Raw genomic sequence first — 274,511 nt, 5'->3', positions numbered from 1 at the left:
AAGTTAGGGGAAAGCAACCCAGAGACGAAATGTAGGGAATAATAATGCGAAGAAAATGAGCCCTGGAACGACCTAATCGATTAATAATTAACGGAGAAAATTAGAAAAAACATTAAATAATGACGTTTTTTCAAAAATTTTTGTCGTCGCCATTTGTGAAGTTGGATTTTTTTTGCACGATTGTAGATATTGATAGATACTTCTTCGGTAAACCATTTTTTGCTCAGTAGACAGAAGTGGAAGGTCGTTATTCGTCAATTGCTTAAGTGCCATGAATAATTGTGCTTGTTCGTGTTAAAGATGCATTTTTCCATTGAGCCATCAGGGAAATGGGAATTGAAATTTTACCAAGAACGTCATAGACTGCAAAATACTGAAAAAAAAGTAAAAACATAAATCTTCTAGACAGTTTCAGTTCAATAAAAATGTTCTCATGTCAGTGCTGAGTGATTGTGTTTCGTTTGAGATCGAACGAGACCAAAGCGAGGATTTTAGCCACGCGTCTCGATCCCCTTGCAGTACCAAACACAACAATAACTCAGCCACATGTTATACCGAGTCGCTGTTACAATATTGAGCTCAAGACGAAATAATTAATGCGAAAGCTCGTTTTATTATGTGCAAACGCTCATTAAATTTTCTATGGAAACTGGACAATGGAAGCTTCGTCGTTTTATCATCTTCGTAGGTGAAACTCACTGTTGGGGCCGCATACAGCGTTGCTATTATTGCTCTCCACGCGTGACACACTCCGCATTTGTTTGTGTGAAAACACATTGTGTCAACGCTGCTGATCTCGAATTCTTTTTTCTTTGCATTCCCATCTTTTATCTTCATCGAACCTCGTAACCTCCAGCCATGCATTTGGGGCAGTCGATCATTTCAGCTTCCCCAATCACGCGATTCATCCTCGTTAAACTCTCCTCCGATTTTAAGGGCGGGGTTACTTCTATTCGGTGGAAAAAAGGCCCAATTTTAAGCACTTTTTTACACCCTACAAGTAATGACAAATCAATTTTATTGATTGTGACATCATATTACAACGCATGAACAATATTTTCGTCACTTTTAAAACTCGAACTCGATGGTAGCACATCTTCAGAGGCACTTCAGGAAAAAATTGTCCATCGGTGAACAGTATTAATCGAAATCTACTCGACCGATCCTTTTGACATTTGGCATGCTACTTTCTTACACAATTTACCAGGTATCTGCGGGAGGATATTTTTTTTTCGATTTTTTGCATTTTTTGTGACACTTGAAAGTGAAAACAGTGATTTTTGCTTGAAAAATGAGCTTATTGGTTAATGTAAAATCGATAATTATGAAAAATTGGAAAAAAGCTCTCGTAAATACCTAAATCAATTGTACATGCGAAATTTCGAAAGGATCGGCCGAGTAGATTTCGATTTACACTGTTCAACGATGGACAACGTTTTTATTGATGATATTTGGGGTTTTAAAAATTCAGGAAATTGTGTTCATGCATTGTATTATGATGTCACAATCAATATAATAGATTTGTATTATCTGTAGAGTCTAAAAAAATTCTTAAAATTTTTTTCACCGAATTGACGTTACCACGCCCTTAAGGAATTCAACGTTTTTGTCGAAAATACGAATAAAATGTCGTTGCGACCGAACAGTGACTTTGAAGACGAAATAAGTTGGAAAACTTTCGAGTTTTTTTCCTTAAATTTGTATCGTTTGTCGGCCATCGATTCGAAATAATTGTTATATTTTCAACGTCGTTACTTCGCAAATCGTTATTTAAAGAACATAATTGGAATAATTGTACCGTTTTTCAAATCGGAGTCGAAGTAATTGTACCTTTTTCAATTGACTAGAAAAAATTGTATTTTTTAGCATTACATCGAAAAATTGTATTTTTTTCTTGTTTTAAATTGTTTATCAAAGTTTACCGAATCGAAATTTAATGAGAGAACGCCCAATTGCTGGATGAACTTTCCAAATGTTTCCTCGCCACCATTCGCGAGTAACAAAATTCGAAAAAAAAATTCAAACAGTTTCAGAACTACTTTATTCGCAGTATTTCTGTCCTGACATTTTCTGCTCAGCCATATTCGGCCTGAAAGAAACGTTCATAAAAATACTGCCGCGGGGAACAATTCGCTGGTTCAATAATCCCTCAGCCCTGAAGCAAGAGGCTCCGAGGCAAGTGGACGAGGAAAAAGAATCGAAAGAAGGTGAGAGTCGTCACGCTGAATCGAATAATTTTAAAAAATGATAAAAAAATCTGATTTTCGAGAAAGCTGGGAATCGATTTTACGGCGAATACGAGTTCCGTGTTCAACGAATCTCTGATTCAGCGAGCGGAGAACGATAACGAAAAAGCGAAGCAAACGTGAGTAAAAAAATGCGATTAATTGACTGTCGCTACGGGACGAGAGAGAGAAAGAAAAAAATAAAAACGCCCTCGAGTGATCATCACAGATTTTCTGTATTCTGAATTTTTCTGAAACTCCAGCGAGTCAATTCTGATTAGGTGGGTGAAAAAAGCTGGGAAATGGAATGAGTTCGACGAGTGTTTCGACGGACCCGGATCTCGAAGGATCGTTTCCGACGTTCGAGGAATAATCCGCGGAATTTCGATGGGTTCGCCATATTTTTAGTTTGCCGAATGATTCGTCCGCCGTTTGGGTCTAGACCGAGGAATCTTGCGCGTCGTAGCGTAGGCGAGTACAGAGAATGTAGCTTAATCGGATTATCGTGGACTCGGTAATTCGATTAAATTATAATTGGAGCGAAGCATGCGCGTGCACGTAAGTCGAGTAGAGCGAATCCGTGGCTAACGTGCGATGAAGAATTTGCATAAGTGTATTGCAAATAAAGATGAAAGAATTGACGAATCTTAGAAGCGAATTCAACCGCAGGGGGTTTCGTTCGCGAACGAATTGGAGGAAAGAAGCAAAAACGGTTTCCACGCCCGACGTTCCGCTTGTTTTATCTCCTCGGGAGTAATAAGCGCTATTTTTTCAGTTCCCGTTCGTCCCCCATTCAATCTCAGCTTCGTTTTTTCTCGGGAACGAGAGAAAGAAGCTGCGTGCAGCCTCTCGAGGCCGCGGAGTGATCCAACTCCCTTAATATCTATATCTACATAGAAACGCCGGAGGTGGAGATCCCGAGGGAGAAAAGCGCCGGAGCAGTTGCTATGGATACGAGAAGCTACGTCGCTTGTTGCGCTCCTGGAAACTCGAGTAAAGCTCGAGAGAGTTGGAGCTCGCAATGCTCTCACTCGATCCAGCTCACTTTCCTCCCAGTAACGCTCTCTCGTTTCCCGGTCTCCATACTCTCCAACATTGTTCGTGATCGCACGCAGGCTCTCTCAGAAACCGTCTCCCGAAGCTCGCCGAGTAATCAGAGCGTCGAATTCTTGAGGAAAATCCTTTTCATCCGCTTTATCAGTGGCCCGGAGTTCGTTAGACGGGACCTCGGGAATTTCCCGCTGTTGCGTCTCCATTTTCCCCTCGTTTGTACACATTTTTCGAGCCTCGAGTCGCCGGGAGCTTCGAGAGTCCGGAGCTCGTTGCGGGGGGCAGAGGTTTTTGGGTCGACCTGTAACTCGACTATTATCTGTATCAGTGGGCTTCCTAGAGCAGTGCCTGGTGAACGGACCCCAAATCGATCTTCCTCTGTCTCTCTCCCCCTCAGCCTCTTGACCCATCAACGGGGAGTTTCAGTTTCTCTGGTGAGATCGACACCAAAATAGATGCAACGCGTTTGTGCGGAGCTTGGCAAAGCCTGGTACTCGTTAAGGAGGCTGGCTACATTCGTCAAAATGATAAGAAATTTATCAAATTTGCTGATAATTTTCTTCAACATCAATTGCGAAGAGACCATTTTTTTCAAAATTTTCTTCTGCTTAGTTATCGAGTAATTACGCATTAAAGCAGATTTCTTGTGCCCGGAATGTGTACCTATATATATGGTATGCTATGCTTAAACACGTGAACTTTAGTGATCAATTACTCGATAACTGTACAGAAGAAAAATCTTAAAAAATTTGTATCGACAAATTTCGCACTAAAGAATATGTTCACCAAATTTTATTAAGGAGTTTCGGTACAAAAGTCTAAATAATAAGAAATTTATCAAATTTGGTGATAATGTTCTTCAACATCAAGTGCAAAAACACAATTTTTTTCAAAATTTTCTTCTTATTTTTAGTTATCGAGTAATTACGCATAAAAGCAGATTTCTTATGTCCGGAATGTATACCTACATGTGTGAAAACGCTATGCTTATACACGTGAACTTTAGTGATCAATTACTCGATAACTGTGTAGAAGAAAAATCTTTAAAAATGTGTATTGTCAAATTTGGCACCGAAGAATATGTTGACCAAATTTTATAAAATTCTCAACTTTTTGAAATTTTTTATGTATTTAACATGGTTTAGCATGGAAACATTGTATCGTCGCTAGCCACCCTCCTTAAGGAAGTTGAGGCATTAGAATGAAAATGATGTCACCGCTTTTAAACCGATTGCATCTTATAAAGTGAAGTGTAAAAAAAAATCAGTTAAATTTTCAGACAGTTTAGGAGCGTCGTTGCTGAGAAAAATCAATAACAATTTCGGCCAAATAACACGTAATCTTATGGAAGTTAAGACACATTCGGTGATATCTCCGTTAAAAATGATGCTAAAAATATGAAATTTTTTGGGCAACATGAGCAAGGCTTGCCGAATAATGTCAATTATTTTCAGATTTATTAGGAGATTTGCTGAGATTATATTAATAATAATCTGTTTTCCGCGCAATTTTTTGAGGCTAGGATCGTCACTGTTGGTGTTTTCGACTGAGCTTTCACCAGTTTTTCGTCTATTTTTCCCCAACTTTTCTTTAAAGTGTATGCAACATTGCCAAACTGTAAACTGGCCTAACTTTTGAAAGGTACAGGTCATGACTTTTGGGTAAAAAAAATGACTGTACAGCCTCAACTTCCTTAAGCCATCAGATTCGTCAATCGTATCCGATTGTGGGGAGAGGATTAGGGATTTGGAAATGTCGAGGGAAACTTTAAATTTCTTCTTTATAAAAACAAGGAGTTTTGGAATTGGGCTTCGGGGAATAGTGATCGACGCGAAAGGAGCGTTAAGTAGGTCGACCAAATTGGGATAACGGCGCATGAATAGCTTTTGTACCGAATTCCGGAAGTCCAAAGAGCTCCGGCGATGTGGCACACGGTTCATTGGGTGCGAGCTCTTCGCCTTTGTGTACATTGACAAATATATTTGGATATTGATCCTGTATCGATTGGGGCGAACGCGTATAGTTGCACCCGCGTCAGTTAGTCAAGTGGCCCGGCCCGATGACAGTTTGACGTTTCTTTTGATGATCGATAATGATTAATGGCTCTGTTAAGATTGATACGAAGGGAACAGCGGTGGGGGGGGGCGTTCTTGCCATGTGGCTGAATTTTTTTGCTTTTTTTATGCGTTCCCGATGTCGACGAAGACTGCGAAGGAATTTCAACGGGGAGTACACTTTTGCAGTGGAAATAAATGTGGACACATGCACCAGCAGTCGCAAAGGGGACGAAAGAAACGAGACGGGGGGGGGGGGGGGGGGGGGGGTAACGAGGCGAGGAGCGAGCGGGCTTTTGACGAATTTTTGTATGCCATTAAAATTGTAATGCAGATACGTACGTTTGAATCGTCTCGTAACGATGCAAACGCGGCTGTAGAAGTTCAATTGAATTCCCGAGGAATTCATGCAGGGGGATCGGCTCCATTTCGCGGGAGATCGTCGCGAGCTCTCGCAGTTTTTTTCTCTTGTTTTGAAGCTCGAAGGAAAAGTTGGGGCTCGGGTCGGCGGGATCGCTGCGACTCTTGTTTTTCGGTCGAATTTTCGGCAGAATTAGACCGGCCGAGAAAGACTTGTAAAACGATGTTAAAGCCTCTAGCCGAATTTCGAGCCACCGGCTTCCGCCGTAGCTTCGATCCCTTTCCGCGAAAGCTGTTCGCGCACACGAAGCTTCCCCTAATGGCGCATTCTTCCTCCTTAATTTCCGGACAGCTCGCAAGTCCTCCCCGCCTGCTCCGAATAATTTCCTTTAGCGGAGGGCAAAGGGCGCCAATGAAGGGAAAGCAGGCGGGCCGCGATCGAAGGCGACGTTGAAGAGCAAAAAGCGTGGCTGCTTCGACCGGGAAATCCGACGGCGAAAGAGGGCGCTCTCAAAACCCCCGCAAATCTCGGGCCCCCGGTCCCACAGGAAATCCCGGTCGAAAGTTTTCCCTCCCGGAAACCGGTGCGCAACGAATTTTCGCACGGGAGAAGCAGCGAATAATAGACGCGGAAAATAAGAGAGGAACGCGACTGTTTATCGCGGAATGATTCGTCCGCACGCAGGAGGCCCGAGAACGTGTGTGTACGCGCGGAAGAGGAGGAAAGGGCGCGCGCGACGACGACGACGACGACGACAAAACGAGAGAGGATCTCGCGACGAAGGAATGGAGGGACAAGGGGCCGCGGGGGGAGGCGCGCCAGAAGAGATCTCCGCGTATCTCGATTTGCCCAGCGCCACAAGTGTTCGTGGCGTGGACGCGCGAAGGTGCTCACCAACCTCTTTTTTTTCCACTGCGTATTTCGCTTCTCGTAGATACTTTTATTGAGCCTACGGATCGTCGCGTAGCGATACACACACTAACAGTCGCGTCTATCTTTCGCTCTCGACGTTCATTGAGACACAGATGAGGATACGAATGTATGTGGGAAGCCGAGGAGCGCATAAATGGACGAGCATCGATGTGCATGTCGCTGTATAAATGTACGTACACGTGAGCCTCTCCGCGCCTGTGGGTAGAACACCATTCCGATTCTCTCAGTTTCGAATCCGCTCGGTCGCACACGCACCTCGACGTTATCGCGGTGCGGAACGCTCCGGGTGCTCACATTTTCGCGGCCGCAGTTAAACGCGCTTTGGGATCGGGAAATATCGAGCTTTTTCTTTCGCTTTAAGACGGAAGGGGATTTCGTTGGAAGATAAATCGTGCTCGATCGGGGGATCGGGATTCGGTGAAAAATCTCGGGAGAGCGGTGCGATCTTTCGGGGGAAATCGGCTCGAAGAGTCGACGGGTTTCGGTCCTCGGGTTCGAAGAATCTTCGAGCGAACGGATTTCTGCGGTTGTTCGTCGCTGGTGCGACTCGGCGCGAGGCTCGCCCGTCGTCAGCTCGCTAACGGTCAGTCAATTTGTATTAATATTTGAAGAATCAACTGCCTGGTAAACGGTGCTGAGAGCTTTTACGCGGTTCGAGTGTCCTCCCTTGAGGAGGCTCTTTTTTGAGGGGGCGAGATCGAGCGAGGAAAATGGTGAACCGCACTAACGAAAGCGCGGGGACACTCGTCGTTTGTGCGTGCCGGAGGCTCGACACGAAATCGGGGCGCGAGAGAAAACGCGTGGGCGCTCGGCTTTCCCTCGCACCCTCGCTGCGCCCCTGGCTTCCGTGTACACACATAACTTCCTCACAAGATCCTCGCCTTCCTCGCATTTTCCTTCAGCGATCCGAAGCTCCTACGTGTGCTCTTTCTCTCGTTGCTTTCGCTCCTTTTTGACGTCTCAACTCCCCCTCGGAGAGTCTCACCCTCTCGCCAATTCCCTCGATACGTGCGTGCCTCCGTATGTGTGTGTGTGTGTGTGTGCCGGAACACCACAAAAGTGTCGGGAAGATCGAGGGTGCGAGATTCCCTCCGAGCAGCCACCGACGTATCCGGTGTCCCGAAACTCAAAAGAAACTCTCCAGCGACCACTCAATCCCGATGTTTTCCCATGGAAAACTGCTTCCCCTCGTTCCTCGTCGGGCTTCGTGTGCAGCTTCCGGACGATCCTTGAGCCGGGGGAGCGCGTCGAGCTAAATCCCACTTTTTCTTAACAACGCGTCGCTCGATCGAATTGTCCGAGCTTCTCAGTACTTTTCTCACGGAAACTGAGCAACTTTACTGCGGAATCGCGACATGGACGCGCGGCTGTTGGGACACCTGATATAAAAATCAACGGCGCGGCAATGTGCACTGACACGCGAGCTCACAGGAAGAGTCAAATGAACTGGAATTGAGAGAGATAAGTCAGCGGGAGAGCAAACGATGGAAAGACCGGGAGGGGAGGAGTTGGAGGAACGAATTCGAATGGGAATATGAGAAATATCGAATCCTTCGATCTTCGAGTCCCGAAAATCGAGCTCTTGCTCCCCCGCGATAATGCGATCCTCGCACAATAAAAATTCACGGTTTGATCTCGCCGCATCTCAAAACGTTCATTAAAAACTCATCGGAATCTCAGCGGATCTTTTCCCACTTTTTCAAACATTCCCCAAGGGATCAGACTCGTTTGCGGACTCGTATAAATCGCGATCGATTCCCGCGTCGATCGATACGCCCCGAAGTGTCAGACCGGAAAGGTAACGGGTCACTCGACGCCAATTCGCACGCCCATGTACACACGTTCCTTCGTACGTGATTACCTTTTAATCGGCAGGCATCGACGACCGGAACGAACCGCGTGGAAACCCGTCCCGATCATTTCCCTTTGTTAATCAGCATCTCTCTTTCCCTCCTCGCACTCTCACTCTCACTTTCTCGTTCCCGCGCTAAACCAGGATGTACCTTTGTGTTCTCTTATTCGTAGCCGTGTGCGCATATTGTACGTTCGAATAGGCCCTACAAATTCCTGCGACGATTGCCCTCATTTCTCAGCAATTTGTCATAGAAAATCCAGGTCCGCGTGGGGCTCGATTCGCCAAACCGCGAGACACGAATTTTTCAACGGGATTCTTGGATTTTCGTCTTTTCAGGGCAACTTTGCTTTTTTCATTTTTGTGATGAAACTTCCGGGGCGAGGAAATCTCTTGGCGGAAGAGATTTGAGATTGGGAGGCAGAAAAACACGAAAGTTTCGAGTTTCCTCAAATTAATTGGCCTGGAAATATAGAAAGATTTTGAGAAAGATCGGTTTCTTATTCCTTCGGTTATTTGCGAACCTGAAAAAGGTGTAAATTAATAGATTTTTTCTGTTAACGAATGCAAACTTGTGTTCGTTGATAAACGCGGTGAGCATTCGCGATGAAGCCGGTAAATGTTCGCTTTTCCAACCGCGAGATCATTATCATTTCGATCGACGACGCGCCGCTATTCGCAGCTTGTTTTCAAGGACTTTGCATTGATTTGCGCACATCATTCAATATGCAAAAACGCGTCTCGTGATTCTATTTTTATGCACCTGCCACTTCTCGAACGAGTATTTCTACGCAAAACATTAATCATAAACATGCAATCAATATGAAATTTATGAAATTCTAAGCAGTTGGAAAATTCAATCCATTTGACGACGGAGACGAAAACAAACTTGACAGAATGAAACTTTCTCACTTTTTCCATCAGTTTCTCTTTCAACGTTCGTAGAAAAACGAGTGAATCTTGGTGTCCCACTTGCGCGCGGTGCTGCAAATACTTGTAGCGAATAAAACTAGCATTTTCGGTGGTAAATTCGCCGAAAAAATGTGCGTGAAACCCTCGAAAACGTTCCCGAGTGATAAACTCTCAACAATGGAGTAAAATTTCGCTAGCATCGCTTTTTTTCGATACGCCTTTCGCATATTTTGAAAACGTTAATTCACTCGAAGCTCCAGTAGAATCGCCTACTTTCTTTCTAGAATATTCCACCAGGTAAAGTCGCCCCACAAAAGTGCGCCAAGTTCTCTTCCCCATTCAGATTTTCTCAATCATTTTGTCTCATCTTGTTTGCTTCTCTGTTTGCTGCTTTAGTTTGCCTCTTCGTTTGTACCTAGATTAGATTGCTATACTCGATCATCACAGTTAATGCTGTTACTACTTAGTTTAAATTATGTTTTTACTTTTCCGAGTTATGTCACTCTATTCTATATTGGCTGTTGTGTGCTCAACTTGAATATTGTTATTTTTTATGTTTCTTTTATTTTTTTTTTTATTATTTACTTGTTACACTTAATCTGGCATATTTTATGCTATTTGTATTCGATGTATCCTGTGTCCAAATTGATATATTTATGCTATGGCATAAATATATCAATCAATCAATCTTCTGTAGAGTCTTCGTCACAAAATCATGAATTAATGAAGCTTTATCGTACACCATTCTCTTCGTTACGAAAAAAACGTAAAAAACCGTGTATCAACAAGTGCCATGAACGCAGACGAGAAGGATTTTACGCTCAAGAGAAAATTGGGGCAATTTTTGTAGAGCTCGAGTTGTGTGAACCGTGAGTTTGTCCGTTGAGCAAGATATTTGGTAGAATTTTTGATAATTTTCATGGCAACTTGTTGGTTCAATGTCGTTCAATAATTTCTGAAACTTCGATCGTTCGCCTCCTCGTCGCGACTGCACGATAATTATAACGAGCTTTGGTGTCAAAAACTGTGAAAAATTCCTTCCAAAGAACGTAATTTTCTTCCGGACGAAGGAGTGCGGGATTAAGGTAGCTCCTGTACTGCATGCTAGTCAAATGAGTGCTAAATTTTAAAAACGCTTTTAGACCAAGTTTAACGTACCGATTAAATGTATTGTTAGTGAATTTGTATTACAGCATATCTTATTAAGATGTAAAAATATTAAAAACGCTAGTTTTGCAAAACCATCAATTAATATATGCAAATTTTCACGCTGACACACCTTCACTGGTATTTTTCAAAAAATTATCTGCGTTTTTTCATCGATTTTATTGCAACGAGTCTCATTTTGTTCGTCAACTGGTCCTCTATCAATCCACCATGAAGTTGTTTTTTTAACTTGATCGTTTCACTGTTGCAGCTAATTGTTCATTAAAAGTGAAAAAACTTTTTCATTCATAATTTCTGAAGGAATGCGTTTAGAGGAAAATTTACGTGGTGAATTCGTAGAGGATCAGTTGAGGAAGAAAATGAGACTTGGTGCAATAAAATCCGTTAAAAAATACAGATGATTCTTTGAAAAATACCTGTGAAAATGTGTCGTCATGGAAATTTGCATCCATCAGTTGATAGTTTTGCAAAACTATCATTTTCAATATTTTTTCACGTTAATAAAATAAGAGGATCAGTTGAGGAACAAAATGAGACTTGGTGCAATAAAATCCGTTAAAAAATACAGATGATTCTTTGAAAAATAGCTGTGAAAGTGTGTCATCATGGAAATTTCCATCCATCAGTTGATAGTTTTGCAAAACTATTATTTTCAATATTTTTTCACTTTAATAAAATATGCTTGAATAAATATCTACTAACGATAAGTTTAATCGGTACGTTAAACTTGGTCTAAAAGCGTTTTGAAAATTTAGCACTCATTTGACTTTAAAAAGTGAAGAATTGACTCGAGCGTTTAATCGATTCAGTCCTCAGGTTATTTATTAATCGGGATTTAATTGCCGAACGAAATATGAAACGGCGTGGTTCGAGCGCGAGATCGGAAAGTCATCTCGGTGATACGCGAGCATATATGACGGAGAATAAAAGCGACGGGGAGCGCCGAGAGCAACAAATCGGATCTGTCATCCGGGCCGATCGAAATTTAGGTCATAGGGTACGTCGCACGCGCGCTCCCGTGTCCTCACGGGCTCGACGTTCGACTCTCAACTCGATATTTTGTATATGAACGGACCAGCGTTTCGAGTGACAATGCGGCCGTTTTTTTACTTTTCGTCTGTAATTTAATATCACGCTTTCCATATCCGCGCGCATAACGAACGCGACGAGGATTGAAAGGAGCTGGAAAAAATGGTTCTTCGTCCCTGGGAAACGCGGATCCGCTTAATTCCACTTTTTCATGTGTCAATTCAACGGAAATCTCTTCCATTGAAAGCCTTTTAAATACTTTTTCTTTCTGTTAAATCCATTGAATTTCGTATCGCTGCTAGGACACGGACTCGAATTGACTTTTTCATTAAAAATGCTCCGATCTCGGTGCCGACGCAACTCGAATTCGCGTTTTTCGTCGTGGTGCCGATCAAAAGGAAACTCGAACTGCCGCGCTGCGGAAAGAGTCGCTGCTCCACAAAAACTTTCGTATCCGCATGCGAAAGAACGTCGAAACGAACGTAGCGATTTTAACGCGCGTGTAGAAACCATTTTCTTTCACTCCCCGCGCGTCGCCCCATCCGTAAGAAAAACAAACCTCCGAATTTCGAGTTTTTCTTCCTCGGACAAAAGAGCTCGAGACGCTGCGAGATAAAATTTCGTTCCAAGTGTTGACCGCAGGAGGGAAAAATTATTCTGCATTTTCTCAATTTCGTACGCGAACACCGGGCGCGCTGAATTTGTGTCAATTTTTCATCAAATTCACCGATCGAGTAATTCAAAGAACTTTTCGAGCATCGATGCCTCGCTCTTTTTCTCATCAAAGTACATTCGAAGAAAATTGTTTATAAATCCTGAGATAAAAGTTGAGAAGCTTCCAAAGTTTTGAGAGACGTTGGTCCTCGTGTCCCACTCGATCCTCGATCACTCTCGTGGATACAAAAGTCCTGTGGGCAATAGCGACGCGCGAAAACGCTTCGCCGAGTACACATCCCGGGTATTCATGGAAAAGCAATAAAGCTCGTCGTGAGGTGATAGTAGTTTTGATACGAGTATGTGCGCTCGTAGAACAGTCGATCGGAGCTGCTCTATACGCGCATGTGTATTTACAAGAGGAGCTTTAATGCCTCAATTCGAACGTAACGGACATCCAACGATATTAAACTGTTCCTGGCACAGCTCGACCACCGAAATCTTTCTCGATCTCCTCTCAACCTATCGTTCGAAACAAAAGTTTGAAAAAAGCGTGGAGTCGCGTTGGCCTCGCGGAATCCCGGTGGGAAAAACTCTTGCAGCTTTCACGCAGGCGAATGCGATTCTTTGGAAGCTCTGAGGGGGGTTTCCGTCAAATAAATCGATTGTTTTCGGGAAAGTTTTTGGATAGACGGAAATAGGATAGGATTTCAAGAGTAAAAAGACATTTTTTTCGTGTGAGAAATACTAATTTGTACGCGGTTTATGCGCAGAGTCTGATTGTCGAAGTTTCTTAGCAGCGTACAATGTGGGGATTGTAATTATTTTCATATATATTTTCCCTCCATAGGAACCTATAAAAACCCGAAAAAATTGCGCGAAATTCTGTATTTTTAGAGAGTTTGAAATAAAAAGGCTTCTGAAGGAGAAGAACGTTACTTCGACTGCTGTAAATATAGAATTTCGTAATTTTTTCGGAGTTTTATAGGTTCATATGCGGAGGGAAAATACATGAAAAAGGCAAAGAAATTTGGAATTTTTGTCGCAGATTTTTTGTCTTTCGTAAAGCAAGGACTCCCCTTAAAACGAGACATTTTCGTCCGTCTTTTCGTACCAAATAATAAAAATTTTCGGTCCTCCGATCGATTTCTCTTTCATTTCGATTCGAGATGAAAATCGCCAAAATGAGAGAGATCGAAAAGATCGAAAAGGCTTCGAGAACGAAGCAGAATCGTTCGTTGCTCTTGGGCGGATCACAATTTCTGCGTCTTTTCATAAAAACGTCGGATCATCCGTCGAATCCCATGAATCGAGGGGTGACTTGAGGGAGTAAATCTCGCTGAAACTGCAGCGAAAAAGTGTATTTAATGTTGAGACGCGGGCGAGGAGAGTTTGCGAGGAAAAAGTAGGGCTCGAGGTTTTCGTGGTCCATTCGGTGTTGCGGGAAGGCGCGGTGAGAGAAGCGCGAGTGAACGCAAGAGGAAAGAGTTTTTAGGCCTTTCAGAGTGCGAGCGCGCCTGGTCCAAGAAGGAAAAACGAGAGGGATGCGACCGTATGCGACGGAAAAAAGTAGGGCCATCGCCTGGGAATACCCTTAAAAGCTTTTCCCACTCGACCCGGCAAGGAAAGCTCGCGAAGAGAAAGGGGGAGGGCCGAGTAGGAAGAAAAAGAGTGAAAAATCGTAGTTGGAGAGAAACGCACTGTTCGTGCATATTCGTACGATGTCGATCCTTCAAACGGGACGAAACTTTGCTTTTGTCCCGGCACATTGCTCCACAGCCGAGAGCGTGCCCGGGATATATTGCAGTTTCGTTATCGTACGAGAGACACACTTTTCACGACCGAGCAATACCGAAGAGTGCGTTTTTATAGCCGATAAATCGATCATCGATTTTTCCCTCTTCCTCCCGTCTTTCCTCTTTCTCCTCGCTTGTCCTCCGGACTGAGTGACCTACTCCAAAATGTCCTACATATCGTTCGATCCGCGGTTGAGCATCAATTGTGAGCCCCTTTTTCCGAAAGTATAACGCCAAGATCGTTCGAAAAATGGGACCAATATTCCTCTCATGCGATTCATCATTTCTTAATTGTCCGCAAAGAACAGTACACGTTTCGTGAGGACACTCGATGCCATTATTTCGCAGAGCAGAGGCGTCGAATTTAGGCTTTTTCCGCATGTCGAAGAAGGAGGAAGGAATCGCTTCCGCAAAACTCGGAAAAACAAAAATCTAGCGTAACGAGGAGGCAGAAAAACTTAATAATTTTTGGAAAATGTATCGAAGGTCCTGTCGGTGCAGTCCCCGAACGAAGCGTGCTGAGAGGAGATGAACCGAGTGGGCTCGTGTCGTCCGATTTCGAGAAAATCGAGAGTTTCGGAAGCGAGTGAAAGTGGATCATAATCGGAGGAATAATCCTGGAGCAGCAAAGCGCAGCAAATTCGCAAGAGAAAACCGTCAGCTTGTGCCGCCCGCACAGAGGAGAGTCGGCGAAGAGAGGGTAAGAGGAGCCAAGCGACGCTGCGGATCATCAAAGCTCAGAGAGATCGAGCTCCGTAACGAGCCATTACACGGAAGAGAGGAAGAGAGAAAAAGAGAGACCAAGAGCGAGACAGAGGCGCTTGCAGAAGCTGGATCGACGTGGCGTTCGGGCTCTCTGATAAAACGCAACAAGCAGCCATAATCCGACGAGGGTGTAACGAGAGAGTAACGAGATATCAACACGATGCGCCGTTCCATCGCGATATACAGTAATCTGCATTGAAATAGAGCTCGATCTCTGGCCAATCGTCTCATAAACTTAGCCACGTAGGTATGAACAACAATATACTTAAATAAACGCGAAATAAATCATACGAAAGTATGCACAGAAGTGCAGGCTTTTCTTATAGTCTTTTTGTACTGGCACGCAGCACCATTACTGTATCGAGCTAATCCCTGCTGTGTTTAGTTACGCGTACCGTAAAGTAGACGAGAGCATGATATAGGTCGTGGCTCACCGTTCAACACACTCGCACCTCTAGCTCAGTCTGTGTATATTGTATTATATTATTGAGGCAGGAAGAGATCGTCGTAGGGGAGATCTCCTCCTCGATAAATATAACTATATAAATGGACAGAGTATTTTTTTCGTTCGAGCACAAACTATATGTTTATACAGATTTGTATCTACGTGTGTATGGGAAAGTGCATGTGTGCAACGATAGGATTAATCGTACCACCCAAGGTGGCACAGATTGAGAGACAGCCCCCCCTGGCATCGAGTCCAGAGAGAGAGAGAGAGAGAGAGAGAGAGAGAGAGAGAGAGAGAGAGAGAGAGAGAGAGAGAGAGCACATCCTCCATCTGCTGTCGAAGCACCTCATCATCATCATCATCGTCATTATTGTTATCGTATATCGCGATGACGAAACGCACTCTCGTCGACACTAGACTATCATAATGTTCCACGCACTGTGGATCGGGCGACGAGGCTTATGAAATTAATTAGTTCGTCAGACTGCCCGATGCTTCGGGGTTTTTCGGACTTTTTTGTGATCGACAGTGATTTTTTCGGGGTTTCGGATGAATTTACGGGTTTATGATGTCGCTGGGGGATGACGGTGCTTCGGAAACTTTCGAATGGGCTTCTTGGGAGAGGATCGAAACGCGAGTCAACTTGGGAGCGATTTTTCGGGAGAGGGGTCGAATTTTTAACGAAATTCTTACGAGCCGCTCGGGCGTCGTCCGGCGGGGAGGGTTTTTTTTTTATTTTTAGGCAAAATTCTGTACGAAAAGAGGCCGATTTTGGAACGGTTCATTTCATAATTCGCGATCAGCTTCCGCGCTTAACGCTTTTCGTCGTGCACGACTAACGTTGACGTTACCGAAATAATATTTACGTGTCTCTCGTCAGCTCATCGTCGTTCTGGCGGTCTCGAAAGAGAGGGAAAGAGAGACGCAAAGTACGGAGGGCTCATAACAACGAGAGGCGTTAGGGTTACTCGGAGAGCATCCACAAACCGGCACCGGCACCGTCGACGACACTTCCGGTCGGCCGGAAGCGAGGTCCATGTGAACGGGCTGGCTTACGGCCCCCACCGGACCACTCAACCCCTCGACCCACCCCCCGCGCCACTTTTACGCAACGAAGCAACATGGAAGCTGCTTCGGAATTGTGAGTACCATTTTTTCCCATGCGCACCAAAGTCTGCACGTTTTTATACGCTTCTCCATACTTTTTTCACTCGGGGAAACCTCCCGTTCATTTTCTCTCGAAAAAACGTCCCCTTCTCCTGCACACAGTGCCAAGTTTCAATTTTTTTTGCGCACAGAGGAGCTTAATTATTACACGATTAATGACGCGAGTCGTTCATAGTACCAGCGACTCGATTACGATTTCATCGATTTCGAAATGAATGAACCGCTAAATTATCAATTCACAGATGCATGAAACACGAGATCGCATTGCTCTGCGATTGAATTGAAAGTTTTAATATGCGTGTCGAAGCTTCGCGTCCAAGTCCGCCGAGTCGTCCGAGCCCCGTTCTATTAGCTTCAAGTTTACGGTGACGTACGATAAGCGAAGGAAGTCACAAACAGCTGACGAGTGTGCGTAATCGTGTTACCGCAAGAAAAAAGCGAGAGAGAGAGAGAGAGACACCCACGTGGAAACGTGCTTAATACACGTGAGACATTCAACAGTAACGTTCGTGCTGTCCGAGACACGAGGCTTAAGAACGAACCGCATTTATTAGCAACAGTAGAGTCGTCGTACATGAGCCCGGACCCCCTTTCTGGGACACAAATTGACGTATAAAGTAGCAGAAGTATCGGTTAATTTAGAAACGTCTCGCTCCTCAAGATGTGATAATAATGTGGGTCGCATCATTGAAATTGTTCGGCTTACAGTCGAAGATTAATTAGGTTAAAGTTTCAGCTGTTTTCGAGAGGCTCGCGATGGCGAATGATTATTGAGAAAAATGATTTGTTTCATTGTCCAGAAAGTTGGATTAATTAAGTTTCTTCGATCTCAGAAGATGCTTAGAAGCCTCATAAATAGAAATTTTTCTGCTTTACTTAAATCGGGAAAATCGCGAATGTCTAATCGGTTGGGATTCGAAGTAATAAAACGAGTTTGAATAAAGTAAGGAAAAAAAAGGAATTTAATCGAATTTTGAGGGCGAAATTCTCGAGGGTCGAGTCACAAATCGATTTCTCGTTGCCTTGGAATCGTTACTCGATCGTTGTAGTAACCTGCTTGGCTGCACCAAGCTTTATCTACTGATTAATCGATTGTGATTTAACGAGAGTGAAATATTCAAATGGGAATATGTCAGAGCTGCAGCACAACAGTCATGATTCGATTACGAACACGTTAAGGCTTTATGTACACTTGGAGCGGGCGAAAAAGCGTGATTTTCTTGATTTTCTTTCGACTAGAAAATAAATGTTTAATGAAAAACTGTAAACGACATTTATTAGTACATATTTTCATGTCCTTGTACAATTTTTTTCATCAAAACATTTCTCAAAATGGCGCAACTCCAGTAGCACCTTTTTTGAGCAACTTGTGGCGGACATGATAACTAAAAAACCACAAACCCGATCCATACCAAATTTATACCACTTATTTATTATAATAGTAGCTTAGACCTGGACGAAGGATTTGTAAAAATGTTGATTTAAAAAAAGTGGCGACAGTTTTAATTAAAAATTCGTTTTTGAGGTGCTAAATTTTCGGTTTTTCGTTACAATTTTTTTCTTTTCCAACAAAATACGAAATCCTTCGTCCAGGCCCTAGCTATTGTTATAATAAATGAGTGGTACAAATTTGCTATGGATCGGATCAATAGTTTTTTAGTTACGAATTTAATCCTCCGATCTTTGTAAAATTTGGTGAGAATATTCTTCAGACATTGTACTTAAAGAATATCTCATAAAAAATTTTCGATTTTTCTCCCTTATTTAAAAGTGTATAAAAGGCTTTAAGGATGTAAAAGGGGTTCGTACTAGTCAATGGACAGTCTTTTACCATATTTTTTCAAATAAATTATCATATAGCACAAGAATATATTAAGAATATATTAAGAAATCTTGTAATGATTTTTGAATGGTAAATAATATTCAAGTTCGTTTCATTACGAAAAGAATTTTATGCAGAGTTATTAACGCGAACACGATTCCGTAGTGCAGTGTGAAAAGTTTACGTCTGGCAACATCGGACGTAGTCAGTTGACAGCTGAGGTTAGAGCTTATCATAACGACAAAAAGGTTCCATTGAGCTTTGTAAAAATGTTTACATTTGTAGGCTGTGCGACGTTGCCACAACTTCACGGGGTTATAAAATCCTGAGGTTCCGTCATCATTTGTCGTCTTTCGTCTTTAACTTTACATTTCTAATTCAGATGTCCGTTGACCCCCTTTATTTAACGAACCGTTAAAATCCTCAGAGTTCAATGCATATAATAGAAGCTTTTTATGATTAACGTGTGATATAAAAATACATCAAATTTCGAGTTATACAGATTTCGAAGTCATTGTGTCTATATATGACACGTAAAACTGTGTTTTTTTGACTAAAAATATTTCGATTAAGGAGTTTCGGTACAGGCGATACAATGTTGCCATGCTAAACCATGCTAAAAACATAAAAAATTTCAAAAAGTTTAGAATTTTATAAAATTTGGTGAACATATTCTTTAGTGCCAAATTTGCCAATACAAATTTTTTAAGATTTTTCTTCTACACAGTTATCGAGTAATTGATCACTAAAGTTTACGTGTATAAGCATAGCGTTTCCATATATATAGGTATACATTCCGGGCATAAAAAATCTGCTTTAATGCGTAATTACTCGATAACTAAGTAGAAGAAAATTTTGAAAAAATTTGTGTTTTCGCACTTGATGTTGAAGAACATTATCACCAAATTTGATCAATTTTTTAATATTTTGACTTCTGTACCGAAACTCCTTAAACAATCGTTAAGAAACCTTGAAATTTCACAGAGATTAAGTTTTAAGCTTGGACTATAAAATAGAAAAAAATGAGAGTGCCATCTGAAATGGAGCCTAGTGTTTATACATCTTTAAATTCTGTCGTCATGAATATTCATCACGAAGCAAAGCATAATTCCTCGGCGCAGTAGCCACTTAACGTTGATTCCTGATGCGAGGAGACGGGAATTTTCTATTTTCCTGTTGTTCGGATTGAAACAATTAAAGTCTCGTTAAGTAACGACGAGTAAACTGTTACTTCGACTCCGGCGAGCTAAGATTTTTTGCATAAATGTGGAACATTGCGAGATGCTCGCATATCGCGACTCTTCCCAGTGTCAGATTCCCTGCACGATGCAATTTTATCGTTGCGTAATGCTGTCACCGTACGCAGGCAAATTTTGAGCTGCGCTTCGATTTGCACTTTGCTACTTTTCTGTGCCATCGTCATAGGACGATTCGTGGACGATTTTGTAGATTTTGAAATCCGCCTCGATGAATGTCGAGTGATTTTCGACTATTTTTTTTTTCCATCTTTCCATTTTTCATTCGTAAGACGAAGAAATTTTTTGTATTTTGGAGTGTGCGCGACGAGTCCGAATATTCGAGTACGAGCTCATCGCGCGCGAGATCTCCCGCGACACTTTTCCAATAACGATTCCTCCGCTCCCGCGGCGTCTCTCGTTTCCTCTCAGTTCTCATCGACGCCGATGCGACGCATTGGCAATAAATAAGTCGCAGAAGATTGCTGTTGGCACAAATACACCAGCAGTGGCATTTGCTTCGTTCGTCCTCAAACTCGCTCCACGTTGAGACGTCAACTGCGCTCCGAGATCGCGTGATCATGACACGCGATAGAAACTACGGATGTAACGATCTTACCGTCGCAAACTGGGCGATGATTGATTATACGCGCGCGTAAGAGCTTAACGCGGGAATCCAATCCTCTGGAGCGTATACACACGCTCTTATTGCTCTTTCTGCCTCGGTTCTAATTCATTTGTACGTGTCGTAAGACATTTTTTATCTTTCTTGTCAACAGTCAAGGATAAAATGCGATATTTTTTCATATAAACGTCCTTCTTACGGTCCCATTACAAATCACTGTTTTCAAACAATTATATTTGACCTACGGAAGTTGGCACGGTGACTCGGTTAAATGAAAACACGGAGGAGCAGACCGACGCACCGTTTGGAACCTGATTTTTGTATTTTTCGTGTTTCTCGTATTTTTTTTTTGGTATTTTTCCTGAGCTTTGTCAATTTTCATCAACTTTTTGGAGCTTCTTCCGCTCATTGATCGAAAAACTCTTCCGGAACGCGCAATGTTTACTTTGGGGCAGATGCATCAATTGTATATATTCAAAATTCAGATTCAGAAATGCATTTTCACAGATCCACGGCTGAGAAGAACAACGTCGTATCACAACAACACCCTATTTCAAAATTTTCCTCACAAACATCGTATCTCAGGATGTGATACAAAAATATCGTATTTCAAAATTTCTTTAAAGCACGTCCTTATTCAATATTTGATTGAAAAACATCGTAGCTCGGGTAAGAAATTGATAAGGCACATTAGATTCTCGGCAGCTCGGAAAGAGCGAAGGACCAAAAAATGACGTAATTTTGCGAGGATTTTTTTGGTAAACATATTTTTGCTGAAAAATAAAATTCACAAAACTAAATACAGAATCATAACTTGTCAAAAATAGCTTTATTCAAAAATAACTTAACTCGTACACATCGAAGGTGCTCCAAACCCACTCAATGATTTGTCCCTTGAATCTTTGAACACGAACTTTCGGACGATCATAATAATCCTCGCGATTTTGCGACCGTTGTATACGACAGGTATATATAATTGTGGTTTCATAAAACTTATTCAGTACTCGTAAGTCGTTACTCCTAAACGTAAGCGATACGAGAATTACGATGATCGTCTAAAAGTCATTGTTCAAAGATTCGAGCAATACGATGTTTGTTGGGAAAATAAAATTATAATTGTAAAAGTTATTCTTACGGGAGTTACTATTGCAAAAGATATTGCTACAAAAGTTATTTTTGCATAAAGTTCTTTTTTTTAAGTTATTTTTGACAAGTTATTTAGACATGGAGCCACAACTTTGTTTCGAGGTTCACAACAAGTTTCGTGCTCCCGAGAACCCTCGAAATCGAAAATCCGATTACAATATTGTAAAAAAAAACTAGTGACAAATGAGTGGGAATCGTTGTCTTGAAAAAAAAAAAAAATGCTTAAAATAAAAATTTGCAAATTGCTTCCTCAAGATGGTCAAGATGCACGATGCTCAATGCTTACTTATGAGGTGCTATATTTTTCATTTTGGCTCCCTCATAGAGGAAGCTTTCAGCATTGTTCTAAAAGAAAACAATTTGTTACTTTTTTAGGCTTATATGCTGCTCCTAAAACTGAATGACGAGCTATCAGAAAAAACACTTTGCAACTTTCAATTTTCGTCGTTTTTCGATTTACATTTAAATGAAATAATTCCGACAACTTTGCTGGAAAGTATAGAAGACTTATACACAATATCTTACAACATATTTTCAAAAATTAAAGCGGTTAGACGATTTTTCGAAAAAAACTCATGTTTTCGTAAAATTCAAAAAATCATAAAATTTAAACCGCTCAACCGATATTTCCCAAATTCAATACCAACCTTCCTGTTATGATAATCTATTTATAAAAAAAAAATTAGTAATAAATCTTAAAATTTTCGAAAGTTAGAGCGTCGATATCCTTTTTTTGAAAATTTCAAAACGTCTTAGGATTCGTGTTTTTTTACAAATTCTGACAAAATTATCAGAGAATGGAGAGCTTGTATAGATTAACACCTGTGCAAAACAGAAGCCCTGCATCTCAAATCGTTTTCGAGTTATAAGCGTTTGAATTTTGCAGTGTCATAAACATCCGGACATTTTTTCTAGAGATGATTTTTCGATGTTGTGGGACATTTCGAGCACACTGACATTGAAAACTGGAAAAAAAAAGTTCATCATCACATAGCTTCCTCCATGAGGAAGCATTGCGAGGCTTCGAAAAGTTTGGAAAAGTACTGAGAAGTTGAAATGTTTCGTGACAATGAATACTTTCCGTAGGTCACCGCTCTCGGGTGCAGACTCGCAGGTTCGAGTTTCCGAGAGAACGTCGTACTACCCACAGGAGCCATCGAAGAGGCCCCAGACGAAGGGACAGAAGGTGCAATCGTTCCTGAAACACAATGCTCTCACGATACTGACAGTTTCCGGTGTTGCGGGCGGCGTTGTTTTAGGCCTGATATTGAGACACGTGAGGGAAGAGCCATGGACGAAACGCGAAATAATGTACGTCAATTACGTCGGCGAACTCTTTCTAAGGATGCTGAAGAGCTTGATACTGCCTCTCATCGTCGCCAGCCTCATTTCAGCTATTGGATCCCTCGATCTTTCGTTAAGTAGTAAAATCGGAGCACGAGCCATCACTTACTACATGGTTACAACCGTCAGTGCTGTAATACTCGGTAATTCCTTGTTTTTTAAACTTTTTCGCCAGACTCTTGTTCCATCTCTTTTCTTTCACGGAGCGTTCGATGTTGCTTTTCACTATTTTCGATTTTACGCACTCGCCAAAATGGCTCATTGCTTCGGAGATGTTCGCACAAATATTTTTCATTTTTTTCACCACTTTTATTCGAATTTCCGATCAGCGAGAGGAGGAATTTCAACGTTAATTGGAAAAAATACTGTTTTTTTTTCTGAATTATTGATATTATGAATTTTTTGGTTTTTCACTATTTTTTATTTATAAAATTCTCACATGTTGTGCAACCTGTGAGGACTGTGAATTAGTAAATGGTCCCGCGATGAATTATTCTGGCAACTCGATGCTTCTGATTCAAGGTATCATTCTGGTAGTCGTCATACACCCTGGCAGAGGTGACAGCACTGGTATGAAAGAGCAGGGAAACGCGAGAAATGTATCGACGACCGACACTCTCATGGATCTCGTGAGAAATATGTTTCCTCCGAATTTGGTGCAGGCCTGTATTTCCCAGTACCGCACCGTACTTACCAAACAGAAAAACAACACTTCAGGTCAGTGCCGAGAAGCAAAAACTCACGAAGTCAATCGACTTTTCAGTGTTCCAACATTTTTTTCATTTTTTCCAATTTTTCGGATAATTTTTTGGTATTGAATAACGAAGAGAATCGTGCGTTCTCGGAGCACGTACGAGAAACATTTTATGCTGGAAACAAGTCTGGGGTCGTTGGCGTTTGGAAAATTTCATCCCGAGGTTAAATTTTTTTCATTAGAGGAAAAAAATCAAAGAAGAATTATTTTTCGTAACAATTTCATAGAATAAAGCGTCAAACGGTTTGAAATTTGGACAAATTTTTCGATTCAGCGTAAAACGATGTTCAAAAAAGGGATAAAAATTCGTTCGAATTTTTTTAGACGACATCTTGACGTGGGAGATCAGCGGCGAGGATACCTCGGGATTGAACATTCTCGGTTTAGTTGTATTCGCGACTGTACTCGGTATAACCCTCGGAAAAATGGGACCAAGCGGAAAGCCCTTGTTGAGCTTTTTCGAGGCACTGTCTTCCGCTATGATGATCATTACCAACTGGGTCATTTGGTAAGTGATCTTTTATCAGCTAATTACCAATTCACGGTTCAATTAATTCGTTAATTGAACTTTGGTCCCTCGACACGAATTCGCGACCGAGCGGTGACAATGGTTTTTCCAGCATTTTCGACTCGATTGATCAAAGTGATGATAAATTATTGAAGGAGAATAACGAAACAGCTGAAATTCTGTGAGCAATAAAACGAAAATTTTCGAACAGCCAATTTTTGACGATTCCCTTTCAACGTCGAAGAAAAGGAATTTTAGAAAATATTTATCGGAATTTAGAAATATTTATCAATTCGATACGCGAGACAAAATATTTTCAAGACACGAAAATAAGTTGAAAATTCTGAAACGAGTTATTCTTTCGTAATTTAACAAAAAATTGCTGCCTCGAATAAACGACTTTTTTTGCAATTCAACAAAGCACAGATCGGATCCGAGCTTTCGTGGTCCAATGAAATGAATTTAGTTCGATGGACAAATTTCATTTTCCCATTCAACAGAAAAATAACTGGCTTCACCAGGTTTTCGTTCGGGAGAATGAATTTGGTTCAAGGAATTCATGTTTTTTTCTCATTGCGATCGTTAAATTGAGAAAACGCGCAAAGAATCGGAAATAAAGTCGAATAAATAATTTCAGGTTGTCACCAGTGGGTGTTCTTTTTCTGGTAGCTTCAAAAATAATGGAAATGGAGTCATTCGACGTGATACTGGGTCAACTGGGCATGTACTTCATGACCGTATTGATCGGATTGTTTATTCACGGTTTCATCGTGTTGCCGACGATATTTTTCTTGTTTACGAAGAAGAATCCAATCGTTTACATATCGAATATGGCGCAAGCGATCGCAACGGCGTTCGGCACGTCCTCGAGTTCCGCGACACTTCCGGTCGCGATTGGTTGTCTCGAAGAGCGCAACGGGATCGACTCGAGGGTTTCGCGATTCGTGATGCCCATCGGCGCCACCATAAACATGGACGGGACAGCTCTGTACGAAGCTGTCGCCGCAATTTTCATCGCTCAAGTGCGCAATTTTCCTCTCAGCTTCGGTCAACTCGCCGCGGTCAGGTGAGCCAGTTCACTTTTCATCCGAGTTTTCACACACTTTATGAAAAAGCTTTGCCCCGGACAAACTTTTCGCTCGATTTTCTCATTCCTTCCCGACGATTTCAGCATCACTGCGACAGCAGCGAGCATCGGAGCTGCCGGAATTCCGCAAGCTGGACTCGTCACGATGGTCATGGTTCTTGACACCGTCGGACTCCCAGCCAAGGACGTCACTCTCATCGTCGCCGTTGATTGGCTACTGTAAGTTTCCTCTCGATAATTCTCCAGTCACCTTGTTTGCGCAGCCCAAAACTTTCCATGTCTCCATAAACCTACAAAAAACACAATAAAATGTTGAAATATTGAAAAAAAAAAAAATGAAAAAAAATCAAAAGTTTTTCGCAATGGCAAAATTCAAATGTTGCTTGGGTCCTCAGTGATCGTTTCAGAACGTCGGTTAACGTGGTCGGGGACTCTCTCGGTGCTGGTATCGTGAATCATTTGAGCAGACACGAATTGGCATCGCTGCCGCACAATGCACAGTCGCAGAACGGTGCTGATCATCACACGACTTCGATATGAGTCAAATGAAATGCGACGAAAAAAACGACAATAAATAACACTGTCCGAGCATAGAAAATTTCGGCTCATCGCGCCCGAATAACGGTGCGTATTAACGCATGTAGAATTATTCATTCGATCTTTGATTAAACGACGAAAACAAAAAAAAATGCGAATAATAGAGAGAAAAAAGCTAATATTGAATTGTGCGAAATACGAATATAAGAGAGCGAGTGTAATTCTCGAGATTTTCGAATCAAACACCGAAAATCCTTAAATTCACTAATTATCGATATTTCTTTCGAGAACCAACTGTACAAGCCGAATTTTCGGTTCGAATCACCGATTAAGTGTTCTAGATGCCTCCGTGTTTCATATCCTCTTGCTTTAAAATCTCGTCGCTTCGTTACAATAACTCATTATCTACTGAAAATCAGTAGTTTTATTATATAATATTTATTATTAATTACGTAAACTGAAAAAGAGGTTTTCTCGACCTGGCGCCACGGAATTTCACCTCAAACTTCTCCTCACTTGATCCACCGTTGTCATTTTGATCGCCTGAAAACTTTGTCAATATATTTAATTTTTCCATTATCAAGAACGAGAAGGAATATTTTCGAATATAAAATTGGAAATTGTTTTTCGAAAAAACGGGCATTTTTCTGTCACGTTAGAAAAGAAAATCCTCGAAACTCGAAAAAAAAAAAAAAAAAAATCCTTAGCTGCAGTTGCAACGGGGGATAAAAAGTGTTGAGCCGAATGAAAAAAATGTGTGAAATTGAGTGAATTTTGGCGAAAAAAAACCTCGCGTTTTTGGGGGTCCGAGACCGTCAGTAATTCGAGCTCGTGCCAAAAAATGGGATTCCTGTTTGCATCACCGTGATGAAAAATCCCAGTGAAAATTCCCTTGTTATCGGTCGAGAGGGCTCTCTTCGTCGTCGGAGGAATGAAATTTGATGAATTAAATCATATTGTTAAATCGGCTGGTCCAGAAAGCGAGCGAAAAACCTGAAAGAAGAAAAACGAGTTTTAAGTTTCGTGACGCGAATGAGCGAGTTCTCTTCGAGGTGAAAGAGTGTTTTGGGTCCACGCACGGACCAATGAAACGATAATAAATATCAGAAAATCTAGTAAATTTTGAGATGAAAAAACGATCATAATCATTCGAATTTTCGTAGGCCAGAAATACGACACGAAATATGAAAAAAGAAATATTTGTGAAACGAAACGTTGTGCGCAAGCATAATATGCAACAACGATAAAAAACGAGAAACTGATGCTATCAAAGCATTCCAATGGACATTCTCAAGCATACTCGACACTTAAACGTTCGATATTTTTGTCGTTATTTCATTTAAAATTCCCTTCAGTTCGATCAAACTTGTACGAAGAGTGGAATATAAATTTATTTTAAAAATTGAATAATTTACGTGTTACGTGATTTTCGGTGCCATAGAATAGAGCAGATAGACTAAAATAATACGAAATTTCCGAAGAAAATTGGACTCTAGTGAATTCGATTGCATATATTTATTTCTAGAGTCGTTACCGTTGCGCATAAAATAACGTGAAAATATAATGAAGTATAGTCCAAAAGTGAAAGGTATCGAAGAAGATACGTTGGCGATATATTGAGACAAAAAAGCAACAATAATATATCGATAATAATTTACGAATAATTGATAAATAATGAATTAGCACCGATCTACGAGAGACTTTCATCGTTGAATGATTTCATATAATTTGTCGTTCGGTTATTTAGGAAGACGAGAATCTATAGAGAAAAAAAATAATCGCTGTAATTATTTGGAGTTACGAAATTCTAGGGGCTAGAAAAAACGTTGATTCAATCCGCAGAGCTAAATTCCAATTTCTTCGGCCCCGCCATTGAACGGTCGATTAGCCGAGATAGTTAAGGACTAAATGTAAATTAATGAATGTATTATGTCAGGCACAACGATACACGTGAGAAAGATAAACGCCGAAGAAGCTTCAGCCAAAAACATCTTGTGTACGATCGCTGTATGCGTCTTGCCGTAAGAAAATAAAGATTGTTTGAAACACGATGAGAAATGAGGGAAAGAAAATACGCTGCGTCGCAAGAAAAACGGTGGAAAATGACGCGAAGAATTTTTCGTCGTCACGACTGATCAGCAGGTAAATACATCGATTTTCATTCGAGAATCGTCGACTATATGAATATCGATGCGAGGAGCGTTTCGTCACGCCTCGATCGAAATATCCGTCTAGACGTTTTGCAATCGCATCGAGGGATTTGCGAAGATTCGACGTGACGACAGTCGCTCCGGGGACGTCAAAGCGATAATCTCGCTTTTTATGCTCCTTCGATTAGCTTCCGGCGATGTTGAAATAATATATTGGAGTGAAAGTAGTTTTTTTTGATTTTTCCTTTTCGCCAGATTTTTCTTCCGAGTTTTTCATTCTTCCTGATATTCGGTATCACGATCCTGGGCTTGAGTTTCGTTTCGATTTAAATGGCGAACGAATATTCACTGGTTTAACATCGAGCCGTTCTTCTGGTTTTTTCTTCTCGAACTATGAGAGTTAGACTCGATTCTACAACGTCCAATCCCGATATTACTCTGCCGCGTCCGGTGTCGAGGCAAAAGATTTACAAAAGTCGTTTCGGACAGGCCTCCTCCGGATCGCCGTCCTGTTCTTCCAGCTGCTTTAACTGCCGTATCGACGAGGAAGAGGGCGAAGATAACGAGATGGTTAAGGGCGGCCCTTCCGAAGCTTTGGACGGTAACTGACCAAATAAAAAAGAGCGCAAATTATTTGAATTGTTAAATTGTTCAAAATTATTTGAATTATTTCATTGTTAAAATAAAAAATTTGCGGATGCGAGTCGAATCCAGATTTTTTTTTGCTCGGTAGCATTTTTTCTAAAAAAAATTCAATTTCATAGATCCAAAATCGGTGAAAATCATTTTTCTTTAATAGCAATTGATTTCGTTTGTCCAACTGAATCGTGAGAATTTTTTATGTTTGAAGCAACTAAATTTTACCAGGGCGAAATATATTTCTGTTTGAACTGCTCCCGATAATTCGCTTCCGCATACGTTCAATTACTCTGTTTCGTCCATCTCACAAATTTTTATTAGTTCTGTCCAAAAAGCTGATGATTAATAGAAATAAAATGAATTTGGAGCAACGACTTTTTTTTGCGAGCTGCTCCAATGGCCGGGACCTTGCGCTTGTCAGTTTCGATTTTTTCCACCTCAAAGTTTTTCTCCCATGGACGAAATTCGATTGGCCAATTACCGGAGTCGCTGTAGCCTGTTAATCGTAAAAGCTTTTCTCCCTTATTTATCGTCCTTTCAGCTCACGCAGCAACGTCAAAGTCACAGAGCAACGGGAACAATTGGTTTCCGGACAGAGACGAGTACGACAGTGATAAAGACGAAGACGAGGAAGCTGCGGATGAGGCCGTCGTTAATGAAATCGGGCCGCAGTTGCCGGGGCTTTACGACGCTGGCTATCATCACGACGATAATTTACCGGATTCCGGGATAATCGTCACGGTCATTTCGCCTTCCGGTAATACCAAACGAAATAAACTTTCCCATTTCACTGTAAAAAAAAACACAACACACAAAAAACAAATGATCAATTTCTCAAAATTAGTCGTAGGGAGAGTATTTTTCCTACTTATTTTTAACCCTTACATTAGTGTGCATCTGGGCTCAGGTTGACCCCAAAATTTTTTTCTCACATGAATAGCATTTACAGATGAGCATCTCATAAGTAAAACACCAAATATTAAGGTAACTCCTGTACTGCATGCTAGTCAAATGAGTGCTAAATTTTCAAAACGCTTTTAGACCAAGTTTAACGTACCGATTAAACTTATTGTTAATATATATGTATTCGAGGATATTTTATTAACGTGAAAAGGTATTTAAAATGATAGTTTTGCAAAACTATCAACTGATGGATGCAAATTTCCATGATGACAAATTTTCACAGGTATTTTTCAAAGAATCATTTGTATTTTTCAACCGATTTTATTGCACCAAGTCTCATTTTGTTCCTCAACTGATCCTCTACGAATTCACCACGTAAATTTTACTTTAAACGCATTCCTTCAGAAATTATGAATGAAAAAGTTTTTTCACTTAACGAACAATTAGCTGCAACAGTGAAACGATCAAGTTAAAAGAACAACTACATGGTGGATTGATAGAGGACCAGTTGACGAACAAAATGAGACTTGTTGCAATAAAATCAATGAAAAAACGCAGATAATTCTTTGAAGGTGTGTCAGCGTGGAAATTTGCATTTATCAGTTGATGGTTTTGCAAAACTAGCGTTTTTAATATTTTTACATCTTAATTAGATATGCTGTAATACAAATTCACTAACAATACATTTAATCGGTACGTTAAACTTGGTCTAAAAGCGTTTTTAAAATTTAGCACTCATTTGACTATAGCATGCAGTACAGGAGTTACCTTAAGAGGATGGATCAGTCGGTATATCGCAACCATAAGTGCGAGAGAGATAGTTGCAAATTTCAAAATCGAAATTCTTTAACACAGTTTGACCGATTAAAAAAAGGCTCTGTCAGTCGATTTTTGCCATCGTTCTGCGTAGGCTCTGACAGAGCCTTTTTTTAATCGATCAAACTGTGTCTAAGAATTTTGATTTCGAAAATTCCAAGTGAGGTTAGTCGACTGATCCATACTCTTAAGAAATCGTTATCCCCTCTCTAAAAGTAGGGAGCATAGCCAACTTCATACTAGAAAATAAATACACTTTTTGGAAGGGTTGCAAAGTGGACTATTTTTCCCTTAAAGCATGGACCCTTGTCTGTAAAACTCTGTAAGGATATTTTTCAAAACTCTAAATTTCATTTCTTACGAGAGATTTAACCGAAAAAGTGTTTTTTACGCGCGCTATCAACTTTGAGCACGTTTTTGAACGATGAAAAAAGATTTTTTTGGAAATCCGACTTTGCAGCCTTAAAGTTGGATCAATTAACTGCAAAAAGTGACTAAACCCTTTATTCCGAAAAGCGCATAGTTACCGAGATATTCGATGTCAAAAATGACCTGGGGTCAAAATGACCCCATGTGCACGAAATGTCTCGCTGTGAAGGTGTGCACACTAAGTTAGGTTAATTATGCGTGGAAGCGATTAAATTCACGTTCACTATTTCACTGATTCAAGACGACGATCTCTCGACGGCTCCCAGCGAAGGTGCTGCGGCGAGCAGCGACAACGAGCTTCTGATCGAGCTCCGAGTCCGCGAGTATCAGATTAATTTTGATGGATTTGCTGAGATAAATCGTTTTTCGACGATCGACGAGATGCACGAGTTCATCGTAAACAATACAGAGCCCTCGACAAATAACGAGACAACGAGCACGAAACAGGCAAAATATTTAGAGATTTTACTGAACGAACGCGAGGAAGACCGTTTCAGACGCTTAGTGGAAATTAGCAAGGGGACCGTCCGTCGCGTGCTCGTGAGAAACGAGCATATTTTGGAAAAGTTATTCGCTACTGCGAGCCTCAACAAATTCCCGAGTCCCCTGAAGGTACTGTGACGATTGTTATATTCCGAGAAACGTTCGATTATTCATTTGTTTATACCTTTGTGCAGATAAACACGAACGATGAAGTCGAGGAGGAAGAAGAGGAGGAAAACGTGATCGAAAAGGAGGAAAAAATGATTCACGACATCGAAGAAAACATGAAGAGATGGTACATGATCGAAATGATCGGAGTTTGGTTAAAATTCGTCACCGACGTCAAGAGCTATCGCGAGGCTATAAAGAAAAGTGTATTAAAGGCCAACTGTGGCATAGAAAACGATCGATACGAAGGTATCGTCGTACCCTTGAAATACAAATAAATCCCTCGCTCGATGAGCAACGAAACAAAACACACGCGCACCGCCGGGCTCTCGTCCAAGATTAAAAAATGTCTTCCTCGAAAAACAAAACAATTCGTTTCGTTATACGACTTTCAACTTGTCGTGGCAATGACAGTCCTTGACTCTCGGTCATTCGAGATCGTTCGAGATGTTGTTTTTGTTGTGCCAAAAATAAAAAAAGAAAATACATGACAAGAACATAGATTTTACAGGATTTTTACCTTCTACTCGACAAGAACATTTTTTTGTTCTCATATCACTCGTTTCCAAAGAAGTTGTTCGCCTAAGGGATCCTTCGATTAATAACAAATCTGAAACTATTTTTTTCCATTTATTTTCATATTTTTTCGATTCTCTGTTCCATCAACGTGTGTCTCCGTTCGAACTCGACGTTGAAGTATAAATCAATTGAGCATTTTTCGTTGCTGTGACAACAAGCCCTCGCTGGCTGGAACAACGAAAAACAGTATCTATAGCTTCGACGAAAGAGTGCCACTGCTGCTGCGTCTGACTAATGACGAGAATTCCAACTGTGTCTGCGCATGTTTTTTCTGGCTTGGTGAAGCCCTCGGACTCGTAATTTTTCGATGACAACGCCTCAGAATCACAAAACTAATAATGAAATAATGCACCAACGGGTAAAGTAAAAATCAATATATTTTTAACGACACTGTTTGCGTCTCAGCCGCAAGATGTCGGTACAGATTGTTTCCTCAGTCGCTCGGTAGATCAGTATCGTTGGTCGGTCTCGAAACACACATGCGAACTTACCATTATTACAGTTGCTAAAGCATCGCCCTACAAAGGATAATTACGACAGATGTCATAACTGGAAAGTCAGTGCTAGCAGCGTGGGTAAGGTCAGTATTTTGTTAAATAAACACAGCAGCCAATACGAAATACTTGGAAGGAATGGTTCACAATCTGTAAGCATTTGAAAGTGAAAATAAATAAATTATAATAACCTGAATCTATCCAATTTATTCTTGATGCCGCGAGCTTCGATTCGTCGAACAAATCCATCGAAGTGTAAATAGGAGGAATGATGTGAATGAAAATATAGCGTCTTAAATACACACGCAAGAGAAGAAAGAGCGAGTGTAGAGTGCGGAGTTACATAGCTTGAATAGGGATGAGGTCGAGAGAGCTGTACGAAAGCTTCTTAGTGAAGTTCGAGTTGGACTGGTTGTTGCAGCAGTGAAAGCCCTTTGCGATGTCTGGCGTAATATTGCTGCAATCGTCCCCTTGCCCTCGCTCTTCTCGTCATAAGTCGAGCGGCACGGTGAATACGAGCCCCGTCTCCAGTTTGGAGAAAAGGGGGGTTGAACATGCGCGGGAGAATCGAGGCAGTGCGAAGCTCGAAAAGTCTACGATCGTGAAGCGAGCAGTATCGGCGAACGAAGCGGTGTCGGCGAGTGTAACTAAAGCTCGAAAAAACGGCTTCGAGAAAAGCAGCCTGGGAACGAAATAAAAATTTGACGGAAATGACGGTGCTGGTGTTGCCGTTATTGCTAATGCCCTGACGCTTTCAAGTTGCGGCAACATCGCTCTTTTTTTTCGTCTCTCTTCCTCTTCGCCTGTTTGCAAAGTGAGTGACGTGCGCGCACTCTCTCCGCTTCTCTCTTTCTTTTTCTATTCTCTCTCCGTCTCTCCCACCCTTCTCTTAGCCGCTGCGTCTGTGTATACAGGGATCTGCTACTGCAGAACCACCCCTCGACCAGTGCCGTTCTGGCTGCTGCTTCAACAGTCGGCCGCGCGCGCGCTCCGCACTAACAATTGGCCCGACATCTATCACATTACAATGGTAAGTACTGCAGTAAACACGACCTGTGAAATGACCATTGAAACACCACATTCTTTTCTCTTTCTTTCGAGCATCGCTCGACCACAATAATCCAACAAATTAGGCCGGAAAAATCCGTTTGAGAAAACCTCTTTTCCCACACAATCGAACTCGTTAACCTAACATTTGCCGGTGCCTTTGTTGCCATTCAATATCGAGCACACACACTCGCCACATATCACTGCTCTTTTGTCCCTTTTTTTTATTTCTTTTCACTCTCGCCACTTGCTGCTTACTCAGCATTTTTAACTCGAGAACGTCTACTTTAGACGATCCATCGAACGGTTCGATATTTCGGTTTGTAGGTTTATTGAAACCGCACTATTTGTTACGGTGAAGTGACACGGCACACGTATTGAGCCACCGCGCGAGTGCGATGGGGATTATTATTTCAACGATTCCAAGCACGCGATAGATTCTTCGGTAATAAGAAAACAGCCTACTCGGCTTTGTCACGTGGCGAATATTGAGCCTCGCTGATTTATTTTCTTCAATCTTAATCTTGTTCTACGAATTTAAGTAAAATCGATCAACCGGGCGCAAACGGAACACGCGCAAATAAATAAACGCCTTTTACGCGACGTTTGTTTAGTCGAACCGAATTCAAATCTCGTTTCCACCAATTCTGGACGACTGTGGATAATTTTTTATCAATTATTCACGCTTCATTCGATTTTAAGAAATTCTAATATTTGCAGAAACACGAAACTTGAGGAGTTGAACATTTTTTGTGACAAACCGTCGTGTCGATTCGGTCGATCTTACCCAAGGTCAAGTTTTCCCTTCCGCACTCGATGTATACAACGAACATAAATTGATGATTGGATTAGTTTATGACGATTTCAATCTCTGAACATCAATTTTTTTTTAACTAAACTCAAATTTTTTTCCTCAAAAAATTTATCACGTTCGCTGCTTTAATTATTTTGTTTGGCATAAAAGAAGTTTATGTCGATCAACAAAATTATTTTCTAACTTTACAGAACGACGAATAACCGGTGATAAATTTGATTAGTTTATTTTCGCTCGTAAATTTCGTGCTTTCGGCATGAATCACTAAAATACTGAAATGAAATGAAAAATATTCACAACTGATTACGAACGAGTACACAGTGACAGTTTACAAACGAAGCGTGAATCACAAAACCCGAACTATTCTGCGGCCTGTCAGTCCACACACTATTGAAAAGAATGATTATTTTGGGATGCTCGCAGTTCATGGAAAAGCGAATGATACAAGAGAACGAAATAAAAACATTCGAAGGGTCAAGCGCTTGGCTGGAGCTCGTGTGCGTTGTATTGGAAAAAAAAAAAAAAACATTTGAAGAAAAAACGTTTCCACGTTCTTTCGTAACAGAGATAAAACGCATCAAGTTCTTTCGAACGGTGAATTTTACGATCGCAACGTTTTATACCAGTATTACAACTTTCAATGCTTTCCAAAAGCACATTTCTTCATATTCGCAGAAACCCATCGATTTTTCTTTTAATGCTGCTACAAAACCTACGCACAATCAATTCTCAGAAAATATTTTTATTAAAGGGGAGTTGTTTTGACGCATCTTCGAATCCAGATTCGTTCAACTTCGATCGAATTCTCAAGACCTATAAAATATATGCAGACAAGATAAGTCCACGAATCCTTACGACCAAGATCTTAATTCAATTTCGAAAGACGATACCCACCCCCGTCGATATTCCTTTGTAGTACGTCAGTGGATCGGATCATAAAATCCGGACGAGCAAACATATTCGAGGCTTAGGATCACACTGCGAGTAGACACGTCTTCGAAACTGCTGTGTTTCAGCTTCATTTGTGATGTTGCACTTCGCATCCGTGAAGTGGAAAATTGTTTTTTTTTTTTTTTTTTTTTTTCATTTCAAAATGGAGATTTTCTTACGACCTGGAGAATACTGGAAAAGTTTCGAAGATAAATCTTTATAAAAATCTTCTTTTTTCTACTGAGAAGTTAACTTCGGAATAGAAATTTTGTGAATCTTTTGAAGGAAGCTTGAGGAACGGGAGCTGAGGAAAATACGAGCTTCAAGTCTTGACCTGATTCCAGTTCCATTCAAAGAGATTCGCAAAATGCTTATTTCGCATTTCACTCTTCAGAAGAAAATTGAATTAATTTATCTCGAGCTTTCTCGTCTGAGTGGTTCCCTGCAGATTTTTTACTCGGAGCCTCATTCGCTTCTGTTTTTATTTGGGGACGGTGATAAAGTTCACTTTTTCTGCTGTAACTTTGTAACTTCTTTTTTGACGGACTCTGCTTTTTTAATTGCCATTCATAGAAAAATCTGACGAAATTTTTTTTATCAAATTCGAGTAGCGTAGGAAAAGCGATACGACGAAATTATTTTGGGATAGGGAAACCCCATTATTTCGAAAACTTTATATTAAAACATTTTTCCTCGCAGTTTATGTGTTCTGACGTCACTGTAAGATGCGACGAGTATCATTATCGGATTATTCGGCGAGTTGTATCCAAGTTTTTGAGCACATCCACCGAGAATGTTGAGTTTCGAGCGTGACTGTGGCCCGACCGGTACCTCGAACCACCAGAGTTTCACTCTTTATCCAATTGATCGATATCATCGCGTTGCTTTTCTCCGATGCCAAAATGAAAAATGGCCACTAGTCTTAAGGTACTAGAACTTGATAAATTTGACGTTTGTACGATTTGGGGGGAGTGGAAACTTGTCACCACATTTTTCGAGATCGTTTCAAAGCACGTGCAACGAGTAACAACAAAAAAATGTGCTTTTTTGGAACATAGTCAACTAACGAAGCAGAAATCTGTCATTCGACTTGTCAATCGCGAGGAGAACAACTGTGAAGAATAACAATTGAAAGCCCGAGCCGTCTGCCGTTTGTTGCAACACGGTTCACCATTAGTCACTAAATTGATGAAAATCGAAACTTTATTTTTAGAGCGTATCATCAATTCCTTATAATTCAGCGGTTGGTTTCTCTGACGAAAAGAGTCGAGACTCTTGATCCGTCGTGATCCCGAGATAGAGTTCGTATTATTTCCATGCGTCACGACTAAACTCGGTACAAAAATAAATTGCAGGAATATTGCAGCGCGCGTTGGAGGCAGCAAACTCTCGAGAATAATCGAACGAACAAATGTTGGAATATGTAAAAAATGTTTTTCAAATTTTTTCTTTGCTCTCAAAATAAATAAGTAAATTAATCCCGATGCGCATCGAAATTGGAACACTAATAATAATGCACATTCCGAGAGGCAATTCGATCGAGTTCTTATCAACCAAAATCGGGTTTAAAACGAGTTTCGATGATCGATATTGCTGGTCGATAAATTTGAGGGCGACGGTCGTGTTATTAAGGTCTGACCGAATAGTCGTTTGAACTTCTGATTCATAAAAAAACGTCTCTTTGCACGGCCCCGTTCAGGATTAGCCGCGGTGTTGGCTCATCAATAATAATCTTCGATATCACGTTCTACTATTTGCGAGTGGCAACGCTCCTTCAACTGTTTGTCGAATACACACGGGAGGATTGAAAAATCGTTGGAGTGTGAGAGGGAAGTTGTTGAACGTTTGAATTTACTTGTGGGATCGAAAAATTGAGGCTCTTTGTATTCTGGGTCGAGTAGATGGCGCGGAGAAAGTGATTTTCGTCAAATATAACAGTCAATATTGTTCTCGAATATGAGAAACGAGAGAGAACGTTGAAATAGTTTATTTTTCAGATAAAAGATCGCCGGAGCGAGGTACGAGAAAAATGGGAGAAAAAATGAAGCACAACAGAGGTAAATGCATCGGTGGATCGTTCGAAGGAAAAGTGTCGAACGGAGCCATCAGCTGGACGAGCTAGAAAAGTGCTCAGGCACGAATAGGGAGCTACGAGCTTAAATTGGGTTAATTGGACAACGACGAGATTTACAGTGTCGCAGTCACATCGTAGTGTGCCCCTTTTCAGAGACGAAATTGAAAATATATGGGAGAGCGGATAATAAAAAAACGTAGATAAAGCGAAAGATAGAGGGAGAGGATTGAGGTTGGACAAAAGAAAGTGAGAGAGACTCAAACCCGGCTGGCTCGTTTTTCCTTATTCGTACAAAAGGATTTTATAACTCGTACCTGAGCGTACTAACGAACCTAATGAGAAAACCGGAATGGGAAATAATGTGCACGTCGTTAATCAGCCACCGGTTCCGGAATCTCTCGCGTCCTCGTGCGCACATCACCAAGACAAACTTTCATTCCACAATTGTTGTGTGCGCACGCTTTCAGCGAATTTCGTATCCCTCCGACTCGCCCGCTTCTTCGCAGGCGGAACTTCTTACGCAAATTAATTGCTCGTTATGTCATTCCCATTTAGTTACATTCTGACCGACACTATACCGACGACGGAGTGAACAATTTCGGTAAATAGACACGCACTATTCCCATTTCGTCTAAACGGAGAGACTTTTATACCAAAAATTACTATGTTTTTATAGTAACGGCGAACCATATCGATATTATTATAATAATCGCTACAGAGTGTGCCAAATGATGCAAAAGTTTGGGGAACCATTACCTCAGTTCACAATAAATAACGCGCTGTACTATATTCAAAATGAACAGCGAGCGAATTTTTATTAAAAACATAGTAAATAATGAAATGATTTGATGAAAATTTAGGCGATAAGATAGCAATCGTTTCTCTGTGCTATACGAAAAATTGCATAGTTTCATATTTTCCTTTTTACCGCACTGAATTTAGCAAAATTCATGCGCCCATCAATTATATGAGGCGTTGCGAGTATACACACGAAAATAAACTAGTGGCACGTAGTAAAATTTCAAGCAACCGCTTCGTTCATAAGCGGACTTTGTCAAGTAAATCTTTGTTGAAAAGAAAATATACTTCTTTTCGGACGGTACGACTCAACGATACAAACATTTTCGACATTTCACCAATTTGTCCAGTCCAATTCACCAATTTTTAACTTTTCACCCAAGACACGAGTGACACTCGAATATCGATACATCGTTCGATGTAAGAATGTCACAGACCTAAATTTTGCCTGTCATCCAAAATATTCGTATAAAAGTCTCTCCGTGTACGCTGGGTGTATGGCTTCGAAGATCTTCGGAGTTGATGAACCTCCGGGGAGGCCAGTACTTGGATGGGTGACCGCTCAGTCGTGCCGTGAGTTTGAAGAAGAATGAGGATGGATCAGAGTAGGGGTAACTTTCCTATGCTTATACATTGGGCGCCGTAGCTATTTTTTTTTTGGAGCCCTATAAGCTTCCCACCAGTATTTTTTTTATTTACTATTGGATTATGGAAGCAGGTTTTAAAATAAATGGCACAAAGTTTAAGCAGAGCAATTATATATTTTATTCAATGAACTTTACTCTAAGAGATCTATCGATAAACTGAGCGTTGCAGTGGTCGAAAAAGTGACTCTGACTCTAACGACAAAGGGCCTCGTGTCGACCTCTTTCTTTATCTGTATATTCGTTATATAAACAAACTTCTAGGACTGCGAGCACGCTCTCATGTGTATTGTTTAATATCAAGTTTTATTACTATGCTGATGGATTATTTTTGCTCATATTCCAATATTTACTCGATGCAAATGCCCAAAATTTGCATTATCTGTATCCTTCATCACAGTTAACATGATATCTCATCTTGTCTCATTTTTCAATGGTTTAACCTTCATTTAATTGAAAGTAATAAAATCACGAACAATCGCGGCAACGTTGGGGCCCTTTTGTCGCCCGTGCTCGATAACGCAGGCTCGAGCCTGACTCGTTACCGGCTGATGGCTGATGGCAACACAACCTCAAAAAAATTTTAAACGGTGTCATTTGCTCTGTATATTTTTGGACACAAAAAAATGTTTGAATTGCGGGATCATAAATCGTGAGCAAAGTGAAAACACCACCATCGTGGTGAAAAAAAAGATTAATGTGGAAAAATAAGTGTGTGACGGAAGCGGTGTATAATCGCAGCGGTCGAAGTAAAAACAAAATATTCGGAAACGCATTTCATCAACGTTGATGATTCGCCATCTGCAACCATAGCTCCTCCAAAAAAATCGAAAATGACAAATTTTTTTTGGATTAACGCTATTTCATTTTCGAATTTCGCTTTCGTATTCAATAGCGCTCTTTCAATCTAACGCACTCCCGTTCCTTCTGCCGCGACACTGCAGCGTTGCCACGCCTGTCAGACACTCACTCACTCGTTTTGAGTGAATTTTGACACGTTTTTCAATCTTTATCTCACTACATCTTTGAAGAAATTCTCCAAAGCCCATAAATTTTGGTACTGATTGACGCGGAATATTTCAGCGATTACGCCGTTATTTTTTCAATAAAAGGTCAATGGCATGTACAAATATATCATGAGTTTAGTGAGATTGCGCATGGCTCTGTCCACTAGAAGCTGTATACTAAAGTGCTCAAAAGTATATACGCAACTTCGCAATTTTTTTTCTTCGTAAATAATCTCCGAATCAACTTCAAATTTTGCAGGGATATTGCTTGAATATTCGACTACCCACTGCGTTAATTTCAAGTCATTCTCATAAGACGTTATTTTCTTCTAAACAACCTTTTCGCGTTCGCGATGGCTCCAATCAACAGGAACAGTTGAGTCAGAAAAAAAATGAGATTTGAGAGGTGGGAGGGGCTTTTAGAAGCCCGACGAACGTACGCAGGAACAATAAACAAAAGTCGTCAGGATCGCTGTCTTTTTTCTATACGAATAACTATGAGCCGAGCCACCGTTCATTTTCTCCCCTCCCGTGGATTTCGCAATCAAAAAAACCATCAAATTGACTTTTTTTTTTACATTTTCGTAAATAAAAGTCGGTAATTCTGTGACACCACAAACATGCATTGGGTTATGATCTTTGATTCCGTGAAATGTTCTTTTTATAGCGAAATCATTTAATTATTTTATAGATTTACATCGTATTATGAGCGTTAGTGGATTTCGAAGGTTGATATGAATAACGATTGAATAGAAGGGAGCAGAGGAAATTAATTTCAATACTCTCGGGACTGACATGAGCGTGTATTCGATTAATAATTCTAGTAGAATTTCCTAATTAACGTGATTCAACATCAATTAATCTGTTCAATTGGAAAGGAAGAATGAATTGGATTTAAACGATTCAATTTGCTGAAACCCTCTTCTCGGGCCTTTTTATCCTTTTATTTTTTCACAAAAAGAGCATGTCATATCGTTCCGGTTGGCCCTCCACTTTGACGCGATGCATTGCATGGCTGACCGTAACAAGACCGCGTAATTGCGTGCACCCGAAAACCATCCTCTATTATGTACACACTTAGCGCTATGTGCATATACGTACATGAACTCCAGACTCTGCACACCGACATTTCTCTCTCTCTCTCTCTCTCTCTCTCTCTCTGCATCCTAAATTCTCCCTCTTGCGCACACACATTCTCTCTTGTTCTGCATCCCCGTTTCCCCTTGCCCCTATCTCGGCTCCGAATATCTACTATCGCGTCACCCTGAAACAGTATTTTAATTTCAATAACGAGGTACAGAAGCTTGTTTCATTGAGAGCATAGAAATTTTTTTTTTTGTATTTTTTTTGTTCCTCTAATTAGAATGAAGATAAACGAAGATAAGGTCTATCTCGGAGAGTCTGTGGCCTCGATCTTTCGTAAATAAGGTGTGAATGTGGTACTCTGCTTAGTAGAGAGGATGCTGAATGCGTAAAATGATAAAGCGCGAAAGCAATTTTGCACCAGTACAGTTGCGCCCAAGCTCCAGAATCAACGAAAATTATTGAAATTTCAAAATTTCTCAAAAAAAGCTTCAGTTTTTACCACCGGTCCCGCAGGTGTTGAATTAAGAAATTTTCTTCTTATTCGAATGAATCCATTTCGTATCGAATCGATATCGCGCATTTTATGGACAATGACCGATTCCCATTTCTTTTACTTGAACCTTCGAACTTAGCGAGCTCCGTTTCTCTATAGTCTAAAGCTTTTTCATGCCAACTCGACTGCGCAAATTTTGATTCTCATTCCATGTGCCATGTTTAATCGATGACAGTCTGGCCTCTGGAATATTAATAGAGTGAATCTTCTCATGAATAGAATCATGTGGCTACTTAATCCACATTGGGCAAAAATCTCTGGGTATCGATCCACATCCACTTTGGTAGACGAAAAATGATGGACTCTGTTATAATTTCGATGGAATAATGAACTTAATAATATCGAATCATAACAATTTTTTATCAATGAATCAACCAATTGGTCTTGAAAGATTTCGATCGAACTCAACAATTAATCGATGGAATATTCAAATATTTGCAAATGATTCTGTTCAGACAACCAAATCGATTATTACAACGAAAATCTTCGTACTGGAAACGAAACTGTTGAAATTATTATAATTTACCAAAAACGTGCAATAAAATATGGGAAAATTTCGATGAGATTTTATTTTCGGTTACTAAATGTCACCGTTAGGGTTCGTTGCCTTGCAGTTTTGTTGGTTTCGCCAACTACCAATAACCAGTTGGAGCATCCACGAATTAGTTTGTCATTTCTCAACAACGTTTTTACGTTTGTATCACACTGAAGATTTTCATGAAAACAGTTTTTCGTCAGTATTCGGTACGTGTAAGAAGAACTTCGCAGACACTGCTAGAGATTCCACGGAATCATAATTTTCAAAGTTTTAATTTGGTTCTTGCTAAGCTGAATGACTCTCGTGGAATAAAAAGCAAACAATATCTTGGGCAAGGATTCTCCAAATTCGTCACTGCGAAAAAAATTATTTTTCTAGTTCCATTTGAGCGCAAGTCATTGAAAATAATATAGACGATTAGAGTCAAGAAAATCTTTCGAAAAATTTTGTCGAAGCTGTCACAACCGACGTTAAATTTTATCACCTAATCAGGCCACCGAAAATAACCCACAGTCCCCTCATCACCGAAACATATGCCCCGGTGTACGTTATATACGCAAGTGTTCTGGTTTCCACAAAAACTCTCATCCGAGCATGATTTTCCTAGAATTCGTATATTCATTGATAGTCAACACAGATGTTTTTTCTTATGAGTCCCAAAAAATAGGGCGCAGAATACTTATGCTCAAAGTTACGAAAACAAATCCTACTTATCTGATTGTATTCTAGCTTTATAAGAAGACACAAGATAAATGCATTCTGATCCGTACCTCTAGAGTCGCGTTTATACTGTTCACAACAGTTTGGTTGTCGACGAACTCCGCGTCTTCCATAGAAGCGAGCGAGTGAACTCCAGAAACGAATATATTAAGGTATTTTACTCTGAAACGAGACCTTTAAATATTTTCCAATCATCTCGACTTTCGACTTGGAATATTTTACAATCGATTACGTAACTCAATAACGAGCGCGAATGAAAGAATCCGCAGACACCTCTCCGGTAACATAACACGTATCATAACAAGTTGTATCACTTATTGTAATTTACTAGCTTCTTACGTTATATCGAGAATAAATATATAGAGAATTCTAGATCCCACCGTCACATTCTACTAATTTATTTTACTAACCAACTGTTTTCATTAAGGTATTCCTTTCACGAACCCCGAATATTCTACAAATAATTGATTTTTAATTTCAGTAATGTAAAAGCACATGCGAATAGATTGTCGGAATTTCAGGTCGGGTTATCGAACATTTAATAAAGATTTAAAACTTCAAAAATTGTCAAATTTATACGTACGGGAGCTTACGGAAATTCCATTATCACCACATTTCTATTCAATAATTCAAATATTAAATAATTCTACATTCCTGATGCAAATTGTCTTACAGAATAGAAGAAAATGTAAGGAATCCACAGCGACGATAAAAATGAAGGGTTGCCGAATGTTTGAAAGAGATATTAACGATAGAAGTTGGAAAAATGGCAGACGTACAAGCTTTTCGCGACTTCTCAGAGGCTACGAATCAGTCAAATTTCGGAGTGCCCCATATTTGCGCCACCAAAAAATACGCTCATGCGAAAGGAATATCTTAAAGAGTGTATAAAGAATTCTAGATCTCTTTTTCCGCGACTTTTAATACCTTTCCTCAATCTTAACTAGACCAAAGCCAATAAAAAATTGTAAAATCATGTAACATGCGCAGAAGAGAGTTTGAGATTAAAATTCAATGCTCGACTCCTCAACCGTCGAAAGTCACGACCGAGGGGAGGGGGGTATAAATGTCGGTGCGCGATTGATTCGGTAGGGAGTCCTTCCTCAATTTTCTGACTCGGAACACAATAAGACTGATCTCAAACAATCCACTCTGATCCTAACAAGCAACAAAACCTCGCTCTCCTACATTTCCTTGGGTCCCTGATAAATATTGGTGAGACTCGATAACGTATCAAATTCGTGGCTTGTACACAATCAATTACCTATAACCTCGTGGATGCTCAGGATATTGGAGAGATTCGGTGAGATTTCGATCCCGTAATCTGGGGTCCGCTTCCTTAAGCTAACCTCATTTTTCAAATTCTCTGTCATACTTGCTGGAAACAGGGATGATTTTTCTTGTGAATAAAAAACCATACATTTTTCTTGAGAATATTTTTTAAATTCAAAATTGTAAAAAACTGAGTCCGAGACAAAAATAAAACCGTAATTTTTGTAAAACTTTTAAATTTTGTTGATTCTTTGATAATTCAAAAAGCCGCGGTACGAATTCGGGGTTATATCGTGCCAATTTAATCAAATAATCATTTTCAAAACGCTTTTGAATTATCGAATTTTTTTGAATTTTTATTTTGAAAACGAGCGATTATAAAAAGAGCGGAAGACGCGTTATTACAAGTTGATTTAATTCATAACGGTGAATGCAACATAATCTCCGGCAATCAGCGAGTGCGATCACAATTTAAAAAAAAAAAAAAAAAAAAAAAAAACCGTCGTGTACGAAAATCGCTTAAAATTGAATAAATTCGAATTATTAAATTTTTGAAAACAAAAATTCCGCGTTCTCACGATTCTTTCATGTCTGCTCCTTTTTATTAAGGTAGCTCGAACCGACGCATGGTGGCATTCAGCCGAGCCGGCAAGAGCGTTACGTTACAATAAACGCGCTGCGTATAATACTTGCATTGAAAAATCTATTGGACATAACCGCTCGACGCTCAAACACCTTCACGCCCCTTCGGACATGACAAGGCAAAGGTCAGCCTTCGTGACCTTTCCGGACTCTGAAAAAGTGCGGCGTGCCCTATCTCCGTAACAATTTGACCTGAAAATCTGAAGAAGTTTACTGAAATAGCGTTTCCAAACTCGTTATCTGCTGGCACATTCTCATTGTATCATTGACGAACCGCAATAGTTTTGACAGTAAAAGGGTGAAATCGGTGTTCGGAGTTTCTCATACAAGTAACATGAAGTTCTACACGAATCCGGATCCGCAGGAGAGCGAAGGACGGAGCCGCTTTCAAACGAGGTCGTACTCGGACTTTATAACGTTCTGTTTGCGATCGCACGCGGCGCATATACGAATAAATTTGCACATTATTTATGAAAAAGTGAGAGCGCGTAAACTCGCGGGCGGTACACACCTCCGACGTTTATCTTGATGAGATCGTAATTCACGAGGGTACGACACGACAAGTTAATGCGCCTCGTCACAACAACTCGTCGCATGAGTAAAATGTTTACTTTTTCTAATCTATAATAAGAATGAGTTTAAAGTTTGCTCGGAAGCGGTTTACGATCATCGTGCGCGCTCTTCCGATCTTTTTTCAACTGGCAGATAACAAATTGGAGCGAAATAATAAATGGGAAACGGCACACATGTACTTAACGAGTGTGGGCAAAGCCACTACTGTACCTCGCTTCACTCGGCTTCCGCTTAATCGTGCCACTTTGTTGGATATTCGTAAAAGCTTCTCCGTTTCCTCTCTACCGCGCGCGCGAGGCTCTGCCGCCCCGCACCCACGAGTGAATAAAAGCTCCACTGTACGACACACGTTACAGCTCTCCTTTACCTCTAATTTTCCGGCTACCCGGAGAGCCGGCTCTCGTGGTGCTGCTGTTGCTACTGCTGGTGAACATTTCACCAAGATCTCTAAACAAATCGGCGAGCGAAGGGGTCAGAGAGGAAACGGCACGAAGTGCAAACAAACAGAAACAAAATCCACACTCGAAAACTAGCGAATCGTTCAAAAGTTGAGCGTGCTTTTGGCCAGAGTTTCCAAAACTTTTTCGTACTTTCGAAGGTTTTCGCACTGCAAAAGCCTCGAGGTGTTCCTTCTTCCCCTGTTCAGCTCGCGACCCTCGTTTTTTTTTCGCGTCAAACTCTCGGAGATGAAGTTCAAAAGTGATTGATAACCGGAGCTTTCGTGACTGCGGAAAAAGCTCGCGGTATTGAATCGTCACGGCTCCGGGCGACAAAAGAATGCCCGAGTCACGAAAACTCGCAGAAATTGAAACTAATTTTAGTCCAATAATTGCTTCGTATTGGATAAAATTTGCTGGACAAGTTTCTAACGACCAGAAATCGATTTTGCTTCATCACAGAGCGATTCAACCATGTTTTTCACATCGGATTCCTCCGCGAAGGGACTCACAATATTCCCATTCTTTCGAGTCATTACCGTAAGATCGCGTAACGATATTTCGGATGATTTTGTGTCGTCCTGTACGGATTATCTTGGCGGCTCAGGTTTCCCAGCTCGTTCACCTCTCCACATCCGTGTTTCTGATTCTCTGACGACTAGGCGTGCGGCGCGGGAGCTTTCGCGATTATATTAATAGAAGAAGGTTAAACGAGATGCCAGTCAAGAGAGAGTGTAGTGCCGGGACGGGGCTCACGTGCGAGAGATAGAGAGGTCGGTGAGCTCACGATTTCCCGCTGCCGTTAAATTGCACGTACCGTTCCGTCGTTCCCTCCATTATTCTCACACCAATTTCCATTTTTCATGCTCCTCCGTTGTTCAATCCCATGCTCTATCCGTGTCCGTAAAAACAGCTTAAAAACCTGAAAAGTAAAGTGCCACCGACGAGGAGCTTCGAGCCTGAGAATCTTAATATTTCAATCGATCGCAAAAAAACGCTTCGCGAGAACTTTTGGGCGACCGAATGAAATCGGGCGAGACATTATCGACAGATCAATTGGGCAGGAAGAATCCGAACGATAATTAGGATGCAGGTTTCAAAGAATCTTTAATAAATCATTATTTGGTGAAAACCAGTGCCAATTCATCACCGCACGAATCCATTGGAATTGCCAACTCCAATAGTAATTATTCGAAGCAGTAGAAATCGGAGAATGTCAACGTTCATTTTAATCTTGTGTGTTATATCTCGAGGAAAACACTAACGAGTTGTTTTTATCCCCAGTTCTGAAACGAATCAATTCAGTGTTTTCCTCTGTTCGTTCACCTTTGTTATTTTACGACTCCGAAGTTGTTGCTCTATGAAATGAAGGAATTTAAAAAATTAATAGAAGAAAAAACGAGAGAAAAAGCAACCGTCGATAATCCAGACGCTCGAGGATATTTTTGTTGAAGGATATGAGCTATACAGACTCCGCGTTGCGCAATGAACTTGACGCATTAATTCAATACGGTACATCATGTAATACGTACATAAATATATGCAAGTATGAAGGGGCCTCTCGTTTTGCTTCCCTCAGTTTCTCTCCTCCCTCGTTCTCTCTATCGCTCCCCCGTTTTTCCACGTGTCTCGTGTGGAACCTCTCGAAGGGAGAGTAAGAGAGACAGGAGGGATCTCTCCGGAGAGGGTCTGTGAGAGGTCTTGCATCGATTTTACGAGCTCCCTCAGTCCTCTGTGCTCCTCTCTCGTTCTCTTCACCGAGGGTTGAGAGTTCCTGCGGGCAGAACAGTCTCTTCAACTTCCCTTTCTCTCGGGCTCCCACTCCTCTCACGACATTTTCTTCTTCCGTATGGGCTGTTCTTTATCGACTCGACTATTGTTTCACATATTCTGAAATTCCTTCGATAATCCATCGCAGCCGAAGTCACGCTTCGCGTCTCAACTTCGACAAAATTCAGGCTTCTCGTGTAATTTTTATGAGCGGAAATCCTCGAATAGGCAACGACCGGAGACCCCGCTTGTTTATTATTGGAATTTTTTTCGTCGGAAAAGAGCTTCGTTCGCGATTCCCGTGCCGTGGAAAAGGAATAAATGCATTTTGAGGCAAACCTGTTTTTCGCCGCCTCAGCACTGTTAGGACAAACGTCTGAATGTTCCACGTGGATTTCTTACTCGGCGGAAGCTGTTTTACCTTTTTTCAAATTTTAACCGCCGTCTCTTCATTAGTTTCTCGCATTAGCGATGAATTTTTAACAAACGCTCGGCAAGCTATGCAAGTTAAGAAATAATTTGAAAAATAATATAAGGGCTTCGGACGAAAGTGGCTCAGTTGATAAAGAATGCTCCGTGCATTATAAATGTGTGTGTGTGTGTTTCGCACTTGGCGTATTTTTGTCCCTGCGCCGCATACACGCCCGAAATAGGAAAACGTGACGAGAAAACTCGATCGTTTTTTTTCCGCTCGCGAACCAATCGGTACATGTTACAAGGGCTAAAAGGGAGAGGGAGACGACGAGAAACGAGCGATGAAAGTCTCGCACCGCGGGGAAACAACCTTCTGGATTTCCCTCATCCGCGCTTTATTTTTATCGTTCTCTGTCGCACGGTACACTAATCGAAATCCTTCGATTCGATTTACCGGGCAATTATTTCCGACGAAGTAGGAGTCCCGGCGATGAGCGTCGATCTACTGACGCTTTGACCTTTTCACTACTTCACTACTGATTTGGTGATCCAAACTCAGTTTATACGTTTTTTTTTTTAATAGGGTATTACACATTTTTTTTGAAAACTGTTTTAAAATAATCCTGAGATCGTAATAAACCAGTGGAATTTTTATTTCAATTTTATAAGACCGAAAACTGCGTCTTGAAAACTATTTTTTATTTATGATTTTCAATTTTCGGGCGGAAACGCTAGCCGCCATGTTGTTTCGGTTTGTGACGTCACTCCGTTAGTAAACGATACAATTGCGAAAGACCAAGTAACAAGATTTGTGAAAATAATGAGTTACAATGGTACATCATTGGTGTCTCGAGCCTGAATGCAATAATACAAGTGTAAAAATGCCACAAAAATTGTGGATTCATCGCCACCATCAACATATTTATCATTGGTAGATTTGTACTTTCTGCTTTCACAAAACCGTCTTCCATAATGCGATTTTAATCAAATGAACGATAAACGTCTACAAACGTGCATAATAACTTGTAAAATTTCAAAATAACACAGAGCGCACAATGAGAATGTAGATTGTTTACTATCGGAGTGACGTCACGTTGGAATCCAATATGGCGGATGGCGTTTTAAACATTTGAAAAACAGATGAAAAAAGACGATTTTTAAAATTGAATTATAAAATTTATATTGCATTTTTATTAATAAATATTGACGTTTTTCCTTTACTTTTTATGAAATCTATCACAATCATGCATTTTTATATATTTTTTTACATGGTGTAAAATACCCTATTCTCACAAAATGCTCTTCAACCTAATACGAAAGGTATTAAAAAATACGCAAGGTAAAAAAGCGCAATAAAAATGGACCCTGGAAATGCCTCGAATTGTCACTTCGAAATAGAAAAAATCGTATTTTTGTCCCTCGCGGCAGTGATGGGCGAAGAAGAGGGGGTCAATCGATTGTGTTATGTTACAACAATTGTCTCACGAGCGTTATTATTTCTCGTTAGAAATATCATTAAAAAATAAAAAAAAACACACACACACACTTTTATCTCTGCGGCTCGAGTCAGGAGAATAAAAATTACGAGCAGCCTGGAATTTCTTCGTAAATTGCGCGCATAACGAGTCTCGAAGTCGAGAGTGCAACTAAACAATAAAAAAAAAAATTGGTTAATCGACGAGTGTGCGGGATAAAACGGCGAGCGTTTTCCCTTCTCGCATGCAACCGTTGAAACGTATATTTTTGTCCAACGAATTTTGGCTCGTGAATTTTTGACAATTTTTCCAAAAGTAGGCGCCCGATAGACGATCGAGGCTTCTCCTCACACGCGACTCCACCTCGGCAACCTTTTTACTCACGTTTCCCATTCTCTTTTATTTTATCTTCGCATATGTATATCGCAATGCACACACTTGAGTTACGATGAAAGGCTCGCTTCGCTCTCGGCTACGTATCGACCCGGCGAGAGTCGCGTATCTCACTCGCATGCCTAAAAGTTGAAGGGAAATGTGGATCACTGAACCACCGCCCTCGAAAACTCAACGCGACAGGAATTCCGCGACAAATACGCGTATGCACCGCTCGACCGATGCTCCTCAATACAATGGCATTGCATGAATGTACCGACGTAAATGCCAGTGAAATGTAAACGCGTGAACGAGGATGAACAGCAAGGATTTTATACGTTCAACAAAAAACCCTTTTCACTGTAAGAAAAAATGTTTGTGCATCGAACGAGATTCAATTCGTTGCACGAGTATTCAGTCGATTTTGAAAAAATCGACTTTTTTGCACTTATTTTGGAAACCCACAGAATATGCTGCACCAAAGGAAAACTCAAAATATTCGTGGAGTAATGGCATATAATCGGAAGTTACTACAATTAATAGTTTCCGGATGTTGAAACTTTAAACGCGATTACGTATGTCGAAACTACTTTTTCAAAAACTGCTCGTGTTGGAGCTCAAAGTTATCGACCGTTCTGGATGAAATTTTCGGAGTTTGCTCTTGTTAAAAAGTAGAAGGTAGAAATAAATTACTTTTTTGAGGTCAAATATATAAAAAAAAATGGTCGAAAATTCGAACTTTTAGTAAAAATGCTCCCAAATATTCAATTTTGCAGTTTTGTCATCGTTTTTAGGTACATCTTTCCCCTTAACTTGTCAGTAAACGAATGACACTTGTTAAATCATTTTCAGATCAACAGAAAAAGAGTGGCAACTGGAGAAGTTTTCGACCCTTAATAACGCCGTCAAATAATTTTTTTTCTTTTTAACTTGACCGTTGTAATAAACTCGTGTCCAAATCTCAAAGTGATCAGATTATTCTGTCCCCTTTAAAAAATTTCCCGAAAAACACCTATTTTTTACGCTTCTAAAGGTTCGCCTTAAATAATTATCAAATAAAAGCATTCAACAAAGAATTCTTTGTGAAATGTATTTTTTTTTTTTTTTTTGATTATTCAACGAAATCACAAACATTTTTTGTGGATGAACCAAGCGAATCGAGCAACAAAATTTTACTCGAAAAACCGATCTAGTTGATTTGCTTACAAACGCACTTTTAACTTGTTTTCATTGATATTGTTTCGAACCTCAACGTTCGAATTGGATAAAGAGTAATTATTTGTATAAATAAATGAATAACTTCATTTCGGTGCTATTATTTTGGCTGAACATGAATCTGTTCTCAAAGCTCCGTTGTTACGACCGATAATTTGCCCCGCGCAGCGTTCACTAATTATTTTTTGTTTTGGAGAAGAATTATTTAGGCGCCCGTATCGTGACCTGATTGTTTTGATTGAAAAGAAGGAAAATATATTTTTTTTCGTTCATTGAATTCTGCCCACGTATTTTTGGAAGCTGATGAGAAAACGTGATTTCATTATTCCGTTGTCTTTCATTCTATTCTATTCCATGCTCCTCGTACTTCGAAGAGGTGATAACGAAACTTATTGATTCGTCTCCGATGCGATTGTCCGTCTCTCTGACAGCTTCAAACTTCTTTGCGCTTCACTGCTTCGAAGCTTGAATACTGTTCGAGGACGAATGACGCGAATATTTTTGAAATGAATTGATAATTGCATCCCTCGTGAACAACCGGTGTTTTGAGACCATGTGCTGGATCGTGAGTTATTATCGAGAAAAGATGAAATTATATGACGACGCTGCCATGAAAAGCTCTGGGAATGGATTCCGCCCGGTTTTCCCAACAGAATTAGACTATTTGCACGCATAATTTTCTAGCTTTCCAACAAGTCTCGTTCGTCACCGCATGCTGTCAGGGAAAAAGCCAACTGATCGAAAATCCGAAAATAATGAAATTGCCGCTCGAATTTCTCGCGACCGATCGACGTCGATCAACTCCCTTCGCGCTCGCTGCATCTTCGAGGAACTCGATCGTAGCTTTACAATGGCTCGCGCAGGATGCTTTTTCACGCTACTTAATTAATAAATCAAATTATCGGTTAATCAATTATTTCTTCTGGGTATTTGTCGTTTTTGCTTACTTACCGGTGCCAGCGGACGCTCCGTGATTCCGATACGTTCTGATTTATTCATGGGGGTCCTCGAAGACTCCAATTCCCCGGAGAATCAATCGCGATTCGCGATTGAATTCGTCGCATCGATTTCGCGATCCATCGCTCATTATTTTTGCACCGAATATGCCCGTCAGCCAGAAAATAACCGCACGTTGCTTCGAAGAGGGCTTTTGCGAGCAGAGCAGGTACAGGAAAAAGCTCCCTGGGAGCTCTTCGTCTTGATAGTGTCAGTGGAAACGGTGGTACGTGTGTAACGAGCCAGAATTAGAGAGGATACGAGAGAAAGAGAAGGAAACATCGCGTGTGGGAAATAAGGATGCATGATTCCTCCGGAAACGAGCGAACTAACCGCTGCGGAGGGAGGAACAGAGAAAAGGGCGAAAGAGAGAAAGACAAAGAGACAAAAATAGAGTCGTGGGAGAGAGAGAGAGAGCAAAGAAGATCGATTTTTTCTCATATCTCCCAAACTTCCGAATTACCGCAGCAGTACGTGAGTGTACGGATTAGAAAGAAGATGTGTAGGGTGATTCGAAACACGTTTGCTGCATAATGATCACCTGGCTTTTGGCATGAAAAATGGTGCCCCGAGGCGAATGATTTTTAGAATAGACTTACGCTCGGGCGCATTTTCAAATTTGAAACTTCACAATATTTGCAACGCATTTTTAATGAACTAATTCAACCTGGACATTTTTTCGTACGAATAATCATTTCGACGAGCAAAAATTCACAGGAAAATCCAAAAACTTCCGACTCCGAGGAGACTTCAGTTCGACTTTGGATCGTCCTGTACGCGTCATCATTATTTATTAGGATCCACATCGCCCACCGTGCGCGCAGTGACTCGGTCACGCGATTAAGCCGCGATTACGCTTCGGTGCACCACACTCGCAAAACTTTTTCATGTATTTCGATACACACAGACACGCTAGAACGTACGACTCCATGCTGGAGGCATGAACGCCCTAACTGATAAGACTAGCAAAAGACTCCGAGCTCTGATATATTCAAATTAAACAACATGCTCCATCGATCCTTTGTCTGTCCGACCCCCATTGATTTATAGGATTTGTATCGTGACTATACCCCGTTATTAACCGGGATGACATTTGATAAAACGACCTTTCAAGGTGCAGCTTAATCATAGCCCTTGATTTATTCGCACAAACCACTTTTAGTGATATCTTCGCATGAAAAAGATCGTCGTTTTTACTGCTTGCAATACTCTCGCTTTCAAACCGAATCGTCATTTTCAGTCCCATTTTCCATTGCCCCTTAGCCGCCCTCGCTCGTAATCCTGGCCAGCATTTGCACCATCTTTAGGGTGGGGATAAAATGTTGGAATGATTCAAATTTCGAGTTTATAAAATTCGAATGATAATATGCGGAGGCAGATCATTTCGACTTGAGCTTTGAATGTCGAAAATAAATAAAGTGGAAACTTCGAGGTTCGAAGCACGTTTACGTCAATCGCCCATAGAACGACGACTAAAATATCGATTTTTCGAAAATTCGACTGTCACTCTTTATAAATTTATTTATAAATTACTACGGTCAACAATACTGTGAATATTGACAATTTCGAAAATATTTTAACGAAAGACCGAATATTACTGAGATTGAAATACTTAAACGCCGAAAAGTCGAACTGTCGAAATGGCAAAACGAGTCGACCGATCAAAATAAATAAATCCAGCGGCTCCCAAAACACACGCGTCTCACTCACTCACTTACTCAGTCCGGTGATCTCCCATTTCAAACATCGCTATTTTGACTTTCGTCTTTTCGAGTCGAGAATTTGAAAATATGAACTTTTGACACACGGGTGGTCTGCTGAAACTGCATTCGAAATGAAAACTATCGAAATATATATTTTCGAGTAAATACGAATTCAAAAAGGAATATTCGCTTAACGAAGTACCCTCGGTACGTAGTGAGTCAGAGAGTTTTAGTCTTCAATATGAGTAACGTAGTATATATTTCGGCAACACCGTAGCCCCTGGGTTAGTGTACGTGCTCACGTACAAGCATTGAATCTACGCATAGTCGCGTATAGGAAACCCAGCGTCTGCGTGTTTCGTTTTTAATCAGTGGGTAAAGAAATCCGAAGTGTGTACGGGAAAAGAAACATCCCTAACCTCAAAGAAGACTTCAAAAATGATTAAATTGACGGTGTCTTCTTTTCATATTTTCCATTTCTTATTGTTTCAAAAAAAAATTGATGCATAGAACACACAAAATGTTCGTTACAAATGTCTAATAATTCTTTTGCAATACTGTGTTTCTATCGTTGACTCAGTTTGCGCATGTTCGGACGGTTTCGAAAGTGCTGCTGTAACTTATATTCGGATGAAGCGCCATAACCAACCATAACCTACAATTCTGCGGTGTTGCCACATTTGCGTGTTGCTCAAAAACCTTGTCTTATTTCCAGTCCTCTCTTAGAGCACAAGCAAGCTTTGCATGTTTTCCAAAAAGAAAAATATTCATTGGACATTCGTTTATATCTTCTCCAAATTTTATCAAAATCTGTTTGTTAAATTCAACGTTATAAATTAAAAAGTGCGCCTGAATCACAGATTCACATAAGACTCTATGTTAACTGCTTCAAATTAAATCATTGATATCTCTTTTCAAAGTCAACCACAGGTCACAAAATTTTAACTGAGTCATTTTTCGAAAGATTTTGACATCTTTACAAATTTTTATAATTTTCTGTTTATTAATTGAAGTACTTCCTTAAACGCGTAATCTGCTAAATAGTCGATCGGAAATGAGAAACTTTCGAATTACTTATTTTTCTCCGATCTGATATTACAACTTTTAAGTTCCCAAATATCGACCATTTAAAAATTTATTTTTAAATGGTCGATATATTTTATTTTTTTCTCCGATCTGATATTACAACTTTTAAGTTCCCAAATATCGACCATTTAAAAATTTGATTATTCGACATGTTGACCCCTATTCATACTGTTGATTGAATTTCGTGAGCCAGAAAAAGAATTCGTGAAATGAATCGTTTTGTCTTTCAATTAAAATTTCGCGACTTTGCGGCGAGTTGAATAAAATTTCTGAAGATAACTCGGACTTTGAATCGAAACGTCGTGCAGACAACGAATGACTAGAACATTATTGGACTCTTTCATCAACGAAAGAATAGGCTGAGCAGTAGCCGTAACTTGTAATCAACCCACCGCACGAGCCTCAACATATGCATAAAGAACATTCGAGTCCAGAGTCGGACATTCGGAAACGAGTTCGCTCGATTCTTTATCGGGGGATTTGTTTTTCAACGGTATTCAAAAAATTAATCAAAACCTTTTTCCCTGAAATTTGATCATCCGCATCCCTTTGGAGAATTTTACCGAGTCCGATTTCGAAGCGACGAAAGCGAAAGAATTATTTCCTGTCAAATATCCGTCTGTCTATGCTCGCGTGAAATGAAATCGCGTTTTTTCATACTCTTGCACAATCAGGGCCCCCGTGACCGAAGAAAAACGCATCGAATGCTTTAGGAAAATGCATAAACTCGGCAGAGGCGGATGCGAAATTGGAGAAGCGAGTCTGGATGGTTCGTTCACATTCAACGTTTGATAAACGGACAAATTTTATAACGATAAACGCGAATACGACGAACGCGTAGCGATGGAAAAATGAAATAGATTTGGAATGCGTCGATGCGCGAGCGAGTACGTAAATAATGCAGCAGAAAGAGAAATGCTAATGTGCCGGCGCCTGCTGTTTACACGGCCTCGTTCTATCTAAACAGACGGAAATGGAATTTATCAAGTCGGCGTTTCTATCGAAGCAAACACTTGCCCAAAGAATTTAGTGTTTGATTCCTGCTTTTCCCTCCAATTGTGTTGACACTTGTAATAAGCTGTGGGTGGGCGCGAACGCGCTAAAATTACCGTTGTTTTGGCATCCGGAAGCTCGCAGCAAAACAGATTCGAGAGCGCTCCATTGTCACTTTATGCGGAGTGGGGAAGCTACTGCAGGATCGCATGTCGAGTGGAACACGCAGTTTCTGGCTCTCGCGAGTACACGACTCAGTCGCCTCGAGCGCGCACCTCCAATTCTTCAAATTGAAACCTTTTGACACGGCGTTGTCCGATCGATACGAAAATAATCGAATTCCCCAGAATTCGGTTTTTTCGGAGTGCCTCCGGTTAGACTGGGAAACACGGAGCGTGACGGAGCCCCGCGTAATCCGTTTGAACGTGAATAAAGTATGGAAAAAAATCTCGAAAAGGAGATTCGGATATCTGTAAAAGAGTCTGCCCGCCGAATAAGCGTTTCTATATCCGCGCGCGCAATACTTGAGACCTCAAAAGGGATTTGGAAAAAGACTGGAAAGCAGCTCTCGGCTTATGCGTAATCCCAAGGAGATCAGGGGGCGTGTTTCGAGGTGGCGTCGCAGAAGAGCGAGCTGTACCGCGGCTGGAAAATAAGTGTCAACAACTATCCTGCAGGAAGAATGATGCTCCGGGAGCTCGGGTTTACAGCGACCAGCTTCGGGGAGCTCAATAGTTAATGAGAAATTTGAAGGGGGGTGTTGCTCGAGTGGCTTTTAATCAGGGACCTTACGAAAGAATGAAATCGGATTCGCGAGGCGGCACTTTGACCGAACGAGTCCGCGAGTCTCTGCGATGAGAGGCGCGGTACAGTCGTTGACTGTAAGTTAACGTAGGGGAGACCGGGGCAAAATGGGATACCCGAAAAATGAGAGAAATTTTTTTTTTTTAATTTTTATCCTAGTCCGAAAAGAACATGAAACATATTTTTTCCAAAATATCTTGCTTTTTTTTGGATTTTGATTTTTTTTTTTCAAAAAATTCGTTTTTTTTAAATTCTCTTTTTTTACATCACTTTTAAAATGAAAACGTTTTTGCACAGATATACAAAAAGTATTTTTAATCCTGCGATTACTGCCTACGACAGTAATCTGCGATATGTTTGCGGACCATCATGGGTGGTTACACCTGCACACGAATCATGTGCCCACTCTACACAATTTTTGCACTGAATCCATGATTCAGTGGACAAAGAATACAAATTTTTACAAAATAAACATTGGCAATCTTCGTTATTATTCATATAATTAATTTTTAATTGAATTACAGAGGGTGCGTTCGACGTAGGTTAGAGCGTTGTAAGCGCTGAGAGCGCTCACAGCGTGCGCTCGACTTACGTTTGAGCGCTGTAAGCGCTGAGATCGCTTTCAACGCTTACAGCGGTAAGTCGGAAGCACTCGGTTACGAGTGTAAAATACACCCAAGGTGCATTGAATTAAAATCATAGTAAAAAAAATTTCATGAGTTTTTGAGGGGTACCCCGTTTTGGCTCGGATTTTTTTTTTTTTTTTTTTTTTGAAAATTGAACAAAATTTCAGTACATTTCTTAGTTTTTGGAAGTAAAAAATAGACAGAGCTTCCCTCTGAAAAGTTCAATATTTCCTTAGTTATCCCGTTTTGCCCCGGTCTTTCCTATATAAAAACGAGCATACGTGTATCGATAAGTGAAAGGGTACATTTGCACAAGTTCGTGTCGAGGGAAGCTTCGTCGTCGTAATCGCGTGTGACCTCGTCAGGGTCAGTCACGATCGACTCCGCTGCTGCGAGTTGTTGTCGTGCATCGCAACTTCGAATTGAATTTATTTTGATTGAATGGCTCTTGTGTATTGATGATCGCGACAGAGGAGGCTTGTAAAAAGGGCGTTTTTTCTTCGATTTTCAAGTCGGCTGAACCGGTATTTTCGCTCTGCCAAAGAATCAAATAATCCTTGGACGTGGGTCTGCGTTGTTCGTCGCGATAAAACACGTACGGGCCAGCCATGCGACGAGGCGTCGCGCGCGCGCTCTCTCCGAGCGTATTTTCTCATCGACTTTTCAAATATTCCATTAGTCGAATCGGTCCATAAAAGGAGCTTTCCTAACGGGAACTCGTGGCAAGCCTGAACACACAAGCTCTCGCGCGGTCCAGGCCCATCGGGCCGGCGAATGGATTTTCATTATCTCCGCGGAGACGAGCCTCGCGCATTAGGAAAAATGTTAAATTAATAAAGGCTTTCTCCTTGGAGTGTGTTTCGCTCATCGCGTGAGCGAACTCAATAGGCCGCCAAAAAGCACGTGTGGATTTGATAAAAAGAGAGGAACGGCCGTTCGCATGCTCGCAACGCAAAAGCATTGCGCGCGACGAGCACATCTGCCGCGAACGCTCTTCCCGGCATCGCGCTACTCCGTTTCGTCCACGCTCGTGCACTTCCGTGAGGGTCTCGGTCTCTCATATGGAAGGGGCAAAAAATTCTGCCGGTTGCTCCGAGAGGATTCGCGCCCCCGTGCTCTATTGTGCTACACACATGACACATGAGACCGGGAACGCGAACGCGAAACGCTGCCCGGAGCAGCTCTTCAGTGTCGAATAGGCCTTCGTCCGACGCGCCTTTTTCTTCCTCGCTCTCTCTCTCCATCCTCGCCGATTCGGTATTAACTTCTCATATTCTGGTGCATCTCGCCGCTTTATCTGTGCGCGTTTTCCGGCTGCTACCACTGCGAAAGTTGTTGAATCAACGATCCATTCGTTCCTCTCTCATTGACCTTCCATTTTTCTTAATCCAGAACTTCCGCATCGATTCATCTGTTTCGGAACTTAATTTTACTGTCAATCCGGCCATTTCGTTTAGTTGAAGTTCTACGTTGATGCAGCAGCGCTATTGAAACAAACGATTGTTACATTCGTCTTTTACTTTCATTCGCTTCCAATTGTTTTTTTTTTTTTTTTTTTTTTCAATACAATAAAAACGGGCTCCTCCTTGCCCGACGTCACGCTGCCACGCTTATAGCTCGAATTCCATTAATTTTCATACTTTTTCGAGGAATTTTCGCGGATTGCTCATTATCCGTTGGTGCTCGCGCGCGCGTGTGTCAGCTTTCCGATCACATTTCGATGAAGACGCGCCGAGCTTTTTCGCTTTACGTTCATAAAAATATGGAAAAAAATCGAAAGATGTTCATTTATAAAAGCAATGATTGGGATTCAAATTGACGAGAAACTTGCATCGGAACGTTGGCAGCGTTTCGTCCCGTTTCGAAGTCGCTGACATTGACAACCAACATTGTCGAAACGGTCGTTGTTACGAAAACGTAGTTCCCACGATGATTTTTCAACTGTGGTAGATTCTCGATTTCAAATGGGCCGGAAGGATGGAACGAGTGTTTACGAGCGATGTGACGTGTCGATAAGAGAAAACTAAGGACGAAATAAATGCGTCAATATCGCAAACATAAAAAGTTGCAGCGAAACATTGAAACCAATCGGAAACGAACTAACGCCGATCGAACATAAACTTTTCCGTGATAAAATCATCGACAACTGCGGATATGGCGGATACGAATTCCCGATCAACGCAACATGATAACGATCGGGTTTGCGTTCAGAAAAGTTACCATCATTAACGGGTAATTCGAATATTATTATTATTATTATTACCGTTGTATATTCGTTTATTTGCTTCACTGATTAAATTAATTGGTCGACTGTACGGATTCCAGAAAACCAGGATCCAATTTATGTATCAATTTTCGTCTGTTTTTTTATTTAAATTATTAAATTCCACTTAGCTTCACGCGCTGCTGCGTCGAGTCTGATTTTCATGAAGCTTATCACAAATTCGTATACGCGATGCTCTATTTTTGGGGCTAAAAAACACGCAATTGAGCCGCAGATAACGGCGAGACGATGCAAACTTCGGTACAGAGGATCATTTTTATCTACGGCTCGTTCTTATCTGCGCTCTTTTTGCGTGATTTGTATGGAAAATGACAAAATTGCTTACCGAGCTCATCAGCAGCGAGCTGTACCTTTCGGTTATTCCGAAGATTTCACGTCTTCGAGGACATTCTCAGTCGCGATTTTTTCCTGTCGGATGCTTCCGGGAGGACCGGAAATCGCGGGAACATGATTTTACAGTGTCCGTCGAATGCGACGAACCGCGAGGGCAAAATGCCCAACGAGCGTGGGAATGGCTGGGAAATATACTCATGCAACGCGACGTTCCAACGAGATAGTGCTCACCCTCTCGATAAACACCGCGACAGTTCCGCCCTCTCGAGATTCTTCATTTAATTGACAATCGCCGAAGCACACAATTTCTGAAATCGGAGCCTCAAAAACGAACCTTCCGCGACGTTTTTGAGAGCTGCACACGCGGATTGTTTAATCTAATACACATTCGAACGGTTCCCGCGTCTATCAATCCGTCCCGAGGTCAAAGTTCCCCGAGCTCATTGACCAGAAAAATAATGATAACAAGCGTCGTCTTATCTGCGCGAACGGCTTCATTAGTCGCACCAAAAAACTTATCAGCCCTTAACACGCGCTCTCTCAGCAGACACGCGTTTCTATCTGCACTCTAATAAATATAGAACGCCAACTGATTATTCCGCTTTTTCGACGGATGTATATCCGGTTGTGCCTGCACTCAAATAAAGTCCGATGTCCATGAAATTTCTTCTCATTTACACGAGAACCTCGGAGCACATTTTCTTCGACGATTCTCCGCATTTTCGATCGAGTCGTCTTGTCACATACAAAATTGTTTCTCTTTTCAGGGCGCCGGAACTCCCGAATATCGGAAGAGGCACGGCGGCACGAGAGAAAACAGCCGACGCATGTAGCACTCCGGTAATTTTGACAAAAAATCTATTAAATCCGTCTTTACGTCCCTCATTTTTGTATTTTTCAATGTTTCTCGTCACCAAAAGTTTTCGTTCCGGAGGAAGCGTTGCTAAAATAACACGATCGAACATATGACGGTATATATAAAAAGAAAAGGGAGAAAAATAATAGAAAGTCTTGTTTTAGTAGCAAGAAATAGTATACTATTTTTCTTGATCTCGTAGCCGAAAGTACGTTCAATAATTACTAGCAATCGTGAGGGGGCGGGCATCAAAAACATAAACAAAAAGTAAAAGAACACATAAAAATATCACACAATAATACAACAATATTATTAGTACAAATAAATAATTCGTTGATAAATGGCTGATTTAAAGTCCCATGATAGTTAACAATTTCTATATGAATATTTCCCGCTATACTTGACAATTTATATGAATATGTGCTGCTTTCCTATGAACCTGGAATCTGGAAATACAACATTACTCCGGACGACCATATTCATTTTATTAGTCCGGTTAAATTATTTTCTGTTTTCCCATCTGGACGAACAAATGTATGTTATTCGTCCGGGTTCATGGCAGTATAGCGCCTAACACGAATGATGAAAATTACGCTATACGCGCCCGCTTGAAGCAAATAATGATGCTTGGCAACGAATAAACAAAATCATGGCAACGAATACAGGCTTCACATTTATATATCGAAATGTCTTTTTTTAAGAAAGGATCACCGGCCGTAAAAATATCTTCAGAGCGCACTGAAGTTAGCCGAGTCAGCCGGCCACGAAAAATGCTCTTCCCGGCCTGAAATGCAGCCGGAAAGTGCGTACTTTCGGCTAGGGGAGTAAGAAATACACACCTAGGAAGGGAAAGTAGACTACTTCAAACCGCGGGCAGAATTGTCACCGGAGCCCGCGATAAGCACGCGGTTTGAGGTGGTCTAATTTCACCCCCGTGAAGTCTGTACTATTTTTCACCACACATGCTGCACCGAAAATTCAATCTTCCGATTTCGGAAAGTTGAACTTTCGGCGCATGTGTGGTGAAAAAAAATATAAGTGTTCGGTTCGCATCGAGATATCATTCATTGCACACTCAGCGTTCTTTAGTGGAAACAGAAAGTTAAAAAGTTCATATCAATACTCGTTTGGAATATAATCAATTCTGTAAACATTAATTATAATATTAATATACAAATCGAACAACAATTTCAAAGAAATATTATTCAAACACGGCAGTCGATAAGAATTTACTCCCAATTTATATCAACTATCTATTAATCACTTTATTATTCACACTTATTCTTTTCAATTTGTTCATTCTTGTTGTATTTAATCTGGTTTAAATAAATTGGGTTTTTTAATGCCTTTTAAAGGCTTGTTCCCAAGCATTGACTTTATTATTTCGTTTAATTTAATTTACAAAATTTAACTTTATGAAACAAACACTTTATCTCGACAATGAAAAGATGGAAATATTGAATTTTTTGGAGTTCTCGGTTGACCGCGACTCTTTCGCTGCTATTAATACCTTTTTGTATGCTCAAACGCTCCGCACAATGTTCGCAACAAAAAGTCTTCTAATCTTTTGCATTTTTTATTCGACGCGGCCGAGAGACTGGGTCAGTTTTATTTTCGGCTGACCTTGCTAACTTTTCTCTTTTCGCGCGATACAACTTTGTGCTTCCCGTTCATCGGCGCGGGCCGGTCAAGCTCTTCCGTCACACTTTCGAACGTTCGAATCTATCGATTTTAACGTGGAACTTGAACTCGCACGCAGCTGAGAATATCAAACTTTCACGCATGTTGCTCACAACTTTTCACGGCTGGCGAAACTGCTCGTTTAAATTGAAGGAAAACACCGCCCTGTGGAGACGCTGAACAAGCAAATATCGATTATTTCTGAATGTCGTTCCACTTCGGAACATTTTCGACGTGATCAAATTGCGATCAGCAAGCGCTGGAATCGTTCGTGTGAGGGGGAAGCGAAAAAAGACGAAAATTATGGCGGTTTACAGATAAATGAGGCGAGAAATACGTACGAAGCTAATCCCTCGGAAACAGCGAAAGATTCTGATCAGTACAAGACACTCCGGGGACCAACAAAACTTGTAGTTTGAACGACAAATTGTGGGGAACTACATGGGATTTGTTGTTTCAACGAAACTTCCGTTGGTTCAACGATATTTTGTGGCTGTAAGAAATCATTGTCGGAGTAAAAAAATCGAGCGTTGGAATCAACCAAATTGTCATGAGCTAGCAACGAATTGCATTTTTTTTTCTCCACGAGATTCATCGATCTAACAAAAGTTACGTTGAATCAACAAAAATTTCTTTGTCAAATCATCGAACTCATCGTACTGGAAAATGTTCGTTTGAATAACGAACAAATTGAGTGATTGCATCTGTTGTAGCATTTTCTTTCACCTGATGTGGTAAAACGAACAGAATCAATTGGAATCTTAAGGTTGATCCTCTGCGACAGCCCCAACCAAAAGTTATGTACTGTCTGCATATTAAAAGGCTTGATAATTCGTTCGGATCGTAATCAATAACTTTGTAAAGACCCTATATACGTACTCGGTGCCAGCAGATATAGTACAAATATCATTTGCTTTCGTAAAATTGATTCTAAAAGTATTTTTGATCCGACATCGTGAGTAAATTTTTTAACGGAACTATCCAGGTTACGCTTCAACACACAGAAAAGGTTGTCTATACAGACGACATACGCTTTTTCGCTTGCAAAATATATCGTATGCAGCCTAAACCTTCGTACTTCTCGAGGCTATATCTGTCAAACTAGATGGTCAATCACCTTGATTTTTTTTCACAATATCTGTGATATCCTGCTCTAACTCCTCCTCGTTTTTTATAAACTTCCTAATTTTAGTACTAGCGGTAGAATTAATAATGTGCCGTTTGCTTATGCATGGTCCATATGTTACGTGTTAATTGAGTCAACTTCAATTACATATATCTCGCGTTCGGGATGGTGAAACTTGTTAAAATTTTATAGAGGTGTTGTTCATATGTTAAACAATACGTATGCCAAATTTAAATAATTTTCTAATTTAACTGTCTCGTGGAGGAACCACCTTAATTACCAGTAAAAATAAAAACAATGAAAGATTCATTTGGAATATTGAATTATAAAGTTACACAAGCGAATATAACCTCGGAACAGGCTTGTGTAAAGCAATTTTCTTATTATTTTTTTTTGTCAAAGGTTTAACTGAGTTTTACTTACTTCAAGTAGTCGGCTCATAAATGAAAACAGTCACAATAGAGATTTATGAGCAAAAATTACCCAGGCTACTTGAGTAACGAAAATAATGCACAATTTTCAAATGTAACCAAATTTGGAATGAATCAGTTCATTTACAGGCTTCTGGATGAAGGTATTCCGTTGACTCAGTGAAATTTAAATGACATGTCTGACGAGCGAAACGAACTCTACTCAAGGCTCGACAGACAGTCATAATGTTAGAATATCTTGAGATCGAGAGTTGTACTCATATGTAATGATGGTTACCTGGATTATTTTGGAGGATTGAACCGGTTTCAATAATAGATTTTGATTATACACTTCTGCTCCTAAGTTAAACTCAATTAATTTAAAAAAATGAAAACCTCACTTTGAACCAATAGTGATTTTTATTTTATTCAAAACAATTTTATAATTAGCACAGATCAACCTTTATCTTGGGGAAAAACAGACAGGACTAAAACAAAACAAAAGCATTTTCAACACGAACAGAAAGCATACAGAAAAAAATTTGCAAATTGCTTCCTCAAGATGCTCAAGATGCACGATGCTCAAAGCTTATTCTATGAGGTGCTATATTTTGCATTTTGGCTTCCTCATAGAGAGGAAGCTTTGAGCATCGTGCATCTTGACCATCTTGAAGAAGCAATTTGCAAATTTTTATTTTCAACTTTTTTTTTGTATACAAGGAAATAATGTATTTTCTACCTTTTTTTACGAACATAAATTTATTTCTTTGTTTAAATCCATTAAAAAAAAACTGAATGATGAGCCATCAGAAAAAACAGTTTGCAATTTTCAATTTTCATCGTTTTTCTATTTACATTGAAATTAAATAATTCCGACAACTTTACTGGAAAGTATAGAGGAAGTACAGACTTATACACGATATCTTACAAAATTTCCAAAAATTGAAGCGGTTAGACAATTTTTTGAAAAACTCATATTTTCGTAAAATTCAGAAATCATAAAATTTAAACCGCTCAACCGACATTCCCCAAATTCAATACCAACCTTCCTATTATGATAGTCCATTTATAAAAAAAAAAAAATTATTAATAAATCTTAAAATTTTCGAAAGTTGGAGCGTCGACACCCTTTTTATGGAAATTTCAAAACGTCGCAGGATTCGTAATTTTTTACAAATTCTGACAAAATTATCAGAGAATGAAGAGCTTGAATAGATTAACATCTGTGCAAAACGGTAGCGCAGTATCTCAAACCGTTTTCGAGTTATAAGCGTTTTAATTTTGCAGTGCCATAACACACACACGCACGCACACATCCGGACATTTTTTCTAAATATGACTTTTCGATGTTTTGGGAAATTTTGAGCACATTGACATTGAAAACTGGAAAAAAAAAATTTTCATCGTCACATAGCTTCCTCCCTAAGGAAGCAAAAACGAATTCATTTCTCTTTTCCTTTTTTTTTTTAATAAAAAATTTGCCAGCCACATTTACCTTCTTTAAATGAAGCATCAACTGAATTTTCGTTTGAGTTCGAATTCGATTTCGTTCGCCTCGTCGAACTAACCAACATTTTGGTGGATCAATCAACATAATTTTTCAGAGTCCTCTGTGCATGACAAACGAGTTTGAATGAGAAGAATTTTGCTCGGAATTTTGAGTCTTTCAAGTCACAAGAATTCATCGCTTTTTGGTTCGGATGTTGCAATGCTCATCAAAATCACCGACTTCGTTCATTCCCATGCAATTAACTGGCTCAGTGAATATTTCCGTGCCAAGTTGATGCGCGCAGCCAGCAATTATTTTTGTGTCATTTTTTTTTGCTGAGTGAGAACGCGAGCAGGGACGATCGTAGAGGGAAACGTTAGGGAATGATCGGTTGACTGCACGCATGCGAGTCGAGAAATCATCGGTCGATTTTATGAACGAGGGAAGCGAAGGAATTGCGAAAATCGCGAGCGAATGCGGATGCGATAAAAAGAGCAGTTTTGAGAAAAAAAAAGTGGAACGATGAAGATCTACGGAATTGAGGCGAAAGCACGATCGAATCTGAACGTCGTCGGGCTTGCTGGAACGTCGACATTAAATTAGAGTCTTTGAAGAAATTGGTAGTAAGAAAAAAACGATCGACCGGACCTTAACGCCGAGCTACCTGAGCACGTGAGGGTTGAAACAATCGCGAGAAAAACGTGTTTGATACTCACCCGAAGATCGTCACGTGCCTCAAGTAAATTCGAGTCTCCACTCTTCTCCTCTCACTCGCACATTATTAAAACATTTTTATTCTATTCAAACTCAATTTCAATGATACTATATGACTTGCAATGTTATTCGGATGGAATTTTCGGATGGAATTCGAACCGCCAATATCCGGATATCCAGTCCTACAGTCGAGCTCGATACTCATGGGGATAATCCATTCGAAAAAATGGGGTAGGGATAAAATGTTAGAATGACTAAAATTTCGAACAGCTAAAATCTCGAGATTACAAACTTCGAATGATAGATAATATGGCGACAGATCAATTGGACTAGAGCTTTGAATGTCTAAAATAAATAAAGTAGAAACTTCGAGGTTCGAAGCACGTTTACGTCGAAAATAGAATGTAACAATCGCCCACAGAACGACGACTAAAATATCGTTTTTCCGAAAATTCGACTATCACTCTTTCGATTCATAAATTACTGCAGTCAACAATAGTGCGAATATTCACAATTTAGAAAATATAATAACGAAAGACTAAATATTACTGAGATTGAAATACTTAAACACTCTTAAGGATATTTGGTGCAGGCTTACAATGTTGCCATGCTAAACCATGCTAAAAACATAAAAAATTTCAAAATGATCAGAATCTTATAAAATTTGGTGAACATCTTTAGTGCCAAATTTGACAATACAAATTTTTTAAGATTTTTCTTCTACACAGTTATCGAGTAATTGATCACTAAACATTCCGGGCATAAGAAATCCGCTTTAATGCGTAATAACTCGATATAACTAAGCAGAAGAAAATTTTGAAAAAAGTGGTCTCTTCGCACTTGATGTTGAACAACATTATCACCAAAATTGATCAATTTCTAATTATTTAGACTTTTGTACCAAACATCGTTAAGGAGGTTGAAGCGTATCTTATGTTAAAACTATTTTCCAACTTTGCACATTAAAATTTTTTAAACAGAAAGCTTAAGACAGAAACTTCTGGCGAGATATGTCGATGATTCACCGTCGTGAAATTGAGATATTTATTGTTGAAGTTTGCAATTTTTTGAAAGCTTCCACAAGTGCCCATGTTTAACCTTGTTATTTTCAACAATGAATATCTCGATTACTAGGCGGTGAAACCTCTCCAAATTTTTCACACATAATTAAGCTCTATTCAAGAAGATTCACGTAAATTTTCAATTCATTAATTTGGAATAATAAAATCACTTAGACCGATGATCTCCAATTTCAAATATCGCCATTTTCACTTTGGCCTCTTCGATTCCGCGTATCCAAGCTTTATGGGCTCGTCAAATTTACTTTCGATTTTTTGCTACTCTGTATTCTGGTCTGTCTATAAAACAACTACTCTCTATTTTGAATTAAAAAATATGAACTTTTGCATTCGAAAAATACGAATTCACAGGAGAAATATTTGGTTAAATTTCGAATTACTTATTTTTATCCGATCTGATACAACAACTTAAAAAATTTCGAAATATTGCCCGTCCGATATTGATTCGCTGGAAAAAATGGTTTCCGCATTTTTTATTATTGAAAAAGAAATCAATCGCTTCACATCTGAGGAGAAGTAACTGAAAACGTGGCCGATTCGCATCGTCGAATCGAAACTTTAGTCCAACTGCGCCGTTGATTTGGATCATATCAACGACCGGCTCAAAATCGACTCGTACACCAATAAAATGTGAGCGAGAATTTTTTTTCGCGTTTTCGTTCCGATAGAGGATGCAAGATAGCAGAGTAATTAGTTAGTAATATAATAGGTGAGATCAAAGGATCGCGTTACGCTGGCATTACGAGAAGAGGATGAGGAATTCCGGAGCAATCCCGCGACCTTCGCTCCCATAGACGCAGCTAGAATTCTTCGAGGAATTCTCCATATTGAAGAAACCGTAGGAGCAGTAAACAATGATTTATTCCTTCCAAGCTTTTCATCTGAAACAAAGGAGATCGCTGGTATAAACGAGCTGGTCGCTTGTCGCACGTTTCTCACGCGTTCATACTTTCGCCTCATTTGCTCATTTGATCAGACATTAAAAATAGAATGATAAAAAATGCAATTTTCTCCTGTATTCATCGTGGTACTGAATATTTTTTTAAAAACTATTCAACCGAATGAAAATGCGACTGGAATTTAGTAATTTGATTTGAGTACACTCTTGCTTTTTTTTTCAACTGTAATAAAAAGAATCATTCGAGTCAAGAAATTTTATCTTCCCGGAGCTAAAAGGAGCTCGCTCCAGGGAAGGCAAATCAGATTTTCTTCTTTATGAATAAAAAATAAACACTCTGCCTTATCAATGACTTCGGAGCCAAGTAAAAACGGATTGGCATCAAAGATGCATTCGTTCTGATATAAAATTACTCGATACTTGGCGAACGATTGGTCCGCTCGTATCTAATAAATTTATCACGACAGTATACACGCTATGAATGCTCCAAATTTCCGTTTTGCATCAAGAGTTTTCGTCTTCCACTGCTACAATCAAATATTTCGTTGAAATATTCGAGTATTTTATTGAACGTATTCAACGCCAGAAATGGAACAACATTTTTTCGTTATTCGGTTAAATTAATTTTTAATATTAACTTAAAATTTATGAAGTTCGAAAACGATCTATTTGAATGAATAATTTCTACGAACTCTTTCAACAAAATTTGTTGATTTCTCAACCATTTTTTTCAATTAATTTTTCATATTATTTATTATAATCATTTGGCGATCCGTCAGAGAAAATAAACGCGTCGCCTCGCTGCTTAGAGTGAATCACTCAATTGGCAGCCCTGAACCTCATGGTCGGTCTCGCATGAGTGAGCAAAGTTTCTTTGAGCACTCTTCTCACTCGTACAAATAATGGGCAGGGAGCAACTAATGCTTGAGGGACGACAGCACTTCGAGTGGTTTAGCCTACAACGATATCAACATTATTCGTTAATTTTGGTAATTCCCATTTGAGCAGATCATTCATCGATCTTTCCATTCTTGTTCATAAAAGTCTAAACTCATCCATAATAGGGTATTACACCTTTTTTTGAAAACTGTTTTTAAGGAGGGTGGCTACCGACGATACAATGTTGCCATGCTAAACCATGTTAAATACATTAAAAATTTCAAAATGATAAGAATTTAATAAAATTTGGTGAACATATTCTTTAGGGCCAAATTTGACAATACAAATTTTTTAAGATTTTTCTTCTGTACAGTTATCGAGTAATGGATCACTAAAGTTCAAGTGTATAAGCATAGCGTTTCCATACATATAGGTATACATTCCGGGCATAAGAAATCTGCTTTAATGCGTAATTACTCGATAACTAAGCAGAAGAAAATTTTGAAAAAAATTGTGTCTTCGGACTTGATGTTGAAGAACATTATAACCAAATTTGATCAATTTCTTATCATTTTGACGAGTGTAGCCACCCTCCTTAAATAATCCTGAGATCGTAATAAATCAGTAAAATTTTTATTTCAATTTTATAAGACCGAAAACTGCGTCTTGAAAACTATTTTTTATTTATGATTTTCAATTTTCGCGCGGAAACGCTAGCCGCCATGTTGTTTCGGTTTGTGACGTCACTCCGTTAGTAAACGATACAATTGCGAAAGACCAAGTAACAAGATTTGTGAAAATAATGAGTTATAATGGTACATCATTGGTGTCTCGTGCCTGAATGCAATAATACAAGTGTAAAAATGCCACAAAAATTGTGGATTCATCGCCACCATCATCATATTTATCATTGGTAGATTTGTACTATCTGCTTTCACAAAACCGTTTTCCATAATGCGATTTTAATCAAATTAATGATAAAAGTCCACAAACGTGCATAATAACTTGTAAAATTTCAAAATAACACAGAACGCACGATAAGAATCTAGATTGTTTACTATCGGAGTGACGTCACGTTGGAATCCAATATGGAGGATGGCGTTTTAGACATTTGAAAAGCAGATGAAAAAAGACGATTTTTAAAATTGAATTATAAACATTTACATTGCATTTTTATTAATAAATATTGAAGTTTCTCGTTTACTCTTTACGAAATCTATCATAATCGTGCATTTTTATATATTTTTTTACATGGTGTAAAATACCCAAAAGTTCTCGTGTGTTCTGAATAATTTTTTGTTTCACCGTCCGAGGATTGGGAGTAAATTTTCGTCAGCTGTCATCAGCCATTTATAAACCAATCTCGACGTCTTTTCGGTCTTTGAAAGGACTTTTCGTGCCTCCATCCACGAAAATCTTGGGTTCGCTCTTTCGTGTGAAATTCTCTCGGTGCGCGATGCTTCATTCTCGGCTTGTCAGATCGTGACACTCGATAGTGAAAAAGTGTTTTAGGTTCAGAGAACAAGCAGCTTTGTCCGAGGCCACAAAATGTTGAGGTACACAAAAAAGTGCTTTGTACAGCTCCATCGTTAGGAGGGAGTCGAGCGAGTTTAATGAATTACGAATCGTGAGCGATCAACACATCGCGGAGCACCTTCGTGCACGCGTGTGTGCTCGAGCTTCATAAATCGACCTGGTCGCTGGGGGTGTGGACAGTCTTGATGAGACCGTGAAGCGAAGAGCACCTGGAAAAAATAATCGAGAACGAAAACGTCGAGTGGTGGCTGCGACCGAACCGTTTTCCGTCAAAGATTCCGAGATTTCAAAATCGCCGATTTTTTTTTACTTTAACTCTGCAACGGTACACTGTCCCCCAGACTCAAACGCGACTAAAATGCTGCTTGCGGACAGCTCGAGCTTCTTCCACTCGCTTCGAACACCCTCCGGACTGGCGGAGAGAGAGACTCTCGTCAAAACACTTTCATCGATTCTCCACCGCACTTTTATATCCTTCCGAATGAAATCATTCGAAAGCTTCATTCCCCGTGGCACGGTGGAGCCGTTGATACTTCCGTATCCCCAAAAAAACTTTTTCCATTCGTGCGGTGCCGGTGACATCGGATTTGTTGAAAAAGAAACACCGTCATCGATGATTTTCACATAATTTACAACACTCAATGAACGCACTTTCCTCGCAGCTTGGAAAAATGGAAGCTTTTCGTATCGTCCGAAAACGCTCGTTCACCGGGAAACCTCGTGCTGAAACGAAGCAATAGAAAAGTTCGTGCGGAATGATAAAAAAACCGATTTTTGCGCCAGCGCCAAAATAGAGCAATCGGAGGATGAAGGAGTTCTGAACAAAAGGAAAGTATTGAAAATTTGAAAGTATGGATGAGTCCGGGCCTTGGTACTGTGAGCTGGAAAGCGATGGCTGCGAGTATACCGAAAGTAAAATCCTTCGACGCCGTTTGACCGATTACAAGATGCCTGTGCGAGCCCATTTTGCCATCGCTCTCACGCTCTGACAGAGCTCTTTGTAATCGGTCAAACCGTCCCGAAGAGTTTGAACTTGGAAAATCCGACGGATCCATTATCTTAGGAAGCTATAAATTCGGAGGAATAAATCAGTTTTACGGCGCTCCGAAACGCGGCCCATGATCGTTTGAAACTTCCGGTCTTTTCGGGGGACAGTGGAGTGAAAAAACGAGTGAAAAACGATCCGATTAAATATTTAGAGTTCGATAGTTCAGCTGGTCCGGTTTTACTTTAAATTGCTTTCGCCGCGTGAGCGAGTGTCTGATGGCGATCGCGATTGAGAGCCCCTGAAAAATGTCATCACTCCGCTGTCAAACTTTAAATTTTTACGTTGAAGAAAAGGATCCGGGATCTTGGGTCCCTCGTCGCCAGAAGCCTCTCGAGAAATCTTCTAAACGAATGCTCAATCGTCTCTTTGCTATTTTCGAATATTCAAGCGAATTTCAATCGCGTTCCCACGTACTCTCGTTCCTTTTTTAATTTCCTTGGAAATACCTCAAGCGCTATTTTTCCTTCGGGGAAGTTAAGTACATGTCTTGAATAAGAGGCATACCTGAGATGGTATAGCAATGGGGTGGTATGCCGGAGAGCAAAGGGTAGAAGCCAACACTGCAAAAGGGCCATAAGAATCTCTTAGTTCTACGTACCGAGAGATGCAATGAGGCAAGAGTGCTCCTCGGAGCACGCACGCAGGAGCTCTTTAAATTCCTTCCTCTGCCATTTTTCAACTCCCCGAATCTCTCGCATATTTTTTCTTTTATTTTATTTTTTATTTCTTTCATTTAGCATGCAATTGAAAGTGGTACCTGAAATTCCGGAGTTAAAAAGCGCGCCGGGAGTTCGAAAAGTTCGCGGCTCTTGGCGAGTTGCGAGAGTTCAACGAGAATTAATGTAATAATTTGAACGTTTCGAGGAAGCAGAGAGAACGCTGGACGAAGGAACATTTTCGGAAACGCTGGCTTCGTTTGTTCATTGCGTAATAAAAATTCGTCATAAGAATACTCGCCGCGCTTGAAATTCGCTGATAAGTCAAAGCGCTACAAGTGCTTTGTGATGCTCTCAACACTCCTCGAGCTCCTACAGGAACTCGTCCGCGCACGGGTCTCAAGCGAATTCGAAACCTGATAAATATATCTCTCGAGAACTCGAGCATTGCATCCACGTATTCGATAAATCTCTAACGATTCTTCAATAAGATCGCAAACAAATAGTCGAAATGGAGTCGATACCTGGTAAGGCTTTTTTATCCTTAAAAAACCTTCGAAATTGGAAAAATAAACTTTCTCAACTCGATTTCACGTGAACTTGTAGAAAGTATTGTTCCTTTTATCTGGCGAAAAACTTTGAAATTGAAAGTAAAATCTTGTTTAAATTCATTCTATAACAGCCTTCGAAACTGTGTGCACTCGACAGGTGTCAAGTGAATTTTTAATCCTATAAAAAACGCGTTCGTGGAACACGGCTCGTCAGATTTTTCAGCTTACCGCGATCGTGTGATGGTCCTCAATCATTTTTAAATCCAATTCGACGCACTGATTGAACAAAGTGAAAATAAATTTATGAGCCAATTCAGAAAAATATTAATATTAATTTAAACTGAAATTTAATGAGAGTATCAATTATGAAAATAGTAATTAAAAAATTAATAAAAAAAGATGTGTCAAAAGAACCGGAAAACCGTCGACTCGCGTCGATGTGCGTTTCCATAATAAAGTATTTCGTCATCCAGATTTTTTAGGGAAAGGCCTGGTTTTACTGACCGTTTCTGCATCGTGTCTTTATAGTGAAATAAACAATTAAAAGTGCTGTCAAAACGATCAAGCTTTAAATAAATTCGTGTGGTGAATTGGTAGAGAATACTTTGAGAAATAAAATGATACGTGAAGCCATGACGCTGAAGTTTCCAACGTTGGAGTCCAACGAAATGATCGAAAAAAACTCTCTAATAATTCCAGCAATTCTCCTATTTTGTTCCCTGCCAAATTTGCGATTCGTAGTTTTTCAAGCTGCACCAACGATTCGTGAAATAAAAAATTGGTGAATTACAAACGTTTTTTTCGTTCATTTCGTTGGACTCCAACGTTGGAAACTTCAGCGTCGTGTGAAGCCTGAAAATCGGTCAAAAACGATTTTACTTTTGAATCTCGGAAAATTACGTTCCAAATAGTTTTTTAGCTGGCATATTTTTTATTTTTTTATTTTTTTTTTTTCAAGTAACGTCACTCACTCCACAAAAGCACTGTCCAACCGTATAACCCAATGTTAAAATTGTATGATCGATCGATATAACTCCGTTAATAGTGCGGGTCGATCACACACGAACTCGCTTTCAATTTTTAATTGCAACGTCGTCGCAGCGATTTTTTCATAAATCGGCCTTGGACGTGAGAATGTGCAATGACGTCGAATAAAAAAAGAAAAAAAAACAGTTAATAAACCGTGAGCAAGTTTACAGCATTTTGGCGCGACTAATTACTTGTGCAGTCGCTCTGAAACATCGTTTTCGTAATAACTCATTTCCTCTTTCAACAGCAATTTTTATTCTCATTACTCGCGCTTCAATCTTACGAGATCTTTTAGCGTAGAGAAAAAATCCACTCGTAACGGAGTAATGGAGGTGAAGAACGTCATTCGAAATTCAATAAGACGTAGAAATAATCGGTGCAAACGACAATTTTCATTCCGAGTTACAGTTAAAATGAAAAGTCACTAAAAATTACTGGAGAAGCTTGTACAGTTTTCGAGGACTGTATCTGGGCTAAAATCAATCGTAACGTTGGTTTCGAAAAACCATTTTGCAGCTCGAAGCTTCCATTTTCCAGAATTATTCGTGAGGAATATCGATTTTTTGGAAAAGCAGGTTTTTTCGATGCCGAAGAACGAATTATACGAAAATATTTCCACGTTCGTAGAAAATTTGTCCAATTTCACATTGATTTTTCTAAAACTCTTGCCACTCCATTATTATTAACTCCCGATTGCCCACAGAGTAAAAAGACGGAAGTTATTGTCTTTGAAGCAACTTTTCTTTGCAACGGTTAGACCTGTCTTGGCCAATGTTTGGTTGTGTTTTCTACATGTGACGAACTGTGTTCTTAGTTAGACATAGTTTGTTAAAATTTATGGTTAACTCGCTTGGAAAACTAATATTTATGTTCAAACTTATTTTTCCCATATCGAAGCAACCGCAGTGCTCGATTATCGACAATTCCACACAGATGTACGCTGCTACTTTCACTTCGAGATCGTACAACAGCGGAGAATATCTATATAATAATGTAAAGTTTACACACTTGGCCACTTGGCCACTGTCGAGTTGGACCTTATCGTTTTCAAATATAAAAAAAAATAATCTGTTCTTACGCCCATCACTAAATAAAAAAAATTAAAAAATTCGTGAATATTTAAAAATTTGAAAAGCTACGAATAAATATGGAGAAAATTTTAAAAACGATTCAGAAAACTTACAATTATTTAAAACATCATCCCTCGTTGTAATTAACCCCAAAACGTCAAACAACTGAGATGATTTCAATGAAATAAACAAAAATGGAGCTACATCGGAAATAAAAAAAAAAAAAATACTGGAAACAAAGTAAATGCATTGTTTAATTCATTTTTCATTTGATCATTTATTTATTAGAAAAAAATAATGTTAGAAAAAAACAACATTGTAAAAAAGATATGTGTTTGCAGGAAATGATTTATCTTTACTTTAAACCCCTTAGCTTAAGGAGTTTCGGTACAGGCAATACAATGTTGCCATACTAAACCATGCTAAAAACATAAAAAATTTCAAAAAGTTTAGAATTTTATAAAATTTGGTGAACATATTCTTTAGTGCCAAATTTGGCAATACAAATTTTTTAAGATTTTTCTTCTACACAGTTATCGAGCAATTGATCACTAAAGTTCACGTGTATAAGCATAGCGTTTTCATATATATAGGTATACATTCCGGGCATAAGAAATCTGCTTTAATGCGTAATTACTCGATAACTAAGTAGAAGAAAATTTTGAAAAAAATTGTGTTTTTGCACTTGATGTTGAACAACATTATCACCAAGTTTGATCAGTTTCTTAATATTTGGACTTTTGTACCGAAACTCCTTAAGAAAATAGCAGTGCTGAACTTAAAAAAAAAGATTGAAATAAAATAAATGAAATGTATGTAAGAAACCATTTAATTGTTAAGTGCAACTCCCTCGAGATTCGATCTCTATGGTTTAACAATTAAATGGTTTCTTAAAATACATTTAATTAATTTTATTTCAGTCTCTTCTTAAAAGTTTACTGCTATTTTCTTAAGCAAAGGAGTTTGAAGATAAATAATTTTCTGGAAACACATCTTTTTTACAATGTTGTTTTTTTCTAACATTCATTTTTTCTCGATTTCATTTTATTTTCAATGATTTTTTCGAGCACAATATTCGTCGTAAATGCGAAAAATGTTCTCTCCGGTTGTCTCAGTAACAAACCGTTCGTACAGAGAGCTGAAACGTACGCAGGATATTCAAGAATTCAAATGATCGATTTCGGCTGCTCGAAAGTAACGAAAAGTAACGCTACGTCGTCGCATGAATTTTTGAATATTTGGCACGTTAAGATACGAGGTGCGATCTGTTTTATAATTGGAGATATTTTAATGGGTTTTCAGGCGCCAGTACGATGAGGCCATCCATGAAAATGGGGTTAATTGGGCTGATAGGAATAATTCTCTTCTTTTATCAATATCATCTTTCGAGCGGCGTGAGACTCGATCAAGTGGCGGACCTTAATACCGCCGAAAGTCAGGCCGCCTATGGACCGGGCACTTTACAATCAAACGATCGCCTCGAATATTACGTCGCTCCAAAAATCACTGAAGATACTGTGAGTAAAACCAGGAAGGAAGAGGAAAATGATGAGAAAAGTAAACACAAAAAACGCTCAAAAAAAAGACAAGTGAAAGTTTCATTTTCATCAAAACCGATTAAAATGAATTATAATTGTAAAATGTTTGGGCTACTTTTTCTGTGGGATGAAAAATTATGAATTTTCATTATTTCAAGTGTCATCAAATGAGGGATTTTGATTTTAAAAATTCGTTGTCTTTTCAAGTTCGTTATTTTGATGTCCATTCTTATTATTTTTGTCAGATAAAATTAGCCGTAAACACCGTCCAGAAAACGAATGGCCTGAGCCCAGAAGTGGGTAATCATCTGATCCGGGAGCTCGTTTACCAATTCAACAAAATTTTCAACGCAGTCTCGAAAAATGGACTCGTCAACGAGGAATCGAAAAACCAACGTACGTCGACGCACCATTTGAATTCGATTTCGCCGGATAATAAGCTCAAGAACAGCAAGAAAAAAGCTCTCGAACCATTGTACATAATAACACCGACGTTTCGAAGACCCGAACAAATACCTGAACTAACAAGAATGGCTCACACCCTCATGCTTGTTGAAAATGTTCATTGGCTCGTGATCGAAGATGCGAAAATTTTGACGCCCCAAGTGACTCAGCTCTTGAATCGTACCGGTCTCGTTTTCGAGCATCTCGTTGGTAAGAGTATTCGCAATTATGACTTTTTTCTTGGCAAAATATTGCTGAGTTTAAAAAAAGTTAATTCTAAAATTAGATTTTAACCATTTTTTAAATATTTTTTACTTCTACCCTCTTCTCTTCTCATCCTTATTGCCGAATAGGTGAGAATCTAAAGCCGATCGGTCCATTAAATGAAACGAATGACTATGCTAGCGACGTAGTGTGTCCGAAAAAGCTGATTTTTAGAAAAAAAAATGTTTAATGACAATTAAAGTTTGTGAAACGCTCAACGGTTTCGAAAAGACGATTGGTGTTGATTTTTTTTTCAATGTAGTAGACATTAATTGACGACTTTTTGGGGCTTTTGTTTCAGCGCCCATGCCCGAAAAGTATAAGCAAAAAAAAGGAGCCAAGCCACGTGGAGTTTCCAACAGAAATCGTGGCCTCGAATGGATCCGGGCAAATGCGACGAGCGGCGTTCTTTACTTCGCCGATGACGACAACACCTATGACATCGACCTGTTTAAGGAGGTTCGAATGAAAAAGTTCATCCTCGTTCCGTTCGATCAAAAATGCGAATAAAAGCGTGGACAAATTAGAACATTGCACAAAAATTTGGAGTCAACATTTTCATTTTTTTTTCTGTCTTAATATTAATCAATGACACAAAAAAACAGAAAGATGAAAAGAAGTTGAATAAAACGAAATAAAAAAAAAATATATCTTTTTTTCAGATAAGGCGAACTAAAAAAGTATCGATGTTCCCGGTGGGTCTGTGCACAAAATTTGGAGTGAGTTCACCGATCGTGAAGAATGGAAAATTTGCGGGTTTTTACGACGGGTGGATAGCTGGTAGGAAGTTCCCAGTGGACATGGCGGGCTTCGCAGTGAACGTTGAATTCCTGTTGAAAAGACGAAACGCGACGATGCCTTATCGAGCTGGCTTTGAAGAGGATGGTTTTCTCAAGAGTCTCGCGCCCCTTGAGCCTAGCGAGATCGAGTTATTGGCTGACAATTGCACGAGAATACTAGCTTGGCATACGCAAACGAAGAGAAACGAGCCAAGTGCGCCTCTCGACATGAAATTGCATCATTCAACTAATTTAGTTCTTCTCAAGCAACAAATGGTATAATAATGAATGAAAATTATCGAAAACTTGGAGCGTGAAATGAAGAAATGAAGAAAATGAGGAGAGCAAATGAGGTGAAGAACGAATTTATTAAGGTCGAAGCGAGCACGATTTTATAAACACGGTTTGCGACGTTCAGTTTCGTTGAAGATAAGACAATTTTTATTCTGCAACGAACGATGTGATTCAGTGCCTATTACGGAAACAATCTCTATCTCTTTTCATATTTTTCCCTTTACTCTCCCTCTCTCTCTCTCTCTCTCTCTCTCTATCTCTTTCTTTCCTGATTCGTTAATCTGAAGAATTAATTTTCACAATTTTATGAAACAAAAGCAAAAGAAAACTAAGGAGCTTTAGACTCGTTTGGAAAGATGAGTGAATTTTTCAGAGTTTTTTCAAGTATAGATAAATAATGAAAATAGAGCCTACAGCAAGAGACTAGGAAATTTACACTAATTGCATTTCATCTCGCAATATTGTCCGGCCTCGATTTAATCTTCGAACGACCGTGACCATGTATAATCCCCGCATTTCCATAAAGACAACGTTTCTATTTTTTTTTCTTTCCTGTGCGAATATGCGATAAGTGACGAATTTTAGACTCACAGCTTTTTGGTTGTTTTACATTCTCATTGAGCTCAAAAGCCGGTTCTTCTTTGAACGAAGAAAATTGAATGATTTAGAGTTCAATTTCTCTCGTTTCGTTGTTCATTCTTTGCTTTGTTTTCATTCGTTGAAATTTTTCCTCATAAAGGAGACGATGCAACTATATTTTTATAGCGATTGATTCGTCTACAAAACTTGACACTTAGTCGTGATAAAATCAAGTACAGGAATTTTCTGTTTCTTTTTTTCTCAGCTTTTCCGATATCGTCGACAATCTTTTTTTCTTTCATTATTATGACGCGTTTTTAAAGGTTTCACTATTATCTTCATGAATCGTTTGAAATATAATTTTTCTAGAAATCGTCAGTGATTCTAAAACTATACAGTAATTTGAAAGTTATTCCCCAAAGTTCCAAACTCATTTCTTCCGAGGGAATGCTCCTAAAACGATTACAAAAATACGTTTTTAAGCAAAGAAAATAGCATGTTATACGAGTTGAAAAAAAAAAATACACGGCACGATCAAGTACTTTTGCGGTTCCAATTCCAAATGTTTGAAAAATATGCTCTGCGCTACGAATACTGAATCCTATTGGTTGTTGCGTCTCGATGGCACGCGAACAAAAACAAAAAATATTCAACGTTGTACGATACAAGTGTAAAGCAATATTACGATTAATCCTATTGTGATTGAGTAGAAGAAAGGAGATTCGAAAGAACGGGAGAATCGTCGAAAATTTAGTTAAGATTTTTAGCTGATTGCATTAATTCAATCACGATTCTATGCGAAAAAATGCGACATTGTATTTCTCTTCGCCCTTTACGTCATGATGATTGCGTGTAAAATAGGCATTTTGAAGGTGATTAGGGGGCCTTGGATTACCCTTAGAAAATTGCCCGGGTTCGCCAAAAAGTTTATTTCTAATTGACTGAACGGATTTACTTGCAACAAGGACCAGTTGAAAAAGAAAAATCGAACATCTGTCAGAACGGTTTAAAAAAATGTTATGACGTCATAAATCGGCATATTTGCGTACATGAGAGTGCGGCAGGGCTCACGCTGGCTTTTCCTTTACACGCTCGTTTTCCCTGAATGCTTGAGATCAAGCCGCTGTCGTATCTCTTGAAAAAATATCGATCTTGGTTGCCCTGAAACCTCGATTTTCATTTATACTCGACGGGTTCAGAGGAAGCAATGGCGACTTTGGGACAAATATGAGAAAAAAAATTTCACGGTTCTTTGGGACTCTTGTAAAATTTGTGCTGATAATTAAACAAATTCGATGGCGTTTCATATTTGTCAGTGAAAAGCTCGCTACTTTCACAAATAGATAGTAACGCCCAATGCATTCGAGAATGTATGAAATTCGAACGGATTTAGTGAAGATCGTGACTCGGCGATTACGCAATTTAAAAAATTTTTTCAACCGAGAAGGCTTGAGATGAATTTTTTTCCCTTGTAAATATTGTGGTTTTCACGGTGAAAGATAAGGTATCGATGCGCTTATTAAAAAATGATGAAAATTTGAACGGAGCTCTAAGGAGATAGCCGAAGAAGGAAAAAATCAGGAATTTAGTAAATTTTCCTGGATTTTTGTGACCACGAATCGCTTATTAGGGTTACGAGAAAACGTACTGAAGCTACGTATAACTAATGTTGGAGAGATACCAAAAATAACTAGATTTAAGGCGCGAAGACAAGCCCTTGGTGAGAGAACAATTCAAAGAATCATGTATTATATTTGTATAATACGTATAAATGAAACGAGTGATGAAAACACGCTACTTATTCTTATAAAGTTACTCGATAACAATAATAATAATATTAATAATAATAATAATAATAATAGAAACTGAAGAGAGTGATTGTGAAACCGAAGACTTTTCTCCCTTTTTAAAATGTGAAATTAAGGAAAAAACATGATATTAGCAACGTAAGATCTCGCTTAGTGATATTAAATAAAATACACGTTATAGAGTCACAAAAAACAATGCAATTGATGTCCAGTCTCTTTTCATTCATATCCCTGTCTAAATATATCATTTCATCAACATTTAACCTTTCAAAATTTATTTTCTATAGAATAAGATTCGATCGTCACACACCTTAAATTTTCCAATTTCGAACTTTTCAACGCGTTTCAATTGATCATACAAAAGCTTTGTCAGTCCACGGACGTAGATGGCAGAAATTTATCGCTAAAACTTGGTTGTCATCGGCCGAACAGTGACGAAGAATGTTGTATACTTTCGATGTAGCAATCTCGCACGTACTCACGACGGATATCCGACTTGCCGACGTACCCCGAAGTAGTTTCATTTTGTCATTTCCTTATTTGAAATTATGCATGAAAGGGATTCGAACTGTCGGACATGCCAGCTCGTCCAGTGTCTCAAAATAGGAAGCGTTTCATAACATTGTAAAAGATTATCCACGTCTGACTCAATTTTTTTTTTTTTTCCAGAAAAACTTTTTTCCAGAAATTTTTTTTGACTTTACAAGAGACCCTGTAAATGGAGGTACGTATCATTCGTACAAAAGCCTCAAATGTCGGAGGTGATAAAAACTCGTAACATTTGTTTTGCTCTCTACGCTATCACAGTCTTTTATACTCTGTTATGTTTTGAATTCCAAGCAGTCGACCTTGAGGCATGAGTTTTTCTCACCTGCGAGGACTTCTTTGAATACTTCAAAAGCACTTCAGCTGACATAATTCATCAGTTGTCACTTAGTTTTCGTTTTCTCAACAAGTTTGCTGTCATCCATTAACATGGGAGGATTTTCGAGGGACAATCAAAAGTTCGACTCTTGAAAGCGAGTCGAAAAAAGAAGATCGAAAAGGCTCGACTTTTCTCTAAAATATAAGGAAATATTCTGAACGATTCATCAGCTGTCACATTCAAAAGTGAGCTCAATTTTTTTGTTACTTTTTAAAAACTTGAAAGCTACGAACATAAAACAGTTTTCTTGCGAACAGTCAACCAGATGAATAATAACAATTGGTTGAACGAAATCATGTGACTCAGTGATTTGGTTGTAATATTAATTTTTACACCGATGAACAAATTTCTTTTCTATCGTCTACGGCGTAATCGACAATTTTATCCTGCGGAAATCGAAGAGAAATCGACATAAAAATGAACGCGATTGTAGGCGCCCCGATTTCTATCGTAGTTTTTGTCTTTCCAGTAAAAAAGTTTTTCCACATTTTCGTTATGATTGAATGATCTTATTATAGTTCGCGAGTACGTGACGATAATAAAAATCTGAGACTCGTGTGAATAGGCACGCGTCCTCAATTATCCATTACTTTATTCTCGAATATTCGACGGCGCCATGTCTGATAATTGGAACGACTTACGAATGGTAGTCTGAGAAAATCAAACTGCCGAGGAAGCGCCTGTTTCGTAAATAAAGTCTTCTATTCATTAATTTAATTATTTATGATGGCGAAAACTATTCGAAAGATATTCTGAAACGTCGTTCGAAATATTTCCACTTCACAAATGTAACTTTACGTGATAATAAAAACTGATAAAAAGCAATAAAGTTTTACAAGCGTTTGAAATTATTCGAATAAACGTTTCAGGCAATTATTATATATTTTGTTTAACGTTATTTTCGAATCGCGCGTGCACCGTACGTTCGAATAAAAGATTCGGATTCGCGATGGTTATGAATCACGAACCTAAAAATCCAAATTTCATCTTTTCGCATTCCGTCACGTTTCATTCTGTTTTTAATATAACAAATGAATTTGTTTTTTCTCCCCTCTCGCCTTATATTTCCATCGTCTTATTATCTTCTCATCTGTTTTTGAGTTACCGATTGATCGTACTGGTAGTAAGACTTTCCGGAAAGTGTTTTTCAAATATGTTATTTATAAATATTGCAACAAAATAAAGCGCACGGTAGATTTTCTCGCAATCGCTCAAAAAGATCTCTGGATATTAAGACAGTGTGTTGAACGATCGCATAAAATACTCATCAGTTGTGATTTAGCTTCCGTTTTCTGAAAATCGAGGTAATCCTACACGGAGAGACTTTTATACGAATATTTCGGACGAATTTGCTAGAAAAATTTGGTGTGTTTTATAGGAGCGCTGTTGGATGTCACCATTTTATTACATTTCACGAAAGTGCATAGTAATTTTGATGCCGAAAGCAGGCGTCTCGAATTTTACTATGTACGACAGGCAAAATTTATGTCTGCGACATTCTTACATCGAACGATGTATCGATATCGGAATGTCACTCGTGTCTTTGGCGAAATGTTAAAAATTGGTGAATTAGACTGGAAAAATTGCTTGAAATTTTACTATGTGCGACTGGTTAATTTTAATGTTTATACTCGCAACGCCTCTATAATTGGTGGGCGCATGAATGTTGCTATGTTATTGAGCCAAATTCAATGCTGTAAAAGGGAAAATACGAAACTATGCAATTTTTGGTACAGCACAGAGAATCTTATCTCCTAAATTTTCATCAAATCATTTCATTATTTACTATGTTTTTGATCAAAATTCGCTCGGTTTTCATTTTTGATATAGTACAGCGCGTTATTTATTATGGACTGTGGTAATGGTTCCCCAAACTTTTGCAATATTTGACACACTCTGTAGCGATTATTATAATAATATCGATGTGGTCTGACGTTACTATAAAAACATAGTAATTTTTGCTATAAAAGTCTCTCCGTGTATGAATTATTTGACCGATGCGTTGAGAAGTGAGCCGACTTGCGTGTGACGTTGAAAAAGTGTGAAACTGACAACAATCAAAGAGTTTCGTCATAGGCAGCTCAAAGGTTTCGTTCCAATTTGTACGAATGTACCAAAACCGTGAATATTTTCTGAGTATACGAGTAACGATGATTGTCATTAACAACTAGAATGAATGAACATTCTACCAAGCTGCCGTCACGAATTGTTGCCTAGGAGGAGATTCAGTTGATTTCGGACGATTTGTAAATAAGAAAAACACGTCAGTGTAATCGAAAAAGATGTCATTCAAATTGTATTTCTCGTAGACAAATTTTTCTAATGGTCACTTGAAATTCGAATCAATCTTCCATAAGACGTAAACCAGACACCTTCGAATGACCTTCGAATGTGTGTCTTCGGATTTAGAGAAAGAACGTAACGCGAATAAAGAGCGAGGAAAGGAGACGAAGCGGTACAGACGTAATTCGACAACCTGATGGGTTCAGATCTCCGATATTTTTTAGATATTGATCTGAATCAAAAAATTCAGAGCTTCCTGAATACATGTAAACGTTGTGAGCGGTAGTCCAAAATAAAACGAATCATAACCCGAATTTATATTAAAATTTAATCGTATCACGATTAATTTGATATTTAATATAATTGTAATAAGTTTAAATAGTATTTTTTTTTTATAACTTTTCCAGTTTTAACTATAAGCTGCTATTAATATAGCATTAAGCATTTTTTTTGATAGTAAATTAAACATAAATTCATGGTTTCTAAAGGATTATTTAATTTCCAAAATCGTTTGTGCGTTATTCAATAGTCATAATGTCATTGTCGTTAGGAATTGTGACATTTTTACTACGGAATGTTCGTTTCAATTTTTTAATGAATAAAGGCATTTTCAGGTACAATGAAGTTCTCCGTTAAATTAGGGATAATGGGGCTAATGGGAACATTGCTCATTTTTTCTTATGACTATCTCATCAGAAACGTAACATCCTATGCTGAGGTTGCATCCTATGGAACCGGAGACGCTATCGAAAAGCCACAATCAATAATCACTGAAGATGTCGTGAGTAAAAAACGCAGCTTTCCCTTTCTCCGGAGAAAAAAAATACCAACGTCGAAAAAAATAAACTTGATACAGCAATGATAAGTTATTGGAGATCAAGTTTGATAGCGTCGAAGCTTCACTTTCACCCAATGAAATAGATTGCAGGATTTTTTACAACCAATCAATAACTTTGTATAATCAATAAATTTTTGCCTAACTTTTTCATGCAGCAAAAGTTGCTGTTTTATTATTTTTTTGGCTCGAAGTAATCACAGATTTCGATGCATTTATCCTTTCTCTTTGCAATATTCGTATTTTTATATATATATTTTCATTATTTATTCCATGAGATAAAATTGGCCGTGGAGATTGTACAGAAAACAGAAGGCCTGAGTCCGGATGTGGGTAATCGTCTGATCCGAGAGCTCGTTTACCAATTCAACAAAATTTTAAAACCTGCCCCAGAAAACAAAATCGAGAGCAAAGAAACGAATAAGCAACGTACATCGTCGCAGATTTCGAGATCGACTTCAGTCGATAATAAACACGACACCAAAAAAAAGGATCTTGAGCCATTGTACATAATAACACCGACGTTTCGAAGACCCGAACAAATGGCCGAACTAACGAGATTGTCACAAACCCTCATGCTCGTCGAGAATCTTCATTGGCTCGTGATCGAAGATGCAAAAATGTTGTCTCCTCAGATCGCACGGTTCTTGAGTCGTACGGGCCTTGTTTTTGAACACCTTGTTGGTAAGGATAACGCAAATTTTTCACTCCCTTCGCTCCCAGGCGACATTCTAACAACTTTTTCACCGTTCAATATCCACACTCTGCGAACTACGAAGTTTGTAGTTAAAAAAATGGATCGGACTCATCTGCGTGAATTTCAATCGTGATACGAGTACGTATTCGAGATATTTGTACAGAAGTCGATCTCACTGGCACGATTAAATATTTTTATCTCAATTTAGTGACAATAAAAATGATGACTTGCAATTTGGACTGTTTCGAAGAGCGACAAGTTTGCGAAGAAGGAAAATTTCGGTAGACGCATGACTAAAATTATCCTTTCAGCGCCCATGCTTAAAGAATTCGAGAACTTGAACGAATCGAATGGCAGACCACGCGGATCCGTCTGCAGAAATCGTGGTCTCGAGTGGATCAGAGCGAATGCGACGAATGGCGTTTTCTATTTCGCCGACGACGACAACACCTACCACATCGATCTGTTTAAAGAGGTTCCTATATACACGCATATAAAACTTTCGTATTTTTAGTTTTAACTTCAGTCTACTCATTCGGCTTGATAATTTTATAAAGACTTGAGTAACAGAGAGTTAAAATGACGAATTTTCCAGATAAGAAGAACAAAAAAAGTTTCGATGTTCCCGGTGGGCCTGTGCACACTTTTTGGAGTAAGTTCGCCAATCGTAAAAAACGGTAAATTCGCGGGTTTTTACGACTCCTTCACAGCTGGTAGGCAGTTCATGGTGGACATGGCGGGTTTCGCAGTGAGCGTTGATTTCTTTCTCAAGAGACCCAATTCGAAAATGCCCCATTCACGTGGTACACAGGAAAACGGTTTTCTCAAGAGTCTCGCTCCATTCGAGCCTCGGGAAGCCGAATTATTGGCTGACAATTGCACAAGGATACTCGTATGGCATACCCAAACGAAGGAAAATCGACCAAGCGCACCCCTCGACATGACATTGTATAATTCAACAAATTTAGTTCTTCTTAAGCAACAAATGGTTTAAGGAGGGTGGCTACATTCGTCAAGATGATAAGAAATTTATCAAATTTGGTGATAACGTTCTTCGACATCGAGTGCGAAGAGACAATTTTTTTCAAAATTTTCTTCTGCTTAGTTATCGAGTAATTACGCATTAAGGTAATTCTATCGCTTCAGTCTAGTCATACCACTGCTAATAGTTGAGACTTATAGTAATTAATATTATTGACATATGGAAAAAAATTATTTCTTATAAGTAAAATTTTCCATATGTAATCCTTTAAATGAATGTTCGTACTGAATTATAAAAATTAAAAAAATAGTTAGTCCAACGATTCGCGTAGTATCCCCAGGTTTACGTTTGGCAACACCGGTTCTCTCAGTCTTGTTCTATTCGACCACTCGTGAGTTTTCTGCTGATCTGTCAAATTGAGGTTAGGACTACACTCAGCTGATGTCTTACTGTCATGTCTCTTTATCATAGCGAGTCGTAGGAAATCCAATGCCGGAAGTTCAAATTAAACTTAATATTCCGTAAAAAATAGGCTGATAAGGGCAACTTTTTTTGGGAGTATTAGATTACTACAAGTATTAAGTATACGAATTGCAGTTTTTTTCCAAAATTTTATGGATTTCTAGGCAAATATACCTTTTTGTAGCAACCGGAAGTTAGGTTTTTGTATGCTGTTTTGAAATTCCTTCACGAAAACCACCAATTTTAATAATTAATTTCTCTGAAATTAGGTCGATAACCGACCCTGAAATTTTACACAGCCCTTTATTAAAGGTTTAAGTACAGCATAATTTTTTTTTTTTTTAATCTTATGAACTAAGCCTGGCGATAGAATTACCTAAGCGGATTTCTTATGCCCGGAATGTATACCTATAGGGTAATATGGGGCAAAATGGACACTTAAGGATTTAAGCCAGTTTCATTGATGAGCATATGGTCTTTCAACTATTTTTGAGTCCCAAAATTGATGCCCTGTGCTTGTTTCTCGAATTAAAAAAAAAAAAATTTCGGGACAAAACGGACACAGCCCCTCAGAAGCATAAAAATCGAAAAACCGACATTTTTCGAAATACAGCCGTTCCAAGCAACTCTTATCGAACAGAATGTCAGCTCGGTAATATGGGAAAAGAAATGGGACCGCTCAGGCTCCATTCCTTGGATGTAAATGAAAAAAAATGAGTCAAATCTTATATCCCATTTCTGTCATGTTTTTGAGGTATGCAAAAAATCAACTTTGGGTCCGTCGTGTTGGGGTATATTTGGTGTTCGCACTATATCGGAGTCCCACCATTGATTCATGTTCCTAGTTTGCGGAATTTCTTCAAAAAAAAAATTTCCGGGTCAAAACGGACACAGCCTCTACAAGGCATAAAAATCGAAAAATCGACATTTTTCGAAATGCAGCCGTTCCAAGCGACTGTTTCCGAATAGGATGTTAAGTCGGTAATATGAGAAAAGAAATGGGACCACTCAGGCTCCATTCCTTGGATGTGAATGAAAGGAAATGAGTCAAATCTTATATCCCATTTCTGTCAAGTTTTTGGGGAATGCAAAAAATCAACTTTGGGTCCATCGTGCTATTTCGTGTTCGCACTATATCGGAGTCCCACCATTGATTCATAGTCCTAGTTTCCGGAATTTCTTCAAAAAAATTTTTCGGGGCACAACGGACACAACCTTCAAGAGACATAAAAATCGAAATACCGAAATTTTTCGAAATGTAGCAGTTTAGCAGACAGAAAAAAAAGCTCACCAAGACAGCTAAGTCCTCGTCTTTTGAAGACGTTTCTTGCATGTTTTGCGAAGGGTTATATATTCGTCGTCCTCCGAAGATTGGATTGACTGTGTAACATGCAAAAAATGGGCACAAACCTTGTGTACAATCGTTAAAGACGAAGATGTCAGCTATGAGTAATAAAAAACCTTTTTTCCTTATTCGTACTTTGATTACTATTGTGGTTTTTAAAAATAAGTCAAAAAAGCGAATAGATAGTGAGAAAGTAGTTTGGGATCTATTTTGCTCTGAATATTGAATTTTTTGGGGATGTTACCGTGAAATTCAACAATTTACCATGATTTATGGTCAGAACATGATTTGGAACCGAAAAAAAAATGTTATGCATTTTATGAAATTTCAGTTATGGGAATGTCCGTTTTGCCCCGGAATTCAATTTTATGGGGCAAAAGGACACTGTGTCCGTTTTGCCCCATGTGTCCATTTTACCCCATATTACCCTATATATGAAAACGTTATACTTATACACGTGAACTTTAGTAATCAATTACTCGATAACTGTACAGAAGAAAGATCTTGAAAAATTTGTATTGTCAAATTTGGCACTAAAGAATATGTTCACCAAATTTTATAAAATTCTGATCATTTTGAAATTTTTTATGTTTTTAGCATGGCAACATTGTAAGCTTGTACCAAATATCCTTAAATCACTCAGCACGGAGGCGAGGCCCGTTTACTAAATATTAAGGAAGTTGAGTACAGTCATTTTTTTTACCCAAAAGTACCTTTCAAAATTTAGGCCAGTTTACAGTTTGACAATATTGCATACACTTTAAAGAAAAGTTGGGAAAAAAAGACGAAAAACTGGTGAAAGCTCGGTCGAAAACACGGACGGTGACTATCCTAGCCTCAAAAAACTGCACGGGAAACAGATTATAATTAATATAATCTTAGCAAATCTTCTAATAAATCTGAAAAAAATTGACATTATTCAGCAAGCCTTGCTCATGTTGCCCAAAAAATTTCATATTTTTAGCATTATTTTTTACGAAAATATCACTGAATGTGTCTTGACTTCCACAAAATTACATGTTATTGGGTCCAAATTGTTATTGATTTTTCTCAGCACCGACGCTCCTAAACTGTCTGAAAATTTAACTGATTTTTTTTACACTTCACTTTGTAAGATGCAATCGGTTTAAAAGCGATGACATCATTTTCTTCCTAATGCCTCAACTTCCTCAAGTAGCAGGAGTCCTGTTATTCTCCTGCATTCCCGTGGCCGCGTAAATTTGAGGCATAGAGTTTTAGTCTCGTTATGAGAAAAGAAAAAGCATGTATTACATTTGTACATCTAATAGAAATGAAACGAGTTATGAAAACACGCATCTAACTTAGTCTTATAAAATTACTCGATAATATTAAGATAGCTCATCAATTGCAAGTGTGGAGGGTCGGTATCTTCAATGTAAATTCGATTCACGGTTTTCTCGAAATATCAAGTGTGTCGAAGGTAAAAGCGTGTATCTACTTTCCAGTTACCAACCTCCCACTCCAGCATCTGATACAATAAGGTTAAGGATTGAATCGGAAACCAGAGATCTTTCTTTCTACTTCTAATATGAAAACACCACAATGGAGAAAAACAATATTAACAACTTAATATGTTACTTAGTGGTATTAAATGAGATATATGCCGTAGCTATACAAATAATAGAGAATCATTGTTTTCAAGTCTTTTCTCATTCATCCCTCCCAAAATATGTAATATAAATATACAAGTTTTTCTCTTCATATACATTTTTGCGTTACACTTTTTAAAGATTTATGAACAAAGTTCGCATCGCAAGCTCACAACAAATTATTCTTGGGGTTTACAACATCCATTAATTGACTGTAAGAATGTTGGTGTTAATGATCGTGAGGATCGTGAGCAATGAAATTTTGAGGTTTTTAATAACCTACAAACAAAATTTACTTGATCAAATATGAAAAATTAAGAATCAAATTATTAGTTGTTGATGTATCCCAACAATGCGAACTTTTATTTTCAGTGTACATTACTCGAGATTGATGGCGCACGGTGGCGGTCGTTCTATCGACTATTTGACACTTTTTTCCACATCTCAAATATTTTTCTTGGGAATCTTACGAAAGAATTTGATCGTTTTTTATCGACGCTTCTTGCAAACATCGTACAAAGTTGTTCGAAATGAATTCGATACGCGGCAAGTCGGTTGTTCTTTCAAAACCGTTGCATATCAAAGAAAAGTTTACAAAATCTATCTTAACAAATATATACTTTTCGCATCGCTATAGTTTTAAGACTCCTCAAACTTTAAGTTCATCGTCGGTAATTGCTTTGTAGCAAAATCATCTTTACAATAGCATCGTCCTCCTTTTTTCCACAATAATAATATGCGTATAAAATTTTGTCCTCCTAAACTGTTCGCCCAAAACTTCACCATGATATTCTCTGAAGATATTCGCCATCGGTCCAATAGAAAGTTTTGTTGACGAATATGAAAAATTGTACGAAGTTGATGATCGCCGTTGTGATTAACTCACAAATTATTTGCCATTTAGTGGGAGGCGACATTTTTAAGCGTAGAAAAATGTATGGAACAATGAAGTAACGTGGTTCAAGCAACAGCTGCGGTATTAATACGACGCAAACGGCTGCGATATAAATCATTTGAGAGAGAAATCGTACGTTTTTCAAACACGCGTAATGCGCGTAAAACGCAAACCCGTAAATCGGTATTAAGAGATATCGCATCACGTAATACCGTCCCATAAATCTGTTCCATATGTAAAAAACGTAATGCCTATTATCCGCTAATACGTAAGGATGGACCAACGTGTTCGAGTGAACAATTATTGTCGCGACTGCTAATAAAACACTTGTAACTATCCATTTCCTGCGAACCCAGTGGAGGAATTCTCGCGCATGTGGTAACATGTACGGCCAAGCGAACAGCATAGAGAACACCGAATAATAAAATATCTGCGGTAGGTGAATCGTTGCAACGTGAGCTTTTCGATCCCCGACAACAATTCCACCGTTGATGATGAGGAACAACACGAAAGCTGCACCCACCAGTGCATAAGCTCGAACCTCTTTCAACATTTCAACGATAAATCTTCCAAAAGCTCTCGGTCCTCGAGCCACGTGATAATAAAGGTTTTTCCAAACGAGCTGAAATATAACAATTTTTTTAACAACTTCTTTCATGTCTGATCTCGTCAAATAGTTCTTAGGGTTTTGGAATTCAAACTATACAAAAAGTTGAGTACTTGAAAAGTTCTCAGTTATTTATTCGTTCTCATACTGTATTCCTTCATCTTGACGGATACATTATGAATGTTCATCTTTCAAGCATTCCCTCTACTTTGCTAATAGTTACTTATTTGTTTACTCACTTTAGCATGCATCGGTGTGTTGTGAATATTCCTGGAGACAAGAGTACTTATACTTTTTGGTGTTTGAGCCTCTAGCAAATCTACGATTCTTTCGGCAGCAAAGGCACCTACCCAAATTACATTTGTTTGCCTCATGAAAATCGCCATGGAACCTAAATACAGATAGACATTAACAAGTTAGAAAGTTTGTAAGACCATTGTTTTAAGCAAACAGTAATCACTGATATTATGATTGATATTCTCAAATATGAACATCATTTTATGAATAATTACTTAATATTCGTACGTTAAAATGTTAGATTTTTCCAAATATTCATTAAATACATCTCTATCTACATGACATCTGTGAACATATTTACTAAATACGTTGATTTTATTACCAGTGAGTGCAGCTGTTTGGTAGCGTCCTCGTAGATGCATTAGCCAAGTCAAAAGAACAAAGTTCAAGGACAAAACATCCGTGTAATAAAGGAAAAACCAAAAGTACAGAGGTGGGAAATAGGCTAAACTGATAACGGAACCAAACATATTCCATGAGATTGAAATACTGTTTTTATTTTTCTGTCCTTGTTCTTGAATAATCCTGTAAAGGAGATAAAAATTTGCAATGGTTCCAAGCAAATTTATGCATCGCATCCAAAATATTTTGCAAAGTCCAACAGGCGCCAGGAACAGTGAAGCGATCACATATAATCCTGGCAGAGTCGTGATTTTCGAATCCCACTGTAAATAAAATTTGATTTTTCAAATGTTTGTTTTTCATAAGGAAGTTTGTGTGGTCCAAACTCGACGAATAATTTATTTATTTTTAAATATTTCAATTTTTTAAATCTTTTAGTTTTCCCTTTGAATTTAGTTTTTCATAGTTGAAAAACTATTGTGCGATTCCCATAACCCTGCACTACACAACAGTTATTCATTCTAGTAAAGCGCCCGATCCAACAAACGAGAATAACTCACCTCAAAAAACTTGCCACGACAATATCGCAAAGTTTGTCCGATATGGAATTCTTCGTCGATGTAAAAATTGGTTTGAACATTGTTGAGATAAACGAATAAGGTCGTTGTCGTGAAAATGGAAGTAATGACGATTGCAGGTCTGTAGACCCAACTTTTGGATAAATTTTCGGATTTTCCAGAAGTTTTCGACATTGTTTCACGATTTTTAGCACTACACTTGTCAAGATTCAAAGAAAGACAACATTTGCATCAACATAACCTCAAAAAACTGATCAACCTCGAACTGCGGTCGGACAAAAGACAGAGTTATATCTATTTTAAGCCATAACGTGTTTGAAGTCTTCTTATTCCGAATGTTCGGATTTGAGAATTTACAAAATTTATATCAAACGCGCAATTGTTTCATTGTCAGACTTCGATGAAACAAAAAAAGTAAGCCGGTAAACAACGCCGCCGCAATGGTGGCGCTGTTTTTTTTTTTTTATTGATACAGTCTGCGACAATTGGAGGTCGATTTTCAACGTTCAACAACAATGCTAGCTGCTTCACACTGTACCGCAGCCGCCATATTTTTCTTCGCCTTTTTTCTATACGATACGATTATTCGATTTGATGCTCGGAGAAACGCCGTTATCTATAGTAGCAAAATATTCGAACTTCGCGTGCGTCGTATTCCACACACTTGTCTACATAATCATTTGATTTTTTATCATGCATATCAATTGATCTCCGGAGACCCGAATCGCCCATCGAAGAATTCAAAAAAAGGCGAGAAACCCAGGACCCAGAATTGGTAACTGGTAACTACCGCAACCGTAAAATTAGGAGATTCGGGGATTGGTGAATATAGTTATGAAGACAAAAGTATGTGCAGCCAATGATATCGATGACATACGAGATTCGCAGATGTTTCCGTTATATTTAAAACTGAAATGTACTTTCTAGCGATGCTAGCAGCGTATAAAATTGAAGCAGATCGAGTGTAACCCCCTCCATCAATTTTAAGCCAATGAAAATGTTTCCTTTGTGGTGTTTGCGGTGGTAATGACCGAGAGCCCTCCACATTTTTGCTTACTACGAGAACTGGACGCATTTATTTTTTTATTTATTTTACAATATAGCGATGCTTGCATAGAATTGAATAAATGTTCATTCATTTTTTTCTTTATGATGTGTAAAGGGAGAAAGGCGCGTATTATATTGCAATTAGGGATAGCACGCGGGAGAGCATCAATTTTTAAATCATCAATTAAGACATAGCAGAAGTGACGCGTGCGAGAAAAACCTCGTGGATTGATTTCTCTCGTAGGCAAGCACAGGTTTAACAAAGGCGAAGAAGTTGAGCATTGTTAAACGTCGTCTCAAAGTGGTTTAGTGGTGGTTGTCTCGTCACGGAGAAGGGACCAGAGAATAGCGAGTTTTCGGTGCGGAAGGGAGCGAATGAGAGAGGGGGAGAGAAAGAGAGAGTGGAGAATTGGAGAGAGATCCAGATCTCAGACTGTGAAACGTGCGCGTGTGTAAATTCGCGCCGGGGGTGGTTAGTCGGTGGTCAGAAACTCCGAAATTGGAATCACGCTATTCCGAATAAACACCACGATTTCTACGTGTTGTAACATATCGGAAAATATCTCAAGAGTTTTGCACATTTTACGGTCGGAAACGAGTTGAGAAACAATATTTTTTTCATTCGTGGCGGTTTGTTTGCCGGTGTGGGGGAAGGAAGAAAAACAATCGTCACGAGGGTCATAATCGTGTGTCTGGGGGTCGAATCTCTCGCGTCTTTCTCGTCCCGGGACACCAAGCGGCAAACGCAAGAAAGAGTCCCAGCAAACGAAACACAATAAATCAAACACAAAAAGAATAAAAAACAACGGACCTCGCGTCCAGTTTTTTAAGTGGTGTGTGTGCGCGTATATGTGTGTGTTTCTTTATTTGTTGTTTATCGCGTAAGAGACAGGAGCGCACAATAACGCACGCGGCGTGTTTAATATAAAAATGGCGAAGGCGTTTCGCGCGGTGACAGTGTCGACTTTGTCAAACAATGGACAGTCAACGCCAAAGTACAACAAGCCGGTCAATCTCAATGTTAATTATGATCCTCAGGGTCTCAGCATCGAACTCTTGTCGGGTATAATAAACATTCCAATTTTTCCAATTAATTCAATCCATTACCAATCGATAATATGTACGCCCGTGACCGGACTATTTTCGGGGGAGGGGAAGAAACCGCCACATTCAGACGCGAGCCCTAACCACAATTCCATGGACGCCCGACCATATAAAGCCTTTTACCTTTAGTCATTTTCACTCTGACAGCATAATGACCGCTTCTTTTCTTTTCCTCGACCGTATCTTTTATTGCATCAAACCCCGATTCTTCAGTTTTTAAAATTCGTTTCTTTTTTTGTTTCCAATGATTTCCATCAGCAACGACGTTTTTCGCGCAATTCACAGTTTTTTCAACGTGGACGCCTCTGTCGAAACAATGAGAAACGAAGAAACCAATGCCCAATATTCGATGAACATGATCATTATTCTAAAATGTTTCTCAAACTATGCAAATTGAAAGGAAAAATTAAATTCGGAAATAAACGTTTTCGTAGGGAAAATTCCTCATGAAAAATGTTTCCAAAAAATTTTTTCCGCTGTCATTGATTTTTCTTTTTTTTATATTCATCGTTTTCTTTCAAATTTGTGCATTCTACCACTCCCAATGCAATAGCCATTTGACTTTGGAACTCAATGTACTCGATCTAACAATTGTTTTTTCACCATCAGATGAATCTGTGGAAAAAGAGCAGACTCCGCTGCTGGAATTCCCTGTAACGCATACAACAGAATGTTCTCGAGTAGCGTCACGGAGTTACGTCTTTACTTTAGACGGTGACAGTATACTTATTACCTTTGCCAACGAATCAGGTAAAATCCTAATTATGTATCAATTATAGATTCTGTACCCTTATAGATTTTTTAGTAATCCTGTTGAATCAAAATCGTATATTTTTTTGTCTTTCCCTAAATTGTTTTTAATCATCAATTTAGAATGTAATCAACTAGCGACAATGTAATTTCCAATAATTTAATCAAAAATATTGCAGATATATGTCAATGTACTTATCTCGAGATTCTATTGAGTTTTGATAGACCATTGATAAACCAGGCATGATTAGTTTCCTCAGAAAAAACAAATCTCTGAAAATTTGAATAATGGTATTTTGTATGATCATACAGATTTTCGAAACTTCCATTCGTATATACTGAAGCTCAAAAATGGCAAAGGATTGTCGGCGTTTAACGAGCGGACAGAAGAGCTGTCTGCGATGCAGTATTTTCAATTCTACGGCTATTTATCACAGCAACAAAACATGATGCAGGATTACATTAGAACAAGCACTTATCAACGAGCGATCCTTGGAAACTTATCAGATTTCAAGGACAAAGTTGTTCTGGACGTTGGCGCTGGTTCTGGCATTTTGTCTTTTTTCGTTGTTCAAGCCGGAGCAAAAAAAGTTTATGCGGTGGAAGCTAGCAACATGGCGAATCACGCAGAGAATTTAGTCGCCGCTAATAATTTGTCCGACAAGATCGTCGTCATTGCCGGCAAAATTGAAGAAATTGAATTGCCAGAACGTGTTGATTGTATCGTCAGTGAACCCATGGGTTACATGCTTTACAATGAAAGAATGCTGGAAACTTATCTTCACGCGAAAAAGTGGCTTGTGCCAGGTGAAATTCAAAATCATTCTTCTACTGATTTACTTAGCGAATTATACTGTGATTCAGTTGAATATTTAAATTACGAAAAAATTCAATAGTTTCTTCGGCTTCGTAATACTTTTCAACTGCGTCAATTATTTGAAAATGAATCTTTTGTTGTACGTGTTTAAGGTGGTAGAATGTTTCCTTCTCGAGGTGATCTTCACATAGCTCCATTCTCCGACGAAAATCTCTACATGGAGCAGTTTAACAAAGCGAATTTTTGGTACCAAACGTGCTTTCACGGTGTCGATTTATCCGCATTGCGAAGTAACGCGATAAAGGAATATTTCAGACAACCAATAGTAGACACTTTCGACATACGTATATGCATGGCTAAATCTGTGCGGCACGTTGTCGACTTCCAAACCGCTGAGGAGACTGATTTACACAAAATAGGTGAAGATTTAAATTCGTGTATTTGCGAACAGATGCTGGAATGCAATTCTGTTAATCTCTATTCTATTTTTACAAAAAATGTACATATAGAAAAAATCATTCAGTCATTTTTCTCATGCAAATTTCAATGACGATTAACATTTTAAACGTGATTTTTCTTTCCTCAATAGATATAGACGTCGATTTCCACATTCTCGAGAGCGGCACGTGTCACGGTCTTGCATTTTGGTTTGACGTTGCATTTATTGGCTCGACCCAACAAGTTTGGTTGAGTACAGCGCCCACGGAGCCTCTGACTCATTGGTATCAGGTTCGATGCCTTCTCGAGACTCCCCTATTCTGCAAGAGTGGACAATTGTTATCGGGAAAAGTCATACTCGTTGCCAATAAAAGGTACGCACGTTCTACCAATACCAAATCGATTTTTTACGTCTGAAAATTCCAATAATAAACGAGTTTCTTATCCACTTTAAGAACAACAAAGCATAGAACATTTTCTTTTTTTTTCTCAAAACTTGGGAAAAATCTGCACGAAAAATATTTCAGAAAATCAAAAATAGTTGAACCAAACCTTTTTTTTCGTACCTGAAGTATTAATACAATTCTGCGAATAGTCGGTATGTTTTTGTAAAAGATTAAGAACTACATTTTTCTATGTCATCGAACAGCACGATATATTATTGATTATAAATTTTTTTTAATATATTCGGCATTGCCATACAGAATTTGAACAACGATTAATGAACTTGATCACTTTCACGCAATAGCAATTGACGCAAATAATTGTGTATGAATTGATTTCAGACAATCGTACGACGTCACAATAGACCTGAAGTTAGAGGGAACGAATTTGGTTAGCAGCAGCAATACCCTGGACCTGAAAAATCCTTACTTCAGGTACACAGGCGCGGTGGCACCTCCGCCACCGGGTTTGAACAGTACGTCGCCGAGCGAGTCGTACTGGACGACATTGGATGCTCAAGGTGCGCGACAAGCCGTTAACATGGTAAACGGAATGTCGGTTAACGGCCTCGGTGAGGTTTCCATGGATACGGCTGGTTCGGTCAATCCCAGTAATTTACTATCAATAGGTAAGGTTTGCTTCGATCCCTCGCTATACCAGTACTCCGTATAAAGGGAAAAAAAGAAAAAAAAACAATTAAAATTCCCCGTGCTAAAGAAATGAGGGATAAACCGCTTGTACAGGGAAGCACAAAAAGGAAACGACAGAAATACGAAAATTGTAGAGTTTTTCCGAAGGAGCTACAGTATTAGAAATTGGTACAAAATTCGGTTAAACTGATAAATCTGCATTTTTAATACAGTTGATTTTCTTGAATTCACTTTTTAGTCTAGTATCGAAGGACAAATTGACAATTTACATCTGTGAGACTATACTAATCCGACATTTTTTCTCCTGTACAACAAACTACCAAAAGTTTACAAGCAATCTTCCTTTTTTTTCGATCAACGAAGCGCTTTTACTTGATAACGAAATAAAAGGTGTCTCGAATCTGTTAAACAAATATTTCATTCGTCGACAACCTCCAAAGTTTTATCTCCGGCAAAGAGCGCTGTGGCTAAGAAAATCTTGGACGAAATCTGTCTATTTTTATTTCTTTTATGTACAGCAAGTGTGTCCATAATTCGGAAAGTATTCTCTTCAACTTTCTGCTTTTTACTTTTTCCGTAGTCGACATTGTCAGCTTGAATATTAATTGTGGCTCGGCTTCACGTTGAAAATGTAATCTTTATATATTAGAAAGTAAACGAGCGAAATGAACGTCTCGAAATAACGCAGTCGAATCGACGAGGACCTAAGAGAAATTGAACTTTGTTTATAGAAACCTTACGTTCTTTGTGTCCCTGAATACATTGTGTATCCGACGAAGTTGACGCGAATTTTTGTATTCCTTCGGGCAAAGAAATCGAGAGTGATGCGATGTTATTGTATATTTTCATTCCTATAAAACAGCATTACCCTTTAATGACTGTTAAACGAATAACTCCTCAGGAGATATCGTCACTGTCAGTTTCTCCCGGTCTTACTTAACTCCTTTATTTTTTCGATATCAAACGACACGAGCAATAACGTTCTCTTTCGTTTCTCCAGCCTCAACGCCGCATAATACTTTTTATCCCGCCTAAATAAATTTGCGCTACAGTGTGTACTGTCCAAGAGAATCTGTATTCATTTGCAAATCCCCTGCGTTAACAGTGTGTTTTTTTGTAAATTTGTAAGACCGCATCCCTGTCAATAAACGGCATATTGAAGATGAAAAAAAGAAAAGAAAATAAATACTAAAACTGCGAAACTGTTGATTACTTAATCCTCGCCTTCCATTTTTCGTTTGAAGACTCAAAACCTCTTTTTCTCCTCTCGTTCCGATGTTTATATTTCTTGGAATTTTTCTCATTGTAGATTCGCAGGAATCTTTTGGTGTCGAGTAAAAATTCAAAAAACATCAAGAAGACTCGATCATTTCTCTCTCTCTCTCTTTCTCACTCTAATTTGATCTCCTCTCTTTCTCTTTATAAATCGTTAGAATATCGCATAGAAAGCTTATGAGTTTGGTTTGCTTGTGTGGCAGGGGGTCAGCCGAACATACACCCGGGTTCAATATCGAGTACCGGTCGTGGAAGAGTCGGAGGAACAGCAACGAGTACACAAGCCGCGCAATTGATCGGTGGTGGTATAACACCTAACATGTTCACGTCACCCGCCACTGTAAGTATAAATGTTATTCATCAGAATGCATGGTGAGCTTCTTGCCGTTGCGGATTACTTCTGGATAAAGAGAAAACGAATTCGAGTGGCATAAAGAGACACACCAATTTTCGAATAAGAGAGAGAGAGAGAGAGGGAGAGCTAATAAAAAGGAGGTGAAAGGGGGAGAAAGAGTTCGCGAAGGAAAACGCGAAAATCCTTGAGAGAGAGAGACAGTCGTCACTAGAGAAGAAATCCTCATGGCCGAAGCTCGCCAATAAAATATAATAAAGGAAGTAAAAATAAAAACATAAAAATGAAAAAATAGAAAGCGCTTCGTGACATGTTGGGGCTCGGTGAAAAGAAAAACGGATACTAAAACTTTTTTTCGACCGCCTGCGTGTTTTTCGCGGCTACAGCTTGGTGTTACTTTCCAGCAATCGCTGGTTCTCGGCAACACTTCCCATTATCCGGTCAATCCGAGCTTGATGATCGGTGATTACGTCACACCAGGAAACGGCATGTCCCCGCAGCCTTATCGACAATGATCCACGGTGAAATCATATAGAAACGATTATTACCGGAAGACAAAGCAATTACAGAGCAGCGATAATCGTAACATTCATCATCAACGTCAAACGAGCTTTTGTAACGGTATTGCGACGAATGTTAACGGGAGTAATCGACAAGTCAACGGCCGGAGATTAGTGTTCAGCTCGCCTCAGTGTAAATTACGCTTATCCTCAGCAGTGAGAATTCTTCACGCTGCCAATTTCACAGAGCACAATACAACGGCCACGAAGATTCTCGAGGATTCGAACGTCGTTCGTATGTTCGGGCATGCCACGGATAATTGGGTACAAGGACGTTTCAACGCTACCTGGGAAGCCCGCTGGAGGCGACTTCGAGCTGTACTCTCGTCGTAGCCGTTTGTCGAACGATCGCCTCGAATTCGTTCTCACAAGCTTCGTGACGACGACCCATTCTACTGGACATTGATGTAGCCTGCGAGATTCCGCGGATTACAGTACTGAGGAACAGAAATATTTTTTTTAAAACGACAATACTGTTCTAGTTCCTTGCGATCGCGTTTTTACTCCCTTTTTTGTTTAACATCGCGAGTCGAAAGAAAATTACGAGCGGAATCCACGTGTCCGAATCCTTCGTAGACGTCAAACGAATCCAGTTTTTCATTTTTTTTTTTTCTTTTTACTTCAAACGCGTTATTCGTACGAGCATTGCTGGACGAATGTTTACCTGGTACTAAGATGAATTTCGTGATTTCCCCTCTTTTCTCCCGTAGTGTATCGGCGTTCTGAATATTTTTACAACCTTTTACCATTGACGATATTTCGAGACGGGTTGAGTCCGGACGGACGAAAAAACAGCATTTCTTAGGCGCTTTAGATGGGAGGTTTTGTAAGGCGAAAAAATAACATTTTTTTCGATAATCGTTGCAGTAGAGATAGATCGTATTTTGCCAATGATAAGCAACTCTCACAGACCAATTTCTGTGAAACATTTTTTATAGCTCCTTCGATAGAAGTTAACTTTGTTCGGCGAACTTTCATTACCGATAAGCAAATATGATATTTTTGGACAAGCCGCGCATTTCGAACTCAGCCTACCCAGTCAAAGTCGTTCGTTCTCAACTCGTTTCAGTTGCATTTTCATGATCAACGCAATAAATAAAAAACGCAAAACGTAATGAAATTCCACGTATAGAAAAAAGATCGAAGCCCGATGTAACACGGTGATACAATTTCTAAACGTCCCGCGAACGAGGAAGAGAGAAAAAAGCAACAATGGAGCTGAAGAAATAACGTTTTGTACATAATAAAAAGGCACAATGTCGATTAAGGATCTCAATCTCATACACAAACGTATCGCCAAATAAGCGCGGTACAATTTCGTAGTTCCTAAGATTATTATGCTCTTTTCCTTTCTCCGGTCATTTTTTATTTTTTTTTCCTGTTTTTTTTTTTCGACTTCACAAATACTTTTTCCGCACAAACTTGCCATCCGTTTAAGCAAATACCCTTGGACCTCTATGTATTTTTTCTTTACAAATGAGAAACATTATTTTCAGCTACGAAATAACCCAATTGTAATGTTTTTTCTATTTTTGACTAAATGGTTTTTAACCCTTAGTGTGTGCACACCTTGACAGCGAGACATTTCGTGCACATGGGGTCACTTTGACCCCAGGTCATTTTTGACATCGAATATCTCGGTAACTATGCGCTTTTCGCAATAAAAGGTTTGGTCACTTTTTGCAGCAGTGAATTTATCCAACTTTAAGGCTGCAAAGTCGGATTTCCAAAAAAATCTTTTTTCATCGTTCAAAAACTTGCTCAAAGTTGATAGTGCGCGTAAAAAACACTTTTTCGGTTAAATCGATTCGTAAGAAATGAAATTTTGAGTTTTGAAAAATATCCTTACAGAGTTTTACAGACAAGGGTCCATGCTTTAAGGGAAAAATAGTCCACTTTGCAACCCTTCCAAAAAGTGTATTTATTTTGGAGTATGAAAGTGGCTGTGCTCCCTACTTTTAGAGAGGGGATAACGATTTCTTAATATCGGGGGTTTTACTTGTGAGATGCTCATCTGTAAATGCTATTCATGTGAGAAAAAAATTTTGGGGTCAACCTGACCCCAGGTGCACACTAAGGGTTAACTTAATAGTACTTTATGTGAAGCTTCCTCGAGCGTTTCTCACATTGTTTTTGTCGTTTTCGATAAATAATCAATAACCGAAAAAGAATAATGGCGAATTCGATAATGAAAAATTCATAGCAACGTAAAATAAAAAAAAAACAAGCGAAACTTTGGAAAAATGGAGACAAATTTGACAGACAAGATCCTTGAAGCGTGTGTCGTTTCACTCACTCAAAATGAATGCGCATTAATGATTATGAATAGCGCCCCAATGATCATGTACATACACGAGTCAATTCTACCGAAACATTTTTTTTTTTCCGAAGTTTTAAACTCATCTCTGGTTTATTTTAACGAATAATTAACGAATGTATCGGGTTTGCATGAACTTACGAGCACACGAGTGTTTTAACAATGACTTTTTAGCTTTTTCCCCGACGACTGAAAATATTTATACTGAAATACCTCACGCGACAGTAACTCTTAACGCGAGGGGACTCGGATTCTTTCCACTTATTTTCATCCTCTTTTGCAGTTTCTTAGCATTTGACCATTTTATCGGTCAATTCAATGAAATCCGGTGTCAATTCCCTCGCTTCGAGTTCAACAGTCCTTGCATAAGTATTACGTCGATTTTTTACGACGCCTACGAAGAATCTTTGTGTCGCATAAAGAAAAGGAGGGAGAATCACTAATTTTATAGAATCCCAGAAAACTGAGGACTTCGGAAGGAAAGTGATTCGATAGATATATTTTATTGATTAATTATAATTGATAAAATAACTGATCCCGAAGTTCAGTGATTTGAAAAATGCTAAAAAAAAATTGATTCGCGTTCAAAAAGGATCCTCAACGATAATTTAAGAAAGAATTATGATCGATGGCATGAAGGATCCTGAAAATAAATAATTCTTCCGATAAAGAATGACTCATGACGTAACAAGTGCTATTCCAGTATTGGTCTGTCCCATTTTTTATTTTCTAATTATTATAGAAAAATCTCATTGTGCCGTTTATCGAAATGTACTTTTGATCCAGGATGAGAAGAGTTGAAACTTCGATAGTCCTCGAAGAAAACGGTTCTTAATTTGACATTATCACATTCGCCCTGTTCCTTTCGATCCTCCCATTTCCACACTTTTTCACAACGTTTGATTCTAGACAGCGAAAGATCCTTAAAAATTAAATATTCCATGTTCGAATAACTAGTTGACGAAGAAATCATTGATTTTGAATTAGTTTAACGGACCTTCGTAAAGTCGACTGTAACGTGCGTATACTTAAAAAACTAACTCGATTATATAGAAATTAGTTTGCTAGGAAAAATAATGCCCTCCAATTAATCGATCGAAATGACACGTTCCACACGATAAACCGGCTCAACATGTTATTTATTTACTCTTTATAATAATACACATTTAAGTGGATGGAATCTTGGAAAGAAAATAGCATCGATGAGACGAATTCTAGTCGATCAGAAATACATCACAGTCTTCGAAGTTATCCACGAATATGATTTCTTCGATTCAATCTTGATTATTCTCATTACGAAGAAAACATTTTGTCTAAAAATTGAACACACTCGGTTGACCCATACGATGAAATTTATCGCAATAATTATTTCATAGGCTTAAGTAAATACATTAAGTAAAAAACGGAAAATCACATTTTTGAACAACGATGAAATCGGCTCAGTGGACAGCAAAAAAATCAAATTCTTTTTCCATTCAATATCATGCTCCATGAATAATATAGAAAAGTATAGAAAACGAATAGAACAATAAAAAAACAAGATTGTAACCGAGCCTCAAGTCGATAGCCTTTTATATTGAATTTTTTGTAAAGTTCGGCTGAACGATTTGAAATGTTTTTTTTTCTCTTCTTTTTTTTTGTTTTGTTTTATTGTACTAGCTCAAGCGTATAAGGTTAGTTTAGTTGTGGCTTATGAAAGGATAAGTTCGAATCGTCGACCTCGCACGAGATACGATTATTTATTAATTGTCTTGCTCAAACCATGGCACCGTAGGCCTGAAGGAATTGACGGGTGTATGACAAAGCAGTTTTTTCAATTTTTTGCTGGAGCGATGCAAAAAAACGGAAAGTCTGCAAATTTTAATAATTATACGTATACATATAGTTGTAACGACGTCTGTATAATGTCTCGAAATAATTTTTACGCTGTTCTCATAATGAAAAAAGAAAAAAGAAAACAAACAAACGAACATGAGAGTGAAAGAGCGAGAGAAAGAGAACGACGAGGAGCGAGAGAGATGATGAAACTGTCAAACAAGCAAATGTAGCGAATTTAGTTTTAAGGGCCCGATTGTGCGACAAGTTTTGCAGCGTAACGATTCGCGCATCCCGCCGATAGATTCAATGTATAGGGGACGCCAATTTTGATTTTTTTTTTTTTCCAATATTTTTTTATATCAAGTAAAAAACATTTTGAGCAGCGTACGAGTCCTATAAATACTCGTTGAGTCGTTTGAAAATGATTCGAGTCAGCGAATGCGTGAGTGTATGCGTATGCGCGTGGATGTGCGGTGTGAGCGAAATAGAGAAAAGTAGAGATAGTGAAAAATCGTCGAAGTATCGAGAAACTTTTAATTTATGCTTTGCGACGCGCACATTTAGATACGCATTATTAAGTATATAAATATGAAAAAATTTCAAATACAAAGACGTACGAAGACACATCTGCGAAGGCGATTATCTCCATGGAGATATAACGAATAATCTTGAATGCGATAAAAAATCATCACTTCGCATCAAAAAACACTCTCCTCGTTTTCCATCAGCTTCCAATTTAGATCTTAGTCACTGTAGATCATTTAAAAAACGGAATTTGAAATGAAAAAAAAAAAAAAAAAATAAAAAAAAATAAAACTAAACAAAACAAAAAACAAAAAAAAACAATTAAAAATTAAAATGATTACGTGTAGGCTAGCTAGGTAATTTTAATGCGTGTATTTTAGGTATGTATATGCGTACTATATACGTTGCACTATCGTCTGACTACAGTGCCCAATTTCGGCCCAATAAAAAATCATCATTCTCATTTAAACCATCCAATGCGTTTTATCTCTCTTGTTTTATTATTATTATTATTATTTTCTCTTACTTTTATTACGTGTATTGTTCAAAGGCTACTTTTCCCTGGATTTCAATGAATCAAATATGTTTCTTGTGATATTTTATAGGATGTTGCATCGCAGCTCGATTGTACGAACGACTCATAATAAATACAAAAATATTGATTTTTTAAACAAAATACTGCGAGATTTTTAGTGGTCTTATACGTTCCACTGCGACGGACATGCGTAAATTTTGTCTGGCAGTGAAAATCGAAGGGATATTCGAATTTCCAATTACCTTCTGCTTGAGCCTGATATTTTTTTGAAATTTTCACGCAATCAATTTTTTAATGATTGACTTTTTCGCCAACAATCGTAAATTTTTTCAGAGATCATTTTTTTTGATATTTATGATACTTTAATAACATTTCCAGCTCGCATGGAAGGTAGTTGAGGAGAGATTAAGAAATCCTTTGGTTTTTTTTGTTTCAGACAATAATTACGCGGACTACATTCTAGGGCGACGAACGACTCCAAAACGTCATCCCAGATTGAGATGAATATTTTTGTTTTAGCGAACAATTGTTTCTAGAGTCATCAAGCGATACGTAATAAAAGTTGAAAAAGTTCGGAAAGATTTATCTCACTGAGTCCATGGTAAAAAATGGTCGTATTATCTAAGACAGTTTGGTGTAGAACTAAAATGTTTTTTTTCTGATTCGAAAATAATCGCTCCTTGATTCCGAAATTTTTTCGCATGAGCTTTCACCGACTCAATCTCTGTCCAATCCTGAGACTAAGGCCTGCTGCCTGCTTTTTATTTTATTTTGTGATCCAGTTTCATTGTATCCCCGCCTACGAACGATAGCCACGCGGCGCTGTCGGCGGACGGAGGCAACACGGAGGTTCGACAGTACGACAGTTCAGTCGGCGGGAATTGCGCACGCACTCAACGGTTGTAGTGAGATTTTGTGTACGAAAATCATTATGAACTCGGAAATAACTGTATTAGTAACCGGCTTCGGACCCTTTAAAAATCATGAGGTCAACGCAAGCTGGGAAGCTGTAAAAGAACTTTACAAAATGAAAGAAGATTTACACGAACGTCACAACGTCCGATTGGTCATTGAAAACATTCCCGTTGTTTATCACCACGTGCTGCATCGTGTGCCCCAACTGTGGAAAGAACACGATCCACAGGCAAGCAAATTCGTTACCTATATTTGTAAGCGAGCCTCATGATAAATGTGGGCGATATGGGCTGTTCAACGCGGCACAAACTTCTTAAATTTTTATCGATTGTTTCAAAGCGAATTCATGTGTAACGGAATTCTACGATTTCAAATGTTACAAACACGGAGCTTCAATTATGAAAATTCAAAAAACTTTACTCACCAGATCATTCCTCGTTATTCGTGCTTATAATTTTATGCAATTAAAATTTTTTTATTCCGTAGTATGAAAAAAAAAACTAGAAAATAATTGTTACGACATTCGTAAGATAAAATTATTAAAAATTTGAATAAAAACTACTGTTCGAACGGTAATCAGCTGATTGCCTGTTTGCTATCGATTCAAAAATACACAATGATTTAATCAAATCTGTTAATTCAATTCTTTTTTTTCGCTTTCGAATTCTTTTTTAAATTTCTTTATTAGTTATGTCCGGTCCAAAAGTTCGGTGCTTCGTAAATTTCTTGTATTCAATGACTGTTTCACAAATTCAAACATTAACGTAAATCTGCAACTTTTTAATTTTTTAAAACTATTCAAAAAATAAAATATTAAAAAATAGAATATCCATGCATTATCAAGAATCCCTGAACTTCCTGTATTACTGTTCGGGAAAATGAATGTTTGTACATTGCAGACTTGACTGAATTTTAAAAAAATTAAGAAATTTTAGATGAAAATCTGATTTATTTGAAAACTGTAAAATTCGAGATAGAACGCTATATAACGCAGATGATGCCGATAGAAGCTGACAGAAGGTTTTCATTTTTGATAGTTACTATCTCAACTTCAGAATGATTTACAGTTTTTGTAGAAATTTCATCAGTGATAAGAAGTTTGTCACGGTTCACATGCTAACTTTCGAAACGCCTTACAAACGAAAAAATAAACACTTCGCAATACTAATGATAAACTATCATTTCAATCGGTTTCAGATTGTAGTGCACGTGGGCGTATCACACAAAGCTCAATGTCTGACGTTCGAGCAAAAAGCTCACGGGTTTGGTTATTTTCGTCCGGACGTCAATGGCGAATGTATGACGAATGAATGCAGGGAAGGTTCACCAGCATTTTTGGAGACTGGGATAGACGTTAAAGAATTGTGTCGTAAAATAAACGAAAAAAATACTGGTAAAGAATCTTGCAAGGCTTGCATCTCGGTTGATGCTGGTCGTTATCTCTGCGAGTACATCTATTATCAGTCACTTTGCAAAAATTCCGAACGTGCATTATTCGTACACGTGCCTGATAGTCACGTATACACGAGTGAAGTGACGGCGAAGGGTCTCTGCGAAATAATAGAATTGCTCGTAGACAGTATTAAAAATTGTAAATAATTTATTTTCAACCGCAAACATTTTTGATTCTGCAGCTATTGTAAAATATTTTTAAAAAATATTCATCACTGGTGGCACTGAGAGTTGACAAACTCATTAACGAAAATTGTACAAAAATTCAAATGTATAGTCAAAAACATTAAGCTCGTCTACGGAAATGTTACGATAAGGACAACAAACTGTGTAAAAGGAATGCATAGCCGTCTCAAATACTGATATTGTCATTTGGCGTTCACAACTGTGATTCTCAGGCCGAAGCTTAAGAAAATTTCTCGTCATCTTCACTAGTTGCCTGCAAATAATCCATTACCGAAGAATAACCTTCTTCTTGAGCTACCGGTGCTAAAATTCCTGTTGGCCGTTGACCGTTCCTTGTTCTACAAATACTGCAGTTGCACAAGCCACGACAAGGTGGACAAGCCCAATTCTAGAGGACAGAAAATTTTTTAAGTTAACAATATGACAATTTATGAAAATAAATTTTCATCAATTAAAATGTTTAACTAATTAAACTCAGGCAAATAGAACTTTTAAACACTCATTGAATATTGTTTATTCATATCTGAATAAAAAAAATTGCCTTGTATATATTAGAATTCATTGAAGTACTTTGAGAAAATAAAAATCAAACATGCTAAGAGTCCTCTCTTAAATTAATGGTAAGTTGAAGGAATATATTGCTTAGCCTAATATTTCTATTTGGTTGGGAGATTACTTACCGGGTCTTTGAGAACTTTAACAGCATCTTCGCCATACCTGCCACGTAAGCAGGGCCCACAAAACTGGCCCCTAACACCGATGCATTCACCAGATCGGCAGACAGTTTTGGTGTCAAGAGTTTTTTGTCTGCACTGATGACAGCTTGTTCCATTGTACTTACAGTAAGTCTTTCCTGAACTTTTTTCTGCGACATTCGCTAACATGTCTTCGGTTATTTCATCGATTGATGGAATGGAATTGGGATCATAAGTTGATGTGGAAACTTGGAATGTTCGAGTTTTTGATCTTTTACTTTTGTGATCAGAATCGTCGTCCTCATCGTCATACTCAGCCAATTCTTTGTCAACATCCCATATGTCCATTCTTGAGATTTCCATCTCTCTTTCAAAGGTTTTTGCCCATGGAAATATGACCTTCAGTGGACGGCCTTTGGGCACAAGCGTTCTTTCGAGTTCCCTGTTGTTGTCCTCAAAAGTTTCATCGTTTGTGGTATTTGCAGAAAAACTATTTCCACTCATCCTTCTTGCTCTGCTCCGCGTGTTGTGCGTTTTTGGCTCGTACTGCAAATGACTCCACTTTTTACGACGCTTTCTCGCCGGCGGGCGATTTTCCGCATTTTCATCGTTTGAATGACTCAAATTTTTTCTCTTTTCTGTCAGGTTTTTTTTCAAATCCTCCGTTTCGGCTTTTAGTTCTTTAAAAAATTCTGCAAACTATGGAAATGTAAAAAATTAGGATTCTCAAATGAGCACGCATAGTTCTTTGTTTCGCATAAAAAGTATGGTTAGGTGATGGTTTCTTATTCCACATTAATTACCTCCGCTTGTCGTTTTGCGATGTTTTTCCTTCGTATTTCTTCATAATCGATTTCAGCCATGTTGGGAGCTGCGATTGTTTGTAATATTGAAAATTACGTATAGTTTTCTGGAGGACGCAATCACATTCCTTGCCGGGTGTTCGCAATGTTCGCATTTGAACTCGGAACTCGGAACTCTGAGACTCTCGGATGTCTCGGAGCTGCTTTCTTTCAAATTGTTAGAATTTCAAACGGTCGATGCTGCGCGCGCACCGCTACTCTAGTATTATTTGCGCGGGAACGCTTTTCGTTCGCGCGACTGTCTCTTATTCAAAATATTTGTTTTAGTAGTATCAGGTAGTATTTACGAACTGGAGGTCACTTCAGAAAAAAACAAAGGAGAGTCATTACAAGCACGAACGTGTCCAGTGGCATACGCTAAGGCCATATTTTCTGTTGCTGTGCGCTAAGCATTAGAGTTAAAAAAAAAAGGAAAAATCTTGTTCAATCTTGTGAACTAACATTTAAAACCTATTAAGCATCGAGTTCGAGAAACTAGTAAACAATAAATTACAAAGTGGAACTAATTATCCTCGAAAAATGTGGCAAAACAAACGGAGAAAGATTCAGGATTTCGACTCATCCAGCGATTCATCGGAAGATGATTTTTTCGACGATTCTTCATCCAGCTACCCATCTGGTTCGGATGACGAACCCGGGTAACATCATTTAGAATAAACATCTTATTTATTTATTACAATATTTATTTGACATCCAAAAGTTTAGTTCTGGTCGCGGTAACTGTTAACCAATAAATGTCTAGGAATAAATATTTGACATCTTTCAGTTTTCTTTGTGGCAATTTTTTTCTATAAAATTTTATTCAATTTTTTTTTCTATAAAATGACAAATTGAATAAAATTGTACAGGATTCTTGAATGGGGCTTTTGTGACGCACCCGGACCTGATGAACTTAATGATAATGAATTCACAAGAAGTTATCGGTAAGTGCATAGATTGATAAATTATATTAATTAATTTATCACATGCTTCTATATCCCCATAGTGATGAACAGAATATAGATTTTCTTTAATTAAGGTAAAAAAAATGTGGCATTAAAATATTTTTTTCTTTTTGAAACATTTTATATTTTTGCAACCGTAAGTGTAATTGAACACATTCTACGTCTATCTTCTTCAACAATAATTTAGTTAAGAATCTGTATCATTTTCATGTGTACAAATTTGTTGGTGATAAAGTTTCTGATTAATTTGGTTATCCCAAAACTTTAAATCCAAACCAGCGTACCTTTCTGCTCTGAGTATTTTCAAAAACGCTGCTAAACTAATTCAACAATATTTGTTCTAGTCTCAAAAAATCTACATTCAACTTCATATTGGAACTCATACAAACTGATATAGAAGAGTGGACTGATAGTGATATCATCAAAACACCTGAGAACGATCCGAAGATGATATTGATGTTTGCAATTGGAAAGCTAATAACTAAGGACCCAGACAAGTAAGTTGAATTATCAAATGATTTTATTCTTGAAATGTATAATTTATACCCAAACAAAAAAAGTTAACCACCAATAATCTTAAAAGAACATAATTGAGATTTGAATTAATAAATGAACGTTAGTATGTGCATCTTTTTTTTGTAAATTTCTTTCTTGAATTTGCGGTAGTAAATTCCTGAAAATCAAAAACTGATGTCAGGAGATTATTGTAGGACATTTTCTGGCTACCCTGTAAGATCTATTCTATAATCTGCGATCCTGTTACCAACCATTCCGACTCTGCGCTTGGCTGAGAAACAAAGACTTTCAGTACTTAGGATTGGGTGTACGAGGCAAATTTACCAGTTCAAAATAAACATATTTCTAAATTGAATTCTAGTGTCATACTTTTAAATATAATTCAACACACAACCTGTATCGAATAACAAATTGATGAGCATCGAGTGTTTTTTCTCTCGACCATTTTTGTTCCCCTTAGAACGTTTTAGTATAAACTTTCTACTTTTCAGTGGCTTCTTTGGTAAACGAGAGGACGGAATTGGAAAAGCAACTGGGTGGAGGATGATTCGGTGTGTTGTAAATGCTCTTTACTCGCACCGTCACGCATTCATCAAATGGCCGGATGCAGCGAGGGCTGAAGAAATTTCGGAGAAATTAAAAGAAAAATACAAGTCAAAGAAACCTATTGGCTTAATAAGCCGTTCAGAAGTCAAGACATTTTACCAGATCTCACGCATGAAACCGAAACCATTCGGTAAAGTGATAAATCGTACCATGCCATTTCAAGTATGTTTACAAACATTGGATACAAATATAATTCACAATTTGAAAATATATGCTAATGAGCTTCGTTCCTTCAGATTATAAGCGACCACGAGGGTCAAATAATGCACGTAGCAACAGGCGAAGCCGTTGCGTCGGACAAAGTGAAAGTTTTGCGATCATCGCGTTTTGAAAACGTGCCAATCAAAAGAAACTTTGTAAAAGATGATCATTTAATTGGCGTATTGAAAGACAGAATCAAAAGTCTGAAGGGTGAATTGCCAAAGAGACGAGTTGATGTGGAAAAATTGATTTGTGCCTGTTGTGTTTTACACAATATTTATGGAATGCTCAATGACCAAATGCCTGCTGAGAAGAAGTGATGAAGGTTCATTCCGACGATTGATGCATCAAAGTACAAACGAAAAAACGATTTTAAATCGAATAGCTTTTGACATAAGATCTATTTAGTTTTTACTTAAAACTTAACTGTACTCAGTACTTAACAGCTTTGTAACATTTTTTTTCTTCAAGATTTGTTCTATACGTATGTTTTGTTGTTGTATACGTATACTTGTACCACCTAGTCTGTAATACGGGGAACGAATAAATAATAAACATTCTCGGTGGAGAATGGAAACAAAAAATGTCTAAAATTTATTATTTTCGAATTTCTTCAAAAAAATCGCGGAAAAACTCAGTTTTTCACGATAGCGCTTTTTTTTTGTTAATATTCAAAACAAAAGTAGTAAGGAATTCTGAATGAATATTCGGTAAAATCAAAACGGCCCTCGCTTTTTATTGGCATATCACGCACCTACCAGTATTGTACCAGCAGTAACTAATTTATCGGCAGTATACGATCGGTCGATAAAAAAGGGTTCTAATTTATTGGATGAGACTGTCACACTTAATATATTTTGAAACCGTTGAAAAATTTGAAAACGTGATGGTTTGTTTACGTTCCAAGTTGCTGCCTGAACAAAATATAATTTTTTGAATTGCTTTTGTAAAACAGATATTCTTTGCGAAAAATCACCGTAGTATTGTATCAATCTTAAGAATTACTAGTTCGTTTGCTATTTGCTTTGGAATCTCAAGTTTATCGTTGATAAACAAAATTCTAACCTGAAAAAATAATCAGTTTTCAAATTTGATAGCAAAAAATGGATAAACTAAAAGCAATAATGGTAAAATACCCCGTGTCGTGTGAAGAATTCAATCATAGTTTTACCTCAAGTTTTCAACACATAGAAGAGTCTCTTAAGAAACAAGAAGATCATTTGTTTGGTAAGTAATATTCATTCAGATTAACATAATTTCTGAAACAAATTTCAATTTCTGTATTTTCTCAATTGCGCATCTAATTCTTAGAATCACAAATGAAGTTACAACAGCTTAAATCTGAAGTCGATGAAATAGAAAATTCCATCTCCAGCGAGAAAGAACTTCTTGATTCAAAATTGCAAGAATTGAGTACGGCTGAAGAGCGTGTGGTAATGTAACAATTTAATTGTATTTATTTTAGCACAATATGTATATTTTATTGTTTTCAATTTTTCTAGTGAGTAAAAATTTACAAAAATGTAAAAGATCTTTCTTTGAATAAAAAATGCAATTGATTTTCAAAACATTTTGTATATTCTATGTACAGAATCTAATACAGAATCTATGTTTTACAGCATGAGCTCAAGCTTGATAAAGATACTTTGTCAAAAGATGTTCGGGATTTGGAAATAGAGAGGAATTCAATACGTAATGCAAAACCGAATCACAAAGATCAACAAACAATTGACTATGGATTGTACGTAACTCAATTCCTTTAATGAAATATTATTATCACATTACGATTTTTTTTTCCACTCATGTCAGAAGTATTTCCACAACACCAAAGGCAATCTATAATGTACAAATACTAAATGAATGTTTTATCCGATAGGAAAAAATTAAAATACTATAGAAAGCTAACTGGCATAGTGTGGGACTACAGTGCTCCGATAGAAGTTGCAAAAGGATGTAAGTTGAAGCTTTTATAAAATGGATATTGATATAATGTAAACAGTTTAATTTTGTATTTTGATTTCACAACTCCGTTACAGATACGACAAATGAAGTGGATTACGTACATAGTTTCAACTACCATAAGAAGGAGCATGGTCGGAATTTGGTAGAATTGCTGTGGGAAGAGATCAGAAAGGCAGCGGAAGGTAGGCAGAGGCAACAAGGAATTGAAGAATCAGAAATACTCGATGATTGATTACAGGTTATTTCAACTGTAAATTTATTCACATAAATGTAACTGAGATATATACTATTTATATAAGTGTGTAGAAGGATCATTGGAGTTGGCTGAAGTTGAAGAGGTCAAGGCACCCAATTGTTAATCACTCAATCGTATTAAAAAACAAATCATTCAAATCAATAATAAATACATATATTAATATTTTTATAATTGTTCCTCTCATAATATGCATAACCTCGAGATGGTTGAGAAATACTTGTTGTACATTTTTTTTAACCTGTTGTTGCTTTCATACTCCTGATAACTGACAATATGTAATACGCTATGTAGTACGTAAGTACTAAACTTAATCCCATTATCGTTATGACACTAATTACACAAAATAGCATACAGCCAAGAACAGTTGCTCCTATCGTTAATACGCTGACTGAAAAAAAAATAAAAACGAGTTTTCAAGTTAATGAGTTTAAATAGATGGGTTGAAAAATGCTTGGATTATCGGGCTACTCAAGGATCACTTTGAATGAATATTGTGTTCACTATAAAATTACTTAAAACTGAGGTGCTGACAAACAATTGACTGAATAAGAGACAAGAGAATAATTTACCTTCTATGACAATGAAACTTGTGAATGCAAATGCCACATTGACAATGGCAAAAAGAAGAAACAGCAAGAGTGGAATCGCAACTGCTGATATAATGGCTATACAAGCTGCCAGAAGAACTGGATTTGACAGCAGGTACTGCGAGACTATTTCCACTGCTTCACACATCCTTGTATCAATTAAAAACTGACTCAGACTGTTCCATGCCTTCCCACCTGTAAAGATGTATCTTATTTGTTGCAATTGTTAAGACTCTTTGTGAAATGACGAGTGTGATCAAACAATATTTTTCTATTTTCATGTTCTATCGTTTAGACTCACATTGCCTCTTCAATGTAATAAATGGTCTTTCTTTTTCATAGTAATTCTCCTTATCCACAGTCTCAACTGGTTGCCGCTAAAAAAAAGAAAAAATGTGAGACATTTAATAATCGATAATATTATCAGTAAATCGAGCCATCAAGATTAATGATAATATTCCCAATCTATTGCTGCCGCACAAAGAAAAATTTACTTGGAAATTGGACCTTGTGATATTGTAAAAAAAGTACAAGTTATGTGATTGAAAATCCACGTAAATGGTTGTTGTTATAAAAAACAAATAAACTTCCTGAAAGGATAAGGAATTGAGGAATATGTTTAAAAATGAACGAATATATTAAAAATTAACGTGTCTATAAATCAAGATAATGATCAATTTAGAATATATACCTGTTTCTTCATGCTCGAGCAAATGTTTTAGTTACTAATCGGCGATTGTCATTTACACGTGTTATTAATGAATAAATAATTTGTGTTATGACACTAGAACCACGATGCAATTACATGCAAGTACTGTAATTTGCGACTGCCCGACACTTCAATCAGCTGGTCTGTCGAAACAACCCGCGGGCCCGCGGGATAAAACAAAAATTTGATAATAACATGCATGCATGTATATACCATGAGTACGAGGAATTACCGCCAACAGCGCTGCGGATGGTTTCAGTATGGCAGCGTTAATTTTTTATTCTCAAACGTGATTCAAGATCAAACGTGCATTATTTGGATTTTATACCACGTGTGCATAAATGTAGACGATTTATTTTACGAGTTACGACAGTCATTAATAAATAATGAGTGCAAATAATCTTAAAGAAGCGTAAGTCTCTTCACTTATTAGTGTTTCGTATTTAGATGCTTAAACTGGTGTCTTTATTTGTTTGAGGTTATATTGTGAGGTTATCTGTATGAAAGTTAGGTAAACTAAAAAATTTCTATTGTGAAAAAATAGATTTGCAGTCGAGGCGAAACACAGTGCATTTTACACCGGCGGTAAAATATGTGTAAGTATGACTAATTTTGAAACTATTCAAAAAATTAAACTGAGTTCGAAGTTCGAACCGTTGTGCTAGACCAAATAGCCTCAAGTCTTTACAAAGAACTGTAAACTTTAAGGGTTTCACTATTTTCACACCTGCAAACAAAAATTTTCAACATTTCAATGTTATTGGCAGCTTATTCTGTTTTTTACCTCAATATTCAATCTAATATTCAATGTCAAATAATAAATTGAATTCAGTCACCTAGACAAATGAAATACAGAGTCAATGCTACTCTTTTTCAAAGTTTGTTCCAATATAAAATAGGTAAACTGAAAAATGTATATTATTGATTGATTCATTGAAAATGATGAATTAGTAATTGATAATTTTCAAGTAATTTAGGTACAAGATCTTTCACATATTTTATACATTATAGTGGAGTCCAGATGGAGATCACTTGCTGTGTCAAAATGGTGGATCCATATCAGTTTTGTTAATAAGCAAAGGTTTGGTAATTTGTCGTTTGGGAGAAACTCAGGAGGACCAAGAGGAAGATACAGTCAACAGTTTTACAATCAGTCCAGACAATATTCATGCTGTCAGTCATCACAAGAGTAGTTTATTCAAATTATGGACGTGGCAAGGTAAATTCAGAACTGTTCTTCGACGATACAAAAACTGTTGGCATTTTTGTTTACAATCAATTCGCTAAATAATTGGAGCTGTTTGAAATCTAATACTCCATGAAACAAACAAATATTGTATCTACCATTTTCATCTGAACTTGTTTTTAAAATTTGTACTGTTTTTCTATTCAGATGGCAAACTTGTTAAAGTATGGAAGTCAATACACATAGGACCTGTAGCACAAATAGTTTTGCAAGGCGATGGAGAAATAATGGTATCAGGGGGTAGCGACGGTGGTGTGAGACTCTGGAATCTAAGTCATCAAGCATGTACGCACAGTTTCAAAGGGATCACCGGAGTTGTGAGCGTCCTGGCTTTTCATCCAGACCCACAAAAGGAACTTATTTTTGCTGCTGGTGACAATGCCCACATACTCGCTTGGAACATTAAAAACGGACAAATAAAATTGAAACTGACAGGTCATTTCAGCAAAATAACTTCTCTAGCATTTCACGACGATGGTGTTCATTTGGTCAGGTAATTTCAGTTGAACTCTGATCATAAGGTTTTTGTTTGAAAAACGCAAAAATCTTTTTCACCACAGTGTTTGCCACTCTGACATTGTGGGAACTTTTACAAATTGTGTTAATACCACGACTGAGTGTTTTCACCATCTAAAGATTAAAAAAAAATTCTGACAATTGGAAAGTTTTTTGAATGAATATTTTTGCACAGTGCGGGTCGTGACAAAGTACTAATCCTTTGGGACCTTGAAAAAGGCACGTCGATTCGTGTCTTACCGGTGTATGAAAGTCTTGAAGGAGTGTTTTTGGTACCAAGAGATGGCACATTACCCGTTGAACTTTCAACCAAGAAATCCGATGACATTTATGCTGCGGCTGCAGGGGAAAAGGGTACGTTGACCTTTTAAAACATTTTGCTGTGTACTTATTTTAACATCTATATCGTTCTTCGATTATCTGTTAAAATATCTTCCTGCAATGGTAAAATGAATGCAATTGACACCGTTTTGATATGATTTCAGGTATTGTAAAGATCTGGGAGATGAGAAGCGGACGTGAAATTTTTAGTCAGAAAAGTTCCATTGTACCGGCTGCAAAAGAGGAAGGCGGTCTTTCTGTGACGCAATTAATTTTCAATTCCGCTCTTCGAAACTTTGCTGTCATTACTGTCGATCACAATATCATACTGCATTCCCTTGATACTTTTGCGTGCACTAATCAGGTTTGTCTTCAACCTTAGGCCTCTACAATTTAAATAGAGTTGATATTTTTATTTCATTACGAATCAATTTTCCTTCTTTAATATTCTCGAGAATAATATTATTTTATTTGTTATCAGTTAGTCGGTTACTCCGACGAAATTCTTGACGTCGCTTATCTCGGTGCATCTGACAGTCATCTCGCTGTTGCCACCAACAGTGCAGACATTAAACTGTATGAATTGACGAAAATGAGTTGTCAACTGCTGACAGGTCATACGGATCTCGTTTTGGCGCTCGCGACTTCTCCAGCTAATCGTAATTTGCTTGTGTCTTCAGCGAAGGTAATTAAACGAATTTTGTTGCTTATGTTTTTTCTAAAAGTGAAATTGTAAAATGTATTATTGGTTAATATTATTATAGGACAATAGTGTTAGAATTTGGCTGATGAATCCAGAAACAATGGAAGTTTCTTGCATCGGCTGTGGCGTTCGACACACAGCGTCGGTCGGCTCTGTAGCAATTTCTCAAGTCACAGGACGTTTCTTTGCTTCCGTGAGTCAAGATTCATGTTTGAAAGTTTGGAGTTTACCTGAGAAAATATTACCAACAGGTTTGTACTCTTTGAGACGAAATTTCATTCGTTATAATTTTGACATTGTTTATAATTGAATAAATATTTGCAGACAGAGATATTGCTCTGAACGCTGAGCATACGGTCGTGGCTCATCAAAAAGATATCAACAGCGTTGCGGTTTCACCAAACGATCGACTTATAGCGAGTGGCTCCCAAGACAAAACAGCAAAATTATGGAACAGCGAGAATTTGCAATTGTTAGGAGTATTTCGTGGCCATCGACGTGGTGTATGGTGCGTGAGATTTTCACCAATCGATCAAGTTCTCTTGACCACCTCAGCTGATTGTACCATCAAACTTTGGTCACTTACAGAGCTTAATTGCTTGAAGGTATCGAATCATTTATAATTTTTATCTTTTCATGAATCTAAATCAGTCCCATCGCAAATGGTCGAATTATGGATTCATTTTATAAATGATCAAGCAATGATTCTATGTTCTGTAATTAAAAGTTTTCGGGTACTTTCCTGTGAGCTATTTTTGAACAAAAATCAATTGTCACAGACGTTGGAGGGTCACGAATCGTCGGTGCTTCGAGCAGAATTTTTATCTCGCGGTATGCAAATAATAACGACCGGTGGAGATGGGTTGCTCAAACTTTGGAGCGTCAAGACATCAGAATGCATTACGACCCTCGAGGAACATGAGAGTCGGGCTTGGGCATTAGCAGGTGAAATGTTATTAATTTGACTACGAACAATAATTTTCAAGCCTAAACCTCGAGCGTAAATTCGTTTCATGAAATCAAGCCCTTGCAATCTTTCAATACGATAATCATTTTTATTTCAACTAAATTATGTTCGTTTCATTATTGCAGTCAATAAAAACGAGTCTCACGTAATCAGCGGCGGGAGTGATTCGTTGCTTGTAGTGTGGCGTGACGTTACGGAAGAGAACCGACTAAAAGCGACAGCTGAGCGCGAAAAACTAATTCTTGAAGAACAAAAATTATCGAATTTATTGAAAGCCAATGAACTCACAGATGCGCTAAGGCTTGCCTTGAAACTCGAGCGGCCTTATCAAGTTATAAAAATAGTCGATGCGATAATAAAACAAGGGAAGAACCAATTGGTCGATGCAATTCGGGAGCTCAAGCCGAATCGCAAAGAAGCGCTTCTGAGATGTGCCGTTACGTGGAACACGAACAGTCGTAATTCTCATGCGGCGCAGGTAAATTAATCTTGTGAAAATTTTAAACCGTAAATCAACGAAATATTCTGCATTTTTTGGTACATACAAATACCAATAGCACTTGGACAGAAATTAAATGTCAGTCAAAAAAAAATATGCATTTGTAGCACTTTACCATTCACTAGTCTTGTCGTCATTGAAAAACGAAGTAAATGGTGTAAAATTGAATCTCATTATCGTACGCAATACGCATTTCGCGCTGAAAATAAATTTGTGCCCTTTTTCTACTTCGTTGTAGGTTCTACGTCCCGTAAAATAGAGAATAGGGCCCGAGGGTTGAATATTCTCGAGCACCGCACTGTTGAATAGAAAAAAGTAATATAATTGATTAATATATTACAGCTCGTTATAAATGCGCTGCTGAACGAGATTGGAAGCGACAACTTGCAGAATTCAGGATTGGCTTCTTCGATCGAGGCTATGATACCATACACAGAAAGACATTTCAAGCGTCTCACGCGGCTCATGCAAGACCTTCATCTACTCAATTATACCGTTAGCCGTATAAAGCCGCACAACGAACGTCCGCTAATCGATAATTCTACGAATATATAAATTTGTAAGTCGACCGACAGTAGCTTCAATAAATATTTTACTTTTTGAATTTCCCATTCGTGATTTTTTCGTAATTGAAGTCGTCGTTTTTAACCAAACGATCTTTCAGTGTTCAACTCCCGTTACGTTTTTCTTTTATGCTGTAGTCTATAAAAAATCAGAGATATAGTATATTGCACACCTAGGGGGGGAAAGTAGACTACTTCAAACCGCGGGCAGAATTGATAAGCACGCGGTTTGAGGTGGTCTAATTTCACTCCCGTGGAGTGTATACTATTTTTCACCACACATGCACCGAAAATTCAACCTTCCGATTTCGGAAAGTTGAACTTTCGGCGCATGTGTGGTGAAAAATATTTTTTCAATGGCCCCTGAAAAATTTCGTAGAGCAAAATCATCAACCTTTGAAAGGAAGTTGATAAAAATAATTATTTGATAAAACAGAGACCTTGTTAACCGGTTGACTGGTATTGTATATATGTACAAAAAAAAGTCGGGCCAATTCTGGTAATGTATTAAAATAATTGGAAACGCTATCGTTCCGGTAAAGAGTCTCTGGCAGCAGAGAACACTGGCAGCAACTCGTCATAACATAAATGTACTTGTCTCTGAGTCGCTGCCGTGACTCTAGATATGTGTACATATTGAAATCTCGTTTTTAATTTTCAGACGATTTAGACAAAAATTTGTATCAAGGGTTTTTTGGGTCGCTGTATCGATTTCCGGACTTAATTTTGTTAAATTTGTTAGAAATTGTTAGATTTCTCAATGGAAAGTTTTTATGTGATATTACATTAAAATTGCAAGTTCTAAACCGGACTCTTTTATCGAAATAAAATAAAATTCGCTACATGCGAAAGGGTGAAAAATAAGGATTGGAGGTGAAATTTTCAGATTTTTCAGTGGGAAGTTTTATGCTATATTACATGAAAATTCCAAGTTTTTTAGGACACTAAATTCTTTTATCGAAATGAAACAAAATTCACTGTCCCCAAAGGGGTGAAAAATAAGGGTTGGAAGCTTGGAATTTTCATGGAATATAGGATAATAACTTTCCATTGAAAAATCTGAAAATTTCACCACCAACCCTCATTTTTCACCGCTTTGGGGGTAGCGAGTTTTGTTTGTTTTTGATAAGTCTAGTTTCCTAAAAAACTTGAAATTCTTATGTAATATAACATAAAAACGTGCCACTGGAAAATCTGAAATATTCACTTTCAACCCTCATTTTCACCCCTTTCGAGGGTAGCTAAGTGAAAATTAAGTTTTGGGATGAAATCAGCAACCTCGAAAACCCTGAGAAATGAATTTTCGTGTATTTCGGTAGTTTATTGGGTCGTACCAGTTTTGGCACGAAAGCTCTGAAAAAAAGCTTACTAGTCAACCGGTTAATTAAAAAGGAAAAATAATAAAGTTGACGTGTTTCTGATACCCCAACTTTGGTGTTATTTCGATTTAATTATAACAAAGATGCTCATGATGACTTTGGAAAATATTCATATCAGCTGTCGTTTGTTTCAACCTCCACGAACTTAGCTCTATCGCTGCATTCCGGCAGTTCTTCTTCATTCAAATTGTCAAGTATTAGGAAAGTTTTTAAAAATAAAAAAGGCTAGTTCGAAGAAAAAAAAGATGCACAATGTCAGAAAAAGAAATTCGCATTCTCATTTTTCTCTTGACATCGTGGGTCATCCACGAAGCCGTCAAAATTATGAAACGTTTGAAATAAAATGAATCTTCACCAAATTACTTTTCCGGAGGTTAGACGTTCCCTTTGATCTGTCCTTGCTACATAAAATGAAATGGAAAAGAGTGTGAAAAACTGGTAACTCAACGGACGCTGGAATTTGCATAAAAGTAATAATTTAATTATTAGAACGACCGACGCGAACTGACGACTTTGAGATTTTACAAAATACATTAACAAAGTCGAATGTAGATCGATGAGACAAAGAAGAAAAGCAGCATCTAAACGTCAGTGTTCGAAAATAGGTAACGATAACTATTAAATAATAAAACAACAACTCTCCCGTACGTAAAACGTCCTAAAAAGTTTCCTTTCGGAAATTAAAACCAAATTGATCGCACTTGTAACGTAGAATTCTTCCAAGCTGAGGAGGGCCGCAGTAGAAAATCGTGACTTTTCCCTTCTTCTTATCCAGTAGCTGCTTGAAGACTTTGTCCCAGTTGGGCCTTCCCGCATTCGTTCGAGTCTTCAATCCCGTTATCAAATCTCGTTTTTCCTAGAATTTAATAATTTCGATTCTTTTTGGGTTTTCAGTTACATGTAGTTTCTAATTCTCGTCCTATTTCAATATCAGTGACACGTTGAAGGGTGATCCTTCGAGCTTTTTTGAAGTCAACGCGGGGACACAAAGTTTTTAACTCCAATTTTCTCCAAAATTAGTGTAAAAACGTATCTAAATTCGATATTATTGAATACTTTTTTTTTGGCATGCTTTCTTATGATTGAAATTCATTAACTGAAACTATTTTTTCAACATTTAAAGATGATTCAAAAGTTTTTTAAATGTTCCAGCATTGCGATGAATATAATCGTCCGGAAGTAGGCGATCGAATTTACAAGCAGTTTTATATCGTATTTTTTTTGGAATAAAGAATGGGATCGTCGTTTCGTGAAGTCGATGTCACCTCGGCGTCACTTTCGCAGTGGAAATGGTAAAAAAATAATTTAGCAAAATTAAGTAAAAAAATGGTTTGTTTTTCATGGAATTAACCACTTTACCTTTTCGTGTAACAGGTCCATAGCAAGTTGAAGACCAACGGCTTTCATATCGTTTTTTTGGAGCGCACTCGTAATGTACATGTGCATTTCCAAAAAACGTTCCATCGTCACACCGAGTTCAGCTTGTTCCATTTCTAACTGAGAAAGGAGATTGACGAACCATTCGAACGAGTGTTGGTCGCGATTGATCCAGAAGAAATCAACCTATCGAAACGTAATTCGTTAATGAAAAGCAAAACTTTTGCTGCACAATATTAATTTTTATATTTTGAGTTATAATTGGAATGTACCTTTCTCAAATTCATGACAGTAGGGGGAATCTCACTCGCCCAAGAAAATTGACACTTTGGACACGTGTGTCTCGCCTTCCAGTACCTGTGCATAATCGATCGTAAAATCGAGGCGAAAGGTGTCACGCCGATTCCCGTAGCTATGAGAACAGCGTGTTGGGCTTGGAAAATATGACTCGATGGAGCGCCGTAAGGACCAGCCAAGAGTATCTGTCAAAAATTGGAACACGGTTTTGTCGAATCGTTACAAAAATATCAAAATTGTCGAAGGTTTTTATGAAAAATCGATTAAATGAGACAGTTTTTAAACTCGAGAATTCTCCTAATTACTCATTTGAAATTTGCAGGGAAAAAAGTTTCAGTCAAAAAATTGGATGAGAAGTTGGATTACGATTTTTGAATGGAAACGAAACTCTTGAGAATGATATTCAGCAGTGATAATTACCTCTAAGGGTTTTCCAACCGGATAATTTATCACCGGTTGAAAATTAAATTGATTTTTTCCATATGCACGAATACTTGTTTTTCGTTCACGGGATTGGGCATTCGGGCTCAAGAGCCCTTCTTCAGCGGCCACAGCGAGAGCTTCGGATGGCGGATTCTGTGCTGCGGTTTCGTTGGAAGGCTCGGTGGACTTGACTGCAAAAGAATCGAAAGAAAAATTGGTCAAGGAGTCGTAAAAAACCGATGTCGATGACGCAGAACAAAAGATCGCGATTTACCTCCGTTCGACGTCAGCTCGTACTCGCAGTTCTCCATGCTCGGAGTCTTGAAGGCAATAATGGTGGGCTTCGTTCTCATGTACCGAAAACTCTGAGCGAGTGATTTGTTCTGTGGACTCAGATATGCGACTCCAAGTGCTTTGAGTCTCGCACGCCTCATTTGACACTGATCGAAACTTCTCTCCGATTCTGATCTCATGTGATCACGAAGCCTAGAAGTGCACGGTTACCAAATTTTTCAAACGGCGTTAATTATAGTGGACTAATAATTATTTATATTTAATACACGTGGTTACTGCTTTTTGTGAAATCTTAGCAAGATTTTCACATCGAGGGGTCGAATACCACCTCGTCTTTCTTGAGAAGACATTTCTTTTGATCATTCACACAGCCATTTTTCGTTTCATAAACTTTTCGTCGTAAAATATTCACTGCGACTGGATCGAACTCTTGGTTGTGGAAAAATGTAAGGAATGGAATTTAAGAAAAAATTCAGTAAAGGAAGAAAGAGTTTTCGATTTTGTTGTAGCCTCAGTATTTGAACAAATAAATCGTGAGCGTTGGAGTCGAAGATCGAGGACGAAGGAGAAAGAAAACATTTTTCGAAATTCGTATGGAGAAATGGCTAAAATTCATTGATCGATATCGGTTTTTAGTTTAACTCGCTTTTCACTATTGATCAATTCGTCCTGGAGCACGCAAAATTCACGTTTTATTGTACTCCGTAAATAAGATTTTAAGAAACGACAAAGCGATACTAAATTTTGGCTGGTAAGCGAACAAAATGACAAATTTAGACCTTCAGAACAAATTTCTACTGGACCAGGCCTCTTTTCACTCACGCTATCAATCTCTGCCTCTTCTTGTATTTCGTCTGCATATCAGGCATTGAGAACGATTTCTCCAGAGGCATTTTCTGGCCGTCAACTAATTGGTGAATCTTACGATCGCGCTGCAGTCTCGGTAGCGCGGCAACGCCTGTTACATCGAATGAGAAACATGACGGATTCGTTAAATTGTGTAAAATGAGCAACATTCGTTGAATATTGTTGCGAAGTAAAAACATTTTCTACGAATTCGTGTCTTTATAGAAAAGTTGATGAAATACTTTTAGATTTGATTGTCATTGAAAAATAACCAACGAACGTACGAGGTGGGGCTGCCAAATAAGAATTTTTCGTGTTATTCGTGGGCTCGGTAGTGCAGTTCGTTTCGTTGTCAGAAACGAAACGAGGATTGTCGTACCCTTCAGTTTTCTTTGCGCACTCTGTTGAACTTTTAGTTTCTATGGTCATCGGAGTTGGAACCGGCTTCTTGACGCTGGATTAAAGAAAAGTAACGACTCGTATGAAAATCGTGAAAGTAACAGGGAGAAGTGAATTTAAAAAATGCTTACGAAGGTTTTTGCACTACTCCGGACTGGCAGGCTTCAACGGGAAGTACATCACCGCGATGAAGTTTCTGCTGCTCTTTTTCGAAGTAGGAGTAAAGACTGTTGGTCCATTCGCCTACGGCTCGGATGTGGAGCCACATGGAATCTGAAATCGTTTATTGGTCGATAGAGCAATCGTTGAATTTCCAGCAAGATTTTCACTCTTGAATTTGAATTTTCCGTTGAATTTGGATTAATTGAAAGAAAAGCTTGGATGAAGTCGAACGAAATTTTTATCATAAACGAGCACGCGCCGATTTTGACCTCGGCGAATCTCCCAACCCCATTATTTTTCAAATTTAACAACAAAAAGTGTTTTCTCCTCGTAATCGGAGTTTTTAAAAGTACCTTCCTGCTCCGGTGCGCTGCTGATCGTCAACGGATGCCATTCGTACTTGGCGATCACTGGAATATTTACGAACACGTAGTCGCCAGGTCGGAAGTCGAAATTTTGAGGTCTCTTTATGCAGAGATGAGTGACTTTCGAGGGCAACAAAACCCCCGAGCTTATGTACGTTTTTCCACGTTCCGAACGGAGCCAAACGAAGCGACGAACGCGCTCGATCAGGTAAATCGTGCCCGGTACGACGAACCATTTCCAGAAATTTGGCCCGTGAAATATCATCAGTATCCAAAATGGAATGTACAATAAATGGGACCAGTAAAATACCTGGACATTTCCAAAAAAAAACATTTGATGCACCGTTACACTCTAATCGATTTCAACGAAACGAAGTTAATTCCGTACTTCGTGATGCAATAAAAATCTGAAAAAATTCAACAACATTTGGAAAGCTATGAACAACAATTATCAATAATAATATTGCCCAAAAGTTAATAACAAATTGTTTAAACAATTAATTGTTCAATAATTTTGCGGTGACCTATTGTTTTTTTTTACGAATCAAATGTGTGTATTTTTCCAAATGCTCATGAATTTTTTCAGAATTTTCGTGGATTTTTGAAATTTCGTGAAAATATTTTGAAAAAAATTTTTTAAAATTTGAATTTTGGATATGTTTTAGAAGACATATTTACCATCAGTTTTGAAAAGTCTCAAGGTTGCTGGATCAAAAGTGTACAAATAGAGCCGCTTAAAAAATTTAAAAAAGGAAATTTCAAAAATCCACGAAAATCCTGAAAAAAATCATGAGCGTTCAGAAAAATGCGCACATTCGACTCGTAAAAAAAAAACAAGGGTTTACTGTAAAATTGTTAAAAAAATATTCATTTGAACAATTTATTAATAACTTTTGGGCAATATTATTGTTGATAATTGTAGTTCATAACTTTCCAAATGTTGCTGAATTTTTTCGAATTTTAATTGCATCACGAAGTACGGAAATTCCGATCAGGTACAATTTATCGGCTGGGCTATCCATCCAGTAATACCTTAAATTCGAAAAACTATGAAATTCGAATCCGTTTTAACGAATGAGATTGTCAAAGAATCGACGAAACTTTCGATTTTTTTTTTTCCATCAATTCTTTTGTATCTCACTCGATCGTATCTCGTTTCAGAAATTACCTCGAAGCAGCCACCGCGTCTGACGAACGGCATCGAGCATAAGGACATGACGATCAAAATAACGAGGAGGGCAACGCCAGTGGGATTCGCGCTGCCCCCAACCAGCCCAAACAGTCCCGGCTTGCTCGTTAACAGCCACTCGGACATGGTGTAATTAGCCTCGTTGATCACCTGGTCCTTAACGACGATCATGCCTGATTGGAAAAGAGATGGTCGGAAGAACTTCAAGAAGGAGAAATTACTCGAGAAAATGTTGCTTCGATTGAGCATGAAAAAACGAAGCTAATCAGAGGGGATTCGACCAGAAAGCGAATTTCGTTTTCGGTTAAAACTCCAAGTTTTTATGAAATTTACCGAAATTCAGAAGATGCATTATCGTGTGAACGAGACTGAAAACGCCGATGAAAGCGCCGACCATTTTGTGGAGATAAATGTGATGATCCAGCGGCAAAATCGAACTGAATCCGTGCGTCCTCAGAAAAGTTATGGAGTGACGTAACACGAGAACGAGAGTAAATGTGCAGTCGAAGTTGAGACACTGACCTGGGAACGTTAGAGAAATTTTAAGAAAATCCGAGAAAAAAATGCAACGATAACAGGCTTTCGCCGACATGTATTTTTCGAAATGACGCACCACAAGCGCGAGCAAGCATCACGAAAATTCCAGCATCTCGGTACTTGTAAAGCCTCGAGACGAAGAGCGCTACGTTCGTGAGAATGAAGAGCGAAAGAAAGGCAATGTAAACGTAATTATTTTTCATGTAGGGCTTCGTCAGTTGGTAAGGCGTCAGAGATCGCAGCACAGCTGTCAACGAACGCTTCGTTTTTTCAGGCTTTGGTGGCACCATCCATCGATCTATGCTGTAATTAACGAAGATTGTGATACAGATTTGATCTTCTTCTGGGATTTCGACGTCGAAGAAATCTGGCAAACACTCTCGGAGGAGGATCTCTATAATTTTTATGTCAACTTAACACAAACTGGTAACTTTCGCAACGAAGTTACGAGAGTGACCCCTCTCGTGTTCGCTGGGTCTCGATTAATCGTCACTTTTGTCAGCAATCGTTCAGCAAGATCCGTTGTACCTGATTGAGAGATTCTCCAAAAGCCCTTCGTGCTTTTCCAACTGTTTTTTCAGGGCCTCGAATGTGATCGCGCCCCGATTCCCTTGATCAGCGTCCTCGAAGAGGGCCAACGTCAAATCCTCGATTTGTTCGTCGCTGAATTTCATACCGTTTTCCTCCATGCAGACTCGCATCACGTGCTCGAGCTCCCGATGTTGTATCAATCCGTCACCTTTTGTTTGCAAAATCGTTGATCAATTAAAGTTTGACGTCAATTTCGATGTGTGTTAAGGAGTTTCGGTACAGAAGTCAAAATATTAAGAAATTGATGAAATTTGGTGATAATGTTCTTCAACATCAAGTGCGAAAACTCAAATTTTTTCAAAATTTTCTTCTACTTAGTTATCGAGTAATTACGCATTAAAGCAGATTTCTCATGCACGGAATGTATGCCTATATATATGGAAACGCTATGCTTATACACGTAAACTTTAGTGATCGATTACTCGATAACTGTGTAGAAGAAAAATCTTAAAAAATTTGTGTCGTCAAATTTGGCACTAAAGAATATGTTCACCAAATTTTATAAAATTCTGAACTTTTTGAATTTTTTAATTTTTTTAGCATGGATTAGCATGGCAACATTGTATCGCCTGTACCGAAACTCCTTAATCAAATTCCTGGTGAAATATTTGACTGACGAGGAAAGTGGATCCGAATTATCTCCAAAACCAAACAAAATATTTTAAGAAGCCCACCTCATAGTTTGGTGCAAACAAATTGTCAGTAGTAATCTATACAATTTTTTCGGCTTAAAAAAATTAACTTTCCTTAACGACGTATGGTACAAAAGTCTAAATAATTAGAAATTTATCATATTTAGTGATAATGTTGTTTAACATCAAGTGCAAAACACAATTTTTTTCAAAATTTTCTTCTCCTTAGTTATCGAGTAATTACGCATTAAAGCATTGTACAGAAGAAAAATCTTTAAAAATTTGTATTGTCAAATTTGAGACTAAAGAATATGCTCACCAAATTTTATAAAATTCTGATTATTTTGAAATTTTTTATGATTTTAGCATGGTTTAGCATGGCAACATTGTAAGCCTGTACCAAAAATGAGCACTTGAGCCGGAAAAAAAATCAATGTAGATTGATATGATTGAATTTTGAATGGGAATAATTAGGTTTAACGAAGTTGAGGCATTAGAATGAAAATGATGTCATCGCTTTTAAACCGATTGCATCTTACAAAGTGAAGCGTAAAAAAAAAATCAGTTAAATTTTCAGACAGTTTAGGAGCGTCGGTGCTGAGAAAAATCAATAACAATTTGGACCAAATAACATGTAATCTTATGGAAGTCAAGACACATTCGGTGATATCTCCGTTAAAAATGATGCCAAAAATATGAAATTTTTTTGGGCAACATGAACGAGGCTTGCTGAATAATGTCAATTTTTTCAGATTTATTAGGAGATTTGCTGAGATTATATTAATAATAATTCGTTTCCCGTGCAGTTTTTTGGGGCTAGGATCGTCACCGTCCGTGTTTTCGACTGAGCTTTCACCAGTTTTTCGTCTTTTTTTTTCCAATTCTTCTTTAAAGTGTATGCAACATTGCCAAACTGTAAACCGGCCTAACTTTTGAAGGGTACAGGTCATAACTTTTGAGTAAAAAAAATGACTGTACGGCCTCAACTTCCTTAATATGGAAAAGTAGAGAGAAACGTACGAAAAAATACGTTTTTTTATAAAAATATTTTAGGAATTCATTTCATCTCTTAAATATGCGATTGGGCAGCTCATTTTTTATGAGGGTTTATACTTTGATGTGAACTACAAAATGTAATTTTTAGATTGTGGGGGTGCAGTAAGGTGACCTTGTGAGCAGAAGGAAAAAGTTTTTCGAAGAAATTCGAAAAAATGGGATCCAAGTTTTTCAATTTCCAAGACAATAATCTGTCGATTTTATTCTATGGGAAAAATTTCCCATCATTGATTCTCTCGGATGCTGATAAGCTTGAGCGATTACGAAGTGTGCTCACCATCAATATCATAAACTTTGAAGAGAAATCGTATTTTATCGTCCGGAGTTTTGCCTGCGAATTGGTGCATCGCGTCAAGGAATTCCTGAAGCGATATTGTCCCCGAATCATCTTTGTCGAATATCTGAAAAACCCTTTCCGTGAAGAAGGGCTGTAGAAGGTACGAAATTATTGAGAAATTGTCTTTTTTACTGGGCCATCGATCCGGGCAGAAAAAGTGGGAGAAATGAGCCTGTAACTTACGTTTTTCGAAGTAACAATTTTCTTGAAATCCTCGCGTCTTATCTCTTTCTCATTGCCAACGGTTTGTCTGAATATTTTTTCCAGCCATTCGAGATTCCCTGCGTCGAAACCTGCTCGAGGTCTTCGTACGATCACAAACATTGATTAACAACAACAAAAAAACGTAATTTTTTTTCAAAAGTAGAGAATTGTGAAAATTATCCCCCAATAAAATTGGTTGGAATCGATAAAAAACCGAAGAGAGAAACTCAAAAGGACTAGACTCCGATAAAAAGCTTCACTCGACAAACTTTATTCTCAATCACGCTTCATAAAAAAAAAAAAAAAAAATAATAAGGAAACGAGAGTTGAATCAGGGGATGAGACAAAACGAATCGATTTTTGCTTCCTTACAGAGGAAGCTATGTGACGATGAAAATTTCTTTTTTTCCAGTTTTCAATGTCAATGTGCTCAAAATGTCCAAAAACATCAAAAAATCATATCTAGAAAAAATATCCAGATGAACGAAAATGAACTCGAAAATGATTGAGCGGTTTAAATTTTATGATCTTATGAATTATTCATTTTAATTTTATGAGTTTTTCGAAAAATCCGTTTTAATTTTTGAAAATTAATTTAGAAAAGTTAAAAATCGATAAATAAGTTAAAATTTTATTTAAACAAAAAATTTAAAGTAACATATTGTTTTCTCAAGGTTTTAGAACAATACTTAAAGCTTCCTCTATGAGGAAGCCAAAATGAAAAATATAGCACCTCATAGAGTAAGCTTTGAGCACCGTGCATCTTGACCATCTTGAGGAAGCGATTTGCAAATTTTTTCACCTGGTGTCGCTGACGTCGGCGATAAATTCGATGATTTGCGCAGGAAGCACGTAGCCGGTATTTTCCTGTTCGATAAGCCGAAACAACTTGTCGACTACCTGAAAGCCAGGACATTTATTACTGCTTCTGGTAAAACCCCCAACAATTTCGTCAATTCGTTTATTCCGACTACTTTTGCAAGCGTCCGGATTTCATTTGATGAAAAAAAAAAAAAAATTTTTGAGTATTCGACTCCATATTTTTCACAGTTCGACTCACCCCTCTGGCGGAAAAGATCTGACGAAAACTGTCGAAATTCACAGCTTCGTCCCCGCGTAATTCGTACGCCACGCTCTCAATCTGATCCATGAAGTCCTTGTGCTTTTCATTTCTGTGAAAAATAGTTCCTCTGAGAAAATCGTTTTGCTGGACAATCAGCAACGCCAGGTTGTCAGAGATGGAAAAATTCTACTTTCCAGGTTTTCCTCGTCGTATTAATAACGATTCGATAAACTTTAGAAATTCACTGTTTCATAAATTTGACAATTGGCAGAATACAGAATGAGTTAATCATAAGGAAAATGAAAATTGGCAACTCGCACATGCTTGAGAGCTGTTTGGCTTTTTGTGAAACTTTCTGAATCGATTTACAGCAATTTTTTTAGTTCCTCAAAAATAAACTTTTGACCGGTCTAAATTATAAATACGGATATAAAAAGTGTCAGGTTTAAAAAAACACTCTAAAAATACACAAAAATGTTTTTTTTTATATTCATTTCACTCAGTTTCCGTACTGAAAAATGGGAGAGAAGACAATTCCAAAAAAATATGGGGATGTGCTGTTGATAAAATCTCTGGAATGGATGATCGGAGAAAAAAATAAAAGTGGTTTTAGATTCAGTAGGCAGATGACTATAGCGCATGTCATACGATTATTTATTTTTTCAAAAATGACAAAACGGCGACCATTTTTCCAAAAAACTACGAAAAAGCACGTTTTTTGCTTCCTCATAGAGGAAGCTATGTGATGATTAAAATTTTTTTTTTCTAGATTTCAATGTTAATTTGCTCAAAATGTCCCAAAACATCGAAAAATCGTATCTAGAAAAAATTTTCGGATGTGTGTGTGTGTGTGTGTGTGTGTATTTTTTATTTGTCATTCTCTCACTAGAAAATCACCCCAAACAAACCGAAACAATTATTAAAAAAAAAAATGATTGATGACCTTTATACAGTAATATTTATCAAAAAAGACGAAAATTGATTTGTATTGTTGTAAGTGGTAATAACTTTTAAAAAATTTTTTTTTATGAGATGTGTGTTGGTTTACTTTTAAAATAAAATATGAAAATTCCCAACAGATTCATCATAATCATCACAAGCCTGTATTTACAGTCAGTTTTCAAATACAAGTCCGTTTTTAAGACCCGATTTTTATAAGCTAACACTCCATGCGTTGACGAAAACGAGACTTAAAAACCGACTTGTATTTAAAAGCTGACTGCGAATCCGAGCCATAAATAGATTGTGAGTAACTATACATACTTTTTTGTTATTTTTAAAATATAAAAAAAGTTTGCGGTTCCCATAAAATGACGTGAAATTCGTAACGTATTATTAATATTATGTTTAAAAAAAATGCAGAGATTCGAGAAGTTGTAAAGATTTACATCTCTTGAAAAAAGAAGCTTGGAAATAAAGCTTGGAAATAAAGCTTGGAATAAATATGTGTTTCAATTTTACAGTATACGAATATACGCAGACACACAAAGGAAAACATGTTTTATGAATATTATTTTTGAAAATTGTAAGACGTTTTAAGCACGCTTACATTGAACCAGAAAATATTAAACAATATAAAAATTGAAATTATAGTAAGTATGGTATTTTTTTCAACTTTGCTTTACAGCTTTCAAAGATCCTATCTCCTTACACATATCGTCATAAATGCTTATTGGGAATGTTCATAGTTATTATGAACATATTTGACTAAAAATCAACTAAAATGTAAAAAATAATACAACGATATTTTTATATATAATTTTGCGTAAATCAAAATTGAATTATAAATACAAATTTAGAAAAAAAGTCATAGAGCTGATATATGTTTTTGAAATTTGGAAAAGTTAAAAGTCGATAAATGAGTTAAAATTTTATTTAAACAAAATTAAAAGTAACAAATTGCTTTCTTGAGCTTTTAGAACAATCCTGAAAGCTTCCTCTATGAGGAAGCCAAAATGAAAAATATAGCACCTAATAGAGTAAGCTTTAAGCATCGTGCATCTTGACGACCATCTTGAGGAAGCAATTTGCAAATTTCAATTTTCAGCATTTTTTTCATCGTTATTTGCAAAAAAAACTACTTCCGGTCAAAATTTCAAAATTCGTACGATATCCGCCACGGCTATGGTCATAAAGAACACGTGGAAAAATATTTGGTACGGATTCGTCGAATAGTTTCAGAGATTTTATCAACGAGCCTTCGAAAAACGTAATTTTGAGAAAAAGGCGATTAAACAAAGACTGGTACGCGGTACCGCACTGGGCGGTGTGTATTAAGGAGTTTCGGTACAAGCGATACAATGTTGCCATAATGCTAAACCATGCTAAAAACATAAAAAATTTCAAAAAGTTGAGAATTTTATAAAATTTGGTCAACATATTCTTTAGTGCCAAATTTGACAATACAAATTTTTTAAGATTTTTCTTCTACACAGTTATCGAGTAATTGATCACTAAACATTCCGGGCATAAGAAATTTGCTTTAATGCGTAATTACTCGATAACTAAGTAGAAGAAAATTTTGAAAAAATTTGTGTTTTCGCACTTGATGTTGAACAACATTATCACCAAATTTCATAAATTTCTTAATATTTAGACTTCTGTACCGAAACTCCTTAACGCGCTGAGACAATGCAATAAAAAAAAATGGATTTTTTGAAAATTCTAATTAAGGTAGACCCCACAAGCCAGTTGAAAGGAAAAAAATGTTGCCGAATAGGAGCGATGAAACCGTCAATTACAGCCGAGCTATGGGATATTCGTGAGACTTACACGAGCCTTCTCTTCAAGAATTCGATCCAATCGTCTTGTTTCAAGAGTTCGTCTCGGTCCTGATCGAAAAGTATGAAGAGCTGTCGTAGCAGAGCCTGCAAAAAAGTGATTTTGTAATTCGTCGGTGAGTCTTGTTGCATAGAAGGTAGAAATATCTCGCCGACCGAGAAGTTGAGCGGGTATGCAAGCGCGGCGAGATGCGAGATATATGTCACAAAAATTATGATTCATCCGCGTTCTAGATCCGCTGTTACAGTAATCGCGCTTAATCGCCTTCGAGATGCTCGCGAGTGTGTGCGATCACACTCCGAGATATTCTTCATTAAAATTCTCCGCAACTTTTCCATATAACGACATAATTTTCGTAGCCGCGGGGCGCGTGCACTCGCTAAAATCGAGGCTCGCTCCTTTTCGGCGTATCTTCAAAGTGTCTTTAAGTTTTTCGGCCCTCGTGATCTCACGCGTGTCCGCGCTACGTAATTTCCGTAAAAGGAAAATTATAGAATTCGCGGTTAATTTTTCGGGACTAACTCATCGGAGTGCGAAAATTAAGAAAAAATTGAGCCTCGCAATCCTTTCGGTGCTTTCCAGCGATCCTGCGCATTAAGGCACCAAGAGTCCAAAGTGTTCCATGAACATTCACAGAATTATGAATCCAAAGATTCAAAACTGCTTCGATCCAACTGCCAGTTAAGGTAGTTCATGCACGAAACGATTTTCTTAAGAAAGTCTTGAAATTTACGCAGAATTTAAATCACCAGTCTACTGACACGCTCATCAAATTTTAAAGGGTTCGTCTTATTGGTTATTGAGATAAACGTGCTTAAATATGAAGAAAAATACACAGGATTTTAAGGACTATATGCGTAAAAAATCGTTTACCTTTCCATATAAGGAATGAACGCTTCTTACGAAGTTTATGAAAAACGTTCACAATAACAGTGAAGTCTAACAAAGGTTTGGGAAAAAATTCGAGACGATTGTATTACTAGTAAGAAAGGTACCTTAAAGATTGAACGAAATTGGTGATGAGCACTCGAAAAACCTCACATTTGCTTACTTCGGCATTTTATTTTTTCTTGGCTCGGGCCATTCTTCTGTCTTTTTATTAATACTTTTTTCGAAGAAATGATTAATACTTTTTTCGACGAATGAAATTTGGGGTTCGATCAGCGATGAATCCCCCGATTAAATAATAACTTGTCATTTAATTCGCCTAAAAATAAGTTGGAAAAATGTATTTACCATTTCGAATTAATAACTCTGACATTAGTTTAATACCTTTAATTAGGAAGTAAAAATCGATCCAATTTAGATCCTTCGTGCATGATCGACCTTAAAAAACTTCAACCCCAATATCACGAATAGAAAGCGCAAGCTGCCGTTTCACGACGTAAATTGTTTCAAAATACGCTTATCCGTAACGACGAATCGATGAAAAGTGCGTCGGAGGCTTGTGCGCTTTTTAACGACGGGGATGTTGGTATTGCTCCGAATATTTTATCTCTCACTAAGAAAACGCTACGGAGATAATTGGACGTTCTCGTTCGTAAGCCTTCGAATTGTTTAGCTCCGGCACATACGTGCCCAACCGTAAGAAGAATATACGACACACGAGCGCTCGAGGCTTTCGCTTCTGCGGGCATACTTTCTGTCATAAAAATCATTAAAAAAAGACTTCGGATCACATCTGCGAGGCGAAGTACATGGGCACACGGATGTCGTGCGGAATGTTTAAGGTGTAAATCTTGTTACTGCGCGACGCTGTGTTCGCCCAGCGAAAAGACTGTTTGGCAAGAGGAGTACGTACACAGGCAGCTAATAATTGTACGGTCGACAATGGGCGTTCGATCACTTTGAAAAAGCCTTCGAAAAGTTGTTGCGAAGTATCGGGCCGCGTAACCCGCAGGTCTCGGCAGGCTTCATCTCTTTTTTTATTCCCTCTCCCTCCCCCCTCCTTCTTTCATTATATCTTTTCTCTCGTGACGCGAATCCACCTTATTGCTGTATATTTAGAGCGAGTAATAACGCGTGTCGCATTTCACGAGATCATTGGGAAGCGGGTCAATGCTGCGGCGACGCGGTCTGCTCCACGCGCAACCAAATATTCATTGTTTCGCATTCGTGGCCCTTTTCATGGAGACTTTCGGGCGGTAATCGCTCTGCGATTTGATCGATTCGTTCGGAAATTTGAGAATCGGCGATCCCCGAATCTCGATGCGAGGAAAATAAAATCATCGTGGAATTTTACGTATTTGGAAAAGCCAGTTTACGGCTTCCGTAATGTGAACTATTTAGTGACACTAAATGCTAATTTATGAGTTCACCCACTGTCGATCGATCTGCGCTCGCTGATGTACCACCGTCGGCGAAAGTATCCAGGCACCCTCCCAACTTTACTCATTCGCGGAGCGAAGCTTCCCCAATCCTTCCTCTCATCGGTTACTCGAAACTTTCGTTAGATACGAAACTGAGACTCATTAATTTTTTTTCCAGTTTAAATTTGATAGTTTAGTTTCATTTAATTATTTTTTAGTTAATTATTTTTATCGATCTTTCGTTAATTAAGGAGTTTCGGTACAAAAGTCAAAATATTAAGAAATTGATCAAATTTGGTGATAATGTTCTTCAACATCAAGTGCGAAAACACAAATTTTTTCAAAATTTTCTTCTACTTAGTTATCGAGTAATTACGCATTAAAGCAGATTTCTTATGCCCGGAATGTATGCCTATATATATGGGAACGCTATGCTTATACACGTAAACTTTAGTGATCAATTACTCGATAACTGTGTAGGAGAAAAATCTTAAAAAATTTGTATTGTCAAATTTGGCACTAAAGAATATGTTCACCAAATTTTATAAAATTCTAAACTTTTTGAAATTTTTTATGTTTTTAGCATGGTTTAGCATGGCAACATTGTATCGCCTGTACCGAAACTCCTTAATTTAGTTAATAAAAAAAAGCTTAGTTTAATAAGAGTTTAAAGTACGTTGGATTTGAAGTTTTTATAGTTTTTCACAGACTCGAGCTTCCAAGTTTTCCATCGGTTCGACTTCGAAGGCGTCGAATTCCACGAACGTAGTTCAATTGGTTCAAAAAACCAGAGACTCTCGAACCGGCAAGTTTTTTCACGTTCTCAAAACCGATTCCCCGCCTAAAAAGACAAGCCCAATTATAGTTTGAGAACCCGGAAAGTAAGTTTCAGGATCTACAAGAGTTTTGTCCTCGCACGCAGATAGAAAATCAAAGAATTGTTAGTCTCCAACCAACTTTTGGCCACGAAACACGATTAATTCGTCGTTGTTTCGATGCTTTGACAAAAAAAAAAAAAAAAACAAAACAAAAGAATAAATCGATGAAGAACGAAATGTGTTCGTTTACGAAAAGAAAAATATAAACAATGAATTCATGAACTCGATGACGGTCTGACCATATACCGCCGCATCTACTCGGCTCGATCCCATTCTTCGGCGAGTGTTTCTCGCTGCAGCGCCTCGTCTCAATTACACTCTTATTTCTGACATCTCGCATAGTGTCAATTATCATCCGATTATCCTGATTTCTATGGTGTAAAGGAATAAATGCCCCGAGAGCGTTTATTTATGAGTCCAAGAATAATGATAACTCGGAGGGGGGGAGGGGGGGGGGGGGGATCGTGAAAGTGCCAATTTATTGGTCACTGTTTCGAGTACTGTTATTACGAAACGAAGCCAATCGAATGGCTCGCGGGTACTCGGAGCGTTCGGTTAATCGCAAAGTTCTGCTTACAAATTGCTTTCGGTCTTCGCACATGCTCCGAAAAACATGGGTTTATTATTTCAAACTGAATTCTTTAGCGCAGTCATTTTTCGTGCTTTTTGACAAGCAACATGACTCGTAAGCTGCGCACGAAAAAAAAAAACTGACGCGTACTCGAGTCTCGGGGTAAAACGCCTTGCTTCATGTTCGCAGATGTTTTAGAAGGCCAGCATGCATAATATTTATTCCTGAAAACATCAACCCTGCTTCACGAATTTCGTAACGGATTGCTCGAAAAGCGCGCAAACGAATTCGCTGGCTCGAGGGAGCTGCTAATTTTTTTTTCTATTCGAAGAATCTCCTCATTTTCGAAAGCGTAAAAATTACGATAACGACGGTTTCGAAGAGCGGACGAGAGAAGGCGGCGCGAGGCGTAGCCAACGTGAGGTTGTTTATTACGTCACTAATGAAAATCAACGAATCGCGAAGACGTAATCGGGATTCCTCGTCTGGCATGGTGGGTCGATTCCTCCCCACTTGTGACTCGCATTTGCATATTCATAAATGTGTACGATTTGCAATGTTTTAACCAACGGCACGATAAGCCTGAAGAAATTTCATTGGAACGAGTGAAAATGGGGAATGAAAAAAAGGATTTTTTCTCAACACAATGCCCATGGGAGTACGGATACAAACTAGTTTTCAAGTGTTTAGCAAAGTGGAGGGGCACGAAGCTGTAATATCCGTTGCTTTCGGGCAAAATGTATCGTGCCATCGAACACGGAGACGCTCGAGGCATATCAAGGTCCCGATGCCCCGGGCGATCGGCTACCTTCGTTCAGGATGGGGCCCTGAATAGATCGCCTCCGTGCGATTCACCGCCGGCTACGAATTACACACGTACTCCGCGTGACACTGAATATATCTGCGTAGAGGGAGAATACAAGTTTTCTTATTGACTCGATAAACGAAGAATTATTTATCGAGGCTTCGCTAATTGTCGATTGGAGCGAGAACAAATGAATTCGACGCGAGCTCTAACGGCATTCTTTTCCTTTCACTTTCTCCGCGCCCCACAATGTTCTTTGAGTGAATTATCTTTTTCCTTGATCTTGCACGAATCACCGACAAATACTTCCCCGTTGAGGAAAACGCACGTTAGAGCCTTCATTTTTCGCTTATGAATAACGCTTAATTATTCCATCAAAGCGATTCGTTGTTATCCACGATTCGTGACCGTCGAAACATTTTATCCCCACTCAAACTAAAAGACTATTAATCCGATCCATACGAAATTTCTACCACTTATGTATTATTGTAGTAGCTTGGGCCTGGACGAAGGATTCGTCAAAATGTGGATTTAAAAAAAATGGCGACACTTTTAACAAAAAAATTGTTTTTTGAGGTGCTACATTTACAGTTTTTTTGTTACAATTTTGTTTTTTTCAACAAAATACGAAATCCTTAGTCCACGCCTTAGTTATTATTGTAATAAATAAGTGGTATAAATTTCGCACCGATCGGATTAAGGAGTTTCGATACAGAAGTCTAAATATTAAGAATTTGATGAAATTTGGTGATAATGTTACTCAACATCAAGTGCGAAAACACAAATTTTTTCAAAATTTTCTTCTACTTAGTTATCGAGTAATTACGCATTAAGGTATAACTGGATGGATAGCTCGATCAAAAATTATATCGGATTGAAATTTCCGTACTTCGTGATGCAATAAAAATCTGAAGAAATTCAACATTTGGAAAGCTATGAACAACAATTATCAATAATAATATTGCCCAAAAGTTAATAACAAATTGTTTAAACAATTAATTATTCAATAATTTTGCGGTGACCTATTGTTTTTTTATTACGAATCAAATGTGTGTATTTTTCCGAATGCTCATGAGATTTTTCAGAATTTTCGTGGATTTTTGAAATTTCTTGAAAAAATTTTGAAAAAAATTTTAAAAAATTTGAATTTTGGATATGTTTTAGAAGACATATTTACCATCAGTTTTGAAAAGTCTCAAGGTTACTGGATCAAAAATGTACAAATAGAGCCACTTAAAAAATTTAAAAAAAGGAATTTCAAAAATCCACGAAAATTCTGAAAAAAATCATGAGCGTTCAGAAAAATGCGCACATACGATTCGTAAAAAATAAACATGAGTTTACTATAAAATTGTTAAAAAATTATTCATTTAAATAATTTATTAATAACCTGTGGGCAATATTATTATTGATAATTGTAGTTCATAACTTTCCAAATGTTGCTGAATTTTTTCAGATTTTTATTGCATCACGAAGTACGGAAATTCCGATCAGGTACAATTTATCGGCTGGGCTATCCATCCAGTAATACCTTAAAGCAGATTTCTTATGCCCGGAATGTATACCTATATATATAGAAACGCTAAAGCTTATACATGTGAACTTTAGTGATCAATTACTCGATAACTGTGTAGAAGAAATATCTTAAAAAATTTGTATTGTCAAATTTGGCACTAAAGAATATGTTCACCAAATTTTATAAAATTCTCAACTTTTTGAAATTTTTTATGTTTTTAGCATGGTTTAGCATGGCAACATTGTATCGCCTGTATCGAAACTCCTTAATAGTTTTTTAGTAATCGTCTTCACCGCAAATGTATATTTTTCAAAAAATACGATTCTGAGATAATCGCATTCAAAGATTCAAGTATTGGACGATCCGCCGGGCGGTAGGTTGAAATATCCACAGCCACGAATCTCATGCTCCGATCTTTATGAAATTTCGTGAGAATATTCTTCAGACATTGTTCTTGAAGAATATCTAATAAAAACATATTTTCCATTTTTCCGTTCATCACAAGTGCACATAAGCCCTTAAAATCGTAGTCAAAGCCTCGTCCCGACTCATTCCTCAGTTCGCTACTCTTCATCGTTATTCATCGTTAAACTTTTAGCAAGAAGCTGAGAATTTAACTTTTTTTTTTCCCAAACTGTTTACTACGTTAAATCGACGCTTTATTGGAGGTCGATGATGAAGAAAAGTCGCCGTTCCTCGCTACTTTCACTCATCATCATTCAACATATTATGCACGATCTTCCTACAGGTGATTCTGTCGACTCTTTGAAATCTTCCGACGAGCGTTCAATTGAATCGAACGATGTTCACCGGTGCTCTGTGGCGATCAAAGTTTCTCACGTTTTACAATGTTTTTACAGCTTTCAAGTTTTTTATCCATCTCCATATTTATCTTTGGTAATTGATCGAAAAAAAGTAGCTCGAAAGACTCCGGGAGCTTGGCTCTCCTCAGAAACTTTTGAAATTCAATTTTTGCCAAGAAAACACTCGATTGCGGGAGTTTTTTTTTTTATACGAACGAGCGAAAAAGGCACACCGCGAGGCAACGCTCTTTGCACCCTCTTTTCGGCGGCAATAAAATCTTGGCGGATCCGATGCATCAGAACTTTGTTTTTATACGAAAATCTTAGATAAAATGGTTTACCTCGTCCTGGAAGAATTTTTTGAAGTTTTCACGATAGTACTTTGGAGTAGAGTCGATTCTCAGGAGCTCCACGCACTCCTTGATCGCTGCGGTTCTTCTCCTCTCAATGAGGCACTCTTCCTCCATGGAGCTCATGCATCGTTCCGACGTTTCGTAGCTCGTTGCCATTTTCAAAGTCTTTCCAATCGGTTCGACGTCAGCACGAACGTTTGGCGCACAAAGAGAAACGGACGGTGGCGTCAAGCCGCGCGCAGGCGGATGGAAATCGGGGGAGAGTTTGCCCGGCGATTGTTTAGAGGGAGCCCGAAAACGTGCGAAAATCGGTATTTCAATGGAGGGAAAAAAAAAGTTTTATGATAGAGCACGCGCGACGCAAGCAGCGGAATGGCGCGGCCATCGCGCGTCCGCGCGTTAGCCACGATTAGCGTCGACGTCGATTACCGATCGATTTGCAGACGAAGCGATCGATGAGTCTCGCTTTTTTCTAAGAAACTCGTCGATTACCGTGACCGATATTCGAGACGGAGAGAAGATAGAAAGAGCGTCAAATCGACATGACCGCGGACTACGCGGACCCTCGTGGTCCTCGATGTCCGGATCGTCGATCGATCTTCCGTCGATTTTCCACCACTTCCTTTCGCGGTTCCGCCCGGGAAGATCAAAATTCCGACACCGATCTTCCGGGGGCGCGATCTCAGCCGACGATAAACAAGGAGAAAAATGTGCCGATCGAACGTTTCGACTCGTGTCGCTCGAGCGATCTGCCTGTCGTCGCTCTTCTTGTAAACTCGTATAGTTCGTTTCTCGCCAAAGATGTGGACCTGTTGGAAGAGAGAGAGAGAGAGAGAGAGAGAACCGATCATTCGTTCCTCGCCGAGTCGCGTTTCACGAATCATGGGAGAATCCAGATTGCGTGGGGATTTTTCACACGCATTCGTACCTCCTCCGTGTGTGAGTGTGTGAACTTGGTTTTTTTTTCTTAATTGTACAGTATGTGTATAGAGAGACAACCTTTCACTTTTTGACAGCGAACAGCCTCCTCCGTCGCTTTTTTCATCCCGTACAAATTGTATATTCGTGTTCTCGAGCGCGTATCCGTTTTATTAAGAGCCATTCGATCCATCCATCTCCCGGCTGCTCTTTTATTGCTCACGTTTTTTCCCTCTGCCCCCCACATTATCGATTTTTCATGCACGACTTTAAAGACGGTATACAAATTGACCGACATTATCACTCGAATTAAACGCACGCTGGGACACCGCTCGACTTTTCGAGTCGAACGAACTGCCGGCAACTTGTGGAAAATTTCATCATATATAGTTAACTGTGATTGTATTTTATGAGGAGCCTCCGAAATTCCGAGACTTTACAAATTTCACTTAAGGCCTTTATACGCGTCATTTTCTTGATGTTTTTTTCCGACAAGAAAATAAATGCTTATTGCAAAAGTGTAAACGACATACATTGGTACATACGTTCATGCATTTGTACAATTTTTTCGTCAAAAAATTTCTCAAAATGGCGCAACTCCGGGTGTATTCCAGTAGGACCTTTTTTGAGCATCGGTTGTGGCGGACATGATAACTAAAAAACTATTAATCCGATCCACACGAAATTTCTACCACTTATTTATTGTAATAATAGCTTGGGTCTGGACGAAGGATTTGTCAGAATTTTGATTTAAAAAAATGGTGATAGTTTTGTCAAAAAATTCGTTTTTTGAGGTGCTAAATTTTCAGTATTTTTGTTACCATTTTGTTTTTTCCAACAAAATACGAAATCCTTGGTCCAGGTCCTAGCCATTATTATAATAAATAAGTGGTATAAATTTCGCACGGATCGGATTAATAGTTTTTTAGTAATCGTGTCAGGCACAAAGGTATTTTTCAAAAAATACGATTCTGAGATAACCGCGGTAAAATATTCAAGTATTAGACCGTTTTCAATTTTGGCATGAAACATTCGAATGGAAAAATCCCCGCGAGCCTGTCATATCAGTGTTGCCAAATCCAATGATTCAAACCGTTATTATAAAGTTTTTAAAAAATTTCGTGTGAGCAATTTGCAATCGAAGGCGAAAACCGTGTCGAAATTCGGTTTTAGGACACCCGGTACGCAATTGCTGTAATTACAAAAGTAAAGATCGAATGCGCGAGGGTCCCCGATGCCCGTGAGCCGTTTAGCCGGATATCGCCTCGGGGGAGCTTACCGATCATCGATCCGTCCGCCGGTCTCGTAAGAGATTCGCGATCATTGCGGATTAGCACCGCAAGTGTTCCGAGCCTCTTGAACGAAGGACAGCAGCGAGAAGGCTTCCACTGATTTATTTATGAATATCCGTGTGTTCGTTTATTCATTAAGGGGTGTACCTTAATTAGAATTTTTTAAAAATCCATTTTTTTCTTTTTTCATTTCATTGTTCGAAAGTAATATACTTAAAAGTATATCATACTGAAACTTTATAAAGATCTGAACAGTCCAGATGTACTTTTGAACGACCTTTGCTTGTTTGCTTCGCTGTCTCAGCGCGCTAATACGCACCGCTCAGTGTGGTACCGGATGTCACCGCTTTTAAACCGATTGCATCTTATAAAGTGAAGTGTAAAAAAAAATCAGTTAATTTTTCAGACAGTTTAGGAGCGTCGTTGCTGAGAAAAATCAATAACAATTTCGGCCAAATAACATGTAATCTTATGGAAGTCAAGACACATTCGGTGATATCTCCGTTAAAAATGATGCTAAAAATATGAAATTTTTTGGGCAACATCAGCAAGGCTTGCCGAATAATGTCAATTTTTTCAGATTTATTAGGAGATTTGCTGAGATTATATTAATAATAATCCGTTTTCCGTGCAGTTTTTTGAGGCTAGGATCGTCACTGTTCGTGTTTTCAACTGAGCTTTCACCAGTTTTTCGTCTTTTTTCCCCAACTTTTCTTTAAAGTGTATGCAACAATGCCAAACTGTAAACTGGCCTAACTTTTGAAAGGTACAGGTCATCACTTTTGGGTAAAAAAAATGACTGTACAGCCTCAACTTCCTTAAGGAAGTTAACGCGAATCTAATGGAAATCGAAAATTCCAACTTTACGACTTGACGTTTTGAAATATGCTAGAAATATACACCATGCGTCTAATCCCGGAATTATTCGAGGATCTAACGTCTAGCTATCGAGAAATCAATGAACAAAAATCACATTTTTTGAAGGGGTATACATAGGCTCTTATGACAGGTACACTCCCTGTATGATGATTTGAATTTAATGTAATAGGATCCTCCCAACTTTGAAGAGTCAAAAACGAAAATAAGAAAGTAGAATGGTTTTAGAGACCAATGATGTCTTAAAAAACCCTTGTTAACGTTGAAAATAACTTGGGAATGGAAAAAGAAAAAAGACTTTTTGAGGTTAACGAGTAATAACGGCATAAACAGCGGAAGTTTCGACGATCCCATGAGCCAGCTGGTTTAAAATATAGATATGCATACGCATGTGAAAAGAAGATGACTGTCGTCACACTTTGCTTGACGATTTTACTACGAAAGTATTTTAACCGCTATCATAATATTCAAAATTTATCAATCTTAACAAATAAGTTACACAGAATTTTAATAATTGCGAGAATAAATTTTCATCGTTTTTTTGATCACCAAGAGAGCAAAAAAGTTCAGTTGCTTTTTCGAATCACAAGTAACGCAAGATCTTCCTTAAACGTCTTTTTCTCAAAATTACGTATTTCGAGGGCTCGTTGATAAAATCTCCGAATCTCACATCTTACGAATTTTGAAATTTTCAGCGCAAGTATTTTTTTTTGCAAAAAACGATGAAGAAAAAACGTGCTTTTCCGTAGTTTTTTGGAAAAATGGTCGTCATTTTGTTATTTTTGAAAAAATTAAAAATCGTGTGACACGCGCTGTAGTCATATTTGCCTATTGAACCTAAAACCATTAAAATTTTTTTTCTCCGATTCCAGAGATTTTATCAACGGCGCACTGCCATATTTTTTTGGAATTGTCTTCTCTCCCATTTTTCTGTACGAAAACTGAGTGAAATGAAAATAAAAAAAAAAAAAAAAAAAAAACATTTTTGTGTATTTTTAGAGTGTTTTTTTAAACCTGACACTTTTTATATCCGTATTTGTAATTCACTATTATTGAAGTTTCGGTTGAAGACTAAATTGATTTTTTCTGTCTTTTTATTCCTTCCCTGAGTCTTTGAGACCCCTGACAACTTAATCGTGGTTCGCAGTCATTCATGATGGTCGTGCAACAATGCTTTTATGAATGAAAATACGTTGATGCTCCGTGATTAATAGAATGTAACAGTTTTTTATGAGCGCTGATTCGGGTATGTTCGAATAAAAAATGATTTCACTTTCGCGAGGATTGAGAAGACGTTTCGATACAATGTATCTTGAGAAATGGTTTTTTTTCTCCTTTAGACGTCGATCTTTCGATCGGATCCGTCAATCCGTTGATTGATTGTGGAACCGTTCGCAGCGTAACGTGCGCGTATAACGATCGTGCTATGCTAATCATAGTTGTAGGCATCGTAAATTAAAAGGCACTCGCGACCGCGCTTGTTTTCTTCAATGTTCAACCGCGCGTGTTCGAACGCCTCCCAATAATTTTTTCCTACCGCAGAGCGCTCGTTTTATTGTACGACGATTATCCGGATCATATTATTTTCCTTATTAAACGATTAATCAATCAATTAAAGATTTTATTTTTTGTCGTTTCTCTTGTAATTCAAAAAACTCCCGATGCTAATCGCATTGGTAAGTTTCGTCAAATCGTTCCATCGATCGAAAGATTGCGATTCCAACTTCCGCTCGTTTCATTTCGTTAGCTCTCGACGAGGTCCTTCCACCGCGGTCGTCGAATGGTTCAACATTTTTTTTGGCCTCGGATCTCATCCGGTTCGCCTGCTCGATTTCCCGAAAGCCCAATGACGAAATTGCGATTTTTCGAACTGTGCTGATGATATCCTAAGTGAGATCCGTTCTAAATAAAGATGGAAAATAACATTTTGGATTAAAATGAGCAGCGAATCGACGCATTTTCGGGTGGAGATAAAATGGTAGAATGATTAAAATTTCGAAGAGCTAAAATCTCGAGTTTAGAAACTTTGAATGATAATATGGAGACAGATCAATTCTACTAGAGCTTTGAATGTCGAAAATAAATAAAGTAGAAACTTTAAGGTTCGAAGCACGTTTACGTGGAAAATAAAATGTAACAATCACCCACAGAACGACGACTGAAATATCGATTTTTCGAAAATTCGACTACACCACTCTTTCGATTAATAAATTACTACGATCAGCAATACTGTGAATATTCACAATTTTGAAAATAACGAAAGACAAAATATTACTGAGGTTGTTGAAATACTGAAAGACCAAAGAGTCGAACGGTCAAAATGGCGAAACGTTAGAAAGTCGACCGATCAAAATAAAGAAACGTAGCGGAGCTCAAAATACACGCGTCTCACTCACTCACTTACACAGCCTGGCGATCTCCAATTTCAAACATCGCCATTTTGACTTTCGCCTTTTCGAGCCATCGCTATTCCGCGTAACCAAGTTTTATAGGCTCGAAAAATTCACTTTCGACTTTTTACAAAAAAATATGACTTTTGACAATCGTATGGTCTGTTAAAATCGGATTCGAAATGCAAACTATCAAAATATATATTTTCGAGTAAATACGAACCCTATGTGACGCTCATGTACTTAAAAAAAAAAAATGCACGATGATTTATAAGAAGTTACTTACTTCAAATGAGCAATTAATTACTAAAGGTTATAAAAAAACTATTTTAAACGTAATGAATAAAAAAATGAATCTGCTAAATCTTGGTAATGTATGAAAAATGTTTGATTCAAAGGAACAAAACGTTGTCAAATAAATGCAAAAGTGACGAGTACATCGGATGATGAATGAAAAAAATTCACAACATAATGATATGTAAAAAAAAATGACGAAACCAACTGTAAATAATTTCGGTGAATATGCAGAAGCGGGGCTCCACCTTAAAACGGCTCAAAATTTTTTTTTATGAATTCAGGGCTATACTATGGCATGGAAATATGTATTTCATGGTAGCGGAAAATTGCGAAAACCATGAAAAAATTATATGAATTCAAAATTTATGGAATTACGAAAATTTCGATAAATTTGTACTTATATTCGAAACATTGATTTGAACGAATGTAAAAATTCCTGTGACGATCTGTGCGATGTTTTTGGGTCAATAAGCTCATGCGCTACCATAATATTGCTTCTTATCACGTTGCCCATTCATAAAGAACTTGAAGAAAACAAAAAATTGACCGCATTCTAAGTGGAGCCCCACTTCTCCATAATTACCATAATTTCAACAAAACAATTAAGAAAAGCTTTCACAAATCATGAAAAAAACATTATATTAAAAAAAAATACAAATCTGTAATTATATTGTAAAGGAAAAAAAATTCAAATAGAACGTGAGAAATGCATTCCTACGGGAAGCATCCGGAACTTGAGAAAGTTCTGTTTTCGAGTAAATACGAATTCAAAGATGGAATATTCGACGCGTAGTCTGCTAAATAGTCGATCGAAAATAATAATTTCGAATTCCTCATTTTTCTCTCATCTCATATTTTAACAACTTTGAAAATTTCGAAATATCGATCATTCTAAAATCTGGTTATTTGACATATCGAATCCTGCCCGCATTTTCTGGGATCATTGACTTTGATCTCGGTAATTTCTACCGCATATTTATCGATATCAATTCCTCAATTACGTATTAGGAGGTTAACTTCGAACCCCGAAAGGTCTTAGGAGGACGTCCAACCCTCTCCTTCGTCCCCACGTCCTCGATCCATAATGCGAGTACGGGGTTGAATTGCGCCTGCGTTTTCCAGCCGCACCTGCGCCGAGTTGGATCAACCCTCTGGGAAAAAGCACCCCTTTCCGCTCGGCTCGACGGTCAGTCACACCGTCCGTCCGCACAGTACGCGTACCTCGTGCTCGCGGCTTTCCAGTGTCGGACTTTTCCGCGGTTTTGCATTCATCAAAGCGTTCCACGAGTCTGGAACGAAATGAAATCCCGCCGAAAAATCTCCCCCTTTGCTCACTGACTCGGGTTTTTTCACCCTCCTTCCGAATGAGCCGGCTCATGTTCGACGAGAGGACGCAAGAGTTTGCCGGATTTCAGGACAAAACTTGAGCACGTTTCATCCTTTTATAAATCTTATAAAAAATACTCCAAGGTAAACGACTTCAATAAATTATCCGTCCGCATCGACGAAACTTCCTGAAATAGATTCCTCCACTCGTTGCCCTCTTTTTTCGGTCGAACGCGTGTGCCAAACTAATCGAGTGCCCTGGCTCGCATCCGCTTCTCGATTCATCGTCAACTCATCCAAATCCCTGCCACAAGGCCATCGCGTAAACACCTTCTCCGTTCAAGCATTTTCGTCTCGTTTCAGATGACGCTGAAGAACTTTTTTTACTACGCTCTCGTATTGATCAATTGTCGATTAGCGGTGCCGCAGACCCACAATACGCCATGTGACTTCAACACTATGTGTCTCTGCTGGGTCCAGGACGACAAGGACTTTACTAAAATGGACATCAGCTGCTTGGGTGTACCTTTCGCCAGATTTCCTGGTCAGTCTCACACTTTGATTAATGATTCTCGCATCGACAACGACGACGAGGTTGGATATGATGTCGCGCAGTTAAAAGAGCTCGGCGATCATGATCATTCTAAAGTCGTAGTTGCTCAGACTATTATCCATTTTCTGAGTGAACAAATTTTCGGCGATTTCGGCGCGTGATGGTTCGCACGTGTAAAAATCTTTCTCCGATACCTTGCGAGCCAGGGGAGGCTTGACAGTGCACTGTGATTTTCAGACGTCGCGGTGAATTACGTCGCGCAGCTGGACATTGCCAGTTCCGGGATGCAGGTTTTGGAGAACGACGCTCTTGCCAGTTCCTCGGGGGTCGAAGGTTTGGGTCTGATGAGCAATCGACTGGCAAATATTGGGGACAAATCGCTCGCGTGAGTACGCACGCGAGTCAAAGCATTATTACTGACTAAAATCTGATGAACGAGCTCGGAATTTGTTGCTATTTTATCGCAAGAATGATTCATTTTTAGTGGAATATCGGACAGTCTTCGATCTCTCGATCTCAGCTACAACGCACTCGAGGAGGTACCCTTCGAGGCGTTTCGAGGTTTGAGAAAGTTGAACTGGCTCAATATGCACAGGTAAGGAAAATCTTCTCTCTCTCTCTTTCACACTGCGAATGTCTCTTTTGCCCTCGTATATGGAACTCCATAAGAACAAGGCTGCTCACTATAAAAGTGTCTATCTACGAGCGCCCGTAGTAGGATTCTTTGCTGGTATATCAATATGTATGTATAGTTCGCAATTTGCTATTAAGGCCTTATGTACACTTGAGATGTGCGGAAAGTTGGAATATTTTTTTGTCAGATATTCTTCAAGTAGAATGCTCGAAAAACATTCTCACGAAATTTCATAAAGATCGGAGCATAAGATTCGTAGCTGCGGGCATTTCAACCTACCGTCCGGGGGGCACGGTCGTCTAATACTCGAATCTTTGAATGCGATTATATCTCAGAGTCGTATTTTTTGGAGACGATTACTAAAAAACTATTAATCCGATCCATACGAAATTTATACCAGTTATTTGTTACAACAATAGCTGGGGCCTGGACGAAAGATTTCGTATTTTGTTGAAAACAAAAACTGAAAATTTAGCAACTCGAAAAACGAATTTTTCGTTCAAACTCTCGTCATTGTTTTTTAAATCAAAATTCTGACAAATCCTTCGTCCAGGCTCAAGCTATTATTACAATAAATAAGTGGTAGAAATTTCGTATGGATCGGATTAATAGCTTTTTAGTTATCGCATGTCCGCCACAACGGATGCTCAAAAGAAGGTGCTGCTGGAATGCACCTGGAGTTGCGCCATTTTGAGAAATTTTTTGACGAAAAAATTGTTACTAATGAATGTCGTTTACAGTTTTGCAATAAAACATCAGGAAAATCACGTTTTTTCACCAGCTCCAAGTGTAAATAAAGCCTTAAATGAGCCTCCATTCGTGCCAATCGAGAGTTCCGATTCAATATGATACTCCTCCAAGCTGTTTGAGAAAATCATTTTGTTTTTTAACTTTACACTGTGGCCAGCATCAGTAGCATAAATTTCCTTTCGATCCCTTTTACCAATCAGAATCAATGAACACATTTTTAAACTGAATCAATATTTTTCCGTCTTTTGAGTAACGTCATCGGTCGATTTTATGTGAATGCATCTCATTGATAATCCTACAGAGATTCTGGCTTCCCAAATACTTGAGAGTTATTTGAAGAAACGAAAAAAAAATAATTTCAAACGATATCGCAACTATCCTGGACTTTCGAGGATTATTTTCATGAGTTAATGCAGCTCATTTCCGAATCTTCGTAATTTAAGTTAATAATTATTTCTTCGTTTCCACGACGCGAGTGTTGGTTCAAGAATTTTCCGAAATTTCTGCAACTTTTTCAATTTTTATTAATCTTTTCGTGAAAGTTTCATTCGTTTCGGAAAATTCTAAATAAACTTTGAGAAAATAACCGTTTTCGAACTCGTTTGTTTTTTAATGTAAAATGGCTGAGTAAGGTGTGAATGCAGTAAAAATGATTGGATTTGACGAATAGCAATCATTTGACGTCTTTGGACGGCGACTGGGGCCACGTGCGAGACACCTTGGCAAGCGCGTTTTTCGGTGACAATTCGATAACGGAAATACCGCGCGTGTTCACCGATTTCGAGTCTCTCGTCTGGTTGAACCTGGACGGTAACGTGATCGAAGAAATGGCCGAGGACTCGTTGCCACCGAAGATTCACACGTTGAGTTTGAACAGCAATCTCCTGAAGAAGTTTCCTCGCAGTGTTGAAAAATTGGAATCATTGACGTGGCTGAATTTGCGAGGGAACGAAATCGAGGTGCTGGAATTGCCGGACTTCCGGAGTACGAATTTGGAGCTCGTCGATGTCAGCGAGAACTCGATCAGGGAGATCGCCTGGTCGAACCACGAGAATCGTACTCTGAGGATAAGAGACTTGAATCTCGGGAACAACAAACTCGGGCTCATCGGTCCGGATAACTTCGCACACCTGGAAGTGAGACGAATGCACTTGTCGTCGAACGGCATTCGAAGCATGGACGAAAACGGGTTTCGCGGACTGGAAGACAGTTTGGAATATTTAAATTTGGAGAACAACGAATTGTCGATGGTGCCGGAGGCGCTGAGCCGCTTGCGCAACATCGCTTATCTCTATCTCGCGAACAACAACATCCAAGAAGTATCGAACGACAGTTTCCGCGGCTTCGCCGACAATCTCCGAGCTCTCTCGTTGGCGACGAACAATTTGATGTCGCTGCCCGTCCCGGCGCTGTCCAGGTGTCAGCGACTGCTGCATCTCAATTTGGGCTACAACAAAATATCTCATCTCGAGCCCGGGGACTTCGAGTGGGCCGAGAGCCTCGAAATCTTACTGTTGCGCAACAACGTTCTGACGAAATTGCGATCCGACACGTTCCAAGGTGCAAAAGGTCTTAAGGAGTTGAGCTTGTCGTTCAACCACCTCACGGAGCTGGACGACGATGCTTTCCACGGGATTCAGAGCAGCCTGGAAATCCTCGAACTCAGCTTCGCCTTCGCCACCGACATTTTTCCCCAGGAGGCCCTCCGACCTCTGACCAACCTTCTGTGGCTCGTTCTCGACAACAACAACTTCCACACGATCAATCCCGAGGCCCTCTACAGCTTCGGACAGCTGCGCTACGTCAACCTTGAATCCAACAGACTTCACTACCTTCCGGAGAGACTTTTCCAGGCTGCGGTTCATCGGGAGCTCCGCGACGTCAAAGTCGGCTACAATTTTCTCGAAGCTATTCCCGAAAGCACTTTTCACAATTTGACGGAGCTACGGTCCCTCGATTTCACTGGAAATCGCATACGCTCTTTGCAACCGGCAACGATCCTCGACTGCCCGAAACTCGTTACCCTCTCTTTGGCCTACAACAGGATTTCGAAACTGGAGAAAAACGCGATCGTCGGGTTGGCCAGCCTCAAATTCCTGCATCTCGAGTTCAATCGTCTGATCGCTCTTGATCTCGACGCCGTCATCGACAGCGGAGGCTCCGAATTCGCCCTCAACGTCAGCTTCAACGCCATCGCGACTATCAATCTTCATACCTCCATCAACAATCTCACGACCCTTGATCTCGGATACAACAATCTCACACAACTTCCGGCAAGCGCTTTCGCGGGCATGCCCAATCTCAGGACTCTCGATCTTCGAAACAATGAGCTCACTTCCGTCGAACCAGGTAATCGATTCGAAGAGCACCTTGGAACAAAACATTTCGATAAATACCTTAAAAAGTCCATTTCGAAACATCGTTTTGGAATGATTTTCAACGCGGGCACTGCCGGAATTATTAGACGGTTTGAAATTTCATTTTTTCATACTCCTCAAATCCACTCCCTTTGGACATTCAACTTTAGGAGCGAAAGCTGCCCGATGAATTTCCAAAAGTTTTTGAAACTCTAGATTCTCGTGAACAAGCCACTTAATCGCCAAAAATTCTTTGCATCCAATCACAAAGCCAAGAAAACCTGAAGACTGGTTTTTACTACTGCGTACTGCGTCCTAGTCAAACGAGTGCTAAATTTTCAAAACGCCTGTAGACCAAATTTAACGTACCGATTAAACGTATTTTTAGTAGATATGCATTAAAGCATATTTTATTAAGGGGTTACATCTGGTGAGCGGCCGAAAAAAGGCGTGTTTTTGTGATTTTTTTTTAGAAAAATGTTCTTATACTTAACGAACAATTAGCTGCAACAGTGAAACAATTAAGTTAAATAAAAAAACTGCATGGTGGATTCGTAGAGGATCGGTTGAGAAACAAAATGAGACTCGGTGCAATAAAATCTGTCGAGAAATGGAGATAATTCTTTGAAAAATACCGGTGGAAACGTGTCATCGTGAAGATTTGCATTTATTAGTCGATGCTTTTGCAAAACTATCGTTTTTAATATTTTTACATCTCCATCAGATGTGCTGTAATACAAATCCATTAACAACACGTTCAATCGGTACGTCAAACTTGGTCTGAAAGCGTTTTGAAAATTTACCACTCATTCGACTAGCATGCGCTTATAGTTGCCTCAAGTTATTCGACCTGCGACTGAAATTAGAGAAAAAAAATTCTACCAAATTGATATTCGATTTGTGGATTTCGAACACGGAGAGACTTTTATAAGAATATTTCGGATGAATAAATTGAAAAATTTGCTATGTTTTGTAGCAGCGCTGTTGGATGTCACCATTCTATTACATTTCACCAAAGTCCATAGTAATTTTGATGCCGAATGCAATTCTCTCAAATTTGACTATGCCCGACAGGCAAAATTTAGATCTGTGACATTCTTACATCGAACTACGTATCGATATCCGAATGTCACTCGTGTCTTTGGTGAAATGTTAGAAATTGGTGAATCGGACTGGACAAATTGGTGAAATGTCGAAAATGTTTGTATCGTTGAGTCGCACCGTCCGAAAATAAGTTAATTTTCTTTTCGACAAAGATTTGCTTGACAAAGTCCGCTTATGAAGGAAGCGATTGCTTGAAATTTTACTATGTGTCACTAGTTTATTTTCATGTTTATTGGTGGGCGCATGAATTTCGTTATGTTATTGAGGAAAATTCAGTACGGTAAAAAGGAAAATACGAAACTATGCAATTTTTCGTATAGCACAGCGAGAAACGATTGCTAAATTTTCATCAAATCATTTCATTATTTACTATAGTTTTAATTAAAATGCGCGCTCGGTGTTGATTTTTGATACGGTACAGCGCGTCATTTATTATGGACTGAGGTAATGGTTCCCCAAACTTTTGCATTATTTGATACGCTCTGTAGCAATTATTATTATAATATCGACGTGGTCCGAGGTTACTATAAAAACATAGTAATTTTTGCTATAAAAGTATCTCCGTGAAGGATCGAAAAATGACAAAAAACGGGAAAACGCTTACAAAAATGGCACGAAATCCTGAACCCACACGAAGCTAGATTTCCATTGTTTACTTTTCCTTTATAAAATTATAAAAATATTATAACTCTGTAAAAAGTGAAAGAGATCGTCGAGAGAGGACAGAGTGCGCAGAAGAAAGAAATTTCACTTTATTTCAATAACGATGTTTCCAAACTTTCTCACGACACCGTACATTTATGAGGTGCATAAAAACATTCGATTCCTCGGAATGTCGTTTATGACTGGTCGTATAAAGTGGGCCTTAAAAAAGTCTAATTATCGCAATAACAATAACACACGTGACTGTCGACAGGTACATTCGCTCTGGCTCATCTGGAGACCTTGAATCTCCGAGACAATCGTCTGGAGGCACTGAGAAAGCAGTCGTTCAACGGAGCCCAATCGTTGCAGCAGCTCGATCTGAGTAAAAACGAGATCGGCCAATTGTCGAACCAGCAATTTCGCAATTTGAAAATACTTCGCATACTGAATCTCTCGAAAAATCGTATAAGAACACTGCCGCGTAATGTTTTCGAGGGTACGAGGATTGAGATATTGGATCTCAGCGGTAACAAAATATCGATCGTGCCTTCCTCGTCGTTTCTCGAGCTGGGTTATACGCTGAGGGATTTAAATATGGGAGAAAATTCGATCGACCGCGTTGATTCGACCGCCTTTCCGACCTCCCAGCTAACGGCCTTAAATCTCGCGAGAAATCGCTTGACGATTCTCCCGGACAACTCGTTCGTCTCGCTGGGCAAATTGCTCAGTCTTAACATATCGCACAATTATCTCCAGGCCAACTTCAAAGAGTTGTTTCATTACCTGCCCGACTTGAGACAGTTGTACATGGCGAATTGTGGCTTGACCAAAATCCCCCCTTTTCCACTGACTCGACTCAACGTACTGGATTTGTCGCTCAATCATATCGCCGGCGTCACTGACACGAGCGTCCAATACTTGAAGTCCTTGAAGATCCTTCTCCTCGTCAATAACTCCCTGGCTTCGATGCCAGCCATCAGGTTGCCTCTTCTCCGAGAACTCGACGTTTCCGGAAACCCCATCGAGGTACGTAACCGCGACGTTGATTCGGCGGGTGAACGGAGATCGATATTAATTGCAGTTTGGAGAGAAGATCGAAAATCTTGAAACTTTCATTCGAGCTTATTTGCATTACGAGGATCCCAAGCTCAAACCATTTCCAGTGGACGAATATTCATTAATCATAATTAGTGATTGTACCAATTGATTGATAAATGATGGATTAAAAATTAGACTTTCAGAAACTGTTCGAGTGTCTTCCATCTTTTTTGACCTGCTAACAAAATGTTTGCTCAACATTTTTTAAAAGTTAATTCAATTGACAAATGATCGTTCGAGTCTTTATTACCGGATTTATTTATTATTATTTATTATTAATATTTATAACCGGATACAATGACCAAATGAACAAGTTAATTTCAATGATTTTTTGTTTTAAATTGTTTTATTGAGTGTCGCAGAAGGATTTTGTTGCTTGAACATTTCGAACTGAAAGCAGAAACGAAATTTGTTTTGGCGAATGTTCTTTTTTATCAGTGCGCTTAATTAATGTTATGAAATTTAATTCGTACAGGTTCTAACGAAAGAGAGTTTCTCCGGATATCCAAGGGTGGAAACCTTGAACCTCCGAAACCTGAACCGAACGCGATCCGTGGACAACGATTCCCTCCGACGTTTGCGTTATTTGAAACACCTAAGAATTCAAACTTGGCCGAACGCCGATCGTCTCGAGTTACGGAATTTGTTAAGCGGCTTGCCTCTCCGTACGGTCGAGATCGAGGTCACCGAGCGTACCCTCAAACACCAGATACAAAACGCGTTCACCAAACAGTTGCGAGAATTGACCATCACCGGGGACCAACTCGAAGTCATTTCCTCCGAGGCCTTTTCCACGATCGAGGGTGGCGAATTGATTCTTAGAATCAAAAACACCCACGTACGGAGATTACAGTCCGATATTTTTCTCACCTTGACCAAAAGAATGTCCCAATTGACTCTCGATCTTCGAAACAATCACATCAACGAGCTTAGCCCATCGGTCATTTATGGCAATCTGTCATGGGAAACCGTTGGAACCAACATGGTCGCTGGTGAGTGTTTCGTTCCATTTTTCTTCCCTCATTTTTCCCCTCGTTTTATCCTCTTCAAGTTTCGTGATCATTGAACCATTTTCACCATGAAAAATATCAGATTTTTCGTTCTATAAATGCCCGAAAAAATATGATCGTTCGCCAATTTTTAGTCGAGAAAAAGAAACCGGGAAAATCTTACTTTTCATAAGCAAATGCATTCTCTACGAATTTTTTTTTTAAAAGTCGAATGAATAATTTTTGGAAAACCTCATTTAAGGAGTGTCGGTACAAAAGTCTAAATGTTAAGAAATTGATCAAATTTGGTGATAATGTTCTTCAACATCAAGTGCGAAAACACAAGTTTTTTCAAAATTTTCTTCTACTTAGTTATCGAGTAATTACGCATTAAAGCAGATTTCTTATGCTCGGAATGTATACCTATATATATATGGAAACGCTATGCTTATACACGTGAACTTTAGTGATCAATTACTCGATAACTGTGTAGAAGAAAAATCTTAAAAAATTTGTGTCGTCAAATTTGGCACTAAAGAATATGTTCACCAAATTTTATAAAATTCTGAACTTTTTGAATTTTTTAATTTTTTTAGCATGGATTAGCATGGCAACATTGTATCGCCTGTACCGAAACTCCTTAACTTGGTTGTTGTAAAAAAAAAAAAAACGTTTCTCTGTCATCAGAAGCAATTAACCGAGACCGAATGAGCTCACGTTTCTGTGACGTCTGTCAAAATTTCTACTGTACATTCGTTTATTTTATGATAACCAGCAATTTACATAGTCCATAACAATAATCCTTAAGAAATAATAGTATAAAAAAGAGAGAGATAGATACAGAGAGAGGGGGGGGGGGGGAGAAGGGGCGGAGGGTCGGGGGTAAAATTTGAAAAGAATTTTACTCGAAATCAGGAAGCTGATTTTTCCCCTCCCGATTAATAGCGTCCGACGAAGTGGGGAACGTTTCGAAAAGTGCATTTCCTTTTTTCAACTTTACAAAAATCTCGTTTGATCTTGAACGAATGTAAGAGAGGAAAAGTGTAACCGAGTTGAACGAGAGTCTATTTCCGAATATCGAATCGTGGACGGAGCCGATCGAATAAAGCTTGCTTTCCAATTCAAAGATTTGGCTAAATGAAAGATTTGTCTTCCAAGGTGGACTCCAAGTTTCCGGCAACCCTCTGGAGTGCGATTGCGAAATAGCGTGGCTGAGTATGTGGCTGCGTCGATGGCTCAGGGAGTCTCGTCAGATTCACACGGCCTCGCAGTCGGACGCTCGTCAGCTGCGGACGTTGGCAGGCCGAGCGGTTTGTACGGAAACTACGCCGTCTTACAGTTCGGACAAAGTGCTCTTGACACTGGGAACACCGCACACGGCGTGCCAGGCCTCGGCTCTGAGCTCGGGCAACTACGAGAGACTGCCAAAGGTGTGGCTCTCCTTCATCGTTTTTTTCATACTGTCGATCGAGTGCGCGACCGATTGACTCGAATTCACTCGATGATATTTTTTTGTCCACCCCGGCGATTTATCAATAAAAAGAAGAAAAAAAAAAACACACAAGGAAAAAGAGGAGAACAGAAGTTGGAATTTGGACTCGTCCTTTGGCACGCGATTCAATTCCTCGGCGGTGCATAATTTTTTTTTTTTTCCTTTTTCTTTCTTTTCTTCGACAATAATTACGTTTTTATTTTCCGTTTTTCTTTTTTTTTTTGGCGGGAGGGATACTTTTTGGGATTTATACCGGTGGCGCCTGGGTGTGGTGCAGACAACCCTCAACGTTCTCCGGCCAATCGCAAACATTCTCGTTCGGGTTGAACACCAGGTTCACCGGACATGGCATGTGGTGCTTTCTCTCACCCTCGCACATGTAATACATCGTGCAATCGCTCTTGTCCTTGTGGTACGATATGTGGTTGTCTTCCTCGTCACAGGTCACCTCGTTCGCTGCAAAATTATCACGGATTCGGTCTATCAAATTGTCGATGGTCGGGTGGGGTTCAATATGTCGAATAACTGAATTGTAGAACGGTCGATATTTCGAAATTTTAAAAGTTGTTATATCAGCTTGGAGAAAAATAAGTAATTCGAAATTCTTATTCCCGATCGACTATTCACCAGATTGCGTGTTTAATCAAAAATTCCTTCTTTGAATTCGTATTTACCCGAAAATATATATTTCAATAGTTTTCATTTCGAATGCAATTTTAACAGACCATCCGAATGTCAAAAGTTCATATTTTCGAATTCAAAATGGAGAGTAATTGTTTTACAGACAGACCAGAATATGGAGAAGTAAAAAATCGAAAGTGAATTTTTCGAGCCTATAAAACTTAGATATGCAAAATAGCGATGGCTCGAAAAGGCGAAAGTCAAAATGGCGATGTTTAAAATTGGAGATCACCGGTTGAGTGAGTGAGACGCGTGTATTTGGAGCGCTCCACTGCATTTCTTTATTTTGATCGATCGACTTTCTAACGTTTCGCTATTTCGACTGTTCGACTTTTTGGTGTTTCATTATTTCAACCCCAGTAATATTTGGTCTTTCGTTATTATATTTACAAAATTGTGAATTTTCACAGTATCGCTGACTGCAGTAATTTATGAATCGAAAAAGTGATGGTCGAATTTTCAAAAAATCGATATTTTAGTCATCGTCCTATGGGCGATCGTTACATTCTATTTTCGATGTAAACGTGCTTCGAACCTTGCAGTTTCTGTTTTATTTATTTTCGGCATTCAAAGCTCTAGTCGAATCTATTTGTCTTCATATTATCATTCGAAGTTTATAAACTCGAGATTTTAGCTGTTCGAAATTTTAGTCATTCCAACATTTGATCCCCACCCAACTCGGAATATAAAAAAGTGATTGAATTTTTTTGTAATTTAAATATTTGAGGATTAAATGAAACTTACGATTTTTCGTTGTGTACTTTCCACCTCGAACTCCGGTCTCGTAAGGTCCGTCGTATTCGAGCTTCACCGAGTAGTCGAGAAGCTCCTTCTTCATTGCTTTGATCAACGGATATTTTCCGGCACCGCAGGATCCACGGAAATCGTCCATGTCCACGGACCAGACCATTATTCCTCCGAAGCCTTCTTCCTTCAGCCACGCCATCTGCATCGATTTTTTAGTTTATCAAGTTTCTTTAATCGATTCATGAATTTTGAGTATTCTTTTACATTGGAAAATGAAAACTGATGGAAATTCAAATTTGCGAACATCACGAAAACTGAACTCCGGATTTTAAATCGTTTTATTCTACCAAGTGCGGAAAAAAAGTTGTAATTTCCATACTCGGTTATCGCAAACTCGAATTTTTGACAGAGTGGACAAAAAATGACAAAACTTTGAATCGTACCTTATTGATCAAGCTTCTTTCGTCGTCGAATCCGACCCATTGATCGTCCCTGTACGCGAAAGGCACTTGCTGCTCGCTGTCCCAAACAAGGGTCGTGTTGTCCTCGTTCAAAAACGTACAAACCTAATTTTTTTAAATATTGATATTTAGGAATATTTTCTCCATCAAATGTCAGGCAATAATGAGAAAAAAAATAATCGAGATCGGTCTTCACCTCGTAATAGGAAAGGAATCCAGACTCGTTGGTGAAAGTGCCGGGCGTACCGCCACCGGAAGCTGGTGCTCCAATGTCAAATTTGTCTTTATCGACGAGAGTAAACGATCTGCCATAAGTTGGCATACCGATCATCAATTTCTCTTTGGGAGCTCCTTGTTTCACCCACTCTCGAGCACTGAAATCCTACGTTAGAAAAGTACGAATTAAATCGGCAAGATTACAACAATTTTTAATATTCTAAATTTTTGTACTTTTTTTTTCAAAATTATATTTTTTAATTTCAGTTTTTTTTTCACTTTTTTTTTTTTTTTTTTTTTCAATCGACGTTGAGAAAGAGTCAAACGGATGCTTACGACAGTGAGTTTTTTCTGGTAACTCGTTGCACTTTCCAGTGGATAAAGCGGGCTGTTGTGGCCAACTTGTCTCTCCCACTGTCCGTGGAAATCATACGTCATGACGTTTATGAAGTCGAGATACTTCGATATTTCAGGCACGTCGTAGCTGGAGGAAATAATTCGATGATTGAGTTTGGTCGTTCACAGGAATTTGGAATTTTTCTTAATACCGATGAATGAAAATTGATTTTTACCCTGCAGCGATCGCCTCGAAACTGGCTGGCACCGCTGCCGAAAGTATGAGTTTTGGTTGCCCGGAACTTTTCGCCTCACCCTCGAAAGCCATCCTCAGTTCTTTCAACAAGTTCACGTAAGCAGTACGATCGTCGGCTCCTCTGTAAAAAAAAACAAAAAAAAAAAAAAAAAAACGATTTTTCAATATTTCCGCACTTGCCAACGTGGCGCAACATTATTTGAGGAGAAATTAAATTTTTTAATTCAAGAGCCTGAAAAAATCGTTCTCTTCTCACCTCGGATATTCCCAATCGACGTCGAGACCGTTGAACTTGTATTCCCTGAGGAATTCTATGGCTTCATAAACGAATTGATTCATACGGAAAGTGTTTGAAGTGAGCTCCTTGAAGGGGGTTGAACCAAAAGCCCAGCCACCGATGGCCAGTAGAATCTAAAATTCCAAATAACTTTGTGTCAGTCATTCTTCAATAATATTAGATTTAAAATGAAATGTTACAGACGAGAGACACTCAGAGAATCATAAAAATATTTGAGAAATGAAGTTTTCAAAAAGTTACAAAAAACTTAGCTTCCGATTCCGAATTCTTCAAAAATTTTTATTCATATTCCCTCGTGATGAAAAAAATCAAATTGAAAATATTTTTTCCAAGCTCACCTTGATGTCGGGATTCTTTTCGCGCAATCCGATCAAACGTTCGTACATTTCAGCGTCTTTCTCGCTGCCCTCACTCAGCAGATGATCTTTGAGGGTAGCAAAAGCATATACGACGTGAGTGCACAGGGTTGGATCGATGTCCTCTGGCATGAAGCGTCCTCCGGATGGCCGTTTGTGAGACCAATTCGTCAGGTAACAGATGGTTTGAGGTTCCCTTTCTGTGATGGGCGAGTAAAAAAAAAAAAAACTGTAACGATGCTGCCGAAAGTTCGTTTCTTTTTATGAAATGAAGCATTGGTATTTTTTTTATTTTTATGCAGTTTCTTAACGCAGTCATAAAAATTGAATCAAAAACTCTCTTTGCGGTTCTGTGAAAAGTGAAAAGTCAAGTATTCAGCCATGAAAAATCATTTTGTTCCAGTGGTTTTTGATGCGAATTTAAAAAAATCGATCGTAAAAAATGATCGATGATTGCAAACTTGCCCACCGAGTGGGAAATTTTGATTTTTTTTCTTTTCTGCATATTTCGAAGGTAATTAAAAATAACATACTAGAATTTTTCAAATTTGCTACAGTTGCAACTCGAAGACACCTGATCGCTTCGGTTTCTTTTTTGTGCATGTTTCTCTCTGTACAAAGATCCTCCAATTTTTTGATTTTATGAAGTCAATTTGGCGGGCCAAAAATCATCCAATTCTATTTTCTATCACAACCGTGGCTCGTTGTACGGGCCACCTAGTTTTATAATCTTTTCGTCTTTTTTAATTCCAGCCGAGAGATAGCGGATAACTCGCTCAAAAATAGATTTTTTCACTTTAAAAATTTACTGTAAATTCGTCATTATTATAAATATATTATCCAAATTGAAAAACATTCGACGCAGTACACGGAGAAAACGAGGCTGAAAATTCTGCAGGAAACATAGCAGGAATTCAGTATCTCGGGGACAGTATATACGTACTGGATTGCAGCAATAATTCCAAGAGCAATAATAATTCTTCTGTCCACCATAACAAAAAGACCAATACCTTTTATTCGAAAGACTCAAGTCTCTCTCTATAAGCATAGTCAAAAATGTTTTCAGTCATTTCAAATGTTTATATTCTTAAGGAGGCTGGATCACGAAATAATCAGAATGTGATAAAATTTGGTGATAACATTCTTTGGCATAAAGTATACTAATACAATTTTTTTCCAAATTTTTTACCACATGGTTATCGAATAATTGAGCTTTAAATCGAAGTTCTTATGCACTTTAGTGTTCAATTACTCGAGAGCTATGTAGTAGAAAAATCTAAAAAAATTTATATTGTCTTATATATTTTTAAAGAATACATTTACCAAATTTTATTAAATTCTTATAATTTTGAAATTTTTAACGTTTTAACATGGTTTAGCATGGCAACATTGTATCGTCGGGATCCAACCTCCTTAAGGTAACTCGTGTACTGCATGCTAGTCAAATGAGTGCTAAATTTTAAAAACGCTTTTAGACCAAGTTTAACGTACCGATTAAATGTATTCTTAGTGGATTTGCATTACAGCATATCTTATTAAGATGTAAAAATATTAAAAACGCTAGTTTTGCAAAACCATCGACTGATAAATGCAAATTTCCACGCTGACACATTTTCACTGGTATTTTTCAAAGAATTATCTGCGTTTTTTCATCGATTTTATTGCAACAAGTCTCATTTTGTTCGTCAACTGGTCCTCCATGAATCCATCATGTAGTTGTTTTTTTAACTCGATCGTTTCACCGTTGCAGCTAATTGTTCATTAAGTGAAAAAACTTTTTCATTCATAATTTCTCTCAGGAATGAGTTCAAAGAAAAATCTACGCGGTGAATTCGTAGAGGATCAGTTGCGGAACAAAATGAGACTTGGTGCAATAAAATCGGTTAAAAAATACAGATGATTCTTTGAAAAATAGCTGTGAAAATGTGTCATCATGGAAATTTCCATCCATCGGTTGATAGTTTTGCAAAACTATCATTTTAAATATTTTTTCACGTTGGTAAGATATGCTTGAATACATATCTACTAACAATAAATTTAATCGGTACGTTGAATTTGGCCTAAAAGCGTTTTTAAAATTTAGCACTCATTGGACTAGCACGCAGTACAGGAGTTACCTTAAGTATGCTCGAGCAACCCTGCGAAAAAAAACTATACGTATGGTAAAATGTCACACGTATTCGGTGTATTTCTGTCCGACACGTTGAACAATACTCGAAAAAAAAACGAAATATCGTTCTCACGTGCATAACTTTTTGGTATCCGCGTAAAGCTGCTTAGAATTAAAGGGAGGAAAAATGGTCAAAATCAAGAAATTCTATGCTGTTTGTAATCGGTGGCTAAATACTTTGAAAATTCTTGAAAAATAATATATTCCTTACTATACAAAACGAATCCGTTTTCTCCGTGTAGTATTGTAAAAATTTCCGAAATAAACTGGCTTCTTTTAGGCCGTTACACTCCGCGGGTCCCTTAATATCGAATTTCATTCACCGAATGCGAAGGAAATTGAGAGTGAACGTTTGCAGCGACGAAGAAAGAAAAAAAGAAATTTGGAAAAAATGAGATTTACCACGAGCGGGAGTGCTGATGACCAACGTATTGGATTTCGTGACCTTTTTGGCCTTGCTGAGTACCTCGGAAACAGATATTTTGTATGGTTCCGGTTTCTCGACGATGGTTTCGGTGATGGTACCAGCGACGGAGCTCCAATCGACGTCCTTGGCGCCGCTGCCGCGCGAAACTCCACGCAACTCTTCTCTCATGGCACCGATGAGAGGATACCTCACGTTCCCGGGACACGCGGTACCGTTGAAATCGTCCATGTCGACGGTCCACACCATGGCTCCACCGTAGCCGTTGCTCTTCAGCCAACCCATTTTGTTTCTTATCGATTTCTCGTCGTCGAAGCCTACCCATTGATCGCCTTGCACGAGGTAGGGTACCTTCATCTCATCGTCCCAGACATAAGCAGCTCCGTTCGTCAGCATGTCGCAAATCTGAAACAACAGCAAACGCGAATTAAACGAATGTAGCTGACAGCGATTACGGGAATTGGGAAACGAGACGGAATGAAAAAAAAAAGGAATTTTCGGGATATTCGAGTGCAAGGAAAATGGAAATTTAATATCGAAATCCATTCGTTTATTAACGAATAAACCAAACGAATTTATGGGATTAAAAATCCAAAATTCTCCACCCATCGACGATTCGCGGAGGTTTCTTCGGGGTGAGAAAATTCCAGTTAAAACTACTATACGGTGCCATAGGAGTAGGGTTTTATATCGTAATATTTATTAATAATTCTTACGGATGTGGAAACATAGGGAGAGATGGAAAGAAAGGGGAAGAGGAGTGGAAGTGTAGAATGTGCAAGCACGAAAAAGAAACACTAGAACATCTAATCATTTGTGAAATAGGTAGACAGTTAATAACAAAGGAAACGAATGAATATATAGAAGGGTGGACAAAAGAAGCTAAAGAAGGGAAGGCCATCAGGGAAGAGTTGATAAGGATGTTAAGAGGAGAGATTAAGGTTCAAATGTGCCAGTTTTTTAGAGAAGTAGAAAAAATATGTTAAAAAAAAGTGAAATGTAAAGAAGGAGAAAAGGGATATGCTTGTATTATTAAGTATTATTAATTATAAGAACACAGGTGTATAAAAAATATAATCTTTGTAAAAGGCCACAAAGGTCATGCAAATAAAACTCATTACTACTACTTATTAATTCTTACGAACATGCACAGTGATTTTTAGTGAAGCGAAAACTCGATGAAAATTTATGTGTCATACCAAAACAAATATCCTACAAGTGCGAATGAAATTCTGCTATGTACCGTAGTGAATTTTTAAACATTGTATCATCGATGCTTGTGTTCGAGCTTCTCAAATTTTACTAGATGTAACTATAGCAAAACAGCATTGATAATTCTAGTTTATCACCGAGTCAAAGTAAATTTTACAATGTTTCCTCGATGAACGACGTAGGAAAAAATAGCACAGTTCAAACCTTTAAGGAAATAGTTGAGGCATTAGAAAGAAAATGATGTCATCGCTTTTAAATCGACTGCATCTTATCAAGTGAAGTGTAAAAAAATTAGTTAAATTTTCAGTTTAGGAGCGTCGGTGCTGAGAAAAATCAATTTGGGCCAAATAACATGTAATCTTATGGAAGTCAAGACACATTCGGTGATATCTCCGTTAAAAATGATGCTAAAGATACGAAATTTTTTGGACAACATGAGCAAGGCTTGCCGAATAATGTCAATTTTTTCAGATTTATTAGGAGATTTGCTGAGATTATATTAATAATAATTCGTTTCCCGTGCAGTTTTTTGAGGCTAGGATCGTCACCGTCCGTGTTTTCGACTAAGCTTTCACCAGTTTTTCGTCTTTTTTCCCGACTCTTCTTTAAAGTGTATGCAAAACATTGCCAAACTGTAAACTGGCCTAACTTTTGAAAGGTACAGGTCATAAATTTGGGTAAAAAAAATGATTGTACGCGGAGAGACTTTTATAACAAAAATTACTGTGTTTTTATAGTAGCGTCGGACCGCGTCGATATTATAATAATAATCGCTACAGAGTGTGTCAAATAATGCAAAAGTTTGGGGAACCATTACCACAGTTCATAGTAAATAACGCGCTGTACTATATGAAAAATCAACACCGAGCGAATTTTTATTAAAAACATAGGAAAATGTAGAAATGATTTGATGAAAATTTAGGAGATAAGATAGCAGTCGTTTCTCTGTGCTTTACAAAAAATACCATAGTTTCGTATTTTCCCTTTTATACCGCGCTGAATTTTGCTCAATAACATGGCAAAATTCATGCGCCCACCAACTATATGAGGCGTTGCGAGTATAAACATGAAAATTAAGGTGGTTCCTCCACGAGACAGTTAAATTAGGAAATTATTTAAATTTGGCATACGTATTGTTTAACATATGAACAACACCTCTATAAAATTTCAACAAGTTTCACCATCCCGAACCCGAGATATATGTAATTGAAGTTGACTCAATTAACACGTAACATATGGACCATGCATAGGCAAACAGCACATTATTAATTCTACCGCTAGTACTAAAATTAGGAAGTTTATAAAAAACGAGGAGGAGCTAGAGCAGGATATCACAGATATTGTGAAAAAAAATCAAGGTGATTGACCATCTAGTTTGACAGATACAGTCTCGAGAAGTACGAAGGTTTAGGCTGCATACGATATATTTTGCAAGCGAACAAGCGAATGTCGTCTGTATAGACAACCTTTTCTGTGTGTTGAAGCGTAGCCCGGATAGTTCCGTCAAAAAATTTACTCGCGATGTCAGATCAAAAATACTTTCAGAATAAATTTTACGAAAGCAAACGATATTTGTACTATATCTGCTGGCACCGAGTACGTATATCGGGTCTTTACAAAGTTATCGATTACGATCCGAACAAATTATCAACCCTTTTAATATGCAGACGGTACATAACTTTTAGTTGGGGCTGTCGTAGGGGATCGACCTTAACCAGCGACACATAGTAAAATTTCAAGCAATTTGTCCAGTCCAATTCACCAATTTTTAACATTTCGCGAAAGACACGAGTGACATTCGGATATCGATACATCGTTCGAGATGTAAATTTTGCCTTTCGTACATAGTAAAATTTGAGAGAACTTCTTTCGGCATCAAAATTACAAATATGCACTTTGGTGAAATGTAATATATAATGGCGATATAGAACAGCGCTGCTATGAAACATAGCAAATTTTTCTAGCAAATTCATCCGAAATATTCGTATAAAAGTCTCTCCGTGTACGGCCTCAACTTCCTTAAGAGCGAAATACGCAGTTTAAAACTTTTTATTTGGAATTGACTTTGAAATTAGAAAATGCTTTTTGTAAAAACCTCGAAAATGGCGGCGTAGTAATTTTGACTATTTTGTTTCTCTCCGTGTTCAGAGAGTTGGGATCCCGCGAAGAAAATACTTGCCTCATAGTACGCGAGGAAGCCCGATTCTTTGGTATATTCGCCAGCTTTTCCACCCCCGCTGGCAGCGGCGTGGACCCGGAAATTGGAGGGATTCGAAAGAACGAAGGATCTCCCATACGTGGGCATTCCTATGATTAATTTTTCCTTCGGCGCTCCGAGCTTGACCCAGAGTGAGGCAGCGTGATCGACGCTCAGTTGTTTCTGGTACTCGGAATCCAACGAGGAGCTGAATAGTGGCGCGTTGTGGCCAGTCTCGCGCTCCCATTTACCGTGGAAATCGTAAGCCATCAAATTTATGAAATCCAAGTAGCTGCAATGCCAATTACGTCACGGTTTTAACGGCACAAAGTTACGCTTTCCATCCATCTTGTAAATTCATTTTTCCATGAATTTTCATTCACAAAAATCTTCATCGATCCCTGAGGCAAATTGATGAACAAACTTTTCGGCCGGACGCCCCTTCCAATCTTTTTTCTCTTGAATTAATAACGAGCTAGTCAAACCGTTGAATTTGGCTCGAAATTCCGACTTTGAAGTATTGAAATTCAGAAAATTTGGATTTTCAAATGAATTCATTGTACGCGAGCGTTTCTGATTTCGACCTTGAGAATGAAATTTCTACATTTTGGTAAATACCTCGCAACGGCGGGCACGTCGTATCCGCTTTTGATGTTATCTGGGCCAACGGGAACTGCAGCGGTGAGCAGCAGTCGTGGTTTCTTCCTCTCTTGGGCCTCGGCTTCGAAGGCTTCGCGAAGCTCTAGAAATTCCGAGCGTTTTAGTCCGAATGAAGAATTTGCGGAGTCGTTTTGATACAGGAGAAGTGAAATAGAATTGGGAGCGCCGAAAAAAAGTAGGAGCGCCTTAATTCGGTGGGATTTTGATTGACCAACGGCTCGAGGCCGATTTTAGTACCTTTCAAAAGTAAAACGTAATTTTTCTTGTCGTCGCCGCCCTTGGGGTATTCCCAGTCGATGTCGAGCCCGTCGAAATCTCGGTCGCGGAGATACGGTATCGCGCTGTAAATGAAAGTCTGCCTGGCGTACCGGGAGGACGACATTTCCTTGAACTTTTGAGTGCCAAAGGACCATCCACCTGTTTGAATTGAGAAGCGAAAAATCGAGTTTATTTTCTGCTCACTTTTCCAAAGCTTTCGTTCATTCGACTTGGTTAAACTACTCCGTGAAGTACGAAATCGATAAATGAATTCCGAAGCTACGAAACTCGGTTCATAATCCAATCAAATAGAGCCCGGAGCTTAAATCTCGTTTAAGCATCTCGAAGCATCGAAGCTACGAACCGATCGCAAGAAGAATCTTCAAGGACGGATTGGCCTTTTTGAGGTTCGTGATCCTCTCGTAAAGTCCAACTTTTCCATCTTTAGTCTCGTCGTTCGACTCGAAACTCGTCAGTTTATTTTTCTTCAGCCAACCGAACGCAAATATGACGTGAGTGCAGAGGTCGGGCTGGATGTCCTCGGGCGTAAATTTACCGATTTTCGTTCGATACTGCGACCAGTTTGTGTAGTAACACACGATCTGTTGAGATGGAGAGAGAAAGAGGGCCATGAGCATTGTGTAATTCGACCAGCAGCGAAGAAAAACGTTCGATACGAGCTCCGCCGAAAAACCCGTTTTTCCGAAAAAACTTGCCCAAAATTCAGACGAGAAAATGCAAAAGCTGCTGAAAAACTGCAGCTCGAAACGAGCGAGATGATTGCGGGCTTAAGGCGTTAAATCGCACGGCAAAAAGAAAATTTCTGAGAGCCAAGCGTCGATGCGTGACTGCTCTGCGAGAGGCTCGTGTCTCTAAGTACACGGCGTCTGGCCAAATTGCAAAGATCTTATGACCGAGCTGTGGCACGCGGAGTATAACGATCTCCAAGAATTGCATTCGCCAGGCGAGCGATAATCGTTGCTGGTACGATTTTCGCTATTATTCTCATTGCCGCGTTTTCTCGATCGAGAATTTTTCGAACCGGTGTCTGTCTGCGATTATTATCAATTTCATAATGATTTTTATCTTACTTACATTATTATTATAATTATCGAACAAAAGTATACGTAAACGATTGTACGCGAGCGTATGCGCCTGGCATAAACGCCAGAGCATTCTTCGACAGCCACCCTCGCGCTAGGAATAACTTTCGTTTTTCACGAGGTATTTATGATCATTGCTCGGGAACGAACACCTCGCGCGATCCGCGCGGATAACCGGAGAGTCACGTTTTTCCTTCGTAATCAATTTTTCAACATGGTTATGCTTCTACGTGTGTTTTAGAATGTGAATTATTGGACTTTATTTCGAATGCATTACGCAGTCTCGTCAACGTTTCACTCGCGTTTTGCGACTCTGACTTTCGTTATTTCGCTCATCGTTAGTCTTCCCTCCTTCGAATTACCTTGTAATCTGACGATTTTCCAGACTGCAGCTCATTCTTGTGACTCTTGTTGGACAGCCTGTTACGCGTAACTTTGAATCTGTTCACACTCGCCGATGCTTCTTGATCGCTGCTCAGAGACGACTGGGTCGTTGGCCTCCGGAACCTTTTCCTTGCGCCTGTAAAATGCGTTTCGATGTGAAAACATCGGAAGGGTTTTTTTTATATAGATTAATGTTTGAAATGATTTTCGTGGAATTTGAGGGCTCCGCGGGAAGCCAAAAGTGGAATTTTGGAGGGAAACGCTATTTCATTTGCTCACCTTCGACATTTTGTAGGATTCCAACGAGTATAAAAGCCAAGCAAATCAGTGCCGTTGTTCTCGTCACCGTGGCGAGTGACACCTGAAAAAAATCGAAAAATTCTGCTCAATCGGTTTTCTTCGCTGGAATAAAAAAGGGGCTTGAACGCGTTGCACGGATGCATAAAATCTTGAATTCTGACGAGTCCCTTCGCTCCGATACTTCGTTTGTACAGTTTTTAAAATAATTCTCCGCGATCGTGTCCGCGTCGAACGGAAAGCGCGTGGAATTTAATCGTGAAATATCCGCGACACCGGCCGCAACTACCAATAGAGACGTTGGGGAAAGCGATGTCTGCGGTATAAACTCGAGCCTCGTTCTCGTGCATTGAGATTTGTCGAGTCGCGAGCCAGGAATTTTTCGCTCAAAGATCACAGGCCAAATGCGCGGGAATCGAGGAGTAAAAATCGCTGAATTAATCATATTAATCATAATCGGAGTGAAATAACTTTGTGTAATGACAGAGCGTGCGCATACCAATCGACGAATCGCTCCCCAGGAAATCTATTTTCTCTTCAAGAACACGCGTTTATCTTCGATCATAATATTCATTCGATGTCGGCATTAACTTATCCTCGATTCTCAGCTCGAGCATTTTCTCTATGATAATTGATCCATAAATAGTATTGAAATACGCTCGTCTTTGATACTGTTTTACAAAGAATTATGAAAAATCGAGAGAAATCTCTTCGTTTCAATCCCCCGCAAATGCCAACGGATTCGCGTCCACGGAGAGAACCAACGGGCTGAAAAATATTCAATATTTTCCGAAATTTCCAGTTTTATAATAGTAAATATTGCAGATCGTTAAATTTACGGCAAGCGTGCTCAAATTTACGAAACGTTTAGTCAATTTTAACGTGCATTACCGTGTAAAGTCTCTTTTTGCTCCGATGCACTCTAAATCCAAGTGTGTTATTGCTAACACACGTTAAGTGTGTTCTGTACTTAGCGCCATAAGGAAACTATAGATTTTTAACACACCATAAAACGTGTAAAAAGTGACCACAAGAAATCTACAATTTGCTTACGGCATTAAGTACAGAACACACTTTACGTGTGTTGGCAATAACACACTTGGATTTACAGTGTGTGGGTATCGATCACTCGCTTCCGAAATCCGTAGCGCACTAAATCGGTGATTTACACACTTCAACAAAAGGGCTGAGCATATAAAAACAATGGAGAAATAGGCCGATTAGCGACAACATACCCTTATTGCCGTGTCCCTACACTCTAAATCCAAGTGTGTTATTGCTAACACACATTAAGTGTGTTCTGTACTTAGCGCCATAAGGAAACTATAGATTTTTAACACACCAAAAAACGTGTAAAAAGTGACCACAAGAAATCTACAATTTGCTTACGGCATTAAGTACAGAACACACTTTACGTGTGTTGGCAATAACAAACTTGGATTTACAGTGTATTATCGTACGGAAGTTTTGACGGTGCAGGGCAGTAAAATTCACCGTCGCGCTCGTGTAATATTTCGAAATAAATATTGAAATAATCTTCAAAAGTAGGGCACCTTTAACCGGTTGACTGGTGAACTTTTTTCCAGTTTTTGTGCCAAAACTGGTACGAGCCAGTATGTTACCGAAAATCACAATAATTTATTTTTGAGGGTTTTCGAGGTTGCCGATTCCATTTTCATGTGATAAAGCGTGAAATTTTCGCAGTGAAAAATTAACAAATTTCACCCTGAACCCTTATTTTTCACATTTTCGGGGATAGAGAATTTTGTTTGATTTCTATGAAAGAGTCCAGTGTGATAAAAAACTAAAATTTTCATGTCATGTATAGCATGAAAATCCATTGAAAAAACGAAAAATTTCACCCTCAACCTTCGATTTTCCCCATTTCCAAGGGTAGTGAGGTGAAAATTAAGTTCAAAAATCGACTCAGCGACCCAAAAAACCATGGCGTACCAATTTTTGTCCAAATCGGTTGAAAATTGAAAAAGTTATTTCAATATGCACACATATGATACAAAACCAGAATGGGCCCGATTTTTTTTTGTACATATATGACCCAATAGCAGTCAACCGGTTAAGGAGTTCCGGTGCATGTTAATAAATCTTAATAAATCGACAAAATTTGGTAATAACGTTCTTCAAGATGAAGTGCAAAAGCACAATTTTTTTCAAAATTTTCGTCTAAGTAGTTATCGAGTAATTAAGCATTGAAGCAGAGTTCTTATGACCGGAATGTTTACTTTAAACGCTGTGCTTGTACACATGACCTTTCGTGTTTAGTTACTCGATAACTGTGTAAAAGAAAAATCTAAAAAAAATATGTATCGTCGAGTTTGGTATTAAGGAGGGTGGATGACGAAATTCTCAAATAATCAGAATTTGATAAAATTTGGTCTTCACATTCTTTGGTATCGAGTATAGAAATAAATTTTTTTTCAAATTTTTTTACCACATGGTTATCGAATAAGTGAGCGTTAAGTCGGAATTCTTATGCACGAGATGTATAACTGTATGTATGTGAACTCTATGCTTATACAGGTGAACTTTAGTGTTCAATTACTCGAAAGCTATGTGGTAGAAAAATCTAAAAAAAATTCTATTGTCTTATATATTTTTAAAGAATACATTTGCGAAATTTTATTAAATTCTTATGATTTTGAAATTGTTAATATTTTTTGTATCGTCGATATTCACCCTCCTTAAAGAATATAATCACCAAATTTTATAAAATTCTGAGCTTTTTGAAATTTTTTGTTCTCAAGGTATAACTGGATGGATAGCTCGAGCAAAAATTATATCTGATTAGAGTTTCCGTACTTCGTGATGCGATAAAAATCTGAAAAAATTCAACAACATTTGGAAAGCTATGAACAACAATTATCAATAATAATATTGCCCAAAAGTTAATAACGAATTGTTTAAACAATTAATTATTCAATAATTTTGCGGTGACCATTGTTTTTTTTTACGAATCAAATGTGTGTATTTTTCCGAATGTTCATGAATTTTTTCAGAATTTTCGTCGATTTTTGAAATTTCTTGAAAAAATGTTGAAAAAACTTTTAAAAAATTTGAATTTTGGATATCTCTTAGAAGACATATTTACCATCAGTTTTGAAAAGTCTCAAGGTTGCTGGATCAAAAATGTACAAATATAGCCACTTAAAAAATTTAAAAAAGGGAATTTCAAAAATCCACGAAAATCCTGAAAAAAATCATGAGCATTCAGAAAAATGCGCACATTCGATTGGTAAAAAAAAAACAAGGGTTTACTGTAAAATTGTTAAAAAATTATTTATTTAAACAATTTATTAATAACTTTTGGGCAATATTATTATTGATAATTGTAGTTCATAACGTTCCAAATGTTGCAGAATTTTTTCAGTTTTTTATTGCCTCACGAAGTACGGAAATTCCGATCAGGTACAATTTATCGGCTGGGCTATCCATCCGCAGTGGCATGACAACATTGTATCGATGATTCGATGATAAATTAATCAAATTGAATAATCGCGAAAGGCTTGAATTCTCGACCAAGCAGTCATTTCGTCCGAGTCCTTTTTATTCTCGACGAGATAAAATTGCGTTAATTAAGTGAAGTTAATTTTTTTCCCCAAGGAGGATAATGAGCCGGAGATAATTGAATGGTACGAGGCTAATTTATGCGGTGATGCTTGACGCGCCTCAGCAGGCTGCTAGAGAAGAAGGGAATCGAGATCACGAATGTGAGTGAGAGGCTAAAAGTAATGATTCACGGTTCACTCGTCTCAGCGTTGATTTTTCCAGCGATCGTAAGTCGGAGGTTTCTCTGAGTGTGTCCAAGTGTATGGTGAAACTTGGCGTGGGTACCAGTCTCCAAGAGGACGAAGAATGCATCCCGCTGACCTTGCAACTTCTCTCTAATCAGAGCACGCTCATTACAGACGAAACAATCGTTCCTCTTTCCCATGAGTTTTCTCGCTTGGCCCCAATTACATTTCGCCTTAATCAACCTCGAGAATTTTCAAGCGTTTCGCGAGCCATTTTGCAACGAGAGTCCCCGCACATGGCAACAATAAGACAATAAACTCGTGCTCGAAACACCTCGAGAGACTAATAAACTCGACGTTGAAAACTCAGTCCCATTTTTCATATATTTATTATGAATTTTCTCACCATTAAAAATACACGAACAAACTTCATTGACGGAGGCATCGATATACCGCTGAGTTATAATCGGGTTTAACATCGGTACGATTCCCAGCATTCGATTCCGAAGATGAGCAAAAAAAATTCTCTTCGTTACTTTTCAATTAACGTTTTTTTTTTTTTCTTATTTTTAATGTTTTATTCATTTTTATCCATTTTATTTTATTTTTCGAATTAATCAATGAGAGTATAATTAAAATTAAAAATAATATTTTTAACCAATTCCCTGGTCACGTCCGTTGTAAGCAAGCTTCGAATGTACGATCACTTTGAAATTCATTAGAAACACTGCTTGGAAAATCATTTCGATTTATTAACAGCCGTTGCAAAGATGCGGAACTGAATTAAAACAGGCTTGAAAACATATTAGTTTTATCCAATTAAAAAGTTTCAAGTTATTTCAATAGCAGCGTTCGTAGTAACTTGTGCAGGCTGTCCCACATAGAATTTGGAGTTATCGATCGACTCTGAAGTCGAAGTGTCCAGTACCGTTGTTCGACCGGGCCAAGCAATCGTCGAAAAACTGACGGTAAAAGTAAAAGGATCGTTTTTGTAGGGCAGACAAAGCTCCTCCAGCTAGAGAAACTCTGGCCTTGGAACGATGTGGAAAAGCCTAAAAAATCCTCGACTTAAATCTCAAAGACGAGTTTCTCGAGGTCGAGGGTCTGAAATCTTCAACCAGGAAGTTCTGCTCCAGCGATTCTTCGATTGTCGAGGAGCAAAAATTTCACTCGAAATCCGTTTAATGTGTAATCGGAGTAAAAGCGAAGTTGGATGAATGAGAATAACTCGTCGAGAGGCCTCTCGAATAGAAAACGTGACGTTGGCTTGAGCATTCGAGCCGAGGGTGTCCGATGCCTGAAAGAGGCGAATGATCAAACGGCTCGAGGCAGGCTTGCGTTTCGTCACGGGACGTTACTCCCGGAGCAGCACGAGAATGTTTTCGATGCCGTCGCGAGTCGTACGAACGGAGGGACGATTCGTGCGGCGGCGACGAGTCGCGGGGAGAAAGGATGAATCCTTTCGAGGGATTTATTAACGAGGAAGAGGAATAATTGAAAAATGAGATTTTTTGTTCGCTCGCTCGTTAGAAATTCATGGTGAACCACAACTCGAGATTATATTTTCCACAAGATTTGCCATTTAAGGTGTGTATACAGGCATAGAAATGCCTGTTGGAAGCTCTGCAATTAACTAGTTGAAGTTTTTTCCTCAGTCATTTCTGAGCCAACCAGGAAGCTGGGGACGAGAGAGTCTCGATGACGCTGGCATTATAATATATCGCTTCGAAGGTGTGTGCTGAAAGACGTTGTGTGACGCAGAGCGCGCGCATAGATGAGCGCCGGAGCGCTCGGTCTCTTCCGAATAACGAGCGAAGGAGGAAGCTGCTCGAAAAATTATGATTGCACAGCGGTTAAGGGGCTGTACGAGTGGGAACAAAGGATACAAAAAATACTCCCGCAGAAAAGTGAGAGTCTGAAAACTCAACGCGAATCAACGCTTTTTTATAAACGATTATTCTCCCTGAAAAAGACACACACAAAACAGAAAGCATTCGCGTCAATAAAGAAAATAAATAATTGACGAAGTTGCGTGCGATGAAGCCAGCGCGCACAGTCAATTCGAGTGTCAAATTCTTCGTGAAAGTCGCGCAGTAATCGATGTTTTACTCTACGATGAATGTTTGCTGTTCCTTGTGCTATTGTGTGTCCTTGCTAAGCTCGTACACGACACACGATCCGCGAGTCTCGTTTCCTTTATAAATTCTCGCGTGTGTTGTTCCGACCGCGCCTAAGACGAGACGGAGAGGGAGAGACGCTTTATGTGTGTTCTTGGTTCGAAAGTACCGTAAACGCGAGATCTCCTGATCTCGAGTTTGCTCTTCGAGGCTCGTTTACTCGTTATTGCACTCGCGAGCGCGCGCGCGCGCGCGTGCGACAATTCCCCAACGTTTTCCCTCGATTAAACCTTCCGTTTAGCCTCTTCCTCGAAGCTTCGGCTCAACGAGGAGTCTTTAAATAAATATTGTTTTGTTGCTCGAGTGAGAGGCCGATTTAACGGGGAGGATCTCCAAAAAAAAAACGTCGAGGATTTTTTCTCACGTCCAACCACACGCGGACCTTTACTACTGCCATTTTTCACTCGGCTTCTCAACTCTCGATTCCCATCTCGCGTTCAGCGCTGCTCTTGTCATTTCCACGGCGTTCGACCCTCGCGGCGTTACGAGCTTGTCACGCATGTAAACTCCATTTAAGGGGCTACCCAACTTGGTTCATTCGAACACATGTTTTCAATCGAAAAGCCCGAATTGTTGAGTTCCTTGCTCCGAATAAGTCTAGGGCTCGCGAGCACACTTTCAATGGCCGTAAAATTCTCCACGAAAGCCAAAGACACTAAAAAAAGTTTCTTTCCTTGCTTCGTCAATTCATTTTCATCAATCATCACTCCGAAGAGTGACAACTCGACATTTATATTCGAATGGATGGAAAAAAAAAAAAAAAAAAAAAAAAATCGAACAAATGGATAAAAAGTAGCAAAATTTGACGTGCAGCATCCCACGCACGTGTGGCTCGCTCACTCGGGGTAAAATCGTAGGTGGGATAATATCAAGTTCCCCCAGCAGAATTTGCCCGAACAGCAGGGTGTTCGCAGGCTTCACCTTGATGGTATAGCCGACAAGAAGAAAAAGGAGGCGGGAAATAAGAAGTCGAAGAGAATAAGGAACCGAACGAGTCTACAAGGTTGACTTTTGGCCGGAGGTCACACGGAGACGGGTTAATATCTCGCCTTTCGTTTTGCGCCAGTGTACGTACGAGAAACATTGTGCGGAAGGTCCCTGAACACATCGGGATCACTGTTCATTCACGATGATACGCACCACGTTTTTTCGTTGTTTATTTAACAAAAAAATCGCCCTGAAATAATGATGCGAAGGTGAATTCTCGGTTTTAAACTCTATATGCGGAGTTGGTTGTAGCAGAACTCCTTGGCCAATGATTTATTGCGAAAGGGAACATTAAGGTAGTTGATACACGAAACCATTTTTATCGTAAGAAAGTCTCGAAAATTTAGACAGAGCTTAAATCGGCAGTCGACTGAAACGCGTATCAAATTTTTAAGTCTCGTTCTGGTTATTGAGACAAACTTGCTTAAATGTGAAGAAAAATACACAGGGTTTTAAGGACTATGCGTTAAAAATCGTTCATCTTTCCAAATAACGAATGAACGCTTCTTACGCTGAAGTACAATGAAGGTTTGCGAAAAAAATTTGAGACGATTGTCTAACTAGCAGAGGTGTGCTTCGATGATTAGGGATTCGAACTCACGAATTATTCGAAACGAATCGAATCGAATTATCCGATTCGAATGGTTCGAAAAATTCGAAAAATTTGAATTTCTTCTCAAATCGAGTGCTCAACTATCAAACTGAAATATATTCATTCCTTATGAATTTTGAAAAATATTCAAAAATTATTAAAAAAAACAAAAAGATTTTCCTTTTCAAGTAATTCTGCATGGGATTTCTTAGTCTTATTTCTATTCGTATGTTTGTTGGAATATTCATAATACATAGTTGAAAAAAACTCTCACAGTATTACTGTTTAATACTAATTGAATTAGTTAAATTATTTAATTAAAAATTAATTAATTGTTGTTTATTTGGCAATAAACAACAATCATTCTAATATTCGGTTTGAATTTCGAATCGATTCGAACGCTATTCGCACACCCCTACCAACTATGGTAATAAAGATATATTACCTTAAGATGATGGATCAGTCGGTAATCACAACCGTGAGTGCGAGAGAGATAGCTGCATATTTTGAACAGGAAATTTTTCCATATCGTTCGTCTGATCGAAAAAATAAAAATGTCATCGGATTTTTGCGATTGTGCTGCGTACAATGACATTTTTATTATTTTAATCGGACGAACGATGTCAAAGAGTTTCAATTTCAAAAATTCGAGGTGTGATTACCGACTGATCCAACATCTTAAGATGATCTTAAGATCATCTTCGTAATCATCTTAAGATGATGGATCAGTCGGTAATCACACCTCGAATTTTTGAAATTGAAACTCTTTGACATCGTTCGTCCGATTAAAATAATAAAAATGTCATTGTACGCAGCACAATCGCAAAAATCCGATGACATTTTTATTTTTTCGATCAGACGAACGATATGGAAAAATTTCCTGTTCAAAATATGCAGCTATCTCTCTCGCACTCACGGTTGTGATTACCGACTGATCCATCATCTTAAAGATTGAACGAAATTGGTAATGAGCACTCGTATAACCTCACATTTGCTCATTTCGCTGTTTTGTTTCTTCTTGGCTCCAAAGCGATTTTTCACATAAAAACTGTAGTATTTTAGCCAGGGACGAATGAAATTTGGGGTTCAGTCAGTGATGAATCCCCGATTAAACGAATGGCTTGTAATTTAATTCGCCTAAAAATAAGTTGGAAAAATGTATTTACAATTTCGAATTAATAACTCTGACATTAATTTAAAGTGATTATATCTTTAATTAGGAAGTGAAAAAAATCGATCCAATTTAGACACCCATAAAATACGACCCTTCGGGCATGATCTACCTTAAAAGTGACTTTAATGTACGAGAAGTTCATTGAAATGATTCCATAAAAAAGGCAACTAGGATAAACTTCATTGATTTTGTTACTTTCGGACACTGAGAAAGGAAATTTTTTCGTTCAACCAAATCCGTTTGATTTGACGAAAATGTAGCGGATCCGAGTGTCATTTTTTCGAAATCGTTTCGTGTTTGACATTGTGAAAAAATGGAGGCTCGAATCCACTGTATTTTCGTCCAACCGCATGGAGCTTGTTCGATGAGAAGAAAATTAGTTTTTTCTCTCAACGTTGAATATATCAAAGCTACACACCTCGCTACTGTGAAACGTAATTTCTTACTGAAATAAATAAAAAGGTATTTGCATGCGAGAATAAAATATTCGACATTCACACGAGGAATCTAAGTAGTTTAATATCCCTGGTGGAATAAATAAACGCGAATGACGCAATGCCCTTAACGTTTTATAAGTGTATTTTCCTACGTATTCCTCGGGAGTAATATTCGTTCGAATATTCCAGCATAAACGTTAGCACGACGACTTGAGTTTCGCGACGAATTCCTAATTAGCCCGTGTGGGGGGGGGGGGATTCGATTCCAGGAACATGAATATCGCCGGAGGCTGATGTCCTCGTATTATCGATAATCGCAAATTTGATACTGGTTACGTTTTTACTGAGGTCGTTAAAGCACATGGGACCACCTCAGTTTCTCTATTCGCCACTCTCGAGGTGCGAAAGTTTCGAAAAAATGATGACCGAATATACGGCGCGCGCTCGTTGAAATCGGAATGTCATTTGTGTCGATCGACGCGGCGATTGAATGTTCGACGATTCGATTTCCAGGGACTTTTCAACATTTTTCTTCCTTTAAAAATTTTCGTTGCTTCCTCACCGAGTTCAACTTACTTTTCTGACAAAATACGAAACCCCGAAAATTCGATTTTCGTAGAAAAAAATGTTGGCGTTAAACAGCATTAAAATTCAATTTCTGTTCGCCATGAAGTTTCCATGGGATGAGCGCACACTGAATGATTGACAAACTCATTGGACATGCCGGAAGAAACGATCGACCACGAGTGCTCGCCAAATGTTTATTTATATTCAAATACGATTTGAATGATTGTGCGAATGTGATTCACGCACCATTTGCATTTTTATTCGTCCTTTCGAAACGCACTGATTTTCTCGTTTCCATTTATCTACGAAACATCTCGCGAGGAGAAACAGAAGGGAGTGCGCGCGCAAAAAAATAATATGTAATATCTACAAAGGCCGATGGGAATTTATCAGAAACGAACGAAGCAAATCGAGACGCTTTCTAATATCCATTAAAGATCTGGACGCGTGCGTAACTCCCGTTCTCTGCGACATTGAAAGAGATCGGAATATATGAGAGCGTGCGTATACACAGAACATTCTCGTTTGTCAGTTTACACACAACTTATTAATCAGCGACGCTGCTTTCCATTCTGGAGCGCGATTTTTCCGTTATCTTCATACGCGAGGGCCGTACGATTGAGTTGATTTTACTCGGGAGCATTGGAAATTGGGAGGATTTTGATGGGGAGGAAAAAAAAATGTGGAAAATTGAAAAATTGCATTTCAGGCATTGAGGGTTTGTAAAAATGTTGAGAAACGTTCGAGAGGAATTCCCCGGCGAGAAAGATCGTTCCCAGTTTTCTAAACGAATACATGTGCGCAGAAGAAAAAGAATGTTGTCAAATTCGAAAGGATAAATGGCGTGGAAGTGAACACGGAGAAGGGTGAAAAAAGATTTCTAGAAATTGCTAATTTACGGAGATAAATTGAGCGGTCGTGATCGTTGGCGTTGCGGAGAATTCGTGCTTTTTTTTGTTCGCCACCTGGTCGGTGAGTGATACAAAAAGGTGAGAGAGGCAAACTTGTATCTCGATCTTATATACGTCGCGGCTGAACGATTCTCCAGACACACAAATGTGTGTTCGCCAAGTAGTTTTGTCGTAAGTCACGATATTTTCTACTTATATAAGACCCCTTGGTCGGTAGGTCGGTTCGCTCGCGGGTTTCTTGACGACAGGTGACTTGAGTATTATTTTAACGTCGAAGAATTGAAAATAAAATATTATTTTGCCCAGCGACTGAGCAAAAAAGAACGAACTCGTTATTTTTCGAGGTTTTTACGAAACTGTGATCGACCTCACACTCGAGCCGGACCAGTTTTGCTCGAGGAAAACTAGTTCCGCCTGGCATCGCAGGACTGATCGGTAACGCAAGTTTATTTTGACGGCATCGTCGAGAATTTTGAATCCAGTGTGAGGTGGCCGATTGCTGCTAGTAGTCCAGCAATTTCAGAACTAAAAATGGGTTCGTTGAACAGAAAATCAAGTTTGTGTGACTTGAGACGGCGAGCGTTGGACGCCATTTTGAGAAACGTTTTTTTGAAAATATCTCGGAAACGGTGAGTTTTGCAATAAAAATGGTGAGAACCTTTTTTGTGGGAAATCAATTTTGCTATCTTTTTTATTTCAAATTTTTTTCTCGATTGTTAATATTTTCCGAGATATACTCGATTGAAAAAGCCGAATTTTTGTTTTCGGAAAATATCTCGACAACTTTCAGAAATACGAAGAAAAAAGTATTGTGATGAAAATTTTGTATAGCTTTTGAACTTCGAGCTCGTTTCTTCCATTTTTCTATAGTAAGCAGTCTTCAGGTAGCACGGAATAAGAGCATCAAATTCAAAGTTGCTCTTTAAAACTGTCCTTCCGAATCCTGAATGAATCGATGAATCAGCATTGTTTTTTATTCCTCGATCGTTCAAAAGTACGGTTCGCTATTTTTTCGGTCGAATTTATCCTCATTTCTCGTGGCAATGATCGATGCTAATCCTCATAAGTTAAAATCTCGCTGTCGAAAGAGAATTGAACCATAAGAGGTGGTAAAAAGTGTTGAAACTTTTATGACAATTCGGACATCCTTAAGTGCTCGTCCGTAATCGAAGTCGGCGACAAATTATTCCGAATTGAAACCCGCAAGTAGAAAAAATGAAGAAACTGGAAAAGAGTTTTCGTCCGACGATGACGAGGCTTTTCAGTCCACTGGCGCGCGATCCAACCGGCGTCGCAGGATTTGACGAATCAAGTTTGAGATTTTAAGGTAGATCGTGCCCGAAAAATCGTATTTTATGGATGTCTGAATTGGATCGATTTTTACTCCCTAATTAAAGATATTATCACTTTAAACTACTGTCAGAATTATTAATTAGAAATTGTAAATAAATTTTTTCAACTTATCTCGCGGCGAATGAAATTACAAGCCACCAATTAATCGAGGAACCCCAAATTTCATTCGTCCCTGGCGAAAATACAACAGTTTTTTATGTAAAAAATCGCATTAGAGAGCGCAACGGGAAATGGATCGAGAAAAAAGTATTAATAAAAAGACAGAAGGCTGTGACAGGAATGGAACCAAGCCAAGAAGAAACAAAATGCCGAATTAAGCAAATGTGAGATTATACGAGTGCTCATTACAAATTTCGTTCAATCTTCGAGTCAATATATCTTTATTACTATAGTAAAACAATCGTCTCGAATTTTTTTCGCAAACCTTCGTTATACTTCATTGTTATTGTGAACGTTTTTCATAAACTTCGTAAAAGGCGTTCATTCGTTATATGGAAAAATAAACGATTTTTTACGCATAGTGTATTTTTCTTCATATTTAAACACGTTTATTTTAAGGAGGGTGGCTGCATTCGTCAAAATGATAAGAAATTGACCAAATTTGGTGATAATGTTCTTCAACCTCAAGTGCGAAAAGACAATTTTTTTCAAAATTTTCTTCTCCTTAGTTATCGAGTAATTACGCATTGAAGCAGATTTCTTATGCGCGGAATGTATACCTATATATATGAAAACTTATATACGTAAACTTTAGTGATAAATTACTCGATAACTGTGCAGAAGAAAAATCTTAAAAAATTAGTATTTTCAAATTTGGCACTAAAGAATATGTTCACCAAATTTTATAAAATTCTTATCATTTTGATATTTTTAATGTATTTAACATGGTTTAGCATGGCAAGATTGTATCGTCGCTAGCCATCCTCCTTAATAACCGATAAGACAGAGCCTTTAAAATTTGATAAGCGTGTCAGTCGACTGGCGATTAAAACTCTGATGTGTAAATTTCGAGACTCGCTTCGAAAATGGTTTCGCGCATTAAGATGATGGATCAGGAAAAGGAAATTTTTCCATATCGTTCGCCTGATCGAAAAAATAAAAATGTCATCGGATTTTTGCGATCGTGCTGCATACGATGACATTTTTATTATTTTAATCGGACGAGCGATGTCAAAGCGAGTTGCAATTTCAAAAATTCGAGGTGCGATTACCATCATCTTAAGGAGTTTGGGTACAGAAGTCAAAATATTAAAAAATTGATCAAATTTGGTGATAATGTTCTTCAACATCAAGTGCGAAAACTCAATTTTTTTCAAAATTTTCTTCAACTTAGTTATCGAGTAATTACACATTAAAGCAGATTTCTCATGCCCGGAATGTATACCTATATATATGGAAACGCTATGCTTATACACGTAAACTTTAGTGATCAATTACTCGATAACTGTGTAGAAGAAAAATCTTAAAAAATTTGTGTCGTCAAATTTGGCACTAAAGAATATGTTCACCAAATTTTATAAAATTCTGAACTTTTTGAATTTTTGAATTTTTTTAGCATGGATTAGCATGGCAACATTGTATCGCCTGTACCGAAACTCCTTAAAGGGCACAATCGTTTGTGCGAAACAAACGAATAGCGGTCAGCGTCCTCTGAACGTTCGAGGGATCCGTATCGATCGAGGATTTACAGCGCGCGGATAGTATAACAAACGAAAAACGAAAATGTAGTACACGTTGTAACGTTAGTCGATGCGGAACCAACTTTTTCCTGTCACCTAATCGAGGCACCTAAACCCGACTGAATCCAGTTTCCACTGGGGCAGTTTCCGCGTAAATGCGGCTATTACAAAATCGTGAAACTTGAGCGCGCGCGCGCAGAGAGAAAAAAAACAGTATGAAAACGATTGTCAAGTCTGACAAGGATCTTAGAAGAGTTAAGAAAAAGTATAAATACAGCGAGAGAAGATAGAAGGATCGTTCCAAAAGAGATCGCATTTCCGGTTTGCGGTTGACCGCTCCCATTTTCTCGAATTTCATTCTATCGCCTCAGTGGCTGATTTTCCGCCTGCGAACAAATTAACAACGAAGCTCTCATTCTCATTCCTCGACGCACACCCCGCGCGGATTCGCGATCATCAAGAATAATTACGATCGAGTTAAATGCTCCATCTTTCCATTCCCATTTTATTCGCATTCGTCAAGCGCGGCCCCGCGAGCTCTCAAAACCCGGAGAAACAAGCCCGACGCTTTGGAAGCAAGTACTTCGCGAGAGAGAAAAGTCGACCCGATTTAACGGATTTCTCCAACTTCAATAATCTCGTAACACACGCGCCTCTACTTCCGAGGATTCTCCACCACTTTTTTTCCAACATCCTCCCCGACGTCTTTCTCCGCATCGTACGCACCTGCAGCCGCGTATGCGTACTCTCGCGCACACACGCACGCAGATCCCTTTCCGTGTGTTGGGATAGGATCGATCGTCGAACTCTCGCCACCCAGGTAAGCCGGAGTGCAATAAAGAGTTAATATCTCCCGATGAGAATTCACAAGCGAGGCACGTTTGCGCGCCTCTCGTTTTCTCCACTTCCGGTCGATGTGTAAGCGGCGACGACGACTCGCCACCGGTGCTATACCGCAATTTATGGATCGTATGCCTTCGTCACGAGCACAGACGCCGGAGAATTCTTCCATTCGCATATTTTTCGTTTGTTATTATTCATTAAATTTTCATTTGTTTTTTGGACGATAATATTTTGTTTAAATATGGTGCGAATGGATGAATCCTGGGGGAAGGGCAACGCGCGCGAAAGGCCGTCGGAGACGGGGATGCGGGTGATTTGGAAATAATCGTGAATGCTGGGGAACGAAACGGACGGGGGAGCGCGCGGAGCCATCGGGCATACTTTCTTCGCCAACTCAAGCGTTTATTTCCGATAAAAGTGTGTTATTTCTCACAATTATTATAAAAGCGAGTTATGCAGGGATTGCGGAAAATAGTGTTTTTCCTATTTTCGTCTCTTTCCATCGTCCCGGGCTTTTGTTCTTCGGCGCTTCCGTTCCGTAAGGTTTCGATACACTTTGACGGATTGTTAAAGCGAACTGCATAATTATGGACTTTGGCTGCAATTTATTTTATCGAGAGTCCACGCTCCGCGCGATCGTGGCCACGTGAACATTGGCAAAGCGACTCTGGTGGGAGCGTCGATGGGAAATTCAGCCTCGAGGCCTCCCGAGCTCATTTTTCAGGGAAGAAGCTCAGTCTCAGTCGTTTTTCTTTACGCACTTTCAAGTCTTTCCCCGGGCATTTGGAGCGCGAATGATCCTCGCTCGGTTCCATCATTTTTTAACGGATCAATTTATTTTCCGGTTTACTCCTTTCGAGGCGAATCAACTTGCGATTTGCCAGAATTTTTCTCACTCGCGCTCGTCCTCCATTTCCATTGTTTCACTTCGGCCTATCGCTGCGCCGCAAAATCTAGTGAAAAATCTTGAAGGTTTCGCTCGAATGAGCCTGCGACGACGGGGGTCGGGCGCTTCAAGGCCCGCGAGCACCGAGTCCGAACAAATCACAATTTCTTCACCGCGCTTCTTCTTTCTCGAGCGCTTCATATCGGGCCCAAAAGTGGACGTAGAAATGCTATACGCGATGCCAACAGAGCGAGTTTTCTCGTTGGCTAATTCTCATTTATCTTCAGTCTTACAAAAAACGACACCCGACGCCGTATAAATTCTCGAAATTTCGGCGTTTCGTAATTTAACGCGAACAAACGGCTCGCCTCGATCATCCGAAGCCCGCTAATTCCAATTATGGCGCTCCCGTGCGTGAATTACTAAAGAAAGAGAAAAATCGAAATAAAATCGTCACCAATTTTAAGATTTTTTAATGAAACAGTTCGTCCGTGAGAGCCGTTTGGAAACACTCTGTGACGTCATAAAACCGGCGTATTCGCGTATATAAGAGTAGCGGCAGCAGGGCTCGCGCTGGCTTTTCTTTTGCGCTGCAGTTTTTTCCTTTTGATATACTTGGCGTCGAGCCGCTAGCGCGTCTCTTGATGTAGGATTTCGTGACACTTTTGGAGCACGTTTTGACACGAAACTATAAAACTTGTTATATCATCGGGATCCGAGACTGAAATAACCAATGACGAACTTTTCCTCTTCAATGTCCAACTTAACTTTTAAAATCACGCTTTCGGTGTGGATTTGCACACGAATCGCGTCTATCTTTATCCTTTTCTCCTGCTCCAGTGCTGTTGAAAGCATAAAAAAAACAAATCGCACCCAATTATTTTGGCGTCTGCGCAGTAAAAACGGTTCGTGGATAAAACGGGCTTGAAAATAACGCCGCAATAAAGGAAAAATGAGCGTTTGAAACTCGATGGATCGGAATGCAAATACGAGCAGGGGCGATTGGACTGCTGCGAGAGTTTTATTGCCTGCTCGCTTATCTCCTGTCGCTTTATTTTTCCGTGTCTCCGGTCCGGCTGTTCTAGAAACTAATAATCGAGAGCACGCTGACCAAAAGTGGTCTCCTTTCCCTTTCATTTTTAAAATCTCGAGAGCAGAAGGCGAGTCGAGCGAGCGAGCGTGACTCGAGAATTCGAGCACCAGCTGATCGAGCGGCTCGTAAACGGCTTTGGAATTTCACGTGTTTTGTATGGAGCTCCCGCGGGTGCTGGGGATCGCCCGAAATAAGGAGAGCGAAAGCGCGAAGGAATTAAGGGGGGCCGGAGTGACCGGAGGAAACGTAATTTCTAAAATTTCATGCGCGCCGTTTAACGAGAGACTCGAAGAGAAGCGAGAGTCCGCTTCGGTCAGTCTTACTGGGTCACTGGAACACCTTTTTGTGTCGCTATTCCGCGTACGTTCCTCTTTCCCCTCGAACTTCCACCGCTAACCAGGCTACTTTAGCGGTTGTTGATTCCGTGGAGTTTGGAGCAGGCCTCAAAAAGTCCGGGGATTCGCTTTCGCAGGGGAGACTCTCGTTGTCGACGAATCATTCTCACCGTGAACCGAACTCTCGCGTGGGATGAAATTCGAATGGAAATTTTGGTGGAAAATAAAGGAAATTCGAGAGCACCTGACAGGACAGCGGCCCGCCGAAAAACTCATTGGGAGATGAAAGTCGTTCGATTACGTGAAAGGAAAGAGGCTTTGATGGACGGAATCTCATTTCGGGACGAATTCGATCGAGAATGGCCGATACACCGGGCCGATCTGTTGGCGCAATCCGTGACGTAACAACGCGACCACGTACGCGCGTTATTTCGCGATTAACGCCGCGCGCACGAATAAGTTTCGGAAAAATTTCACCTGCTGCGCGAAAAAGGGGTGATTACGTGGGTACAAAAAAGGAAGAAAAAAGCGTTCGCACGTTCGCGCCCGTCTCTGCGTTGCCCAACGAAACGGAGATCACGGACTCGAGTTTTTTTTTTTTTCCTATTCCGTAACATCGTCGGATCATTAACATAAAACGCGTTTGCAATCATTGTGCGAGAGATCTCGATTAGCGAGATCGCTGCTCCGCGGCCTCCGTTTTCTTCTCTCGTCCTCGCGCGCGGTCTGCTTTCGTCGATGTTTCCTTTCGGCGACTCGATCGTTTTTGACGTTTGAGGATTTCCTATATCGGGCATTCACCCACCCACGGAGCGCGTGGGTCGGGAGAAGAAATGCCTCGATCGATAAATCTCCGCGGGGGGGGGGGGGGGGGGGGGGTTTCGTAACGATACTCCAAAATTCGGAGTTTTTTTTTCAGTACTCGTCGACGCGAGATCGACCGTTGTTTCGCAAACGGGACAAACCCCCTCGCTCCGCGAATTCGGGCGATTCGGGCTCGCAGGAGGAGAAGACGAGAAAGCTTGATAAAAAAATCGTGTCTCACCATCGTGGCTATCTCCTCGGGAGCACTGTGTCGGCGAAGCTGTCAAAAGTTCCGAATTCGTTTCCCGTTGCGCGTGGCACTCGATAAAAACAGTTCTAAAAGCACAAAAACCAAATATCCGCGAAGGAGAAAACAACGAACGAGTAACGTTTTCAATCGAATTACTTTTTAAACGAGATTGAAGAGCGGTAAACGATCCGAAAAAACAAGGAGACGAATCATCCCTCCATGATGACACGTAAAAGCCACAAAATTAATGAAACAAACAAATCGATTGAAAATTTGGCGCGCGCGCGCGTGCTTCCGACTCTTGGTTGTCTATCGCTGACACTCGTTCAGGAAATACTGAAACTATAATTCTCAATTTTTCGTATAACCGCGGCTCCGTTGATGAGAAAGAAAGGGAGAGAGGGCAGAGGGCAGGGGGTGGGGGAACGAATCGAGGTGGTGCGTTCCGCGGTCTCTTTTGCCGCGGCTCGTATTCAGCCTCGGAGAAGCGAGGAGGCTCAGGACAGCGCCAAGTAGCGATGAAAAAGCCAGGCAGCAATATTATAGACAACAATTAAAGCGCCTTTCATTTTAACTATAGTAGCGACACCGTTATGTCTCCGCTCTCCCCGCCCCGTTTCGATACGTACATGCGCGCACACACACACACACACAGACAAAAGTCCATTCCCAATGCGGAGGTAAATGGGAACGCGAGAGTGAAACGCCAATCCTGCGGAGCGCGAATGCTCGCTGCATCGACGAGAAAGAGAAAGAGCGGCGAGTTACGAACTCGCTCGCGCGCGCGCGCGCGCGCGACGCGTCGAGATATATCGTGAGCCCGAGAGAGCGCGGCTAGAATTCACCGCGAGCAGCGTCTCGAGCAGGGCCCTCCGCGGAGACTTATCCCCACTTTCTTTCTCCCTGGGCTGAGACGCGCGCGAGCAACCAGGGGACTGAACGGGCCTGCGGGCTACCGCGACAGACTCCCCGGGATTGCACACCCGCTGCTTTTCTCGAGCGCGCCGATCTTCCGCGAGATTTTTTTTCCAGAGGGCCTTTTCACCAACGATTTTCCCGGACCGATTTCCTGCGGATTGCAGCGATCAAAAGGGACACTCGGTGAGCAGCAGCCTCGCGTCCTTCGTACCCGCGAAGACTCCAAAAAGACTCGCTTCGAAAACGTCGATTTCACGCCGCTTCTGGACACACTGACCTTCCGCCGACCCAAAATCACCCAAAAAGTACTCGAAAATTGCAAAATACTCAAACGGATTTGAAACGGCGAAACGAAATTGGTCCGATCGGCGATCACCGGACAGCTCATCTCTCGCCGATCAATCTTCCCAACGTTGAAACTGTCAAAGCGTAACGCGTGCACGCAAGCGCGTCAACCCTCCATCGGGGCGAATCCCGACGCATTTCCTCGAGCGTTATACGTGCTCGTATTTTTCGTTGACCGTACTTTTCGCACAGAACTTTCCACAAATTTCTAGAACATCATCATTTTTTTTATCATTTTGTCACTTATTGCTGCGAGCAAATATTATTCGTCACATATCATCGTAACAGATCTCTCCATAGTCTTTTGAAATGAGAATTCTTCAAGACTTATTAGCTTCTTGTAACAATCTGAAAGCAAAATATTCTTGGTTATATATTTATTAGGATGTGTAAAAAAAAAATGTTTTTTTTTTTCCAATGAATAGTCTTCAAGTAGATTGAAGGCTGTTCACTTTTCGCAGGCTTCGCACTACTTCAATTTACAGATTGATTCTAGTAGATTTTTCATTTTTGTCACTGTCCTTTGCCACCGCACGGAGAGACTTTTGTAGCAAAAATTACTATGTTTTTATAGTAACGTTGGACCACATCGATGTTATTATAATAATCGTTTACCTCATGATTATAATAAATAACGCGCTGTACTATATGAAAAATAAACACCGAGCGAATTTTAATTAAAAACGTAGTAAATTATGAAATGTTTTGATGAAAATTTAGGAGATAAGATAGCACTCGTTTCTCTGTGCTATACGAAAAATAGCATAGTTTCCTATTTTCCCTTTTACCACACTGAATTTTGCTCGATGACATAGCAAAATTCATGCGCCCACCAATTGTATAAAGCGTTGCGAGAGTATAAACATGAAAATTAACCAGTGCGGCACATAGAAAAATTTCAAACAATCGCTTCGTTAATAAGCGGACTTTGTCAAGTAAATTTTTGTCGAAAATAAAAAAATATGATTCTTTTCGGACGGTGCGACTCAACGATACAAACATTTTTGACACATTTCACAAAAGTGACATTCGGATATCGATACATCGTTCGATGTAAGAATGTCGCAGATCTAAATTTTGGCTGTCGTGCATAGTCAAATTTGAGAGAACTGCATTCGGCATCAAAATTACTATGGACTTTGGTGAAATGTAATAGAATGGTGACATCCAACAGCGCTGCTATACAAAACAGAACATTTTTCTATGTACGTGTATTCATCCGAAATGTCTCTCCGTGCATGGTTTGATTGGACTCGTTGAAACTTTTCTCAGTTTCAGTTTGCTCAGGCTTGTTTGGGTTTGTTTAGGCTTCTTTGGTTTAGGCTTGTTTGTAGCATTATTCAGTGACAGTCATAAAAGAACTGGAAAGATTGACGCGCTTTATAGCTTTCGTTAAGTACGAGTAATTTTATGAGAGAAGTACAGTCAACGAAAGATACGAGCACAGGAAATTTCGAGTTGCGACAATCGAGGGACTCACCTGCTCCTATGGAGGCTCGACGCGTTTGGACGTTCGGTACGATTTGGAGAGTTTCAACGACGGAAAAAATGCACTGGAGAGTTGTCCGACGCAGAGTTGACACCCCGCCTCGCCGGAAACCTTCAAATTCTCAAATATCGATCAAAACAATTGAATCTCAGAGCCCACGAGTCTCGCAGCACAGAAGCGAGCCCCAGAAGTCTCCATTCGCAGCAAGTTCGAGTCCGCCAATTTTCGCGACATCGTGCAGCGTCCTCGTTGATTTTCCGCTATCCCCGACAAAATCGCTCGCTGCACTTTCATTGATTCCGTTTACCATTCCGCGACACACGAATCGTCCTCGTCGTCCTTCAATAAAGTGAGGCGTATAAAAAAAAAAAAGGAGGCTAAATGAGTGCGCAGGTAAAACGAGGCTTGTCACATGTGTATATATATTTTTTTTTCATCGTTTTTTTTTTTTCTTTTTTTTCTTTTTTCTTCTTCTTGTTTTGTTCGTAAGAAATCGTTCGAGTATAATATCGTCGCGTACACGCCCACGCGTTTTACACATAAATACAACGTTTATACGCTCGCATATATACACAGATATATGTACGTAAACATAGAGAGTATAATCGGAGAGGAAGTATGTCAATTTTTGGTTTAAGGGAGATCTCGCTCAGTTAAGCTCGCACGAGGAATAATAATTGAATGGAAACGCGTGCAACGAGTTGTGGACAGGGGAAGGGGAAGAGGGGGCGGGGGGGTGATGATCGAGTTTTCAGTAACATCGACGAGGAAGAGATCTTCGATGGTCGAGGAGAGAGAAAGCTTGACATTTCGAATCCTTCTACCGGAGGACGCGTCGAGATCGGAGACGAATTTCTTGATTTATATCATTTTTTTGTTCTTCGTTTCAACGATGATATTCGGGCCTTGAAATGAATGATTTTTTTAACGTTTGACAATAAATGGATGGTTCGAGGTCTCGTGGGGAAAATGACTCGCGTTTGTCTGTCAAGACGCAACTTAATGTCGGGGAATGGTGTGAAAATGTTTTTTTTCGATTCTCAGTCCGATGGATTGGGAATTTTGTTGGTCAGTTGTCGGGATAAAGGGAAAAAGGAAGGGAATTTTGCGAGGACATCGTTGAGGAGGGCCAATAAATTGTGTTGGATTTTTGTCATTATACGGGGTTGTTATAGTGACTCAATGAAAATGCGATGGATCGATAAATAACAATAATATTATTAATTAGACTCGGTGATAATGAAAATTAGAGTGGTTGAAATGGGCGAGGTATAATAATAAAGTTTAGTCGAAAGATTCGATTAAATTGCATCCTTGTTTGATGTCGATTGTTGATTGAGTAGAAAATATCAATTGAGGCGCGAAGTGAGACGAGAAGAGCGTCGAATTGCGAAAATTTCTTTTGTCTTTGCCTCGTCGTTTTCCCTTTCGCTCCGTAATTGCCAGAGCTCGAAATACTTCAGAGCTCTTGGTCTCGAGGGTGAAATGGAATTTGGCACTTGGACGCCGATCGGATATTTCGTACTTCTTCATTGGGAGTCCTCGGACGAATCGCGTCTCCGTGATTTAGCCGCGCCGAAATTGTAGAGCTCGAAATTTCGTTCACTCGCTCTCTTTTCGCTCAACCTCTCTCCGGATCTCGCCCCTGTTGCTGCTGCTTTATACTATTTAAAAAAAAAAATTTTCATTCGTTTCTTTTCGTCGTTAAAGCCTAACGCTCCCTCGCTCTTTCACGCTCCTTCTCTCCCTTGCTCTCTCTCCCTCCGAGCGAAGAGTCGCTCGTTTGATCGTACGACAAGCCACGCTACATGATAATACACTTCCCCTTCTCGGCCCACGGGTTGTTCTTCTTGTCGGGCGCGTGAATCAGCGGGTCGTTCTTCTCGTTCTCCTCCACGTACTCTCGCATCCTGAAACAAAGGCCACTTTTTTTTTTCTTTCTCTTTCACACTCTCTCTCTTCCCCCCGCCAACGCACTCGCTCATCCTCGTGCCTATTCTCATCGCTCTTTTAACCGGACTTTTTCGGGTTTTTTTTACAATACTCATTTGCTCAAAGTCTTTGATTTGTAACCAAATCAAAGACTCTGACTCAAATCAAAGACAATTTGTAACCAAATCAAAGACTCTGACGCTGGGCCAGCCTTCGATTAACCGACGCTTCGATCTCGACGGTCTCCTCTGCGTCGCTCAATCGCACGCTTCGCAATGGAAATCTTATAAAAACTGGATCGATCTATAAGAACTCGACGTAAATCGAAGCTGATGGAATGAGACCGGGACGCCCAAGGAAAGGGAGTAGTTTCCAGATACTTTAGAAGCTTCGTCCGTTTCACATTCTCAAACACCAAGTTCCGGAATTCTTGGGCACTGTTTAGGAAAACAAATATCGTGGGGCACAATGGGACGCCCCTTAAAAATTGGTGAACTTTTGTTTTTACTGGTATTTCAATTAAACGGACCTCGCGCAAAAAAATGAAAATTCCTCCAAATTTTTTCTTTTTTTTTCTCCAATTTTCATTATTTTTTAAAATATTTTTTCTTTTCCTCCCTTATCGATGTTTATTTTGAAAAAAATTCCTTTCTTCTGCTATTCTCGAAGAATTAAGCGAATTGGGAGAATGAAAAAAAAAAGAATTTCCGCAATTTTTGAAGCACCCGGTCTCCCCCATTGAACTGCTGCACATTTTGAGCTTTCCTTCAGCCTGGAATAAAGCTTTTGGCAAATCGTCGAGTGAAATCTGCGTCCAATTTGCTCGGAACTTTTCTGAGAGATCGTTATTGAATCAATTATAAGCAAAGTCAATAGAATCCTCATGAAAAATCTCTACAAAACAATGGAGCTGCCGGCGAACGGGTCATTAAAAAGCTCACAAACCGTTAAAACGAGAGGAAAAAAAAAAACAATGAAAAATTTCAAATGATCGCGTCGTTCGTAGAACGAGCATAATGAAGAGCTGTTATTATCAGTGCTCTGCTAGTTTAAATAACAAGCGATACACGGCGTAGCCTCATTTTCTGTGGTGTAAATAAAAAGTGTGTAAAAAAGTATAATAATCGTGAAAAGATGATTGAAAGATCGATCGTATCTGCGTTAGAAGGTACTACTTGAAAAATAAAGATCGTTAGCCGTCATAATGAATATTAATTGGGCGCGCATTGAAAGCAAAATCTGTGCTCAAATCCCTTCGCGAGGGAGTGAACCTTTCTAAAAATGCGTTTGAACTTTCCTCGGTTTACTTTCCTCGTTAATCAGCACGACGGAAAAAACGTCATGAAAATTCTATTCAAATGTTTCCAGCAGCTGCTCCCACCATACCACGAAAACGAGTTTCAATGAAACGGGCAGTTCGGTTCGATCGATTTTCTTTCGGTGCAACCGAAACGGGGGGGGGGGGACTGAACGACTCGCTCGCGCGGTGGCGATTTCCTCGATGCAAATCGAACTTCAACAACTTTCTATCGAAAAGGTGATCTCGTTTCATCATCCTCGTTACGTACGTCTACAAATACGAATTTTTCTCAGGTCACAACCCTCCTGAAATTCACCCCGCGACGAATGGCCCAACGAATTTTCACGCGATGCCATCCGCAAATCGACAACCACTAAAAAAAAAACGATTTTTGCCCAAAACTCTTGACTTGGTCGCGAAGAAACAAGCGAAAAAAGTCGCCACTGTCGATACGCGCGGAGCCATTCTTCGTGGCAGTGATCGAGCCTTCGACGACGTGAGGATTTTCGGGGACCGATGGTCGACTCGTGGAGCTTCACAAATAACCGAATTGAAGAACGGTCGCGATATTTTGAAATGTTTAAAGTTGTAATATCAGGTTGAAGAAAAACAAGTAATTCGGAATTCTCTTTTCATTTCGAGCGCAACTTTAACGGACCATGCGAACGTCAAAAGTATATCATATTTTCAAATTCAAACTGGAGAACACTTGTTTTATAGACAGACCAGAAACAGAGTAGCGAAAAATCGAAAGTGAATTTTTCAGTGAGCGACTTACTAAAGTTTCGTCATTCTGACCGTTCGACTTTTTCGTGCTTATATTTTCGAAATAGTGAATATATTAAGAGTATTGCTGATCGCAGTAATTTACGAGAATCGAAAAAGCGATAGTCGAATTTTCCCAAAAATTTTCGAAATTTTACTAATTCTAACATTTAACCCCCACCCCGGTGACGAGGCTCGCGTTCCTCAAAAGCCTTCGACGATCCAGATCGAACGATAAATCACAAACGTTTACTCGCCAGGAGAATATTTGAGGAACATTCGATCAGTGTGTGTGTGTGTTTGCGTATGCACTGTCAAAATGCAAGACAAGCGCGGGACTATTCCGAGTGCAGTGGATCGCTCACTCGTCGCGGCGGCGGCGGCGTTAGCCGTATCTGAATACACGTAAATTCATATAATAAACGTATAAATATAGAGACACGTGAAAGAGAAGTTGCACACGAAGTACGAGAGAGGCGAGTCGCGGAGCAACGCGTTACGGTGAAAGGAAACTTGGTTGCGCGGCTCTGGTAGAGCGGATACTCGTTCAAGGAGAGAATACGTACACGTCTCAACACTCATCCAACAAGGTTGCACACGTACGCACACCCACACGGGCCCGAGTTCAAAGCGAGGGGAAACTTCGTAGGCCTATTCATACTCGCGGTGCAATTTATTCGAGCTGTTGAAGTGTAAAAGTAGCTGAGCCTGCCTCTGTGAGTCTAATGACGCACACTCGTTGGCCCTTTTTCACAGCGATTGGCTGTAACTGCATAATTCGAAATCTGGAAGGAAAAGAGCTGCGAGACTCCCTTTCGTTTGGAACGAATTATCGATTTTTCTTCGTCCGCGCAGACTTCGAGAACTTTGCTTCCAATTTTAATCCTTTTTCCAGCATTTTTTTCGGAGTTTCTTATCTCGGTTCGTAGGTTTTTCGGCTTTGGCTACGAGGATGGAAATTTAAGGGGGGGTTTTCAATTTCGAAGCCCTCTCTCCGCACTCCGTTTCTTTTGCTGGAAATACTTTTTTACTGGTCAAAGAGTTTTCGGGACTTTTGCGCAACCGGATCACTCTCCCCTGGCCGCACACGGAGAGACTTTTATACCAAAAATTACTATGTTTTTATAGTAACCTCGGACCACATCGATATTATTATAATAATCGCTACAGAATCTGTCAAATAATGCAAAAGTTTTGGGAACCATTACCACAGTTCATAGTAAATAACGCGCTGTACTCAAAAATCAACACCGAGCGGATTTTTATCAAAAACGTACTAAATAATAAAATGATTTGATGAAAATTTTATTTTCATCAAGGAGTTCCGGTACAGGCGATACATTGTTGCCATGCTAAACCATGCTAAAAAGATGAAAAATTTCAAAAAGTTGAGAATTTTATAATATTTGGTCAACACATATTCCTTAGTGCCAAATTTAATAATACAAATTTTTTAAGATTTTTCTTCTACACGCAGTTATCGAGTAATTCATCACCGTAAAGTTCACGTGTATGAGCATTGCGTTTCCATATATATTGGTATAAATTCCGGGCATAAGAAATCTGTTTTAATGCGAAATTACTCGATAACTAAGTAGAAGAAAATTTTGAAAAAATTTGTGTTTTCGCACTTGATGTTGAACAACATTATCACCAAATTTGATAAATTTCTTAATATTTAGACTCCTGTACCGAAACTCCTTAACCAGTCGCACATAGTAAAATTTCAAGCAATTGCTTCGTTAATAAGCGGGACTTTGTCAAGTAAATCTTGGTCGAAAAGAGAAAAATATACTTCTTTTCGGACGGTGCGACTCAACGATACAAACATTTTCGACGTTTCACCAATTTGTCGCGTCCGATTCACCAATTTTTAACATTTCGTCAAAAACACGAGTGACATTCGGATATCGATGCGTCGTTCGATGTAAGAATGTCGCAGACCCAAATTTTGGCTGTCGTGCACAATAAAATTTGAGAGAACTGCTTTCGACATAAAAATTACTATGGACTTTGGTGAAATGTAATAGAATGCGGCGATGTAGAAAATTTTTCTATGTATTCATCCGAAATATTCGTAAAAGTCTCTCCGTGCACGTAAATAATTCTTTCGCATTATTTTGACGTTGTAACGAGACGGCCAATGAGTGAGCGCGGCCAACGGCTGCAATTGTTTCACACTCGAACGAGAACGCGAGTAAAAACGGATAGGCGATAAACTATCGCTGTCGTTCTCATCTCGCCGTCGTCGTCGTCGTCTTCTTGTACCCGGAGTGTACATCGAGATTTTTCGTTCTCATTAACCGCGAACGTGTGTCTACTCGAGTCCCACTTACGTTGTAAGCTCTACAGGTATTTTCTACTCGGATTTATCGAATTTTCGGCCAATCCTGGACGCGCTTCTTGGCCAACTGGACGGAAAAAAATATGTGCTTCGATCGAGGGAAATCGAAAGAATTTTTCGGGAGAATTCAAACCGTCGCGAATGCGATTTTCGTTCGAATGACGAAGGCAAAGTTCCATACGAGCAAACTCGACGAAATCGAACAATATTTGAAAATCTCGAAGATCCTTAAACCCGGTCAGAGCGGAAGAATTATTTGGGACAAATTTGGGAAAAGTTTCCTTTCGAAAAATCGTTTCGAACAATCAGAAAATCCGGAAAAATTCGTTGCCAAAAATTCAAACGAACCCATCGAATGTGAAGTATTTTTTTTGACTCTTTTCTCCAACAGAAGGATTTTCTTGTTTCGCAAAAGGGCAAAACCTTCGAGACGACCGCGACAACGGTGAATCCACCACGAGAAGAATAATTTTAAGGTCCGAGAGGCCTTTTGCTCGAGCAGGAAATTCAGGTGGCGATGACGTTGGTCGATCGATCATGGAATAGCCCGTGTAGCGCAGGAATCTAAGCAGGGAAAGTAGGTGCGCGGATTTCGAAGGAAAGGAAAAAAGAATAAGAAAATGTGGGTGAAATAAAATGAAATAAAGTTTTATGAAAATACATATGAGAACGAGGAAGAACAAATCGATCGGAGTGATTCCCGATGGGGATAAAGCGTCGAATTTATCGGCCTTATCCGAGGGATCGTGGACTAGAATGAGAATAAAAAAATCTGGCGATTTGCAGATTGAAAGAAAACTGAAAATGCAAGCGGAAACTCAAGGCCGGAAAGGAGGGACGTTGAGAGAGAAAGAAAGAGAGATTTAAAAACGCTCTTTTTGCCGGCAATCGAGAGGCGGTTGTAGTTCGAATATCTCGAGCCGCCGCACCGCCTTTCACTCCGGCGGAGCTCTCGGGAGTCGACCGCAAATTTTTTAAGGAGTTTCGGTACAAAAGTCTAAATATTAAGAAATTGATCAAACTTGGTGATAATGTTGTTCAACATCAAGTGCAAAAACACAATTTTTTTCAAAATTTTCTTCTACTTAGTTATCGAGTAATTACGCATTAAAGCAGATTTCTTATGCCCGGAATGTATATCTATATATATGAAAACGCTATGCTTATACGCGTGAACTTTAGTGATCAATTACCCGATAACTGTGTAGAAGAAAAATCTTAAAAAATTTGTATTGCCAAATTTGGCACTAAAGAATATGTTCACCAAATTTTATAAAATTCTAAACTTTTTGAAATTTTTTATGTTTTTAGCATGGTTTAGCATGGCAACATTGTATTGCCTGTACCGAAACTCCTTAAGCCAAAATCGAGTATTTTTCACGGAGCTCCAGCGCGCCGCGTCGAGGACTCGGCGACTCAAAAAACCGGAACTTTCGAACGCATTTTCCGCCAAATTTCAGATCGAGGACGCAACACGGAATTCCAGACGCTAATCATAATCGAGATTTCTCGAAGCAGATACCCAGCAAAACCGTTCAATTATGGACGACCGTAATGTCTCGCTTCGACGACCGATATGCGTACACTTCAATTCGGACGATGGAAAGTCCGCTCGAACTTCCACAATGGGAGCACATTTTCCTGCCGATGTTTTCTATACGCTCATTACGAAATATTGCCCCAATGCGAAAGAAAAACTTACTTAATCCGGCGTGAGTATACCGGGACTTAAAAGAAGGAACAGTCGAAATCTCGAACTCAAAATTCCTTCTTGCCAGTTCCGGCAGTTTACCTAAAAACGCCAGTGAGCGCAAGTCGCTGCCGTTCCCTGAAAGCGTCAGTATTTTCGAAGGTAAGTGGACGCTGTTGTATTTTTCGTTTTCGTAGTTTGTCAGTTTTTTTTATACCGAAATGAATATGTTGCATGTATTTGATGCTGTTGCGGCTTTTTTTACGAACTTTAACCTCGATAAAAAAACTTTTTTTGTATTTTTGGCGTATCAATCGCGCGGTTGTTTTTCCATTCTTTCTGGCAGTTTTTCAAAATGGTTTCACGCGAGCGTCGTTCCCAAGTATTTTACGATGAGGAAAGTGCGGGAATGAACCCGACGGAGAAGAGATTCACGCCGACATACCCAGTGAACAAGATGGCAACGAGGGCCACGATTTCGATTATCTTCAATACATCATTCCTTTGTATTTTGAATAATAAAAAATTATTTTTGTATCGTAAAATTAATTTTTCGTTTATTTTATGACACGCATGAATCCATAAAATATTCCCCATTTTCAGGTGCTCGAATAATTCAACTTTTTGGAACGAACACAAAAAACACTATATTCTTTTGAAAGCTCATAGTCTAAGCTACAAAACCCTAGAACCGTTTTTTTAAATATTTGTTCATTTTGGAGTTACGAATTTGTTAACAAAATTCCGTTTTTCCCACTTTTTGGAGGATTTTTTCATCTTTATTAACAACGGTTTTGAACTTTTGAGTTAGATAGCTGCTGGCTCATGTAGTAGACACTCCAATAAGTAACCCAGAATTTTTTCAGATTTTTTGGAAGCCTCAAAACCTTGTAAACTCGACTGTTCCATAAAGTACCCAGTATACACACCGTGCACCGAAAAATATAGTGTACACACGCCGGATTAAGGAGGCTGCGACACGAAATCAAAATAATCAGAATTTTATCAAATTTCGCGATGACATTCTTTGCCATCAAGTACAGAAATACAATTTTTTTTATCACGTGGGTTATTCCATAATTGAGCCTTAAGGAGGGTGGCTACACTCGTCAAAATGATAAGAAATTGATCAAATTTGGTGACAATGTTCTCCAACGTCAAGTGCGAAGACACCATTTTTTTCAAAATTTTCTTCTGCTTAGTTATCGAGTAATTACGCATTAAAGCAGATTTCTTATGCCCGAAATGTATACCTATATATATGGAAACGCTGTGCTTATACACTTGAACTTTAGTGATCAATTACTCGATAACTGTACAGAAGAAAAATCTTAAAAAATTTGTATTGCCAAATTTGGCTCTAAAGAATATGTTCACCAAATTTTATTAAATTCTTATCATTTTGAAATTTTTAATGTATTTAACATGGTTTAGCATGGCAACATTGTATCGTCGGTAGCCACCTTCCTTAAGGAGTTTCGGTACAAAAGTCTAAATGTTAAGAAATTGATCAAATTCGGTGATAATGTTCTTCAACATCAAGTGCGAAAACACAAATTTTTTCAAAATTTTCTTCTACTTAGTTATCAAGTAATTACGCATTAAAGCAGATTTCTTATGCCCGGAATGTATACCTATATATATGGAAACGCTATGCTTATACACGTGAACTTTAGTGATCAATTACTCGATAACTGTGTAGAAGAAAAATCTTAAAAAATTTGTATAGTCAAATTTGGCACTAAAGAATATGTTCACTAAATTTTATAAAATTCTGAACTTTTTGAATTTTTTAATTTTTTAGCATGTATTAGCATGGCAACATTGTATCGCCTGTACCGAAACTCCTTAAATCAAAGTTCTTATGCATGAGATGTGTAAAACTGTATATACGTAAACTCTATGCTTATACAGGTGAACTTTAGTGTTCAATTACTCGAGAGCTGTGCGGTAGAAAAATCTAAAAAAATTTCTATCGTCTTATATATTTTTAAATAATACATTTACCAAATTTTATGAAATTCTCAATATTTTTAAGGAGGCTGGATCGCGAAATCAAAATAATCAGAATTCGATCAAATTTCGTGATAACATTCTTTAGCATCAAGTACACAAATGCAATTTTTTTCAATTTTTTTTTACCACGTGGTTATCGCATAATTGAGCGTTAAGGATATTTGGTACAGGCGATACAATGTTGCCATGCTAAACCATGCTAAAAACATAAAAAATTTCAAAATTATGAGAATTTTATAAAATTTGGTCAACATATTCCTTAGTGCCAAATTTTACAATACAATTTTTTTTTAATTTTTCTTCTCTACACAGTTATCGAGTAATTGATCACTAAAGTTCACGTGTTTCCATATATAAAGGTATACATTAGACTGGGCAAAAAAAAATCGTTATTTTTTTTTCCAAAAAATATATCGAGAATATTATTCAGAATGACGAAAAAAAAATTTGGTGAAAGTTAGAGCCCTTAACATTAATTTTGAGAGGTCTATCATTGCGGTTTTTTATTTTTATGCATGATTCGATGTTTTACGTCAAAACTGCTATGAGATTGGAGTGAAAAGAATTTATTTCCACTCATTTTTATATAAAATTGAATTCCCTACAAAAAAGGTCTAATTGAAAGTTTTCTTCGGACGAGCCGTTTCCGAGTTATTAAGCTTTTTAAATCGATATATTTTTTCGATTTGACTGTTTTACTTTGGAATTTTGTAACTAACGAATCAATGAATATAAAAATGAAACCATGAGAGATTCTTGAAGCAAATTTCATGCTCTCCAAAAGAGGTCTCTTGGTATTTTTTCCTAAATTTACTTCTTCAGGAGTTATTCACGATTGAAATAGAACAAAAAAAATTTTAATTTCAAGTTTTTTGTCCTTTACTCAATTTTTTTCCACTTCACGGACCAAATTGACTTTTTCGAACAACATTTATCGCATTTTTCATCAAAAATCTTTCAATATTTATCCTTATTCTAACAATATTATCACAAAAGTATCTAAATTTGACAATAAATGTAAATTTATTCTTGCTACGGGCGGGGGGGGAATAAAAATTGAATGGGAAGTGAAAAGACGTTGACAGTTGCCGAGCAAAGTTATGCCGAGCGAAATTACGAAAATCTGTTGATTTTCGTAGAGAAAAATGAAAGTTTCGAGAGCAAGTGAAAACGGGGAACGATAAAAATGTTGACGGGACTGGAGGCGCGATAAAAAATAGAAATACATTGAGCGAGTGCGTAAATGACGATGCACGTAAACCGGAAGCACCGGATAACGAGACCCGAGGCTCGCGAGCGTTGAACTTGAGGAGCTGGCGACGCTCGGCTCAAATATCCGAGGCGACGAATATTTATTGGAATTCACCGTACGCGTTTCGCCCTTAGAGCGCAGCGACGTTCATTATCGACGCTTCGATTTCACGAGGTCGCTGGGAGTTGCTACAAATTCCCGGCGCAATCTTTAAAAATGGATGCAAAGATGGCGGTTGTGAATCCGTCTCGAGATCCGAGATGGTTTTGCCCCGAAACCTGGTAAAAATCTCCAGCCGGCCATCCGCCGCTGCGGAGTTGAAAAAATCAAATTTTTACGATCGAAAATATGGGAAAAAGTTTTCTGTCACGCTCAGTGGAAGCGCTGCCGAAAACGCGCGTCGAAAAACATCGGAAAACTTCACCCTCGATGTCCCTGCTCGGTGCGCAACCGTTCCGAGAGCGATCGACGCAAAACACACGAAAAAAATCACCGAAAAACCGACCTCCGATGACGGAATGAAAAACCCAAAAAACTGATTTGAAAATTGAAAAAAAAAAAAATAAATAAAAAAAACGTAAATAACAATGAAAATTTAGGAAATCGCGATCCCACTCAGCACTTGTTTCGCAAAATTTTTAATCAAATTCAAAAATAAAAGTCCGTCGAAAAATCCTTTCCCCGCTTTAAGGGGCTGACGATAGAAAATTCAGGAGAAAAAATCCAAAGGAAAATGTCGGAGAAGCCCCGACAGTCGTTGACCGCAAATCGTTCTTTGATTTGGCTTCGAGTCGCGAGAGTAAAGACGTGAATAAATAAATTTAGATTGGACTTACGCGGCGATACTTTTGGAAAGTGGCCACCGTTCCATGGTGGCTTGATATTTCATATTCTCGATCTGCTTCTTCAGTGCGTCCTTGTCCATGGCGGCGAGTACACTGGGATCCATGGTTACAACCGCACCCCCCTGACGCAAGTAAAAACGACGTAGCGCTTGCGCCTACATGAGGGAAAATCAATATCACCGGGTTGCGATCACCAGAGCAACGTATCGCTGTATGCAACCTATGCTTAAGGATATATTGCACAGGCGATACAATGTTGCTATGCTAAACCATGCTAAAAACATTAAAAAGTTCAAAATGATCAGAATTTTATAAAATTTGGTGAACATATTCTTTAGTGCCAAATTTGACAATACAAATTTTTTAAGATTTTTCTTCTGTACAGTTATCGAGTAATTGATTACTAAAGTTCACGTGTATAAGCATAGCGTTTCCATATATATAGGTATACATTCCGGGCATAAGAAATCTGCTTTAATGCGTAATTACTTGATAACTAAACAGAAGAAAATTTTGAAAAAATTTGTGTTTTCGCACTTGATGTTGAAGAACATTATCACCAAATTTGATCAATTTCTAATTATTTCGACTTTTGTATCATTCACCCTTAACATAGATGGGTACATCGAAACACGGGAAAACAACGAATGTGATCATTTTATGCATATTTACGCTCGTGTAGGTGTGTTTTCAATTTAGATACGCGCGAGTTCGAGTTTCGCTCGGATTTTTTCATGCGAGACTCGAGCGCGAGGCGAGGCAGCGCGTTGGACGATCGATCGGGGAAAAAAAATACGGGAATTTTCACTATTCGCGCTTTCATTTTGCTATTGAGCGATGAAAATTATTTTCCACTGGACCGACAACGCTGCCTCGACTCGTCGAGGTCACGATCAACGAAAATTTCATTTCTGGGTGGCTGGAAGCGCGACAAAATTTCATGCATTTTGTGCAGCCTTCGATACTGCGTCGTCGTTTCATTAGAATTAGAAAACTATTTTTTTTCCACCTGAAATGTACGCGACGCGATAATTATTAACGATTTAATGAATTATGATAAAATCGTCGAACATTCCTCGACGAAAAAATCAGCGATGATGAAAAGCACAGACGGAGATTTTGATTGGCCGATATCTCGCGATAAATTTCATTTCGACGGTGATGCGATCGATGAAATCACTGATCAAAGTGACCTCGATTTATTGGAGAAATAAAGAGGAACGTTTTCGTACAATCTGTTGCGAAAAAATTGTTAAATTTTGCTAATAAAATGATAACGAACATTGGTCTTGATATGAAAAAAATTGCGTGCTACTCGATCGCCCGACTTTGTGCGGCCTCATCCCTTTGTCAACGAGCGGCGTACATGACAAATCCAGCCGTTTGAGGCGCAAGTGATATTTTAAACTTGGAAAGAAATATCAATTTTCGTGTAATTTGACACTTTTTTCGGCCCTGTGATGGCAGTTTTACAAGATTTGCCAATAATTAGTTCTCGACCCGGGTTGAAACCCGGCTCATCAAAAGCTGATGAAATTTCTTTCGAGTTGAAATTCAGTTGTTTTCGAATCGAGCAAATTTTGTTTTGTTTATACTCACTGGAACGAATAGCCTATCAATAAACGGGGCACTGTGCTATGACGGTTTCCCTTGTTTTCCTTCTCCCTCCTCGAACAATGGTGAACGATTCGAAGATAAACGAAATGAGCCACCCGAGCGAAGGTCAAACGGGAGTTTGTTTATTTTCCTTTTTCGCCGCGCGAGTACCGAAAAGTCGGCGAGCCCAGGAACCGATATCACGGGGCTGTATATTCGAAACTCACCTTACTGCACGTCCGAGGAATTCTGAGGAGCCGCAACTCTTGGTGGTCTTCGCGATTCGTTTATAGAAGCCCGGTGAAGCTAGCTAATCTAATTAAACGTCAGCTCCGTTCTATGCTCATCTATATGTGAAATCCTTAGCTATCCGCGCCGTTACACAGACATGAATTTTCAATCGCGCAGAACACGAAATAATGCACGAGTCAGAGGGAGGGGAATGGTCGCTTAACAGCTGTCACACGAGTTCGTCGAAAATTTATAACAAAAACGGTCGTTTCCAGTGTAGTACTCAGAAAAATACAGTCGAAAGACTCAGCTCCCTAACATCGAAGCGTTTCTGCATACGAAACTGTCAGAAACTTGAAAATACTTCAGTTCGATTTCGAATCTTTCGACGAAAACGCTGTTTTTCGTTGCGTACTTGATATGCTGTCATTGCTGTCATGTCAAAAAAAGCATTTCTCCGATTTATTTCATGTAAGGTTTCAAAAATCAATCCGTACTGGATGAAAAGAACAAAAAACGTTCGAAACTTTTAAATATCATAAATTTTTATTCAAAATGTGTACGATTATTATACAATAAATCTATTATGTAATCATGATATGCTCGACATAAACGCATGAGTCGACTATAGAAGTGGTTGCATTCAATCATTAAATAAGCATTTTTCAATTTGTGTACAATCATTTTATGGTATTTTTATCGCCGCCGTTTGAGAATTACACCTTTATATTGCTATTCCAACAAAAACCGGTGAAACTTCTTTTATTAAACGGACGTCGATACGGTATTTTTTACTAATTTATTGTATGCTTGATATTTCCTGAATCGAAGCTACTTCATAATCTAGAAAGAACGTTTGAAGAATTTTTAATCATAAATTTTATTTCCGAGTACTTCATAAACATGGAATAAGTATAAAAATGTACTATACATTATGAGATTTACTGTTTCTCTACGTAATTCTAAAATTTCTAGATAACCCACATTCCCGTGATTTACGATTACGCTCTAATAACTCCACGAGTTAATCTCCGATGAGTTTTACACCCTAACCTACATACATATCGCAAATCTTCGTGATACACTTCCGCGTTACCGGAAAGTTTATCACTTCCGTTTTTTCCAGAGTGAGCATTCGAGTATTCCCTGTCTAGCAGAATTTCGTGAATGTGTAATACCGTATTGACCAGTATTGACACACGTCGGGACGTGTTTTTCCAGGCATGATAGAGATAAGAAAGAGCAGGCAGAGAGGAAATCAGAGTATCGGCAACGAACTTCGGTGTATAGAGCGAGAACTGGTTAGCGGTTGGGTTTGGTTCAGTCGTTGATGAGATGGCGTGGATGCAAACAACAGACAACAAGCTTGGGCGAAAAGTATCCGAGCAGCTGTTAGTTGCGCGTGTGATACGTGCATGCGTCAATCGTTTCGTCGTTGATCGCACTACGCGGCGCGTCGATTCGTTGAGTATTTAAACGCGATAAAACAAAAAAAGAAAGGAATCGATTGGCCGTCATCGCATTATTTATTTTATTATTTTTCATCGCGTTTCGAAAATCATAAATCGATGACCTCGAGCATTCGCGCGGACGTGGTATAGTTTGACCATTCGGACACGAGAGAAGCGTCTTTTGACGTTTCGAAAGCTTCCGAGAACGCCTGTAAAAACGAAGGAAAACATTGTGCAGCTGAAACTACGCGACCTACCATCATCGTCCAGCAGCGATACTGGTGATGTAAACTCCATAAAAATGGCGGACAACGGTAACGCGGAGGATAATAACAAGAGAAATCTTGTCGATGGTGAATCCGGTGCAATGAGATCAGGCAATATTCTACGGGCTAATTCATGGAGCGAGGGGCCTGACGATCACGAGGATTACGACGGTGGCCTACTCGCCCCTGACAACGGTGAAATAAGGTTAGTTTACGACATTTATCTTCTAATCCTGCTTATCTACGATATTTAATACGAACAGATGGCATGTATATATGTATTCAAAACACTGTTGTGTACCAAACACGAGACGCGCGCATGTACGACGGATAAACGTGCACGAACGTCAAACGCGCAACAAAAGAACAAAAGAATCTAAAGCGCCCAGTACCGTGTTCAATGGGCACTCCGGGGGGGCCCTTGTCATAATTTTATTCCTTCCTAAAGATTTTAAAGACTAAAATGGATGACGATATCATACTTTTCTCCAAAAATATTCCAGCCTCATCATTTGTTCGATCTCAACTTTAAAAAATATTTACACATAAACTTTTTCAAATTCAAACAAACCTAATATTGTATCGCCAAATCTTCTCACTCGTTACTTCAAGTGGTTTCATCTATGTTTCTCTTTCAGTGACTCAAACATAGGGACTTCGAGGACAAGAAACACATTCGCAACCAATTCTTACATGGAGAATAAAATGAGAAGGAGGCTGCGATTCTTTTTTATGAATCCCATAGAGAAATGGCAGGCCAAACGTCGCTTTCCATACAAATTTGCGATTCAAGTCATTAAAATCATACTCGTCACCATACAACTGTGCCTTTTTGCACACAATAATTATATTCATGTTAACTACACGTGGGATAACAGAGTCGCCTTTTCGCATCTCTTTCTCAAAGGATGGGACGCTATGCAAGAGGTACATTGACGTTTATACACGAGTACTTTGATCTTTGTTTCCTTGCTAACTTCTGTATCCAAATTAATAATTTTACTGATAGCATTAATATCTTTGTTCGAATTACCTCCGTGGACAGAGTTAAATACTATTGAAAATTTTTTTGCTGGAACACAGTAAAGGAGATTTTCTGTATTCAACGATTTTTAAATCTCAGCTCGACAAAAGAATTTAACACGATCAAAATTTTTTTGTCAAGTTTTTATCGCTTCGCAACAATAAAATTCTATTTTTCACTATTTTCCAATAGCAGAGTGAATTGAATCATTAAAAAAGAAACAACATTCTTTGAAATGCTGGTAAAAGAGAAAAACTAAAAATCATGAGAAAATAATAACAAAGTCGAAAAGCCTGCAAATTAAAATTCTCTCAAATAGTCAAATTCATTTCCTCCTAGTGACTCAAGCTCCGCTGACTCAATGTCAGTAAACCAATCAAACAATAAGCATCAAGACTTCCTCATTATTTGTGCCGAACGATTGCAACTGCACTTCAATATTTGTGTAATAATGTCACCGATCGAAATAGTCACAGTTTGATAGGAAAATATCTATTAACGTATGTTCACAGATACGTTATCAAATTTATGATAAAATACACTCTCATGTCTCCCAGCAAGATACATTTCCATTAACGCTCATACACACGGATTGCTGGCACACCAACACGGATACACGGCCCACATTTTTGGAATATGGATAGACAGCACACTCATTTCAATTCACACACATTAGAGTTATCTTGCAATCACTTTCAGCAAAATCAACCAAGACTGTCTTAAATACCCTCCATTTTAGGGTATTTCTTTGAATCTTTAGACTTATTAAATATTGCTTTAAACACGATACACGATAAAATATAGTAAACTTTATTTAGCTCAAAAAAACAAAGAATCGAGAAATTATTACATCTCGATGAGTTAACGATTGTAATGTGACAAATTTTCGTTAAATTTTACTAATGTTAAGAATTTTATTTAAATTTGCAATTTTTTGGTCACCGGATAATTGAGTTGACGGTGATTTAAATGGTTTGTTCTGGGTCTAAAGAATTTTTCTATGAATTCAGGTACCGGCGTATCCACCAGCAACGGGGCCATTGGCATTATATAAAAAAGACGAATTCTTCGACACGATTGATTACGCCCTGCAAGGTTATTACAATCTGAGTAACGCGATTGGTTCGTACACTTATACGAACGAGGATAATTCGATCGGTCCGGTGACGCTGTGTCGTTATCAATACAAGAACGTCCAAATTTACGGGTTCAACGAGAGCTATGTGTTCAACAATGCAGTAGAAAAGATATGTTTCAACATAACGAAAAGTGCCAACGGGAACGAGAACTTCAAATCTCGAGATTATTTCAATAGGATGAACGCGGAGGGAGAGGACGATTTGAATTTTTCATCGTTGATCAAGGCCTTCTTGAAATTCTCTGTAAAAACGGTAAATATCAAAGCAGCAGGACCAATAACACCGGCGGATTGTTACAAATTTGATATCAGAATAATATTCGACAATGGCGATTTCGACGGGCAAATGTTACTGTCATTGGACGCGGTTGCTAAAAGATTGGAGTGTCAAGGAGACACGGAATACACAACGGACAATCGTTTGGATTCGGCGCTCCGAACCCTTTTGAATCTTCTCGTAATATTTATTTGCGGTCTCTCATTGGCGCTCTGCTCCCGAGCGATTTATCGCGCACAATTATTGAAATTTGAGACGATCAAGTTTTTCGAGAAAACTTACGGCAAGAGTCTCAGTTTCGAGGGTAAACTCGAGTTTCTTAATATGTGGTACATCATGATAATAATCAACGATCTCTTGATAATCGTCGGTTCAGCGATGAAGGAGCAAATCGAGAGGAAATATTTCGGCAGCGATCACTGGAACGTCTGCAGCATTTTCCTCGGCACTGGAAATCTCCTCGTATGGTTCGGAGTCCTGAGATATCTCGGATTTTTCAAAACCTACAACGTCGTCATATTGACCCTGAAAAAAGCAGCTCCGAAAGTCGCGCGTTTTCTCATTTGCGCCATCCTCATTTACGCCGGTTTCACTTTTTGTGGATGGCTCGTCCTCGGCCCTTATCACATGAAATTCCGGTCCCTCGCGACCACCTCCGAATGCTTGTTCGCCCTCATCAACGGCGACGAACTGTACGCCACTTTTTCCATCACTTCCTTCAAATCTCCGATGCTCTGGTGGTTCTCTAGAATTTATTTGTACAGTTTCATGTCCCTCTACATTTATGTGATTCTCAGTCTTTTCATATCCGTTATAATGGACGCCTACGATACCATAAAGCTGTACTATCGCGATGGCTTCCCGAAAAACGATTTGCAGGCTTTCATCGCTGCCTGCACCGACGAAGCCTCCAGCGGTGTTTACCGACAAGAATGCGACGACAGTGATTTCACAGAGCTTTTCAACAGGCTCTGTTGCTGTCGAAAAAGGGCCTACGACAGCTTCACCGAATCCACCGGTACAACAATCGTATCGAAAAGCGACGAAACTTGTCCAAACGCAATTTGCATATAGTCCACTCGTATATCATAGTTTTACGTACAAGAATTACGGATCTCTGCATCAAACACCGCAATGAGGATTTGAGGAGAAAAAAAGGTCCTTTGCGACCATTTTTATCAGTTACCAAAAACACGCATACCCGATAACAAACTTTTTGAAGAATTTTTCTCGCTATTCTTCCTGGCCCTTGGCCTTTTCTTCGTGCGAAGATTTTCGTGTTCGAATCGCCGATACGAGAAAGTATTTCATCGAGAAAAAACAACGTCATGACAATAATACGCGAGCGAACAAACATAATAATTCACGTCGATTCTTTCGTCTAAATTTATCTAATTAAATTGGAAAGAAGACGATTTTCTAGATGCTTCAATTGTTTTCGGGTTTCGAGAATTTTATCAAGTTTTACGCACAAAATGATTTCTCGCGTCGTTGAAAATAGACGACTAAATAAATGTGGAGAAACAAAATTTTGTGGTCGTTGAGAAATTCACAGCGAAACTGTGATGAAATACGTCGAGTATAATTGCAATCTGTAATCAGTTGATAAATCTCGATCTGTGAATTAGCCTCTAACAAGCAGAAAAAAAATATAATAATATTAATATTATTTAAGATTAAGTTAAAAAAAAAAAACAATCGCGAGCCTCGATTATTGTGAATAATCCAGAATCTGGGGGGTGCTAATGAAAAATCGAGTCTGTGATAAAATCGAGGACCGATCGAAGATTGACAAATATGTACGAGTAAAAAAAGCATTTAATATATTCAGTGTAACGAGGTGAATCGCTCCACGAAGTCACTCGCAACTACGGAACGAACTAACTGCCGAGATTTTATTGATGTAATCGACATTCTCGATCGAATTTTAATAACCGCGAATAACAATTGTTTGATACGATTTACAAAACACCAAAAACCAGGATTTTTCAGTCAATATATCTTGACGTATCCGAAATGACGGCCGGTGAATAATCGCATTCGAAATTAGTGGAACGAGATGTTTTTTTTTCAAACTGCTCCCAGTATTTGAACAATTGTAGACTCTTTGCTTACGAAAAATCTCTTTTAAACATTTAAAAAGTAGTTGGACACTTTTTTAGTTTTTTTTGTTCAATTTGCGAAGCAGCAAATTTTGGAAGGAGTCAAAAAAACCATTTTGTTTCACCTCTTTCGGACCTGATGATGAATTAAGAATATCATTAACGTTACAATGTAATCGTCGCGTATGTAAATATATCAACTTTTGTATATATTCGTGTAATATTGTATGTAATATAAATGACACGTATACTCATTAAAATGTATATATTGCATGACCTATCGTCAGAAAGTCATAAAATACCGAATTAAGCGCCTTCGGCTGGAGAAAATTGATGTGAAAATTAGAATTTTTCGAAGTTTACATTTTCTGTTTTATGAAGAACGTTAATTTTTTATTATTAGGAAACTAAATCGAGTTCGGTGCTTTGTTAATGATTTGGGATAACAGAAAATAATGACGTGCAGAATGTTGAGGAAACGAATGAATTCATAGAGAATATGAAAACTTGGAAATTATGGAATTTTATATTTGACGAGAAAATTAAACGAAATTCATAAATTTAGATCAATTTGTTATTTTTATTTAGTCTCTATTTTTTATCAAACAAACGAGCGTGCTATTAGTTATAAAAATGGCTGATTTTAATCTTTGGAAACCAGAAATCTAGTGTTGAAGAACAACTTCGATTCAATAACCATTTTTAAAAACTTTCTGATGATAGGGAATGTATAAATGTTGTTGAAAAACCGGAATTCCGTCGGGCTCAAAATACACGAAATTGTAATAAAAACGTCCAATTCATTTTTTTGGCATGAAAGAGAAAAATGTTTCTCACGTGAATGCCGATATCCAAAAAAGTATTATGTGCCAAAGATGCAACTGCGTACGCATAATTATAATTGACATTAACGATCCACATCAAAAGTAAAGACGAATACACGAATAAATGTCACGGCTTTTCAATTGAACCTTAGTCCATCATTTTTCAATCCCAAAACGTATTTTCCTCCATATCTTCAGCGCCTCTCATATTCGAATCTTTCGAGTGCAATAAAAAATGGTGCCGAGACACAATAACTCCCTCCAAGATGAGTTGTTCGATTTTTTCAAATTTAATAAGAGTTTAAAAAAAATGTTCTCCTAAAGTTCAAAAGAAAACTGAATATGAAATTACCGGCTATTTGCGCGCATGCGTGATTGTAAAGTTTTATTTGCTGAAACCCGCTGGAGATGTCGGTGCGGAGCATCACAATTACACGCGCATCTAGTCTCGAGTGACAGGTGCATTGTTGTGTATACAGAACAATCCGAAGCTGTCAAATCGTGAAAAGTTTTTACGGTTCTTACTTCGATCGATGAAAATAAATACTGCGACAGACAATAATGGACAACGGTTGTTTATCGAAAGAGATATTCATGAGTGAGCACAGTATTTCAAGTATCGGCTCCAATATCTCCACGGCAACAACGACCACGACTACGCAAGATGAAAATTTTAGCGTGCCAAAACATGCGGAAAATAGTCTACGCGTTATGGACGAATGTCTCCAAAGACAACAATTAACCGACGTAACCATTATTGCTGGTTGGTGGCATTATTCCTTTATTTTCTATCAATTTTACCTTTTGACAATATTTTCGGTCATTGAACTCTGACATTTCTTTGTGCGATGATGGCGCCACTTTTTTAAAATTTCTAGTATATCTTATGATTTTATTTGCCAATGCATATGCTGCTCTTTTTTGTCGTATTCGATCCCTCGATAAATCCAGAATTTCGAAGGCACGTCGCCAAATTTATTCTGCTCTCTACTATTCGAAATATACAAAATATATTTCCACATCAATTTAATTTTATCGATATAATTTCTGTTTTCATCATAATCATTCAACATTATGTATTATATTCTAGTTTTGTCCTGAGCCTCGAAATAAGAAATAATTGTTTCTCTTTCACCAGGTGGTCGTCGATTTCCTGCTCATAGATTGGTACTGAGCGCAGGATCAGAATATTTTGCAGCCATGTTCACCGGCTCGCTCAGAGAATCCACTCAAAAAGAGGTGGAATTGAAAGGCGTAGACCCCGATGCTCTCTGGCTACTTATTCGTTATTGCTACACTGGTAAAGTTTATTAATTACGACGAACACTTGGATGTGACGAGAATAGTTGTCCTAGCAGAAATACACTTTTGGGGGAAATGGCTCTAGCACTTGGTTTTTTTCTACCAATTCCAAACAAATTATGAATATGTGAATATTTACAGGCTGCATAGAATTGCGAGAGGAAAGTGTGGAAACACTTTTAGCAACGGCGTGTCTTCTCCATTTGAATCCAGTAATAAAAGCCTGTTGCCAATTTCTCATAAAGCAACTGCATCCCAGCAACTGCCTTGGAATAAGGATGTTTGCCGACACCCAGGATTGTTCACATCTCTTTAGCATTGCTCATGCTTATACGACCAAACATTTCATGGAAGTGATTAAAAATCAAGAATTTCTTTTACTGTCAGCCGACGAGGTTGCAAAATTAATGGACTGCGACGATCTTAATGTTCCTTCCGAAGAAACCATTTTTCACGTGCGTCTCTGGAAGATTCAAAAACATCATTTTTTACCACTAAATTATTACTTAACAATTCGTTGACAGAATGATAGAAAGTTCAAAAACAAAAAAAAAAAAAAGCAATTTAACCATCTCAATGATAATGGAATTTTGGACATGTTATTACATTCAGCGTTCTTGTTGTTCCAGGCTTTAATGTGTTGGCTACAGTACGATACGGAAACCCGATCCAAAGACGCTGGAAGATTACTCGGACTTGTAAAATTGCCACTGTTGTCCCCAGCTTTCATAGCCGATTATATTGAATGCAACGAGATTTTCAAGGATCAAAGTTCAGCCCAAAAGCTCATAATTGAAGCTCTGAAATACCACCTTTTGCCTGAGCGACGATCTTTGCTTCAATCCGATCGTACGAGACCTAGAAAATCGACGGTTGGGCAATTGTTACTCGTAGGTGGAATGGATGCCAATAAATGTGAGACGAATCGCAATTTTTTTTTCGCTTGAATTGCATACAACAATGTTGGATCATAAATCATTATTTTTAATGGATAAGTTAATGTCGTTAATGGAAAAGGTGCCGCGTGGATCGATGCCTATTCATTGCGCGAAGATTCATGGACGTGTCTAGGCCGGTCGAGCAGCAAACGAGTCCAATTCGGAGCTGCCTTGATCGACAAAAAATTGATCGTCGCTGGTGGCAGGGACGGTCTTAAAACTTTAAACACCATGGAATTCCTCGACCTTTCATCAGGAATCGCCGCTACTTGGAGCGTTTTACCTTCTATGAGTATAAACCGTAACGGACTCGGTAAATTCAAACGCCACTCAACAATAATTTATGTAGATATAAACGAAGAATCTGATATTCATTAATATTCAATCAGATTAATAGAAAATAGAATTGGTCAACGATATAATCCTATCATTTGTGATTAGCAAATGATTCGATAAATAGATTAATAAATTCAATCATTTTATAATTCGTTCTATGGGTTATTCCAGATTTTTTGTAATCGTAAATTTACACATGATATAGGAATCGCGGAATTGGGAGGTGCTCTTTACGCTGTGGGTGGTCACGATGGTTGGAGTTTTCTAAATTCTGTTGAACGATGGGATCCGAGCACTCGACAATGGAGTTACGTTTCACCGATGACAATACCGAGATCGACCGTTGGTGTCGCAGTTTTGAACAACAAGTCTGTAAAATTTTGCTACTTTATAGAAATGACAATTAAATCGAAATTTTTTAGAGCCCATAAAAAGCTCCAAAAAGAGCCAAAACGAGAAGACTGAAAAAATTTGAAGTGTTGCTTATTGAATTAGGTTGCATAAAAAAATTCTGCATTTTTTTGTCCACATTTTTAATGTTTCAATAATAATAGAAATTATATTTTAACTACACTCAATTACAGATTATACGCCGTGGGAGGCCGTGATATAAGTTCATGCCTGGCCACAGTCGAATGCTACGATCCTCACACAAATAAATGGACAGCATGTGCGCCGATGTTGAAAAGACGTGGTGGAGTCGGTGTGGGTGTGCTCAATGGATATCTTTATGCACTCGGTGGTCATGACGCACCCAAAAGTAATCCCGATGCTAGTAGATTGGACTGCGTCGAAAGGTATTTATTCCGACTGCCAATTAGACGAGAATAATGACGCTTTTCCTTCTCTGTTAACCGTCGATTTTCGATTTTTTTTTTCCATTCATTTTATATTATTTATTTAAACTTCGTTTTTTTTTCTGTAGATATGATCCTAAAACCGATACGTGGACGATGGTAGCGCCGATGAGCATTGCCCGAGAAACCGTGGGTGTTTGTACTTTGGGCGATCGTTTAATGGCCGTCGGTGGATATGACGGTCACCAATATCTCACGCTTGTTGAAGCGTACGATCCTTATCTCAACGAGTGGCAGAGAGTGAGTGGCACCGGAACTTTTTCATTCAATTATTCCCCTCCATTAGTTCCGTCTAATATTCCATCATTGTATTTTTGTCATTCTGTCTCTGGAGCAGGTAGCACCACTGAATTCTGGCAAGGCAGGACCCTGCGTCGTTGTTAAATGTCCAATCGGCTGAAATCAACTGAATTGGGAACGGAAACCGAATTCGAAAGGTTCACGCAGTTGAGAAACACGATAAAGTAATTTTTTCAATCTCCGACGAGGCTATTTCGTATGTTTTTTAAACGTTTTATTTTGTACGAGAGTAATCACCTTTCCGTCAAAATTGTAATTTATTACGAGATTTACGAAAGTAAAGATTTTTCAGTATTTTTACGAATACGAAAGTATTCGAACGAAGCAACTCGAACCGAATTATTGAAAATGTGGAGTTTCGAATGATTTAAAGTATTATTCATGTTATTTTTCCAGTTAGATTAATCACTCGATTTTTTGTACTCTTTTTTTTCTACCCGCCGTATTCTCGTACTCTGATTAATTATTACTCGCAATTTATACAATTCTCTTGCGAGAAAAATATTCAAGAGGAATATAAAATGGGCTTGGCTCAATTGTTCAACGTAGCGAGGGATCCGAGTATTTTTTTAAGCATCCAATTAAGCATTTAATGAATATAAGAGAAAAATCACATTGAATAAATATAATTTTCAGGAATACATTATTCGTTATGCACTTCAATCACACCTTTATTTACACAATCGTCCTGACACCCAATGCGTTCACGTTGGATTCGTAACATTGTATACCTCCGAGTTCGAATTGGTCGGAAAGAGATCGATTGTTGCGCGAATGTACTTTCTTCATCGAATCCTCAACTTCTAACAGGCCGGAAATGTTCTGCAATGTTTTCGTCAAAATATAATGAATGCGTGAAAATAAAAAAGCGATGTCAGTGAAGATGTTTGATAAATACGTTGCAACTCAAAAAATTCAAAATCTCATCATCGAAAGTTCGACGACTGATTCAATCCGAATTGGAAATTTATTGATTTACAAACAGAACAGTTAAAAGGAGTCAGAATGTTCTGCACAAAATTTGTATTTACCGAGGAAATTCAGAGGCTGGTTCCGCGAACTTGTGTCTGACCATGAAAGTTGCAATGGCTTCCGCTACTTTATCCGGTACGTCTTCGTGCACCGCATGGCCACAGGCTGGAAGAACTTGCATCTGGAATTTGCCTGGATCACGCCAAACATTTAAATGTAGTATATTTTTTTTTGTGTTTGTAATTGACTGTACAAAGGAATAAATTAGTGTATAAAATCGGGATCGTATTTTAAAATTAACATACTTTGAACGAAAAACTGCCAAATAATTCAGAAAAATGATTGCACCAAAGTTTTCTTGATTGATTTGAAAGAAAAATAAGTTCGAATCTATAGAATATTTTTATAATTTCAATCTCAAAAAGTGCATGAAAAATTACTTTCAGTTCACCTTGCATTTGTCCTACAGTCAGTTCCCGATCTAGTCTATCGACGCCAGCAAGTAGAAGCATTTTTGGAGCAGCCACGTTAAGAAACGCTGCGGAAAGACCCTTGAACCAACCTGACCAATATTGTTCGGTTTTTGCGAGGTCTATTCTCCAAGTATAGTTTTTGTTACCAGAGTGGTTCGAAACAACGGGCGGCGGCATACTCGCGGTCTCTTCTTCCTGAATGACGTCGTCACGCTGTAGTACAGGTTCTTCAACGTGATCAACTTCGTGGTTAGAGTTGTTCAACAAATCTTCGATCTCATGAGTCGCCAACTTGTCGGTGTGAATACTAAAAATTATAAGGCTTATTAATGAAAAGTGTAACTGATTGAGAAGAATTAAAAATGACCGAATTCATAGAAATTATAATTACAAAATTAATCGTAGACCTCTAAAGTATATTTTTCCGCACGTAAACCTTGCAGCAGGGTCACAAACGACTCCAATCTCTTATTTAAAATAAAATTTTTCTTGTAAATGATAAAACGTATAATTAGAAAACATTTTCTTTGTTTCTAATGACAAAAAAATGACTCTTGACATTGAGGTAAAATAATATACAAACTTTTTTATTTGGCCTGGAACTGAGACTTTAGCCGACGTCACATTCCTTATCTGTCCACTACGAACACTGCAATTTAGAAGGAATATTCTTGAGAAAACAATTCCAAATTTATGAAGCATATTCCATTTAGAATAGAATGGTCCAAAAGAAAGTTTCAATAAGAATGGTAAACATTTTAGTCATTTTGTTCCCAAAAGAACCATTGATGGAGTACTATTTATTTGGATCAAAGGCGGCTTTTGCATTAAGCGATTTATTAATATCCTGTAGACTTGTTTATCCAATTATATTTTGGAAAATTATTTTTAAAAATAATAAGCTTCTGTACCACCACTCGATAGCCTGCGGTATTGTGCTAAATGTAGATGGTCGAGATCTAAGAAAGCTTTGCATCGATGCCAGAGCGTCCATGGCTGTTCCTTCAACCACATCTATTACCGTCAACCCTGCAAGATTTTGAAGAAGAGGTGCGGTTCGAACTGCCACTGCTCCACCCATACTGTGACCTACCAAAATGATCGAGTCATGCGGAGCCGCACTTTCAATTACTGCAGCAACATCCCTGGCGATGAAATCATTGAAAAAAATGATAAATTCACGTTTCGAAGCTCCATTTTCTTGAATCTAGGAATGGTCTTACTTTGCTAAAGTATCAACTTGCAAATCCTCATCACTGGTTGTGCGAGAGTCACCATGACCTCTCAGATCAATGGCCATTACTTTGCAAACTACCATTGTCATTATAGATTTCTGAAAAAAAATTCAATAAATTACGAATTTAAACGTCTCGAGTCAATGCTCAAGACAAAATTATTTATTATTCACATGTTAATACTATCAAGAATGTGATTCATCTTCATAAACGTACTTCTTGATATGCTCTTTACGATATTGTGTATTTTTCATACAGGTAGAGAAAGTATAGAAAATTATTTTTTGATTTTTTACAATCAAAGAATTTTGTCAAACGTTTTAACAAAAAATTTCTAATGACCCTGTGCAGTTTTAAGTGATCAGTGCAATCGTTGAAGATCAAAAGTATTCAAAAACAAATTTTTTTTGCATAAATGATGGATTCATTTTTGCCATACCGTAAATTCTGCCCATGTCAAAGCTCCGTAGCCTCCACCGTGTAGTAAAACGAGCATAGGACCTTCAGATCCTGTTGTATAGATGTGAAAAGTATTATCTCCGAGTTTAACGTCCTTGGATTCCTCAAAGTACGGATTCCAAGTAATTGGATCGTAATCTCGCTTGCGTTGTTGCATAGCTCGAGTTTTTTCAGCTCTGTTCGAAAAAAGTAGGATTTTCACTAAACGATAGATAGCAGGCGATAATTTTGCAGATTAAAATAAAAGCATTTCTCCTCATGAATAAACTATAAATTTTGAATTAAATATTAAATAAGTGACAAAATCTTAGAAGTCGAAAACCGTCGAACACTAACCTAGACGATGATACGGGTAAATTGAAACCAGACGGTGGTAATCTCGATTTCAAGATCGTCTTTTGAAGAGAGGACATTTTCGATTGTTTCACAAAAATTTTTTTTACACGTTATTACCGGTCTTTTATTCTTCGTTTTTCACAACAATAAATACGGAAGAGCGCGAATTTGTGCGAAGTGTTTTGAGATTTTTGCTTCTTTTTCGCACGTTCGCGTCATAAACAAAACCTATGGAATGTTTTCAAACAGATCTTCTAAACACAAGCTTACATTGCACGTATATACGTACACAAAAAACAAATGTCAAAATAGATATGCATGCAGCTGAGGAACAGATGTAGTTAGTATAGTATGCGACGACAGGGGGGAAAATAACACCGACGCACCTCAAATTTGCCCGTTTTAGTAGGTACGTGGCGTCACCTATCAAAAAACCGTGGAATCGTAAAACTATCGGACTATCTCGTTTGCCGGTGAATTATCTGGTAGTAGAATTTACTCCACTATCTAATGTTTTTAATAATTTTGACTCATGTTTGTCGTTGTTTCAAGTTTTGAAGCGGAGCTTTCCATTCATCGCCTTACCATATTCAATCACTTTTCAAGAAAAATGCTTAGTTTTGCAAGCCTGAATATGCTACATTTTATCTACACTATTATCTTGACAATTTTGTATCGCAAGAAGAGCGGAGTATAGTGCACTGATTATTTTATGCAATAATAATGTTATTGTAACTTCGATGAACTTTTATTTTTATTTAATTTATTCTCCATGCACTTTGTATATGTATTATTAAAGCGCATATGAGAGAAGATTTCAAAAGAAAAACCAAATGGTATATGCATTTTATTATGTAACCAAATTTAAATTTAGTCAAATTTGAATTTGGTCGTTCACGAAAAATCGAGAATCCCAAAAAAAAATGTAGGAATTTCCAGAATTCAATCAATTCATATATTTTTCAACGGAATATCTATGCGTCTGACTGGGAACCTCAACTTTTTGTATTTTCACTTTGGACATGTTCGAAACTATAGTCAAGCAGAAAAACAGAGGAATTATCTGAATTTGGAAAAACAACTCGAGAACAATAAAAACATCATGTTTTTCTAACATTGAAAAGACAGGTTGTCAAAAGTTTTTGGCTGCGTCAGCTCGTATAAGATAGAAAAGAACCAATGAGGGAGAATTTATCTGGTAATCTATGAGAGTTAGCGTCAATGAGGACGCGTCTTTCTCGGCATTTGAAACGTTCATAGGGTGCCCGCCGATGCGCCTATATCGTGATTCGTATCTACTACGCAACTTCCGCTGGCTCCGCTGTCCTGATCAAAATGGACGCCTTTGTGTCTGTTTTCCTCGTATTCACACTATAAATATCGAGATCTGTCCCTGTGAACGAGATTAGCAAATGGCGCACTCTGTGTTTACACGTATAGTGAAAAAAAAATATGAGATACGTTGAGTAAGAGAGGTTGCGAGGCGTCGTTGCGTTTTCGTCGAATGATAAAAGCGTAGTGGGTGATTATTAAACGCTTTCAAAACCAAGTAGGCCACAGCAGCCACGGATTGACAATTGAGTTGGATATCGGTGACCCGAGAGAGAGAAAGAGAGGGAGGGAGCAAGAGCGATTGAGTGAGTGAGAGAGAGCGACACGGAAAAACTTTTTTCGTGCTCTTTTTACTTCTTTTCCCCCCTTGACGAAAACAAAAAGCCTCTCTCGTATTTCGAACGTCGGAGAAGGGATTCGTCTACGATATTGAGGACTTGACAATTTCATTGTACGCGAATTCTACACTATTTACTCCCGCCAAAATTGCACCCGCACCCCTGCATTCCACGGAATAAAAACACGAAAAACCTCAAAAAGAGGCCAAAAAGAAGGATAAAACACCGATCTACCGTTCACGAGCTAAGGTAAATGACATTATGTAGCGCCAACATATTTCCATCTCGGGATTTTTTTTCATGTTTTTCATCTATGATATCATACGATCCACTTTGACGTCCGATTCACCGATTTCATCGATTTTTATGCATTTTCATTGCATTTCGCTATATGCGATCGTATGATCGTCAATTTCCAATGTTTGTTTCTCCTACTTACTTCATTTATTCATAATATATGTAAAGTTTAGCTTCAAGATTCCATATTCTTCTCCATACATTTTCAATTGATAAGAACTTCCTTTTGACCATTGTGTGTCGCAGCTATGATTTTCATTTTCAACTGTTATCATCGTATGCCGATGCATTTTCATTTGTGTTTCCTCGATACAGTTAATTTGGCAGTTTTATCTGCTATCGACTAGGAGAATCACCCCGGTGCTGTGATTTATGAAATTATTCTTTAATTTGTAAACAACGCAAAACTCATTGAATTTAGAATCTTATGAAACCTCTACTTTTTTTCAGACTCTGCTAGAAAATTTGAATTGGAAATCCAAAAAAAAAAACCAGAATCGCAACTTTTGTAGAAAAATTCCATTTCATTTTGGACCATGCACAAATAGGTGACAATTGGGTAAGATCAAACAGAATCCTAGCAAATGAAACTGATTAAAATGATTTTAAATTCGTTCAATGACATTGTTCGTAAATCTAAAGACACGGATTTATTAGTATTGCTATTAAAACTTGATTAAAAAATTTCTAAACTTTTACTACTCCCCGGTGTTGGATCCAATTTGTCTAACAAAAATATTTTTTTAATAATATTTGTGTTATATCTGCTAACGAATGATAATAAAATACAATCAATTCATTTATAGAGTCTTCAACAAGTTACATGCGATAGTTTGAAGTTCTAATGGCTCTATGTTTTTATCGAAATATCAATTTTTGAAGCAACTTCCAATATGCGCTGCAGAGAGCAATTGGTTTGTTTAACCTTAATTTTCTTCTGATCAATTCCCAATGGAATACTTGAGCTCATAAAAATACATATCTTGGAATTTGGCAGGTGAAAGAGACTCGTTGAGACAAAATCATGGATCGACTATTACAGGATCCGAGAGCATCGTCAAAATTTGGCTGAGAGAACTACAAGCAACATGGGAACCTGAAAAAGACTTTGTCGATTAGACAGAAAGAGCTCGGATCGTTAGTGTTAAGATCATAGTGTGTTTTGAAAGGACAGAATCGGTGTGCGGTCGAAAAGAGCGAGGGGTCAGTGTTCGATTGACTATTGGCAAACGAGTTTTTCAGGAAGAGGGAATCGGTAGATGAAGGAAGGGTCGAGAGTGTGCGTAGTCGGTTGATCTGTGAGGAAGAGACGAGAGAAGGGAGAAAATGCTTAATTTTCATAGCGCGGAGGGAACATTGGTGATCGTAAAGTGTTATGCTTTGGCAAAGGATCACCGAGTGTTCTGAGAAATAAATAAATTTCTCTCGTCGTTTGATCGCCAAGAGGGAAAGAAGGTTCGAGAGTCTGTGCGAATAAATTAGAGAATCAAAGATCTCGCAACGGAAAAAAAACTTGATGTCCGGGCTGTAATGCCAGAACAAATAAAGTTCAAAATGAACGGCGTAATACCGAGTGTACCGATAACAACCCTGGCGGGTATAGCTAGTCTGACGGATTTGTTGCCGGAGATGCCGTTACCGACGCCCCTGCCACAGACGTTGACGAACAAATCGTTGCTCTTTCATCCTCGTGTAGCGGAAGAGGCGCAGATATTATTGAGCGTCAGGGACGAGAATTTGGTGCCTCAACTGATAACTTCGTTATCGCAAACGTCCTCGGATCATATAGAGCTGAAGGATCATTACGCGAACGTCGATCAGCCGCTGGAGAGTGAGCAGAATACGCCGGAGTTGTTGAAGGCGATATTGCAAATAAATCCGGATGTGTTTAAAGGTCCGCAGTACAGTTCGCCGAGAAATTGGTCGTCGCAGCAGGGTGGTACGCCATTGATACACGCGAATCAATCGCCCGCGAATTACGGCCGTTTTTCACCCTCGTATTCGAGTTCGTCCGGTTCGAGGCAAACGCCGCAGGGATCCCCGGCGCATCCGGCTGCGGCAAGGACCGTTTTACCGCCGCCTTCCTCCCAGCAAAGTGGAATATCGCACCCGCAACATCTGAGGATGCCGGTTACGCCGCAAAATCACGCCGATTTGTCGCAGATGTCGCCCTTCGCTGTGCCTTCGCCGTCCCCCCGAGCGACAGTTATTACCGAACAGACGAGAACCTCGACGACCCCCCAGCACATGCAAGACGATGTTAATTGCATAAGCCAAACGTTGACGGGCATGAATACACAAACGAACATGTATTCACCGGCCCACATGGGATCGCCGAGCACGCCGGTCATGCCGATCGGAAACGTGACGCCCCAACATCACGGTATCGCGGCTACGATAACACCACAGCAGACGATGCTCGTTACATCGCCCATGCACAGTGGAATGTCGATTCAACAATCTCCGATGCAACAAAATCCGCCTATTCAACAGCATCATCAACAACCACAGCAAATCCAGCATCACCATCATCAGCAGCAACAGCAACAGCAACAACCCCAGCAGCAGCAGCAGCAGCAGCAGCAACAACACCTTCTTCAACAACATCAGAGCCAACCGAGCATCAATCAAATTCAGCCGAATATTTACGAGCCTATGATGAATCAGCAGCTCCATCATCCTCTGGTTAACAACGACCAATCCATGGAAATCGATAACGTCGTAGCTCACAATCAACAATTTCTTCTCGATCCTAGCGGCGGTCTATCGGAAATTGATTTGCCAATCGTCGACATGGCCGCGAAGCAAATGCCGATGCCGATGGTTCCGGGTAACCTGATGAACCCGGTAATTCAGCAACAGCCGCCCTTGTCCGCTTACGGGAATTTAAGTGCCGAAGATATGCTCGGCAACATGGGAGCTGGAGCGATGCCGATCGACGCGATGAACCAGCACTATCAGCACCAGCAGCAACAACAGCAACAACAGCAACAGCAGAACAACAATGCAGCGAGAGAGATTAAATTGTCCTCGATAGGACCGCAAAACGAATCGAAATTAAAGGAACCGGTTGTGATGCTGAAAAGGCTTTCGTTGGCCGATCAGGCTTTAATGCAAAAGTCGCTGAGCGCATTCGCCGAGAAGTCACCGACCCGGGCGGCGAAAATGGGCCTCATGAATACCTCGAAGAGTGATTCGGAGAGCGACGAAGAAGTCGGAGAAAACAACAAATATTTCAAGGCACGAGCGAAGGAACGACAAGTGCAACGGGAAAAAGATCGAGCCGAGAGGAAAAACAAAAACGAGGAGAAAACGAGACGGAGACGGAGGATGATCGATGACGAGGACGACGAGGATGACCAGACGAACGACGAAGGCAAAAAAGAAAGCTCCCTCTCGCCCGTTAAACCGAAGATACGAAAAATTGAGAAAAAACTGGTGCCCGTACTGGCCAAATTGAGCGTCGACGAACTCATGGAGACCAATACCTATCAGCGTTTCAACACGACGATCGAAACGATATTCGACAACACCGAGGACGCTGGCAACTTCGGAGAGATCGACGAAGACGGTGACGTACCAGCTGAAATGTTGATACCGAAGTATCAACTCCAAGATTTGTGCACCGAAGCCGCGAAATTGAAGGCGCTCGGTGCCATGGAGTCCATACCCTCCGATCGCTTGGTCAGGCTGCTGAATATACTCGAAAAAAATATACGAGACGGCGCTCGGGTCTCACCGCTGGCCGATCCCGACGACGACGTCGACGAGAGTCGTTTGTGGATGCAGTTGGCGATGGAACGCGTCCAGAGGGCGGTCGACGCTTCTCTAATCGCTCTCAACATAATGACCTCGCAAAACATGCCGAAAACCGTTTACCTCGAGGACGTTATCGATCGCGTTGTCCTCTTCATGAAGTTTCAATTACAAAACACAATTTATCCATCCTTCGATCCCGTTTATCGAATAGACTCGAAGAATAAGACTGAAAATTATAATTCTAGCGGTCGTAAGAAAAGGGGACACATGAAGGAGGTCAGGGAAAAGAGCATACTCCAAGTTTACAACAAAATGCGAGAGCTCGTGGCTCTTCTCGCGGAATTGTTGAACATTCAGGTACTGACGGACACGATTGTGCTTCACGCCTCGACCCTCGGAGTCGCGCCTTTCTTCGTCGAAGGCGTAAGCGACTTGCAGCTGAGCGCCCTCAAACTGGTCACCGTTATTTTCACCAAGTACGAGAAACACCGACGGTTATTGCTCGATGATATTCTCACCTCGATAGCTCGATTGCCCAGCAGTAAGCGGAGCTTGCGAACTTACAGGCTCAGCTCGGAAGACCACATACAAATGTTGACCGCGCTCGTGCTACAATTGATACAGTGCGTCGTAACTCTGCCCGAAAATATCGGAAGGAACGACAAAACCTCGCGGAGCGCGACCGGCGACGAGGATAAAAAACCAGAGGACAAAAAATCCATGGCGATGGACGGCGACGTTTTTATAATCAACAAATACGAAACAGCGACGAGAATAGCCGCTAATTTTTTGAACGTTTTTCTCAGCAAATGCGGGAGCAAAGGCGAAGACATCGATTATCGACCGCTCTTCGAGAACTTTGTTCAAGATTTACTCGCCACGGTGAACAAACCCGAGTGGCCGGCGGCCGAGTTGCTCCTCAGTCTTCTCGGGACGTTGCTCGTCGGACACTTTTCGAACAAGAGCTCGGACATGTCCCTCCGAGTGGCCTCGATAGATTACCTCGGAGTCGTAGCGGCCAGGCTGCGCAAAGACGCTGTCAATTCCCAATGCAAGCTCTCGACGATCGATCAAATAATTCGTGACATAAAAGCCGAGCAGCAGAAGGATACGGACTACGAGCATCTCAAAGATCCGGAGATCTCGGGATTGAGCGAGGACGAGGAAAGGACGATGTTTCTCCAACGCGTCTTGCTCGATTACCTCGCCGTTAACGGGACGAAAGACACGGCTCTCGGCTACGCGAGACACTTTTATCTGGCTCAATGGTACAGAGATTGCGCCGTAGAAAAAACGAGAGTCGGACAAGCGAAAATAGCGACAACGCCTTCGAAAAAGCAGCACAAAAAACGGCCGGTGAAAAAGAAAAATAGTCGGCACATGGAGAGCGATCAGGAGAGCGAGAGCGACGTCGAAGAAATCGATCCGGATGAAAACGACAATAACGAGCAAAAGAATTCCGAGGCCTATCGGATCATCGAGGAAAAGAAGAAATTCATTTTGAAGCGCATACGTCCATCGAGTTCAGCGACGAAACCCGACGTTTTGCAAACTTACATAGACTATAATTCGGCCGAATTGATTTCACAATATTTAGCCTCGACCCGGCCGTTCTCTCAGAGCTTCGACAAATATCTCAAACAGATATTACACGTGTTGACGGAATCGTCGATAGCGATACGAACGAAAGCGATGAAGTGTCTGACGATGATAGTCGAGGCGGATTCCAGCGTTTTGGCTCGTTTCGATATGCAGATGGGAGTGAAACACTCGTTTCTCGATCATTCGACCTCGGTCCGCGAAGCGGCGGTCGATCTCGTCGGTAAATTCGTCCTCAGTCGGCCCGAGCTAATTGACAAGTATTACGACATGCTCTCAGCGAGAATATTGGACACGGGTGTGAGCGTGAGGAAACGAGTTATTAAAATACTCAAAGACATTTGCATGGAGTGTCCGGACTTTCCGAAGATTCCTGAGATATGCGTGAAGATGATAAGACGCGTTAACGACGAGGAGGGTATAAGGAAACTGGTGATGGAAGTTTTTCAAAACATGTGGTTCACCCCGGTGAGAGAACGTCCGAGCATCGACTCGAGCGCGTTGTTACGAAAAGTAATGAACATCACGGACGTCGTCGCGGCTAGTAAAGACATGGGACTCGAGTGGTTCGAACAGCTGCTGGTTAGTCTGTTCAAGCCGAAAGAGGACAAGGACGACAGCACAAAGATGCTCACCGAGCCACCGAAAGCGCTCTTAACCGCTTGCAAGCAAATAGTCGATTGTTTGATCGAGAACGTTTTGCGTCTGGACGAGACGAATTTGGAGGACGAGGGAAAGTCAGAGAAAAAGGGATCCTCCCAGAGGCTCGTTGCCTGTCTAACGACCCTTCACTTATTCGCCAAAATAAGGCCGCAGCTATTGGTAAATCACGCAATAACGTTGCAGCCTTATCTCAGCTTGAAGTGTCAAACTCAGGGGGATTATCAGATAATAAGCAGCGTCGCCCACACCCTCGAGCTCGTCGTACCGCTGATGGAACATCCGAGCGAGACTTTCCTCGCCCAGCTAGAAGAGGACTCGATAAAACTGATCCTCCAGCACGATCGTTCGGTCGTCGCCTCTTGTCTCTCCTGTCTCGGCTCGATCGTCAACAACGTAACGAGGAATTTCAAACTCATACGCGATTGTTTCAACAAATACAACGGGCATTTGGACAAGTACAAATCCCTCTACGAGAACGATCCGACGAATCCAAACTTGACGAAATATCGACCCTTCTTCAGAAGAGCCCTTTTCACCGTTGGCCTTTTATTGCGACACTTCAACTTCACCGATCCCGAAGTTATCGAGGGATTGGATCCGAACATCAAGGACAAAGTGTTCGAGACTCTGAGCTACTTCTTGAATCAGGACAACGATGACATTCGACAGTACACGCTCTCGGCCATCGGCTCGTTGTGCATCAGGCATTACGAGTTCATGATGCAGCCCGAGCTCAAGGAACTTTATCATTATCTTCTTACCTCGGACCACGCTTTGGTGCACATGAGAATACAAGTGCTCAATAATATTGAAATATATTTGCAGGAAGAGGAGAAAAGGATGATAAAGCAGGATCTCGAGTGGGCGAAACTCTCGAAGCAGGAGAATCTCAAGGAGATGGGTGACGTTTCATCCGGAATGGCGAGCACGGTTATTCAATTGTATCTCAAGGAGATTCTCGAATCTTTCATCCACAGTACGGTCGCGGTACGCCACGCCGCCCTCAAAGTAATCCAGCTCATTCTGGCGCAGGGTCTCGTCCACCCGGTTCAAATCGTACCCTATCTCGTGTGCATGAGCACCGACTGTGAGAAAATAGTGAGTCACAGCGCGGACAAACAGCTCCAGGACATCGAGAAGAAATATCCTGGTTTCATACACATGAAATCCCAGTTCGGCATCAAACTTTCTTACCGTTTGCAAAAGATATTGCAGCACGAGGTCGCGGTAAGGGGTATGAGGATCAAAGAGGGCGAATTTCCTGGCGCTCTCAATGGTTTTCTCTACACGATATTGCGCAACACGAAACAACAGAGGCGAGCTATTGTTCTCTCGTTTTTGAAGCAGTTCGACGAATCGGCCAAAACGAGCCTGTCCCAGATGCTCTATCTCGCCGACAACCTCGCCTACTTCACATATCAGGTTCAGGACGAGCCTCTCTTTATAATTCATCACATTGATATTATAATATCGGTTTCGGGGACGAATCTTTTGCAGTCTTTCAAGGAAGCTCTCTTACCGAAGGAGGGTTCAGGGCCGGTAACAAACGCCGATAATCAGCATACGAGCAACATGATTATCGATCAACCGCCTGTCGAGAACCAAACGAATAATCCGATCGCGGTGCCCCAGCTCTACGCTCCCGACGGCCAGTCCCGTCCCATTCCACTTTCGAGCCTCGACGACGAGGAGGACGACGAGGAAGACGACGAGACGATACTGGCGAGGTTACCTTCGAGCACGACCCTACTCAGACAATATTTGACAGCGAGCCAGGGCTTCATGCTTTTACTAACGTTGCGACAACACCTGAAGGATCTGTACGGTTTTTCGGACGCTAAGATAAGCCAATATTCTCCCTCGGAAGCAGCCAAAGTTTACGAGAAAGCGGTAAACCGTAAGAACAATCTTCTCTTCAAGCCAAAAGCAACTTTGCAAAAACTCCACGAGGACATCGACATCGGGCTCGAGCTCGACGACGTCGGCAGGAGAAAACTCGTCAAAGATTATCTCGACTTCAAACAACTCATGCTCAAATTCGATCCCGAAGAACCGGACGAAGACGCCGTCGCAGCAGCCGCGGCCGCTACCGCCGCCGCGACTGCTGCACCGTCCGACCCCGATCTCAACAAACAAACGACGAGCGATCTCAACCCGAGGATACCGAATCCCGAGATCGTTAAATTACCCGATAACAACATGGTCAGCCCTCAACAGTATCCTCAATCACACAACGTCAATTCCTCGATCGAACATCCCAATCATTCTGTCAATATGCTCTCAACCAACATTACCAGTCCCTCGAATCCTGTAATGCAAATGACGAGTACGATGCCCGGCACTCCGAGAGTACCGAAATTAACGATACACACCAATCCGGATAGCCATCGGAAACACCGCTCGACTCACAAAACGGAAAAAACGAAGAAACACAAGAAGAAGAAGAGAAGAAGAATATCCGACAGTAGTGATAGCGGCGACGACTGCAGTGACCCTGATTTCATGGTGTAAGTGCTTCTGCCGCTCATCAAACACACACACACACGCCCCCGTGTAAATATAAGCATACGAGTGAGGTTAGGAGTGATTTTTTTTTCTAAAAAATAGAGAGTAGATGGGAAAAGCGAGTGCAAGTGAAAGTGAAGAAAAAAAACAGCGATTCGTTTGTCAGTGTCGATCCCAGTGCGGGGCGCTTTGGACCCGAAATATAGAGACGCGACGAGTGTACAGATTACTACGAAAAATTGGTGTGACACGAAGCATCGATAATCGCGCCCGAGAGTCGAACGAAAGAACTTTGCGAATACCGATTTATCGCGTTACCATTTTTTTTTTTCTATTTTCTTCTTTCCAGCGCAGAGGCAATAGCTGCCAGATAAGTGTGCTCGGATAGAGAGGGTTTGGGAGAGCTTACAAACGAATAAAAAAACAGTAGAACGAAGAAGAAACGAATACTATTTGTAAGTTCGTATATTCGAAGGGAGACGTGGTTCGATTAATCTTATTCTATAAAACAAATATGAATAAAGAATTCATCGGTTTATAGAAATTCCACTCGGCTGGAGAAGGAACTTGGTTTACCCATGACTTTTTTATCTAATTTTTTTTTTTTTTTTTCAATATATACACACATTTTTTAATATCTTGATAGTACTTTATTTATAAAAGAAGTTTAAAAAAATTTTCCTTAAATTATCGATTCAGCGGCTCTAACGTTCACTTTTGCTTCGATCAATCGATTATTCGGACTCTGTTTTCTTGTTTATTGTAGAAAGGTACTTTGTCGCATTGAAAAACCAAGTTCCCGCGACACTCGAGAGGCCAAGTACAACTGCGCGCAGCATCATACGTGCTCGTGCTCAAAAAATATTTTCAACTGTGAGAAAAGTACGAGAAAATATAAATAAACGAAGAAATGCGAAACAAAATTTTAAAAATTGAGAGAAACAACACGCCAAGTGTGAAAATGACAACAAAATATGACATAAATCATCTGTAAATAATATTACTCGATAGTAACATTTCTACAATGTTTATGTTCAAGTTTTTTGTCCTTTTTTTGGTTCTTCTCCAAAGATCATCATCTCGCCGTGAAATACGATAAGGAGATAATATAAAAAATCATACACACACACACACACACACGGACACACAAAGCTTTTTGTAGCTTGTAGAAAGAAAGGAAAATAATAATCCAGCAAAAAATAAGGAAACGTTTGCAGTTTTTGTTTCGACTGTGTTCAAAGATTCGTGACAACAACCGGGGGCTCCGGAAGGAGACGACGAGACGCGAGAGGAACTAACGAGAAATGAATTTTAGTCTATGTCGAAGTTCCCTTTTCGACATTCTTGTATAAATGAAATGTAACGAAAAAAAACAAACAAAGTACTCGTGGGTAGGACGAGACAAAAAAGAAACAAAGAAAAGTAGTTTGTAACATGTGTACATATGAAAAGGAATTAGAAACAAAAAAATGAAAGGAGATTAACAAAATTTCAAGTACGTTATTTTCTTACAAACTATAGAGCGGTGACACTATGAAAAAAAAAAAGAAAATATTACAATTTTTATTTTCGTCGGATCATGTATTTATCCAAATTCTCTAATGTCCCAATATAGTTTGACTCTTTGTTTTTTTTTTCTCTTAAACAATTCTTTTTCCTTCACTTCCAAATCATGATCTTTTTCGTGTGTTCAATACACGAAAAAAATTATTATTTGCCTGAAAAAAAATGTGTGTGTGCCCTGTACGTGAATGCGCAAAAGACTTTTCGTTTGTTTTCCTATTTTTGGTAGAATCATTATCGCTGAAGTAAACGTTTTTGCCCAGACTATTTCAACTCCGTGTAACTCTCAGTCCGAACCAGTCCGAGCAACTTACCAAACCAACGAGCCGCGAGTATGAGTTGTCGCTTTTGGAATAAAGAAAAAAAAATAAAAAAATTAATGTCTCTGGAAATGTGAGAAAATTATTTCTGGCTTTATTCGCAATTCAATTATTCGTAATCCTGGCTTTAAAAATTTGTGTACGCGCCTTCATGCATATGCATAAATTTTTTTGCTCCACGACGTATCGTTGCGTCTCTTAATTGGAGCAATTGCGCTCGAGCGAATACGATTAATTAACTGCATATTAATTATACGAGCTCAACGCGTGCCGACGCATAATTCACCCCTTAAAAATCTCGCGAGAACAACTTCGAAGAAAAAATCTCTTCCTCTCTTGATTTCAACACAAACGCATAGCAAACAAGTTATTTCAAGAGCTCAGCGAATACTTTGCACCGATACTCAAAAACTCTGTAACTCTAAAAATCTCTGATGCAACGGAGACTATATACAAATTCCCTGCTGCGTCAGAGATTCCAAAAAAGCTTAACGAGCCATTTCTAGTTAATGAGAATCTCCCGAAGCGATGTTCACTTTGCGAATTCCCAGATTTTCAACTCTGCTCTCTCCCCCTCTCTGTCTCTCTCTCTCTCTCTCTCTTTCTCTCTCCTCTCGGTGAACATTTTTCCTCCAACAGTTTAAAATTGCCAGAGAAAAATGAAAATATTTATATTATATTAATCAGACATTTGATTGCATGTTTGTTTTTCTTCGTTGGTAATATATAATTATTCAAATTCGTTTGTTTTCGTCGTAGACAACAAATTTCGTTCCTTCGATTGGGACAACAATGTTAAAAAAAACAAGCAAAGTTCAATTAATTGAAGGAAAGGAGGGCTAATAACAGCAACAACAAAAAACAAAAATCTCAACATCCTGCTCTGTGCTCACGAAGGGATAAAAAATGAGAAATCTTTTGTATAAATTGTAACGTGTAAATATTTCAAAGCTGAGAGAATAAGAGCTGAAACAAGCTATTGAAAAAATTGAGCAAAAAAAAAGAAAAACAAAAATAGGAAAAAGTAATTTCTTGACGCCGTATATCCGGAGTACGACGGTTCGAGAACCGAATCGAAGGGGCGTGCGCGCATCCCTCTTCATTATTTTTTCCTTTTTTTTTTCTCTCTTTACTTTACACATTTTAAGGTTTATTTGCAATCGACTTATAGGAGATATATATATTATACATGTATATATACAAATATATATACACATAATATTGGATATATATATGTATATTTACATATATACAGTAAATTCTAAATAAATATATTTCTACGTATTAATTGATAATAAAAAGTAAGAAGTTTATTCGTATAAATAATTTGGATAAGAGGTGCTCTTGTATCGTGGCTTCGTAGAAAACCACGAACGTTCTTTTTAACGGTGATTCCTACGTGGCACGATAAGAAATAAAAAAAAATAAAAATAAAAATAACAAAAAAAAACAAACAAACAAAAGTCGCACGCTTGTATGATAAATAAACGAAGTAACGAGAAATAAAACGAAAAAAAATAAATAAAAATAAACACTACTGTAATAGCGTATGTTTTTTGTATTTGATATAACGAGGGGGAAGAAAAAAAATGAAAGAAATATCGGTTTGAGAGTTATGAAATAATAAAAGATAAACAACAACAACAACAACAACAACAAAGATGGTCAGGTGGATTAATAGAAAGTATATTATATATTTGAGTAAAGCTGTCAAGTGTTAATGTTATCCATAACGCGATTCAATTTGTGTGTAGCCGTGTAACTAAAGCGAGAAAAGAAAAAAAAGCAAAGAAATAAGAATGTTTGTAAAGCTAGACAAGGATGAAAGGGCCTTTTCTGGATAAGACTTGACGCTCGTTTACTCATAACTTATTATGTACATCGTGGAAAGATTTAAACAAAAAATAATAATGAAATAAGAAAGAAACACGGTACGTTCGTAAAGAAAAATAAATATAAGTATATATCAATTGTAAGTTCCTGTTTTTCATGCTTATTAACCACGAACACCTCATCCTTTCCGTTGAAACCTTTCGAGGGAAGGAACGATGATTGACGATTTTACCATCTTTAGTTCGAATAAAATTGTTAGAGAAAAAACAGGGAATTCCAATACTTGGATCGAAATATGACTCGCGTGATCGGGTTGAAAAAAGCTAAAGGAACTTTTTAATTGTTTTATCTGGTTTTTAAAGAGTAAATTAATCGAACGAATTAGTTGACCTTTAATTAAGTTTTATTATGTACAGAATCAAGGAAATTCGTAAATGAAAAACTGCTGGAAAAATGGATACGAAGAATAGAATTTTTTGTAAAAGCCACGAAAAGTTGACAATTGGTTGAAATTTTCTTTGACTACTGTAAAATAAATGGAGATCGTACGACGTTTATACGACTCATGAAATATTGGCGTACTTCGATTATTGTTGAGAAACTTTATGGAAATAAGCTTCACATTTTCAACGCCTGTGAATATTCTTGAAAATTTGTTGAGTTCAAAGAATTACAAACTATTGTCGATAGAAAAATGAAACGGGGCCTCTCGTAGCTCATAGACTTTTTCCGGATAGCTGATTAATTGCTGACATCTCCTTGTACGACATGGGTTTCAGCATGAGCCCAGGAACCGGTGGATTGTGCTCCAAATCGCGTAGTTCGTTGACCTTCACTTTGAGATCACTTCGTATTTTGTTGACCGCAATGTCACATTCTTTTTGATCTGTTTCGTGTGAAACTCAGTTAATGTCATAAAATTTACTAAAATCAATTCTGATTCATCAATTAATTTACCATTTTCAATGAAAAATATTGTGCACGAAAAATATCAAATTACTAGACGAATTGTACCTTTGACGAGCAATTCCTCAGCTTTCTTAGTATCCATTTTAAGCAATATCGGTCCCACGGTAATCCAAGTTTTATCGTGGTGTTCTTTCTGCAAAGCTCGCATCCCAACCCGATCGTCGTTTCGTCGTTTGTCAAGGTCAATCACCTCTTGTTTATCGGTCAGAATTTCAGCGGCTTTGGATTCTACCTGTCTCAAATGATTCAACATTCGCAGTTGGTCGTTCATCGTCTGAAATAGCAAGAGAAAAAACGAATGGTAAATGAGCAGCCGAAAAAAGAATAATTGTCAAAGAACGCAATCGGTCCATTTCTCACTGATTTAAGGAGCTATGAAAAACTCAAAACAGAAAAAAAGAGACGGTATCGAATTTGACAATGTTTAAACTTACTAAAATAATTCTAACTTATCAAATTCGAGTACAGTTTGATCTTCCGATGAAATTCCTCAATGCCCAGGAGGATTTGTGATTTTGTTTTTTGATTATTACGATTTTTTATTGATTTATTTTAATGTAAAAAGAAACGAGAAAGAAAAACGATACGAGGGAGAAGATGTTAGGACAAAGCTCTCCTAAAAGCTCTCTCCCGTCTTGCTTCTTTGCTGAGCAATCTCTCTCTGTCTCTTTTTTTAAGGGTTCTTTCTCTCGGTTGTCTCGTTGCAGAAGCAACTGCTCTGGTATCACTGCTTCCAAAATGTGTCACCCTAGCCTCGGTCCTAGCACCTTCGTCGAAGCCTCTTCGATCTCTTTTGAGCACTGTTTTCACTGGATATTTAGAGCCCCTAGCATCAGGCCCAAGACCTCCTTCGTTCCAGCCTTTTTTCAGCAACATTTGGTAACCTTTGTTATGCTTTGGAATTGAATAATATCCGTTCTCCGGCAATTTTGGCTTTGTATTGAAAATATGTAAAGTTGAAGTTTGGTGCTTTTTTAAGGTTGTTTCTTTAAAACTTTCTCTGCAAATGGTGCAATAGAATTCCTTTCTTTTCCTCCTTCTATCCGAATCTTTTCGAGGACTGGATACTGTAGACGACGAAGCTTCCGGGTTGCTTGACGATTGTTTCTCTTTTAGTAATGCTACGATACCAGAATAATTTTTTTTTGAGGCAAGTCCACCTGCTGTAAAGCCAGACTTGTCGCGGCAACGTGTGTTTGCTCCCAATTTTAGTAGAAAATCAACGATTTTGTAATTGCCACAAAAGGCAGCTGACATTAACGGCGTCCACCCATAATCATCCGAAATATTTACGTTCACTGACGTTATGTTACGCTCCAAAAAGTTCAAATCCCCACTTTCAACCGCCTTTAAAACACAGTTTGCTGTTATTCTTGTAGTGTGTTTACGCGGTTCTCTCGGTTTATCGCGATCACGCGTTTCTAGTTTCTCTCTCTCAGAATGCGAGCTCCTTCTTCGCTTATCACGATTGTTTTTCTTTTTCTCATCACCTACGCGATCATTTATAATTTCCTCGTAAGCTATCCGCGCTTCGTTACCTCTAAAATTTAATTCTCTCTTCTCCGACGATTCATCTCCCTCAGGATTGCTGTCCGATTCCCTCACGAATTTCTTGAAATTTATACTCGTTGATAGCAACGAATGATGATATGCGTCCAGGGACATTTCTTTCCTGCTCTTTATCGCACATGCATGTTTATTGCTATATTTCGTTTTATTTGTGTTTCTGCGTTTAAGGGGGAAATATTAACTCACGAACGTACGTTTTGATTTTGAGTGTTAAAACGCCGTGGAATCGAAAAATCCCACTTGAGCGTAAACCACACGGCTAACCACCCTTTTTCGGAAAAATGACAATTTTGTTCTATTCTATTGTGCGGTTGTGCGTGCGAAGAAACTGTTCTGCCTTGGGTTCTGCAAATTCGCGATATGTTATTATCTGAAGTTAGCTGTAGACGTTTCGAGATTTTAATTGATAAATTCGAATGTTTGTTGCGTAATAAACATAAACAATGGACAGCTTTATTAAATTTCTACTTGACGTTCCGTGATATGTAAATCATATTCCAGTTAATTTTTTAATGTTTTCGATAAAACGTGTTTCCTGTTTTCGGGTTGATCAAATTTTATTTTTCACACGAATTGCCATGTTATGCATAAAAAATATCGCAGCAGATAGCGCTCCCATCGAGATCGAGCGCTCTCGTTGCAAATTTCTCGAGCAAATTTTCAAGTTATTGGATTGAAACTTCATATATGGGCAACGGATTTTAGAACTCAATCTTTACGTATGCAAGGTAAGGGAAGATTTTTAATGACGAAAACATTTCATTTAGCAACGTGTATGTTTAATTTTATTTTAGTTTGATTTTTATAATCAGCTTAAAAAGAACAGATCGTTATGATCCTTTCTGTGATGCAACGATTGTGTCTTTATTTCTTCCCGATAACCTGCAAATTCGCAGCAATCGTTTTCGATCGAATTTTTTTGTATATATACACAACGTATAACATCTTTCTCGTCTGACATCCGTAGGGTTTTTCATTTGTCGAGAAAATCCTGTCGAGGATGGGATGCTTTTGAGATAGTACAAAATTTCTCAGACTTGGATATATTCCCGCTTCCTCTCTTTTTCTCTTTCTCGACAAATCATGGCCCGTCGGGGAAAGAGAAACCTGAAACTCCAAGTTTCCGACGACGTTCCTATACCCATGTAAGTATACAATTAATCAATTGTTTCATTTTTTGAACCTGTCATTCAAGAGTTTGTTAAAATCTGTAGCACCAATACAATTTTTTCTAACATTCTGTTTTCCACAAAGATTTCTCTTAACTAGAATTTTATGTTGTACCTTGTTCCATACAAACCTCTAGGCATATCAGTTTTCAGAAGAGCAACGAACAAAAATTTTCTCTGCAGTTGTTATAATTGTAAAATAAACATAGAAATCCTGGTATAAGAGTACTCTAGTAACTGGAAAACCCAAAAAAATCTTTGTTAATAGAAACGATTATTCAAAAAAAAAGTAAACTGTAACAAGGTTCTATTCCATACATATTTAGAAATGCAGCATCTTTTGACTCAACATGTCACAATATTGTCAGCATTAGATCAATTGAGGCTACCGTTTCAAGACCGAATCTTGCAAAATGTTGATAGGCCATGTATATGTACTGCGTTATACAATATTATTTAATTTAAACTTTCTTCCTCCTTTAAGAACTCCACCTAGAAATTTGGACAAACGTACAACCATAACTATTGGTGAAAAAACGTTTGATGTGGAAGCGGATGATCTGGAAACTCTTTGTATTCTTGGGAGAGGAGCTTATGGAGTTGTGGATAAAATGCGCCACAAACAAAGTGGCACGATAATGGCAGTGAAAGTGAGAAAAGCAAAATATAAACTTGAAATTCGGGAGGATATCGAGAGAAAAATTATATTGAAATATTGCTGTTTTTTTCAGCGAATCACTGCGACTGTAAATACGCAAGAGGAAAAACGCTTGTTAATGGATCTTGATATATCGATGAGAAGCTCGGCGTGTCCTTACACGGTGCAATTTTATGGTGCCTTGTTCCGAGAGGGTGATGTCTGGATTTGCATGGAAGTTATGGACATGAGTCTAGATAAATTTTATGCTAATACTTATAAACATGGCCATTCGATACCCGAGGATATATTGGGAAAAATAGCCTTTGCGGTAAGCATTCAATTTATTTCATCATGTCAATTGTTTTTTTTTTTTATTTCATTGCTTTGTCTATTTTCAGGTAGTGAGCGCATTGGACTACTTGTACTCCCAGTTGAGAGTAATACATAGAGATGTCAAGCCTAGCAATATATTGATAAATCGTGAAGGTCAAGTGAAAATTTGCGATTTTGGAATATCCGGTTATCTTGTTAATTCAGTAGCGAAAACCATCGATGCAGGGTGTAAACCATACATGGCTGTACGTATGAAAAAACGGACCCTAATCAGTATACTTAATTTCACGATAGCATTGAATATTTTTCGTAATTTTTTTCCTTGTGTTTCTTCCAGCCAGAAAGGATAGATCCTTCGGGCGACCCGTCTCACTATGACATTAGATCCGATATTTGGTCTCTGGGAATATCTCTTGTAGAACTTGCAACAGGAAAGTTTCCCTATGAATCTTGGGGCACACCTTTCGAACAATTGAAACAAGTCGTTGAAGACGACCCACCGAAATTACCGGCTGGCAAATTTTCTCCGGATTTTGATGAAGTTATAACCAAGTGGTGAGAATTCCAAGTTTCTATCGATTAAATACGATTGAGTGTTCAAAAATCTATCTTTTCAAATTGAATGTAGTTCCATTACAATTCCGAATTTTTATTTAAAGAATCGTTGAAAAAAAAAAAAAAAAAAAAAAAAAATTACACGTTTGACAAAACTGCTAGAATCGCTACAGATTTTTGGTTGTATTTTCAAAATGTTTGAATTTAGCATATGGAATTCTTTCAATTCCATGGGAAATAATCAAGGAGAATAACATTAAGTGTGGCAAATTCGATCAATCAGTAAATTTAGTAGTCGCGACACCCTTAAACGCGAATGACCGTTCCTACTTTTTTTTTGTTAAATTTTTTGCTGTAGCAAATCGATTAGAATTCTATTTGATTTCGATGAAAAATTATACTATCGTCTAAAATATGAATTATAATATTTTTTCATTCGTTTTCTAGTCTGATGAAAGACTACACGAGTCGACCAAATTACAGTCAACTTCTGGAGCTGAAATTCATCCGAGAGCATGCAACAAAAGATACCAACGTCTCGGAATTCGTCGGGGAAATTCTTGACTTATCAGAGAATCAGCAGGCCTCATAGTACATAGAAATATTGGATAATAGTTCACCCAAAGCCGGCATTAAAGTAAACCCAAATTTGCGAGTCAGCTCAACGGCGATTGTTCGCGTTGCCTCGTCGGAATGTTATTGTCGGATTCTTTAAACGTCCACAGAGTCGCATCGTAATTGCGCTTTAATAATTAACTCCCAGAATCGACGATCGTCCAAATTCGTCCAACGTTCTTAGACTCGTCCATTAGCGAATTGAACCAGAAAACAAATCCTCAGTGTTCAAATTTCGTAAATATGCGATTTCATGGAGAGTGTGAAAAGAGGATATGGAAAGATAATCAGAGAGAATGAGAGAGCGAATGAGAGAGAGAGAAAGTAAAATAGTGAATGCAAAACGTATGTGAATTTAATAATACTTAATTGTGTAAATCTTCGTTTGAGAGGATTTTAATGAGCGATGATCTATAAAATTATAACTTAGGCATACTCGTTAATCATGAAAGCGTCTAAAAAAAAACTTTTTTTTTTTCAATAAATTAATAGCACGATCGTTGCCATCGTTTTTTAAACATATTCTTCGAATAAAAATACGTGAGACAGCATGATTGATGAATGTCAATAAATTCGCGGTTACGAGTTGTAGAAAAATTGTCACATTTATGAAATTATTGATTGACCGATTGTAAATATGTTTGTACTGATAAGAAAAAAAATGTTAGAATGTCAATTGAAAAAAGATGATGAATTCAATCGCAGTTTATTGTTGAATAATCGATCACGTAGGAAAAAAATACAAAAAATAGCAAATATTTATCGTTGTACGAAATCTATTTGGTCTCCTTTTATTCTCATAATTTAATTATTCATAGGAGCAGTTGTTAACAATTTTGTAAATAGAAAACTGAGTTAAATACTAAAATCCAGCTTGCTTTTTCAAATACTTCCGGAAAGAAAACTTTTTGATCCCAGCTATAAAAATATAAACGCTGTTTAATGGGTAACAACATTATTTTCGTTCAAAATAAAATGGAAATATTTGCAAGTTGACGTATAGGGTGGCAAATTTATGACTTTTTTTACTTTTGGGATACTGTAGAAAATGGCATTATCATAAAACGGTCAGTTCATCAATTATATATATATATATATATATATATTTGAGTTTTATACCGATCGAGAGATTTCCATTCCATCGGCCCCCGCCGCGACTGTTGACCCGAAACGGCAAGAGCCGAGCAACTTATTATATATATATATTGGTTGAACAATCTATTTAATCTGTTATTTTTGTCAGACGCTCAAACCGCTGGAAAGTCTTGTGACAATAATATACTGTATCGAGTTTTTTTGTAGGAGTGAAAAATTGATAAAAAACATAATAGAATGCCACATACCAGAGGCAACGAAATATACGAATTATTTGAAGCCATGGCCTACAATGAAGTTTCGACAATTGATATAAATCAGGTGAGTACTTTTGTTCCAATAAATCACTGTAAATTCACGATTTGATATTTGAAGAATATTCAGTCAAAACCCGTGAGGCAAGATGAAAGCTTATCTCTCGAGAATCGATATGATAGTACGAATGACCTCTGTTTGTATGTATTCGAAAAACCATTCACAATTAACTCACGCTATAAATCTTTTTTTTTCTTTCAACTCAACAGGCTATTACTGATTTAGTAAAAAGACATGATATTTGTCACGATCAAAGTGTCTCTTTAAACGATATGGATGAGCTGGCAAAAAGGTATAAATATGTAATTAATTAAAATGATAAAATAGAACCAAAGTTTTTAACATTATGCACTCGGTAAGGAAGTAGAGTTTGAAGAAGAAAAAGACAGTTTTTGGAATAATCCCCAAAATTCTGACACTGGAAATACACTTTTGATTCTGAAAATCCAAAAAAGTATTTTTCCAGATTTGATTTGAAGGACCGTTACATTGCTGTTTTATTTGTTTTATAGGCTCTTTGAGATTGCTGATATGGTTGAAAAGGACAGAGTCGAATTGAATGCCATTTTCTCAAAAAGAGTACCAATTGCCATTGAAACTCCGGCCAAGGATATTGATCTTTTGATAAATTTTGCAAGATATTACGCTACTCTCATATTGCAAAACAGGCTTTGGCAAAATGTACATATTGGCAAGTACATTATCATCAACCTTAAATTGAAAGTTTCGTTCAAATTCGAATGATCCAGAAATTTTCTATTTTTAAATTTTGCTACGCTCATCCCTTAGTTTTGGATAAAACCAAAATTTGAATTATGCGGATTTCTTATTTCAATAACCGGTGCAAAATTTATGTTAAAATTGCAGAAGGTGGAGTGTGGCCGGAAAATGCTGTATCTTCAGTCTATTATACACTTTCTACGATCATTCAAAGTAGCCATATACAATTATATTTGAAACACATAAGGTAATAATCAGAGCGCAAAGATTTTAAATTGAGCAAATCGAATGATAATTTGGAACTTCTTGCTTTTTTTGAACCATATCAAATTCCTGACAGTGCAGTTTTCAATGTCTGAAACGTTTGTCAATAAAACTGTCGTAAAATCATGTTGACGAAAGTTACAAAGTTCATAATCTTTTAAAATGTTGATATTCTAATTCAATGACGCCATGTGATGGAACAAAAAATGGTGGCCACAAAGTGTCTTTAGCCACTTTTAGATGAATCTCAATGAATCTCAATGTTTTCTCAGTTTTGTGTATTACTAGAATCCTTGTTCGATCGAACAGTGTAATATGGCTGATTTGAATTTCACAGTTTTGGTCCCCGCATTGTCCTGGGAGGTCAGAGCAGCATCGGTACGTTGAAATCCTCCACAACCCGTTGACGATTTTTTCATATTCATGATGTGAACAATTGATCGCAGACACGGCAATGATCGTGATGGCCGATGCCGATCTTTATTCGGTGATCGGAACACTGACGTCGGAGCGTGTGGGTAAAAGGGATTACCTCGATCGTCCCTTGTGGTATTTGAAGAAAATATGGATTCAAGAACCCATAAAAGATAAATTCGTCGATTTGATCGACGAGCTGCAAATCAAAGACGATACCTCTTCGATAAAATCGATGCTCCACGCTTTTCGAAACAGAGACGAGGTACTCCAAAACCTTGGCAAGGAAATTCACGTCAAAGCTTTCTCGATATGGTCGAGTAATGTTGTTACAGCTAAAAATATGGCAAGCTCTGCTGAACGAGTTTTTCTCGTGTGGATTAATTCTTACGGGGAAATTGGTCCGAGCGTTTCGTTGCCGTGGGCAGACGTCGTGCATCACAACAATATCAAACCGATTGAGCACGAAATAAATCTGATAAGCCGTATCGATGGAAAAAAAACGGTCGATCTCTTCTATGACGGTGCTTGGCAAGAGCCCATAAATGAATTATATTGGGAAGACGAGAGGAAGGTTTTATGGGCGAGTGCAACATGGTAATGATCAATTCATTATTTTATCTGAACTTAATCATTCGAATGTATAGAGTTTGCAAATTTTCAAGTTCTTGGCATTCGTCCTTGACCCTTCAGCAATTTTTATTTTTTCAAATTATCACAGTTCTCGATTTCAGGACCGACGTTGAAAAGTGTGTGGCTTCAGCTGAGAATGGTTTCAAAAAATGGAGATATTTTCCAAGCAGTAAGAGACAAAAATGTTTTTATCGCTTGGCCAGTAGGATTCAGTCGAATGGGTAAGGCGAATAGGATTTTGTTCCGATATTTCCCAAGGAAAAAATGTGAAATGCTATAAATCATGTGGTTCCACATGTTTTCCAGAGATTCAGCGCTATCAAGATCGATTCGAGTTTGGGCCGAATCCCCGGTGCTGTACGGATCTTCATCGTCGCGAATTCAGGACGAGAGCGTCGAGATCGTAACGACAAGAGAGCCAAGAGGTGTGATAGCGATCGCTTGCGACAATCGGGAGGAATTATTTCGTCGAATAGTTTACGCTTGTGTGGCTGGGAATTCTATAATAGTGGTGAACAACCGCGTGGGCCACGCGACGGCCATTTCCGGAATCGAGGAATACTGTGACACCCTCGCAACCTGCGGTTTTCCTCCGGGTGTTCTGAACTCATTGTCATTTTACGATTTGCCAAACGCTATCGAGCATTTGTCGAAAATTCGGTGCATCGCCGTTGCATGCACCGATTTCTTCACTCCCACCATTACGGGTTTGCCGAGTTACTGGGCCGACACCAGGCGCTCCACGGACGAAATATTATACGCAAAGTACACGCGCCCGAAGTCCGTTTGGTTGCCACTCCAATAAAATGTACTTCAATCCCGAGTCATCCTAAATCGCGGATAACTCAGATTTACACGTTGAAGGTGAGGTCAGCACTTCAACATGATTTGTCAGTTCTCAAATTATCAATTTGATACGCTGAAACAATATCATGAATAATCAACAGGCACATCGAGAGAGTAGCGGAGACTGTAAAATCAATAAAAATCGTTTTTTGCACCACGTTTAATAAAATCATTCGACGGAATGACAAAACAGTAACATCGAATTACACCATGAAAGATTTCTGTGTCCTCCACATTACGGAAAATCGAATTGTTCCATCGGTTTTAAACTCATTTTTTAAAAGACCTTGTCGAAAAATTTGATTTTGCACATTTCTTTGTGGACCAACCTTTCGACGAGTGGATTTGTACGTTTCCTTCTTCAATTGTGCATACAACAACGTTACGATAATTGGCAATTCCCGAAAATACAATTATTAAGAGAATAATAAAGAATCACCTATCGGATAAGTTCTGTCGATTTGTTCGGCGGCAAAAAATACTTATAAACGTAACTATACAAAATAAGTTTTGTTTTATTTCTTTTTTTTGTACTCATCACTTCTTATCATTTTGTTGGAAAAATCATAATATATAAATATATGTGTGTATATTTTTAGTATATTCACTTCTTTCCTCCTATCATCAATTCGGTACTTGTACTTTTATCAACGCGATTCGTATGCAGCTGAATATCTGTTTTTTTCTCTTGTTGAATACAATTCAATAACACGCTATAAAGACACGAATATGCCAGCATATTATATTTTCATAAACTCTGTATACGAACATGCGACATTCTTGGCAAACTCTACCACCAATTAAAAAAAAAAAAAAAAAAAACGAGAGAGAACAAAGTTGAGCCATAAATAAAGTGGTCGAGTCGAAGTCGAATGCATCGTATTCACTTAACAACGATACATAAAAAATATTCTCAGAGGAATGCATGAGACTGGAATCTCCTCAGGTTACTCGAAGCTTCGGACAAAATTATTTCAAATTGGGTAACACTTGTCAATTGTAATCGTCGGAATTCAATTAAAAATGTCTCACTAACACGTTCAAAGCTCAACATTCTGTTGAATTTCAAATTTTTCACAGAAATACTTGCGAAAAAATATCCACGAATTCAACCATTCATGATATTACACAAATACAGATTTTTTACACATAGTTAAGATAGCAGCAAGTTTTTTATCATTATGACAGACTGAAATTTGTTGGGTGTATTTGACTCGTTTTTGTTGAGATTCAACACGTTGGTCGTGCAACTTTTGTGTCGTTGAACGAAATCTTTTATAAATCACATATTTATAAATTATTTTAGATGGGAAACATTTAATCAAATTGGAAAATGTTAATAAGCATTTAGAAAATTTAAATTCATTAGTAGATGATAAAAAGTTTGACGTTATAGATTGACGTAATTTTTTTATGAAAAAATTTGCTGCCAACTTTTTGCCATAATTATTGTTGATAATGAATGATTCCCAATTTTGCAAGGACAGTTGGCGAATCTTGCTCTCTTGACAAATCGAGAAGTTATCGAACGAAATTGTTGGCTGGAAATGTGATAGTGAACATTTTCAATACATCATTTGGTTTGTTGGACATTTTGCGCGATACTTTTTGTATCTATCGAAGACATTTTGTGGAATGCACGATCTCAAGTTACTGAACTATTTACATGATATACGAAAGATCGTCGATGAATTTTTCGTGTTATTTGAACTTGAAGCGATTGGACCAGTTTCAGGCGGACTTCAATGTCCCGTCTAATCAGGTTTCAATTAGTATTTACAAATCCTTATTTTCCTTCACTTTTACCCAAATTCCTGTAGGGTTTTCTTTTTTTTTACGCAGCATTAAAGCCAAAATTCACACGCAGTTGTTCAAGGAATACAAACGTGAGAATTGTGTGGGGAGCCAGACGAACAAAGGCTGGAACATAGCCCTGGAAATTCAGAGGAAAGTAGTATACAATTATACATGCGTCACAAGGAGGGAAAATTCATCGAATGTATCGTTTAAAATTTTGTTAACGCAATCTTACTTTGAAAAATCCAAGCGGTCCCAATTTTGCTGTGTACAAAATGAGCTTCCACATACTCTGTAATAAAACAAAATTACATGATCAAGGATCATTCATCACCACCATTTTGAGTTATGAGTATAAAAATCCATCTTTACATTTTTTCCTGCCAAACAACAATACCAAATTTTGCATTTTCATTCATTATTTAAAAATATTTTCATTACTAATTTCTTCTTCATAATATCATTGCTGATGGTCTACTTTTACTTCATAACTCAATAGTAATGAACGGAAAAACAAATTTTCAATTATGAGAATAATATTTAACATTTCCGGTGATGTATCTTATCTTCCTTATTTTTTCTATTTATAAAACTTTGAGGATATAAATTTAAAAAAACTATCGTGTTTTTGGCGATTTACCTTGAATTCGCCAGGCTTTGCGTTCATCGCTCTCGTCTTCAGAACGTCTAATGGTTGTGTAAGTGTAGTGGCAATGGCTCCCTGGAAAAGTATCAATATCACATATTGGATGTAAAAGAATCTCGTATATTGTTGAACGATTCAATAACGAATGTTCCTTACCGCGGATAAGCTCGCGGCAAAATGAGTGCCAAGATTATCTTTGAATTTTCCTGATTGCAACATGGACTGCTTGATCTGATCGTAAAATGACAATTGTCCGATAGTCATGAGAGCTGCTCTTCCAGTTGCGGTTGAACAGCCATTGAAAAGTTTCATAAGACCTTCTTCTTTGGTTACTCGAATCAAACCGTCCAAAGCATGTTTGTAGCTGGGTACAAAAAATGAATGCAATTTCAATTGTGATAATAAAAATAAAACGATGGAGGTTAGCTGGAAAAGCAATAGAACTTTACTTTCTACGTTGATTCGGTGGCAATTTTATGTCGTTCTGCATTCGCACGTTTATGAGATCCCCGGGTGTACCGAAAACACCACCGGCAGCACCAGCGCCACCGGCGAGTAACAGTTTTTGGTAGAACGGTACAGGGCTCCCGGAGCTTTCGAGTGCTTGTTTACCAACCTATGGATTAGCCGAATTTTACACAAGGGGCAAAGTTATTCGACGAATAAAATAAAACATTTGTAAAAGCCAGGCATCATCGTACAATTGCTGTGAAATTTGAAAAGACAATTTCGCATATTATTTGTTCGACTGAAATGAAAAAAAAATGGGCTCGAACTTTGTTCTATTACAATCTATTAAAGTTGACGGAAATAAATCGAGCGATATTTGCCTAAAATAGACAATGAGATCGCTTGTGGAAAACGAGAAAGTCAAATCACTGATGAGCAAGGCATCAAATTTTGTATCGTAAAGAGGTACAGAGTATAGAGCAATAATTTCTTATCGCTGATTGACGCTGGCAAAAAACTATTTCACTGTTTTGTTTTTCGAAACATCAAAAATTTTAAACCTTCCAAACCTCGTATAATTCAAAGAAAAATGATTACCTCATAAGCGCCGAACCTGATAGTGGAATACGTAGCTTGACGAAGTAAGGAAGCGCTGAGGCCATTGTATAAGGCGAGTATACCCTGTTTTTTAATAATATTCAACGTGTGCTTTCCAATTGACACTTTGCCCTCCTGTTGTGTTTGCAGTTGGACCTATGCGTTCATGTAAATATGTATTTGTCTCTTTATCGATCTTTGAACTGGTGACGTGTGTTTTTCGTAAGTTCGTACGATAATGATAATAATATAAATGCTATGATTATTGTCAAGCGGCTCTAAAAAAACTACTCGTGCATTTCGATGGAAACCGGGTGACAATCGTTATACATGTGCGAAACTTAATATACGTGATTATAGAGAATTCTAAATTTCGTGCATAAAAGCAATAAGCTATATCTGCTGTTTTTTTATGATAAAAAAATGGTTTTTTCGAATATATTAAAGCACACGTTCAATAATTATAATGACAAAGTGATTTTTTGTCTTTAATAATTTAATTATATTTTGAAATTGAATGGCAATCGAGCATTGAATTTTTTTCCAATCGCCTATAGTCACGTGCTGCTTCTTTTCAAACGAACCAATCTTCGTACTGTTTTCTGTCCAAGGCCGTTCAAAACAAGCGAGGTAATAGATAATTAGATAACTCCCAACCAATAATATCCTTTACACGAGGTGCCCAATTCCCACCCGTTGAAAAGTCATAATTCTGTTCAATTTATCCATGCTACAGAGAAATTATTTTTCGACTGTTGTTAGCCATCTAATTAAATAACATTGGCTCTTGAAACACATTGAAATAAAACAAAAATTTTATATTTGAATACGTATGGCTGACATTATATTTCGTTCCACACGTCACAAGGGAGTTAACGTTGAATTTGCTCCACAAAATTGCTCTGTGGGTGATTGATATTGATTATCATAACGGAGCTTCGTGAGTAGAAGGACGGAATAAAATTGTCATTATACGTTCTGCATCGAACTCCGTGGATTTTGGTCAATAAAATTTCAGTTTGGGGATCCCGAATTTTTTGACTAATTTTGAACGACCACAGACGGAATCTCCTGTATATTTAAAGGTCAAAATAACAAGTTTTTTTTCAGGAATCTCGATATTTATAAATGCTTCATGCTTCATAAAAGCTTTACCAAAATTAAGCGTGATGCCGTAGGCATTGATTAATCACAATTGCTGCACTTCATAATTGACATAAATTTATTTGAACTAATAATTTTTCTTGATATGAATAAAATGATTAAATAACGTTATAAACGGAAGCTGCATAAATATTGAAATATTATTTAGAATTGAGTTAAATGAGCGTGAGGAATTGAAATAGTGCCAAAATTGAGTTTTTTTTTGTGCATTCAATCATGAGAACAGAAAATCCTTACTGGCTTTCTCGAGTTATTTTAAGCGTCCTATGTATTCGCTCATAATCAATCTATTTTTGGATACATTTTCTATTTATAAAACAGTCATCGAAGGTCTCCGTCTCTCGGCAACAAAAAATTCACATCCGTGGTTCCTTCAATCTACTCTTTTTTTTGTCTCTCGCACAACCCAGTCCTGAGTGTTGAAAAAATGACACATATGCGTAACACACGCATTCCAACTACGGACACGTATTATTCATTTTTTTGTCTCTTCCATATGGAATAGGCAAAAACTACAGAAAATTCATAAATCAAGCTTCATAATACCTTGAGTAGATCTAACGGATGAGTCACACAGGCAGCCCCGGAAGACGCTATGCCGCCAAAGTACCATCTTGCCAGCCTCTTTTTTTCTGTCGTCATTTCTACGCTTTCTCTTCAACACTTTTGCTATATAAATTACTTTTTCATGGACGTTTTTTCACAACCAATGGCTGCCTGTGTCGAAAAACAAATAAAAAAACTAAGATAGAAAAATAATCTAAAATGAAAGGGGTCGTTGGAAAAGTGTTTTCTTACATACCCTGTATTATTAGTGAAATCCCAAACTCGTTTCACAATGTTTTGTAATATCCTAACATGTCTGCTGTGTCCTAATTATACAATGTCGAAAAAACAAACATTTTTAATTGAAAAAAAATATTTTTATATTGTTCCAATAATTAGGTACGGACACGTTTTCAAATTATTGCTTCGGAAAAGCGGTTTTTTTTTTAAAGAGAAAGTTTTCATTTTTTTGGATAAAATGTGTGATTTGATCTTTCAATTGTTTGTTATGAATATTGAGTCATTCGACTGATAATGTGAAGGGTTACAGTTGAAAAGTTCCGATATTGAGATTGTCGTATTGATTGTAATATAGAGGGTAGAGTGTTCGATCGGCGGTGACTATTTGATCAAGATGTTTCGATGGAACATGATTTGATGGATTTGCCACAACAATTTATATTTGAAAAACTTGTAAAAACACGGCTATTAATGATGCGGAACCGCGAGTTAAATTTTATTGAATAATTTCATTGAAGTTTTCGAAAAAAATCACCGTACGGGATGTAGGAGCAGAGTAGCGCGTTTTCCGATGACTCCAGGGAAAGCGCTGGCCTCGTACTGGATATCGGCACTCGGCACTTTTTTTTTCATACCGCGGCTATCGGTTGACCAAAGCAGCAGCCGACAAGGCCGCCGCCGCGAAACGAGAAAATTTCGACAAATCGCGCGCATGTCAGCTGACAGCCACGTGTTAACACAGGAAAAACGCTCGCTTGTCACAGCTTCAATTTCGCTTAGCAAATCTCTTGGACGTACAAGTCACCGGTTTTTCATATTAACTTCAAAAGGGTGCGTTAAAAATCAAGACTCAATCAAGTTTTTTGTCGTATTAAACTAGAAAATTTTCCCACTCAATGACAACCGTGGAATGAATGACATTGAAAACTGCCGCATTGTTCAATGTCGGACGCCGTAACATATTTCTTATTATTAACCAGACGGCGCCACACTTCAGTCAAGAAAAATCACGCACGTGAAATCTTTGATTTTTTTGACGTAGTTCATCAAAATTAGGACTTTTTTCAAAATTCTAATAAACTCAATTCCCGACAACTCGTGTTATGAGAAAAACATCAACCAATTGTTTTATTTCGTGTAGAATTGCAGTGAACTTGTTGCCGGTCAAGGGTTCGCGGGTTAATGATTGGACACCTGCATCGAGATCGTCGAGATTGTCCAGTGTTTTGCGAAAGGTGTGAACGCTCGTTCAACCTATACAAAATAATCGCCACTCGTCGGAGGACAACGAATGAGTATCAATATCGATTAATTCTTTGAATACGTAAGTATAAATATGATGACCAAAGATATCACAAATAAAAATTTGGGCTATTATACTTTCAAAATTTCTAACACGAAAAAATAAGCGTCCTAAGATTAAAACTTCTACGATCTTGAGGTTAGTTCGAACCAATATTTTTAGGTTAAACCTGCAAACATTCGTAAGGGTGCCGCAAAAAATAAGTTGCATGAGTAAAATTCTTAAAAATTCGATCAATATCAATTGACATTTAAATTAAGTTTGACAAAATTATCAAAATATTCAAATGAAACAGCATTCCCTATTTATTTTTAACGTAATTCACTACTTTAACACTGTGACCTAAAATAAAAATTTGCTACTACACTGGTAATTCAAAACGGTAATAACAAGGGTTTATAAATGAATTATAAAATCAACTGTCCACATATACATTTCTAGATTTGTAAAAATATTTCCTTTCCTTGCCACATAGCAATTTAGTTTCACTGAGCTTATACATACTGTAAAATATTATTTTCAAACCTAAAAATAAAATCTCTAATAAGAACTAGTTTAAAAGTTGCGGAATCACAGAATAAATGAAATATTTTTTTCTGTTTCAAAGTTGCAAACTTTGATAGTATTAGAGAAATTCCATATTATCCTGGTATCTTTTAATTTGCAATTGATATTAATGACATGCTATTGATTTAAAATTTATTTGATGGTCTAATATTGAATACTAAGTATAAAATAAACAATTCAGAATGAGTACAAGGTTTTGCATCAAGTTTGTTGACAACGATTGAGCATCAGCCATGAATGTGATTTATATATTTGGGACCCAATGTTTCAGTAAGCTTCTGCCAAAAGTTCATGAGATGACGGACTCGGTGTGCGGAGCTTTGGGCATAGACAGGATAGACATGTGTGGCAAAATGATCCTGATAGAAGAGCAACATGGAAGTGATGCAAATTTTGTGGTAAATTCGGTGTTATCGGGTGTGTTGGAAAAAGGCCATGGAATCTGCCTTGTTTTATTTCACAACACGTTCGGTCATTATCACAATGTGGGTATGAAGTTGGGTTACAACTTGAACGTAATGAGAGAACGGGGCCAGGTGGTGGTGACCGAGCCAATGAAGATAATGGCAGACAACGTAGAAGACCTGGGACACGATTCGGTGGATGCAGCATGCGTTGACCTGGATAAACCAAGGGAAACTCGTTGCAGAACTGAAGAAGACGATTTACCAGATCTAATGAAACTGGATGAGAATCTCGTTCGTCAATTATTTGTGTGTCTAAGAAACAAGTGCCACGAGGTGATGAAATCTCACGAATCGGTGGTGATAATAGTGGATGATTTAAGTCATCTGTTCGACTTGAGATTGAGCTTGAAGGACGTTTGGTTTTATGTCAGGTATTTGCGATCGTGGATGCAAGTGGAGCCCACTCTCTCTGTGTGTATTATGACTCATACTTATAAAGCAGATCCCGAGAGTTGTCAACCAGATATGATAGTCGTGGGGCTCAAAAATATGGCCCATCTTATGGTGACAGTGGAGCCTCTCAGTACGGGACATGCCAATGATATTTCTGGTCGAATGAATGTTTCGTGGCGAGTAGATTCCATAAGGAGGAAATATCATTTGGCAGAAAAAACAAGTTATTTGTACAAACTTCATGATAGACACGTTAATATTTTTGCTCCTGGGAGCGCTGCTGCTCTATCTTAAAAGGAGAACAAGAGATTTTATTGAAATTTATCCATAAGCTTTTTATCAAAGCTGCGGACATTTGTTGAACAAATCAATGAAAACTATTCCCTCCTCGCTATCTTTTTGGGCGACTTGTCACCAACAAAATCTCTAGTTGTCTCTCATTCTCTTTATATATTTGATGAACTTCTTCATAAATGTATCTATGTACATTGTAAATGTGTGAATTTTTATGCTCGTCGAGCGCTTGGATTTTTTATTTTATGGCGAGGTACGAGAAAACGATCGTATTCGTTTGTACAATTGTTGAAACAAAAAATTGGAGCCTTGTGTATGCTAAAGGAGTGTGATGTCCGATAACTAGGAACGTCTTTTCAAAGAAAAGTTCAGTCTCCCCCCCCCCCCCCCCCCCCCCTCCTCTCTGCCCAGTAGCAAGAGGATTCAATAGAAACTACTGCGAAATCGTGATGTTAAAATGGAAAAGAAACGTGAATCAATACGATTCTCAACGATCGAATTAAATCATATGAAAAATTTATTATTGATTAAGCTCATTAGTGATATCTACGATATTTTTGTTCACTAAACTCGTCAAAATAAATTCGAAATTTTCCTCTTCGTATTTTCGTTCGTTCTGAAATGTTTCCTCGACCATTTTTGCGTTCTAGATGTTCATGTTCGAAAAATTTTGAATCAGCCGGAATCCAGCGGATGATAATTCTATGGCTGACTTCATTCGAACAAGTTTTCGATTCTGTCAAAAATTCTTTTGTGGTTACACGAAATAAGAGAAGTCACGTGACCACTTTGTGCGTCAAACGAGAGCCATAGCCTCCGGTCTCATAATTATAATACAACTCATTAGAGCTAATTGTTAATTAACGGAACTCACTAGTGAGGAAACAGTGAATATCTGGAACATGGGAACTGCCTCCAGCCGAGCTGGCAATTATATGACATTAAACCCGGAACAACAAGCTCTCATAAAGCAAGTTTGGATCGATATTGAGAATAATCCTCAAGCCCATGGGAGTGTTTTTTTCATGGGGTAAGTCAATAATCGAGGGAAAAAACGATTCAGCATTTATTCTCTTTATTTGATAGTTTAATTTTTTTTAAATATTCTCTTTATAAAATAGTTTAAATAAACTGCAATGTGAATGGCAATTTATCGAGAATTTGGTATGTCAATCACTGGATTTTTCTTCCCTCACATCTTTACTATCATTTTGACAAGAAGAATTTCATAATTTCGTACGGTTGTCAGAAAAAAAGGGAAATTCAACTGTGTTACTGAATACAAAATTCGAGTTGTAAACGGCTTTGAAAATTCTGTTGAATATCGATCTTTGCAGCGTCATGTTAGCAGAGCTTATCTCGTCTATTTTTGTACTTTAGCTTCTCTTACTATATTCCTAGCTCCGTACTGCAATGTCGATGAAAGTGCGTCAGAAATGCTTTTAATCGCGATGCATTGACGAGGTCGGGCACCGGATACGTTAATCCCATGATCAAACATACTCGCTACCTCGATTCGACCTCGGTACCAATTTAATCACGTTCGTCGTGCTTTTCCCACTGCAAAGAAATTTTGGAATAGAAACAATGTGGATCACGAAGGAAGGGATCGTTTAAAAAATTGAAAATAATTCACAGATTCGATTAATTTTTTGCACTCTAAAGTTGAATTGAACGAAAAACGAGTATTTTGATTAAATTAGTTTTGGGCTAACACTTATTTTGTCTCGTTTTCAAATCCCAATTTGAGATTTTTTAAATTTCTTTTCTTCAACTGTTTTTTCTTTTTTTTTTGAACGAGTTTCAGCTTCACGATTTATCGACACACTGTGAAGTGCTTTGCCAATTTCGAATTGAGTAATAAATTTTTAATCGTTAAATCTGTTTTTTTTTTTTTTATTTTACTTCTTCAGAAATATTTCTTCTCTCCTCATTTAAAAATTTTCAGTTTTTATTTCTTACATATTATTAAATAAATAAAAATTTCCAAGTTTATAATAACTTTTATTTCTCGCGAACGAGCCGACAGATTTTGCGAGACTCATCCTCAATACACGAAATATTTTACGAGCGATTCCCAAGTTCCCTTGACGTTTGATGCTCGTACAAATGCCAAGTTCACAGTAATTATGGAAACGATGGGCTATTTGTTGCTCGACTTTCACAAAAAGCCTAAACAGTTGGATCGGATAATCGGTTACATAGCAATGATACACAAAGACATGAGTCTCGCGAGGTCAGATATGTTGGTAGGTGTTTTCCATTCCTTCGATCAAATAGACAATTAGAACGAGCCTTTGTAATGTAAAATTAAAATATTTCTTCTTGTTATGTCAATAATTTGTTGCAGAATTTCTGCGAGCATTTATTGAATTATTTAACAGTGACTTTTCCTCTGGCGATGACCCCCGAATGTCTGGAGGTCACGACACGATATATGAACCATTTGATGGCTGAGCTATCTCAGAAAATTGAAGATTTTCAGAATGAAGAATCAACGAGATACTTCGAAAATGCTGCCAAATACAGAAATGTGAGAAAATGAAGAAAAATGTTTATTGATTCTTCTATGAAGTTGCGGTCCATGTTGGAACTAATTGCTCAATTAGTGACTCTAATTATAAAAGCAAATATTTGTTACATAAAAATTAATTACAAAATTGAAATAAAATCATGAATTTCTATATATTTCAGCCTTGTGGCTCGTGGCTGTTATGCACTGACAATTTGATCTACGGTCAAACATTGGATTATTGGAAGCAAAGAAAAGTTCGTTGGGAGGAACTCCTCGAAGATTGGAGAATCAAAGAAACGTCAGCTGTTCAAGTACCAAAAAATTCCTCGACCGAAGACGAGGAAACTTCGATGATAAAATCCAAAACTGAGGACGAGATTTCTGAGTTCGCAGAATCGACTGCTCGCCTTTTAGAGTCTCACGGAATACCACGAACGACGAGAATCGACACGAAGTCGCGAGTTGGTTTATTTAACGTTTTTCCAAACTCCTTGATTTTTTCAATTTTTACCAATTGAATTTACGTTGGATTTATGTACCGTAACGTTGGAGAGGATCCGACGGAAGAGAAAAAAACATGGCGATGAATTTCGATAATTTTTACTCCCTCATTTACAAGAAAATGATTTTTAAATAGCCTGTACATCGTACGTTCACAGTCACTGATGAAAGAGATTCAAGAGCCGAGGCAAAAATTCGGGGCTGTGAGGTTGACCGACCAGGAAGCAAAGAGCAAGATCAAACCGAACAGTGACACGCTCCCCGAAAATTCAGTGTCGACTTACAAAACTCCTCGTGAGAGAAGAAGAAGTAATTTTTCTGCAAGAATGGTGAGAATGGCGAGTTTGGTCGACGAAAAGACGAAAAGTTCGTTGCGAATGAGCGCCGAATTTCCGGATTCCATGGAGCTCAAGGTTCCCACTAAAGGCCAAAAAATGAATTTGTTGGCACGTGAGCGACGAAGAACGACGCTGGCGCATCCCACTCATTTCCCGGCCTCTGACGAAAGTTAGCCTTCATAAAAAGCTCCATCCTCGATTATCGTTTGTGCGAATTATTTTTTCGGATCCCCCTGGTTCGAGAGAACCTTTTGAAGCTGTAATCAACCAACGTTCATTCAATATAATCGTTAGAATATTTCAAGTCAATATTTATTTGCACGATTATTTATTTGTTGCTTCAAACTCGATAAATATTTGACAGCTGAAAATTACCTCAGCTAGGAATCCTTCGATTAGGACCTCGGATGTTAGTGAATCGGTTTAAGGACGAATTTCGAGGATGCCTCAATGTCGCGTCCATGCTATTGTCACTCGCTATTCGTCGCAGCTTATCTCTGAGAATTGACAAATAATTATTCATTAGTTGAGGTCCGAAAAAATGCATTCAAGTAGTAATTGAAATTACTATTAAAATTTGAAATTATAGTCGATAAGGTAGATGGTCAGGGGTTAAGTTTCTGTGTCATCACTTTCATTGCCAAGGAAGCGAACGTATTTTATAAAATAAATATAATTTTTGAGATTTTTTTGTCATAAAAAAAATGAGATACTGACTGGTTTTTTCTGGCCGTTGACGATATCGGCGGGAAGAGAACATTTGGAGGCATTAAGGGATGAACAATGGGACCCATGACCCTCTCGACTTCGGGTGGTTCGAGAATCGGTGGCAAGGGCGATTCCCAATCAGAATCGGTCGAGCTGTGTCACCAAAAACCAAAGAAAGAGTACAGAGTTTTGACATAGTAACTGAAAACGCAAACGAAGAGAAATCGAAGTCGAGTTTCAAACTCTGGTCTCAAAATCTGATGAAAGAATGACATGAAATCGAATTAATTTATGAAGTCTGTGAAATATTGAAAAGAGGGCGGGAAACAAAGTTTGGTCAATGTTACTACAAATTACGATATCCTCGTGCCGAATTCAAAAGGAAAATATTTTTATAGACGCGTTATAGACTCCTAGAAGCGAATGACCTTGTGTGCACCTTGACAAAAGAGCTTCGTAACTTAGTAACTAGTTAATTTCATATAAATCGAAACCGGAACGAGGCTGAGAGGAATAAGCACAACCGCGCACCTCGACGAAGGGTGCTTTCGAAGCGGTAGACTCGATCGATCGTTTTTAAACACCGAGAGTGAAAGAGAGAGGGAGAAAGCGTGAGCTTGGATTAGATTAGATTTTTTATGGCTTAAGGGACCCTGACAACAAAATCAAATTCCCAACAACAAATAAAAACATAATTAATAATAAGAAAAACATAAAAATCTCATGCTAATAAATAAATAATGTCTAGAGCCAAATAACAAAAAAAAATGAGTACAGAGAAACAATACGTTTATAGCACAGAACAATACTAATGATTGACTGCTAGAGAAAGATAGTGAGAAGGGCAAAGAGGCCTCGAAAGATTGTGACGAGTTGATAAACTTTGTCTGTCCCAAGTGAATAATCGTTTCTAATCATTCTGAGTTATTATACCCTCGTAGGGAAGTATCGATTTTTCTTTTGTAACAGCATGACGAAGACTAAGTACATTTCTACTGAATTATTTTTCTCGTCGTTTCGTGTGAAGGCTATTTTGATGGGAGTGCACACTGGCAAAAGAAATTTGTTAGAACCTCAAAAATATTTTTCCGAGTCAAATAGTCATGCCAAACAAAATGAAATTCACGGGTGACATTCACGTTTTCAGTGTTCACTCGATTTTTAAATTTCCTTGAGTAAATGGATATTCGGTTTCTCATGGAGTGACGTTTCGAATAGATTCTTTTTACTTTTATTATTTTCGTTGTCAATTACCTGCTGGGTAATCTGGAATCGTCGTTGACAACTTCAAAGTTCATTCCTCGTGAGATAGGCGGAAGTCGATTACCAAAAATCATTGAAGAAACACTGAGATCGCCCAAATTACTGTCGTTGTACGCTGCGGCGTGAATTTCTTGTTGATACATCGAGTACAAGTCTTGAAGATCAGGTGGAAGTACCATGCGTCCATCTGAATAATTAAATGAATCATTTATTTATTGACATTCAACTATCGCAATCAATCAACCCAATAAATCTTCTGAAATCAAACATTTCTGATCTCAAAACAAACCTTCCATTATTCTTCTTTGTCTAGTTATAATTTCGTCGGAAATTTGTCTTTGCCGATCGTAACGTAACAGAAGCAACTCTCGACGTCTCAGCTCGTGTTGCTTGACCAATCTTTCGCTCTGCAACATCATTTTGTCGGCCTCGAGTTCGTGAACTCGAAGCATCAGAGTCAACAGTTCACGTTCCTCGTCCGAGTTTATACGAGCTGGTAACTCCTGTTGATCACACATCCTTCAAATAATCACACGAGAAAGACTTTGCAGTTGGGGAAAAATTCAACTTGAATTTAGTTAGAGTTACAATGATTCTCAGTATTCATTTGACTTGATAATAAAAGAATTTCGTTCTGTTCAAATATTCTATCAAACGCCAACATCTTCGTTAGTTCAGAATAGAAATTACGTCTTCCAGGGAAGCACTTCTCTGTCTGCAGCCTTCTAATTCTCGTTCAGTGATGGCTCTAAGCTCTGCGTATCTTTCCTGCTCTTTATTTATCTCAGCTAATTCGGTCCATGCTTGTTGTACCGCCACTTCTTCCTCCTCAGGATCGTCGAGTAAATCTGAAATGTCGAAGAAGCTTACGGCGTGGAATAAATCGAGTAGAATTAAATTTTTCAAAAATCGTAATTACAATACTTTCCAATCCAGCCTCGATTACATGCGAGTCATACCGGATTAATGCTGATCAAAATTCGTGTTTTTTCGACTTACTCCGTCGTTCCCTTCTGATAATCACGATCGAAACAAAAATCTAAAACTTTCCATAGTTGCTGGTCGGCAAAGTGTGTAATTTTGCACTGCTCTCCATTAAATTTACGCAAAATTTAACAACGCAAATAATTTTCAGAAAAAACGATGGATTTTTTATTAGTGTATAATAGGGTGATTCGTTTTGAGCGAAGATTTTTTTTTTTTACTCCCGCAGCCAAATATCATTCTTTACTCTGAAAAAAAGACCCTGTCCAAAGGGGATCTCTGAATTTTAATTCTAAGTACTTTTTTTCAATGTTGAAGATTTCCTATTTAAAATACACGTAAATTTTTATTTTTTTTTCTTTAATTTTTATAACTTTGCGGCATTTGATGGTATTATCACACTCACAAATAGGTTTTCTTCAGAATTGAACACTCTACAAAAGTCCCCATTGCAGCGAAACCGTAACTTACACTGGTGAGTAATTGCGCGTCGCTAAACCTGATTTTTTCATGATATTATCATGAGTTTAGCCATTATCTCGTTAACAACGAGAGCTACAGAAAAAATGTAAATAATGAACTTTTAGGAAATTGAATTTCCTACAAAAAAGGTTTTATGATTGTAAACAATACAACTGATAGTTTGAGAGATATTCAACATTTAGAAAAATAATTTGCTGAGAATCGATAAAATTGCTAGTTTTATGTCTTTTAAATCATCAAAACACTCAAAAAAATTATTTATTTTCTCATAAATAATATTTTTATAATTATTGGAAAACATAATATGACATTAATAAGAATTTTTTCATTTAATAATTGTTTATTTATTACCAAGCTTTTTATATGAAGAATCATTTAATCATTTCAATACACCTTCGTTTTCAATTTTAAATTCAGTCGAGTTACAGAGTAAATAACCTAGCATTGCTATCCAAAATAATTTTATTTTCTGAAACCCAATTTTAATTACTATAAAAAACGAAAATTTTGTCAATTTCTGTCGTTATCAGTTCACTAAGTGTTAAGGTGATTTATCACTTGCGTAAGTGCGAGAGAAATGGCTGCAAAATGGTTACACGGTTCACTCGGACACCCTTGATTTTTCGAGAAAAATAAAAGTTATACCTCTGATAAAATGAGAATAGCATGAACTCATATTTTCTTTGAAATATCAAGCTACTTGCAATAAACCGTGCAACAGGATTTTTACCGATTGAACAAGTAATAGATCACCAATTAGTCATTGTCTAGTTGAATTTCAAATTAATATAAAAAGGTTAAAATTGATCATTGTGATCATTGAAAATTGTATAATTTCTGATGACTAATTGGTCATCAACCTAGCAATTTTATCGATTTTCAGCAAATTATTTTTCTAAATGTTGAATATCTCTCAAACTATCAATTGTATCGCTTACATTTATAAGACCTTTTTTGTAGGAAATTAAATTTCCTAAAAGTTCATTATTCACATTTTTTCTGTAGCTCTCGTTCTTAACGAGATAATGGCTAATCTCATGATAATATCATGAAAAAATCAGGTTTAGCGAAGCGCAATTACTCATCAGTGTGAGTTACGGTTTCGCTGCAATGGGGACTTTTTTAGAGCGTTCAATTCTGAAGAAAACCTATTTGTGGGTGTGATGATACCATCAAATGCCGCAGAATTATGAAAATTAAAGAAAAAAAAATAAAAATTTACGTGTATGTTAAATAGGAAATCTTCAAAATTGAAAAAAAAAGTACTTAGAATTAAAATTCAGAGCTCCCCTTTGGACAAGGTCTTTTTTTCAGCATAAAGAATGATATTTGGCTGCGGGAGTAAAGAAAAAAAAATGTTCGCTCAAAACGAATCACCATAGTGTATAACCACCAAAAACGATTCAATCATAGTGCATTATTCTGACCATTGAAAAATAAAGATAATAACTAGTGACTCAACGTTACTATCGCATGAGCGGAATATTTTACGTTAAGCAAAAGATGAGGTTAGTTTTCAACTCTGTCTGAAGTTTTACATTCGAAAAAAATATTACACGGTTGAAAAGTTGATTCGAAACAATAACCAAAATGTCTGTAATACATTTTTTATTTTCTCACCATCATCAGCCTCCTCAAACTGTGTATCGGTTCCAGGACGCCGAGTAATGGACGATTCTCTCGAAGCTTTGTACAATTTGTTGTTCCGGGATTCCCAGTGAGAAATTATCGAGTGCTGCTGCTCTGCAGCTATGCTCAGTCCCAAAAGGTGGCTGTCGAGCTCCATGAGCTTTCGCCTGTACAGAATTTTTAATTTGTGCGATAAACTACATTTCTACTGATAAGAAGTTGCGATTCGAGCAATGAATCAATGAACGCTAATTATTTAAATGCACAAGGGAAGCTCCTGCTTTTTTATCTTCCTTCCCACCCATTGTGATGAGAAAATTGTTCGCGTTATAACGGCACGTGTATAACCTAATTCAGTATATTTTTAAATAAAAGCTAAATAAAGATCGAGCGTGTCGAATTTTTCGATCGTGATTGACAAACGAACATTATTTCGCATTAGCACTAGCATGAAGTCGTCAGGAATAAAAGAAATGAAAAAAAATCGCGTTTCAAATACAATTGCGCTTCGAATTCGTGTGATTTACAATTGAATTAGGCATTAATCAATTGCGGTTAATTAATGTTCCATTAGTCAATGACTAATTTTATAACAACCGCTCTGAATTTCAATGATCATTCCAACGATTTCGTGGCAACGTTTGTTTCCTAACTCCCGCAAAACGGTTTGGAATAATTCAGTGCGCTGAGCAAATATTTCTGTGGACACCAACAAAAAAAAATGATGGAAATTGAAATTTGCAAATTGCTTCCTCAGTATGGTCAAGATGCACGGTGCTCAAAGCTTACTCTACGAGATGCCATATTTTTCATTTTGGCTTCCTCGTAGAGGAAGCTTTAAGCATTGTTCTAAAAGCTTGAGAAAGCAATTTGTTACTTTTAATTTTTTTTTAAATAAAATTTTAACTTATTTATCGACTTTTAACTTTTTCAAATTAATTTCCAAAAATTAAAGCGGATTTTTCGAAAAACTCATATTTTCGTGAAATTCCAAAAATCATGAAATTTAACCCTAGAACGCATGACTGGGGTGTGAGCACACCCCACGCGAACTTCAAACTACGCTCCCGTCCTAACAAGCGACATTATCGACTGATTATCGACGGATTTTTTTATATATAAATTCAATTGAAATTAGTTTTATCGTACATCATTCTTTTTGTTATAAAAAAACGAAGAAAATGGTGTAGGATAAAGTCAGTTTAGCATCGTAGGACCGGATTTATAAGCAGAAAAAGAGTGGGGTGCGTTCAAACCCCGGTCATGAGGTTGAGGGTATGAAAAAAGGCACATGAGGTGTAGGGTTAAATCAAATCGCTCAACCGATATTTACAAAATTCAATACCAACCTTCCTATTATAATAATCTATTTATAAAATAAAAAATTAGTAATAAATGTTAAAATTTCCGGAAGTTAGAGCGTCGACACCCTTTTTTAAAAATTTCAAAACGTCGTAGGATTCGTATTTTTTTTTTTAATTCTGACAAAATTATCAGAGAACGAAGAGCTTGTTTAGATTAGCATCTATGCAAAACGGTAGCCCTGTATCTCAAATCGTTTTCGAGTTATAAGCGTTTGAATTTTGCAGTGCCATAACATACACACACGCATCCGGACATTTTTTCTAAATATGATTTTTTGATGTTTTTGGACATTTTGAGCGCATTGACATTGAAAACTGGAAAAAAAAAATTTTCATCGTCACATAGCTTCCTCTATGAAGAAGCAAAAATTTTTTTTTCCAATTCTTTCGAATTTTGGAACAGGAGAAATATAGACTTTCGAGGTGAAAGTATACCGAGAACAAATACGCGTCGTGTGATTACCTGAGCCTCATTTGTTCCTTGAAAGCCGAAACGATTTTTTCCCTCAAGGATCGAAGATCGGAGCTCTTGTTGTTTTTTGGGGTGTTCCCGATTTTCTTGATTTCTGGTTCGTTCATGTCCTGGGATTTGTCAGGCTCTCGCATTTTGTTGCGTAGCCTCGATATCTCATTCTTGAGATCGCTTATTATGTCGCGATATTGGGACACGTGATACGTCACATCGACGATATTACGCTCAACTTTGTTCGTTATTCTGTTCGCACGATCGGCATAAATGAGGGTATTTTTACTCTCGTCCCGATGATTCGCCGCGGGCGATACGTGGGCTATCATCACCGTTCGACAGTTACCGCTCAACGCGTCTTTCAGCAACCTCGTCAACTTCGAATCCCGGTAATTCACGTAACGTGCACCACCCGAGAGGGCATTTATGCAATTCCCGAGGGCCAGCAACGACCGGTTTATGTGAGCACCTTCTTGAAGACGTTTTCCTTGATTCTGTAATGATTTTTTATTCATTATTAATAACGAGCAGCAATTTATTATCGCACGATCATTAAAAACGAATTTTTCAAATGGAACAATCGAAACATTTTCAGCGTTCGTACAGTTCCAAAAAAAAAAAAAAATAAGCTCTTACGGATCGCAAGATTTCATAAGAAATAGAAAAAATACTCGTTTTTGTTCCGCACAATAATATTTCAATCACATTTGAGGCTTGCGGTGTACGACAGTTTTTTTCTGAAGCCTCAGATTTCTTATTTTGACACGAGACACCCGTCAAATTGACAGGCTTTCGTGTGAATCCAGAGGAAAAAACGGGGTCAAAAATACCCTCTAATAAAGAAAGACAGCACATTGAAAAGTTTGCTGTTCTTTGTTTTCTGACTATATTTGGCATCGTGTATTCACGCTGCAACATTCGATTCGCTATTAACGAAACGTGACACATAATAAACGTTAAGTAAAAAGTTTTCAAACTTACTTTAGTCTGTTTAGCACGCTCCGAGCCTGCCAGATCGATCATGAAAAGTTTTCCATACTTTATTTTCGCGCGATGTCTGAGGTCGCTCGAAGAAGGACGTATGGTTTGCCTGACTATAACGCTAAGGAGGGCGTGGCTTCGCGACGAGGTTTCATTCGCTGCAGTCGGCTCAACGGTTCGAGCGGTGTTGCCTCTGTGGAGGAGTTTCATAACCTGCAAATTTACACTTAGCGTCTCTTGCGCTCTCTCTCTCTCTCTCCCTTTTTTACTGTCTCTCCATCGAATGGAAGATAATTCAAATCATTAAAAGAAAGGCCTCGCGTGGGTGACTGACCTCTTCGGTGGAACTTGTGGAAACTTCGGTCAAACCGCTGACTTGAACGTTGCGACCTCGTGAATCGTCACGCAACTCCAAATAACCGGAACTCGGATTCAACAGGTCTCGAATATTCTCGTTATATATTTCCATGTACGACATTGTTACCTGCAATTTGATCGAGTCAAAAATCCACGAACAAGGAACAACAATCAGTCCAAGATTGCCAATTAACCCAAAAAAATGGTCGGTCAAAATGTTTTCTTTGTTTATTCAACTCATTTCAAAATGTCGATCGAACCCGTGAGCTTCTCGCCAAAAATAACCGTCACTGTTACCGCAACGCTTTCATACGAAAACCAACGAAATAATTTCAACTGATCAAGAGTCTTGAACCATAGAAATTGAACGTGTTTTATGAAGAGAGGTTAATTAAGGATGGAAAATAAACCGCGAATCTTCATCCCAGATCAGCTGCCTTCAATCCATTGAATTCAATGTTCGCAGATCGAAATTCGAAAATTTTCAACAAGCACCCAAAATTTTAAGTTTTTCTAAAGACAGCACGCTGTATGAAAAGTAAACTTTGAAGCATATCAGACCATTTTAAATTGTGAAATTTGAACTACTGGATAAAATTCCTCACAAAATGACAGTCCGTGAAAAAATCTCGAACCAATGACCCAACATTCCTCCTGAAACTCGTTAAGTTCTTTGACGGTATTTTTTTGAATTATGATTAATTATTTTTCACTACGAATAAGTTGGTATTTCGGAATCGATTTCACTTGAATTTAATTGAAATCGATGAATTACGTAATAAGTCAAACGTCCGTGTTTTTCGTGCACTTTCGATTCCCCTTTTATCTCACGGAGTTCGATAGTTCGAATGACTAGTTAGCCTATACATTTTCGAGGAGCATGATTTATTCATCGTGACGTAAGTAGTGCAGGAAGACTTCCGATGAGATTCACGTATTATTTAGATGCACGAGTGACCGCGATCCGAGCTATCAGCAGGAAATTTCGCCGGCCTGACTTATCTTGATTTCACTACTGCGCCCCAGGGATGTAGATCAGTTGGACACATGATAAATCCGTACATTTCGCGCTTTTAAGGGGCTTATCTCATCGAGACAATTATGGAAGTGGGTCAATATAGTGAAAAATAAAACTGCGTTGTTAACGCGGCTTGCTCCAAGGTCAGACTCGTTCTAACAATTTTCCTTAAGGAGGGTTGATCGCGACGATACAATGTTGGCATGCTAAACCATGTTAAAAATATGAAGAATTTCAAAATGATGAGAATTTAATAAAACTTGGTAAATGTATTCTTTAAAAATACATAAGAAAATATAAATTTTTAAAGATTTTTCTACCACATAGCTCTCGAGTAATTGAACACTAAAGTTGACGTGTATAAGCATAGAGTTTACATAATACAGTTATACATCTGGTGCATAAGAACTCCGATTTAACGCTCAATTATTCGATAACCATGTGGTAAAAAAATTTGAAAAAAATTGTATTTGTATACTTGATGCCAAAGAATGTTATCACCAAATTTTATAAAATTCTGATTATTTTGATTTCGTGATCCACCGTGAAAAAAATTAAAGCGGATTTTTCGAAAAACTCATATTTTCGTGAAATTCCAAAAATCATCAAATTTAAATCAAATCGCTCAACCGATATTTCCCAAATTCAATACCAACCTTCCTATTATGATAATCTATAAAAAAAAAAGTTAGTAATAAATCTTAAAATTTCCGGAAGTTAGAGCGTCTACACCCTTTTTTTAAAAATTTCAAAACGTCGTAGGATTTGTATTTTTTTTCAAATTCTGACAAAATTATCAGAGAATGAAGAGCTTGTTCAGATTAACATCTATGCAAAACGATATCAAATCGTTTTCGAGTTATAAGCGTTTAAATTTTGCAGTGCCATGACACACACACACACACACACACACGCGCGCGCGCGCGCGCACATCCGGACATTTTTTCTAGATATGATTTTTTGATGTTTTTGGACATTTTAAGCACATTGACATTGAAAACTGGAAAAAAAAAAATTTCCCACCCTCCTTAAAAGTGTGTTTATCGATAAAACTTTCACACATACAAGAAAAAAATATTCTCGTACTTTTAGCTACTACTAGCTAAAGCTCAAAAAAGCGCTTCGTTTCAGATCGCTCGCTCGATCGATTTTGACAGGTCGATGTCGTTAACACAGTTTTGGCGAGTATCGACGCTTCATAAAAATTCTTTTGTTTCATATTGAAAACCTAAAATATTCGTCCACCGCTGAGTGATTCTCTCTACGTTCGTCAAAAAAATTTGTCAGGCGTCAAAAATCCTGTGAAAACTCCTTAGCTCCCTTTCGAATGTTCGTACAAATTTGTCCCGTTATTTGTTGCCGGAACTCACTTCGAATTGGACGTCGCGGGGCGAACGCCGTGATTGGAGGAAAATGTCGTTGAGGGCTCGGACCATAATACCCGGAGAGTTAGGCGCACCGACCATCGTGTAAGTCTTTCCAGCTCCAGTGGCACCATATGCAAATACCGTAGCATTATACCCGTCCAAAACGTCCTGCACCAGAGGCCTCGTCGTGTTCTCGTAGACTCCTTCCTGGTGTACTCGATAATGTTAATCGAATGGGGTTCACATGTGCCGAGGAACAAAAAAAAACAGGAATTTGCTACTCGAAAAAAAAAAATCGCTAAATCATTGAAATTGTTAGGATTTGGGAGAATTTTTTTGAAGTTGGTGCAAATTTACTTCTCACGTCAGACGAAAATCGATCGTCATGACGCAACAAAATGATTCCGAGTGATTTCAATGATATTCGAGGGGAAAAACAATGAAAAAAATCAAATTTTCAAGATTTGATTATCTTTTAATTGATTTTTCTATTTCCGCAAAAAAAAATGTTTCACTTTCGATAAAATCCGGTCGAAATGCAATGAGGGAAGAAAAAAAATTCAACGCTAAATTAGCGAATCGAAAGTTTTTTTCGTTGCTACCTGATTCGAGTCTTCGCCAAAAACCACATCGTAAAGGTACTGCCTCGGGATACCTCGTTTCTGTTTATCGTTTTCCGAATCTTCGAGCATAACCATCTACGCGATAACGAATAAAAAGAAAGAATGAAAAATATGAGTTTTAGGGCAGAATACTGAAGAGGATAAAAGATGAAAACGTACTTTGTTGTTAATCGCGTGAAGGGCCCTCGGCCCGATGTCGCCCTCCCCCAAAGGGCGAATGCGAACCGCGACCTGAAAAAAGTGCAATTTCGTTTTCTTTTTCTTCTCATTTTTTATGTATTTTAACGTACACGAAAAAAACTCGAAGCTCTCATTTTTGTTGATATCGATCAGCCACATGTGCTCTAACGTTGACTGTATACATTGCTGTATCGATTGTTCGAACGACCTCGAACCCGGCCAAACAGTTCTGTGAAGGATTGCATAGACGAATAACACGTTGCGGCGTTTACGCTTAGAAAAAACATGCACACGCAATCGCGTCTCAAGATACAAATCCACACAGGCCTTTTTCATGTAAAGACGACCTTCGGGATAACGCTCCGTGTGAAAGAAAAACTTTCGCGATCGTCGTTTCTCTCGGTCTGTTCGATTTTTCATGGTTTTTTGCAAACGAGGCCAAACGTGCTGCACAGGCGGGGAAATACACGGAGTTTTAAAAATTCACTTTTTTATCGTCAAATGCATCTATTTTTCATAAATAACCCGCACATCCGGTTCACAAAACTGGTCCGACACTTGGTGGGATCGTGAACTATACGATAACGTACAAAGTCAACGATATTTGAATAAAAATTTTCCAACCAAACGCTTCGAATAGAATTTTTTTTGTCAAGTTACTTTCGGTGACTTCAATGTTTTTTTTCGGCCCCGAATCGTCGATCAAATGAAAAAAGTATTCCATGTTTTCTTACCATTCGTAAAAACCTTCGAAATGCAAATACTTTAGGAATTTTTGACGAATTGATTGTGGTTAAAAAATAGTAATGCTAACATTATAACAAGGTTGGTAAATGGCTCGATCTGTGTTAAAATTTCTCCTACGTATAGCCTCGAGAACTTTTTTATTTCACCGCTGTCAAGAAGATAATTGGCTCGCAGAGCGCAACGACCCGCAGTATCGATTAAAAACTTTTCCCTTTAGGATTTCTGTAATCAAACGATCTTCTGTACGTGCGCGATCTGCGCGATGCACAAATTTATTATTTTTCAATCGTTTTTTGATATAATTGTCGAGAAATACAGAAGAGAATGGAGAAAAAAGTTTGTCGATTCGTTGGAAGTTTATCGGCGAAGTTGCATTTTCTAAAAAATCACTTACCATCAATTTTTCATCAACCGGGCGTCCCCCCGTCCGATCTTTAAATTCTTGACGACTCACACTACCGCTGGAGCTACTTCCGCTGACACTTCCGCCACTGCTGTATTGCGTCATTTTCGTGTTATTTGCTTCGATCAAATCGAACACAAACGACAATTCTGCGAACTCAACTGACTCGAAGCACTTCACGGAAAACGAGAAACAAAAAACAGCACTTCAAAGTGTAAATTCCAGAAACAAAACTACGAGAAAGATTTTACTGAAGGAAGCGAATCAGAGCGAACAACACTGTGGCGCTTTTGTGCGGTCCGAAGATCACTTTTGATCTTTGTTTCTCATATTGTCATTGTCGTCGTTCCTAACCTCGAGAATAATCGAAACAGGAAGACGTTGATCCATTTTTTCGTGTGGTTTTTTGTTTGTGATTATTTTAATTATTTCGTACAATTTCGTAACTGGCGCCTCGGTGCCTGAAGCCACTTTTATCGCATGCATTCGAAGCACGCGTTAATTAGTTTGCGGCGGGTGTGCGCGTGAAACAGCGGGAAGCAGGTGTAGCGAGAACATCACGCTTGTGGCGACTAATGCGCAATGTAGAAACATTCGCCTGAACCCTCGAACCACCGAAGGCATTTTCCGAACGACTCGCAATCCCCTCCTCGCCTTCCTCTTGTCACGTGAATTTCGATCTCACCCTTCTCACGTACGTAGCCGTATACACTCGTGCGATCGTGTGTTGTTAACTCGGACCGCTTTTCGCAGAAAAATCATTTTCGTTTCTCAAAATGTTTTCTGTATTGAATACCGTAAAGTTTTAATTAAATAACAGTTTTAGTGACGATTTGGCTCGCAATTATTTCAATATTAAGAAAATGGCGGCGTGCCGCGTCTAACAAAGGAGCTTCGTAGTTCTTTTACCGAGAGTCGTAAGGATCGCAAGGCGAGCTTCATTTCGAACAAAATCTTCTTAGTTTAATCCTCTCATTTTTAATTCGATCACCAACGTAATTCCTAGACTTAATTTATATGAAAATGACATTTTTTGACGAATAGATTTCACATAGAAATTTGGTAAGTTTTTTATTTCGATGTTTAGCGAAAAGAGGTTAATCGATTAAATTTTCACACAGTCGATTCTATCGATTCGATTTATTCTTCCATTCGCTTTTCGCATTTGATGCATAAGCAGGATGAAAATGTTCTGCGGTGACCATGGTTCTGGTATTGGATACAAGTCGAAACTTGTATAGCTCATGCGTGAACGCACGGAACTTCCTCATTCATCGATATCACATTTTTTGAATACATATTTTATTTCACTATTCATAGAAGATACGTTTAATTATTTATGAGTTGCTTTTGCGATATGATCAAACCGTCGATGCGAAGATAGCTGCCGATTCTCATTGGTGGCAGTCGTCGTGCTGTGTTGCACGATACACCGTACCTTTCTTATTGTTAGTGTTGAAACGAAGTGCGTGTCGAGGAAAAAGACAGCGATAAAAAAAGAATAAACGAGGTGGCTCTTCCAGCGAACACTTTCAGATTTGTCTTCATTGTCATTTTTTTACTTCATTTTATCGTCACGCATACGAAGTTGAATAGGGTGCAAGTGATTTTTATGATTATCATCTACCCACATTATGTGTATTTGGTTCGTCCTTATATTTTGTCATTTATTTTGACTCCTAAAGCGAGTCAAGTTTCGCCACTGTTACGATCCGAAATCAACCATTAATAACCTCAAAATTGCGTTTGTTACATCGGACAGGATTTTTGAAAAGGGATAAACTTTTCTTCATGTTTTATATAAAATTCAAAGTTTTCGAAATCACGTTTCCCTAACGACGCTGAAGTTCGCAACGTTGGAGTCCAACGGAATTAATGAAAACAGCATTTTTAAGGTAAGAGTCGCGCGACTCTATGGTCAAATGACTATTTATTAATCGTCGAAATAAAATAGGTTATAAGAAAGGTTTTCTGTATTGAATAAACCTTGGGGCAATTTTAACTGTATTCGTATAAATTTATACAAGATCATGTTTAATAATTTATGATTAGAAATATCTTATGATTGCTTATTTGACCCGGTTTTTCAATATATACATATATATATCGGTTCTCTTCTCACCTGACAGTCAAAAGATATAGCCTCCAAGCTCGCCGGCTATCACGAAAAGTATATATAAATATAAAAATATATATATAAAAAATATATAAAAATATATATATATATGCCAAGTATATCGAGCCACTTCATGGCAGTCGATCTCCTGCCATTTTCAGAGTTTTCATCGAGATTATTTTAAGGAGGGTGGTTACGTTCGTCAAATTGATAAGAAATTGATCAAATTTGGCGATAATGTTCTTCAACATCAAGTGCGAAGACACAATTTTTTTCAAAATTTTCTTCTGCTTAGTTATCGAGTAATTACGGATTAAAGCAGATTTCTTATGCCCGGAATGTATACCTATATATATGGAAACGCTATGCTTATACACATGAACTTTAGTGATCAATTACTCGATAACTGTACAGAAGAAAAATCTTGTATTGTCAAATTTAACTCTAAAGAATATGTTCACCAAATTTTATTAAATTCTTATCATTTTGAAATTTTTAATGTATTTTACATGGTTTAGCATGGCAACATTGTATCGTCCCTAGCCACCCTCCTTAAAAATTCTCTTCGAATTAGTCGATGGCCCTATATTTTTATGGTCACATTAGAATCTTTATAATATAATCTATGAGGAGCAATTTTAACATAAACTATATCTAATCGATAAGGAAATGAATTCTGCAATCATAGTGTTGGCGGGATGGGTTTCTCATACGATGCCGTGTTATATTTCTATTTTTGATCGTAAATTTCTTGATATAATCTTCGGTAACCTATTAAATCCTTTAGCCATATGAAAGTTTATCACGTAAAAATGATATAATTTAAAAATCACGAGTTCGTCTAATATCGATTGTCGCGCGACTCCTACCTTAATTCACCAGTTTTTTATTTCACGAATCATTGGTGTAGACTGAAAAACTACGAATTGTAAATTAGGCATGTAACAGAATTGGAGAATTACTGGAATCGTTAGATAGTTTTGTCAGACCATTTCGTTCGACTCCAACGTTGCAAACTTCAGTGTCATGTTTCCCTACACAATGCGGATTACAGTCCCGAGTGGCTGTATAACCGAAACTGAACGGCCAACATTTTTGTTATTCCATGAAAAACTTCGTCACACACACACATTGCCACAGATGACAGTTGGAAGCAAACTTTCAAAAGGGTTCATTCATTGCGCGAAATGTGAAATTTTTCATCCTCACTTTTGATTTCCCCTGATACGTCACCAACGTCAGGCTGCACAACGATCTTGGCATAGACACGATAAAAAAAACAGCACAAAAACAATGCACAAGCTACAAAACGCGACTCGTCAACCATCCTAACCCTCTTAAATCAAACCTCCTCGATGGAAGATCTATCTCGAAAAGACTAAAAAAACACAAACCACTGGATCTACGAGAAAGATTCCGGACTAAACGCAACCAAAGCAACCTAGGGTAGCGTGCATTGCCGGATGCAACCCTTAACAACAAACCCCGGACCAGCTCAACATTACAACTATTTATTGCAAAACATGTAGCAGCTTATAGTTCCCAGCTCAAAAGTAAAAAAAAAAAACTTTGATTTCTAATATCTCGAACACACGGCGGTTGATCTTTTTCAAATTCCACAAGTTTTCGAAACTGGAAAGAATTCTGGAGAAAAACATTTTGGCGAGTTACTACTTGAAATGGAATCGGAGAAATTCATCAAAGTGACAGTTTCTTCCACCTCAACCTGTAATTTTTACATATAACCCAGTCGGATTAGTTAAATAAAAGGTTGAACCCGGAAAAATTGACGTCTGCAATTTTATTGCTCTAACCTTTGGGGGGGGGGGGGGGTCACTGGTAGTCTAAATTCAAAATGGCGATCAATTTTCGCTGTTGCGTTAGCCGCCATTTCGAATTTGAGGGCAAATTGTTTCTGCTCGATATCTCGATCATTTTCAACTTTACGACAAAAGTGGTAAAGACTTAATCGTTGTAAATTTGATCCTCCACGAATTACTGTTTACAACTTTTATCGTGCGATTCATATTTTTCGAATTAAGGTGGAAAAATGTGCTAATGCATAATTAACAAGTTATCTCGTTTATTATTGCATGATACATGAATGTACAGGAAAAAAGTGTATAGTTTTTAAATTTTCTACAAGTTCGATCTCTATGACAAACTTTTTTCTTTTAATCGGAACTACTTGATTCTTTTTTTTAAACGTTGATTAGGTTTATCGGGGATACCACGTAAAAAAAAAACGCATCTGGAACCCCATACCTTTGATAGGGATCAAAATTGTAAGAAATTCAGTTCTATACAACGTTGTTCCCTTATACTTATATATCCTAAAATTAATCATAAACGAGATCAGTCGATATAATTACACTTTATCACGTTTTTCACCTCAATTGGAAAAATGTGGATAGCACGGTAAAAATAGTAAAAAGTAATTCGTAGAGAATCAAATTTACAACGATTAAATCTTTACCATTACTGTCGAATAGTTGAAAATGACCGAGATATCAAGGAAAAATAATTTACCCTAAAATTCAAAATGGCGGCTAACGCAACAGTGGAAATTGGTCGCCATTTTGAATTTAGACTACCAGTGACCCTTCTTAAGAGGATGGATCAGTCGGTATATCGCAACTGTGAGTGCGAGAGAGATAGCTCTGCAAATTTCGAAATCGAAATATTCTTTGACACAGTTAAATCGATTCAAAAAAGGCTCCGTCAGTCGATTTTTGCCATCATTCCGCGTATTCTGACAGAGCCTTTTTTTAATCGGTCAAACTGTGTCAAAGAATTTCGATTTTGAAAACTCCAAAAACTACAGTTGGCATTGGTACTGGGCCATAGCTGCTCTAAAGACTGGAGTGGTAGACCCGGTCCAATATTTCCACCGACTATTCAGCCAGTACTGGTCGGAACTCTGGCTTTATACTGGCAGAGTATTGGCCGAGTAGTGGGGACCTAGTCAATGCCGATAATGGGTGAATATATTAAATCGGGTCTTCCTCATTATTGGCTGAATATACTTAAAAAAAAGGTGGAAAAAATATTATATTATAGATTGCAAAATTATTATTCACTGCCCGTGATTGTCATGATCCATACTCTTAAGAGCATGGATCAGTCGACTAACCCTCATTTGGAATTTTCGAAATCGAAATTCTTTGACACAGTTTGACTGATTAAAAAAAGGCTCTGTCAGCCTACGCAGAACGATGGCAAAAATCGACTGACAGAGCTTTTTTTAATCGGTCAAACTGTGCCAAAGAATTTCGATTTCGAAAATTCCAAGTGAGGTTAGTCGACTGATTCATACTCTTAAAGATTAGAGCAATAAAATAGCAGACGTCAATTTTTTCCGGGTTATATGCTAACCCGACTGGGCTAATACACGGGATTACATCAACGCATTTACATGTACGTGCGTACGTGTAATCAAGACCGGAAGTGTTCATTTCGATCGATATTACAAACGTGAAACGGAGCATGATAATTCAATTGGACTCGGACAATACCCTGGAAAAAGCAACACGTTTATGTACGCTTATGTTCGTATCAAACCATCATGACATTCCATGGTTTTGTCCAACACAGCAACAAGCTTCGTGCATATACGTAGATAATACACAGGAAGAGTTGAAGTAAGATATTCCGTGCGTCGATAAATCGATTTCCACGAGCTCAGGACACGTTTTTTCAGGGAGATGGAACTATCACGTTCATCGTTCTTCCGACCGCGTTTTTCTTCGTTTTTTTGTTTAATTTCTCCACAAGTCGAAGTTTTATGCACAGAAATGAATAATGAGTGACATTTTTTCGTGGTTTTATTTTTCCATCGTAAAACGAGGGGACTCCAAATTTCCTCGTAGTTTTAAGATCGTTTACGCTCGATTTGATATCATAAAAATCCGGAAAATATTTTTTTTCCTGTTTTCACGTAAAACTGACGCCATATGTCATGAAGATCGTGAATCAGAGGGTCGAAACCGTAGGGAGCTTCGTAGATTTCCTCAGTCGTTGCTTTCCGCCTTTTTTAACGAGCTTAGTGGCATTCATTGAGAGTAAAAGCCACACCAAAAATAACGAATGCGATATGTTTTTGAGGAAAAAACATGGAATAATCCCGCGTGATAAAAGCTTATCTCACTGTATTTGCTTGAACAACTTCGCGAAATATGAGTGGAAAGAAAAAAAAACGAAAATAAAAAATATCGACTCATTCGCACGCGCGCACGTACACACATACGAAAGAAAGTTGATTGCTAAGAATTTAACTGAGAGGTAGCGTGAGACACGAAACACCGCCACGCGCGAAGTAAATTCAATCGTAAACAGAAAAATCGTCTTTATTTCTCCCCTTTGGGCTAACGAAGCCTTGAAGTTCGGCCGACCTTGGCCACGTACGTGACGAATTATATTTTTATTTACAGCTCCTTATTTCGCTCACTCGCGGCAACACTCCTTTCCAAGTTTTCGATTATCCGAAGGACAAAAAATCGCATTTCCTTCCAAAACCTTTAAACGCCAAAGCGTTTGTTAAGAAGTTGATCAAGCCTTGTTCAACAGATGACAATCTCCCGTCCGAACCGCCCGAACATTCCACACGCGAGAGCGCGCAGCCTAGCGTTTGTTGAAGGGCTCAAAACACGAGAGCCTCCGCAGGGGGAAATGAGCGAGCGCGTCGCGGCCAAACTAACAATTCTCAGAACAAAGCAACGGACTCTCGACTCTCCGAAAACAAAACGATTGTATTTTTCCGTTAAACTGACACTTAAAGTAAGAGTCGCGCGACTCTATGGTCAAATGACTATTTATTAATCGTCGAAATAAAATAGGTTATAAGAAAGGTTTTCTGTATTGCATAAATCTTAGGACAATTTAAACTGTATTCGTATAAATTTATACAAGATCATATTTAATAATTTATTATTAGCCCTACACCTCATGTGCCTTTTTTCATACCCTCAACCTCATGACCGGGGTTTGAACGCACCCCACTCTTTTTCTGTTTATAAATCCGGTCCTACGATGCTAAACTGACTTTATCCTACACCATTTTCTTCGTTTTTTTATAACGAAAAGAATGATGTACGATAAAACTAATTTCAATTGAATTTATATATTAAAAAATCCGTCGATAATCAGTCGATAATGTCGCTTGTTAGGACGGGAGCGTAGTTTGAAGTTCGCGTGGGGTGTGCTCACACCCCAGTCATGCGTTCTAGGGTTAGAAATGTCTTATGATTGCTTATTTGACTCGGTTTTTCAATATATATGAGTAAATCCATTGAATTTCGCCCAATTTCTCGGGAGGGGTCTTTCGATTGTGCTCAAACTTGGGTACTTCGAAGTACCTTAAAAACTATTCTCAAATACCAAATTTCAACTCTCTAAGTGCTCAAGGTCACGAGAACGAGCCTTATAAAGGTGAAAAAGTGTCCATTTTTTGCCTCGTTTTAAGAGCATGGATCAGTCGACTAACCTCACCTCGAATTTTCGAAATGAAAATTCTCCGCTGTCGTTTGACTAATCAAAAAAAGGCTCTGTCAGCGGACGCGGAAAGATGGCAAAAATACGCTGACAGGGACTTTTTTTTATTGAT

At 38.6% G+C, this 274,511-nt stretch overlaps 27 protein-coding genes across 46 annotated transcripts; 17 read left to right on the top strand and 10 right to left on the bottom strand.

Annotated features, from left to right (window-relative positions):
- Positions 1-6,597: 6,597 nt before the first annotated feature.
- Positions 6,598-27,522, top strand: LOC122415304 (excitatory amino acid transporter 1-like). Of its 6 annotated transcripts, none has more exons than XM_043427312.1 (9): positions 6,598-6,792; positions 14,520-15,045; positions 16,127-16,387; positions 22,328-22,728; positions 23,108-23,302; positions 23,664-23,847; positions 24,485-24,913; positions 25,019-25,153; positions 25,330-27,522. In XM_043427312.1, the coding sequence occupies exons 3-9, from the start codon at positions 16,368-16,370 to the stop codon at positions 25,472-25,474; spliced, it is 1,509 nt and encodes a 502-aa protein (XP_043283247.1). In that variant the 5' UTR covers positions 6,598-6,792; positions 14,520-15,045; positions 16,127-16,367; the 3' UTR covers positions 25,475-27,522. The 6 variants fall into 6 exon arrangements, with proteins under 6 accessions (XP_043283247.1, XP_043283251.1, XP_043283249.1 ...); XM_043427314.1 differs by lacking the exon at positions 6,598-6,792 and adding an exon at positions 6,853-7,206 and having other exon boundaries at positions 14,520-15,041; XM_043427310.1 differs by lacking the exon at positions 6,598-6,792 and adding an exon at positions 6,853-7,206.
- Positions 27,523-27,642: 120 nt separating this feature from the next.
- Positions 27,643-31,556, top strand: LOC122415307 (uncharacterized). Its single transcript, XM_043427320.1, has 4 exons — positions 27,643-28,222; positions 28,802-29,017; positions 30,650-31,020; positions 31,086-31,556. Exons 1-4 carry the CDS (start codon positions 28,015-28,017, stop codon positions 31,335-31,337), a joined length of 1,047 nt encoding a protein of 348 aa, XP_043283255.1. The 5' UTR covers positions 27,643-28,014; the 3' UTR covers positions 31,338-31,556.
- Positions 31,557-57,880: 26,324 nt separating this feature from the next.
- GlcAT-P (Glucuronyltransferase P) lies at positions 57,881-80,261 on the top strand. 2 transcript variants are annotated; one of them, XM_043427318.1, is made up of 7 exons: positions 57,881-57,978; positions 58,672-58,953; positions 60,106-60,178; positions 75,662-75,876; positions 76,143-76,551; positions 76,907-77,064; positions 77,268-80,261. In XM_043427318.1, exons 4-7 carry the CDS (start codon positions 75,673-75,675, stop codon positions 77,664-77,666), a joined length of 1,170 nt encoding a protein of 389 aa, XP_043283253.1. In that variant the 5' UTR covers positions 57,881-57,978; positions 58,672-58,953; positions 60,106-60,178; positions 75,662-75,672; the 3' UTR covers positions 77,667-80,261. The 2 variants fall into 2 exon arrangements, with proteins under 2 accessions (XP_043283253.1, XP_043283252.1); XM_043427317.1 differs by lacking the exon at positions 57,881-57,978 and having other exon boundaries at positions 58,398-58,953.
- A 482-nt stretch (positions 80,262-80,743) lies between these two features.
- LOC122415306 (galactosylgalactosylxylosylprotein 3-beta-glucuronosyltransferase P-like) lies at positions 80,744-85,799 on the top strand. The gene is made up of 5 exons (XM_043427319.1): positions 80,744-81,175; positions 83,888-84,054; positions 84,387-84,792; positions 85,117-85,280; positions 85,401-85,799. Exons 2-5 carry the CDS (start codon positions 83,893-83,895, stop codon positions 85,797-85,799), a joined length of 1,131 nt encoding a protein of 376 aa, XP_043283254.1. The 5' UTR covers positions 80,744-81,175; positions 83,888-83,892.
- A 3,039-nt stretch (positions 85,800-88,838) lies between these two features.
- Positions 88,839-92,745, bottom strand: Alg10 (alpha-1,2-glucosyltransferase Alg10). Its single transcript, XM_043425609.1, has 4 exons — positions 91,906-92,745; positions 91,326-91,668; positions 90,946-91,097; positions 88,839-90,721 (listed from the first exon to the last, which is right to left on the bottom strand). Exons 1-4 carry the CDS (start codon positions 92,095-92,097, stop codon positions 89,984-89,986), a joined length of 1,425 nt encoding a protein of 474 aa, XP_043281544.1. The 5' UTR covers positions 92,098-92,745; the 3' UTR covers positions 88,839-89,983.
- Positions 92,746-93,213: 468 nt separating this feature from the next.
- Art4 (arginine methyltransferase 4) lies at positions 93,214-105,128 on the top strand. Of its 3 annotated transcripts, none has more exons than XM_043425605.1 (8): positions 93,214-94,033; positions 94,684-94,824; positions 95,137-95,631; positions 95,794-96,060; positions 96,231-96,453; positions 96,865-97,151; positions 98,652-98,788; positions 99,187-104,489. In XM_043425605.1, exons 1-8 carry the CDS (start codon positions 93,901-93,903, stop codon positions 99,313-99,315), a joined length of 1,812 nt encoding a protein of 603 aa, XP_043281540.1. In that variant the 5' UTR covers positions 93,214-93,900; the 3' UTR covers positions 99,316-104,489. The 3 variants fall into 3 exon arrangements, with proteins under 3 accessions (XP_043281540.1, XP_043281541.1, XP_043281543.1); XM_043425606.1 differs by having other exon boundaries at positions 93,215-94,033; positions 99,205-104,489; XM_043425608.1 differs by lacking the exon at positions 99,187-104,489 and adding an exon at positions 104,992-105,128 and having other exon boundaries at positions 93,217-94,033.
- On the top strand, positions 105,025-107,073 carry LOC122414386 (pyroglutamyl-peptidase 1). The gene is made up of 3 exons (XM_043425613.1): positions 105,025-105,156; positions 105,338-105,699; positions 106,668-107,073. Exons 2-3 carry the CDS (start codon positions 105,487-105,489, stop codon positions 107,067-107,069), a joined length of 615 nt encoding a protein of 204 aa, XP_043281548.1. The 5' UTR covers positions 105,025-105,156; positions 105,338-105,486; the 3' UTR covers positions 107,070-107,073.
- LOC122414384 (cell division cycle-associated protein 7-like) lies at positions 107,053-108,818 on the bottom strand. The gene is made up of 3 exons (XM_043425610.1): positions 108,607-108,818; positions 107,789-108,502; positions 107,053-107,496 (listed from the first exon to the last, which is right to left on the bottom strand). The coding sequence occupies exons 1-3, from the start codon at positions 108,664-108,666 to the stop codon at positions 107,329-107,331; spliced, it is 942 nt and encodes a 313-aa protein (XP_043281545.1). The 5' UTR covers positions 108,667-108,818; the 3' UTR covers positions 107,053-107,328.
- A 133-nt stretch (positions 108,819-108,951) lies between these two features.
- Positions 108,952-111,517, top strand: LOC122414385 (protein ANTAGONIST OF LIKE HETEROCHROMATIN PROTEIN 1-like). Its single transcript, XM_043425611.1, has 5 exons — positions 108,952-109,304; positions 109,515-109,589; positions 109,955-110,107; positions 110,618-110,894; positions 110,969-111,517. The coding sequence occupies exons 1-5, from the start codon at positions 109,186-109,188 to the stop codon at positions 111,251-111,253; spliced, it is 909 nt and encodes a 302-aa protein (XP_043281546.1). The 5' UTR covers positions 108,952-109,185; the 3' UTR covers positions 111,254-111,517.
- Positions 111,518-111,791: 274 nt separating this feature from the next.
- On the top strand, positions 111,792-113,317 carry LOC122414696 (uncharacterized). Its single transcript, XM_043426227.1, has 5 exons — positions 111,792-112,160; positions 112,245-112,366; positions 112,553-112,674; positions 112,810-112,886; positions 112,970-113,317. The coding sequence occupies exons 1-5, from the start codon at positions 112,037-112,039 to the stop codon at positions 113,125-113,127; spliced, it is 603 nt and encodes a 200-aa protein (XP_043282162.1). The 5' UTR covers positions 111,792-112,036; the 3' UTR covers positions 113,128-113,317.
- Positions 113,283-114,590, bottom strand: LOC122414697 (uncharacterized). The gene is made up of 4 exons (XM_043426228.1): positions 114,430-114,590; positions 114,040-114,115; positions 113,721-113,933; positions 113,283-113,539 (listed from the first exon to the last, which is right to left on the bottom strand). The coding sequence occupies exons 1-4, from the start codon at positions 114,439-114,441 to the stop codon at positions 113,385-113,387; spliced, it is 456 nt and encodes a 151-aa protein (XP_043282163.1). The 5' UTR covers positions 114,442-114,590; the 3' UTR covers positions 113,283-113,384.
- A 64-nt stretch (positions 114,591-114,654) lies between these two features.
- Positions 114,655-122,798, top strand: LOC122414695 (transducin beta-like protein 3). 2 transcript variants are annotated; one of them, XR_006261802.1, is made up of 16 exons: positions 114,655-114,859; positions 114,992-115,043; positions 115,459-115,666; positions 115,841-116,186; positions 116,385-116,563; positions 116,695-116,894; positions 117,012-117,215; positions 117,295-117,484; positions 117,558-117,838; positions 118,013-118,178; positions 118,326-118,678; positions 119,042-119,258; positions 121,794-121,933; positions 122,016-122,214; positions 122,311-122,560; positions 122,638-122,798. XR_006261802.1 is itself a non-coding variant. In XM_043426225.1 (12 exons), exons 1-12 carry the CDS (start codon positions 114,834-114,836, stop codon positions 119,252-119,254), a joined length of 2,418 nt encoding a protein of 805 aa, XP_043282160.1. In that variant the 5' UTR covers positions 114,655-114,833; the 3' UTR covers positions 119,255-119,303. The 2 variants fall into 2 exon arrangements, 1 of the variants encoding a protein (XP_043282160.1); XM_043426225.1 differs by lacking the exons at positions 121,794-121,933; positions 122,016-122,214; positions 122,311-122,560; positions 122,638-122,798 and having other exon boundaries at positions 119,042-119,303.
- On the bottom strand, positions 121,016-140,991 carry Nox (NADPH oxidase). Its single transcript, XM_043426224.1, has 19 exons — positions 140,418-140,991; positions 133,186-133,280; positions 130,411-130,522; positions 130,153-130,250; positions 129,330-129,450; positions 129,087-129,237; positions 127,059-127,269; positions 126,607-126,833; positions 126,327-126,515; positions 125,973-126,166; positions 124,793-125,114; positions 124,409-124,550; positions 124,163-124,332; positions 123,855-123,990; positions 123,013-123,224; positions 122,736-122,929; positions 122,291-122,500; positions 122,001-122,204; positions 121,016-121,497 (listed from the first exon to the last, which is right to left on the bottom strand). Exons 1-19 carry the CDS (start codon positions 140,583-140,585, stop codon positions 121,300-121,302), a joined length of 3,354 nt encoding a protein of 1,117 aa, XP_043282159.1. The 5' UTR covers positions 140,586-140,991; the 3' UTR covers positions 121,016-121,299.
- Positions 140,992-147,394: 6,403 nt separating this feature from the next.
- LOC122414525 (chaoptin) lies at positions 147,395-157,203 on the top strand. Its single transcript, XM_043425878.1, has 8 exons — positions 147,395-147,672; positions 147,892-148,072; positions 148,319-148,466; positions 148,566-148,676; positions 150,136-151,814; positions 153,843-154,597; positions 155,145-155,661; positions 156,817-157,203. Exons 2-8 carry the CDS (start codon positions 147,892-147,894, stop codon positions 157,143-157,145), a joined length of 3,720 nt encoding a protein of 1,239 aa, XP_043281813.1. The 5' UTR covers positions 147,395-147,672; the 3' UTR covers positions 157,146-157,203.
- A 40-nt stretch (positions 157,204-157,243) lies between these two features.
- Cht7 (chitinase 7) lies at positions 157,244-187,362 on the bottom strand. Its single transcript, XM_043425879.1, has 16 exons — positions 187,035-187,362; positions 169,189-169,270; positions 168,888-169,045; positions 167,787-168,024; positions 167,402-167,581; positions 167,123-167,246; positions 166,487-166,796; positions 163,074-163,500; positions 160,484-160,701; positions 160,104-160,258; positions 159,828-159,968; positions 159,592-159,739; positions 159,236-159,421; positions 159,022-159,144; positions 158,576-158,777; positions 157,244-157,606 (listed from the first exon to the last, which is right to left on the bottom strand). Exons 1-16 carry the CDS (start codon positions 187,035-187,037, stop codon positions 157,398-157,400), a joined length of 2,904 nt encoding a protein of 967 aa, XP_043281814.1. The 5' UTR covers positions 187,038-187,362; the 3' UTR covers positions 157,244-157,397.
- Positions 187,363-204,742: 17,380 nt separating this feature from the next.
- LOC122414269 (mucolipin-3-like) lies at positions 204,743-210,994 on the top strand. Its single transcript, XM_043425360.1, has 3 exons — positions 204,743-205,688; positions 206,122-206,410; positions 207,518-210,994. The coding sequence occupies exons 1-3, from the start codon at positions 205,519-205,521 to the stop codon at positions 208,994-208,996; spliced, it is 1,938 nt and encodes a 645-aa protein (XP_043281295.1). The 5' UTR covers positions 204,743-205,518; the 3' UTR covers positions 208,997-210,994.
- A 122-nt stretch (positions 210,995-211,116) lies between these two features.
- Positions 211,117-215,222, top strand: LOC122414270 (kelch-like protein 5). Of its 3 annotated transcripts, none has more exons than XM_043425361.1 (9): positions 211,268-211,611; positions 211,987-212,148; positions 212,292-212,605; positions 212,780-213,065; positions 213,147-213,401; positions 213,630-213,792; positions 214,009-214,221; positions 214,350-214,521; positions 214,619-215,222. In XM_043425361.1, the coding sequence occupies exons 1-9, from the start codon at positions 211,410-211,412 to the stop codon at positions 214,679-214,681; spliced, it is 1,830 nt and encodes a 609-aa protein (XP_043281296.1). In that variant the 5' UTR covers positions 211,268-211,409; the 3' UTR covers positions 214,682-215,222. The 3 variants fall into 3 exon arrangements, with proteins under 3 accessions (XP_043281299.1, XP_043281296.1, XP_043281297.1); XM_043425362.1 differs by having other exon boundaries at positions 211,269-211,611; positions 213,168-213,401; XM_043425364.1 differs by lacking the exons at positions 214,350-214,521; positions 214,619-215,222 and having other exon boundaries at positions 211,117-211,611; positions 213,630-213,886; positions 213,921-214,024.
- A 5-nt stretch (positions 215,223-215,227) lies between these two features.
- Positions 215,228-218,424, bottom strand: LOC122414271 (protein phosphatase methylesterase 1). 2 transcript variants are annotated; one of them, XR_006261728.1, is made up of 8 exons: positions 218,057-218,424; positions 217,701-217,896; positions 217,250-217,359; positions 216,938-217,171; positions 216,610-216,675; positions 215,994-216,333; positions 215,613-215,745; positions 215,228-215,403 (listed from the first exon to the last, which is right to left on the bottom strand). XR_006261728.1 is itself a non-coding variant. In XM_043425365.1 (8 exons), exons 1-8 carry the CDS (start codon positions 218,131-218,133, stop codon positions 215,385-215,387), a joined length of 1,164 nt encoding a protein of 387 aa, XP_043281300.1. In that variant the 5' UTR covers positions 218,134-218,420; the 3' UTR covers positions 215,228-215,384. The 2 variants fall into 2 exon arrangements, 1 of the variants encoding a protein (XP_043281300.1); XM_043425365.1 differs by having other exon boundaries at positions 216,005-216,333; positions 218,057-218,420.
- A 961-nt stretch (positions 218,425-219,385) lies between these two features.
- Positions 219,386-232,408, top strand: Nipped-B (Nipped-B cohesin loading factor). 2 transcript variants are annotated; one of them, XM_043427043.1, is made up of 4 exons: positions 219,386-219,975; positions 220,474-220,582; positions 220,830-220,937; positions 221,021-232,408. In XM_043427043.1, exon 4 carries the CDS (start codon positions 221,554-221,556, stop codon positions 228,553-228,555), a length of 7,002 nt encoding a protein of 2,333 aa, XP_043282978.1. In that variant the 5' UTR covers positions 219,386-219,975; positions 220,474-220,582; positions 220,830-220,937; positions 221,021-221,553; the 3' UTR covers positions 228,556-232,408. The 2 variants fall into 2 exon arrangements, with proteins under 2 accessions (XP_043282978.1, XP_043282980.1); XM_043427045.1 differs by lacking the exon at positions 220,830-220,937.
- A 242-nt stretch (positions 232,409-232,650) lies between these two features.
- Positions 232,651-235,155, bottom strand: Pdrg1 (Pdrg1 prefoldin-like subunit). Of its 4 annotated transcripts, none has more exons than XM_043427058.1 (3): positions 234,998-235,155; positions 233,280-233,508; positions 232,651-233,151 (listed from the first exon to the last, which is right to left on the bottom strand). In XM_043427058.1, exons 2-3 carry the CDS (start codon positions 233,503-233,505, stop codon positions 232,982-232,984), a joined length of 396 nt encoding a protein of 131 aa, XP_043282993.1. In that variant the 5' UTR covers positions 233,506-233,508; positions 234,998-235,155; the 3' UTR covers positions 232,651-232,981. The 4 variants fall into 4 exon arrangements, with proteins under 4 accessions (XP_043282993.1, XP_043282996.1, XP_043282995.1 ...); XM_043427061.1 differs by lacking the exon at positions 234,998-235,155 and adding an exon at positions 234,773-234,911; XM_043427060.1 differs by lacking the exon at positions 234,998-235,155 and adding an exon at positions 233,684-233,825.
- Positions 233,828-234,899, bottom strand: LOC122415151 (G patch domain and ankyrin repeat-containing protein 1 homolog). The gene has a single exon (XM_043427051.1). The coding sequence runs from the start codon at positions 234,897-234,899 to the stop codon at positions 233,835-233,837; it is 1,065 nt and encodes a 354-aa protein (XP_043282986.1). The 3' UTR covers positions 233,828-233,834.
- Positions 235,156-235,237: 82 nt separating the features above from the next.
- lic (dual specificity mitogen-activated protein kinase kinase lic) lies at positions 235,238-238,873 on the top strand. Its single transcript, XM_043427052.1, has 7 exons — positions 235,238-235,531; positions 235,771-235,948; positions 236,457-236,622; positions 236,704-236,940; positions 237,011-237,190; positions 237,283-237,500; positions 237,948-238,873. The coding sequence occupies exons 2-7, from the start codon at positions 235,887-235,889 to the stop codon at positions 238,090-238,092; spliced, it is 1,008 nt and encodes a 335-aa protein (XP_043282987.1). The 5' UTR covers positions 235,238-235,531; positions 235,771-235,886; the 3' UTR covers positions 238,093-238,873.
- Positions 238,874-239,257: 384 nt separating this feature from the next.
- On the top strand, positions 239,258-242,992 carry LOC122415149 (uncharacterized). 2 transcript variants are annotated; one of them, XM_043427047.1, is made up of 8 exons: positions 239,258-239,531; positions 239,735-239,817; positions 240,038-240,216; positions 240,393-240,492; positions 240,847-240,887; positions 240,956-241,520; positions 241,658-241,777; positions 241,863-242,992. In XM_043427047.1, the coding sequence occupies exons 1-8, from the start codon at positions 239,448-239,450 to the stop codon at positions 242,359-242,361; spliced, it is 1,671 nt and encodes a 556-aa protein (XP_043282982.1). In that variant the 5' UTR covers positions 239,258-239,447; the 3' UTR covers positions 242,362-242,992. The 2 variants fall into 2 exon arrangements, with proteins under 2 accessions (XP_043282982.1, XP_043282983.1); XM_043427048.1 differs by lacking the exon at positions 239,735-239,817.
- On the bottom strand, positions 242,545-248,511 carry Dic1 (Dicarboxylate carrier 1). The gene is made up of 9 exons (XM_043427053.1): positions 248,383-248,511; positions 247,859-247,928; positions 247,603-247,773; positions 245,893-246,048; positions 245,295-245,461; positions 245,002-245,209; positions 244,840-244,920; positions 244,435-244,491; positions 242,545-244,335 (listed from the first exon to the last, which is right to left on the bottom strand). Exons 3-9 carry the CDS (start codon positions 247,696-247,698, stop codon positions 244,237-244,239), a joined length of 864 nt encoding a protein of 287 aa, XP_043282988.1. The 5' UTR covers positions 247,699-247,773; positions 247,859-247,928; positions 248,383-248,511; the 3' UTR covers positions 242,545-244,236.
- Positions 248,512-248,541: 30 nt separating this feature from the next.
- Elp6 (Elongator complex protein 6) lies at positions 248,542-251,470 on the top strand. 2 transcript variants are annotated; one of them, XM_043427055.1, is made up of 4 exons: positions 248,542-248,673; positions 248,984-249,166; positions 249,308-249,353; positions 249,984-251,470. In XM_043427055.1, exon 4 carries the CDS (start codon positions 250,009-250,011, stop codon positions 250,864-250,866), a length of 858 nt encoding a protein of 285 aa, XP_043282990.1. In that variant the 5' UTR covers positions 248,542-248,673; positions 248,984-249,166; positions 249,308-249,353; positions 249,984-250,008; the 3' UTR covers positions 250,867-251,470. The 2 variants fall into 2 exon arrangements, with proteins under 2 accessions (XP_043282990.1, XP_043282989.1); XM_043427054.1 differs by lacking the exon at positions 249,308-249,353 and having other exon boundaries at positions 248,544-248,673.
- A 123-nt stretch (positions 251,471-251,593) lies between these two features.
- On the top strand, positions 251,594-254,529 carry LOC122415150 (uncharacterized). 2 transcript variants are annotated; one of them, XM_043427049.1, is made up of 5 exons: positions 251,594-251,896; positions 252,896-253,115; positions 253,217-253,399; positions 253,561-253,842; positions 254,041-254,529. In XM_043427049.1, exons 1-5 carry the CDS (start codon positions 251,769-251,771, stop codon positions 254,392-254,394), a joined length of 1,167 nt encoding a protein of 388 aa, XP_043282984.1. In that variant the 5' UTR covers positions 251,594-251,768; the 3' UTR covers positions 254,395-254,529. The 2 variants fall into 2 exon arrangements, with proteins under 2 accessions (XP_043282984.1, XP_043282985.1); XM_043427050.1 differs by having other exon boundaries at positions 252,889-253,115.
- Positions 254,344-267,356, bottom strand: Kif19A (Kinesin family member 19A). The gene is made up of 14 exons (XM_043427046.1): positions 266,785-267,356; positions 265,623-265,694; positions 265,443-265,538; positions 264,844-265,047; positions 262,433-262,582; positions 262,099-262,311; positions 261,115-261,611; positions 259,279-259,454; positions 256,882-257,039; positions 256,481-256,694; positions 256,183-256,378; positions 254,938-255,081; positions 254,596-254,717; positions 254,344-254,477 (listed from the first exon to the last, which is right to left on the bottom strand). The coding sequence occupies exons 1-13, from the start codon at positions 266,896-266,898 to the stop codon at positions 254,597-254,599; spliced, it is 2,355 nt and encodes a 784-aa protein (XP_043282981.1). The 5' UTR covers positions 266,899-267,356; the 3' UTR covers positions 254,344-254,477; position 254,596.
- Positions 267,357-274,511: the final 7,155 nt, after the last annotated feature.

The sequence above is a fragment of the Venturia canescens genome, chromosome 8, assembly GCF_019457755.1.
Source record: "Venturia canescens isolate UGA chromosome 8, ASM1945775v1, whole genome shotgun sequence".
NCBI lineage: Eukaryota > Metazoa > Arthropoda > Insecta > Hymenoptera > Ichneumonidae > Venturia > Venturia canescens.
Note: the sequence above shows the minus strand (reverse complement) of the source record. Positions and strands in the feature narration are given on the sequence as shown.

Bases quoted from the DNA above. Each gene is read 5' to 3' on its own strand.
- LOC122414271 (XM_043425365.1), bottom strand. From the start codon at position 218,133: ATGTCCTCTCTTCAAAAGACGATCTTGAAATCGAGATTACCACCGTCT. The intron at 216,676-216,937 runs GTACAGAAGCTT...TCTAAATTGCAG, and splicing joins CCGCAGGCTATCGAGTGGTG to TGTTCGTAGTGGACAGATAA. The intron at 215,746-216,004 runs GTGAACTGAAAG...GGCGTGATCCAG, and splicing joins GACTGTAGGACAAATGCAAG to GCAAATTCCAGATGCAAGTT.
- Pdrg1 (XM_043427058.1), bottom strand. From the start codon at position 233,505: ATGAACGACCAACTGCGAATGTTGAATCATTTGAGACAGGTAGAATCC. The intron at 233,152-233,279 runs GTACAATTCGTC...CACACGAAACAG, and splicing joins TGAGGAATTGCTCGTCAAAG to ATCAAAAAGAATGTGACATT.
- LOC122414269 (XM_043425360.1), top strand. From the start codon at position 205,519: ATGGCGGACAACGGTAACGCGGAGGATAATAACAAGAGAAATCTTGTC. The intron at 205,689-206,121 runs GTTAGTTTACGA...TTTCTCTTTCAG, and splicing joins CCTGACAACGGTGAAATAAG to TGACTCAAACATAGGGACTT. The intron at 206,411-207,517 runs GTACATTGACGT...CTATGAATTCAG, and splicing joins GATGGGACGCTATGCAAGAG to GTACCGGCGTATCCACCAGC.
- LOC122414525 (XM_043425878.1), top strand. From the start codon at position 147,892: ATGACGCTGAAGAACTTTTTTTACTACGCTCTCGTATTGATCAATTGT. The intron at 148,467-148,565 runs GTGAGTACGCAC...ATTCATTTTTAG, and splicing joins ATTGGGGACAAATCGCTCGC to TGGAATATCGGACAGTCTTC. The intron at 154,598-155,144 runs GTACGTAACCGC...TAATTCGTACAG, and splicing joins TTTCCGGAAACCCCATCGAG to GTTCTAACGAAAGAGAGTTT.
- LOC122415149 (XM_043427047.1), top strand. From the start codon at position 239,448: ATGCCACATACCAGAGGCAACGAAATATACGAATTATTTGAAGCCATG. The intron at 240,493-240,846 runs GTAATAATCAGA...TGAATTTCACAG, and splicing joins TTATATTTGAAACACATAAG to TTTTGGTCCCCGCATTGTCC. The intron at 240,888-240,955 runs GTACGTTGAAAT...AATTGATCGCAG, and splicing joins GGGAGGTCAGAGCAGCATCG to ACACGGCAATGATCGTGATG.
- Elp6 (XM_043427055.1), top strand. From the start codon at position 250,009: ATGACGGACTCGGTGTGCGGAGCTTTGGGCATAGACAGGATAGACATG.
- LOC122415306 (XM_043427319.1), top strand. From the start codon at position 83,893: ATGAAGTTCTCCGTTAAATTAGGGATAATGGGGCTAATGGGAACATTG. The intron at 84,793-85,116 runs GTAAGGATAACG...TTATCCTTTCAG, and splicing joins TGTTTTTGAACACCTTGTTG to CGCCCATGCTTAAAGAATTC. The intron at 85,281-85,400 runs GTTCCTATATAC...CGAATTTTCCAG, and splicing joins ACATCGATCTGTTTAAAGAG to ATAAGAAGAACAAAAAAAGT.
- LOC122414270 (XM_043425361.1), top strand. From the start codon at position 211,410: ATGGACAACGGTTGTTTATCGAAAGAGATATTCATGAGTGAGCACAGT. The intron at 211,612-211,986 runs GTTGGTGGCATT...CTCTTTCACCAG, and splicing joins CGACGTAACCATTATTGCTG to GTGGTCGTCGATTTCCTGCT. The intron at 214,522-214,618 runs GTGAGTGGCACC...TCTCTGGAGCAG, and splicing joins ATCTCAACGAGTGGCAGAGA to GTAGCACCACTGAATTCTGG.
- LOC122414386 (XM_043425613.1), top strand. From the start codon at position 105,487: ATGAACTCGGAAATAACTGTATTAGTAACCGGCTTCGGACCCTTTAAA. The intron at 105,700-106,667 runs GCAAGCAAATTC...AATCGGTTTCAG, and splicing joins GGAAAGAACACGATCCACAG to ATTGTAGTGCACGTGGGCGT.
- LOC122414697 (XM_043426228.1), bottom strand. The intron at 113,934-114,039 runs GTGAGTCTAAAC...ACATCTTTACAG, and splicing joins TATTACATTGAAGAGGCAAT to GTGGGAAGGCATGGAACAGT. The intron at 113,540-113,720 runs GTAAATTATTCT...TTTTTTTTTCAG, and splicing joins AAGTTTCATTGTCATAGAAG to TCAGCGTATTAACGATAGGA.
- Kif19A (XM_043427046.1), bottom strand. From the start codon at position 266,898: ATGACGCAATACAGCAGTGGCGGAAGTGTCAGCGGAAGTAGCTCCAGC. The intron at 259,455-261,114 runs GTAATCACACGA...AATTCTGTACAG, and splicing joins AAGGAACAAATGAGGCTCAG to GCGAAAGCTCATGGAGCTCG. The intron at 255,082-256,182 runs GTAATTGACAAC...TTGGTGACACAG, and splicing joins GATTCCAGATTACCCAGCAG to CTCGACCGATTCTGATTGGG.
- Cht7 (XM_043425879.1), bottom strand. The intron at 167,247-167,401 runs GTACTAAAATCG...CGGAATTTCTAG, and splicing joins TTACGTTTTACTTTTGAAAG to AGCTTCGCGAAGCCTTCGAA. The intron at 157,607-158,575 runs GTAAGTTTCATT...ATAATTTTGCAG, and splicing joins AAAGTACACAACGAAAAATC to CGAACGAGGTGACCTGTGAC.
- lic (XM_043427052.1), top strand. From the start codon at position 235,887: ATGGCCCGTCGGGGAAAGAGAAACCTGAAACTCCAAGTTTCCGACGAC. The intron at 235,949-236,456 runs GTAAGTATACAA...TCCTCCTTTAAG, and splicing joins GACGACGTTCCTATACCCAT to AACTCCACCTAGAAATTTGG. The intron at 237,501-237,947 runs GTGAGAATTCCA...TTCGTTTTCTAG, and splicing joins GATGAAGTTATAACCAAGTG to TCTGATGAAAGACTACACGA.
- Dic1 (XM_043427053.1), bottom strand. From the start codon at position 247,698: ATGACGACAGAAAAAAAGAGGCTGGCAAGATGGTACTTTGGCGGCATA. The intron at 245,462-245,892 runs GTAATCATTTTT...GCTAATCCATAG, and splicing joins TCAGGTTCGGCGCTTATGAG to GTTGGTAAACAAGCACTCGA. The intron at 244,921-245,001 runs GTAAGGAACATT...ATACTTTTCCAG, and splicing joins TTGCCGCGAGCTTATCCGCG to GGAGCCATTGCCACTACACT.
- LOC122414695 (XM_043426225.1), top strand. From the start codon at position 114,834: ATGAGTGCAAATAATCTTAAAGAAGC. The intron at 116,187-116,384 runs GTAATTTCAGTT...ATTTTTGCACAG, and splicing joins GATGGTGTTCATTTGGTCAG to TGCGGGTCGTGACAAAGTAC. The intron at 116,564-116,694 runs GTACGTTGACCT...ATATGATTTCAG, and splicing joins TGCGGCTGCAGGGGAAAAGG to GTATTGTAAAGATCTGGGAG.
- LOC122415304 (XM_043427316.1), top strand. From the start codon at position 16,368: ATGGAAGCTGCTTCGGAATT. The intron at 23,303-23,663 runs GTCAGTGCCGAG...GAATTTTTTTAG, and splicing joins ACAGAAAAACAACACTTCAG to ACGACATCTTGACGTGGGAG. The intron at 24,914-25,018 runs GTGAGCCAGTTC...CGACGATTTCAG, and splicing joins GGTCAACTCGCCGCGGTCAG to CATCACTGCGACAGCAGCGA.
- Nox (XM_043426224.1), bottom strand. From the start codon at position 140,585: ATGGCAACGAGCTACGAAACGTCGGAACGATGCATGAGCTCCATGGAG. The intron at 127,270-129,086 runs GTGAGCACACTT...TGCAAACAAAAG, and splicing joins CAAAGTTTATGATATTGATG to GTGACGGATTGATACAACAT. The intron at 125,115-125,972 runs GTAATTTCTGAA...GGAAATGTCCAG, and splicing joins GACGCGGTGGCTGCTTCGAG to GTATTTTACTGGTCCCATTT.
- GlcAT-P (XM_043427318.1), top strand. From the start codon at position 75,673: ATGAGGCCATCCATGAAAATGGGGTTAATTGGGCTGATAGGAATAATT. The intron at 75,877-76,142 runs GTGAGTAAAACC...TATTTTTGTCAG, and splicing joins CAAAAATCACTGAAGATACT to ATAAAATTAGCCGTAAACAC. The intron at 77,065-77,267 runs GTTCGAATGAAA...TCTTTTTTTCAG, and splicing joins ACATCGACCTGTTTAAGGAG to ATAAGGCGAACTAAAAAAGT.
- LOC122414696 (XM_043426227.1), top strand. From the start codon at position 112,037: ATGGATAAACTAAAAGCAATAATGGTAAAATACCCCGTGTCGTGTGAA. The intron at 112,161-112,244 runs GTAAGTAATATT...TCTAATTCTTAG, and splicing joins ACAAGAAGATCATTTGTTTG to AATCACAAATGAAGTTACAA. The intron at 112,887-112,969 runs GTAAGTTGAAGC...ACTCCGTTACAG, and splicing joins GATAGAAGTTGCAAAAGGAT to ATACGACAAATGAAGTGGAT.
- Nipped-B (XM_043427045.1), top strand. From the start codon at position 221,554: ATGCCAGAACAAATAAAGTTCAAAATGAACGGCGTAATACCGAGTGTA.
- Art4 (XM_043425605.1), top strand. From the start codon at position 93,901: ATGGCGAAGGCGTTTCGCGCGGTGACAGTGTCGACTTTGTCAAACAAT. The intron at 94,825-95,136 runs GTAAAATCCTAA...ATGATCATACAG, and splicing joins TACCTTTGCCAACGAATCAG to ATTTTCGAAACTTCCATTCG. The intron at 95,632-95,793 runs GTGAAATTCAAA...TACGTGTTTAAG, and splicing joins GAAAAAGTGGCTTGTGCCAG to GTGGTAGAATGTTTCCTTCT.
- LOC122414384 (XM_043425610.1), bottom strand. From the start codon at position 108,666: ATGGCTGAAATCGATTATGAAGAAATACGAAGGAAAAACATCGCAAAA. The intron at 108,503-108,606 runs GTAATTAATGTG...ACATTTCCATAG, and splicing joins TCGCAAAACGACAAGCGGAG to TTTGCAGAATTTTTTAAAGA. The intron at 107,497-107,788 runs GTAAGTAATCTC...TCTGTCCTCTAG, and splicing joins TTAAAGTTCTCAAAGACCCG to AATTGGGCTTGTCCACCTTG.
- LOC122414385 (XM_043425611.1), top strand. From the start codon at position 109,186: ATGTGGCAAAACAAACGGAGAAAGATTCAGGATTTCGACTCATCCAGC. The intron at 109,590-109,954 runs GTAAGTGCATAG...TATTTGTTCTAG, and splicing joins GAATTCACAAGAAGTTATCG to TCTCAAAAAATCTACATTCA. The intron at 110,895-110,968 runs GTATGTTTACAA...TCGTTCCTTCAG, and splicing joins ATCGTACCATGCCATTTCAA to ATTATAAGCGACCACGAGGG.
- LOC122415150 (XM_043427049.1), top strand. From the start codon at position 251,769: ATGGGAACTGCCTCCAGCCGAGCTGGCAATTATATGACATTAAACCCG. The intron at 251,897-252,895 runs GTAAGTCAATAA...ACGAGCCGACAG, and splicing joins GGGAGTGTTTTTTTCATGGG to ATTTTGCGAGACTCATCCTC. The intron at 253,400-253,560 runs GTGAGAAAATGA...TATATATTTCAG, and splicing joins ATGCTGCCAAATACAGAAAT to CCTTGTGGCTCGTGGCTGTT.
- LOC122415307 (XM_043427320.1), top strand. From the start codon at position 28,015: ATGAGAGTTAGACTCGATTCTACAACGTCCAATCCCGATATTACTCTG. The intron at 29,018-30,649 runs GTAATACCAAAC...CACTGATTCAAG, and splicing joins CACGGTCATTTCGCCTTCCG to ACGACGATCTCTCGACGGCT. The intron at 31,021-31,085 runs GTACTGTGACGA...ACCTTTGTGCAG, and splicing joins AATTCCCGAGTCCCCTGAAG to ATAAACACGAACGATGAAGT.
- Alg10 (XM_043425609.1), bottom strand. From the start codon at position 92,097: ATGTCGAAAACTTCTGGAAAATCCGAAAATTTATCCAAAAGTTGGGTC. The intron at 91,669-91,905 runs GTGAGTTATTCT...TTTTATTTACAG, and splicing joins GTCGTGGCAAGTTTTTTGAG to TGGGATTCGAAAATCACGAC. The intron at 91,098-91,325 runs GTAATAAAATCA...ATCTGTATTTAG, and splicing joins CCAAACAGCTGCACTCACTG to GTTCCATGGCGATTTTCATG.
- LOC122415151 (XM_043427051.1), bottom strand. From the start codon at position 234,899: ATGTCCCTGGACGCATATCATCATTCGTTGCTATCAACGAGTATAAAT.